The sequence below is a fragment of the Idiotropiscis lumnitzeri genome, chromosome 10 (assembly GCF_059441095.1).
Source record: "Idiotropiscis lumnitzeri isolate Australia: NSW breed Sydney's pygmy pipehorse chromosome 10, RoL_Ilum_1.0, whole genome shotgun sequence".
In the NCBI taxonomy this organism is placed as follows: Eukaryota; Metazoa; Chordata; class Actinopteri; order Syngnathiformes; family Syngnathidae; genus Idiotropiscis; species Idiotropiscis lumnitzeri.
The window spans coordinates 18,837,627-19,096,406 of NC_142400.1; the positions used below are offsets into that span (position 1 = coordinate 18,837,627).

A 258,780-nucleotide genomic window follows, 5' to 3' on the forward strand; every position below is an offset into this window, starting at 1 on the left:
AAGCAAACCTATCGTGGCTGAGAACATGTAGGTGCCTTCAGTGATTACTTTATATTCATAGTTTTTCCACTGCAAGGTCCTGCATATGTCATGTGCATAATGCTGGCCCTCAGCATGGCATTATATTCACTTCGAGCAACGCGTTTCAATAAGGTAATTTTCTTACTGCCTAAAAACATCAGCCGAGCGCCATTCTCAACAAGGACAGAGTATGACATGCTATCCAAACATTTGTCTGCAGGACACAACAATACTTTATTAAAGGAAAATAGGATTTTGCAAATGTTTTGACATGCAGACAGAAGAGTGGAGATGAGGGTGGTGGAGGTTAAGGGGGAGGTGTGAAAAGAGGAAAGGGTGAGGCAATGAAAAAGTGGGTGATACAACTCATTGCTATTGAATCCCTTTTTCTGAAAATGAATGCCACTAAAGATTTGGCAAGATGTGCTAGTCGAGTGCTTGTTTTCGCCTAGAGGTCACACGATTTTTGAAGAGGGGGGGACGGTGATTTTCTCTTGTTTGATGCATTTGAACTCCTTGTTGTCTCCATTCATCCATTCCTTATCCAAGTCGCTTTTCCTCATGTGGGTCGCGGGTGTGCTGGAGCCTCTGCCAGCTGTCTTTGGGCAGTAGGCGGGTACAGGGCGGACTGGTTGCCAGCCAATCACAAGGCACACAGACGAACGACCATTCACACTCAAAATCCTACTTATGGACAATTTAGAGTGTGCAATAAAACCTGTTTTTGAAAAGTGAGAGGAAAACCGGAGTACCCGGAGAAAACCCACGCAGGCAACGGGTAGAATATGTAAACTCCACATCGGAAGGCCGGAGCTGGAATCGAACCCTGCACCTCTGTACCGTGAAGCCATTGTGCTATTGTTGTCTCAAAAGTTTAAAATGAAACACAATCAGCCCACAGTGGCTTGTGCTGCTCCATGAAGTTTGAAATCAATTAAAATAATTTGGTTTACTCTGATGTGAACTGTCTGCCCTGTGACTGGCTGGTGACCAGTACAGGGTGTAGTGCGCCTTTCGCCCGTAGTCAGCTGGGATAGGCTCCAGCACCCTCCCGCGAACCTATTCAGGATAAGCGGTGTGGATAATGACATGACATGATGTGAACTGACCAATTTTACCCAAACGTGTCTAACATTGTCATGTGGAAAAAAATGCTTTTATGACGAAAAATCGACAACATTAAACCTCACGCGAGAACATTGTCATTGACATCACATTATGAAGTCCAAATTGTGGTGGATGAAAAATTGTGAAACTATGTTTATTTTTGGCTTATATATCAGACACTAACATTTCTTCTCTGTATTCCTGTAATGATGTGCTAATGCATCACTGGCTTCGAAAAAGACAAAGGCTAAATGCCTCTCTTCCCGTGTATGTCCTATTCCCCATTTTGCACTGCGCAGCCCAGAACACCTCTGAGCATGTACGATGTCTGCACCATGGTTGATACAGCCACTGAATTTCCTACTGTGGGATATCATACGAGTCTGTCTAAGCCGAGAGGGATGATATCAGCTTTTGTTTGAGCCTCCTCTATGTGGAGAGACAGTTATAAGTACTGTACACCTGTTTCATTAGGAGAACCATGCTGTTGACCCAGTGTATTAGCCTGGGCCTAATCCTGGCGGATCTGAACAGGCTTCGCTAAGCCTCTCATATGGATAAGTCTTCCCCTGAGCCACCATGACAAGGCCGCAGCACAATAGAAAAACCAGGCCATGCTAACACATCATTATGCTTTCCCAAACAGATACAGATTATAAGTGAGGCTGGGTTTTGTTTGTTTATTGGCAACATTACTGTCAAATTATTGCTCGTACTGGAGGACACTGCGGGGAAGCTATTTGCACACAAATGCATTGCACACTCACACAGATATGCAGACACACACTCATTGAGCCCAACATTCACAGGATAATACACAGACATCTGGAGAAAATCCATTCATGCAAAAAAAAAGCACATTCACATAAAACCACAACCATGCCACAAATTGATTTACTGAAGCATCACAGTAGACATGTATTGTTGTTGATACAAAATTGGCTATTTAGCGCTACAGTAATACTATCTAGTATATCCATTATTCTTGCATGCCTAATGATGTGTTCAATATCACTGCCATGTATATAATTGGATCACATTTTTTGCCAATTCATTCTTTGTGGCTGACCATCACATATTCTCTTTTCGCATTCATTACCTGTCAAAGCAGTTTTACATGTCACTGGTCTATGTGAAAGGTAGCAGATTGCAATGGGGAGGGGGTGGGGGGTGTAAAGACACCTTTCAATTTCCCATCTTTGGAGGTAGTGTAACGGAGGCAGCATCCATGCAAAACAGAATATCAGAAACCTGGATTTGGCTGTGTGAAGTTTTACTGTTGACACGCCTCCCGTATGGTCCTGAAGTATATGTCAAAAATATGTCGAGTCTGACCTGTTTTAAGTGTGTATTTGATGCAGTTTTGGGAAAGTTCATCTCCTATGGGAACTCGTTCAAAGTTCAGCTTACAAATCTTAAAATTAAGTAGTTCAGTTTGTCGTTCAAAATTTGATTTTTTAAAAACTAAATTCATCGAACCAAAAATAAACTAGTTCACAGTTCTCCCTAAATAAAAGCAAGTCCCCGGAGGAAACCCACGCAGGCCTGGGGAGAACATGCAAACTCCACACAGGATGGCCGGAGCCGGGATTGAACCCACGACCGACGATGTCTCTCACTGTGAGGCCATCGTGCTAACCAGTCGGGCCACCGTGCAACATACTTCCTTAATTCCTAATGACGACAACATTTGTAACTTTGTCATTTGATGGAATACTGAAACGACATTTTGCTGGCACCCTTGCTGAAGAAATTAGTGTAATGCTGTCTCTCCGAGGCATAGTGCGCGTGTTTCAAAATAGGCAAGCTTCGAGTTTAGGTCGTTGTATTCTATTAGTTCACCACGAGATGCCACTAAATTGTACACACTGCACCTTTAAAGAATTAATCACTTTTTGTCTTTTTTCTGGAATATTAATAGTTTTGTGTATATACATACACAGTGTTGTGAAAAAGTTTGCTCCCTTGTGCTGTGAAAAATTTGCTCCCTTGCTGTTTTTTTGCATAGTTATCATTCACAATGCTTTAATTTCATCAAACCAATTTTAACACTGAGACAACCCAAGGATATGTGAAATGCAGTTTCGCAATGATGATTTTATTTACCAAGCGGTATAACGATACAAATCCATCTGGTCAGGCTCGATGTGAAAAGGAAATTGTTCCCTTAACATAATAGCAAGTATACATACATACATATCCATATATATATATATATATATATATATATATATATATATATATATATATTAGATTGAATTTTGCCTTATTCTTGATCTTGTTTGCCTTCCTGGATATTACAACTGATAAGGTTTGGTTTTATAAGTGCTTCTCTTTTTGAAGCTTTCCAGTACAAAAGTGTTTGACTTGGGCAAAGCAATACCTTTGAATGGTTGATCAATGTGGACACTCCAAAGTCATCAATGTCATACCGAAAAGAAGATAACCGTCAATAGACAATCATGTCTGATTTGTCCTGTAGGTGGAAATCAAAGCCAATCACAAACCTTGCGGTACTTATCAACTCTTTTTTTTGTTAACATGTAGACAAGGAAATTGATTATTGAGAGAAGTTCAGTGTTGACTGATTCTTTACACATCTTTGTCTTGATGTGCTTAATAGTGCTCACATTTTCAATTGCCAGAGTAAAGAGTAGACCATCTCACAGAGGTTTCTGCATGTTAATGTTGAATTTTAATGAACCACACTAGAAACATTTTTTATGATTCCCAGACATTCACCATGACTATGTCAGGAGGAGAGCTGGTACTTGTACAGCTAATGGAAGCAAGCTGTCCAACCAACACTGTGCATCACGGCTCTGCTCACTAAAATGCAAATGTCAAGTGACACTCGACAAGTCCTTGATTAAGATTTAATAGAGAAAAATGTGAGACAAGGATATTAGCCTAACTGAGATACATCAGTGAGCGCTCCTCAGGGTGCTCCACTCCGTCTCCTCATGTGCACTACTGCAGCAGGAGACCATTATGACCAGTGCGAGCCAACTGAGATCCTAATCAAGCAGGAATGATTGCATGTATAGAATCTTTTGAGATTCTACTCTACATGTGAATGGAGAAAGTGTCCATAATTATTATGATAATTTGCTTTTTAGTCAGAACTGTTCTTGTTTCCAAAGTTACTTGGACAGAAGAGAGTGAAAGAAAAATTTGGAGACAAATGTAGAAGACAATGAATCACATCAAACAACAATTCTGAGCTCAAATTTCCTCCATGCTAAGGGATTCTAATTTTTCACCAAACAGCACTCTAAAAATACATGGCATGGACAAAAGCAACAGGGTAATTTCAGACGCTTGTCAGTTTCCTTATTTTCAGTTATAAAACTGATATGAGTCCTAATTATTAGTATTTCACGCACACTCCAGCACGGACTCCATGAATCTGTTTTTCTTCCGCTATGTTGACTGTGCGCCTCTCCTGCGCTGAATTTAAACGGACTGAGAGGAGCCGCTTCGATAGTCAACTGTGTTCACTCCCACAACTGCGCAGAGGCAATTTCAACTTGTGCATGTCTACAAAAATACCAAAATAAATAAAATGTCACCCATGCACACATTTAAACTGTGCTTGCCGCTAGACTTGCGCTGGGCACAAAAATATGGCTCGAAGAATGAAAGGCACTTGACATAGTCCACATGCCATCAAGCACATCTTGCCAACGAGTTGGCTTTTTGAAATTTTTATTTTATTTATATCAGTGATGGGATTCAAAACCGTGTTTTCCAATTTCAAAGCCCAAGTTCTTACAGACTGAACCACTAAACCTATGAGAATTAGTTTTATAATTGAATAGTTGCATAGTTTTTTTATATATTTGTTGACAGAAAAAAAATCTGAAAATCATGAAAAAACAAACTCATACAAATGCCCTGCCCTCAGAGGGATTTGTAACTTTGCAGTTTGCTACCAACAACTGCTCTGGAGATCAAATACCAGAAGATGGAAATGCACCAAAAAAAAATTCTCTGAACACACTCATGGACGAAGGTCAGCAATGCTTCTATCAGCACCCCACAAATAACCGCCATCCCCAACCAATCTCACAGCTGCAAATCTCCTCTGAAATTTAAAAAATTTAATTTGTCAACATGTTTCTATCATATGCTCCATCACTGTCCGAGTTGGTGGCAAGGGCCAGAGGGCCAAGCGGGTGGGATGGTGGGCCGTATAAGGGAGGGGGCGTTCTGCAGGACCAAGGCAGCCGCTATCAAATGGGAAGACGGCGCTGTGATTAGAGCCTCACATTGGCTGGAATTGTCCTGGACAGCCTAGAAATCAGATTATTAACTCTGATACAAGACACGCTGTCTCCTGGCTGGGATTAGCATGAAAATTTTGATATGGATCGATAAGCAATCTTATCCCTTTCCTCGCAATCTCCCAAGGCTTCATTAATCTGTGTGTATGTTTATGTCAAGGTATTAAGACATCACAGTTTAAACGTCATCGCTGTCCTCACACACACACACAAACACACACACACACACACGCTCATCACCCCCTTTCTCCACACCCCCAGTTCTGTTATTACAGGATCCTAGATGGGAGCATCTTATCGAAGTTTATTAAATCAAGTACTGTCTCTACTTACTTCAGAGAAAATTGCCTCCTGTCCTCAATAAATCTTCTGAAGTCCTACTTAAATTTAAAGATCAGTTCTTCAGAAAAAGTACCCTGCATCAGCATTATGACTATTACAACAAAATTGACTTTGGATATGATGGAAGTTAATTCATAGGAAATGGTAATCTCTTGTGTAACGATTCAAATTCTTGAGCTACAAGTGAAAATGTTGCATTATTTATTGTTAGCTAAAATATACAATCGACAAGGTCATTCTTGAGTTACAGTATGTGTGAGAGCATCGTAGAAAAAATTAACAAGACTTTCTGCTGCTTTCATGCGGGTGCCATGGGCATTACTTCATCTTTTACGTACTATAGATTTTGTAAAAATAATTGAACAATGGAATTAGTTGAAAATATAATATATATAAAATTGCATTCTGCATTCAAAACTGGATATTTGTGAAAAAAAAAATAGTCTTATCTCAGTGTTTTGCTTACTCTTCATGGCACTCATCAGGATGTGAATAATTACCGACCCATTAGATAATCGTCATTTTTTTGCAGAGGTCTGTTTGTGACAATGCAATATCAAGTTCAAGCTTGAAGGAATTCAGAATGGTCAGAAAAGGCCAAGCCAATAAATATGCTAAATACTAGCACACCATTTCTGCATTTTAGTATAACGCTACATAACACTATAATCTTGATTTGCATATAGCACTAGCAAGCAACGTGAGGACTTGCTATTGTCAAATAACTTCTAAAGATAACGCAGCTCTGCTATGGTAATGACAGAGCTTCTATTTCCTTCATTATAAGTTAGAGTACGATGCACATAATTTTGTGGCTTTATTTCTAACTCTTTTATGTGCTCAATTATACCTTTACTGACGTTTAGAGGAAACCAACTTAATGACATCTGAGCACTGGAGAACTAAAAAATTTCAATTTATTGAGCCATCCCAGTGAGTGATGGTAATGTAATGCCCTCCAGTTTCTTATATCACCTTTCTCTTTTTATGTCAAACATATGAATACATAAGCTTGATATATATAACACACATAATGAAAGGAATATGTTAATGCACGGATAGATTATCTGAAACTCAAGGCACGAATGGAGAGTGCTTGACTATAGCCGGTGGAGAGGATCAGTGCTCGTATAATTATGACCCATACGCAGAGCCTAATTAATCTTGTGTGCATCATTACGAAACACGAGTCCCGCCATGTCGTTAAAGTGCTTTTAGTCGTCCTACTGTCCTACTGTCCTCCCATTGCACCGAAGCACTCACACCGTTTTAGCAGCCTGCTGCTGGTCATTTACAGGAAGAGCACTCATCTACACAACGGCACAAGTACTCATATATTGTCTCTATGTCCAATCATGGCTAATAATGAAGAGAGGGAAATAATAGGGAAATGAGAGTCTGGTGGCATATGGAGTCAAATTCCATTTGCTTACGCCATTTTATGGTTTGATCATTAACTTGTCTGGCTTCTCGCTAAAATACCAACTAAATCCTTCATAGTGACAGTGCAAAAAAGTGACTAAGACTAATCTAAGTATAGCTAAATGTATAACTTTTCTTCTGTAGACCTTTATTGCATGTTTTCCTTAATCTGAAAAAAAAAACAGCTCCACAGCATGTACTCTTTAATTCATCATAATCAACATTTACCTTTGGGGTTTCCAGTATCGTATTATTAGAGGTATATTATTTACTAAAGTGCAAATAGTATTCTCACCATGTCCATTAACAAAGCGAGGTGTGTGTTAGGTAAGTGGATCGAATTGGCTAAGAGCTTGTGGTTTCTTCAGAGTGCTTTTAAGACAGCACATTCAAAAGTATTGGAGCAGGGGTCATGTTCAAATATTTAAATAGCTATAAATGAAAGAGCTCACCGATGAGTACTATTCTTGCTTACCAATATTTAATATGTCATCATCTAACTGTAAAGTGACATAATATAATCCTGAAACAATCCCAGTTTTGCAGAATTGATCAAAGTGACCTTTACATGCTGAATAGTGGAGGCGGTGGGATCAATTCAATACCTCAGAACATTAATTCTGCCCCTCTACAACAAGCATATTGAAGTTTCACTGCCGACACTGACAGCCGCTTGTGCTTACGTACATATATAAATATATACCAAGCAAAATGCCTCTTGTCAAAATGTGTCCCAGAGAGCAAAGCAATCTCACCATGCCTACACATCTAATTCTTTTGTTCACAAGCATGTTGAATTTTGTATTTGTTTGTTTTTTTTTCCCTCCTCCTTGCTCATGTCCAGACACCAAGCCGTGTTAAATCCCAGAAGCTGAGACAGGTGACGAAAACAGTGCCAGACTTCCCTGCCCATCAGTGGAGATGGCAAACTGAAGCCATCATAATGGCTAATTCCTCCCCTCCTGGCCCAGGGAGCAGGAAAAGAAGCGAGACGGGTAAAGTGAAATTGGTATAATGCCCAAACACATTTCACTGCAGGATCTGTCTTGATTTGGTGTACTGCTTGACACTTCCCATTTTCTGTTTGACTGGTAACTGCCGATGTGCTTTCCCCTTCAACTTACCATGAAAGAAGTTCACAGTACTTCTTAAATGTGTGTTCTGGGAAGCTAAAACAAAAGCAACAAAAATAAGCAGCTAATTTCGGCCAAAAAAAACAGTTTTATGTAGTCTGCTATATCTGTGTGGCAGAATCCTGAATTGGGGTAATAAAGGCGTAAATCCCCCCAAAATTAAAAATAAGAAAAAGAAGAATAATAATTAATTTTCCACCTTGCGCGGGGGTTTCTGGTCCCCATCAATGGCGATATAAACGAGGAATTACTGTTTTTCAACATACAGTGCATTGTCATTATATCCTTGCAGAATTAATTTAATGCTAAATGTGAGTCCAAATCATTTGGCCTGCTTATGAATCCAAAGATTTCATAAATGAAGGAGGCTTTAACACAAAGGTCAACGATTGTTTTTATTCTTTATGACTTGCCTAAGGAGCAGCATTTTATAATCCACTAAGAACATCTTAATCAATGTCCCCCTCTGCCATGCTGTGGCCTTCAAGGGGAAAAACAAAACATGATGGATGTAATCTGTGCAAAGCCTCTTTCCCTGGAGCAGAGTAATTATGATCTTTGTAAGTCATACACATATCATTTTAATTATTTATTCATAAGAAAGGAAAAAAAGAAAATTGAAATGGAATCAGTTTGATTCATTGTGGCAGCATTACCGTCAGCAATGCTTTCGCCTGCTGTACAAAGGGACTGCAGGTTAAATCAGCAGTTGCATAAAAGACTCCTGGCTCGAGGAAATTCATACTGTATGCTCACACTAGGCTGTTTGAAAGATATTTTCCCAATGATTTTTTTAAAAATGTATTTGACATGTAATTCTTTAAGGCGAAAATGAGAGTGGAAGTGATGTGCACCACTTCAGCTAGAAAGTGGAAATGAAGCCTTGTTCCACATCACCTCGTGAGTATATTCTCTCCCATGTTCAAAATTATCTTTTAACTTTTGTCCACGTGTGTCGAACCAAAGCCTATGGCTCCAAAGCCAAAGTACTTAAAGATTAGTCAAGCAGGCAAATTGATGGGCCATGTGTGGGTGAAGTGGATGAGCCAAGTGCCCTGGTGGAGGTGTTCCACATTCTGATAGCTCTTGAATCAAGTCGTGACACTAACACTACAGAAATGTCGGGAAACAATGCAATAATGTATTATATGTTCTTTGAACATACACTGTCAGAAAGTAGAATGGAAACTGACGGCTGGTTGCTAACTTGGAGGACAACCCTGTTACACCCTTGCTGTACCAAAGAGAGATTTCGCCGCTCCTTCCTGCCGACTGCTGTCAGACCTTTTAACAAGAACATTGGATCAGGCCTAAACGGGATGGCATTAGTGCAATTGTGCAGTCCTAGGATGCAATATACACTACTACTGTACTTTCAGCCAATGGTATACTTAAATATTGACCAATGATGTATTTTGTTTACCATTACAGTATTCTTATAACAGTACTTCTATCACTGCAGTATTTCTACCATTGCAGGACGTTCACTATTACAGTACTTTTATCATTGCAGTATTTCCTATCATTGCAGTACTTTTACTATTACAGTACTTTTATCATTGCAGTATTTTTCGATCGTTGCAGTACTTTGACTATTACAGGTACTTTTATCATTGCAGTATATTTTATCATTGCAGTACTTTTTACCATTACAGTACTTTTATCATTGCAGTATTTTCTATAATTGCAGTACTTTTCTATCATTTCAGTACTCTTACCATTACAGTACTTTTATCAATGCAATGCAATATTTTTATGATTGCAGTATTTTCAATCATTCAGTAGTTTTTATCATTACAGCGTTTCCCCCTCTGTATAATGGACAGGCATTAGGAGTGTTTCCTTACACTTATATACGTTTATACTGTGTATATTTGCATGCTTTTTATGAATGTCTGCTGCTAATGTTATACATTAACGGCTACATTACGCCGCCGACTGTGTGATCTATATCGTGGCTGCTGTAACACCTCAAATTTCCCCATTGTGGGACTAATAAAGGACATCTTTATCTTTCTAACAATGGTAGAATCAGAATTGTTGACCACAAAACCAACTGAGTGCCCGATATTCTATTATCCAGCACGGCATTAAAATGGGTTTGATATTCAAAATATAAAACTCAATGATATGAGGCAGTGGCCATAGGAGTTCCTTGAGTTTTTGGCTATGGGCAACATGCTCAAGTTTGTGGGCTGGATAACCTGGAACCACTTACAACAGAGGATGTCCTGTTTCTTTCTTATCGTCAGTTTCCTTCCACTACGGCACACATTATAAAACAACACCCCCCTCAGTGACCACTCCCTCCTGCAGGGATAAACCATTATCCATTTCTATCCAAAGCCCAGCACCATTCACTTCAATCAAACACCGAGAGATGAAAAGGCTGTATTAATAAAAGTTGCCCTTCAGGAAGATAGGAAATAAATGATTGCTTAAACGTGCCCAATTTGAGGCAGGGCTTGCTGGCAGCCTGGGCATCTGGATGGGGCGGGGCCATCAGAAAACTTACATCTGGAAGCTGTTCACTCTGCAGAAATTAAGAGATCCACCATGCACAGATATACCACACACAGTCACTGGATTAAGAGAGTATGTGCATGAGTAAGAGACACATGTTTCTTTTTTTTTTGCTTTAATTGCCCTACCTACTTTTACTGTTCAAGTTCATGTAAATGCTGAGAAAAGAAATCTAGGATTCTGATTTTACTGGGTATCCAGTCAGGAAGTCAAACAAAACACTTCTTAGTATCCAGATGTGGCACACAACATTGTAGCTTTGACTTAATAGATGCAAAATGAAACAGATGTAACTGTGATGCTTCATAAAGATCCATTTGTTCACTACAAGCCATTACGCTTCTGCAACAGGGAAGGACATGCAAAACCACTTCACAGAGAATCTGTGTCTGCTTCACCACCACATCGCCGCCCCCTCCCGTCACTACTTTTGTGCTGCTTGTAGACTGTTCTCTGGTTGCTGTGGTGATGGAGGAATGTCACATTAGTCTGTGATTATCTCTATGAGGTCTGCATTCAGTTTCACCCAACTTGAGTAATTGCATTTTTCTCCTTCCTTTTTCTTTTTTTAAATTTTAATCAAACTCACAAACAATACGCATGGAAGCACTGACAGAAAGTCAATGCAGCTCGGACAGCCGTTTGGTCAGAGAAGAGGGCCCTGCACCGACGTCTTTTATGTGGAGGATGACGAATCCAAGTGGGCCCATCACATGGCCGCCAGGTTAAACAAAAAGCCTCTGAGCAATCGGCCTCAGGGGCTGAAGGGAAATCCACTGCGGTGGTGGAGACAGCCGCTACTGTGCAATTCTAGAGGCCTGACAAAAGACTGATGCTATCTAATAAAAAGGACTGAATCCACGTCAAGCCCACAAACATCAGCAACAACACTCGATAGAATAAAAAAGGGGATGTTTGGATGGGGGACACAGGTGTGACAGTTGTTGACACGAGTGCCAGAAATAGTGTTTGTACTATATAAACGAGAAATGAATTAAATAAGAACTAAAGGTCTGCATATGCAGTGCAATTACATCAGGCTATTCAGTAACATGACAGCATTTAAAAAAAAAAACAGTTTGTGAACTCTCATGGGGTTTTTTGTGAGCTTTTAGGGACACCAGGACAAAATAAGGAATGCTACAAATTACCAATTTCAGACTGTTGAAATTTATCTTGGGCATGAGACAAAAGCTTGCACAACTACTGAATGTGCAAAACAAAAAAATGAGAAATGACTGCTGTTATAATTACATACTTGGTGAGAGCGTACTTTGGTGGAAACCAAAGACATGATGTCAGGCAGCATGGGATCACCACTAACATATGCATGACAGCAGCCATGCTGGGATGTTTGCTAATTCCCCTTGTATTTTTTTTTTAAATTCCATTTTATTTGTACTCATTGATTTTGTGTGTGGACGGGAATCAGAGCTCTGAGAATAAAACGCTAGTGCTGACCTGTGCATAGATAATTTGCCATGAAAGACAATCAATATATAACAAACACTCCCTAATCAGCCGGGGAGCTGACAGAATGACATTCCATTATCCCCATCTGGCCCAGTGCAGTCAGAACAGCAAAACCTCAAAGGGGCCAGCATTCACTCCTTTCCTGGCCCAGATGTCACATCACAAAACACTCATGCATTTCACCAACGCACAAATAATTGCCTCACAGATACAAGTTCCCCTAGCATAAATCTCCACCAGCATAATCAAACATTTAAGAATGAAGATTATGTTTTAAGTGTGGATACCGAGATAACTGAGTGTCTGTATACCTATCAATTGGATTAGTTTCTTTTGTTTTAAAAGGACTCTTTGTGAAAAGTCTGACCTGTAAGAGAACTGGATCTGCTTTAAAATTAACTTTTAATGTCAAAGCAAACATAACACCGGACTTTCAGTTTTTATTTCATAGCAAGCCCTTTTGGACCATTCATTACAGTTTAAAAGCAGTATATGTAATGTGAAAATTTAGAGTGTACCTGCCATGATCCTGACGGAAAACTATATGTGGTTTACCAACAAAAATCGTAACCTAACATGTTTTGGTTTCAATTGTTGTAATAAAGCAAGTTCATAAAAACCCGCACACCCATTATGTCTCAAAAGACACTTGGTGAAGTTTACTTTACACAAGGTCTTTAAGTACTGAGAGACATCAGGCCATGCCCAATCCTGTACAACGGAATAACGGTAACAACATAAGGACCATAGCAACTGACAACATACAGTCATAACCAGTCTCAACACTATCCCGCCCTGCAACCAGTCTCAACAATATCCCCCCCTCCTGGGGAACCACCCGGTGACATTCACAGCTTGTGAGGGAACTCGAGGTAGAATGGTCCAACTAGGAACTAAGAGGGAATGGACGAGGACGATGGACCGTAAAATCCATGAATGTTCCTCTGGGCCATTCGGAATAAAGGATGAGAGGGCTGGAGGATACATGAAAGAGAGGATGTATCTAGTGTTTGGCCCCAATGGCACACACAAGGGTATTTAAATAGTCATTTGGGTTGTAGATCTTGAGTGGAGGAGGGCTGAAGGTCTTGCGCTACCGGAGCAAGGTTGGAGGCCGGCTCTGGGCTGTGTATTGCCGCCAGAACAGAGACTGGTGGCAGCTGCTGGTTTTGCACCGCTGAAAGAACAGGTGGTGGCCACACAACATGCCTCGCCGGAACAGGAAGGAGTTGCGGCCGCAAGTCGTGCACCGCAAAAACAGGTAAGGGTGGCAGCTGTAAGTCGTGTGCCGCCCAAACATGAAGGGCTGAGGGAAAGGTATCTGGTGTGTCTCGGTCTCTAGTTGACTTTCATCAATGACATATGATTCTGAATTCAATGGCATAGTCTGCAGCTGACTGAGAGCCCTGACGTAATGCCTTAGTCGTTTGCCAGATGGCGGCTTAATGAAGGGCTGACCGAAGACTTTATGCATTTCCACAGAAAAAGATGCAAACGATTCCTACAGCTCTGACAAGAAATTGGCCCACCTCACATCTTAACTGATGCAAGATGATAACATAGGAGAACTTAGTGCAATCGTCCAAATACATGCTAAGTTGCTGATCGAAGACAAAGTACATGTTCAACAGGAATCTGCCACGAGCTCCTACCTACCGGAATAATGTTCGAGTGATGGAATGTTTGGTTCACAGTGAAAAGACGAAATAGTAGGCTTGAGACAATCGAAGTGAAGAGATGGGTTAGCGCAGGTCATGAGGTTTGCGGCAAAGCCCTGGATAACATACATCGTGTTGATGGCCCTGGAAAGGTTCTCAATAGATTCCATAATCGCCATCAGGAGTTGCTCATACTTGCTCATTTGTTGTATGACCCTGCTGACCATCCAAGCAACATGACAATCATTACCTCTAATACTATACAATTTGCACTCTGCCTTTTTAGATGGTGGCCAGATGGTAAAAAGATCTCGACAAACACAGCAGACAAAAACGTGTAGAGTTATGACCAATTATGGATTCCAAAGGAATTTAATTACCCCGCCAAGGGGGACAGTTAAGATTTTAATAAACCTGTTTTATTATACTACACAAACCTTAGTTTGCACGTACCAGGGATGCACGTAACAATTTTGTGCTTTGGCAGTCATTCTTAAGAGATGGCCACTCCTAGGAATCAGCAGCGATGAAAACTTTTTATTTCTAGACTTTTTTTATCTTCTTTTCCTTTCGACTTGTCCCGTTAGGGGTTCGACTTGTCCTTTTAGGGTTCCTCAAATGGTGTCATCCTTGTAAATATATTGTCTGAATCTTACTCTCTTACACAAACAGCCCAGTCTTCCTTTTCTACGAACCTTCTCTTAGGTTTTCCTCTCACTCTTTTGTTTGGCAGTTTCTCCCCCATCAGCCTTCTACCAATATGCTCAATATATCTCCTCTGGTGGTGTCCAAGCCACCCAAATCTCCTCTCTCTGTCAATCTCCTTCTGATAATCTTATTTCTAATTTTATCCGACCTGGTTACTCCTCAAGAAAACTTCAAAATACCTCCAGCTCTATTTCCTGTTGTCCCTTTGGAACCAGTGTCTCCAAGCAGTACATCATGGCTGGCCAAAGCACTCCAAAACTCCAGCAAAGAAATCTCTATAACATAACATACCTGACAATTTTCTTCTCCCATTCCAAAATGCTCACCATTACTCTGGACCAGTTCTCTACTAGTCCGGTCCTCGTGAGCCCCTATTCAGTGTGTTTTACATGTAACCTTGTTCTAACGCACCTGATTCCTGTGGAGGGTTTGCATGTTCTCCCCGTGCCTGTGTGAGTTTCCTCAGGGTACTCCAAAAACATGTATGGTAGGTTGATTGGATACTCTGTATTGTCCCGAGAAATGAGTATGAGCACAGATGGTTGTTCGTCTGTGTGTGCCCTGCGATTGGCTGTCAAACACTTGAGGGTTTACCCCGCATACTGCCCGAAGACAGCTGGGATAGGCTCCAGCACCACCCGCGACCCTCGTGTGGAGAAGCGAAACAGATAATGGATGGATGGAAAGAAATAGCTCCTTCAGAATAAATGTTTCGTCAACGACCAGGCATTCAACAACGACATCCTTGTGGGAGAAGCAGGAGTGCGTAGCTCTTCATATTGCCAAGCTATGAAAAGCTCTCTCAGAAGCTCCACGCAGCATCTGAGGACACATGGACGGTAGTACAGCTGAACCTCCACGGAACAGCTGACAATTGGTCGCAAGCAGGAGTCAACAGGACCACAACGGAGTACAGCCATGCGTTCAGGAACAAGTAGGGAACAAAGTTGTGAAGATGTTTTAGCTCTCTTTTTAGCTTTGTTAGCTAGCGATACCGTTTGCCACATGCCCATGATGAGCTCATCATATTCAACGACTTATGATGGGACTTTTGTAGAACGTTTAAATGACTTGCTTACCAATAAAGGTCCTATCTTCTCTACTGATTTTGGATGAGTGAGGCTGCAAGAGCAATAATTCTCTTCATAGCCAACTCGTTTAATATTCCACTACATTGTTTTTGTACATTCGTGTTTATATGTTTGTGTGTACGTTTTCCTGCAACATAGTGACATATTACTAGAAACTGTGCAGAAGCAGTATGATAGAGAAGGAGCAATTACATGTTTGGATTTTGTACAGGGACAATTAACAGCAGAATTACACCTCTGAACATGTGAGCTACATTTAAACCATCAAACATGGGATGGTTGTACATAACAAAAATGCAAATTACTGTATTTGTGTAGTGTGGGTGCTTTGCAGATCATGTTCATGCTGCCAACCCATCATTCATGCACCAAGATATGAGGAGGTACTTTCTTTCTTTTATACAAAGTGTCATTAAGTATTATGCACTTTGAAGGAAAGGAGTACCATGTTCCCACTCTACATGCTGAACCATAAAGTGTTTTTATTTAAAGATTGGCTGGCGTTGTGGCTGTGAGTCATGTCTCCATTTCATGGTCCATTTTCGAAATCAAACATTCTTAATTAATCTAATGGGGCTAATGTACCAACACTTCCTGTCTGGGCTCCTCTGCCTGGAATCCTTCAGTAACCTGAGATGAACATGCACAAGCGAAGTGTTACACATACCCTCATGATTTTGGAACTGATCTTTCTGACATCATACGACTGGCTGAATGGATAGTCTAGGCCTGATCAAGCATCGACTATGATGATTTGCTTACATTAACTGGCTTCAGCTATATTTTCATGCATTTTCTGTATCATATGCCTATCCCCAGTGATTCTAACAAGGCGCATGCACTTCCCTGACCCTGAGACAGTTGGAAGAGGTAAATTGAGTGATGATAAACAGTACATATATATGCTGGGGGATAGATCAAGAACGTACTGATCCCAAATTCAGCCAGGAAATATGATACTTTTTTTGGTTGTTGTTTTAAACGAGGTCTCAAACACTAATCAATGACACAGTGACAGTGATTTTTGGTTTTACATGTTTTGTGGCACAAACTAAAGAGAGTCTAAAGATGTTGTCAACCACCAAGGCACTTATTAAGGATCAGATAATATTATAGGTGACATTTAATATTGCATCCTGAAGGCTTTATGATCTGTTTTGTTCTAATGGAAGTAAAAAAAAAAAAAAACCTAGAAGAAGCATGTGAACTAAAAATGTGTCTTTCTTTCCGCAGACAATGAACACATTTACATGGAACTGGATCAGAAACTGTCCAAGTACTGCCCCAAAGAATGGAAGAGGGAAGCCAGCAAGTTAACTGTTGTGCTTATTACACTTCACTCACATGATTGTTGATTGTATTGTACACCAGGATGGCCGAGTGGTTAAGGCGTTGGGCTTAAGATCCAATGGACGATAGTCCTCGTGGGTTCGAACCCCACTCCTGGTATTCTTTGACTACTGCCACTCCCAACACTTAATTATGTGACATCAATCATTAAAGAGGGTCCATTATGAGTTATTGAAGGGGAAGGGGAGCAATATTGTAAAGTTTGATAAATATCTAGTCTTGGATTATCCCCCTGCTTAATTTCAATGTAAGGCACTGTTTTAGGAAAGGAAATTATATCAAGACATTGATTGGGCTGTCCCTGGCAACCACCGGTTGCTATTGAGTGACATGCGAGATCGCTTGCCTACAGATGTAAATCTGAATTGTCTTTTTTTCCCCTCTTTTTTACTTTTACGTGGCATCCAGACTCAGATATTTATGTAATTAAACCACGGGTCCCCAAGTCTGGTCCTCGTGAACCCCTGTCCAGTCTGTTTTATGTTTTCCCGTTCAAATTCACCTAATTCAAATGATCAGGATCATTATCAGTTCAATAGTTCCTGATGAGATCATAATTGGAATCAGGTGTTTGACATTACAGACCAGGCTACCCTACAGTATAACATTTACATTAGAGGGTTATCTGTGTAATGACTTTGACCATAAATCATGCTGTATTTGTTAAATAGTAGACTGTGCTTAGGTTTGGTCAAAAGATTCGCTGTATGTCAAGCTTGACCAGTTTGGCCTGGAATAGATGGGACATGGAGGACCTAATTTCCCAATTGGGTTGTGGTGGTGCATTAGAGGGAAGGCTAGCCATGCTTGAGCATGGAAGGTGACAAAGGCCTCTCGGCCAGGGTGACGACTAGACGGTCTTAAACTGAGATGCAGTCTGTAACCTGACCTTTGCATAATGTCACTAATGTACCAACAGATTATTAACACATTACCAGTACTTCCTGTCTCGCACAAACAAACAACCAACATTAGTGTAAACATAACGTCATTGCAAAGAGTATATCATGACTGCTAAAAGTTTTCCTCTGAATATGTCCAGAAGTTTAGATTTAATTATTCAAATTGCTCAACAGAACAAGTTTTTTTCCCCACTTCTTTTTATGCTTCGTGCTACCTTCCCACAGTTCATCTCAGCTGCATGTCACACACTTTCTCAAAGCACTCAGGGCCAAAATGAGTTTCAGTCATGGATCATGGCGAGTAATGAAATAATCCCAAAATGACATGTGAAATTGGTGGATGGGAGAAGGTGCCCCTTGTCAGGCACTTGATTTTATTCCCGTCTCTCTGCGATCTGTCCTCGTCACACACGATCAAGGAGATCTGTCGCTGCTGTATTTATATACATGTTGGAGATGTGCGGGCTGGTGACACGGGGTGAAATCAGCCGTGTAGGAGTTATCGGATGTTCCAGTTTGTGCCCCCACAAAATTGACATGAGACACCCTCAGCTTGTCCCACCTCTCAGTGCTCCAGGGCAGTGGGTTGTTAAAGGTGGCGAGCTGAAAGAGCAAACAAGAAGGCGACGGCCACTCACTGACTTAACCTCTGTCATCAGAGTGCTCCTGTGTCAGCATGCGAATCAAATCAAGATGAATGGGGCCTATCCCGGCCACTAGAGGCTCGCCTCATTGGGCCCACTTTCATCACCGCCAGTAACTGTTCATATAGAAAGATTAATAGAGCGTCCGACCGAGCTTCTGTGTGGAGAGGAAACACAGATGCATACAAATAGGATCCCGGTCCAAAGACAAGAGGGAGTTATTATGGCCTTACACTGCAGATACAATGGGTGTAGCACCTCTGAGCGGCCCTGCACTCTGATGCCTAAATGATACGGCACCACAGTGACGAAGATGATTTGAGAGTCTTTTTTTTTTTTTTAAATATATTGTTCTCTTTTTGTTCTAGTTTGTCACCAAGCTGCTGTCAGTGTTTCTAACATGACTTGTACTTGATGTAATTGTTGTCAGGGTGCCAGTGAGAGGAGTCCTTCAGCAGCCCGTCCATCGGCTCTGTGCCAAGATAAATATAAATTAAATAATCCTATGATCTGTGTGTCTAATATTTGCTTGTACACTCAAGATTTCTGGCTCCCTGATTTAGCATCATGAGCAGAAACTTCTCTGACAGTGTTAGTCAATACTAAGAATTCTAACCATTGTAAAAGCTGAACAGTTTGTCAGTAAGTGCACATCTCGCGATCATCACAGGTTTAAAATAACAATGAAAAAACACAATTTGGCTTGTGTTTGAAACAAATTTCATGCATGCTGTTCTACTAAAATCACCATATCAGCAAGTTATTATGACTATTTGTTTGAATAAGTAAGCCCACGAATGCCATCAGTTCTTGACAATTTTGTGTTAGCATGTACATAGTTCTGTCACTAACCTTTCCTTTCGATGTATTCCCTTAGTTTACTTTTTTTTCAATCCATTGGTCAAGAACTTGATGGAACATTTAAACACAGAGGCACATTAGAATTTTTTTTCTTCTTTCTTTGTCTTAACTGATAAGTAAATTATGTAAAATGTAATAAGGACTTGGTTTGAAACTAACCTGGAAACAGCTCATTGACAAGTGTGTCCATCTCCTGTTATGTGACCCTTGTGTTTATACTATATTAAAGCACTTAATCTCCATCACCATGCTCATTGTGTGGCGATCCAAGTGAGACAAAGAGTAAATCCGCACATACCACATTAACTGATCCCCCAACTATAAAACCCTCTTAGTTTTTAGTTTCAAGGCTCTAGCAGAGGATATATAGCTTCATCTATTTAAAACACACAAAAACATGATGTAATCATTAGACAATAATTAATGATTGATGTACTGTACAACACAAATGTGAAATTCTACTGTTAGACAAATGTATCCTGATTATTTGATTTATTTTTGTACTGTTTATAATCACTCAAGGAGAAACATTTTTTTTTTTGTGTGCACCCCGTACACTGAACCAGATCACACACATACGGGCATGCGAGGAGAGATGTTGGCGCCTTGCTCAAAGGCATTTTGACAGTATTCAGGAAGGAGAAAAGCAATTCTGCAATCATAGCCTAAAGTTTAATTTATTGCCACAGGTTATTTACTGGACATAGAAAGATTTAAGCCTCTTGTCCAAAAGCTGAACTGGTCCAATTCTCTGTCATTTCAATTAATGGTAATTTTATTGCTGCAATAAAATGATTGCACCACTGATGCTAGGGCTGGGATAAGGGCATAGTTTTTGTGATGAACACACCAGCAGTAAGTCTATCCTTTTATTGTGATTGCTGTGTATTATTATGATCAGGATTATGATTAAAATTATTATCATTATATATATTTTTTTGAAATAGTTTGTTATCTGTGCGATAACTTGGGTGTGAAAGGTGTGGGGTAAGAAATATTTGGTGTGTTTGCTGTACATTATATATATATATATATATATACATATATATATATATATATATATATATATACACACACAAATATCTATCTATCATATCAGAGGCGATCAGTTTCAGATATGGCCCTTCAAAGTCTATTCCACCACTTAATAAGAGCATCACTGTCAGGTTCCAGTTCAGGTGGAGGAGGACCCAAATACAGGGAAGTGAGGCAGGGAGTGGTTTTTAAAAAAACGTATTTGATTTCCAAAAGAAAACTAAAAGGCAAACAAGGAACTAGGAAAATCCAAAATACTAAAGTCGAAAACAACAAGGATCAAAGTAACAATCAAGTAATAGAAAAGGAGGACTTGAACTAGACTTGATTAACAAAGAACCAACAGACTTAACTTGACAACAGATAGGAGACATTGACAACTGACATAGACAATGACCCGACAAGAACTGAAAGGAAACAGGAAACTAAATACAAGCAAATTAACAAAGCAACGAGGAACACCTGGACAAGACACAAAGTGTTGGAGGGAGCTGATTGGGTCGGGGACACCAGGGACTGTGATGACAAGCACAGGATGCACACAACAAACCAACGAGACACAAAGAAACACTAAACAAATACAAAAACAAAAATCAACCAAAACCGATCTATGACAATCACATCACAAAATTATATATTTAAAAAAAATTTTTTAAAAATAACGCAATACAACCATGCTCACACTGCAGCGCATGTGACTAAACTCTTACTAAATACAACTTTGCAGGTTCACACATGATCTATAGTTTCCCTCCCCTGCCCATATGGAGTGGAGGCATTTGATGATGTATAGGTCGGACGTGTACAAATGAACGATCATATTGCAGACGCATCGCAGACATATGCGATTTATATTCACATACGAAAGAGGCCGATGTGTGTCATCCAAAAAGAGCATTTCACTGATTTGAGGATGAATAGTTTTATTACCAAAGTACGAGTTACTATTATGTATTATGTTTTTCTTGAAAAGTGCACATTGAAAGTACATTTTTAATCATGGTCTGACAACATCCTTCATTGCAAATCAAGCTTTGATGCTCAACCAATCAGAACCTAAATGTAGCTGACCCAGCTAGAGGACTGAGAAACTCACTTGTCACAAGAACTGTGGGGTGCTTATCCGGTTGTGAATCTACAGTGCGTTTGATTTAAAGACCACGTGTAAGGTAAGCTTGACCCACCGTATTTTGAGTAATAAATTCGTTTTAAGAATACTTACATTATTTTTTAATATATTTATTTATTCTTTTAACGCAAACGTCCTAGATTCATCGCTAGACCCATAGCAACGTCCGAACAACGAAAATGCTTTTGTTCTTGAATCTCCGGTATTCTCTGCGAACGACGAGTCGTCAATTGCCATTGTACTGCATTGTCTATCGTTCAGCGAGCTGCTCAACTGACACTGTTTTTTCATTATTCCGCAAAATGCCTCGGCGCTGTGTGGTGATGCATTGTTTGCGTTTTGTCAAATATACAAATTTGTTATTTTCTGAACCTACTTCACACCAGGTCAGAGCACTAGAGCCAGAGAGTTCGGGACTAAATAATATTTACATGACAACACCTGAAAGCTGAAAATTAATTCTACAAAAAATATAACCCACAAATGACTGGAAGCTGTGTGGCAAAAACACACACGAGGAAATGAAGACAGGACTCTTGCAAATCAATACCATTTCATACAAATGTAGGTCTGATAGTGTTTGGGCCTGAAGAGAAGGCCTTGAAGGCCCTGACGATACGCCACTGATATATTTCCCCATTTCGTCTGTTATTTTTATGCAATATGAGCCAATGTAAAATGGTAAAAATAGCTTGAAAACAAAAATTAAACCCATATTTAATGTATTGATGATTTTTAGACGATAACATGAAAATAGTAATGTTAGATATAGAATAGATTTAAGTTGGCTGATTTTGTTAAAAAAAAATAATTGCCATAAGCCTCGTTGAGGAAACTCATGAGCCATGAAGCAAAGTCCCTGTTGCATATTACTGTCGGCTTAATACTTGGTAGTTGGCTCATTCTGTCATTTATTGCAATACTCATGGCTCATAAAGAGTGTGTTTGTGAAGATGACATAGGACAGACGTTTTCTTTTGTGACGTTTACAAGGCATTTGGCACGGAGGTGGCTCTGCATGACCGCTGACTGTATGTACTATTTAATCAATGACAGTGTGGGTTTTTTTTTTTTAGCACGTTAAATTTGTGATTGAATGTATTTTTAGGTGGTGTTGTGTTGATGTGAGTGTGCAGTGGTTTATGGTAGCAATATAAGGTATAATACAACTTGTACGAAGCAATGTCATGGGAACCCTGAGAAGTTGTCATTTTGGTAAAATGCGGACCCACTTCGAGTTATTTTTTTCATCCAATGATTCACCAGATTTCACTGCTTACAATATTGCAAGCATGCTATAGGGATAAAATAAACAGCTTGACTGAGATTTGTGCTGTTTTTTGTGTGTGAATGTGAATTTTTGACGAGTGAAAAATAGCCACCGCCCCACTTCCTCTTCGTGACATAACAACACAACCATGTAATTAAGAGTCCGTTGTACCCTTAAATTGCATCAGCTTAAAAAAAACAGTTGCTGCCAATAAACTTTCATGATGTCAATGCACCACAATTCTGTTTGATCGAGTCCCACGCTGTCCATAATGTGATAATACGTCATTAGGAAGAAAAAAAGCAATTAATATTTTTACCAGAACTTGTCTGAGAACTTGTTTGAAGTGTTTAAAACAATCACGACTACTACGCTACATCGATGAATGAAGTCCATCTTGATAAATCATGTGAATGTTTGCATCGATCTGAGCACGTCACGCAGCTGGAAAACAGCTCTTCTGAGAACCCAGTGGAGCAAGCTGGTGACCAGAGCTCTTCGATCGGAATCATTTCAGTTAGAATGGAGAAAAAGAAAGTCTCCATTTAAAGCCAGTGAGTTGTCTAATTTTGCTTTTGAAATCAATTACAATTATAATAAATGATAGTGTTACAGAGTATTACGTCAGTGGCTTTAAGATAAGAAAATGGTGACTCATTAGCCAGCCTTTTGCAAAGTCATGGGTGGACAAATATGGAGTGGGGGTGCAATTATTTAAAGTCTGTACTGTGACGTCACTGTCAGGCCAAAATCCATGCAGCTTGCCAACAGGCACATTTTTCTGAAATAGGCAGCTCACAAAATATCTACTTGGGTGATGGCTGAACAGCCAATCCAAATTATTTTTATACAGTGATTTTAAAAGTCAGCTTTCTGTAATATGTCCACTTTAATATGATTGATTAGATTGGTTTAACTCATGTTAGTATATTTTTTACATTACAACCTTAGTGTCTAGAAAAAGTCATGTCCCCTACAGCTTACAACTATGTCTCTGGGCAACACAGTTATCCACGCAAACATGGACATTCACGCACACACTCCAGGCCAGTGGCATCACTCTTGTCCTGAGGCTTGCATTAATGAATGCAATAAACAAAGTGACACACCGACCCATCCACTGCACATTCATTTTCGAGCAAAACATTAATCAATCTTGAACACGCTAATGCAGCAGGCCAATCAATTTGAACTTCTTATGACAATTAGTGGAGCTTTAGCAACCACTCTAAAACATGCTGACCCCTCAACTACCATCTCCATCAAACTAGTTGGCACTACTGGCAGTTTACTGCTACGGCTCTCGCTTCCAAAATTCCCTGTGTGTGTTTATCTATTATGCAAACACACACATAATAGTCACGGGCTGCTGCTGCAGTGCACGCAAAAATCTATTCATATCAATTATACATGCTTAGCAAGATGTGCTTATCCGCATGCTAAAGTATGTGGCGTTTAGCTGCACTGCATCAAACTAAGAGGTGCTTCTTATAGTTTGACTATGTTATTTAGCTAAATCTAACAGGTGAGTATGAATGAAGTGCAGTTATACTTATAAAAAAAAACTACTGTTAGGTAGGCACCACGAAATCCAAATCCAAAAAAAGCGGTAATATAACACATAAACACTGTGCTGCTTACTGTTATTGGAAAGGTCAAAAACTAAAATGGGGGAGTACACAGGAAGTAGACAATGCTAACTATGTGGCATGCTAACAGTATGCATTGAGTCTCAAACGGGGGTAAGCAAGTGAATAGCCACTTGGCAACTGCCCCTGAAAACAGCTGATTGTTTATTACGGACAAGAATGATTCAGGGGTCCCTGCCCTGCGGCACTCACCCTGGCACAAAAATACATAATACAAAATACATTAACAAAAACTGAAAACGGAGACATGAAAGTGAAACATCCATGTGCCTAGATGTGAAGAGAAAATATAATGTTTACTAATACCGGTAGAATTTGTTTTTCTTCTTTGTTCTTTAGTTGCACCCGTTTGTCACTCAGCTAGCTTTTGGTGATATCGCACAGGTTGTGATCCCATGTCGGAGGACACATGTTGGTACCAGAGTTCAGCTCGCACACGTGCCTGTCTGCATAATTACATAATCACCTATGTGCAGAGGACGATGGCCTCACAGTGAGAGACAGCATCGGGCGTGGGTTCAATCCCGGCTCCGGCCATCCTGTGTGGAGTTTGCATGTTCTCCCCGTGCTTGCGTGGGTTTCCTCCGGGTACTCCGGTTTCCTCCCACATTCCAAAAACATGCATGGCAGGCCGATTGAACACTCTAAATTGCCCCTAGGTATGAGTGTGAGCGCGGATGGTTGTTTGTCTCTGTGTGCCCTGCAATTGGCTGGCAACCAGTTCAGGGTGTCCCCCGCCTACTGCCCGAAGATAGCTGGGATAGGCTCCAGCAGCCCCCGCGACCCTAGTGAGGACAAGCGGTACAGATGATGGATGGATGGATGTGCAGAGGAACAAACCTGCACCCAACTCCAGCGCAATTTGCTTGAATGCTGAACACAATCTGCAGGAATTGTTCATGTTCATTTAAGACTAGTCATGATAGTATTATTGACAATATTTAAAATGTTCTGTAAAGAGCTTTATTACAGCTGCATCTCCTGTGAAAGCGCTATACCAATACAGATGCATTGTCTTGTATTCTAACACAAGCCTGTCATGACTACAACTGAGGTGAGCAGGTGGTAATTAAAAATTAACGCAGAGAAGAAGTGGCTGGATACACCTCTTTAAACAGGGGAGGATAAAGCAAAAGCACAAAGGGTAGCGACCCAAATGACCTCTTTTCACTGGATCTTTCAAGCCGGATTGTTGAAGGCAAGACAAAAAGGCTACAAGGTCAGATGCAATGATTAACATGATTTCTTTTTTTTTATTTGATTGCAGCTATTTATTTTAATCCAAAGATTATTTGGGGTAATTAGCATATTTATAAAGTCAGATAACATTTAGAAGTGAAAACAAATTGCTTAGAGTAACTATTTTCTAAAGTCATGCATTCATCTAATTACTTAAGCGTGTATAAAATACTATTTACCGTACTTTCCAAACTTTAAATTGCTACTTTTTTTCCCCATTCTTTGACGCATGCTACTATTAATATGACGCAAGTTATTTATGAATTTTTACTGGCGAGCTTCAAACCGGCAATAGATTTACAAATAGTCTTGTCACATCTAAACAATGAAATTATTGAACATGTCACAGTGGACCCAGGAAACCGTCCAAATCCGTCCTCATACCAAATATTCATCAGCCATTTGCGGTTGAAATTCACACACGAAGAAGCTGGCTGTAGAATTCTGGAAGTGTGTGCACAGCTGTGTAGGGAAACATATGGAGCAGATATAGTATATGGTAGAGTGAAAATAAGCATTCGTAGTTGAGTAGTTAAATGAGCATAGGGAATGAGTGCCATAAATGCAGCCATTTATGCAGCATACATATATACAGTGGATGCTGTATATGGGGAACATTATGCGACGTGTCTAATTATAGTTTTGGAAAATAATATAGTTACTTCAGTGGGACCTTTTTCGTATTAGCGTGCATCACCTGTGTCTGTAAAGACGGCCAGGGGGTACTTGTAATGTAATGGGTTGAGCCAGCCACTTGTTGCATGATAAAAGTTTGGACTGAGTAAAACCACTTGCCTGGTCCATTGTTACCACGGCCTCTGTCTCTTTTTTGTTGTCAGTTACAGTATCTCGATTTTGTACGTTATTTTGATAATATGTTATAAAGAGGTGGAGTAGGTCACTTAAATACTCACTAAAGGCACAGGTCTGAAATACACTGTGCTCCACTGGTAGTTTTTTTTTGTTATTTGGTTAATATCTCTCAGCTTTTCGGTACATCATTTGTGTTGAACTGATACATATTCAATAACTGTTAGTCCCGTCATCACCATCATCATAGTATTCTTTAGTAAAATAATCCAAGTCCAAATCCACATTCAATTTTCTTTCCAACTGCATCATGGTAGGTGGTAGTGCAGCAGAAAGAAGCAGCAAAAGCTGTGAGCGCGAAGTCTGTGCCAGCACACAAGAGTCTATTAAAGTGATTGCAGCAAGTAGTCCTAAATCATTCAAATGATGTAAACGCTTTGTTGATATTTGCTCCGACCGTTTGGCCACCAGTGCAGTGTTTTAGGAATTGCCTGAACTATTTGCATAGCAGCGGGTCACAGTTGGACAATTGGCTTTTACGTGGCCTAAATATAATCTGGGTCTCTGAAGAACGGGAAAGCTGCATCGTACTTTAGGAGTGATAACAACCTCTCGCATTTACATATACATTTACTTTGTTTCTTGTCACAATGTCTTAACCTCTCTGTCCCTGTTTTGGCCATAAATGAAACTGTCTGAGTTGCCTTTCTTACAATCCCCACACAGACGCCTGCACACACACACACACACACAGGTTCACTCTTTTCTCATTCGCCTCTTCTTCTCACCCTCCTTCTAAATTGCAAGCCTATATTTCTGGACCTCTGATGCAATTATGCCACCTCGATTGCCTTGACGTGGAAGCAGGATAAAAAGCACAGCTTTTGTGTATCAAGAAAATAAAGGCTTGAAATTGCCTCAGACCACTGCTCTGTCTCTCGTCTTCACTCCCTCCTCACAAGTAAACGCCTGCTCATCCCCTGTCTCGATCACGTACACAAACACATTCACCAGACAGCAAGGCTTTCCCGAGATGGGACAGGATAGAAGTCGACAGTTTCTATTATCAATAACAAGATAAAATACAGAGGTCCTTTATCTCTTAAAATGTAAATTTATACAAAGCTCCATATACCACCATGTTGTAAATATCTAACATCTCTTAAGACCACAGAACTAGACTCAATTGATTTTTCTTCCCTCCTCCTAGTTGCAGCCATCTGCAAAATCTCCCAGTCTGGCATAATATCAATGATGAAATTAAAAATCCTCCATTTGTCCAAACCAAGAGGGAGATCACCTTGGTTCAGGCCTTTTACACTTTAAATTATATGATTGATTTCCTTTAAGCTCATTTGTTTATTTCATTGTTCATATCTGCTCTATCGAAATCATTTCTCAAGTTTATTCTATTGATTTCTTGGGACACCAGCCATCCTCTTTCTTTTTTTTTTCTGTAACCTTGTCTCAACCATATCAGTTTCATTCAGTGTTCATTTGCATTAAAAAACGAGGAAAATGCAATGTAATGCTCCTCAAAGAAATGTAGTTCATTTAATATTTTTTTCCCTTAAACTGTGAAGTGGACGATTTATAGAGTAACTAATTAGACGAATATATTGGTATTAGTATTGATTGCATTGTTCATAGTATAACCAAGGCAATTTATTTTTTACACTCACACATATATATATATTTATATATATATATATATATATATACATATATATATACAGTGAAACCCCGCTACTTCGCGGTTCACCTTTCGCGGGCATTGTAGTTTCGCCGAGCGGCACGAGGGGGCGCTGGAGCGGTTAGACGGCCGGCGTGCGCCGAAGAGGAGAGTGGACGAAGAAGAACACGTTCCCCCGGACACGATTGGTGGCGACGTTTCGCGCGGTTCGGACCGTTCCAGAGCTCCGGCCGGCGTGCGTGGCAGTTAAGCCGTAGAGGAGCACCTTCCCCGGGCACGGGCGGTTCCAAGCGGCCCCTAAGTTTAACCGAATGGAAGCTCCGGAGGAGGAGGGCATGCTCGCGTCATAGTAAGCCGTAGAGGAGCACCTTCCCCGGGCACGGGCGGTTCCAAGCGGCCCCTAAATTTAACCGAATGGAAGCTCCGGGGGAGGAGGGGGGGCGTGTGTCACAGTTAAGCCGAATAGGAGCACCTTCCCCGGGCACGAGCGGTGCCAAGCGGCCCCTAAGTGTAACCGAATGGAAGCTCCTGAGGAGGAGGGCGGGCGTGCGTCACAGTTAAGCCGAATTGGAGCACCTCTTCCGCCCGGGCACGAGCGGAGCGCGAGGCTGTCAGTTATGAATGAATAAATAAATAAAGAATGCCACCTTTCATTTCACAGGGCACACTGGATAGCGTACCAGCAGGTAAAAGTCGGAGTAATTAAATAAATACAAAAAGAATGGCTGGGGAATAAAAAAATAACACGTTTTAATAATAATTTGTTTTTTTTGTCATAACATGAATTTCACTCGCTCTCTCTACCCGTATATATATATATATATTTATATTTATTATATATATTGTATATATTTTTTAAGCATTTTAGAAGGTGCGCCGCTACTTCGCGGATTTTCAGTTTTCGCGGGTGGTCTCGGTCCCCATTAACCGCGATAACCGGGGGTTTACTGTATATATATATATTTGTGGGGGGGTGAGGCGCATGTGTGTGACTTCCGTTTGTTAAGCAAATCATTATTTATATGATATGATATTTAAAGGTAGTTGGCAAACTTGTAAAGTCACTGATGGTGTAGTGGTACACTCGCCCGAGTTGTGTGCGGGCAGCGTGGGTTCAGTTCCCACTCAGTGTCTATGTCTTCCCTGTGACTGGCTGGCGACCAGTTCAGGGTGTAGTGCGCCTTTCGCCCGTAGTCAGATGGGATAGGCTCCATCACCCTCCCGCGACCCTGTACAGCAGGCATTCGGATCCGGACCATGGGATGGTCCGAACCGGACCCATGACCAATCTATGATGAATTTAAGGCGGCACGGTGGTCGACTGGTTAGCACGATGGCCTCACAGTGAGAGACAGCATCGGGCGTGGGTTCGATCCCGGCTCCGGCCATCCTGTGTGGAGTTTGCATGTTCTCCCCGTGCTTGCGTGGGTTTCCTCCGGGTACTCCGGTTTCCTCCCACATTCCAAAAACATGCATGGCAGGCCGATTGAACACTCTAAATTGCCCCTAGGTATGAGTGTGAGCGCGGATGGTTGTTCGTCTCTGTGTGCCCTGCGATTGGCTGGCAACCAGTTTAGGGTGTCCCCCGCCTACTGCCCGAAGATAGCTGGGATAGGCTCCAGCACCCTCGCGACCCTAGTGAGGAGAAGCGGTGCAGATGATGGATGGACGGTGAACTTGTTTCATAATGTACATTCGCTTGACTTGACAGAGCTGTTATGCTTGTGTTGCATCTGTCACTGCCTGTGTTTGAGTGCAGTGCTTTTGACAAAAATACAGTGAACAAGGCAAATATATTGCCCTCTGTGCCATCACTTGATGTTTACATGAATCATTCAATGTCAAACAGATCATACAAAAGTAATTAAATTACAAAGTTGTACATATGACTTAGACATAAACACAGTAGACATATAGCTGATCACACAAACAAAAAAATTGAGACCTCTCACACAATGAGTGATACAGAAAACAAGCAAAATTAAAAACATCAAATAATTAACAATTTTAATTGAAAAATAATTAATCATAATTAATTGCAATTCAAACCCTCTCCAAAATATGCCATATTTCATTCATACATATTTATAACAAACACTTGCTTTGAGTTGAGATGGTAATTTAAACTTGAATAGCTACGGTGGAACTGAATTCCTTCTCGCTGTGAGTGCAAATCACTACCTGCGTATTTATTGTTCCATCTGTATTGGTTTTTGTTTTTTTTTATTCATTTGAATTCCCCACCCAGAGGACCAACCTGCTTTTATTTCATGTTTACATTTACACATGCATGTGTCCGCTCAGGTTGAACGATTTTATTTGCGATTTTCCTCACAATGTACAGTGACATATACAAACGTGACAGAAAAGGTCATTATACCATTAGAAACAATAAAAGCTATTATTTTAAAAATGCAAGAACGGGAAAAAGACGTTTTGTGAGGGAGCCAATGCTTTTTCAAGATGTTAAAAATGCTGTTGTTTAAACGAATTAACCGCCCAACAATTCCGTAATTCATTATGATTATTCAACATATATTTTTTTAAAGCATGTAACAGGTATGATATTCTTACTAATTTAAAATCAGTTGAAGAGAAATGTTGTATTACAATCAATACAAAAAATAAGATCACTGCTCCATTTAGCAGGCGCTCTCTGACCAGAACATGGAAATGGCTGACGTCATCATGAAGAACAGCTCGATATCAAACGTGTATTAAATATAATCTCATCAAAGTTAGTTGCACCACAGAGTTTTGAGACAATAATAGGTCTCAAAATGGTATATTTAATCAATTTGACTTTGCTTTATTTTTTTATTGACATATAAGTGTACAATTTATGTACAAAGAAAATGTGAAACAATTTTGGGTTTAAAAAATGCATTTTCATATACAGAATTACACAAATATAATTTATACTTGATTGGAGGAAGTACAGTAGGTTTTATCCTGTCACTGTACACTGTAAAGACAATCGTAAATCAAAATCGCAATATCTGTCAGAAACCTCGGACCTCTGATGAATAAATCTTACCTACCTGAGGAAAATTTTGAATTTTTAATAAAAAACATACATGCATGTTTTTAGAACCTGGGAGGAAACTGGTCTATTCAGAGAAAGCTCATGTGAGCCTGGGTGGCACAGATAAATTACACACCGGAGGGCCCCCGACTGGCTTTGATACCTAAACTTAAGTAATGGTTGGTAAGATGTTTTTTTTTTTTTCCCAGATTCATTTTTTTTATATTGCGACACTTTAAATGATGTTACTATGAAAGAATATCACCCTAAATAAATACATGTAATCAAGGCTGACCATATTTTGACTTCCCCAAAAAGCATACAGTCGGCCCGGCCTTGAGATGGAATGATACTCAAATATGCCATGTACATCGTAATATATTTAAAGAAACATTGCACAATGTTGGAAAAATGTTGCAATATCAATATTATTTTTGATAAAACGTAACTAAAGAAATGACATTATTATTATCCAATGAAAATGTTTTGGGGTTTTTTCATACCGAAATATATCAATGTATTTGTATTTAATTAATTTATTTATTGTTAGTAATGCACCTAAGATCCTTTCCCTAATTGGATTACAATGCTCATTCAAGGTTGCATCGATTGGTCCAAGTATATTCCATGAATTTATTGCAAATATTTTGCATTCTGCACTTCAAGACAATATTTTACAATATATTGTGTAGCCCCAATTTAAATTATAACTGGAGTGATTTGGAGCCGAGTGTTTCACGTTTGGGATGAAAATCAGTGCCTTCATATCTGAGACCATGGTCCTTAGTTGGAAAAGGGTGGAGTGCCCGCTCCAGGTCAGGGATGAGATCCTGCCCAAAGTGGAGGAGCTCAAGTATCTTGGAGTCTTGTCAGGATATGCTGGCAGACCGGGGCAGCATCTCCTGTGATGCGGATCCTGTGTCGGTCTGTCGTGGTGAAGAAGGAGCGGAGTCAAGAAGCCAAGCTCTCGATTTACCGGTGGATCTACATTCTTACCCTCACCTATGGTCACGAGCTGTGGGTCGTGACCGAAAGAACATGATCCCGGATACAAGCGGCCGAAATGAGTTGCTTGCGCAGGGTGTCAGGTCTCTGTCCCAGAGAGATAGGGTGAGAAGCTCGGTCATCCGGGAGGGATTCCGAGTCGAGCCGCTGCTCCTCCACATTGAGAGGAGCCAGTATGTCTCCCGGCTGGCCTGGGAGCGCCTGGTGATCCCTCCGGAAGAGTTGGAAGACGTGGTTGAGGAGAGGAAAGTCTGGGCTTCCCCACTGAAGCTGCTGTCTCCTTTGTGTTTTTATGTGTCCATAAATTTGAGATCTCCGACCAGCACCTTTATTAGACATGTACGAGCAAGCTTTGCTCGCTGTTGTTCGTGTGTCGTCACTGTCCTCAGCTTCGAACCATAGTCAGGGGCGAAGCGACTGCAGTTGACTGCAGGTAACGCTCTTTTCGGTTCTGTGAGCGACAGTGGTGAAACACAGACGCATGAACAGGACGTCATGTTGCTTGTCTTTTCAACTGGGGCTTCATTGCATCCCATCTCAATAGCAAACATTCCTTTTTTTTTTTTTGATGGGACACACACTTGCAACTGAGCACATGTGCTCCACAGTCCACACACTGAACCTAACTGCCGCTACTTGACTTCTCTTCCGGGTCCCCATACCCATAGCCCCCACCTCACACGGCAGTTTCCATCACACGCACGTCGGTAATGCTGCCTGATATTTGATGTGTAAAACTTCAGTGAAATTAAACACATGGTCCTGTGAAAACCTATTAAAGTCAGACATTTTCATGACTTCATAAAAAACTGCCGAATGCCTGGATAGAGTGTAAAAAAGTGTACGGTTGGTCACCCTAGTGTAATCCAAATACTGCACCATACAGTACATCATCAGATCGATGTCCCTACAACATCGGTTTACATACACTCCAAAACCTATCCAAACAAAACTCTGCCACTCAAACTCAGCTGTATTACAGCCACGGTCACACTTATATTGAGCATACTAAACACCACTTTTAGTGCGCTCAATATCGTCAGCTCGGATTTATGCAATGACACAAAAAAGCCACACAATATCATGTGAAATTATCCCATATAATCACTGACCCAAGAACTGGGCCAATCAAAGCCAGCCTTTTTACATCCCTTTGATTTTTTTTTTTTTTTTCACAGCTTGTCGTTGATCCCGTTGCAGCTTTTAGATAATGCTAATAGATCACAGGCCAACAGGACGGAGCAGGATAATGGAGCTTTCATTGCAGCCTGATTAACTTGGCTGTAGGGTTCCACCTCAACCCTTTCGGCATGATGGCTCTAATTAATAACGATTGCTCCCCCAAAATGTGCAAATGGAACGATAAACGAAGGGCCAACTAATTAACTGCAACCATTTCTACTAATCATTAGTTAACATCCCGTTTTGTCATCATTACGCTAGTGCGTGTGTGCAAGGGCAGATAAAACAGGTCAGCCCTTTTTTTCTGCCCCACCATAAAGCTCGACAGCCATATTTTCCTTCCACAATAAAAAGACTAACAAGTAATTAAAGTGAGGGTTAAAGTAAGGTTCGGAAAGTTTCTATCTCTTAAATATCCCCACTGTAGGTGAGGCGTCACCATTTTTCTTAAGTAGTTACTAAAATCATTCTGTTTTCAGATGAGACTTTGTTTACTTCCTGTCAACAGCTGATAGATTTAGAAATAAACGAAAAAATTACCAAAACAAACTTAAGATTGACTGTCAGCACTTCTTCAGCATCCTTTACTACAGTGTTCCAACTCGTTTATTTTTGCCAGCAAGGAAATCAGTGTCAGTGAGATGCTGCTGACCCCCCCTGCCCCCTCCACCACTGCCTCTTTTTCTAGGATGCCGAGACATACTGTTCATACTGTGCTACGGCCTTTGAATTATGGGTTGTTTCCACATCCCGTCTAATCGAAAGGATTCAATGATGAACAAGCAGTGTCAGCTGAGCTGCCAATCAAAAAGTTAATAGTGTGTCCATTGAAGAGGAGAAATAACCGAGTGGGCTTCGTCTTGCTTTTCTCTCATGGTAGCGCACCTGGTTTTGAAAGGATTTAATGACAGCCTTTGTATCTCTTCTGTATACATGAATACTGTGGGACAAAATGTGGACATCACAGTGTTTTCAGATTGTCAGGTTAAAACTATTTTGGGTAACACTGTATAATAAGTACACAGTAATAAGCATTAGCTGAGCATTTGTAAATATTGAAGTAATCATTATAAAGCGTGTTTCTGAATTGCATATAGTTTGTAAATACCTTATTATAAAGTGTTGCCCATTATTCTTTGCAAGATACCACTTGATATATTCTTTTTCTGATATCCAATCACTGCATACAGTATGCAATTGCTCACTAAATCATTTTGCAGTTTTTAATGTGATTTGGATCTCAGCATTACCTTTTGTTCTGTTGATACCATTTATCTAAATGACAAATGAAAACTCTTTAAATTAGTTCTATTAATAAGGATTTTGATCAGCATGCTCTATTTCATCATATTGCTGGTGGGCGTTATGGTGTCTGACTGGTTAGCACATCGGCCTCACAATTCAGAGGGCCAGGATTATTCCTTCCTGTGTGGAGTTTGCATGTTCTCCCCTGTGCCATGCTTTCTCCGGTTTCCTCCTACATTCCCAAAAACATGCACCATGCAGTTTAATTGAAAACTCTAAATTGTCACTAGGTGTGTATGTTAGTGTGGATGGTTGTTTGTCTATGAGTGCCCAGCAATTGACTGGCAACAAGTTCGGGGTGTACCCCACCTACTGCCCAGAGACAGCAATTATCTATCTGCATCATCTGCACAATTGTCATAGTATTGTGGCGCTCCACTGATCACTTTATCTCTTCTCTTCTGACTCTCCAAATTGTTGCACAGGTGTCAATGCAGTTGTGCTGGTGCACAATGGTACCCTTAGATTAAGGAAAGGCTTTCTATACTATGTCATGTCTTTGTTGATCGTGGTTGTGGTTACTTTAATACAAGTGTAGCTCATACTGCAAGAACCAGATACTCTGTGTGTAATGAAGTAAATAAAATAGCAGACACGAGCAACTCAAAGAAAGTACAATATTTTTAGTTCACTTGACCTCTTCCATGATAGCTTCATAGTGAAATACATATTTTGACAATGGTGTAATTCATTTTAAAAAGGTCAACAGTACACTCCGTTATCTATCAAATAGATATGGTGTTGGTGAATAAACTAGTAAGCTGTAATGGAGTGTAACTGAGTGTAATTTTTCACAGTTTTAGAAGAAGGGATAAATGAGAAAACAATCCATCCATTTTCTACTGTATATTGCTCATTGTGTCTTCATAAAAGATAAAGATAAAGATGTCCTTTATTAGTCCCACAATGGGGAAATTTGAGGTGTTACAGCAGCAAAGACATAGATCACACAGAGTCGGCGGCGTAATGTAGCCGTTAATGTATAACATTAGCAGCAGACATTCATAAAAAGCATGCAAATATACACAGTCTAAACGTATCTAAGTGTAAGGAAACACTCCTAATGCCTGTCCATTATACAGAGGGGGAAACGCTGTAATGATAAAAACTACTGAATGATTGAAAATACTGCAATCATAAAAATATTGCAATGATAAAAGTACTGTAATGGTAAGAGTACTGAAATGATAGAAAAGTACTGCATGATAGAAAATACTGCAATGATAAAAGTACTGTAATGGTAAAAAGTACTGCAATGATAAAATATACTGCAATGGTAAAAGTACTGTAATAGTAAAAGTATTGCAACGATAGAAAAATACTGCAATGATAAAAGTACTGTAATAGTGAACGTCCTGCAATGGTAGAAATACTGCAGTGATAGAAGTACTGTTATAAGAATACTGTAATGGTAAACAAAATAAATCATTGGTCAATATTTAAGTACACCATTGGCTGAAAGTACAGTAGTAGTATATATTGCATCCTAGGACTGCACAATTGCACTAATGCCCTCTCGTTTGTAGGCCTGACCCAATGTTCTTGTTAAAAAGTCTGACAGCAGTCGGCAGGAATGAGCGGCGAAATCTCTCTTTGGTACAGCGAGGGTGTAACAGTCTATCAGTGAAGGAGCTGTGGAGTGTTCTCAGAATGTCATTGAGTGGGTGGGCTGGGTTGTCCAGCATTGATGACAGTTTTGCCGTCATAAGGCTCACTGGTGAAGTGTAGCAGATCTCAATTGACTTTGGACGAGAGGCACCGTACATGCAGCCAATCACTGGAAGTGAGAGAATGTATAGCAAAATGCACAATATGAAGTCATTTCCTTGTCATGGAGATTTTGGAAGAGAAGAATAAATGACATCATTTTGATGAAGAGGACATATTAAAATCTATTTTAGAAATCCTTGATGATGCATTCTCATGCCTTTGCGCAAATGAAAGTTTTACCAATATTGTCATTAGCGTGCTTTTAGCCTAAACGGCAGAAGCAGAATTTGTTCATCCATGACAGTTGAAATCAACGCTGAGCAAGGTGTGACTGAACATTCATCAAGTGAAGACAGCAAATTAACCTTTTGCGTGGCTCATTGATGAACCTGCCTGCTTTTTTTTTTATGAGGTCAGCCCTTTTACTAACGTCAAATCAAAAACAAATGCTCATTGCTCAAAAGTTATGAAATGCCCCACTCTGTATTCCTGACACCCAAAGGAGAAATGAATTTGAGACACATACATTGGAATGGTCCCTTTACAATCAATCAATCAATTAAACTTTATTAATAAAGCACTTTTTGTATTTCCCAAAAACAAACAACTTAAAGTGGTTTTACAGTTACAGTTAAAACCGCTAATTTCCGCCACTCATAGCCACATCTGCACATGTGCATTCTCACAAGTTATAAGTTATTAATAATTATACAATCACTCATTAGGAAGCACCATCTAAAGAGCCTCCAGCACCATAAGGAGTATAAAGACTACAGCCACAGGACACCAACACAGAGCCACGAGGCACGACCATGGACAAGGCCCATCACAAAGATAGTAAAAACCAAAAAAGAAGTGATATCAGCCTTAAAATATATGTAACAATAAAATCAGTCAAAACCTAAATGATTTAAAACATAAACAACGGACCTCAAACTCCATAAAGAAACAATAAAGATAAATTAGATGAATTACACCAAAACATGGATAAATAAGTGAAATTCATTGACCTCCCAAATAAAACTATGACACTGATTTGTAATACGCTCCTGTCCTGCCCCAAAGTTTGTGACTCGTGTCCAATGTTTCAAGCTGCAGGCAACAGTTTTCCACTGCCTAATCCAACTCAATATGGCAGCCACACTCACTCTTCATTTAAACAAACAAAAGCAGCACATAATGATCAGCACTGCCATTATGGCCGATTGATTTGATCTGGTCCAGGGCCCTGTGGATTTATTTTCTTTTATGCCTGTATAGATGTGTGTCGCAGCCTCAATATGCATTACACGAGTGTACGTGTGTCTGTCGGGGTGTGTGCGGGGGGTGTGTGCGTGTGTGCATGCGTGCGTGCACATGTTTGTCCCTATCCAAACAAATGGAGGAGGTTAGGCCTAAAGAGCCTGGAGCATTGCCCGTCCTTTAATTGCCATTTACATACTGGCGGAATCATTAATTTCTAATTCCCCTATTATTTGTCACCTCCATGTCCCTCCTCCCCCTTTTTATCTGACACTTGTGTCAATGTCAGGGTGTGTCAGTGTCATCTGTCCCACACTGTGCTCTCTCTCCCTTGTTGTCTTTTCCATTCCTGCTCATCCCTAAAAGCACTGTTATTTTGTCAGACATAAGATACTTTTGAACAATGAAAACTAACGAAATGTAAAAGCTGAAAAAAAAGAGCTTTTTAAAAGGTAATGCTCATTTTGGATTGACACATGATGGAGCTATACATTTACACACTATGATGATGATAATAATTGTTTTTATTGTAGTCTGAATCGTTGAAAAACAGCGTTTTACACACTTTCCAAATATGTTTGCTTATCTCATTAAGTATCTTACAATCTGCTGTGCTTTTCTACAGGACTTAAGAAGATAGCATTCAAAATTTATCATCTACCAAAAGTTTACCAACAGAAGGCTACAAAATGAGCATGGAAATGATACCATTCAATGGGAGGCACGCATAATAGCAATGGAAACCAGGGATTCAGTTCTTTAGGATTGTAGAAAACCCATGTTTACACCCAACGATGAGAAACGTATTGATTGTGCATACAGACAGCACTTCCGCGATTGACGTCACAAGGGACCGAAACCTCCGGTGCGTGGGATACTTCGGCGGAATGCACAGTTGATGTGATGTAACTATATCCTTAAGTCCCTAACCCGCTCAAAAGAAAAGGGGCTGCTCCTTTCTCGAACAAACTGCTCCGTTCAGGGGTTGACGGCTACATTACATAAGTAGAAAGAAAATTCTGAAAACAAACTTTAGTGCTACCTGTAACCAGAATTTTTTCCCTGCAAATATTAAGAACCTTCTGCCTCTGCTGCTCAGCAATGCAGAGTTGTACCCCAAAGAACCTGTACATTGTACTGTCCTTTCCTTTCTTCTTCATTGTCATGACAAATACGCGCAACCACACACATACAAACATTAATGAAAAAATACCCCAAAAGTTGACAATCGATAGAACTTTTCTGGAGTAAAAACGCTTCAAACCCCTGGCACCCGCCATTACTGGAAAGGGTAATGCCCTGTGAGATTTTTTTATACCACACAGCTGAGTGAATATAATCCATTGGGCCCTATGTTGGTGCCCACCGCAAGTCTAGCACAAAGTGTAGTCCAACTGTGCGCACGGGTGGAGCGTTCCTTCGTTTATGACTCTCCTAGACTATGCACGGACAGAATTGGGCGTAGTACGGTGTTTGCGCCGTTGTGGGGGGGAACGTAGCTGACTCCAAGCTCCGTTCAAAGCGCACACAGTGATTAGAATTGCCGTTGCTGAAAGAAACTTGGTCTTGGTCTGTGCGTTGAGACATTGGCTTCGCAAAGTGCGTTTATACAGGTAAACCGCCGTTGAGGCAGTCAGTTGCACCTGTGATCTGGGAAATTGGAGACCGCCTTGCACCCATGACCGTGCATCTGTGTGTGACCACCCACAGCCACCCCAAAATATTTTAAAGATAATAATGATTGTAATTATTCAACGAATTAATTTGTACAATCATTCAGAAGGAATGTCCCACGCTGTTGTCATATTTGTAAATGAAATACGATGACATCCACCACACTCTCCCTGGACTAGGATCAAATAGGCCTATATTGCGTTACTTCATCTGCCCAACCATTTAGACCTGATTTAAGGTAGTCTAAAATGTTGTCTACACTTTCTCACCAAATTGGCAGTTGTGCCGGAGGAGTATAAGAGGAAATGGCCTGAGTCTGCTGGAAGTCTACCAAATTCACAAACACGCTAAACTAGACTTCTGCCGGAACAAAAATGAAGATGTACCGTTTTTACGACGCGATTCCTGTGACCAAATTGTCTGGTGTGTCAGGGACACAGCAGCTCTTTGCACCGAAACGCCCAGTTAGTACTACCATTGGCCGCGATGCAAATCGACCGTGTTCATGACCGCAATGGTCCAACTGTGCCGTCGATGAAAATAGGAAAACTTGGTGTAGCACATCCCTTCACATAGTTAGACTGCAAAAGACTTTTGCTGAGCACAAATATAGCGCTCATACCACAAAAGGCAAGAGAGGCTCATGTTAGCTTTTTGTCTTGCACTCCTTCATGAAACTTGAGAGGTCTGATTGAAACCAGGGTATTTCATCAATCAATCAATTAATCAATCAACAAACGGTAACAATTTGGATGCCTACCTACTTCATATTCTCTCCTGCCTTAGACTGTGCAGCTACTTTACAAATGAGTTGCTTTGTAGTTAGTTGCCAGTCCTACGGATTAAATTTACCATTTTGCATTTTTCCAAGATGGATCTATCAATGCTGATATTTCCATTTTCATTAAAACAACCTTATTAATGATTTTTCCGAGAACAATGTTTAAATAGTGTATAGTAGAGTGACTTGGATAAGTAGCTTTAATCTGAGCAGTAGTCTGGAATTAGTAACCGCGTTCGATTACGGTACTGGTTACCGAAAATAAAGTCATCATATTGGATGGAGAAATGCATTGCCAGGATCACTGGTCTTGGTTTACAATCACTGAAATGAAAATCCGCATCTGAGCATCCCTCATCATATTAAGCCACCCAGAGCATTAAAATGACATCTTGTTAATTAATTTGTCTTGCTGGTTAATTGAAATGATGTATGATTCATTTGTATGAGTCATTTGTTTTCGTTGGTCCATGTGCGATTAACGTGTGTAGCTGTATGACTAATTACTGCATGAACTCTGTAATTGGCTGTAATTAATCTGTCAGTAAAGGAGGGAAATGATTGCTCTGACAGTTATGACAAATAGTTGCTTCCATATAATTTTGTAATGATGAAGATCAGTCCTTATGAAGACATATTTTATTACCCTTTCTTGCCATTCGGCCATGTGCAGAGGGATGCGTGCGGGGGTGTGTGTGTGTGTGTGTGTGTGTGTCCTTGCATGCTTGTGCGCATGTGTATGCATGGGTGGAAGTGTGTGTGCCCAATTTTGGATGAGTAGAAGATATGACTCGTGCTCCTTTTTCCAGTCATTTCTATGGAAACCATGTCAAGTGATTGCGGTCAAAGGTCAAACTGACCAATAGTAAGTAAATTACATTTCTCCGAATGAGCCCCTGTGAGCTGCTATTGAAATCGAGCTGCAGCCCTCTGATGGATACATCTTGTCATTCACAGTTAAGAAGACAAGAAGGGAAAGTAGAAACATGACACCACTGGGGCTTTGACTATTCAAACCAAAAAGACACTGGTTTGACAAACACCAATACACATTCCTTGACGATTGGTATATAATCATTATTTTTGCAATAATGGGCATGGTGTACAGTAAACCATACTCAGGCCAATACCCCACAACTGGCTGTTTTTTTTTTAGCCACTCCACACAAAGATTATTACATAACAAAAACAAAAGTTGCCCCCTCGACAATCATCCACGTGAAGGTCAGATTGTTTGTCTAAACCGAATCTTCCACAATCCCTCAACGAGTCCAAATGCTGATGCTCACCTCCTTCTCCTTACTCCTCCCCCCAGTCCTCTGAGACCATCCAGCTAACTGGTGTCAACCAGAAAATAAAAACAGATAATAAAAAAAAAACTTTTGATGTATTGCTTCTTGTGAACGAGAAAATGAAGCACTGAACACAGTGAACTCAGAAAGTGAAATCAATTGCAAATTAAATTGAATATACTGTAGTTTGAGCCAGTCTTGCAGAGAGACAAATACACATCTATGACAGAGGTCATTCATGACCAATGAACAATGATCTACAATGACCTGCCCATCACTATGAGGATAGGTCGATACTAACTATTCATTTCTGAAATTATCTCCACATTGATCCAGGGACAAGAGCCAGTAAGGCAGGGGCACCCTGGCCTTAATACAATCATTGTATAAAGGGATACAAGCACATCCTCCCAAACAGTCAAGCCTGTCAGCAGCATCAAGCATGGTGAAACGCTAGAAGCCATCAGCACACTGACCCCTGACCTCTGGGCTTGAATGCTTCTGTGACCCACTGTACAAGTAACTTAAGGAAGGATCCAATTGTTGGATTTACTTCACTGAGCAGAGGTGAGAAACCCCGGTGTGGCACTGATGAAATGATGCAGTGTCAGGTTATCCTTTATTTGTTCTGGTTATTGTGCAGACCTTAGCTCACAAAGCGCAGACGAGGAACACTTACTCTTATGCCACAGTCCTGTTCTTGTATCAACAGTTTGTTGGCACGGTAACAAACCAAACAGAAAATGTTGCTCATCATCCGCTGCAGTGCCCACATTTACATAGCAGGAGGATCACATGGCAGTCATCATGCTGACATCAGAAATACATTAAAGTTACCTACTGGGTCCTCTTTGCAAACACATGTTCTCTGTTTTCAAACGCACAGCAGATAAGACCTGGATATGTTTACATTAAAATCTTTCAGGGAGCATGCACAATTGTGAGAGCTTGGGAGTAATCTGAGGAATCATCAAAATGATATTTGAGCCACCTGCTTTGGCTCAAGATGAATCACTTGCATACAAAATTATATGGGACAGGCCATCTGTCAGTGTCGCATAACATTAATACACAATTAGGGGCATACATACCGTTCAAAATAACATTTAAAAATGCTGCATTTTTATAGTACATTGATACGCTACTACAATTACTATTACCGTCCAAAAATTTGCTATGATGATAACTTGAACCCGACAGTATGTTATTATCGGGGTCTAAGTGCATTGCATTTTCATGAAAGGTGATACATGGGGAATGTCTCAGAAGCTACATAGTAATAGAAGTATTTATATTGTAAGTTGATGCTGTGTAATTCTACAACATTGTTATAATCATGCATGTTAAATAGGAAAAAAAAGCGTGATTACACGCAGAATCCTGACACACTTGTTTTCATGATCACATCAGATGTGTATCTAATAAATTTATGTGTGAGTTCTTAATCGCCTTGCAATCAATTCAATATATTGATATTATAATGCAGTTACTCTTCGTTACTAATTGAATACTTTGTGGAGAGAGGTACCCTAAAAATGTGGACCTTTTCAAAGAGGAGCTATAGAAGAGGACCTTTGTCCCCAGTTATCTTAATAGACTGATTGATCTGCTATTGAAGAGGCACGTTCCTCTGAGCATCACCGAGACAGCCTGGCTCCAATCAGACAGGCATGTGTTATCAAACTGGGAAGTCAATTAAGAAAGAGTAGAGGAGAGGGAGACAGGGAGAGTGAGAGAGAGAGAGAGATTGGGTGGGGGGATAGAGGGGCTGGGCGGCTCGGAGCAGTCAGCAGACTAGTTGTCACTGGAGGAAGTTGGTTTCAGAATCCAAGCTATAGACACAGGAATCAATGTATGAGTGCTTGGATGATGGAATATTCACAGCAGTGTGTCCTTCCAGTCTGCAGTGGAGATTGGTTTCAGGTGAAGCTGTCTCCTGTTGGTGGACGGTGTCTGTAGTTTTAAATAATTCATGCTGTTTATTATGTCGTGATATGAGTTCAATCAAATGTTAAAAATATTTTTTAAAAATAACCGAAAAGGTGTGGATGTATGACAGGTCATTATTTTCCCCCTCGCTTATTTGACATGACAGAGATCCCTCGTTTAGCACGGTTATAGGGGACCAGAACCCCTCGGGAAAGGTGAAAAACGTCAAAGTTTTCCTTTTTTAAAATGCAAAATAAAGAATAAAAACCAATCTGCAGACTGTGAGAGGAATGAGGTGATCTACAAGCGCAGCAGCGGACAATTAAGATGTTGGTTTATAACTACATTAGAGTTTTAATTTTATTCCTAAAACTGACAGACCTTAACCAGAATCCTGTGATGCATTTTTGCCAAAAGTGCAATCCTGATAGTTTGATGCACTTTTAAACTCTTGTTGTTGTGAAAAGCAAAAGTTACTGTCCTTACTTCTTCCCTTGTAGCTGCTTCTTCATCATTGTCATTTTCTTTTTCTCGCTTCTTTTTAATGCACTATTAAACCAGTGAGTAGTAGCACTGTCACTGGAAGTAATCATGGCTTAACATCCGCTTTACACAATAACATCAACAAGAACCTTTAGATAAAATGCAACGTGGGATTCTCGTTAAGGCAGTGATTCTCAAATAGTGGGGGGGGGGGGGGGGCAGTGCGATGCTGAGGGGGGCGCGTGGGTCCCTGGGGAACATGTTTTTTTGCATAGTTTTGGGACCGAAAAAGGCGATCTCAGACAACGCGAGTTTGAGCTCATCAAAGCTGTTTGTGCCCCTAGTTCACGCAGTACTGGTTTTAAAAAAGTGTCGCCCTGTCACGCAGTACTGATTAAAAAAAAGCTTTGCCCCGTCGCTCGTTGACCCGGAAGTGATTTCTTTCGCGCTACTTAAATGCTCTGCGCCAAGCTATCTTGTGCCGCAGCAGAACGGACTTTATTTGAAGTATATGTAAGTCCGCGCACAGCAGATGCAACAAGCTATGTGATGGCAAATAAACAACTCCGCAAACAAGTAGCGTTCTAAACGAGGAGGCGCTAAGCGCGCTAATCGCTAAAATTAATTGCTTCGATGAATGCTCGACTTTTAACAGAAGTCTGACTCGAACCGCGTTTGGGCGTAGAGCCAGCAGCTATGAACAGAAATGTTGTATTGCAACCATTACGTATCTAAACAAAATAAGACGATGGCTACGTTAGCAATTTAGCAGATGCTCTCAGGCTGGAACACGGAAATTGATGACGTCATCACAACGAAGAGGTTCGACGTCAAACGTATTGTAAACATTAAAAAAACGTATAAAGATAAAGATAAATATATCCTTTATTAGTCCCACAATGGGGAAATTTGAGGTGTTACAGCAGCAAAGATATAGATCACACAGAGTCGGCGTAATGTCTGAGATGGTCTTCAGGCCCCTCCAGACATCCCTGGCATTGTTCCGCTGCAGTTGTTCCTCCATCCGCATCCTGTGGGACTTTTTCCCCTCTCAGATCCTCCTTCTCAGCTGACGCTGCACTCTCTTCAGCTCGTCCTTGTCGCCTGACACAAAAGCCCTCTTTTTCTCCTTTAGGAGAGCTTTAATGTCCGGTGTGATCCAGGGTTTGTTGTTGGAGAAACATCTTACAGTCCTGGTGGGAATGGTGTTCTCCATGCAGAAATTAATATAGTCTGTAATTGTGTCTGTTAGACCATTAATGTCCTCACCGCGAGCTTCACTGAATACCTCCCACACAGTTGTGTTGAAACAGTCCTTTAAGGCCTCCTCGGCTTCTCCGGACCATCGCTGAACTGTGCGTGTCACAGCTGGCTGCCTGCGGACCAGAGGTTTGTACACAGGCAGCAGAGCAACCAAGTTGTGGTCAGCTTTGCCCAGCGGGGGGAGGGGCAGTGATGTGTACACCTCCTTGCATAGAAAGTATAAACATTAAAACTGTTGCTTTATGTTATTTATATAGAATTTTTGTTTAAAATCCTCCTGGCTCTTTTTGTCTTTTCTATATTATGTACGTATTAACTGTTTTTTTTTTCATGTTAATAAAGTTAAAAAAACAAAACAAAAACGTATAGTAAATATTTATCATCTCATCAATATTTGCACAGCAGTTTCAAGATCCTCAGAATAGTCGTTCTCAAAATGATATATTTTTTTATCAATTTAGCTTTGTTAAGGGATATTTTATTGACAATCTAACATTGATATACAAAGAACATGTACATTAGTACGAAATGTAAAAAAAAAAATGGTGGAAGGGAGGGGGGCGCGAATTGTTTTCTTCTTGGTAGGAGGGGCGTGAAAGGAAATAATTGAGAACCACTGCGTTAAGGTAAGATTTTTTAAGGCAAACTCGAACAAACACTTTACCATTTTATTTGCCAATGTTCTGTCATCCTTGTCATGCTGAGCAAGCCGTGCTGGTCGGATGACTGAGCCGCTCCACTCACAGCTTCTGAACAACATCTGTTTCCTATCCACTTATCGGGCACAACTTTGACTAATGGAACTGCATATTTGAATAATGTTATGAGTTTCCGAAAAGGAACTTTGTTCAAAAGTACCGGTCGTTTATTAACGGTGACGAGACTGGTGCGATACAACAGAGGAAGACGCTGGGTGAGGTTGCAATCATGTGCAGCCAATCAGCTCACAGGATAAATCCATTTGTGCGCTCATTGGTCGACTTCGGGCCAGGAACCAATCATGCGCCTTGTATGAGTGCCTGTGGGTATTTACAAAGCTTCTGAGTCAACTCATGGCTGTCAATATGTCTGTATTTTTTACTTTTACTTTATTTAAAAAACCCGGAAAGCACGGAAGCAGAAAAATGTGAGAGAACACTGTTTTTGGTTCACTCTAAATTTCCCATTGGTATGATTGTGAGTGTGAGTGATTTTTTTTGCCAAAATATGCCCTGTGATTGGTTGGCAAGCAGAAAGCTGGGTTCGGATCCAGTTCATACGACCTTGATGAGAACAAACGATATAGAATAAGTGGTTGCTTGATATCATATTATACAGCTATTATTGCAGCTAAATCACAGTTGTCAAACTCAAGGCCCGGGGGCCAGATCTGGCTCGTGACCTCAATTTATGTGGTCGTAAAGGGCAAATCTGTCAAGGTCGGGGTTGAGGTAGGTGAGGACCCAAACGCAGGGAAGCCAGGCAGGGGTAACTTAAAGGGCATTTAATAACAGAAAACAAAAGGCAAACGAGGAACTTGGAAAAACTGGACAACGACAGGAAACCAACGACAGGGACAGGCGACAGGAAAAGGCAACAGGGACAAGTGACAGAGACAAGCGACTGGGACAAGCGACAGTGACAGTGAAAATGACAGAATGAACCAACCAGTACTGGACCCAGCAGGAAGCTCACGGCGACATGTTCGCCGTCGCCACTCAAGCTGGTACCCCCCTCAGCCCGCCGACCAACCCCTTCGTGTGAGTTCTATATGTTCCGCCAAGCCAGTTTCCCACTCTTCTTCGTCTCGTGTTAACCAATTTGATTACGACACCATTTTGTCCCCCCATGTTTTTGTTAAATCAGATTTAGATGATGACCCCTATTTTCATTTGTCTGATTTCGAGTTTGACCCAGATTTAGATTTTTCTCATGAGTTTTCTTCTCCCAGTCAGTTTTTGTCACGGTTTTCTTTTGAGTCCACCCCTAAATCCCACTCATCAGACCTTTACTTGGGCACCCGGTTGGCCATCTATCCCGGACCTCCGCGGGGTGGTCAACGACGGCGCCCAAGTAAAGGGTCTGCCACCTTTCGTCATAACACCCGCTATTTACACCCTGAGCCACATTCTTCACAGCCACTTCGTTCACCTCGTCCACAGTCTGTTTCTGCACCTCCTTCCGCTCGACCCACATTTTGTAGCGCACGTTCACCAGCCCCTGTAGTCTCGGTCCCTCGTGACCCTCGCGTCTCCCGTTCCCCTGAATCCCTATGGCGGCAGGCTGATAGGGATCAGGTCCCCTACCCGGCTCCTCGCGAGCTGCAGCCTCCCGACCCGGCTCCTCGCGAGCTGCAGCCTCCCGTCCCGGCTCCTCGCCAGCTGGAGCGTCCCGTTCCGGCTCCTCGCCAGCTGCAGCGTCCCGTTCTGGCTCCTTGCCAGCTGCAGCGTCCCGTTCCGGCTCCTCGCCAGCTGTCGAGCCCCGTTCTGGCTCCTCGCCAGCTGCCGAGCCCAGTACCGGCTCCTCGCCAGCTGCCAAGCCCCGTCCCGGCTCCTCGCCAGCTGCAGTGTCCCGTCCCGGCGCTACAAGTCCCCGTCTCGGCGGCGCCCGACCCGCAGCCGCCTCTCGTCCCGGCACCACAAGTCCCTGTTCCGGCGAAGCACGTCCTGCGTCCGTCCCGAGTCCCAGTTCCGGCGGAGCACGTCCTGCGTCCGTCCCGAGTCCCTGTTCCGGCGGAGCACGTCGTGCGTCCGTCCCCAGTCCCAGTTCCGGCGGAGCACTTCCTGCGTCCGTCCCGAGTCCCTGTTCCGGCGGAGCACGTCCTGCGTCCGTCCCGAGTCCCTGTTCCGGCGGAGCACGTCCTGCGTCTGTCCCCAGTCCCTGTTCCGGCGGAGCAGGTCCTGCGTCCGTCCCGAGTCCCAGTTCCGGCAGAGCACATCCTGCGTCCGCCACCAGTCCCTGTTCCGGCGGAGCACGTCCTGCGTCCGGCCGTCCCCAGTCCCTGTTCCGGCGGAGCACGTCCTGCGTCCGTCCCGAGTTCCAGTTCCGGCGGAGCACGTCCTGCGTCCGTCCCGAGTCCCTGTTCCGGCGGAGCACGTCCTGCGTCCGTCCCGAGTCCCTGTTCCGGCGGAGCACGTCCTGCGTCCGTCTCCAGTCCCTGTTCCGGCGGAGCACGTCCTGCGTCCGTCCCGAGTCCTTGTCCCGGCGGAGCACGTCCTGCGTCCGTCCCGAGTCCTTGTCCCAGCGGAGCACGTCCTGCGTCCGTCTCACGTCCCTGTTCCGGCGGGGCACGTCCTGCGTCCGTCCCAAGTCCCTGTTCCGGCGGAGCACGTCCTGCGTCCGTCCCAAGTCCCTGTTCCGGCCGAGCACGTCCTGCGTCCGCCACAAGTTCCTGTGCCGTTGGAGCACGTCCGGAGTCCGTCCCAAGTGCCGGTGCCGACTGCGCCCGGTCCGCCGCCGCTCCAGGTCCCGGCCTCGTCCGCGCCCGGTCCGCCACCGCTCCAGGTCCTGGGCTCGGCCGCGCCCGGTCCGCCACCGCGCCAAGTCCCTGTCTCGGCCGCGCCCGGTCCGCCACCGCTCCAAGTCCCTGTCTCGGCCGCGTCCGGCCTACTGCCGCTCCAAGTCCCGGCCTCTGCTGCGCCCGGGCCGCCGCCGCTCCAAGTCCCTGTCCCGGCGGCGCCCGGCCCGCCGTCGCTCCAAGTCCCTGGCCTGGCGGCACCCGACGACCCGCTGCCGCCTCTCGTCTCTGCCTCGGCGGCGCCCGACGACCCACCGCCGCCTCTCGTCTCTGCCTCGGCGGCGCACTCCATGCGGCTGCCTTGGCCTCCCGCCTGAATGGTCACGGCTAGACTCGCTGGTCTGGCCTCCCGGACGCCCGCCTGACCAGCCTTGATTGCGGGCTGTGGTCCCGCCTCCTGGCCCCCTTCCGCCCACCCTGATTTTGGACAATTTTCTTTTGTTTGTGTTTGGGACGTCTGGGATCCGTCCCTTAAGGGGGGGTACTGTCAGGATTTGTATTTGTTATTTTTGGTTTAGTATTTGGTTTCATGTTTTGGCCTTGTTCCTGTGTCATGTCTCGTCTTGTCTATTGTGTCCACCTGTGTTCGTTTACCCAAGCCCTTGTGTTAACCAATCCGGTCCTTCCAACCCTCCGTGTCTTGTCCAGGTGCTCCTCGTTGTCTCGTCAAATTGTGTGTATTTAGTTCCCTGGTTGATTTCAGTTCTTGTTGGTTCACTGTCATTTTCACTGTCACTGTCCCTGTCGCTTGTCCCTGTCGCTTGTCTCTGTCTCTTGTCCCTGTTGCCTGTTCCTGTCGCCTGTCCCTGTCGTTGGTTTCCTGTCGTTGTCCAGTTTTTCCAAGTTCCTCGTTTGCCTTTTGTTTTCTGTTATTAAATGCCCTTTAAGTTACCCCTGCCTGGCTTCCCTGCGTTTGGGTCCTCACCTACCTCAACCCGGACCTTGACAAAATCATGTGCATCAACTTCCTGTTTCTAGTACGTTTTCTTCACTTTAAACAACATTGATATATGAGATATTGCAATTTACTTGTAACCAATCACCCCCTTTTAAAGTAAATGGAAGAATTGTTGAACAAACAATTAGCTACTGGCTTCTAATTTTAAAACATGCTTTCCATCAATTAGGTGTGTCTATGTGATAACGTAAGGTGATCATACATTTATAGGGGTTCACTGTCATAACGGCCCTCTGAAGGAAACTATAACTACGATGTGGCCCGTACACAAAAATGAGTTTGACACCCCTGAGCTAAATGTTGTGTTTTATCAACTAAATATAGTACTGTATTTTTAAACATTTCACATTATTCTCAACTAAATTCTAATACAGCCAATCACAACTGTAAAGGATTTTGTGTAAATGTATCTGAATTGTACTCTACTCTTACTTGAGCCAATACTGGAGCACAAAACTGTCTTTTAACTTTGTCAAATAGCTTCATCCTAAAACATTCAAGGGCCTATTTCTGAAGCAGCATCAGATGTAGTAAAAACTCAAACATGGTATTGCTCGGTTTACAACAGATTTGTTGTTGTGCAAAATATCAAGAAATACTTATGACACATGCATCATAGAGTACGAGTTTGCAAAGCAGCATAAGAATACATCATACAGCACTTGACTCCCTTCCAGTGTGCAAGACAACCACAGGTTTAAAGGTATAGAATTGTTTTTTTTTTTTTTAGTAATGTTTTATATTTGTTGTATACAAGTGTTTTCAATCCAAATAATTACTGTAGTTATGACTTTAATACTGCGTTAGCATTATCTTGCCTTTTCTGTTGCCAGTCCTTTCATTTGGAATGAGCTCCCATTAAATGTTAGGCAAGCCCCCTCTCTGTCCATTTTTAAAACCTGTATGAAGACACATTTTTATTCTTTAGTTTTCGACTCAACATGAGACTGTCACTTCTGTTGTTCTTCTGGTATCTATTGTAAATGTGTTTATGTGTTTTAATCTGTGTTCTTATTACCACCCAATTTATATTACACCATATGGAAATTGCTTTGTTACAGCTCCATCTGTTGTGAAATGCGCTACAAAAATAAAATTGTGTTGAATTGTATTGTATCTAGCGATAGACACTGTTTTGCTTATCAGTCAGAGTCAGAATGTGAAAATGAACCCCATAATGCTCACTACCACCAAAGGAGAGTGGACTGTTTTAGTTTGTTTCAGCGTGATTCTGTGCAATTTGAATCAGGTTGGGACCTGAGTTAGCATGTACTTGGGACTGCACTAAGGGGGGGGGGCACATGCAATCTGCCCTAGAGTCAGGGAATGCACAAAAGCTAAATATTTGAAACCTCCATGTTAGCGCCTTTGGGGGCATTGCACAGCTCTCTCAGTGGATTTAATATGACACTAAAATTATAAAAGCTGTTGTGAAATTGTGGTCATTTTAGATACAATGGCTATCACAAAAGAGATTTAATAAATATTAAAAGTACACACTGAAGAACGAGCCACCATTTTACTTAATTGCCTCAGACGGTGTGACAAAGGAAGTTTACTGGACTGTGGCAGACCCCCGTTTCAATACAAGACAAACCGAGGATATATCTATTATGTAAGGCACTCGAGGTCGTCGACCTACGACAAGCAGAGGGCCCCGATATATAGAGCTTGTGTGCAATTTAATCTTCGCACAAAATAAAAGGAGGAGGATGGACAAGGAGGCAGCTCGACAAAAGAGCCAGCAGAATCAATGGTTGCGTTGGATACGTCATGTCTCCGAAGGAACCTGGGCATTTTCTTCTCAAGCCGCTCAATGCCGTCACACTGTGGCTGATTCCGCTCACTCCTCTGACACGTGTATTAATGGTATTTTGCTTCGAGACTGTAGATGCTGAAAAGCGATTGTGCAGAAGCAGCTGTGTCTCTCTTAGTCCCTCGTTCTCTCGCACTCATACTTTCACGCTGTCTCCTTTTCTTGACTCCTTCATCCTTTTTCGTCCGCCCCCCTCGGCACACACACACACACACACACCTTCTCTATTCTCCTTCCATTCGTTGAGTCATTACTGGTCAGTGTCAGCACTTGAAAACTGTTGTGCTTGCTGTGCCAGTGTCATCACAAGTGGAATTAACCATTTTGCCAGCATCTGATTGCAAGAGGCCAGCCTTATTCCACCACTCACACACTCCATCGGGGTCCGCTGAGAGAGAAAGCATATCCGGCTCTATTAAAAAAAATGATTTAAAGTATGATAGAGCAGTAACTGTTTAGCTTGGGACACGTTTGGACGGTGTGCCATTACCTTTCTCAGACCAAAGTCTCGAAGTAGACTTTTCATGTTCACCAGGTGACACTTTAGCCTGGGATATTTTTGGAATTGAATGCACTCAACGAAGCGGAAAAATGTGGATGTCATTTACAGGGTTATTTTTTAATTTGATGTCTTTCTTTGTTATTTATAGAGCACCAACAATTTTGAAATGCTTTTAAAGATTTATCCAACTGAGATATTTTGATGGTTACAGTGTGTCCGCTTTCTACAAATACTCTGCAAGGCAAGGCAGTTTTATTTTTTTGGCATTTTTCATGCACAAGGCAACGCAATGTGCTTCACACAAGCAAAGTCACAACACCTATAAACATTTGCAAACACAACTGTCAACAACATTCAAAAGTGAAGCAGAGGAAACAAAGGAGCTTACAAAAATGACTCAAACGTGTATTTAAACACGTTAACAGAAAACTTGAAAAAACATTTAAATGTAAAGAAAGGGTTTTTAAAATATCTAAAATAAAAAAAAATCTATTTTAATTGTATAGAGTGCCTTAATCAAAGGTTTGAGGGGAAAAAAGCAAAGGGATTGAATTTAAACTCAACGCTGACACATCTTATTCCATTTGTGTGTAATAACTTTATGTCTGCATTGCTTTTGTATTCCTGAAAAAAAAAAAACTTTGAGTCAGTCAGTCATAAAATTACTGAGTATGTATTGCAGTAAAGGAATGTTTTGACAAAGGAGCTTAATATTAATACCAGTTTGGCACAGTTAAATAACATGCAATCAATCCTCCTGCAAGTTCTGGTGTGGTCAGTCAGAGATGCACAGGGCTATCAATAGATTCAACCACATTTGTCTTGATGTGAAGGGAAGGGATGACACGCAAAACAATGCATGAACCACCTCCGTGGAACACATCTTACTATGTAAGATGATAAATGTAATTCCTTGCTGAGAACAATAAATCATAATCACAAGGGATTACATCTAAAATCTTGTATTTAGGCCTCCGGTGCAGTAATCTGTTTTCTGATCTGCCTGGTACACTTCTTGATACATTTGATATTGCATGCGTCATATAATACAAATCTTGTATTATTTTTTTTTTTATGTATTCATTACTTGCCAGAAGATTATAAGATTTGCTGTGATTTGATCTGACCCCCTACTGCTTGTAGGTGACCTCAACATCAAAATCTGAACTTGGGCCTGGTTGATAATAAACATTAGCAATACAAACCAGATCTTTTTAATGACTTTGTAATAGATGTAGTGTCTCCTGTGTGTGACAAAGGAGGAAGAAAAAAAACCCACAAGGGTCTCTCAGTTAATGTATCATCATCTGAGTAGGTTTGGATTGGAGTTATTAGTGTATTTCACTTCGTTGCATGACCTCCTATTCCTGCTCAGATCATGAATCCTATTCATTACCCAGTCCTTCTGGAGTGCCCGCCTTTATAATATTACTCAATTTATATTCTGAAGCAGGCTCCTGGGAGAGCGATCAGCGCTCCGAAACAGCGACCCCCCCCCGCCCCTATAACCCAATCACAATATTTAAAGGGCAGCAAAGAGCTTTTTAATGCACGTCGTGGATAACCATTTAAAGTGGATTGCTTTGGTTTAATATGACCTTAACAGGCCAGCAGTCACATGTGAAGAATGAATAAGCTAATAGGAGAGACGACAAGGGGGAAGAATGAAATCAAAAAGCAGAATATGAGAAATTTGTTTCAATACAAGACGGCCTCTTGACGGCTACTGAGAGGAGCATGATGGAGACTCACAAGCATGTGAATGAAACAGGACAGGCGATGAATGAAGCTCCTGCTTGCGTTTCTCTTTTCCCTTTTTCCCAGAGTATGAACTGCTTTATCATGATAAAAGACAAGACAGGTATAAATGACACATTTACATTCTCCCGTCAAAGACAAACCTGTCTCGGTCTAGATGAAAGCAACTGCGGATCTTGGGTTTTTTCAGTGTTTTGTGCAGGGTCAAAGACAAAATAGCGGACAAATATGGTTGCCTGTTCTCATTTGAATTCAGTGGAATGTCATATAAAGAAGAAACAAACTATTTTGGGAGGTTACTACGAACTGCGTGTTGAAATAATATCCCTCTAAACCAATCAGCTATGAAATAATAAAATTTTTATATGATTATTTTTTTTAAATGCATATCTTATGTTAATTGTGAGACTAAACAAAATGAAAAAGGAAACTAGTCATAATTTTATGAGAATAAAGTAATGTTTTTTAAGAAAGATGTTTTTGAGTGAAAAGTTGTAATCGGATGGCAATAACGTGGCATTCCTGTGCTGCACACACATTTTTTTTATCCAGTTTGCTTGAACCTGAAAGCAATTATCCAGTGGTCTCATTTCGTCTTTTGACATTGAAAATTTTAAACTTTTGAGGGATGACTAGAAACCTCTATATTCCATAGTTTAATTTGCGTTAAGGGCCAGTAATAAACTAAGAAAATACTACGCAAGTAAAATCTACTCAAAAACTCAACTTGCAACATTTACTTCGAATGACAGCGTGAACAACAACTTTTCTCGGTTCCTCAAGTAAATAGCACTCCGAATTGTTTTTCAGTGTATATTTCGATGCCCTTGACATTTGCACCGTAAATAACCAAATGCATCATTTCATCTTAAATCTGTCTGAAGAGAAGATTTTCACTGAATGAAAAAGTGTCACGACCTCCGCCTCTTTCATTAGAATAAAGCACATGGACCACTCTAATTTGACAGGAACTGACAAGCCGAGAAACTTACTGTAAGCATATACTGTATGTAATATACAACATCATCACGGGTGGAAAGGATGCAGATGATTCACAACACAATCTAAATGATTGAGTATTTCTGCTCAGAGAAGTGAATTGGAGGCTAAATAAATGACCATGGTGATTAGACAAAGACGCTGGTTCATAAAAGCTATTTGCATGGCTCTGATTAATGTCTCACCATAGATTGTATCGTCAGTCCCTGGTCAAAACTTGTGATTAAGAATTTAGTGCTTTGTCAATTTCAGTCTGTTTTCAAGATTTTAATTAGTAAATGAACCTCTCTTATGGGCAGATGATTGATATGTTCCCCTAAGTGTCTCCCATCAGTTTGAGTGAATAAATGTCAGTGCTTTATGTGTACGTAAGCATAAGAACAATGCAGATGATATATAACCGTTATCAGCCAAATGAAAAACAGCCATTACATTAGTGTTTTAGAATGCAAGAGAGATGGAAGGGTCACTCCATCTAACCATTATTAAATCCTAATTGGACATATTACATACTGGTAACTTGTCAAAATGAAGCCATTGGTGTTCAGTGATTGCATGGGGCCCTTTGGATGTAGGCAAAATCCACATAACAGTACTGGAATTACATTTTGTTTTTCCTCAAATTGAAAGAGACATTTACTTTGTGTTTTTGTGTTTACCTTGAGTGCTTAACAAATGTATTAACCTTCCTGAAATAAAAACAAGAAGAGACGTTATAAGTAGGGGTGCACATCAAACTTTTGGCATTGTTCTCGTAGATGGAGCAACACTTAAGGTACAACTGGGCAAGGTTTTTAATCTGTTCTATAAAAAAAAATGAATACAATATTTTTTTTGTCAATTTAGTGTTTTTTTATTTCCCAAGTCCAGCAACATAGCTATACCATGGCTACAAAATAGTGGCTTATTAAAACAATACAACTGACTGTTTCATAATAAGACATTCAATTCATATTTAACACAATTGAGTTGCATGAAATCAATGGCCCACCTCTGACTTGCAGTATTTGACCCAATAATCAGCTAGCTTGCGTAATAGCGCAGTTCTCTATGCCAGCGGTCCACTATTTTTTTTTTTTTTCTTTTGCAATATGGACCGCTTCACATAAGGTCATGTGTATTTTGGTGATAACATCTCTTGCCTACAATGCAACTGCACGAGTTCATCCATCATCTCACGACAAATGTAGCGTTAGTATCCTTCAGTACGCAAATAAATGCAACGATAGACTTGAACTGGAGCGCAATATTAAATTTCCAGTGCTCATGCGCACCGGCGCACCGCTTATTTGCACTCATGGTTATAAGAGTTATCAGAGTGTTTAATATGGATTCTTTAAAATTACAATAAGCTGTCGACATTTTTACCATTTTCAATGGTCAAATAATTTAATATTAGATGTCTCTGTGGGATCCTCAGATAAACAAACATAATGTCATAAAAAATCATCTTCAGGAATAAGCAAATAACTATAATTTGTTAACCAATCAATAATAATGTCCTTAATTATTTTTCAGTTTTATTGTAAAACCATACATTTGAGATTCATGGATAACAATTTATATATTTAAGCATTAAATGTGTATTAATTTTGTTAAAAAGCTTCAACTGACGCACAGACGGTATAGGTGCACAGATAGATGATGGATGGATGGATAGATAGATAGATAGAGAGATAGATAGATAGATAGATAGACGATTAGGCAGGCAGACGGATACATGATAAATACAGAGTGACAGTTTGATGAAAAAGCAATTACACTGCACACTTACTACTGTCTATACAACAGGGCCATATAGGAGACTGAAATAGTGACAAATAAGTGCAAAAGTCTGTGAAACGCTGCCGTTGACACTTTCCAAGATTAGCGTAATTTGTATCAGTTTAGCTGAGGGACCAAACTGCATGATGAAGGAGGACGGTGCTGGCCTCTCAACTGTAAAGATGAGGAGAAAGTGAGAGGATGCAAACTTGAGTTTGTCATGAGGGCAGGGGGGGGGTTGTGCAGAAGGGACGGACGACTCAGGGGTCAAAAGTGAATCTAAAGCAAAAGAAACGGGAATGTTGCATTTCTCTGGTCATGCTGAAATAATGCCCACCGGCTCAAGTTATTAACCTCTTTAAAACCCACAGAGCAGAGTAACGCAAGCCTCCAGTCAGACGTTGCTGTGGTCAAGGGACAGATAACAGAGATAATAGAAGTGCACTTGGAGGAACAATGCAGTGGTGTATCTAGGGATGGGGGAAAGGAGTAGCACTACTGAGAAAACAAGTCCAAATAAAAAGAGAATAATCCCAGGCACAAATAATCAATGAAGAGATGAAGAAAGGTGAGTAAGAAAAGCACTTTTGCTACTTTACTTTTTTTATTCTATTTGCTGGAGTTTATGATGCGTTATCGTCGCCCTGTGCTGTGTCTCTGGGCTGGTGCGAGAGTGCGTGCAGCTTTGAGAGGTGTTGTGGAGGCTAAGGATGCTGGTTCACGGAGGGTTCACCCATTACCCAGGCCCTGCAGCCAGCTGGGGGGCTAACCAGGATGATCAGCACGAGCCACAGTCTGCACAGGCCCCAATGATTTTCACATCAAGGAGCCTGATGTACAGCTCCTCCATCTACCAATCGCTCTCCCATATCGATCCCCCCTTAAATGAGCCTTCCCCGCTTTGTACCATGAGCAATAATTAAAAAAGCAGCACATTGATTTTAACTAATATTATGAGAGATCAGGATGTGCACATGCTTACAAAACAGCAGAGGTGTTTCAGCTATACTGCCTGCAGCAGGAAAAACAAAGCAAAAAGAGAGACAAGGACGGAGGAGCACTGATTGAATTCAAGGTAACAAAAGGATGCAAACATACAAAAATCAAATGTAGTCGTTTGTTTGTCTAGTAAAACCCACACAAGTCTACCAAAGTCTGTTTTTTGGTAGCGATACAGCCCGTGGGTATGATCAAATTCCTCCATGCACCATTTGTTGAGTTTAAACTAGTTTTAAAGAGGGAATAAACATCAGTTGTGCCTCAAAGGTTTTAGGATTTAGTGCAACATATTTCCAAAAAGTCAAGTTTTCCACAGTAACTAACAACTGTTTACATTTATTTTTTTTTTATGTTTCAACAATCTATTAGGTTATTATGTCTCAAGTTCTGACCTCATCAAACAGGCTGTGGTTTAAGGTAATAAAGAATGGGTGACAAAAAAAACACACACAATTGTCCCTATCATGGCTGAGGGACACCAGTTTCCTCACTGTGAAAATGGGCGGAATTTAATTTTCATGTCGGCGCGGATCTTTATTTTTGTGCTGGGCAATGGTGTCAGTGTATTTGGTAGACCGTCTTATTCTTACAGTGCACCTCGAAATTTGGAAACAAAAAGTAGACCAGATTTTAGACTTGCTAAAAGCAGGTCTAACTCGTGGTACAGGTGGTGTAATGCGATTTTGGTGTATTTTGTCGAGCTCAAGCAGACAAATTCGGCACTACGCTGATGTGTATTGTGGACATTATCGGATTTCATTCTAAAATATGACACCAAGGTGGGACAATCCCTCACAATCATAGCTAAAATCTATTAATTGAATGCATTATAATCACAATCATTCTAAAAAATACTCAAATAGCCCCCCCAATCATTGTTGGGAGCAGGGTGGTGGAGAATCCCACTTAAATGCACGTTAGAGTGTGCAAGGCTCCAATTGTCCTTGTCTCATATGCAGCTAACCCCATCATCCGCAAGGGGGGGATCTTGCAGTTTGCCTGCCAATGTCATTCACAGACCTAGTTCTGTTTCCGCAATGTCGAGCATGGCATACTTGTGGTATTGTGTCCGACCACCCTGATTTTGATCCAAATGAGTGATGCCGCTCGGATTGGACGGGAATACACTATTTCCATCCCACAAATGCACAAACGCCCTATTATGCCCAATTATACCTTAACTACCTTAAATAACAAATGTAAGAAAACTCTGCCCATGTGCTCAGTTAGGCTGCGCTTTGCGCTGGATTTCTGCAAGGCATGAAATCAGGGCACAATATCTCATATACAACGTTGCACTGAGTTGAGTTTTATGTAGCTACGCTTCAATTTACCAAAAATCATAAACTGTCGTACTGTTACATAATACAGTTCGCATTTTAATAGCTGTGCATTTGTAATTACTGTATGAGTAACACAATGGCGTTGATTTAGAATGACTGCAATGGTCACGATGACATACACAAATACTTTGGTTGAAGACACAACTTTGAGCACTTCGCCATTTTCAGATTTGTGGAGTTCCATTTCTTGCTGCAATGACACTTTAAAAGAAGCAAAGAGTCATAAAAGGCTCCACTCTGTTCCACTGTGCATTTGTGAGAATGTAGATTATCGTTGTGCGACATTAAAGCCTCGGTCATTGAGGATCAGCATATGCTGTGACAATGCGGTGAGTGTCACACGTGGGAGGGGTGGGAGATCCCTGCTTGGTCTACAGCTGACAACACCGGCAGCCCCCAGTGGACACTTGGCTGTATTTTGCCACGGTGCCACTAACACTTAAGGCCATTAAATGTTCCTATAAAGTGACCAAGACCCTGGTGGCATGTGGCTCTGCAGTTTCTTACACTTATGTGGTACACAGGCATCCCATAATCCTTAGCATATGGTCCGCGTGTGTCGACAGGCATGAAATTACATCAAGGGCATTTTTTGATAACTGTCAATACACTCACAAAGACAGTCACTCTTATTGACGCCAAAGTCAAGTGTGAGAGTGTGTGTGTGTGGGTGTGTGTGTGTTCGTAGTGAGGTGGGGGAGTCATCTGGGCGTGATGTCGGACCTGCAATGTCAGACAGATGCCAGAGTGAGGACTGATCCAGAGGGAGCCTGATCTTTATTGATATGAGTAAATTGATATTGATAAGGATTTAGATTGCTATGGATTGTTTTAAGCAGGAGTATAATAGAGGACTCCTCAAAAAGATTGTGGCCACAGAGTCAATTTGTTCGAGATCATAACGGTATGATTCAGTCTTTTCTTCAAACTTGTGTGGTTCCAACACTTGTAAATACATTTGCTCGCAAAGAAATGAGACCACAAAATAAGTTTTAAAAATTCGATCTGATAAAGTCAAGTGAAAACGTCAGAGCCAGGTCGCTTTTAAAGAAGCATATTCATATTATGCAATGTGTGTGCTGCAGTGCCACCTAGTGACCATTATATATGTGAAGGCTGTTCTCTCAAACATTATCTCCCACAATTGTGTGCGTATAACAAAATGTTGCTAAATGATTATTAAGCACTGAATGTTATTTGAGACATGACATGGCAGTGGTCTTTGTCAAAACGTTGTCTGTGATTATTTGGGGAGGTTTGGATAACTATTTTTGCCCTAAATAAGACAATCCAATTGATTGTTTTTCATTTTGTTTTGTGGCTTTTTAATAATCTGAAACTGTATTTGTCCATTGTAGAATTATACTATAAATAGTCTTTATATTGCATTGCTCTCTTTATGTACATTTAGAGAAAATGCAACTCATGTAATTATGATGTTTTGTCATACAGTTTAGATTCATATGGATCCAAGTCTGGAAATATAATTAATTTACTATCATGAAATCACAAGAATATCTTCTTTATAAACATGATATTCATCAAATATTATTAGTAGTATGTTTTAAAACACAGACACACAATATACATTTACACAAATAATAATAAAGAAATCCTTTGTTTATTCCTTGCCAAATAACAACTGACCTCTTAACGCCCTGCAAAATCATTGAGGTGAAACACCTTTTAAGCATTCAAAAACTCTTAAAAGGTTATCAAAACTGTTTGTGAATGCATTGAAAAAAAACCCCACTGATTTGTATATGGAACGTCAATTACAAGAAAATGCATCCTTGTCTCATTAGTTTCCATTAACAGCTGCTAGCATGATCTATGTTACATAGTTGACAAACAAGTTCACATGAGCACACTTTCAGTCTTTCCTACTCTGACACACATCTATTGCCCTTTTTTAATAGCAGACATGCACAGGCTGTACTTTACAGATATCAGCTGTTATCCCGTCTAGCATCAGTCCCCGGGCACTATGCTAACAGCCTTCTCTACAAGCCAATTTACAAGGATTCTGGTCATGTTTACATTAGCCCTTTCTCAGTGCATGAAAAGAGCAGGGCGGCCCTGCCAGAACCGCGGTGCAGAATAGAAATGAGCAAATATGAATAATTCATATTTCCTTGTGGCTATTAACATGTTTGCCTTGAACAAAGTGATAATAGGTTATCATCTGTGAAATGGAAATTTCATAACAGAGACATTGAGAAGAGCATCTCCGTTTACACCGGGGGAAATGAATTTCACAGCACATCTGCTCCACCACGCCACGGTCCTCCAACGCTAAGTACAAGAAAATGTAGTCGTTAAGCTCCGCTACCTTTCTAATTAGATTAGCATGTTCATTTGAAGGTGGGAATCCCGAGTCGAGTCAAAAGAATTAGTGTTCCCTACCGATACCTAATATTTATAATAATGAAATGATTTAGGCCATTAGAGAGGGGTTGAAAAACATTACTCGTGTATAATGTTAGCGTGTGTGCATCTGCATGAGGACAGTGATGGTGTTCTTGGGTACATTTTTATATTAAGTAAAAGCAACTGAGGCAGGGCAGTTTAGACATCACATTTCTACCTCAGCTGAGGCGCAATCAAATGTTTAATGAAAGAAAAAAAAAGCTTTCTTCCTTTTTCTTTGTTGAGAAAGATAAGTGGACCGAGCAAATCAATCTTGGAATTGAAAACTTCTGGTGAAAGGATAAGAAAGAGACAGCAGTGTAAACAGTTATGATTTTGATGGCTATCATAATAAGGAAGCCAAAAGTGGTGCTGAGGGTGTCAAACCTCAGAGGGATTAAAGGACTTTGTGGTCTTAACTCCCCCTTTTCATTTGTTTCTAACATTTTTTTTCTTCTTTTGTTTGTTTTGTTTTATTGTTTAGTGGTGGACAGCTGTAAATGATAAGCGATTGAAGGCGACTATCTGAAATGGGGATCAGCAATCCCCACGGTACATGGCTATAAGACTCAAAGCAGCCGACTTCAGAGCATCGCAGTATGGATGAAGAAGTAGAGAAACACTATATTGTACCTTGGGGCCGTTGCTTTCACCAGGTGAGCATCTGTTGGACTCCAAAGCGGGCATTCAGTGTAAACTCAATAGATCAATTATTATAATAATTGATCCAAAAAGGAGCTAAATGATGCTTACTTAATTCCTCCTGTTTCACTTCTAATGTCTTAATGTTTTGTTTTTTTATTTCTCATTTCTTCCTTTCATTCTGAAAGACCTTGTCATTATGTCTTGCTTACCATGCCAACATTCAAACCAAGACACTAGATAGAGAGGCAGACATGCTAACCAGACAAAATACTGCTGTCCTGAATCATATAGAAAAGAAACAATTACTTTTTAATTTTTCACATGTAAAAAAAAAAAAAGAAAAAAAGAATGCACTTAAGATGACTAACGCAGTCATTTCTCTTTTTTAGAGCTCTCCTGGGTGTTAAACTCCAAATACAACATTAATGACCTCAGACCTCACCCATGTTGGATGGAGCAAAAACAAAATTCCATAGATGTGCGCAAGCTGTTGCAAGAGCTGGAATTGCGTCCAAATACGTTTGTCCATACAGTGAATAGAGTGGGCAATTCCACACCTAGAGAGCAGCAAAGTGCAAGTCATCCTTCTGCAGTACTCGATGACAGTGGTTCTCAAACTTTTTTCAGTGATGTACCTCCTGGGAAATGTTTTTTTAGCCAAGTACTCCTCAACCAACGCCAAGCATTTTGGGGTAAAAAAATAATAATCATAAGACTTAAAACATGCCATCAGTGTCTGATTTATTTAACTTTAGAACCTTTCAAACGTCATTTGTATTTGTCCACAAAAAAATAATCAACAAAGTGTCCTCTATTGAATCCTCAAAGAGATCTGCAACTTGTGGGCGTAGATTCAAATAAAACATAATTTTCAACATCCAACAGGAATTTGGGTGACTCTGGCTTGGCCTTCTGTTTGCGACTTCAAGTGATTGACAGGTAACGGTAGATGGCATATGACAAGTTGGGTCGAACCATTCTAGTATGGGGAGAATCTGGGTTTTTAAAATAAAGAAATTGAATAACCTACTGAATATAAAATTAGTTTTATGAACTTCTATTTTCTTGAAACATTTGATTAATTAATTAATTAATCCGATAATTATTTTTAAAGGATTTTTGCGTGTTTGTGAACTTTATTTAAAATCTCCCGTACCGCCTGTAGTTCCTTCAAGTATCCCCAGGGGTACACGTACCCCCATTTGAGAACCACTGCTCTATGATCTGTGATACCACCAAGGGAGCTGTGGCACACTGGTGCACCGTGAGACTATCATGCGATTCTGCAGGAAATTTTCCAATATCCCTTAGCTGGGCCAAATATGATTTATTAATTGCTAATAATTTTTTGTTCATCATACAGTGACAGACCGAATAATTAAATGCGTTTCCGTTACATGGCAGAAGGGACACCTGTTGTCATTCATACAGCAGCCAATCATGGCTCAGCTTGTGACAGACACATGAGATGTGATTGGTTGTTACCTGAGCCTTGAGCACGTGATGTCATTTTCAGTTGACAGCAAGCGGCAAAATTAGTTTTTAAAGGTGTTAATTGTTCAATAAATACGTTATCAAATTCATTATGAACAAAATGTTGACTGTAAATGACAAAATTGGTTAAGTATTAGTTTAAGAGTAACCCTTCAGAAGATCTTGTTTTTGAGTGTCATGAAATGTATTTGCCCCCTTCTATTTCCTTTTATTTATTTTTTTTTAGTAGAAATAAAACCCACTTTAATCTTTAAGATCAACATTCATTTTCTCTTCAAAGCTACCTGGCCTTTGTGGGAAAGGTGCTTGCACCCTCAAGCTACTGCCTGCACCACCCTCAGCAGCAACAACTAAAATCAAGCGTTTGCCGTAACCGGCAATAAGTCGCTCACATACGGGGGGATTTTTGACCCAATCTTCCATGCAGAGTTGCTTTAATTCAGCCCCAGTGGTGGGTTTTTGAGCATGAACCGCCTTATTGAGGTCATGCCACAGCATTAATGGAATTTAAATTCGGACTTTTGCTAAGCCACTCCAAAATGGTCATTTTATTTTTAGTTATTCAGAAGTTGGTTTGCTGGTGTATTTGGGATCTTTGTCATGCCCAAGTTTGCAAACACCTTGAGCTGAACATTCACCCTCAGAATACTATGGTAAAGAGCAGAATTCATAGTGCCATCAATCACAACATGTCATCCAGATGCTGAAGGTTTGAAGCAGCCCCAAACCATCACCCCACCACCATTTTTGACTATTGGTAAGATATAAAACATGAAATTATATGTTTCATGTATACCAAATGGAACAAGAAACAAATTTTCCAAAAGGTTTAACTTCGGTCTCCTGAGTCCACAGAATATTCCACCGTGTCTTTAGCATGACAGATGTCTTTTACTTTATTTCTCATCTGTTCTTGAATTTCTTTGGATTGTGGCATTTTTTTAGATATTCTAAAAAAATACTCCTTTTTTTAAGACAGGTTCTATTTAGGAGATTTCTTGATTGAATAGGCCTGTAGGTAATCAAGATTGGGTGTGGTCAGTGAAAATGAACTTAAAAATGTGACTAATTTCATGATTTAACAAGGTGGGAAAGCACTTTTTCCACACAGGGTCAAGTAGCTTTGAATCACAATTTGCAGATTTGGGCAGTCTGTCCCGAAGGTGGAGTGGTCTGGCCCTCCAGCCCGGCCAGACACACGTTTTTGGGACGGGGGATGACAAATTTAAAAAAAAAGTTGATTTTAGTCCGGCCCACGAATCGGCCCTCGTGCGCGTGATGAACCTACTTGAGAAATGAGCAAACGACAAAAATTGCCTCAGAACCCATCAAAAGCGCCACGAGAGAAAAATTTTAACTCCTTTCTACTCCGATTCAACAATTGTACACGGACCAGTAAGGCAAGTAGATATTGTTTGAAGGTATTCTAAAACTAAAACAGCTCCAGACTAATTAATTGGTCACAAAGTACAAGTGACTAAAATCAATTTCCGATGCTAGTGTTATGCATTTTCAAGACCAAGACTTGTTTTCATTACAATTCCCCGCAACTCCTCTCAATCTTGCTCCATCGTTTTACAGATTAAGGTAGTTGTGTTGTAAGGCACAGAATTAAGACCACATCGTCCTAACGATATAGTCCAATTCACTGCTCTTAAATTTGTAATTCCACCTTCTCGCTGCTGCAAATCCCTGCTTCTCCATCAAAACCGCTAAGGGCATCGAGGCCTGGAGAATCATCAACAATGACAGGTAAATATTTAGTCTTTCTGGTGCAAATAGGCCTGCCAAGGTCAAATGGCTGTGTTGGTGCTTTGCAGCTTTAACTATAATGGTCTGGACATTTTCGGCAGAAAGAGGCAGGTATGTACACTGGTCAAAATACGAGCAGAGTGCCGTTTTGAGAAATAATTCATCCAGGGAATGTATAGACTATTTGAATACCAGATGGCATTACAAGAACGGGTCACATTTTGGATAAAATGGTAAAAATGATGAAAAAGATCTAGGTGTTCCTCACCCTATTCTATTCATTGTCTTGCATCCCAAAAAATGGCAAGAAAACAATCGCATCGTAGGAAAAAGGTCACGTTAACCTTTTTGTCGCTCATCAATTCAACACATCTTGGGCAACTCTCTGTCTAACCAACAACAACAAAAAAAAATCATAATTGAAGTTTTTATCTTTTCTATTATATCCACACGCAGCCTCTGTCAACAAAATCAAAATGCCATTTATGTGACTTAAGAAAGTGCAGCAGCAGGGTTAGTCATATGGTGGTCACACAGATGCTGCCCAGGATAAGAAGGGAGGGTTTCTGTCATGTGTCAACAAGAGACTTTACTGCTTCAAAGTCATAAATCATAAAAATATACTCTGTTCCAGAACATTTCAGATAAGGGAGTTAGGAATTAGGGGAAGAAAATCAATTTACTTGTTGGACACAAGGTCCCAGTGCAACCTCTTGACTTGTGAGAACCAAATCATGTCAATGTGAAGTTAAGTTACTGTAAATCGATAAATAGTTGAGTTTGGAGACATGGGAGATGTCAAACTCGAGCAACTGCATTCTCAGTGATAGAACTCGTCTCAGCACGAACAAAGACATATACATTTTGAACACAGTTTAAAATGACAAAAAAATTAGTTTATAAACAAGGAAGCAGTCTCCAGAGTTCTCAGTCTGGAATTAAAGTCAAACAATGAGATAACGTCCATTAATTTCCAGTCCTTTTGCAACTAGGTCTATGTAGAATGGGCAGAAAAAACAAAAGCCTCTTTTCTCAATTCAATGTGGTCAAATGGAACCGTTAGCAACAAAATGTTATTTTAACGCACAGTGGAAGAATCAACGCACTGTGTGATTTAGTTACAAATGTAAGCGGGCAGTCGTCAAAGAATGGTCTTGTAAATAAAAGTGTACCTGCGAGCCAACCGCCTGATGGACAAAGAAGGCCACCCCACAGAGAGTGGTGTTGCCACAGTTAACTTAACTAAGTGACTTTACTGATTACTTGATTTTAAAAGTCATGGAGTAAGTTACAAGTTACTTTAATATTTACTTTTAGCAAATACTGAAAACACAGCTTACCATAAAAAGGACACCCTGTTTTGCTTCTTAAAGATGTAGGGTGAAGTATGTTCGGAAAATGCCAGAATTAAATATTTTAGTGTCACAAGTAGAGTAATTACAACTGATACAAAAAAAAGCATGAAAAAAATATTTTTTATTTTGTATAGTTGACAAAACAATTGTTTTCACGATGTGAGATTCTTCTGACCCGCAAGTGTGACGTCATTCCAAGACAACTAGCTGTGGCAGAGCTAAACATAGAAAGTGAATTAAGCGAGTCAGAAATTGACTCACAAAGAGAACGTATCTAAGGGGATCTAGGTATTTGAAGATTTGGAGGAAGAGGAGCTTGTTGGAATTATGTTTTTGAATTCTACAAATTGTCCCTTGGTGTGAGTGAGAGAGTGAATGGTTGTTCATCTATGTGTGCTCTACATTTGGCTGGAAACCAGTTCAGGGTAGGCGGGGGACACCCTGAACTGGTTGCCAGCCAATCACAGGTTACACATCGACGAACAACCATCCGCGCTCACACTCATACCTCGGGGTGATTTAGAGTGCGCAATCAACCTGCCATGCATGTTTTTGGAATGTGGGAGGAAACCGGAGTACCCGGAGGAAACCCACGCAGGCACGGGGAGAACATGCAAACTCCACACAGGAAGGCCGTAGCCGGAATTGAACACTCCAACTCTGCATTGTGAGGCCATCATGCGCACCAGTCATCCCTGATATGCAGATATTTGAACAAAGCGTGGACACTGTGATGAGTACTTGCAGACCTTTCCTGGAGTTTTAGTTTTATCAGCATTAAGGACTAGTTTGAGTCGCAGAAGTGTGGGATAATGTAATGACCAACTCTAGCTTGTTGTTAATTATCTCAATTGTGAAATGTGATGTTTTTGATTTGTGGAGGGAGGGCAATAAAAATAAATAAATATTAGTGTACATCTGGATAAAAATGTGAGTACTCATAAAAGGGAACACATAACTCCACCTCTTGCGTCGCTTCACTGGCTCCTTGGATATTTTATTTTTAGATTCTATTATTTGTTTTCAAATCTTTAAATAGTCTCGCCCCACCATACCTCTCTGAGCTCCTCCACCTTTACGGACCTGTCCGGCGGACCAGACGCAATTAGAGGTACCGAGGACTAAGCAAATGCTCAGAAGGGATCCAGCCTTTTAGTTGCCAGTTCCTCTCTTTGGAGTGACCTCCCGCTTAATGTTAGGCAGGCCCCCTCGCTTCCCATCTTTAAAACTAATTTTTATTCTTTGGCTTTGGAATCAGCATGAGGTTTTTGCATTTACAATTCTTTGTGCTTTTTACTGTCTTCATTATTAATTTGTTTTATTGTTTGTTGTTCTCTATATCTTTGCTGCTGTAACACTTCAAATTTCCCCATTGTGGGACTAATAAAGGACATCTTTATCTTTATCTTTATCTTTCATGGCTTACTTTTGTTCCATGTACAGCGCTTTGCATACAGCAGTGGTTGCTTTATAAATATTAATTGAAATGAGTTGAGAGAGTTTTTTTTTTTTTTAATTTTTATACACCTTCATTAGTTAATGCAATCTTGTGATTTTACATTATCCTCCGTGAAACTGGCCTTAGTGCTGACATAAAGAAAGAGGGCACCAAGTAGTTTTTTTTTCCTTTTTTTTTTTTAATGGTTTCAATCTTAGTTCGGCCAGGCTGGGATGCCCCCAAAACAACAACTCACTTTTAAACAACAATTTCTTGAATTACACCACAGTTGTTGAATTGCTAAAGACATTAAAATCTCTAAATGTTTGTCTCGTAGCATGACTTAGCCCGACGACGGTGATGGCACATTCATCACGAGTAAAGTGTCAGCATTAAATTATCCCTTCTAATATGACAGCAACATTAGTCACCAGGATTAGGCCTAGCCAAACAGAGCCCGCTTAGATGCAGCCATCTGCTTCCCCCTATCGATCGCTGTTCCCTCCATTACTAACACGGAGGCTATCTGCATGACACGGGCGCACCGCGCATGTTGATGATGGTCTTGTCTGCTGGTATCATGAGATTGAGAAAGAGAGAGCGAGCGCACGAGAAGGAGGGAAAAACACAAGAGAAAAGAGGAGATAAAGAGGGACTGTACGCCGAGACTCTCCAGAGAGTGAAGGTATAATGAAGTGGTGGATAGGTTTAATACGAACAACAGAAGGGGGCTCTGTCGTAGTCAAGTGCTGTTAATATCTCCTCCTTTCCTTAAGCAAATCAAGTTATCTGGCAGTGTCTGTGTTTCGATAAGAAGTGGATGAGGTCCGTTGAGAGCGGCTTGATTTGGATGTTGTTTAAAGTGAATATCCACATTGCTCAAGTGCATAGGCTGTATGATGTGAATCTTCTTGTATGTCTGCTTGTTGTTTCACTCCGTGGAGTGGGTACGAAGTGCGATAAAACCAAACCACAGCAATGTCATCTGGGTAAATCCCTCATTTCTGAGCCCTTGTTTCCAATGCCTCAAACATGCCAAAAGACATTACTTAAATAATGCCTGAAGGTTCATGATGTCCCCCTTTGTTCAAATTGAAATGCATCAAATCCACTCTAATTCCACATTTCAATCTTTGTAAATTGCCCTCTGCTCTGAAATTTAACCAAAGGCGCCAACTTTGCTTTTAAAGACTTTTTTTTCCCCTCTTTTCCTTAGTCTTGGAATGAGATAAGGTGTAATTGTGTCTTCTTTGTGATTACACTGGAGCATCACAGGGCATAGCAGACTTTTAAACTCATCAAACTTTCAAAAGCTGAAAGCCTACCTCTTCAGGAAATTGTTTTGACATGCTCTTCATGAGCAAAGGAACCTCTGCGTACTACATGGACAGCGGCGTAATCCAAATAAACAGCCAAATAGGAACTGACCTAATTTGACTAAAGTTAACACAAAACTCAAAAAAATAAAAAAGCCAAGATCACTGATGCAATAAAAGGAATTGGGACTGAATATGTCTTTTTATTTATTAGCAGTATTTTTCAAATCATCCATACATCCATTATCTATACCGCTTCTCCTCACTCGGGTCACGGTGGGTGCTGGAGCCTATCCCAGCTATCTTCGGGCAGTAGGCGGAGGACACCCTGAACTGGTTGCCAGCCAATTGCAGGGCACACAGAGACGAACAACCATCACACTCATGCCTAGGGGCAATTTAGAGTGTTCAATCGACCCGCCATGCAGGTGTTTGGAATGTGGGAGAAAATCGGAGTACCCGGAGGAAACCCACGCAAGCACAGGGAGAACATGCAAACTCCACACAGGATGGTCGGAGCCGGGATTGAACCCACGACCGATGCTGTCTCTCATTGTGAGGCCATCGTGGTAACCAGTCGGGCCACTGTGCCTATGTTAAACAATAATTTATGTAATACATTGGGAAGCTTGTATACGTGTATTATGTATTTTTTTTTTTTAACTAAAAGAAACTCACCAGAGATGAACTATTGGCACATTTTTGCCATGGCAGGGCATTGGATATAGCACTTATTAAGCATCACTTTTTATATGGTGAAAATGTTGGCATTTTTGTTTTGTTATCATAGTAAGTAGTAATGAAAATATAAAGCAAATGCTGTAGTTCACAAAAATAATGCAGTTGATAATAGCTTGATCAGTATATATCTTTTTGCTTCTAATATTTTCAGCTTGGAGCCTGAAGTCGTCATCTGGAAGCAGTCCATCTCCCCTGCAAGCCATGTACGTCTTTGTACAAGTGGCGCATGGGAAATGGTTGTAAACGTTAACAAGAAACTGGTGATGGGAGAGGTTCAGCCGAGAAAAGTGAAAATCGTCCAAACTCACACTTATGTGATGATCATGTGTTCATTGAGGATGCTTGAGGTGTGTTAAGTGGTCTTCCTGAACCACAGTGACCATGAGAATGTTGTACAAGTAATTTTATCTGACAATTTTAACAGCCACAAAAGGAACGTCCTGAGTGTGTTGTACATTCCGGTGTCCTGAGGAGTCTTCAGGAGCCGCATCATTGCACGGACTATAGTTGAGGCATCCATTGTGGCCGCTACATAGAAATACATAATCTCCTGTAGAATTCCTTTATTTTTGCCAAAAACCCCAGGTATGGTCGGAGGCTAAGATGACATTTACATTTGCCGCTTCCCTAACGTTGAGCATTTGACATCAGCAACATTGTGATGTTGTAGTTGACAAGACGCAAGCCAAAAACAAGTTAACTGTTCATTTTCACTTGACAAAAATAACTGTTTATAACAACTGGACTGGTGTTATCTTCTCCATAAGTAACCTGATAACCAGAGTAACTGCTCCAAACCCGGAACTGCTGTGCCTCATATTGAAAAAGGTTACATTCGCGAGCTGCGATGCTGAAACATCAAACAACGCATCCAATAGGAGAGGGGTTGGAAGATTGTTTTTAGAGTGCTAACAGAAAAATATTTTTTGGAGGAGGTAATTATAAATGCCGTGCCCCAATTTGGGACACACAAGCAAAAGTCATACGGTCTACTTAACTTCCAAACCAGCAGGAAAAGCCTCCAGGCTACTTGCAGGAATGCCGCGAAGCAACCACTTTCAAATATGGGCAAGCTTTCACTCTTATCTGTGGTGAACACCAAAAACACCAAATGCAGTGTTCAATGGCCTTTAAAGAGCATCCTGTAGAGCAGTATTACAAATCAAGACTGAAAGCATGGGTCCAAGTATGGTTCCAGTGGCTTGAAGCTCGTAGGAGATCAGATAAATTTCACATGGTTGAACACTTTCTCCAAGCTATTGTAAATGATGGAGATGGAAAGACAAAAAGCCCTTGAGAGAAAGAAACCCTGTGAAATCATAATTGGATTGTGAAGGAAAATGTTCCACGGTGCTTAAAGGTGCCATCACATACCATAATAGGATGATATTGTTTTCAATCAGAAAGATTTTCGATTTTGAGCCAAATTCTATGCAGAGATTATGAAACAATGAGGCACTATCTACTTCCCCTCCTTTAACTCATTACTTTAATACAAATCTTTCTGCTTGATCTATATCATTTTTCTCCCGTGTAGCTACTAAACGCCCCAACCCCCATGTGCATCGACCACCCTCCTCCTGCAGATCAATAGTGAGACATTGGAGGCTGCAACAAAAACTGTAATTACTCACAACGCAACAAATTTCTTGACAATAACAACTTATTTCATTCACTTTTGCAAGAATGAAGGTATGGAGATACACACAAGGCAGGTGGGACTCATTTTTAGCTCTGCAGTTTCAGGGTTCCACTTCAGTTCCGTTGAAATGAAGATACTCAATTTTACACTTATTAATATATCAATACAAAATAGACTACCAGTCTCGCCAACAATATTCATATTGCATTTGCTCAACAATTGCTTACAAAATCATGATCAGTGTTTATCGTTTATTGTTCAACAAGTTTGAGAACATTAAAAGTTAAAATGGGCAAAATGAGAAAACGGGATACGTAGGCAAATTTACATTAAACGCAAGAAGACATTTTACATTTAACAAGATATATTTTCAAACACTGACACTGCACTTCCTGTTTATGCTCTTATTTTGAAACCTATTCACGCCACTTCTAGTGCACTACTTAGCTGACTGATGCTAACTTGAAGACAGCAGCAGTAATCGTAGGAGGCTTTCCCATCGTGCTTTGTTGCCATCATAAGCAATACTTGTGACTGCGTTATGCCTCTTTAACATGTTATTTTTGTCCAGACACAAAATATAATACAGTTATAGAATTGTTGCCATGCATTCACTGCCTGCCTAGGTAAAATGATTGTACTTTTTGGCTAATATACATGTCAATGGTGGTGACTGAGTTAATTCCATCCATTCATCATCTGTACCGCTTCTCCTCACGAGGGTCGCGGGGAGTGCTGGAGTCTATACCAGCTATCTTCGGGCAGTAGGCGGGGGACACCCTGAACTGGTTGCCAGCCAATTGCAGAGCACACAGAGACGAACAACCATCCGCGCTCACACTCATATCTAGGGGCAATTTAGAGTGTTCAATCGGCCTGCCATGCATGTTTTTGGAATGTGGGAGGAAACCGGAGTATCCGGAGGAAACCCACGCAAGCACGGGGAGAACATGCAAACTCCACACAGGATGGCCGGAGCCGGGATCGAACCCACGCCCAATGCTGTCTCTCACTGTGAGGCCATCGTGCTAACCAGTCGGCCACCGTGCCGCCGACTGAGTTAAATATTATATTAAATTATTTTCACTTGGTGACACCCTTATTAACAGCGCTGTCAGTCAGTGAAGTGGCCAATGCTTGCATTGATGGCAATGTATTTTACCACTAAGAGCTGGTCGGATTTAAGTGATATGGACGCAGTTTATTTACCGATATTAAAATGGATTAGCAGGCTTGAACAGTGTATAATGCAATCCGGACCAGCGTGACTTTGCAAGAGTGTACAGATTACCCAAACCGGGCCTTCACACAAGAGAAGAAAACTTGGATGTTGCCGCCCCCAAAAAAGTAATTTAAAATGATTTCAAGGTGTTATGCAACTTTTAGTAAAGTACGATCAAAACAGACTCAATCACATTTCAGCAGCAAAACAACTTTGTATGGAGTTTCTTTCTTGTGGATTTGTCCTTCTCATTTCACCTCACCTTCACTAACATTGACATCTACTATATGGAAAATGAGACAAAGGGCACTGACAACAAAATCCAGTCTGAACCACAAATGGAAAAAATGAATTATTTTCAGGCATGAGACAAAAGGTGAACAATAAAACCTCTCATGATACATAAGGGTGAGAAAGGATAACAAACAAGTGGGTGAGATTTGCTGCCTTTCAGCAACCCTCTTAAGTGGTAATGGGATAACCCTGGACACGTCAAGAGCCTATCAAACTGCCCCTCACATTCGACCCCTGGGTGAGACAGGAAGGGCCTGCTTTGTTTGTAGCAATTGGGTCCTGTGTGCAGGGCCGTAATGAAGTGACCTGAAATAATGGAAAGCCCTGGGCCCCACACAGATGATTTTTGCTGGGATAAGAGCAGGGATCCTGATTCAGAGTCACAGTTCATTTCATTTTTCGCCTCTGATGAGATCTCCTTTGTTATCTGATAAAATTGAACAGCCATTACCGGCAGGGGCTCAGGCTGGCCAAGCGGTAAGGCGCTGCCGACTGCTCCTAACAGAAATCCTATACACTCCACTTTGTCAGCAGTTTTGAATTTATTGGTGCTGGAGGTTGAGCCACATGATGGGAATAATCTTGGCCCGACCGAGATTGACACTTTATTTCAGAAATCAATATTTACAATTTACTTCTTTCAAAGTTCATTCTAGGAGAAGATTCCATATTATCCTTTCCAAATAAGCTGATCATATCTCTCTCTACTCCTGGAATGGCCTTTCCAAAATGCGAATTTTTTGGTTTGGAAAAAAAAAAAATCAATGTCACTATTGTTGGCTTTAATCTGCCCTTTGATGACAGTAAATCTTTATCTTTTTATAGGCAAACGGCTGTGGGCCACTGACACCATTTCCTCCCAGAACAAAGCCCCTCGCCCCAAGTGGACGCTGGTAGATACATGGAGTCCTAATGTGGCTGGACACGCCACAGACGGGTCATTAATCAGACACTGTGACAGCCACCTCTTCCCCAATCCAACCCCAACTTCAGACCCCAGACAAGCCCACTCAACTCCTTCCCCACAGGAGGCACATGCAACGAGAGACAGGGGGAGAAGAGGGGTGAATGCGCATTGGGAGGACAATGTCAAAAGCAATGAGGAGGGACTCTTCTAAGCCATGTTGTAAAAGGAATCAGAAAGGATGCGAAGGACTTACTGGGGAGATATGAAAGAATCAATGATGCTGAGAAGATACAGTGAGGTGGCCGGAATCTGAGCGGGTCGGTTTGATTTCCAACAGCTCATCAGAAATTTAACATGGATAAAGAAATCCAAACCATGTGTGATATAAGATCAGTGACTTAGAAAATAACAGTTTCAAAGATAAATTGGGAATCTGTTACAAACTTCTCAAACACCAGTCTTCTGAGACGTGGCCCACATTAGCCCTCCATGTTCACCTGCTTGAGAGTTTTAACCAACGGTTTCTGCGGCGTATCCTCAAGATCAGGTGGTTGCACCACATCAAAAATGCAGTAGTGCTGAAGCGGGCCAGCTCTCCATCAGGTGAAACTGACATGAAATATAAATAAAGTAATCTCTCATTTTTCACCGTTAATGGGGAACAGAATCCCCCCCCCCTTGCTTGTAGAGCCAAGATGAAGGGGAAGGGGGGAGAGCTGCAGTGGCGGGCGCAAGACAGTAGATGCCCGGGGCGGACAGCCGATTTTGATGCCCCTGTGGGTGTTCGGATGGAGAATTTTTGAAGATTGTTTCCCCAAATCCTTGTCCATGGCATGCATCCACCACTGGTTGTTAAAAAGGAAATCCAAGTCTGAATTTTCAGATCGGAGTCAGAAAGGATCCTGCCAAAACAAGAGCGTTAACCAGTGCACAGCTTAAAGTGTCATTCTCCCTTGCCTCTCCCCCGCCTTGATCAAGACAGTCACGAGCGGTGGATAGGGAGTACAGAAGAGCAGAGGCGGCTTTCTTAAGGTGGTCCACTTTCTCTTCCTCTTTTTATATTTTTCAAAAGTGCAAAACACCAAAAACACATTTGAGGGTTAAAATTGTGCACAGCTTCTTTAGCAGCAGATTCAAAGCTGATGTTACTTGGCACCTTAAATAATTCTGAGTCAATTGGTAAAACATTATGTAACACCTCTAGAGTGATTACAGTTAATTATAGACCAGTACTAGGTTCGACTATTAAGATATAGATATAGATAATATTAACAACCAAATAAAGGACCACAGACAATAGAATAAGTTTGAACTGCCGGCGTAATTTAGTAAATAACAGTTGTAGACCTAGAAATGACATACAATTACACACAATGGACATACAATTTACACACAGTTGACCCAAAGGAAAAATGTTTTCCCCTTTCTTTCAAGTGAATTTTTCTTTATCAATATCCTTTTCTGTTCAACTATTATTTAGTTTGGAAAATATAATTTCAACCCGGGTTGTTGTTTAATAAAGTCTAATTTTATGTTCAAATCTTACGTAATCTATACTCAATTACATAACCTCACTTTGTTGAATAAAGTTCAGTAAGAAGTAAGTATTTTGTTTGATTAGTTAAGTCTAACTTCAATTTTCAACCATTTCACTGGATGTGGTTCACACAGTCAACATTTCAATAATACCGTTACAGCATTATCATGCATGGTTTACAAAAATAAATGTGACACAATGTACAAAACTCAAAAACAATTCAGCAAAAGACTGAATAGATCCCAATGTCCAAGTGTCTTGTTTGAATATTTGTGTTCCTCTAGTTGTCCTGAATAGTCAATCCTGTGTTCCGGGAATCCACTGCAGTGTAGCAGAGTAGAAAACGGATTAATCCTACCAGGTTGATGAATCAACACAACGTCCAGTAACTGCTCTCCGCTCCTGCGTGAGAAACAGCTCAAGGGGCTCGTGGGTGGCTCGCCATCTTGTGTCTCGTTCAAGAGTTCAGCTCCGTCATTTAGCTCAGAAGTTTCTGAACCAAACTTTAATGGCCTATCATAACAACAAAATAATACTTACACATAACCTAAATATTACATCAGGTGGCATCAAATGCAAATTAAACTAGTTTTTTCGTCGAATGAAATCGATGCTCACACAATGACGCAGTTTAAATAATGGAGGTGGCCGGTGAAGAATGGAAAACATTGCAGGGAAACTACAACTAGCATTCAATTAAGCATCAATTCACCTTTTACAGCCATTACTTAAAATAAAACAATATACATTTACATTGAAAGGTTTCTTTTCTTTTTTCCCATTTGACCAATACAACTGTAAAATGTTCATTGCATGAAATAAAATACAATAAAAGTCTGAAACTCACCAAGACCCGTTCAGTAATTAGTGCATCACCAATTGAAGGACAGGTTGGAAAACTCAAAAACGACTCCTTCAACATACAAAAATAACATTGAATAGCTCGGTCTCTCTTTCGTTTAAGCGTAGTTCTCCTTCAGCTTCTTTATCAGGTATGAGAAGAATAAAATAAAGTGCGCATTTCTAGTCACGTGACTAACGGCATTATGTCGCTACGTGCCTTTCAAAATAAAAGCGTTGACTTAGCGCTGAATCATTTTGAAGAATTACAAAAACACTAATTAACAACGGATTTACCAGTTTTTAACCTTTTAATATATTTCTATGTCATGTTGATCATTTTTTCCGCATCCACAATGAATATTTTGTTAATGACTGTTTTAATAACAGGCTCTTATTTTATGATGCTATGTTAACCAGGGTTACAATTACAAATCCACAAGTGTAAAACATCCATCCATCCATCCATCTTCTGTACCGCTTCTCCTCACTAGGGTCGCTGGAGGTTGTTCCAGCAATCTTCGGGCAGTAGGCGGGGATACCCTGAACTGGTTCCCAGCCAATTGCAGGGCACACAGAGACGAACAACCATCCGCGCTCACACTCATACCTAGGGGCAATTTAGAGTGTTCAATCGACCTGCCATTCATGTTTTTGGAATGTGGGAGGAAACCGGAGTACCCGGAGGAAACCCACGCAGGCACGGGTAGAACATGCAAACTCCACACAGGATGGCCGGTGCGGGGATTGAACCCACGACCGATACTGTCTCTCACTGTGAGGCCATTGTGCTAACCAGTCGGGCCACCGTGCCGCCCTAAGTGTAAAACTTTAACTCGTTAACTAAGTTAAAACCCTCCAAGACAACAACAGAACTCAAAAGTTAAGAAAAGCTGACAAATTAACGTCTATATCCGAAACCAACACAATAAACTAAATACCAAACTTCAGTAAACGGCTGTGTGACCACCCCGACATGTTCATCCACTTGGTCCAGGCAAGGGGTTAATTTCTTGTTGCTTCATGTGCACACGAAACCACCTGCTGGTCATGTGTATAATTACAGGCAGCTGTATCTTAACCACGCAATATGATGCACTGCTGCAATGATGATTTTTGCTATGTTTTGACAATTATGACAAATTACCAAACATGTATGACGAAATAATTTCCTCAACATAAAGTGTCTAGGCCTAATACGATTTTACGTATTTATTCTGTGTGAGTAAATGTTCCCCATCCTTTCAAATGATAATGCATTATATTGGGATAAAGTATATCTTTCTTTCCCAGTGAGGCGTTATTATTTTACTCACTTTCTTTGGAACACAAACACCTCACTGTTGAATAAAATAAAGAGTGAAAATTAAAAGAGAAAAAAAACCAACATCATGTAACTATCCCAAAGATCAGTAGACACCTTGTCTCCTGATTTGAAAGTCGTGCGCTCAACCACTATGCTTAAACGTCATCCCTGCCAAATTCCCTGGAGTGTGAAGTGTGACCATACATTTGCACAGCCAAACTCTTAAAAAAACGCTTCTATAACACTTTCCATACTCTAGTTTCCAAACTATGATATATTTTTCCAAACAATATTCAAATTACTTACCTTATTATGGTCTTATTCATCTCTTTCCTTTTTGTCTCATTCTTCTTCTTTCTTCCTCCCCACGATCGTGTCCAATGTCTCTTGTTGATAAAGTCAGCCACAACACTTCAACAAAGACTTAAAACATTCACTTCATGCACACAACACCCAAAAGAGCAGCCCATTTAAAACATTCTCGTGTGCAAATCCTTTATACTCTAGTCCCACAAATATTATGCACGACAGGGGTGTGGAGTTTCACAAGTTACATGCACTTCTTCTGCCCTGTTCTGTTAAAATAAAATGTTATGTCTATATTTACTACATTTATAAGACACTGACATTGTAATGCAGCTAATTATCTGATGGCAAAATACTAAGTCACAGAGTAAAAGTGCAAACAATTGCAGCAACAGTATTCGTGTCTATGCAAAAAGCAGCAAAGGCAACTTGATTCCAATTCCTGATTCTTTTCTGGGATCTCGGCGTGAAAGAGGTTTCTGACTATAAGGACAGAAATGCCATACAAGTTACAACATTCACTCGTCATTGATCAGTCTATCTGTCAGTCAGGAGCGCCGGTACGTACAAGGTGCAAAGTAAAGAAAACCCTAATATTGTGCCCTACTCAATTTCTGTTCAAATCTGCTCTCAACATAGATAATTATTATATCTAATGGCAAACCCCCTTGTTAATGTTCAAGCTTTTCCAACAGTGCAGCTCTTTAGAATACTTTTTTCTTATTAAAATACTGAATTGTACGGCAAGTTACAGTGTCTGCTCCTCTTGGCCATCACATAGAAAAACAACAAAAGTCGCCAGCTGTCACATCAAACTACCACAGCCTGTATCTCATATCAAGCTACCAAACACGCCATTGTGGTCCATTTTATTGTAATTTACTTCCATATTGTGAAATGTTGGTTTACCGGTCACTGTTTTATTGAGCCAAAGGAAAGCGATAAGAAGACACATTAACATTGATCATCACATGTGAACCCTCAGAGGTACAACTAGATGCAGTTAAAGGAGAAATAACCAATCACAACTTGGGCTTTACTGAAAACCTTAACATGATTTGCAGCTAAGTTAGAGCCCAGTGTGCATGTGTGTTATCCAATTTTCAGTGTTCTTTGGGATTGAAGTGATCTTCCAAATCATCTTATGGGCACAACTAATGCAGTTTCAATTGATCACAGGTTTGAAGAAGGACCATTTTCTCATTGTCTGCTGGGTGCCTGAGGATAACATAGACTAAATGTATAAATGTAGTATACATTTTACAGAATATGAGCACAAGAATGGGTTTTTGTAAATGCACAAAGCAGATTGTACGCTAATCTCCATTTAAAGAGCGCCCCTCTTCCTAGTATATAAACCCCATTTCCCTGTAAACCCCGGCGGATCAAATAAAATACTGCACTCCTCCATATTGACTGAGTGAAATGAAATAATCTATGATGCATGAACAAGCTCTAAATGAAATAATAATGTCCTTTGCGGTGAAAAACGAATTGCCGGTACAGTAATTGAGCAGATTTATTTCCACCCTCTAGAAAATAGGAGGAGAGTGGAGCAGTGGTAGACTGTTGAAAATTGCCCCGCTATTTTATTTAATCTCATATTGGAGGAATTATTGGCTGGTAATCTATTGTTAAACACCATTTAGGGTGATGGATTGAGACCGTCTAGCTCCCCTCCGCACGTAATCAATTCATATCTCATTAGCACGTATTATTTATGATTCTCATAATATCCCAGCGGGGACAAGGCTGGGGGGAAGCTGGCCCTACTGGAGGCCTCAGCTGTTGCTCAAATGAAATGTGGCCTACTGTAGTTGATGACTCAATATATAATACTGTATAGAAATATCGTTGAGATTCCACTATTGACTTATTTCTGGCCATTCCATAAAATAATAGCGATGATTGAGGATCATTGCTTCCCTCTGCCCCTTTAGCCCTCAAACAAAAGGAAAATAGAAATACATACATGTTGTTGGCTTCCGTATTATAACACATTTCAGTGAGAGACAAAGAAATCTATCATTATATACACAACTATATGACATAATCGAACTCTCACACCTAACTGCATTGTGTGGAACTCTACCTCATGTCTACCTACCCATGAGCGTCCCCGATAAGGAAATGCATGTAATTGTTGAAAAGTTTAAGTAAATGTAGCGGGGTGCAGAATGACTTGTCCTTATCAATCTGCCGCTACATTTATTCACAACGTTCGCTCTGTACTGCCGTTTACAGCTTACCTGTGGCTCTTCTTCGCTCTGGAATGCGCTGGTCCCCTTTTGCCACACTGCAAGCAGCGAACGCTGCCCTCTACTGGTCAGAGCTAGCCATGGCAACTAATGTACACATAAGCAATAACATGAAACGAATACCCTCTTAACATGGCTTGCACTATTAATCAAAACAAAATATCTGTGAAAGCAATACAATTCCAAATACAATAATATTGAACATGAATGTATGCCACATAAACAAATAAACGTTTCTTGGGGAGAACATTTTAACATCTTAAATTTCTCATCTGAGACTCTCTGAATAATGCAGGGCACCTTTCTTTGACGGCACTAACTGGCTGAGCTATGTTCGTAAGGGTATAAGCATATCACAATGTGTACAGCATATGTGGGGTTTTTTTTGTAACCGACAATATGCTCCTGCGTCAAGGGCGAGGTTCTAACAGAGGCTACATGTGTATTTTTCTGACACCTATGTAATAAATTTTATAGAGTACATTTTACTCTAAAAAGGAATTTAAAAGCATTAGATAAGATGTCACACTGTAATCTTGCCTTACATTCGCAGTACTCTGGGTGCAGGCAATTTACTGCAGCCTTGAAAAATTCTAATTCCGCTTACACACGTGCTGATTGGCTGAGGTGTTTACTGTTTTCAAGTAGTGTATATATAATTTACCCATAATTTCTTAATTCCACTTCTACCTAAAAGACTACATATTAATAATAATATTTAACTCCCCCAAAATTGTCTTAAAATGTATTATTTCTCAAATGGATTAAAATATATACATGTGCTTCATAGAACAGAGCTCCACATCACTGTTTAAAATAATTCAAAGTGCAATGCAAGCTGAAATTGCATGGAAGACATAACCTTTGTCTAATATACAGACAGAAGAAAAACACTAAGCTTTCGTGGGAAAATGGAAGAAATCCATTGAATAGGTTGTTCAGGGCTGCATTCTCACATTACAGTATGGTGCTCAACAAGAACAAGGTTGATATCACATAAACATTGTGAGTGACACGCATTTCCAAAAGTTTCCATCCTGAAGTTTGGCTAAAATGCCGCTATTATTATACTGATTGAGGAACTCAATATTTTCTTTCACCAGCTTCCTTTGCATTAACTAACCACTTCAATTGAGCATGAACAAAAAAAGAACATGAAGTATGTAAAATGTCAATTAATGCCTTTAGGGCTTGAAAAACACATACTGTAGGTATGTACAATGTTTGTGTTTTATTTGATAACAGATAGGGTCGATACATAAAATGGGACTTACAAGTAACATTATTACAATAAAAAGCAATGAGGGCTTCGAGAAAATGTGCTGATGATCTGCAAAAGCATGATTACACAGGATGTTCACATAGTCATGCATTGTCAATAATGTACAACACGACTTGACACAAAAGGACACAGACAAAAATATCCAATCAAAAAGGAGGTCTACATATTAACCGATAGTGTGCAGTCTTAAAGTGTCTAAGAGTATTGCTGTGACGTTTTAAAAATGAAAAAAGGCACATGGATTTTTTTTCTTTTTCCCTCTAACACACTTGAGAGGTCTTAGGACTGAGATCTGTGATCAATATCCTGGACAGGAGCATGGTGAGCTGTATGAGCTTTTCTTCTGTTCACTGAGCCAGCACTGAAAAGGAAAAGTGTCATATTGTGATCTTTATCCAGTAATCGTCCTGACACAGAGTCAAGTGATATATATGTCGTTTGCTCCGAGGCGCGATGGCAGTCCAGAGTGTGGCGCAGCTAACATCTCGGCTGCTGAGGCCTGGCAATAGCTGGCAAAAGCAACAAAGCTCAGAGCGAGAGGAATAATGAGAAAAGCCAATTATAGACGAGTTGTGTTCAATTGTAACAAAGCAGAAAAGAACTAGATGGGTACTGATAATAAGTTCCACCATCAGTCAATGTTTATTTCCTGCATCCAAACAAAACAGGTTGTTCAGATAAGTAGATGCATGGTCTGTTAGAAAGACAATAAACAAGCCTTGCTCAAACTGTATGGAGAGGATTTAAAGACAGCTCTAAATTTCTGCATGTCATTAACTTGCATATAATTTCTCTTAGCTTGGCTTCTTTAGCTTCTTACTTGGTCAGTCTTCATATGTAATTACAATATCATGTCAGCTAACAAAACAATAATCAATGAGTGGCCAAAGTGAAAAGTAGGTGGGGTACACCCCGAAGTGGTCGCCAGCCAATCACAGGGCCCACAAAGAACACTCGAAATCCCATCTAGAGACAATTTAGAGTGTCCAATCAACCTACCATGCATGTTTTTGAAATGTGGGAGTAAGCCGGAGTACAGAACATCCAAACTCCACAGAGGGAAGGCCGGAATCCAACCCTGGACCTCTGTACTGTGAGACCAATCTCTCTCTCTCTCTCTCTCTCTCTCTCTCGATCTATCTATCTATATATATATATATATATATATATATATATATATGTCATTACTTATGTCACTAATTCAATTAATGATTTGGGCGGGCATGCATCAGTGGTAGAGTGGTCGCAAATTGGGTGGGGGTTTGAGCCCCGGCCCTTGTGACCATGTCGGATTATCCTTGAGCAAGATACTGAACCCCCAGTTCCCCCTGATGGTATGTCATTAGTAGGTAGACGTGACATCAGTGTGAAGCACTTTAAGTGCCTAAACTGGAGCAAAAGCGCCATACGAGTGAAAGGCCGTTTACCAAAGATGAATAAATATGTGAATATGAACATCAACATTGGCTTTACTAGTTGCATTATACAATGTCAAAAATGGAATTGATATTTACTTGCAATTATTCACTTGTAAGGTTTTTTTCACTCAGAAATTGTCATTTTACTAGTTTATTTAAAAAAAAGTTCATTTTGGGTTGAGGCAAGGGACGGCATTAGTTTTCTACATAGTACATGTTATATACAAGGTAACTCAATTTGTTAGTGTATCAAAGTCTACAGGAGAGTCATGCTGCACCTGTGTATTAGTACTTTGTAAATTGCTGATGTGAGGCGTTATCCCTTGTTATCATCCTCACTCAAACGTTTTTGGTCTTTTGGAGACACCAGCTATATAACCTGGAGGTTGTGGGTTTGGTTCTCACTTTGAGTTGCCTTGTGAATGAAATGTGCTTTGCAGAGAGCGATTCCAGTCCTTGATTGACTTATTTCTTAATTTTAAAAAAAACGGTCAAATTAAAAATATGATATTAAATATTATATACTTTCCTAGGTTTTTTTTTTCAAATAAATATCACTCACCATTTGTTGCACTGTACTCTAGTTTTTTTTTTATTTGTTCCAATGTATGAAAATGCCTGCCTGTCATTGTTGCTGGCTTTTAAGCTCTTGAGCACTTTTTCATGGAGAGCTGTTGAATATAAACAGAAACAAATTAGTTTTGATCGTCAAGATGCCACTCCACTTTTTCTTTCTGAAGTTAATGTATTCAAAGCAACACTTTATAGTCAAGAGAGTTACTTTTTCGAAGAGCTGAGTTTTCTGGAAACAAATTACCCCTTGACAAAATAAAACAGATTTTCTTAGAAAAAATGTTGTAATTATCACATTTCAAATTGGAAAGAAAACAACTTCACGCCCGTTGTTCAAACGCTTTCTCTTCATGAAGTCACACCAAAAATATGTAATTATCCGCACAATCTGTGAACTTTCCTTATTAGTCGCCTTTAACAATGATTTCAAAGTATATTGCACCATGAAGACTGGTGGTGGCGGTTTTACCAAGACATGTGACAATACATATATGGTAGAAGGTCAGCTTCACCACCCTTCAGCTACCTAAGGGGCACCACAAAAACGTGCCACTATTGCGGGTCTAGTGGGTTATTGTTGGGAAAGATTACATTCCATTATGAGTTCCAGTCTTGGGTCTCGCCTCCCTTGTGGAATTTAATATATTAATGGATGGATGAATGGGCTTTACAAGTACGAAAGTTGATGAGTATATACAGTACATGGAACAATAAATCAAGACAAAACTTATAAATGTTAAATTCTGGCCTCTGATGTCAATCGTCCAATCCAGAGTATAAAAACGTGTGTGTTCTACTCTATATTTGATGTCTAGTCACCAAATACAAATAGTCTGGTAGTGCTGGTAGGGCAGCCATGCCTGCAACATTTCATGATACAAAGCTGGCATCTACTGGCCAGACACGGTACAGGTGGAACACAAATGCAATCATATCTAAAGACAAACTGAAAAACGTCAATTCCATGGTAAAAATACAATCAAACCAAAAGCTGTTCAAGCATTGTGTAGCCTGTGGTTGATCTTAGAATTAAAATTAGAAAGTGCAATAGACACTTTTTCTATGGGACTGTAGTGTTCTGTAGTGTTTCATTTTGTTTAAAGAATAAAGCAAACACAGTGAATCAATGCCCTTAGTCTGACACTCTTGGTTTTGTTGAGATATTTCAAGCATTGTATCATACTGTTGAATTCCATGACTCTTACATTTGAGAGGCACCTGCTAAGTTATTCATACAGCCCTATTACTCCTGATGCATTTTTAATTAGACATTGCCTTTAACTCATTCAATCCATAATACGTATATATACGTTTTCAAATTAGAGTCCCCGCCTCCCAAAGACGTATTTATACGTCTTAGCGTTTTGCGTCAGAGCTCCATGTTTTTAAATCTTTAGAACACAATATTGCTAGGCCTTGCAAAATCAGTCAAAAGCCAAAAAAAAGTACTGTGATTGATGTGTTTCTTCTTGCGAAAACGGCTGGGATTAAATGAGTTAATATGCCTTAGAGCCATTTCAATAAATGCCTACGATCCAATTATTATAGCATAGGCAGTCAGAAGATTCCACCACACTGATACATATATGTATAACAGTAAACATTACTATGCTTATTCACAAAAGATGGACCCTTTTTCTATCTTCTGTACTCAAGTGGTCCAAGCTGGATCAATATTTTCCACCAGTGCACAGAACTGGTGACTACGCATGCAATACTTTTGGTTTCAGTGTTTGTTTGTTTTTTACTGCGAATATTTACTTTCATTTTCATCACCATCTCCCAGTGTTCATCAACTTCTGGCTCACTCACTAAGACTGTTTTCAATTATTTGCATCCAATATGAATGAGAATGTTGCGATAAATATATGAGCACAGTCAAAGCAGGTTGTAAAAAAAATGCTTTGGGATAAAAGGTAAAAGGGTGCGGGGGACTTTACCCAAAGCCCGCATAAACGTACAAAGTGGCTGCTGCAATGCAGAGGGCCACATAAAGGCTTGGGCCATTACTTGTTTTAACACACCGTAACACATTTTGTCATTACTGACCATTTGGGAAAAAAAGTTGTCTGTGTCTTTTCATAGCAAAGAAACCTCTCTTTTTGTTCGCCATAACAGCAAGAAAAGTGTGGGTGTTACCAGGGCTGGATTGGCTCAAAAGGATATATAAATTGGACCTGGAAATTTGACTTAGACAGGCCCGACGGCACTCACTCGTATATGGTTAGGCCCTTGTGCACCTACGCATGCTGGCAACCCCTTCTGCATCTGAGAAGTCTCTTTCATTAAATGAAATGCAAACATATCCTGAACCTTGTTCAACACAGATTTAAATTCTAAAATAAGCTATGCTTTTATTTGGAAAGTAGTGCTCTTATTTGATGGACACCCGTGAAGATTTTTGTACAGGTGAGGTACGAAGCAAGTCCTACGCGCAAGCTGTCTGAAGTAATAATAATAATAATGCCTTTATTAGTCCCACAATGGGGAAATTCGAGATTCAAACCCAGGCCTCCTGGGGAGACTGGGTCCTGAACGCGGCGCCTTAGACCACTCGGCCATCCTGGCAGCCACGAGATTCGAACCCAGGCCTCCTGGGGAGACTGGGTCCGGAACGCGGCGCCTTAGACCACTCGGCCATCGTGGCAGCCAATAAGGGTAGGATTTGAACCAGGGTCTCCTGCACACCAAGCTGTGTCATTAACCATTCGACCATTACAGCTGGGCAAATAAAATTCGAGATTCGAACCCAGGCCTGCTGGGGAGACTGGGTCCTGAACGCGGCGCCTTAGACCACTCGGCCATCCAACAATGAAGTGTTGCCAACTTGGCATGTTTTTGTTCTATTAGTGACTTTCCCACTCCACTTTACTAAAAATGTTTTAATTTTAGTTATAGTTATTTTGTTAGTTTTAGTTTACTATAATAACATTGACACACACACACATGAGACACTCACCATTGCCGGTCACTAGAGTGCATTCTCTCTGTCCTCAAGTACGCTACGTATAAGATTTTGTTTGATTAATTTGTACTCTTATAAAACACCCTTCTACTTTAACTTCAGGAATTGATGTCTGCCGTTATTTTCATTGAAATATTTTTCACGGAGCTTCCTTGATTGACTTTTGAGATGGATGTCTCATTTCCACGAGACACCTGTCTCTTATCTCCTTCTTATCTGTCAGGATCGAAGCATGCAGACTCTTGAATTACCGGCCTATACAATGTCATTTATTTGTCCCCCAAGATAGTGTAACCCAACCTTGAAATCAGAGCCACCTAAACTGAATAAATGAAACCCTAATCAAAAATGCTGCTCTCCTTTGGATGGGCGTCAAAGAGGAAGGATGAGCCATCCTGATTTGATTTTCTTTCCAAACCACATGATGCATTCAGACAATTAAAATTTCAGCAAGTCTTTCGCTGATAGCCTGTGAGTGAGTGCCGTTGGGCTGAGACGTGGTTTCAGATTTCTTGTGGTTCCGCTGACACTCTGAGGACAGCTTCTTTATTTTGGCTTGCTTCTATGCCTGAGAAAGCTGTGTTTCAACCAAGCTTGAGTCTGGAGTCAGAGAGCAAGGTCAAATGCTTAAAGGACCAGTGTCGAGACCCAGCTGACTATGACTGCAGGAACTCCGTTTGGTACACACGCACGAGTCTCAATATTAGGTGCTCTTAGACACCGTCTAATCAGGGTCAATACAAGCTTATTTAGTTCCCTTTTAAATTCTGCAGGTGCATTTGTAGGATGAGCAGCATGTCATATGAGAGTATCTGGGTTGCATGAAAGTTTTGCGAAATCCTCTATGCCAACTTTTTCCTTGATTATTTTACTATATTGTTTGAATCTCGTTTGCAGTTTGAATGAGTAACGTACTGAATAATAAGTGTAAGAAATCCAATTTTGGGTGTAAGATATTACATAGTTTTGAGTATATTTGTTGGTCGAATGACAATCTACACGCATTATGGCTTGAAATATAAATCTAATTGCATGGTACGACATATGTGGCATTAAGACAGTATTGAAACCCTTCAAACTGAACCAATTCAGAAAATCATGAACATGTGTATGCACATGCATGCGTGTGCCCACTGGAGTGTTCCCCAGCATGTCAATGACTGCTCAAATGCTTAAAGAGGCTTGTGCGCATTCACTAGTGGAAGTATTCACTGCCAAATTTGGAATTGTTTTGTACAGATAAAGAAAAAGAAGCAAAATATGATTAAGATGAAGTCTTCAAGTATAATTGGCTGCACAGCAAAACTGCAGAGGCGATACTGCTGTCTTGGCCAATGGACAAGCAGATAGGGAAGTGCAGCAGTCCATGACACCCTTTTTCCCCCAAGGGGCCAACCAGAATAAGAGTGACAACAAAGATGAGGTCATCAAAATTGGCCTTGGCATGATGTGCTTGAGAGCATTGCCCAGCTGGGGCAGAATTGCCGATTTAGTGAGCAGTGAAGCCTGAAAACTCCACTACAGGCAGTGCATAATTCCCAGCACATAGAGAAAGGACATGAGTTGGAAAAAGTAAATGTATGGTTCCACTATAAATAATGAAACACAAATGACATTCTATACCTTCTGGCTAACTTTGCAGGGCTATTTTGTTTTTCTTATTACACTCCATTGGTTTTGTTTCTCATTGAATTTTAATCTTAGAAAAACAAAGCCCGCTCTTCAAAAGCAAGTCAACAAGAAATAACTAAATGAGCACGCTTTAAGGATTAAAGACTGCTTCTTTTACGGATTTTTGACCCCTATTTAAAAGAACAACTATATTTCTTTATGTTCAATTTTCCATGGCTAGGTAAGAGTAATTTAAATGACAGCAATATTGTGCTTTATATGTAATATCTAAATAAAGAAAGAAGAAAACAAATACTACTAGCTGACTGATAAAACTTGAAGGGATTTCTAATTCTAATATATATATATATATATATATATATATATATATATCACAATTACAATGTATATATGTAATTGAAGAATTGCAATCAGTTATGGATAATATTGTAATTAATTAGTTATAAAATGGTAATTGCTTGACAGCACTGTTATATGTGTACATATTTTTAAGGTTTACTGTATTTATAAGTGTTGGGCATTGTAGTGCTACATATGACTTTGGTGTAGGCATTGTGGGTTCAGCTCCAACTCTGTGATGGTGTGAATGTGAGAGGGAATGGTGCCCCACTGACTATTCCAGGATGTAGTCCACCTTTTGTCTGAAGTCAGGTGGAATAAGCTCTAGCTCACCCGTGACCCGAACAGCATAAGCGTACAGATAATGGATAGATGGATATATTTTAGTCTGATGTGTAGACAAACAACATTTTATGGTAATATTCATGCCTAAGGACAATTTAGTCTTCAATGAACCTACCATGATTTTGTAACGTGGGAGGGAACCGTAGTACAGAGAGAAAACCCACACCGGAAAGGGGAAAACATGCAAATGCTACAAAGGAAGGCTGGAGCCCAGAACCCATGACCTCGAAACTGTGAGTTGCTAACTACTCAGCCACCGTGTCACCAGTCCAATGTATTCTCCCTGAATTGCTTATTAGTCATAAAAAGCAAAAAAAGATATTATTATGTTTAGAAATAATTTGGGCAATATTTAAAAAAAATAGTTGTTGGTTGTGGATTGTTGTTAGTTATGGAGCAAACAGAATGTGGCAGTAGAAAAGTTGCGGTTCCCTCACAGCATCTTTAAAGGTAGAGTTTACAGTTTAAATAAAGAAGGTAAACTCTTGCTTTTAGTGAGCAGTTTCATGACATGCTCAATAAAAATATGTTCCACAATATTTCTGTGGATATTGATTGTAACTTTTCATATAAATACCCAGAATAATTTTATAACGACAAATAGCTGTATTATGTTTTTGACATTTTGCAAATTGTCTTCAAATCTCATTATTTTTGGGTGGGTAATTTGCACCCTCATGTCAGCAGATATTATATAATATTATTATCCATCCATCCATTGTCTGAACTGCTTCTCCTCACGAGGGTTGCATTGGTGCTGGAGCCTATCCCAGCTGTCTTTGGGTTGTTGGCGGGTTACACCCTGGACTGGTTGCCAGCCCATCGCAGGGCACATCAAGACAAACACCCATTGGCGTTCACACTCACGCCAAGAGGCAATTCAGAGTGTCCAATCAACCTGCCTTGCAAGTTTTTGGTATGTGCGAGGAAACCGGTGTACCAGGAGGAAGGGTACAACATGCAAACTCCACAAAGGAAGCTCGGAGCTGGAATCAAACCCTGCACATCTGCACTGTGAGGCCATAGTGCTAACCAGTTGCTCACCGTCAGAATCAGAATCAGAATCAGAAATCCCTTTATTGTCATTGTACTCAAGTGTGCAACGGGATTAGAGAGCTCCCCTCTCCAGTGCAATACAACAATAATTCAGTTAAATATATAAATTAGATAAATAAGAGAATAGTTAGTGCGATGGAAAATAATACTGAATAGGATATATAAAAACACATCACGTTGCCGTTCTGCAAGGTAAGGGTGGTCGTGTGTGTGTGTGAAAGTTTAGAATGGAGATGGCTCTTGGAAAGAAACTGTTTCTCAGTCTATTAGTCCTTGATTTGATGCACCTGTAGCGCCTGCCAGAGGGCATCAGGTCGAACAGGTGTGAGTTTGGGTGGGTATTGTCTTTGACGATATTGAGAGCCCTGCTGAGGCACCGGGCGGTGTAGATTTCCGACAGTGAGGGGAGAGGGCAGCCAATAATCCTTTGCGCTGTTTTGACCGTCCTCTGGAGCCTCACTCTGTCCGCCTCAGTGCAGCCGCTGTAGCAGGTGGAGACACAGTACGTCAGCAGGCAGCAGCTTCCTGTCCAGGTTGAATTTCCTGAGGACTCTCAGGAAGTGCAGACGCTGGTGGACCTTCTTTACCACTGCTGTGGTGTTGTGAGTCCAAGAAACGTCATCGGAGATCGGTACTCCCAGGAACTTGAACGTGTGGACCCTCTCCACACACACGCCTTCGATGCAGAGGGGGGACGGCACCGTCTTGTTCCTCCTTAAGTCGATAACGATCTCCTTTGTTTTTGCAATGTTGAGTTGCAGTCTGTTGTCCTCGCACCAAGCCGTCAGTCTCTGGACCTCCTCTCCGTAGGCTGTCTCGTCACCTTCCGAGATCAGACCGACCACTGTCGTGTCGTCAGCAAACTTGACGATGGTGTTGTTACCGTGGGCCGGGCTGCAGTCGTAGGTGTAGAGGGCGTATAACAGAGGGCTCAGCACGCATCCTTGGGGGGAACCGGTGCTAAGCGTACGGGTGGAGGACGTGTAGGGGCCGAGCAACACAGTCTGGGGTCTGTTGGTCAGAAAGTCCTTAATCCAGATGCGTGTGAGGGCAGGGAGGCCGAGAGTGTCCAGTTTGGCGACGAGGATGTCCGGGATGATTGTGTTGAATGCCGAGCTGTAGTCTACAAAGAGCATCCTGGCATAGCTCTGCTGTTGTTCCAGGTGGCCCAGCACAACATGCAGAGCAGTGTCGATGGCGTCCTCAGTGGATCTGTTAGCCCGGTATACAAACTGGTAGGGGTCCAGAGTGGCAGCCCAAAGATAATATTAGATTAATATAATAAATAACATATGCTAATACTAAGCATTGAAAACACACTAAAATGTAAATGTTTCAGATTTTCAAAGATATCCGCTTGAAGACGGACCGAAATAGAATTCCGATAAGCACTCAGTTTTTCAGATCTTATAGAACAATGTAATTGACTTTTAGTCACAATGCTGCCATCTAGTGGGAAACTCTCTCACTACAATTTATTTAATATTTGAAATGCATGGTAGTTTCAAATTTTGTGAAGCGTTTTCTCGCAATTTTTGAAGTGTAGACTGCTGCTGTCTCAGTTTTTAAATAACTGTACACCGAGATAAAAAACGTTTTTTATGCACTTATTCTCACAGTAAGATATTCCGAAAAACACACATACAGACACACGCCCACACGCACATACTTGTTTTTGTGACATTGTTGGGCCACCTGAGCAAAACTCACATTGTGGGAACCACCCTTTCTGGTGGTTGTACAGCTCTGAAAAAAATCAGGCGGTGTCCTGGAATTTAGTTAAACACAAAAACCACTTCAAATTACCAATTAAACAAAGTACAGGGTCCTTCACCTGACTACAGACGATCTTCTGGGGACTTTATTTGGTCTTAATCACTTTTGGGGTCTGTATCTATGCACACTCCCTGGTTTTGCTACCTTCCCGGGTACCACATACACACTGCTTGGTTTCTCTGCCTTCGTGGGTACCACATACACATTGTTTGGTTTCTCTGCCTTCCTGGGTACTACATACACACTGCCTGGTTTCGCTACCTTCCTGGGTACCAGTCACACAAACGTCAGACGACTCAGCACATACCGACTGTCTCAGCTCTACACGCTTTCACTCCAAGGCAGTGCTGTGAACCAACTTACTGACAAGAGGTAGTATTTAGAATTTTAAAAAGTGCTTGAAAGGTTTTGTTCATGTAAAACCAACAGATTATGACATTATTATTATTTAAATCAGTATTAAACAGCATCAGCATAGGTTCAAGATATTATACAGACTATATACGATAAAAAAATACTAAACCAGCCTTGCTTTTCCGTCATTTCTTGTATAAGTTATCACATATATAGTTGTATAACATTTGTTTATACAAATATAACGATTAAAAAGTAGCTGATTAGAGTTTTAATTCGAGAAAATAACGAGAATCTAGCCATTGTCCTTTTTATTTACTACAGTAACAAAAATCACTTAAGTTGCATCAATAGCTATGGCATTGTAGTGTCTCAAAAAGTTTTTTTCCCCTTTTTTAAAATTTTGTATTCATTAATCTGTAATAAAAATGGACATTATATTTTGGTTAATAAAATGAACAAGAAATAAAAGTAAAGGGTGGTCTAATACTTTTTTCAAGATTGTCCTAACATACATTTAATGTTTACAGTATATGTCTTCGGAAGAAGCGCAGCATTAGATTTATTTTTTGTTCTCTCTCTTTGACTTCTGAATTTTAATTTCTGTCACAGATGTGCTTGAATTCTATTTTGGATGATTTGTGTTAAACTGCACAAATATTTGAAGAGCCATAGAATTCAAGAATCACACCAGTGCTGCTACTCCTCCGAATGGGTGAACGCCCTCGATTAACAACCTGCGTTGAGGTGGCTTTTGAGATTCGTGGTGAGGGAGAAAAATCTCTGAAGGCATTCTTAGACTTCAAGAGAGGGTCCACAATTTCCAAAGATTCACTTCCGTCTGAATCAGGGGCCTCACTTGTATCCGGAATATATTCATCTCCACTGTCATCTGAGTTGGAGTAATAATGGTTATCCGTTCCAAAGTCAGCCTGTTTTTTCATCTAAAAAACAATAACAACAACAAAATATGAAGGACAGAAGGCAGGAGACCAATAAAATATATGCAATTTGCTTGTAAGAGTCCCTGAAATCTATATGGGTTGTTTACCTGTATACTTTTGGTCCTCCTGAGCCTTGGGATAGTAATATGGTCTGGGTCTGAGGCGCAAAGTTCAGGGGCAGGATTTGATATATATATATATATATATATATATATATATATATATATATATATATATATATATATATATATATATATATATATATATATATATATATATATATATATATATATATATATATATATATATATATATATATATATATATATATATATATATATGTACATATACATATATATAAAGAACTTTTACTAAATTTTACATTTACTTAGTTTTACTTTAGATATTCCTAAATACTTAAAGAATTTGCACACTTTGCTAAGCCAAATTCAATATACCATAAATAAATACAATATTTGTTAAATGTCTTTAGCGTATTGTTCAACCATTGTATTTAACAGGAAAATAATTATATTCAAGGATCAAAGTAAGCTATTAACACTCAATAAACTTTGTATTTTCCCCACACTAATTCCAAGATTTTACTCAAGTAAATATCTATACAAACTTAGTAAAAATAAAATATAAAAATATATATATTTTTACATTTCTTAAAAATAAAAAATAATATATACATAATCACAGTCGTCACAGCAAGATCAACCATGGAGGCAGCATGGACTGACACAAGTCAAATTTGTTGCAGAACCAAATGGAGAGCGTGCTTCTCAGTAAAGGTCAAATCTGACCAGGTGTTGCACTTCACCTCCACCCCAAATGCAATCCAGAACCTAGAGAAGACCACGGAATGCTCACCAAATGAACTTTATTGTGTATGTCTGTGAATTGATGGCAAATACTTGTATGTCAGCATGTAACGCCAAAGGAAGTTAACTACTGGTTTGTTTTCATTCCTGACGGTTGTGTGTTGTCCGTCTATGGGGTACTGCTGTGTTTTAAAATAAAACTATTGTGATCAGATGTTTTTGTTTTTGGTCAGGCAAACACATACATCTCGAAGCAGAAATATGTGTCATTGAACAGAAATAACACCAGTGACTGTTGGGTTGCCAACGCAAAACGGAAACACCAAGCAAAGCACACTCATATTTTGGTTATTACATAATTGCAGGACAATTTTGTCAATAACATTTTGTGAAAACAAACAATTTATTTAATAATTTCTTTGTTATAATAGTTATAATTTCATATAAAACAGCAGATTCTAAGTAAAAGCGTTGCTAATTAGTGTTGACGTTAAGTTGCTCAAGTGTAGTTAGGAGTTTTACAATTATAAATGTTTAGGGTTTCTCTACCAATTTCAGTGGTTTGTTATCAGATAATATTCTGATACACGTTCATCATTTTATGAGCTAAAAAAATTCACTGTTATATGTTAATACATGGGATTTACGAGACTTCACAAGGAAGAAACGTAAACATTGTATTCTTACCATTTATACACATTCCACAAAAGATAACGTTTTGAAAATGACTTTCGCCATGGCACATTTTGGTCAGCAGGGGGCGCTATCTCACAGTGTAACTTCTCGGGTGAAGTGGTGCCAAGATGCAACGGACACTGGTTAACTTCAACGGTAACGAAAGTTTTGCCACCTTCCATGTTCGTGCATGTCACAAAATGTTATTTCGATGCACATGCATTTCTTTTGGCGATTGGCACCAACGTCTATGAGCGGGGCGTATATTAGCGGGCAATATATTTTGCATGTGTATTTTTGTTGTTGTTGTTTTGCTATTGCTCCCGTGACAGAAAAGTTCATATTTGTTTAAAAAGTAGTAGTTGCTCACGTGTTGTATGCTTACAATGTTCAAATGAAGAAGGTTAAAAAATGTAGAACGAGTGGAAGTAGAGTTTCTTTTAGGAGAACTACGTGTGCTACTGTTGCAACAAACCTGAATTATAATCTACATCATTTGCGTCCTAGTGTAATGTGCAGAATAATTGTTTCCCTACGTTATTTATGATAGGCTGCAAGTCCTAGCGATCCTGAACACCAGGTTAAGCGATAAATATAAAGTAGTTCTGTTGGCTTGTTGTCATAGCAACATCGACCCGCGTCACTCCGTCTTTTTGTCACATGCTCAACTCCTCATCCAATCACGTTCACAAATTTATGTGACGTAAAAAATTCAAAGTTGGCAACAACGTTTCTGTCCGTAGTCTCGTCCGTCATGTTTATCGTCTAAAAAGTAATTTATTTCAATGTTTTTGGATCAATAAAGTTTATATCTGCCACGCGGGATGGAGGGAAGAGTTATTGGGCCAGGGCCGTACAGGGCGACAAAGCTGGTGAGTAATGTGAAGAAATCCAAACAAAGTAAAAGTTTAAGTTGTAATAACTTCGGAGTTGGATGAAATCGTTTATGATTTGGTAATTAAACAACGAGATTAGTCATGTTATTCGTAAGTGTAATTTATAGACATGTATTGGTTGCGTTAGTAGAAAAGGAGCTATTCGTTTTGATTATGCAAGCTAGCCAATATAAAGAGTTTGGAATGTAGTGATTTACCAAACCGAAATTTTACTAAAACACACTTCAGCGTAAATAGTTTTTAATGATTTTGCCATTGTTTGTTCCATGATGTTGTATTAATATACTTCCAACCGTCTATTCTCTTCATTCTTTGGTGTTGCTGCACAGCCTCCATTACATTTAGAGGCTGTTATGTTAATTTTCCAATGCCAGGTCCTTCTCGTCTACCCAGGGCCTTCAGTTCTGTGTGGGGTGCTTAATAAGGCTGGGCGATATGGGCAAAATTTCATATTGCAGAGGATGACTGGTTAGCTCGATGACCTCACAGTTTCCTTCCTGTGTGGAATTTGCATGTTCTCCCTGTACCTGCGTGGGTTTTCTCCGGGTATTCCGGTTTCCTCCCACATTCTAAAGACATGCGTGGTAGGTTGATTGATCACTCTAAATTATCCCTAGATATGAGTGTGAGTGCAGCTAGTTGATTGCTCTGCGATTGGCGGGCAAACATTTTTGGGTGTACCCTGCCTGCTGCTCAGAGACACCTGGGATAGGCTGCAGCACCCTCGTGAGGATGGATGGATGGATATTCTGGCCAGATATCTTAACATGGGTTCAGTGAAAACTAAGCTTTATTTTTACTTATTTCTCAAAATATCATTCAAAAGGGGTATGATATATGCATTTTATTCCTATTTGAATGTACGGACGATCAACATTAACAATGTCAGCAAGAAATTTAAAAAAAATAATGAATTCACAAAGTACTGCAACTGTTTGCCCCAAGTCAGCAGGGATAAACTCCTGGACATACAATTTATTTGAAATGAAAGCTCATGCTCTTCCTTTCAATGGTGACAAGGATGTGTTCTATTTGACCTGAAAGATGTTTTAAACTGTTGTCAAGTTCAAGTGCGGCTAGTGGTTCAGAAAACGTAAAAGGTTTTGTTGTTTGGCATTTTTAAAATGAGAAATTCCTCATTCGTGTAGTGCTTCCTGTTTTACAGTGGAATGAAACAATCCAACTCTTCCGTGGAGGCATGCCATTAAGAAGACACTGGATGCACTTCCGCTACTATGATTGCACTTTCTCAGGATCAGAGGCTGTGGATTATCTTCATCAGCTTCTCCGGCACAACTGCAATTTTGGGCCAGAGGTGACTCGCTACCAGACTTTACAGCTGCTCAGGAAGTTGCTCAAGGCCCATGTCATCGAAGACATTAAGAGACGCCATGGGACGGAGGACTTCGAAGATAACAGTCATTTGTACAGGTACACACCATGTTTTATTTTTTTTGTTCTTCAATTAATGCACGTGTGTCGGGCTGAACCGGACTACTCCAGAGTCTCCTGTTGGCTTCCTGAGGACCAGGAGTTGACCTTGAACAAGGCATCCAACTACCATTTTGATCTGGGGTGCAAATCCAGTGCACAGCCACTCGCTAACCACATGGTTGTTTATGCGTGCATATAATAATACAGTTCAAATATTTGTAAGTACAGTAGTATGTCAACACTAATGTGGGATTAAAGAAAAGTGTCTCTTGTCTTTTTTCTTCCCTTGCAATGATTATCCAAAATATTGTTAGTGAGACCCCAATGGCTTCATTGTTAATCTCGGAACTTTATTATGAGTCAGTTGCACCATTATGGTCATCGGGAGGAAAAAAGGGAAACGTGTCATTGTACGTGCCATCTATTGCATGAATTGATCATGTGTGTGTGAATGTCACTGAGCTCGCTCATGTCTCCTTTTGTTGTAGATTCCCCACTTTATCTCCCCTGAAGTCTTTTCCGTCGAGATCTCTGTCTAGAAACGGCACTGAGCTGCCAAGACTCATCCGCTGGGATGACTATGAAGAATTGCCACAGCAGGAGAATGCGGCATCTGTGAAGTCTACAAGCATGGTGAGGCAGTATGTTCAAGTAATTTATGAATATGTATGATGAAGGGCTTGGTTAAAAAAAATTATACATGGATTTTAATTCATTTTCCTTTTCGTCTTTTTCCCCATAGATTTACATGACTATACATACATTGGCTTTAATTTTTAATCTAAATACTTATATTTTTACTAATGCACCTAGTTACAGCAAGCAAAATGTACTAATTGCAACATTGGTTCTCCGGAGAATGCCTTCCATACAAAAGTAATATTGATACTGCGTGAAATCATTGATTGAATTGAAAATCAATTAAAGTGATTCTAAAATCTACTCAAATGGGGTCCTTGTATATCAAATCGATTTTGGACATTTTAATCAATATCCAGCCTTGGGATGATGCACTGGTAGTCTGGGGTTATGCTCTAGCACACCCACGACCCGAGTGTAGTTAAGCGGTATAGAGGATTTTTGTCTGATGTTCAAGTTGTTTTGTTTATCACAATCATTTAAGTGGGGGGAAACTGCAAAAAATGGAAGAAATTGAGAAGAGGGAAAATTGTATATTGGATGGTGCTGATTATTATTATTAGTAGTAGTAGTAGTGTTAGTAGTGGTAGAGGTAGTAAGAGTAGTTGTAGTAGGAGTATCTGGCAGACAGAACTAAGTGTATGGGCCTTCATAGTTTTGAGTCTCACTCTGTCTTTTGGGGTTCCACAGAATTCTATTTTAGGGTTCCGATTATTCTATTCGTAATTGCTGCTCCTGGACTCCACGTTGCGAAAGCATGGTATTTCCTTCCATATGTATTCTCATGACACTCAAGTGTATGTGCCACTCCTAAAGAAGATAGACGTTTTCTTCTTAAAAACAATTTCTATTCCTAGGTTCCAACTCAGCATGAGGCTCTGCCCCTGTTTCATTTCCTTTTTTTTTGTTGTTCTTTAATTGTTTAGTCTTATGTTCCATTCAACTTGACAGCTCTTTGTTTCAGCGGTGTCTGTTTTTTTAAGTGGTACATGTACCCAAATGTTTGAACCTGAAAAAAGTGTTGATATATCTGTCCTTTTTTACAGACCTCTGATTTTTGGAGCAAAAGGCACAGTGTAGCGATTGGAGATGTGCATGAATGCAAACTCATTCGCAGAAAAGATCTTACTCCCAAGCAAGTGGACCACATCTGGAAATCAATGACGGCTTCACAGTATGTACCAATCTGCCCAATGTTGGGTTCCGCCATCCTCTATTTAGTTGTTTTTCTCAATGCACTATCTGATTTGACTTTCAGTTTACAGCGCGTGCTGGGTTTAACGACGTTGGATGGTGTATTAAATCCAGCACACGTGAAAGGCAAATACATAGTTCACAACGTCTTCAACGTCAATAAGTCGGGCATAGTTGTGTTGAAGAGCAATGACGGTAATGACACAATACTTACTAGTCCTTGCAAATAGTTTGTTTGTGATGAAATGTCTGACTTTTATCACTCTGATTTCTTTTTCCCAGATGACATGCCCTACTGGGTGGTATCAGCAATGAAATGCTTAGCCAATTGTAAGTGTACTCTTCTATGCAAAGTTGTACTCATAAAAAAATAAAGGCACTAAATTGACACCTGTTTTTCAGACTTTAGTGGATATGTTGGCATCTGTGTGACTTATGTGCACAGGAATATGTGCAATTCTTTTTCCTGCTGTGAGATCAGTTTAGGGAAAACCCCTTTGTTCCATAACAATTGCGCATCAGTGTGAGTGTGGTCCCTGAAAGCACAGTTGGATGACTTTGGTGTGGAAGAACCTGGCTGATAAATATTATTTGCATACTCGAACAGAAAAAATGCATTACTGTATCTGCGCCGCAATTCCAATCCTCACCAAAATGTAATCGGCTCTTCCATGGCTGTTGCTACATTCCTTTACAGCAGTGGCTCTCTAACTTTTTATGCCAAGTACCGACCCCCCCCCAAAAAAAAGAAATGCCTAGCTCTCCAAGTACCATCATCATAATGAACCTTAAAATATACTTGTATAGTCGGCCTTAGTGTTCAAATAAAATGAGGTGGAGGTTTTCTTCATAATTAATAATTATTTCAATTTATTGTACAGAATGCAAGACACTGTGACATTGTGCATTTTGCGTTCCTCTCAAACAATAGTTCTTAAACTTTTTCCAAGAATATATAACAGCGGTACTGTAATGATTTGATCAAAGTGCACATAAAAGTTAAACAATTTTCTCCATCTCTCTCCCTCATCCAATACAAATCATACTTTGTTGCGTTCGTGACAGCCCAGACAATGGGAAATTACAGAACTCATGAACAATTTGCCGGCTAATTGTCTGGCATACCACCATAGAGAGCCCGCCCGTGTAACACCATTCGTAAGCGGTAAACAATTTGTGAGTCACACTGATTTTTTTTTATTGTCTCTTTTTGGACTTATTGTTTTACCCTTTTAAATTATTGCTGCGTTAACAGTCATTAAACGAACAAAGCTAGTGCTTTCGTGCGATTCTTTGTTTTGCGCTAGTAATTTCAGTTTGCAAAGAGAACTAAAGATTTTATTGTTTTTTTTTTGTTTTTGTTTCAGGGCCTAATAGCAATGACACCAAACAACCGGTGTACCCAGGATTTGAGAGGGACGTCCTGAAAACAATTGCCGACTACTATCAGCGACTCAAAGAACCCCTACTGACTTTCCATCTTTATGAAGTCTTTGTAAACATTCTCAGTGAGTTATCCTGTAATTTTTTTTTTTTTTATATATACATTTACCCGCACAAACTTTATCCTTCTCGCCTTCTTGATTTCTTGTACAGGTCTGCTACAGGAGCAAGACTTGGCCACTGAGGCTCTTCAAGTCAGCACTCTTTTACTGCCGCCACCCAATCGACGACATCTTCAGCTGTTGCTGAGACTCATGGCTCGGGTCTCCCAGAACCCCCTTCTGCCGCCACTTAATGATACTATTGCCACACGTACACTGGTATGGATTCCTACGAGTTATTTACACAAAAATCAATTTATTCATTGTTTTTAAAAATGATATCCTTAATTGTAGATTAATACATAAGTCACTAACATTGTGTAGAAATATTGATGGAATTCAAGGCTTGACACGGCGACCAATATGCCTGCAATTAGAGACAACTTTACAGTTTGTTCTGTTAAAAAATGTCATTTGGTCACACAAGCGCGAATACATGATTTAATTACTGGTGCAATGGATCATTTTCCATACAGCTCGTGGTTCCGACCACGCATGTTGTGCAGATTCTTTGGTTAAAAAAAAAAAAAACGTGAAGGCAACATGTTCAATCCACATTTGCAATAGTAAAGCATAGCAGTGATCATGTCGAGCGCAGGAGTAGAGAAACCATCCTGGTTGAGGAAGCCGTAATATCAAGCCAACATGCTACAAAGGCCAATTTCAAAATAAAAGATTACCAAATAATACATAGATGTCGATGCAATAGGCTTATTGGGCTTTTATTTTGAAGTTGGGCCTCGTAGCGCATTGCGGCTGGCTTGACTAGTCCTCTCAATGTTCTCAGATTAGAATTAGAATTAGAATTAGAAATCCCTTTATTGTCATTGTACTCAAGAGTGCAACGAGATTAGAGAGCTCCCCTCTCCAGTGCAATACAACAATAATACAGACAAATATATAATTGCCTTTATCCCAGTTTTTTTGCCGTCACATAGCTCCCAACATCAACACAATGCCATCCTAAAATCATATTAGATCGCTAATTAAGGAATTTTCAAAGTCAAATGATTCTATGCACTTTACTTTGCACTTGCAAACGATTGCAGTTGCTCCTGATCCGCTTTGAACAAACCAGGCTTAGTCAAATGTGCTGTTTTAGCTGGCAAACTTTGTCCCACAATCACATATCATCTCAGGGGGGCTATGAGAGCTATGAAATCTGGCGCAGCTACTGCCAATAGCAGTGATTGAGAGACCCAATTCTCCTATTCCAGTCACAACACATTCATCCATCCATTATCTGAACCGCTTCTCCTCATGAGGGTCTCTGGCGTGCTGGAGTCTATTTCTATGTCTTCTGGCAGTAGGCGACCCTGAACTGGTTGCCAGCCAATCGCAAGGCACACAAAGAATCATTCCCACTCCCAGTTACACACACCTAGGGACAATGAAGAGTGTTCAGTCAACCTTGCACGCATGTTTTTGCTATGTGGGAGGAAACCTGAGCAACCGCAGAAACTCCACCCAGGGACGGGCCCACCCGCATTACAACACATCATTTGAAAGCTCATGTATGCTTTGCTTGCTATGCGTCGTTTCTTCTTTTTCAAAGGATTCTTAAATGAAAATATATGTTTGTTTTTTTTAGTTCATTAATTTGAATTTTAGTCTTTGGCATCGTCTTCTTTTTAACACGAACAAAAATAAATATGTTGCCTTGAAAATAAAGTATATAAATTAAAACTAAATATCAATCAAAATTTAAAAAATAAAATAAAAAGCCTTTATTGTATATAATTCTTAAAGTTTCCACAACAAATCTGGAGCGCCTTGAACTGAGTCCCCTTTAAACAACCATTCAAGGGGAAGTCAACCAAAAAAAAAAAATTCCCGTAAAATGTTCTGCGTTCCTGCACTAGTCAGAATGTGGCATTCTGATTGATAATGTGTTTGGAGAACATGACCATTATGTCATTTCTGTCGACTGAAAAGGACAATCACAGCTCATGTAATTTTCTATTGCAGAGCCTTACCTTGCAGAACAGCGACGTAATGTGTTTTATTTATCCAATTTTGTATTATTTTCCATCACATTATTTATTCTCTTATTTATCTAATTTATATATTTGATTAAATTATTGTTGTATTGCACTAGAGAGGGGAGCGCTCTAATCTCGTTGCACACTGTACAATGACAATAAAGGGATTTCTGATTCTGATTCCGATTCTGATGATTGGCCAGTCCCTGAGCAACTGTTTTCAGACCATTTTTAAGTCGACAGCAGGTAGCACAATTGCTGCCCCCTAAGGGTTTTACAAAGACGGGTGGATTTTACTGCGTAATTCATATTCTAAAAATGCAATATTAATCAGAGTGCCACGTTTCAACTTAGTGGTGCTATATAGAACATGTTCTTGTATAGAAAGTTTTAGGGTTGACTTCACCTTTCAATTTTAGTTATCAGGGACAAAACAATAACAATATTTAGAGCCACTCCAACAGTTTTATTTTATTTTCATCAGTCATCTCAGTTTTAATGACTTTCCACATAGACCCTGCAATGTGTTCACAAACCTTGGCTGCTAAACAATTATTTGGCGGACCGAATCCAAATCCTAATCCCGGATTTGATTGATTATGACGCTAGGCAGGTTGTAAAGCTTTGATTTTCCCAAGGTAAAGAGGGCTACGAGGCCTCACTTTAAGAGCTGGCCACTCTGTGTTGAACAAAATAATGTTCACATAAGAGCAAAGCCTTTTTTTTTCAATTACTTATTTTAAAGATCTATAAAATAATTGTCTCGTTTGTCACGTGGTGCTTGTTGCAGGCAGTTCTTGTTACAGTAAAATATTTTTCAAATTTAATATCTTGCACAGTGCAGAGGTTGTGGTTCGAATCGGGCCCTGGCATACCTGTGTGGAGTTTGCATGTTCTCCCCGTTCCCGTGTGGACTTTCTCTTGCTGTCAGATGGTGGCTCTATTTGCTTTCTTTGTATGATGTTACATTTAACTGTCAGAGCCATCATACATATAATGTAAGCACCGATGACCGTCATTTATCTCCTGTGCTCACCCCTGCCTAGATGGTGCAAATGTTCTCGCACTGCGTTTTGGGTTCCCCGGATGACATGGATTTGGATGAGCTGCTTGCCTCAAAACTGGTCACGTTCATGATGGAGCACCACAACATCATCTTCCAAGTGCCTGACAAGCTTCGCCACCAGGTTGAGGAACACCTTTCCCACCTCAGAAGAGTTCAGGTCTGTCATTTAGAAATGTATGAAATTGCATATGATAAATAAATAATCTGTTCATGGTTTTTTTTTGTTTTTTTCGGTGTGGAGGGCAGAGGGGTGAAATCCTGCTCTTTTGTAGCTGCATTTTTTCAGACAGGTTCTATACAAGTGATTCCATTTATTGATCCGGTCTGGAAGAAATTGGGCTTAGATGTGATCAGTGAAAAAAAAAAAAAAGAATTAGCCATATTTAATTCATTTGACAAGTTCTTATTCACAAAGGGATACATAGCTTTAATAATTTCCCCCCTTCATTTGTTTACATTTTGTTATTTACATTTGATTGAATATATTAAACAAAAGTGGGGAAATATTAATTTGAGAAGAAGACTTATACTTTGTCATGGCACTGTTTATGTAGGATTGGCTGTGCTGCAGAGGTCAGATGTCTAGTCATGGCATTGTACACCTGCTGTGTTCGGTTTGTCTGTGCTTTTCAGCTGTTATGCTAACAGAAGCATCAGAAAAAGAGTCTCCTAATGGTTGCACCTATACAGTTGGTCCTTGTAGTTATTTGTGACTGTCTGTTGTAGCATTTCATTTTCAGCATTTTTAAAAGGAGCATGTGTCATATTTTCCCAACACAGCACAAAAATGTTGAATGAGGCATTGTTATGGACTGTCATGACCCGTGTCTCCTGTGCAAGCACACTAATGGGATTACACATCTTCCAGCATGTTCGGGTCTTGACAGAAATGATCCCGACCCAGTGACATGGTTTTCTCCTCTATTTATGAACACATAGCCATAACCTTGTTGTGATTTCAATTAAGGGGGGGAAGCATATGATTTTATGAGATCAAGCTTGCATATAATATTTGAGGTGGAATGGATTTGCGCATCAAAGGCAAACAATTCTTTGGTGTTTATCACATCCACAGACAGACTTCCATCCATAACCTCCACTTGCTTTTGTTTTTTACGACACCAGATTAAATATGCAGGTTCCGATACAGACTTCAGCGCATCTCCAGCATTTTATAAACAGATTAGCCGGGTGGAGTCAGAGGAGCCAAAGGTGATTGGTACCCAGACTCCCCTGCAGGAGCTACTGGAAGGCCTGATCTCTGACAAAGATCTTCCTTCCAAGGACAAAAAGAAAAGACTAAAACAGGTATGCCTTCACGTGAACAAATAAGCATCTAATATGACACATGAGATCATACATCCTTGAATTTGACTTTGCAAAGTAATACACTCACTTTTATTTCAGTTCCAAAAGTCTTATCCCGAAATCTACCGCAATCGATTCCCCTGTGAGGAAAGTGGAACCACTGTCATGCCTGAGAAAAAACCTCGCCTCAAACCTCATCTCGTTTTTTTCAACCTCAAGAAACCATCTAACCCTTTTCAGAGGAGCTGGAGTTTTAGGACATAAAACACCACCACTTTAGTTAAGCATGGTGTGAACCGGTACTTTATGACCGATTCCTGACAAGCCAAATTGCCTATCCAACTAAATAGTGTTTCACAAACCTTGAGAGCAAGGTTGACAAAAAGGTTCGAAAGAGTTAGACACTTTCCCCCCAAAAAAGTGTTTGTTGGCTATGTTGTGTCAACTAAATTCATTATGGGCCAGTCAGATCAACAAATGTGTTGTGCTATCCTAACTAGCAGCAACGTGCAAAGCAGGGAAACTCCCAAAGGAGATTATATCTGACCCTTAAACTTTTATTTTCTGTGTACACTTGAAAAGAAATATGCTCAGTGTTATTAACTAGCCAAGATCCTCTTTTAACTATAGTGATTTAGAAAGTCCAATTAAAAGAGAAAAAAGTTAGATGAAACCACTAACCATACTGAAAATTGCAAATATGAAATTGTTTTACAAAATATTTATGTTTACTATTCAATAGCACTAAAAAAGAACCACTGCTGTTTGTTACTTTGATTTCAAGTAGTTGAGTTTCATTCATGCAAATTAAAATTGTACTCAAAAGAAATATATGCATTTCAAAAATACAAGTGTTACTGAATCTAAACGTCATTGCATGTCAAAAAATGTTGTTAAATTACTACTGCATTCAGTTAGCAAACAATTCTATTTAAAAAAAATTATGAACTTTGCTGGTAAACGGTTGCATGTTTCCTTTGTAATAATCATGAGGATCATGATTTTTTTTTTCCTTGATGTAATGCAGTCTTTGTTGTACAAGAGTCAACCTTTGTCTGGAAAGAGTGTTTCAGATGATGTACGGTAAATTTAAAGAATGTCAGTTACACTCTCTTAAATTACAGTTGAATAACAACAATTTCACAGCCCTTTTCTCCGAAAACAAACGTGAGCTGTTATTTGATGAGCTCTCTCAAAACATGTTTTTCTTTTAATATACATACATAAGGGCATACTTTCTTAATCGGTACATATTTCAATGCATTATAAACTGTAAAGTATTTTTAACACTGTTATGTGGTCAGTCGTGTTCACTTAAAGTTTGTCTTAAGACTCGTTTTATTTTCATAAATGTTATTATTATTATTGATTAATAAACTCAAATCACTGTAATAATAATACTGGAGCAACTGTTACACTTGAAGTTTGACTTTGCTGTAAAATGAAACGTTCGATGTTTATTTGATGTAGATTCATTCTTTAAATCCTAAATGAATAATATTTTAGGGTGTCTGCCTAGTTTTCTGATATCCCAGAATAAGGGCATTATTTCCCACAGTAGGATCAGAGCATGATCACATTTTTTTATAAACAATAAATGGCACTGCAAGATAAGAAGAATACACTGTCTCTGTGTATTTTTGCACCTTGTATAGATTTGAGGTTTGCCTTTTGTGTATGAACTCCCCCGGAGACATGAAGATAAGACATGGCATCAAATGTTTATTGTGGATCCTTTTTATTGCATCCCAGGTTGGCGGCCCTTTTTTGGTGTGTGTGAGACGTTATTTTGCTTTTTCACGAATAACAGTATCATAAAAAGGTATTATTTACTTCACTCGCCAGAAGACACGTAAGTTTGTTATTCAAAGCCCAGAGGGAAATTCGTTTCATTCAGATGTCTTGTGCAAATTTGTGATCATAATGCTTTAGGTTGTGCGTAATCAGTGCCTTTACATTCTAGCCACTGTGCCCGGATTGTAGACAGTTGGTGTCCCATTGTGACTGATTATGGGCAGTTATCTTCTGAAGCGGTACATCATCCACTAACTTTGCGACCACAAGAGAAAAACCTGACCTGAATACAAAGTAGCCAAGTGTTTTTTTTCTTTCTCACAAACACTCGACATACTGTACTGAAAGTGTAGTTTTAGATGTTTTTTGTATTTTATACGTTTGCAGGTGGAAATGGGTTTCCTGTGTGTGCACCTTTGGTCAACCAGTGTGCTATGAGACATCGTCAACTTTCACTATTGTTTATTCATTACAAATAATATATATATATATATATCAAGTAAGCCAATGATACGTTGTGACAGGCAAAACAATTAGCATAATTTCCTGAGAACAATCCATCCAAAAACTGTCCCCCATGATTTTAAAAATGCTTTGAACGACCTTAATCGTAGGAATATGGAGAAAAAAAAAGTTTTTAACCTGGATGTGTATGCATTTACACTTTATTGGATTGTTTTGAATCTTTATATATTATTAAAAAATGCATTTTTGGGGAGGCATATTCATGATAAATGCTCTCCCACTAATGGAGATGACAAAAGTTACGTAACATAATTCAACTGTCTTCATTTCTTTGATATTTTTCAAATGTTAAATATGTGCCTTGGCCCGATAAAGGTTGTCAAGTACTGACGTCAGATGTGAACTAGTTGTCGTCCGACTGAAAACTTCACACATTTTCTAAATGAACATCGTACTTTGTATTTATTTTTTTGATATCATGTAATTGATTATATCGAAATAATTACAGTTCCCAGCTGAACGCTTTTGTAGTTTTGTTTTCACATCCTTCCCGCACATTGTAGCAAATGTTGATTTGCTTGGGCTGGTTTCAATCTGCATAGGTAGTATTGATTGTCAGAAGGACAATTATTTTTTTAGTATGATATGAAAGACAATTACATCATTCACGTTATAGCTGTGAGGCTGAGACAGTTGCTATTTGCTTGAGTATTACATCGTGTTCCAGTATGAGGCACTACCTACTGAACTGAAATTGGACTGTACTGCAACGAAGGTTCAAATTGTTTCTCCGTAATAGGCTTTGGAGAATAGAGTTGCGCTGAGGCTTTTGAAAAGTTTGCCGTTCCATGATCATATTGACCTTAAACCGAAGAAAAAATCCTTTCATATGTTGTACTGCCATACAGAAGTATAGTAGTTCTATATCATACAATACACAAAGTGCTTTTGTCGAGTACAACACATAACAAAGAAAGCTAAGCATTTAACTGTCTTGTTTCAAACATTGGGTATTATATGTGGCGTAGTTGTTCATGAATTGAATGTTACAGGAGCAATTGCGTTTGCTGCATGAGGCTGTTCTTCACGTAAGCTGCTGCAGGTGAATGAGTCTATAGAGCACACAATTTCAAGACATTTGTCAATGTTTATCTCAAGCGGTATGTTGTAGGAAGAAAACATTCCAAATGCAGCTCCCTGAGTGGCAATTTTAGAGGAAAATTAATGCAATGATTGAGTGTGGGTGGGGGAAAAAACTTAAAGAACAGACAAACCTCACTCACAAATGTTTAATTTCAAGTTGATGCAGCCCCGGATGTACAAAAGAAAAGACAGATGCAGGACACTGGACTGTTGGGCACCACCAAGGTAAAAATGGCTTTAACATCATTCTGGGAAATAAAATGTACTTAGCCTCTCATTCACCTTCCAAATGTACTGAGCCGGGTTGTTCTTTATGCTTGCAATGCAAGCGAGCATCATTGGGAATTGCAAATTATGTTTGCAAGCATCCATGCACCCATTTGAAGCTTTTCCGCCAAAGGCCATTAACAAGCTGATTCAGCTAAATAACAGTTTTGATCTGATTACAACGTTCACACAGCATTGAGTCGCAGCAAATCTTGCTGCTCAATGTCCACTTGAATGAAAAAGACTCGGTTGAATGCATCCTTCAAAAAATCTTTGCTCTTTTCTTATTCTGCATCCCTTTTTTTTAGCCTCGAATAATGAATAAACCGGCAGTACCAAAGTGGCCCACGGACCGGTTCTGGTAACCACTGGTATAGAGTACCTCTCTAATATCTCTTGATCTCTCAATCAACCATCTGCAACTTACCATTGTCACAGAGCCCACTACAATCCGTTTCATTTTTTTCAGTACAGTTTATAAATGAACACTTTTCATTTCAGAAGTGTAAACACGATTAACATAAATAGGGCTTGCATAATATTTCTTGGGATCAGGTCAAGACCTGATATTAAATGTCAGCAAATGTGATCAACAAAACCAACTGTTGGTGGAACCCCACTGATGGGAACCTTCTCTGTTATTTCCCCTCAACTCGTTGTGCGGGCAAAGGAAGTCTAAATCATCAGTTCATACTTTCACTGGGAACCAAGACAAAGCTCCTTTTATGGAAATGAAGTTAAATGGAATGAGCAAACACAATTTCAATTCAAAGTAAACACAAGGGAATTTTAAACATGAAAACCACAGACTGAAATTGTAATAACAAAATATGTATTTGTGGAAATGCCCTAGATTTCAATACATACACAACAGATAGATACAACTAATCCTGAACATTACAACGAAAACATCAGACTTGGACCGCTGCAGGGAATTGAGCTTCTCTCTTTTGCAGCACAGACACAGCATCAAAAGACAAGTGTTTTTTTTTTGTTTGTTTTTTTTTTTTAATTGGGTTCGGATTAATGTTGCTTATAACACATATTATACAAACTGCATTTACATTAACTCTAAAATGTGTGCCATTGTCAAACAAAATCAAAACTAAAACTCGAACAGAGCACCTTTATTTGCATTCTAAAATCAGTAGCAGCATGCTTTTGTGTATGCATACTTTCTTATCAAGGACCAACATTTTTCTATTTATATTTGACACTGTTTACAGAATAAGGGCAATACTATCACAAAAAAAGTGAAATGCTTACTTGAATTTTTCTTTCTACACAAGATAATACACAATCAATTTTACAATCATGATTACATAATGAGAATAAACAACTACAAGGAAAGTTTCAGAGCAGTTATCTACAGCTTTATAAATCCAAGAGCTTTTTATAGGGAAGAAGTTCAAACTAATGTTAGACTTTTAGACAAACATTACATTGGTCAACAACAAATTTTAACCTCAGTTGGCTTTGTGTGTTCCTTTCATGTATTTTTGATGCTGATTTGGAAATTGTCTTCCTATTGTAACATTTTTGTTGTTGTTTTTAAGTTTGACCTACAAAAGCTTATTACAGAAAAAAAAAATAATTGATAAATATTACAAAATATAATACTAACGTCCATTATCTGAACCGCTTTTTCTCACTAGGGTCGCAGGGGTGTTGGAGCCTATTCCAGGGGTCTTCGGGCAGTAGGCGGGGTACACCCTGAACTGGTTGCCGGCCAATGGCAGGGCAAACAAAGACAAACATCCGTGCTCACACTCATACATACGGGCAATATAGAGTGTCCAATCAACCTGAAACCAAAAGAAAAGATGAACGCCATAATCTCGATGAGTCTAGACTAGACTTCGGAAAAGCTATTATTTTGTCAAATATGCCAATTTTTTTTCATGCTTTATTATTTGTATTATCTGAACTTACCTCACACAAGCACTTTAATAAACAGGTATTTTCTACATGAAAGATTATGCAATTTAAGAAGCAGTCTGAAAAACAATATGCGCAAATTTTCTTTGCATGTTTTTTTTTTTGTAAATCAGACAACCATATGCATTGATTATCTCCATAGGAAACAGCTACATACTTCAACCTCAAACCTTGCTGCAAAAGCTCAAAAGACTGAACCAGGAAGTAGCACAAAAAGCAATACAGTGAGCTATCCCATGCCAGTCCTCATGCTGTTGGTCATTGGTCGTCAGTCGATCAATTTAGAATAGAAGTATTTGTACAATGCCAGCTATTTATTTTCTATTACACCATATGAAAAGCGCTTTGTTACAGCTCCAGCTTTTGTGAAATACGCTGTAAAAATAACATTGTATTGTATTGTATTGTCTTGTATTCAGTTTGTCCTCAATGTCGAGTTGTTGCCAGTCAGGGAACTCCAGACAAACAACAATTCACACTCACATTCACACCAAACCACCTTAAAGGGGAAGTCAACTCAAAAATGTTCTTTACAATTATTTATTCAATGCAGGCCCACTGGTCGAAAGAGATGCACGTAATTTATGCAAAGGCTCATGGGGCGTAGAATTACAGGGTAAGTCAACCCCCCAAAATTCTTTGCAATAAAATGTTCTTTGCGTCTTCACTAGTCTTAAAAAAAGGCATTCTCATTAATCTTGCGTGTGTGGAATATGAGCTATGTGTTTTTATCCATCTCAGAGGGCGGCCATTTTGTCTCTTCTGTCGGCTGAAAATTACATCACAGTTAACGACCAATCATGGCACAGCTTCCACTAAACAGGTGAGCCCATATATGTTAATTAAAGATTTCCTAAAATGAGAAAGATTGAGCAAGAGAAGATGACAGTTGAAATCATTCTGTATAATGTGAACACATCGCACAAATAATTTAAACCTTACAGCGCTTATGTGGAACAACCGTGGCATCAGTCACAGAATTTCTGCAGTTTTCACCTGTCACTATGTCCTTAAATTCAGTTTTAGTTTGACAGTTACCATGTATCATACATACACTTCTGTGCACACCATAAAAATCAAACGTTGGTGCAGTTCGTTGAAGGCGGCGCATCGGCCTTGCTGCGGATCTCCTTGATCTCATTAAACGGCACATCTTCTGTGCCAATCTGGCATTTGAACACCTGCTTATAAGCCTTCCTGAAGTTTTCTGACAGGAAGGCATAGATGACAGGGTTGACAGATGAATTGCTGTACGCCAGGCAGTGGGCGGCAATCCGCAGCAAAAAGGATGCCTGGTTCAGTGGGAAGGTCCCGAACTCCACCCAGAGGTGAACCACGTGATGAGGGAGCCACGACAGACAGAACACCACCACCACAACCAGCACTGTCTGAGCTGTCTGGGAGGAAAGAACACAAAATGGTCTTAGTGCATAATGGCTTCCAGGTCAAAGGTAACAAAGAAGTGAAGTAAATTCGCTCGATAAATTGACGTTATTTACTATTGTCTCTTCCCTCGCACTTCATCAAAATTTGTGTTTGGTGTATTTTATTACAAAAAAGGATCACTTGCATAATGAATCAGTTTCAATCAACTAGTATCTGACTGAGTCTCTTGAATTCGGAGGACTTAAGAATGAAAAACATATTCCGTAATTAAGATGGCACTGTCAGCAGGGAATGTTTTTTAAAGTTCATAAAGGTCATCTCGGGCTAGACAAAATCCAAAGTAAATGTCAAAGGTGTACAAGAGAAGAAGAGAAAGGTTACATGTGTTGCCTTGCAGTTGGCACTCAATTACCTTTCTTTGCTAAAGTTTAGCCTAAAGTTAAGGATTCAAATTATTCAAAGATTAAAACTAGAATGTGGGCAGAATTGACCATCAATTATAATAAGAATAACCTCACATCACACTGTTTCCATCAGACAAACATATTTGGGGTTGTGCGATTTTATAACGGTGTCTGATACCGATTGAGCGGTAAAGAGATGTCCGCAATGCAAGACTGTTAGTCAGGCAGCTGGAATGTGCCAGCGATCAGAAAAAAACAATAAGAAGAATAATTCCATGCATTCTCGTCTCAAACGGCCACTTGCTTTATTCCAGAACTAATTAATCTCCATTTTGGCAAATGGAATGTGATTCAAGAGCCTGAAGAAAAGTGGCTAAAAATGGCTGCCAGTCATATTCAAAATCAACAATAATTTACATGATATCATAATAGTATTGGCACGCCAGGCAAAATGAAGAGGGGGAAAACATGAGAAAAACACGCACGTGGTCAGAGGTCCATCCATCCATCCATTATCTGCACCGCTTCTCCTCACTAGGGTCGCGGGGGGTGCTGGAGTCTATCCCAGCTATCTTCGGGCAGTAGGCGGGGGACACCCTGAACTGGTTGGCAGCCAATCGCAGGGCACACAGAGACGAACAGCCATCCGCACTCACACTCATACCTAGTGGCAATTTAGAGTGTCCAATCAACCTGCCATGCATGTTTTTGGAATGTAGGAGGAAACCGGAGTACCCGGAGGAAACCCACGCAGGGACGGGGAGAACATGCAAACTCCACACAGGAAGGTCGGAGCCTGATTCGAACCAACGACCTCTGCTGTGTCTCACTGTGAGGCCATCGTGCGAACCAGTCGGCCACCGTCCTGCCTGCTCAGAGGTCACTGATGTGAAATGAGTGCATGCTGGCGCGCAAATCGCTGTTCAAGTTCATGACATTGCGATGAGGTCAAGCCTTTAAATTATTTTCCAAGGTCCATCTAAGCGTGCTTCATGAACTTTTAGGCGCTGGGGGCAGTCGTGTGGTAACAGAAAAATGCCATCCTCAAGACTGTCTTAAACAAGTTGGAAGCATACAGCAGAATGCATTAACATTTATAACCCCAGCCCAGATTGAGTACATAGTTACAGTAAGAGGTGTGTCCAAAAAGATCTTTCCAAATTGTGCAGCGACATTAAGTCAATATTGTCCCATGGTTCTTCTCCAGCCTCGACACATAAACGCAGCAACTCCGGAGAGGTTCCCACAGTTTTGAGAAGTTACAAACAGAGATTTGTTTAGGTAGCCTCCATAAAATTTTCACTGCTTCACCATCCCTAACAGATGGAAAAACCCCAAGCAGATTTAACTTGGTTTCTTCTCTCAGCTACTCTCACTTTTCATTGTCTCATGATTTGACAATCGGATAAATATTTTTATTTTTAGCTATTTCAAGTTTTATTAAGTGGTGAAAATAGCTTGAAAACAAACTACTTCAGTTTCCTCATTCTGCGGAAGCTGTGTGGCGTAGTTGTCGCCTCTATTTCTCGTTTGGGTTTTTGTTTTGGACAAGAACGAGTGAAAATAGTAAGATTCGCAGGATTGAGCTTGGCTAGTTGGTTCAAAATTGATCCCTGTGATACTACGTTGCAGAAGGACTCGTGCGTCATGGAGGTAGGTCTCTGTTCGGTTCTTAATTATATCCACGAAACAGACCGGGTTAGTTGGCTCATTGTTTTTTTTTTTAGCATCACTCAAGACTTTAGACCTTGAAAAAGGCGTTTGTGCAAAGTTTGCTTTTGTGACGTTTCCAAAGACTTTTTGCAGACTTTGACTTACTTTGCTGCCAATCTTAAACAATGCCAGCAATGAATTAGCGATTGAATGTATTTTTTACGATTATGTTGGCGTGAGTGTGCAAAAGCAATGTTAGGTATAATACAACCCGAATGAAGCCGTGTCTAGGAAGGTAGAAATCAAACAAGCTGATGTTTTTTTTATATCTCCTGTATAGTTGTTATTTTGGCTTTATGGGAATTCTGCACAACAGTGACGATAAGCTCCCGTTCTGTCCTAGGTCTCAAATTTGGGGTGCCATATATTGTGTCAGTTCATGGATATTACTGAACAAAAAAATAAATACACTTTTATTTTTACTCCCATTTTCAAGAGTCGAACTAAAAAATGTAATACTTTTCCATCCTCTCAAGTATTGTTCACAAATGTTTGTGAATGATTTTCCTTGGCCAAGATAATCCATCCACCTCACAGCTATGGCATATGAAGACGCTGATGAGATTATGCTGATTCAGTTGCCCATACAAAAAAAAGCACAGCACAGTGCCACAAATAATTACAAACATTTGAGGGAGCATGCAATTGGAATGCTGACAGCGGGAATGTCCATTAAAGAAACAAATGTTCATTTTCCCACCATGAGATGCCTCTAAAGACATTTAAAAGAATTGAGCACTACATTCAACCGGCTAGGCAATGGCAAACCACGTATAAACACACCAGCCCAGTTCCTCTATATCCAACTTGACCAGTCACCCGGACAGCTGCTGCAAAAATCGGTTTGCATAATCAAAGAATTTCTGCACAAACTTCCAGCAACTATTTCAGGGAAGCTCATCTGCATACTCGTCGTCCTGATCGCGGCTCGACCTGCCAGCAATATATCGTTGTAATCATCTTGAATAGGAAAATCCTCACGCTTGATGCCGTCTAGCAATGGAGAGCTGTTCTATTCATTGATGGTTCCTGTTTTTCACTAGATGGTCGATATGAGGAGATCCCGAGACCCGTTATTTAATGACACTAAATCAAGAAAATAATCTTTGCCTTCTATGGAGTATTCACTGCCTCTGTTCTGATTACAGAATGCTTAAAAATGTGGACTCATTTGATTTTATAATTCTCCGTAACAATCTGTCCAACTCATCTGCTTGCCAAGAAGCCATTCAAAACCATGACTTGCCAAGTAAAATGAGGCCATATCCATTAATAGGTGACCTCAATAAATCTTTGCAACCAAAATTTAGGGATGTTTCAAACTGTTTATCTGAAAGTGTTTCATAACTAGAGTAGATTAAAATAATTGTCACATTACAGGGAAGATTAAGGAAGGCTTTCTTTTCTGTTCGATTTGGCTTTCGAGAGCACCGGATTTTGCACAGTAAGCATCTTTTTAAGACGCATGAATTCGCGAAGCAAACAGCATTTCACAACATGGGTGGGAATTACCTTGCTTTAACCTGCTGTTGCTACTAAGTCAACATGCATAAAAGAGACATGTGAGTGTAATAATGGGAGTATGCACAACTAATTGATCATATTCAAATTGTTTTTTAGCTTTGGACCATGAAATTGTCACTGATGAAAATCTTACCGACTGTTGCCAATTTGTGTAACAGTAGATACCATAGGGGGAGCCTGGTAGTTTAATAATTAATTATTTCTTACCGCTATTATTACTACATGCACATCGGTAATTGGTCGGTTGATGATGCCCAGATTCCAAATATGACAGGGTCACCCACAGCCCACGGGTACCAGCTCGCCCCAAAAAGACCACATTACTAGGCTGGGCGCATTCAAAAGTAGCTCAACAGTGATGGGACATTGCGATATTCTAGGAACGCTGTACAAATCATCGTATGAAAATGTTACCACTTGCCGAGATTTACAGAGTAAAAGTGTTGCATGTAGTTGAATGCGTTACTTTAGAATGTGGTTGTTTCCCACACTTCAGTGTTTATCGCAAAGTGGATAGTCAGGTTGTGCCGCTGAACTGACCAAAGAACACATGCACACATCATGCACTCAGACACATGGGCAGATGGCACAGGGGGGATATACACATGTGTATATATATATATACATGTGTACAATTGATCTGAATTTAAACTCTAAAAGAATTTATCTTAAATTAAGGACATTCAGTTATTACAGTCAGCATCAATTAAAATTATCACTTTCACGCCATAGCAGGCAATGACACATAAATGAGAAGTCATTGTTTATCACACTATCCACAGTCATTGGTTTCACGGCATAAAAAAACACACATACACCAATTTTGCACGCACACTTATAAGCAGAAACAAAGTTATGCTGAAAAGCAACATAAAAATTGTGGAAAATTTAGAGATTTGAAGTAGACTATAAGAGAAAACCCTGACTGTGGATATATTATAAAGAATGACGTATGGATGCATACACGCACGACCATCCCTGGCCACTCCGGACTGAAAAATGTGTGGCTACACCCCTGACTTTTGCATCATAAGAATGCAGATACTTTTACTTACCAAAAATACTCAACATTTTTGCATTTGAATTAACCACAAAAAATAAACAATTAATGATATTTCTACATTCTTTTGACTGATTCAAACCGTTCCAATAAACTGTTCAGCTCATCTTAACCAATGCCAAAAATTCCAACTCATCAAAAATTATATATTTTCACACACACACAAAAGAAATTAAAATATATATATTCTTTTGCCTTTATTTACTTCATTTTATTCCCAATTTAAACTGTTCAGCTCTTGTGTCGATGTGTACCCAATGGGGGCGACCATATTGTCCAAAATATTAGGGACACCCTAGATTCTCATTCTTAGGCGTCCCAAATGGGGCATCCACATTGGCCAAAATATTAGCCAAACCCCAGATGCTTCCTTTCTTCCTTGCTATCTAATGTCCTTGATAATTTGTTTCTTTGGTTCATTGCATCTTGTCTTTCCTTCCTTCCTAACGACCATGTTTCTTTTCTTCCTTATTCCCTTGCATATTTGTTTGCTTGCTTCTTTGTTTCCTTGATCTCTTCCTTCCTTGGTTCCTTGCTTCCTTGTGTCCATGTTTCAAGGCTTTTTCGATATGCATAAATAAATAAAAGCCAAAAATAACCATTTCTTTTCGTTTCACTCCTCTTATTTCATTTTTTTGACTGATTCAGGCCGTTCTAATCTTTGACTGTTTATCTTATTCCTACCACTACACACATTTCAAAATTTCAAAATAAAAGCCAGAAATTCATAGTTTTTTGTTTTATTGTCTACTTTCTACATTTTTGACTGATTCAAACCATTCCTATATTGACATGCTCTGCTCATTTCAAGACATTGTATATCATTCTGTCATTCAGTATCATTGCACGTCATTCCATAAACTTTAATTCAGCCTCTCAGTCTTCACAAGCAATTTCTTTAGAAATTGCATTCTCTGAAATTTTGTGTAATAGTTTATTATTTCATTAGTTTGTGTCTATGCGCTCATTGCGACCCATAGCTTGCTCTCAATCATGCATTCCCCTGCTGCTGAACCCACTGCTACCACATAAGAATTAGAGATGACGTTATAGCAACAAGCAGAATAATCAATTCCGCTTCCACTAGATGACAGAAAGTGCATAATTAAAGAAATTATCCAGCCGAGAGGGCCCATTTTTTCACGAACAAGCTAATTTTTTCATCAGGAAAGTGAAATGAGTTATAATTGTCTTTTTTATCCATTCATTTTGGAGAAATTAGGACATAAGTGACAACTTCAAAAACACCTACTTTTAATGAGGAATATGGCCGCGCCCCCCTCTGGTCTCTCCATGTCTCGGTGGGAGTCACGGAAGGGACAGATTACAAACTCTCCATTGGAAATCATCATCATTTTTCATTGTTTATGACGTCCAAAATCAAAAAGATTAAACTCTATCATATATATATATATATATATATATATATATATATATATATTAATGCTGTCAAGTGATTATTTTTTAACTAATTAAACACAAAGAATTCCATGTTTAATCATGATTAATGACTTTTCAACTACTATTTTTTGCGAAGCTTAGAACAGATATTTACTTGAATAATATCTTGGAATTAATGCAAAATCACCAAATATGAAGTATATTCAATTCAAAGACTGTTCTAATAGATTTCTTGGATTCTTGAATATGATCTAAATGGAGACATCTTTATAGACATTTATTTTAGTACATTTCTCAAAACTGCCCACAAGCGCCACACTCCAGCAGTGTTGGTTTGCAAGGCCCAGTGGTAATTTAAACACAGTGTTTTGTTCATAGAACGTGCTAAAGACAGCTAATATGGCACAATATTTTCAAAGTATGCACATTATTTTTTAAGTAAACCAAACTGAGTTAACTGAGTTAAAATATCTAACTGAGTTAATTTTTTTGGATTAATCACCTGACAGCCCTAATATATATATATATATATATATATATATATATATATATATATATATATATATATATATATATATATAAATATATATATATATATATATATATAGATAAGTCACTTATGGTGTAGTGGTACACTCGCCCGAGTTGTGTGCGGGCAGCGTGGGTTCAGTTCGCACTCAGCGACGGTGTCTATGTCTACCCTGTGACTGGATGGCGACCAGTTCAGGGTGTTGTGTGCCTTTCGCCCCAGGTCAGCTGGGATAGGCTCCAGCCCCCTCCCGCGACCCTGTTCAGGATAAGCGGTGTGGATAATGACATGACATGACATATGTATATAATATGTATGTATGTATGTATATATGTATATATGTATATATGTATATATGTATATATGTATGTATGTATGTATGTATATATGTATGTATGTATGTATGTATATATGTATATATGTATATATGTATATATGTATATATGTATATATGTATATTATATATATATATATATATATATATATATATATATATATATATATATATATATATATATATATATATATATATATTGGATTATGTTGTTTAAAGTATGACAAATAAAGATGACAAAGCAAAAGCATAGGAGTAATATCACATTATCCTTAGAAGTTGACCTTCAGGAACCAATCAGCTCATTTCATTGCAGTATCCTTGAGTGTGTATGTTGTTTTTCTAAATATAGTAGGCTATACTGTATACAGTTCACTCAGTGCTCAACAGTGAAATATTGATCAGATCATCACATTTATGAGGGAATTATAAAACATACCTTTTTCTTTGATGCCTCAGACTTTTTGGACATATTCCTCAGCTTTTTGTGCAAATGTTTTAAAACCTGCAAGCAACGACATTAAAGTTACGTAAGATCACTGTTAGGTAATGCCCTTAATTAGCAAATGGCCAATTTAAATTGTCTTACCTTTGAATAGCAAAATGATATGAGCAGCAGTGGCAAAACATATCCAAAAACAAAGGTACAAACCACATAAACCTTTTTCTGGTTTTGGTCTGGCCACACTTCCCAGCAAAATGTTAAATTTTCTCCACCGTGAAAGATGTTCTGGTAATACATGATGGGCGCTGCCATGGCCAGGGAGAGAATCCAAATGACCACCACGCCGATGAGCGCATGTTTGGCCACTCTGATCGTGGAGGACTTTCTGGAGTGTACGATGGCCACGTATCTGTCCACAGACATGGCCGAGAGTGTGAAGATGCTGACCAGCATGGACACCGTGAAGAAATAGTGGATGAATTTACAAATGAATGCGCCCAGGACCCAGGTGGGCATCATGTAGATGGTAGACTGGAAAGGGATGCAAAAGAGCAGGTAGGACAAGTCCGCGATGCTCAGGTTGAGGATGAAGATGTTCGTGGTGCTGCGTGGTTTTCCCGGCTTGCTCCTGGCCAGCACGGTGATCACCATAGAGTTACCCAGCACGCCCAGCACGAAGATGAGACAAAAAACCACCAGCGTGATGAGATTATCCGTGCCGATCCCGAATAAAAGTTTGTCTTCGTCTGTTCCGTTAAGGTTCCACGGCTCTTCCATGAGCCACGCCAACTCCGTAATATTCATCATTTACTTCTGAAATTGAAAGGTTGCTAGTCGAATCGATCTGAGCTCTTTCTGCGCCTCTGCGTCTCCGTGCCTCGTATTTTGTTCGGTAGATGTCAGCTGTCCAGTGCGTCAAGGGAACTCCCGCAAGAACATTCTCAAGAATCACGACGATTGAACTTTTAGAAATCCCGCGTTGTATCATGTACTTGCATGACAATGCGTATTACATCGAAACATTCACGATTTCTTGGGAGCATTAATCAGCCATCCAAATGTGACTCTTCAAGTGTACACCTGATGCGCGCACACTAAATGCGCGCAACCACTCGGAGGTTTTCCTTTTCTTCTCCTGCACTTTTCCCACCCTCGCATTATATCAGGGGCTGGTCTGAGCACACACGTCATCTATTTGCATATTTTTCATGCTTTCGTGTTTTGTTCTGATTTTAATAAAGGCAATCCGGGGCCTTTGTTCATTTAATATATCATGGATTTAAAATCGTAGTGTGCCTTTAATTCAGTCTGTGAAAAAATATGAATTCTTATGCGAGTGGATTACAGATAGATTCTCTTGAATTAGTGAAATAGGGATGTGAATCATCAATTTTTGCCTCAACAGTCTACACATGCATCTAATACATCAAAGTCACATCCAAAAGTTTGCCTTTAGAATGGTAACAGTGTTTAGAGGTCAGGTATCAAACTCAAGGCCAGGGGGCCAGATTCAGCCCACCACATTTTATGTGGCAGGCAAACGTAAATTATGTGCATTAATTTCATAATGCTTGCTAAATTTGTCTTCACTTTTTAAAATGCTGAGATATTGGAAACTTCTTTTTTTTGGGGGGGGGGTAATAATGTAATTATATTCGAACAAACAGTTTTGACTCATTTCCGATTTCAGAACTCATTTATGAAATTGTTGTGCATATGTAATGAGGCGATCATACATTCGGCTTCCAACAGGATTTTGAAGGAAACCGTAACTACAATGTGGCCCGCAGCAACAAAAGAATGAGTTTTTACTAATATACAGGGTGTGTCTAGTACTACACGCATAAGGAGTGCCGATTTTATTGTTGCTGTCATTTCGTCAAATAAGTCAACCGAAGGAAGGAAAATACCTCAAAATTCAGTGAAGATTGTGAGAAACAGAGAGGTGAGGAGTAGTGATGTAATGTTTGATTTGGCTATAATATTGGCAACATTTTTGACAGATTGCATTTACAGTTAGTAACATTAGTAGTGACATCATCGATTTAGCAAGCTTCGCAAGTGATGCGTGGAACACGCTGACAAGCACTTCACATGTCAAAAACTTTGGCCCCATAATTTTTCCCCTGTATTTGTTTGGTTTTTTTCCCTTGCCCTCCTGGGAGTTAAGCTCAGGGGATGTTGCTAATATTTGTCAACTTTTGGCAGGGACGTGCAGGAACAAAAATTTGTCCAGGGAATATTCGTTGCCGGGCCGTTATCTGGCAAAAAATAATCATTGACTGCGAGGATAAGCGGTGGGGGTTGTTGGGTTAGGTGGACTTGATGTGCAGTCTTGCACCAAAAATAATCATTGACGGGCGTCGGTGCGGAAGTGGGTCGGTGGTACAATCTGCCATAAACTGTAGCTAGCATGAGGCTATGGCTAGTATCATGATTTTGTTTTTTTTCCAAAGTCAATCCAGAAAAATGTAGAGGGTCGGGGTCATATCTTGTTGACATGAGGCCGTCTTTCACAGACCACCCCACCACTAACTGTGAGCATGTGAAGCCCTTTGAGACTTTTCTGTGATTAAAGACTATACTGATAAATATGACTCGACTTGACATAACGATTATTAATGAAGACATGGGAAACAACAGCATCCGTTTTTGAGGAGCTGTCTTCACACTGCGAACTGACGGTGATGTTTGTTGCTTGCAGCCATAGTAACAGCTATGCACCCAGTCATTGATTGCTTTTCTTTCAGGTGGGCGTCAAATCTCTGATTTGTAATGATTTTCGGGAGGCTAAAGAAACATTTTCCCCCTCCCCGCGCCAGACGCCCCCACCCCAATATTACACCGAAGGACACATGTACAAGGCATGAATGGCAAATGACGCCTTGTTAGTGGGGCTAGCCTTTCAATATGTCTGCCAGCAATGCATTGTCTCTTCTCCATTATATTTGCAAAAAAGTCAACTATTTGTGATTTTCTGTAAAGGTCGCCAAAAAAAAACAACCTATTCTGGCAATTGCTTTTGTTTGTTTTTGCCATCCATTATCGAAATTGCTTATCCTCACGAGGATCGCGGGCGGGCTGGAGCCGATATCAGCTGTCTTCTTGTAGTGAGGGGGGCACACTCCGAACTGCTCGCCAGGCAATCGCAGGGCACACAAAGACCAACAAACATTCACACTCACAATCACACACAGGGACTTTTATGGAAATTAACTTCTTGTGGTTGGTTAAATTTGGTTTTGGAGCAATGACTAGTCATGGTTGTATAAGATTTTCACTGCAGCCACTGGTTGCCATGACAGAAGTTTGGTTTTCTGCTGTTCGATTTTCACCCTTTGTACAAGGCAGGGTTTCATTGGATTATAGCGTATAAGGAAATGAAACAGGAGCATATCCTTTGTGCTCTACCATCAGCAATTGCACAGTGGCTGAAAAGAAGCTGTAATGATTCAACATTTTTCTGTTTGGGTTAAACCTTGATGCAGCTCCTTGTTTGCTGGCTCTCCCAACAAATGGGAATGATCTTGTAAAGAGCAGGTAGAATGGAGAGAACTTGTCATATAACAGACATCCATCTGGTGGAATATGATTACATTATTCTAATTGGTCACCGAATTAGTATTTAACCAACCACCAGACAAAAATGATGGCAGAGAAATTTACATTAAACTCCTCTCGTACAAAATTATGTGTAGATTTTACTCTCACTGTAACTTTTTATAGTGTGAAACAATCGGTACTCCTTTAACTACGGCTTTCCCGTCAATTTGAGGTCTTTACTTAATCTTATGCACGTTGGGTTTCCACATAATCCAGCGACTGCATTGAGACATGCTGCTGGTCAACATGATCTGAAAAAAAAAATTCATAGAGTAGAAGGAGACATTACGAGTCTGAGGAGGAATTGCTTGGCTGACACAGAGTGAGTCCAAAAAAAAGTCCCCCTGCCAGAGCCAAGAGGAGCCGTGTCACGTGTGGTAAAATTGGCTGTTAGATGTCCTAGTCATGACACTGTGGCCAGTACATGCCAGACAGCCGAAAGAAATAAAATAATGATCTTATGTGGCGCTTGTTGACATAATTACCACATTGAAAAAAAGAGTTCCAGCGTGCGCTTGGCACGGCGTTGCTTTGTTTGCCTTACTTCAGAGTTACTTCCTCTTCTTCGAAGTAAAGTGCAGAAATGCTTTTGCAACACGCGACTCCTTTCCCTCTGCACCTAACTAATATATTTTGTAACAGCTGACCTGGGCGCAGGTCGAAAGCCGCACGGGACAATAGTAGGCGATCCACCATCTATTTCTCATTTATTTATATGACCCAATTTACATTAAGAGATAGTCACAACTGAATTTGAATGAACAAAATACATTTATTAAACACTCAAGTTGCAAGTAATAATCATTTCAGTCAATGATGTCATTGCCATAGTACAATCCGTCAAAATGACGACTCTCGTAGGTCTAAATGCTGAAAGCCCTATAGTGTTAATAATAATAATAATAATAATAATGCCTTTATTAGTCCCACAATGGGGAAATTCGAGATTCAAACCCAGGCCTCCTGGGGAGACTGGGTCCTGAACGCGGCGCCTTAGACCACTCGGCCATCCTGGCAGCCACGAGATTCGAACCCAGGCCTCCTGGGGAGACTGGGTCCGGAACGCGGCGCCTTAGACCACTCGGCCATACACATTGAATCGCAAAACTGAGAATCAAAAGTTTTGTTGTGTATTGAGAGCTGTTCTTATGTTCAATTTATTGTTGGGTTGTTTGCGAATGACTCATTAAAAAATAAATCTTCTCAGTGAACATGAGTGGATCACTTCGTCAAGTTTTTTTCTCAGTTCATTTGGGCGTACACATCTACAACCATCCACCCATTATCTGATCGGTTTAAGAAATTCTATAAGATACTTTAAATTATTAGGATACTAAAAATTACACCAACAAACGTGGGTCATCAGTCACATAGATTTGTACACATACAAAAGAAGATTTCTTAAAAAGAAAAAATTAAAGTCCATGTTGCACAAATAAATCAACCCAGAGAAAAGACTGACAACTTGTCAGGCTGAGCAGACTGTTGCTGTCCCTAAAAGTCACAGAGGTCATGCAAAATACTAGATAGTAATTTTTGCATTAGTTAATTTGATAAAATTTAAGATTATGCAATCCATACATTCTGTTATAAACTTTACCTTCATGTTATGAGTTAAACACATTCTACTAAAAACATTTTGTCAAAATTTTGGAAATTGTTCTTATTTTCATTGAGGTATTGAATAAAACATTGAATTTTTATTTTTTTATTAATATTTTTTTTCAATAATTCTTTCATTTCTTTTTTTTTTCTTGAAATGGTCTCACACCAATTGACCTTTCTGGGCTGCTCCAACCCTATGAACCTGCCGATGACTCAAGTCAGCAGACCAGATGCTACTGGAGGTTTCAAGGACTAAGCGGAGGCTTGAGGGGATTGACCCTTTGCCATTAAATTGAAATTACCTCCACTGTGCTTCGTAGATGAACACATCTAGATTTAACTAGTATACTGTCATGATCTGTTTTGGTTTTAATTTAGTATTTAGGTTCAGATTTTCCCTGTGTTCCTTTTTGTCTCGTTAGTTTATTGTGTACACTTGTGCTTGTCCAGACGATCCTCACTCAAAGCACCTGGTGGTGTTTGTGACTGCTGATGGGACCAATTCGATCTGGCAATTTCTGGAGCGTTCAGTCCCTTGCAAAGAAAATGACTCGATGTTGGCAGTCATAAAATAATACCTCATTAGCTTAGAGCCTGGACAGATTTCAACTGAGATACATGAACTTGTTGCCTTGGCAATAGCCAGACCTCTGTCAAGGTAATGGATTATCCATCACACATCACAGCAACTGGGAGGGAAAGAGTACGTAGTTGTTTGTCATCAACAGTGTGAATTTCTGTCAGGAGAAATTGTGCTTACCGATCAGCAAGATGGATGACGTATTTTCAAATTGGAAACATTGTCACCCTCATCAGGAACTAAGTTTGTTCAACTACATTGATGGACAGATGGTTAATTAAAAATGGGGGGTTGGAAAACGACACCCTCCTGTTCTCATGTTTAAATGTATGACTAGATGCTTTACCTGATTACTAGCTAAGGGAAAAAATCTGCATGTTTTCCTTCATCTGTATTTGTCACAGAGGTAATTAGACTGATTGAAATTCCTCATTCACATTAAAAGACAAAGAGATTTCTTTTATTTAGAAAATCTGATATTAAACTGCTGGTTAAGGGTAACCCAAAACAGTCACAAAAATGAATGTAATGTTTTAAACAGATGATGGAAATGAAAGCAGTGATTCACAATTGTTTTTAGCATATGAAATTCATCCATCCAAGATCTAATCTGCTAATTCTCATAAGGGTCACGGGCATTCTATCTCACCTGTCTTCGGGCAGTAGGCGGGGTATACCCTGAATAGGTTGCCATTCAACCGCCAGGCTCACAAAGACAAACAACCACTCACGCCCACAATCACGCCTGTGGACACTTTTGAGCGTTCATTCAACCGACCATGCATGTCTTTTGAATGTGGGAGAAAACCGGAGTACCCGGAGAAAGTAGTCAGGATCGAACCCTGCTCCTCGGAACTGCGAGGCGGACGTGCTAACCAATCTTCCACTGTGTCACCCTGCATATCACATTTGGGTGTTAAATTAATATTGCACTGTACTTAAAAAACAAAAAAATAAAATAATAAAACTTTTATGAGATTGCTCCTGCTCCTGGTCTTGCCTGTCTGCTTGCCTGCACTTGGGATGTCCACACTCCTCCATGCTAACCTTGAAATGTGACATCATCAGAGATGGGCATTTCGTCCAAAGGACGGAACAGTCCGTCCATCAGTTATGAACCGACACCCAGGTTTTTATTTTTTAAAAGGACGGATCGAGCAAGGGCGGAATTGTTTTTTTTCTCCGTCCTTTTTGATCAATCCTAACCGGGTAGAGTACCGCATCTATAGAATTAAAATATTTGCACTCGGAGCAGAATGAAATTTTGTAATCATGTTGCGTATATGACCCTTTAACGGAGAGTTCAACTGAGAGTAAATACGCTAGTGAGAGAGAGAAAAAGAGCAAGATAGCGAGTGAGAGAGAGTGAGCGAGACTCACTGGGCAAAAACACAGAAGCCGTACGTGCGGCTAGGTCAAGAAGCAATTAAAAGCAAAACAAACATCTTAATTTGCGTTTAATTTGAGCTAAGCGATGAAGTGCAATAAACAAGATTTTAAACCCTCACAATGTGTGAAGAACCTGTGCGTCATGTTTGACTCTGAGCTCAGTTTCATTCCTCATATTAAAAAATGTAATCAAGATTGTTTTTTTATCTCCTATAGCCAGAGTCCGCCCGTTTCTCTCTCAGGCTAACACGGAGGTGCTGATGCGTGCTTTTATTTGCTTTCGTTTAGATTATTGTAATGCCCTGCTCTCTGGTCTTCCTAAAAATAGTATTTCCAGTTTACAATGACTTCAGAATTCAGCTGCACGGGTGACGAGGACCAGAAGGCGGGCACATATTAAACCAGTCTTAAAATCACTGCATTGGCTCCCCGTGTTTTTCAGGATTAATTTTAAGGTGCTTCTATTAGTTTTTAAATGTCTGAACGGTCTTGGGCCATCTTATTTATCCGACATGCTCTTATCATAGCACCCTGAGGTCCTCTGGCACCAACCTTTTAGTTATTCCTAGGGTGAGGACCGGAACACACGGTGAGGCTGCAATCAGCCATTCTGGTCCTCATCTATGGGTTAGCCTGCCAGAGGACATCAGGTCCGCAGAGACTGTTGATATTTTTAAGGGGAGGCTCACCCTTTTATCTTGGCTTTTAAACGATTTATTTTAGTCTTTTAATTCAGGACTATTGTTTTATCTACTATTAACCATCTGTATCGCTTCTCCTCTCAAGGATCGCTGGCACCTATCCCAGCTATCTTCGGGCAGTAGGCAGAGTAACCCTGAACTGGTTGCCAGCCAAACGCAGGGCACACGGAGACAAACAACCATCCGCGCTCACGCTCATACCTAGGGGCAATTTAGAGTGTCCAATCAACCTGCCATGCATGCTTTTGGAATGTGGGAGGAAGTACCCGGAGGAACAAAAACCCACATAGGCACGGGGTGAACATGCAAACTCCACACAGGAAGGCCGGAGCCGGAATCAATCCCACAACCTCTGCACTGTGAGGCCAACGTGCTAACCAGTCGTCCACTAGGCAACCTATCTTATAGCATCATCGTTTTTCTTTTAGATATTTTAGCTCCAGTGTTTCCTCATGGGGGTCCTCTGTGCTGGGAGGTGTGGCTGGCCTTCTAACAGGGTGCCTCATCCCAGAGGCTCCTTAGGCCTGGGGGACCGGGTGCCTCCGCACCATGTGAAGGGTTTTTGTGACGGTCGAGCTCCCTGTGGCCGTGGGCTGTCATTCCTCTCAGCGTGGATGACCTACCTTGGGTACGTTTTCCTCATGTGGGTTCTCTGTGCTTTGTCATGTTTTTATGTCTTTCTGTTAAGACAGTTTATCAGGTTGTGTGAATGCGTGGGTTTTGTGTGTACGTGAGTCCAGCCGTGCGTGTGGATGTGTCAAGTGTGTATATTGGGAGGGTGGGAGTGCATTTTTTGTTGTAATTGGGATGTTTTTATTGTTCAGCACTTTGAGCAGCATTTTATGTATGAAAAGTGCAATAGAAATAAAATTTTATTTGATTTGATTTGAAATACAGCCATCTCTACAGTGCGACCCCGGTCCAAGATTTTCTGTAAATTTGCCTCATGTGACAACAAGAGTCTGAGAAATACTCCGGTACGCTCTGTAACTATAGCAGTGTTCAGCATTGTTTGGGGGATAAAAAGAATCTTGCAATGTTTAGAATGTAGATAATACCTCATTTAATAATGTGGAGATTGGCGGCAATCTGGCAGAAGTGGTTAATGTATGTACAAAACCGTTTATATGGCTAAATTCAGCTATTGTGGCATTTAATCTGGTGTTTTGTAGTCCAGAAATTACGATTAGTGGGTGGATATATATATATATATATATATATATATATATATATATATTTATATATATATATATATTTATATATATATATATATATTTATATATATATATATATATATATATATATATATAAAATAATATATATATATATATATTATAAATATATATATATATGTATATATATATATATATATTATAAATATATATATATATGTGTATATATATATATATATATATATATATATAATAAATATATATATATGTGTATATATATATATATATATATATATATATATATATTATAAATATATATATGTATATATATATGAACAAGGGCGGAAGGACAATGATGGAAGTGTTTCCCAGGTCGCGGATGGAGAACGAAATACTGTCTTGCAAAATAGGGTAAAGTGTCCATATCTGGACATCATAAAAAATGCTATTTTTTTCCCTCTTCCACAAACCAAATAGACGTAAATTTAAATGGCATGATTGTGATAGACAAAATTATACTCTCGCATTGGAAAAAGTAATATACAGTAACTACATTATATCAGGCACTATTGATTGATGCTCTCTAACTTTATGTGGTCTGAGACTTTATGTCTGAGTTGCAGTGGTTCCGAAACATTTCCTTTACACAAAAACGGTGTTTATTTAAGTGATCTAGAAAAGAAGAGATTTCATACACTGATTTTTTGCAACAAAGATTTTAATAGAGTGTCATTGTCAAAACCAATGAGCTTCCTCGAGCGACTTTTTTTAAACGATGGGTGATGCAAATCACAAACAAATATTCCTAATGGTATACGATGGATATATAAAGTTTACACACCCCTCTTCAATTACCAGGTTTTTATTTTAAAAATTAGAACAAGATCAAATTTATTCAACACTTTTACACCATTAGTGTGACCAATAAACGGTACAGCTCAATTGAAAAGAATTATCTTGGTGATTGGAAATAAAAATAAACAATTGCGATAATTAGGTTGCAAAAGTGTCCACACCCTCGTAAAACTGAAGTTGTGGCTGTATTTACAATTAATGAATTACATTTCAAATCATGTTATGTAGAAGTCAACAGACAACTGTAGTCAATTAAAGTACCCGTCATGAACCGACAGGTTTGCTGGCGATTTCCAAGCATGTTTTTTTTTTTTTCCTTTCAAATAGAGACCTGAAGTTCTTTTTTTTTTCACAACGACGGGTATTTGGAATTGTTTATAATATATGGGTGTAAAAAAGTTCCATGGTATGGTTTCATCAGACTATAACATATTTCCACGTGTTTGAAAGATTTACATTGAGTACCAATCCAACCCATCCCTCCCTAAAAAAGTTATCACATTTTATCCTGGATCAATTTATTTTATATCATGACAAAAATGTATTTCAACAGTTGTGTTGATAAGTGAGTATCCCACTGCTGTGAGATAGGAGCTGTTGAGACAATTCTACACAGCAGTCATTCAATCAGTCCTGTGTTCCTCCATCACAATCTGGTTTGGAGGACAAAATCCAACTGCAATGGGCAGGGGGTGGGGGAAATCATCAAGTACAATCCAACCCACTCTCGAGGAGTAACACGCTACAAGATCCAAGGCAAGAGCACAGAAAATTCTCCTTGGCAACCCCCACAAAAAAAAAAAAGAAAAAAACCCTGGTCACCACCTCTTCTGGCTCCTCCTCTCACCAAAACCACCTGACATTCAAACAGCTTCTTCCCACTTGCCATAAACTAAATTATTATAAATAAATATTTTATAATAGTAAAATCCCTAAATACTAAACAACTCAAATACCACAGTGGCACTTTGCAAATTTAAAAATTGTAGCATCAGATCTTGACAAATTTGTATACCTGTCATTGATCAATATTCCACACCACTAGATGCTTCAACGTTGCCAAGGACTTTGTGCATAATTGCACATCCAAAGTTGCATTACAATTACAGATACTGCTGCTGGTCACCTTAAATGGTGCGACTACTGTATGGTCTGCACAACCGCCATTGTATTGTAAGTATGCACCACTGATCACTTTTTAGCTCTGCTTGATGACTCCCCACTTTGTTGTACAACTGTCATTGGGTGGTACTACTTCACAATAGTACGCTTATATTATGGGAATGTATAAACTTGTATGTCTTTGTTTGTCATAGCATGTTACTGGAATACTAGTGGAGCTCATACTACCGGAGACAAACTCCTTGCGTGTTTTACATACTTGGCCAATAAAAATGATTCAGACTCTTATTCTGATTTTGAATAACTGTAAACAATCAGATGGGAAAATCTATATAAGGCTATACAAAAAAAAACAAAAAAAGCAATCAAATTCATAAAGAAGTCCAGTGGTAAATGCGACTCAGTGTATTTTGGTGGGCCACATGACATAGTCTTCACTCGTCACGGAACCTCGAAATTTCACAAACCAAGGGACAAGGACTCCTCTAATTAGCTTTTAAATTTAGGGTCCTATACTAGCAGATCAACAATAAAGTGGGGTGGGGGTATGCTATAACTCAGTTGTCAAATTCAAGCTCATGAGCCAGATGTGGCAGACAATTGGTCCTTGACTTGTGTTCAAAGTTGGTTTTCCATTATAAAAGTAAATTGAAAAAAAAATCAAATGTATGGGGAATTATACAGTTTTATCTTAGTTTGATAAAGAAAATAGTAAAAGGTAGAAATGCTTTCATAAGAAAAAACAGAAGCGTGCCACCGCTGCTATGGCTGGTACGTGATTGCGAATACTGATGGCGGCGCTCTAGTCTGTTTGCAACAGACCTGCTTCTCAGGTAATCACAAGCAAGGAGAAGGCAGGGCACGGGGCGCGGCTTCCACAAGCAAGTCGGAAGTGAAGTGATCGGGGAAGCTTGAGGCAATGCATCACATGCTTGTGACAAATTTCTGGTCATGTTATGCCATCATACAATGAGTCATACCAGTCCAAACGAGACCACTTTTTTCGGTCTACTGTATTCATTTACTTAAAATTACAGGCATTAATTTCAAGACACTCTATTGGCATTAAGGTAAATGCACATAGCATTTCCAAGGAATTTATTCAAGTAATGTTTTACATAGACATTATTTAGGTGCACAGCAGGTGAAGCGTGCGATATGCTGTCACTCATTTCACGCATGCACGAGTCGTTCCTTTGACGGAGTAAATATTTAACCCCTCCCTACCATTTACACGCAACGACCTAATTTCACGCCAAAAAAAAAACAAAACATGCACGGACGTGTTTTAGCTTTCTCCGAGCCGCATTCCGCCCCACCCCTCGCAAACATCACCACTACCAGCGTACCTAAATCAGGAAGCGCCGACACGCGCCGTTGTTTTCTTTTCCTCCTTGCATTTTCGTACACATTTTGATGAGAGCTGCGACGAGAAAAAGGCGAAGTGTTGACATATTCAATGTTGACGACCACTCACAGGACTGACGGCGACGCTCAGCTGTGGATGCTGTTGACGGTGTAACCGAAGAGAAGGGTACGTGCACGCCAGTCTTGCCCTTTGCCACGATCACAAATGTGATACAGCAAAGTGAGAGCACTCAACGATGATATGATTCTGATTATGATTATATTGATGTGTTAGTACGTTTCGACTGCGCGAGTGCGTTTGTGGACGACAAACACGTCATCCTCTTCTGCATATTTACTTCAGGCAGGACACGTCGTGTTTCGCAACAAATCGTGTTCTACGAATGCCGTTTTCAGACGTTAGTCTCACGATTATGTTAACATGCTGGACCAATAATTTTACTCTCTATACGGACATCAACCTCGATTGTACTTGCCGCTTTTGAAACCAATCACCGCACAAATCTTTGAATTTAAGATAACTCCACAATAAAAGCACTAACAAACACATTGGATACTTTAAAGTAGTGGTTCTCAAATGGGGTACGCGTACCCCTTGGGGTACTTGAAGGAACTCTAGGGGGTTCGTGAGATTTTAAGTAAAACAAACAAACGTGCAAAAATCCTTTAAAACTAATTATTGAATTAATTAAATGTTTCAGGTTAATAGAAGTTCATACAAAACATTTTATATTCAGTCAGTTATTGAATTTATTATCTTAAAGAACCAGATTCTCCCTATACGAGAACGGTTCGATCCAATATGTCACAGGCTCTCTCCTGTTGTATGTTGAAGATTATGATGTATTTGAATTTACGCCCACACGTTGGAGCTCTCTTATATGATCCAAAAGAGGAAACTTTGTTGCTTATTTTTTGTGGACTATTACAAATGACGTTTGAAAGGTTCTAACGTTTGATAAATCAATCACTGATGGCATGTTTTAAGTCTTATTATTATTTTTTAACCCAAAATGATTTACGCAGGTTAAACGGTACTTGGTACTTGCAAAAAATATTTCACGGGTGTACTGTAACTGAAAAAAGGTTGAGAACCACTGCGTTAAAGCACGGGTGGCAAACTCATTTTAGCTCAGGCACCCACATGGAGGGACATCTGTTACCAAGTGGGCCAGACCAGTAAAATCATGGTTGATAACTAAAAGCTATCACCTTCAATATTATGCAGATTATTTTTATTACTATTTGTATGCTGTCTTGCAAATACATTGTAATATATTTAATAAATCTATCAAAAATAGATATGTTTGAAATGTTTTCTTGAAATACACACTTTGTATTGAACACACAATATGAACTATCAATAAGTGAATAAGTACAGTGCAAGTGAAATATCCAGTGGCAGGAAAATCAGAATATGCGGTTGTACAGGTTGTTTTTAAGGAATACAGTGAAGTGCAAATAATTAAATTTTATACAGTCTGGCTTCAAGGAACATTGAAGAATAGCTTCCATTTACCATTTATGTTTTGCCAACACAGGTTCATCATCTTGTTGTTTAGCAAACATTTCTTTCAAATGTGATGACTCATTCTGAACACTATGTGGCACCCATGCAATGACATACAGGAAGTGTCATTTACAGAAGAAAAAGAAAACTCACAAAGATGAAACGCTAGTGCTAAAATAAGCTAAAAAGTAAATAAAAATAAAAAAGCACTACAAAACTGCTCCATATGTCCGGTGCTGGCCCAGATTGCGACCCCCACCCAGTGTGAATCTCTTTGAATTAGTATAAAGATGTATATACTTTGTATACAAGTAAGATCGACTATTTGGCAAATTTAGGGTGGCTGTTTGTTTAGTCAGTCCGTACTTATTTTTATACTTCACCAAAACCTCTTGCGGGCCAGATTAAACCCGTTTGCGGGGTTGATCCGGCCCGCGGGCTGTACGTTGGACACCACTGCTTTAACATATTTCAAGCGAAATTTCAGTTTCATAAGATTTTCACTAATTCGGCTTTTCATGTAACCGTACATATAATAGTCATCCACTAAATTTCATCAAATGTTATCATTGAATCATTAGTTTGATTTTGTAAAAGCTGAGTTTTAAAGTCCTGTATCGGGATACTGATACTATATTTTAAATATAGCACTATGTTTAATGTTCAAATTGGTCATCTTTACTCCTATATCATTTGCATTCCCAAACCCTTTTGTATGAAGTACTCTATGTACTACTATCAGGGGCAGCCACTACACAACTATATTGCTGCAAATGCAAAATACTCTTTATGAGCTCTGTCTGTCTTGGGCCCTGGACTATTCACCACTTTTCTCTCCTTTACTACTGGACAGCTGTAATGCTAATCTTGTGAAAGATTTCTTATCTTTTCGATGTTTGGTTCAATGTTAAAAAAAACTAACAAAAATCAATCAATTCAGTGATCGCATGCTAGTAAATATACATACTGTATGGATGGGACAAATATTTTGGAATTTATTTTATACATACTATTTTTAAATAACTTATTGCAGAGCTGCACACTATTTTTTGTACTGGTGGCTCTGGCTCTGCCAACTGGTGGCTCTGGCTCTGCCAACTGTTTCAGTGAATTTGTGGAGGAACCCAAATGTGTTCCTCTTCATGCGGCGATTAGTGTGGGTCTTACACAGAGGTGGCCAAAACATGCCAAATTTAAATTAAACTGCATTAATAAATTAACTGCCAGAGAGTGCTGAAATTGGACAAATGGAAGATAATCTGTCCTTTTTAATTGATGTGCTGCTTTTAATATCGTTATATGACGACGATATCGTGGCAATTTTAATATTGTTATATCACCGTCATTGTTGCATCTCTGCAAAATACTAAAAGGATACCAATTACAAAACGTTTGATAACATTAAACATACATTTTGAACACCAATTGAACATGGAAACTCCAAAACAATTGTAAATACTACTGATATTTGTAATTATATCCAGGACTTTACCAAATGCTTGTGTTCCAAAAGATTCCAATCCTGTTCCTGGAGGGTCGGTGTCCTGCCTGTTTTTCATCCCTCCCTGCTGCAAAACACCTGATTCAAATTATGAGGATTGTTATCTAGCTTCTGCAGACCTTGCCGACTATATGATCATTTGAATTTGGTGTTCTGCAACAGGGAGAGATGGAAAACAGGCAGGACCCTTGTGGAACAAAATTTAGGAACCCTGATTTAAACCATTGGGGAGTATAAAATATCATGGAATATTTCATGTTTGGCATCCCAACCATGAAAATGAAGAATATGGAAGCAATGATTGTAATTAAGTAAAATCGTGAAATTATTTCACCCCCATCATTCTTCTTGATGTAGGCCTATGTCAACTTTTATAGATTAATACAACGCCCACTTTGTTTAGATATTTGTAGTTCTTAACGTTGAATGCATTGGTGGACTTTTCTCTGAGTTTGAAATGTCCAACTGTATTTGAATGCGCCAAGTGTCTCCACGAAAGCGTGAGATGTCAATGTTCAATGCCTTTTGATCCTAGCCATTTGAAGCACAAAGGCTGAGTGTATTTCAAACGATAGCATAAATATTTAAGCATCTGCCTGTTACATGGCACGAGTGATCCAACTGATCAGCTCGCTTTTGCTCACGATGATCTGTCAATCACATCATGTGATGTAATACCCAAACCAGCTAAACTGCAAAATGTGAATCTCAGGTTTATGTCAGTGACTGTGAGGAATGATCACCTAACACATCAATGCTGTGGTATCACAGTGCAATCCCGCTTTGTTATTTATGTGAGTGAATTGTAAATTGATATGTGTGATAAATCATAGACCCATTTAAACATTTACAATAGCATAACATTGTAATTTATGTCTAATATTTTGATTAAATAAAAGATAACGGAAGAAAATATATCTGTAATTTCTTTTAATAATGTAAATAGGCGACATTATCACTATTGTATTTAAAGCAGTAAGTTGTCACACTGTAAGAATAACAACAATGCATCAGTAGGTGATGCAATCGATAAACTCTAACTGATTAAAATGATAACCTGCTGACTTGGTGAGAAGGTCCAATCCCTAACACTTACAATTTATATTAACCATCCATGCAGCCGTTTTCTGTACCACTGGTAAATCACATCTTGAAAAACAAAGTTGATGTTGCATCACTAGTACACGAGAAAGATTCTAAGGTAAGGTGTGATTTCTCACACTCTCTTGTGAAGTATGAAAATACCCTGTTTCTTTGTCCGGGTAGGTGAAAAGATGTTCGGACACAGTTTTTACTTGTACCAAACAGTTTTGTCCCCAAGCGAGCTTGACACACTGAGGTTGAATCAAACTTACAAATACAAAGAGGCCTGACTGGCACTCTGCATTAGGAAGAGGTCACGTTATACAGCATCGCATTTTCCTGCTGGTGAGTCAGTCATTTGTGTATTCCTCATGAACTTTGGTAGATATAAATGTACTGTTGTCTTGGCCAGGGATCAGAAAATGTCTTTCTTATATGTTTTTGAAATCAAATTAAGCACCATTAATATAGAATTTAATGTTACATCATTCAGAAGAACCGGTCAACAGCAATTTTCAATGACGTGTAACAGAAGCTATGCAGACTCTGTTGCCTGGGAGAGTTCAGTGTATTTACCATTGGAAATAGGGATGCACCAAAATGAAAATTCTTGGCCGATAACAGAAAAGGAGAGTTGCAATGCCAATAAACAACCAAAAAAGAAATCCTCAACTGCCTATGTACATACAGGTCGGTTCAGATTTTTTTTTTGTCCAATGTGTCATGTATCCGATTTTTTTCATGTCAACATGAACAGTACAATTCAGAATAAAAAAAAAAACATTTTTTTCAAATCAGACCTTGGCGTATGCCGTCCATTCATATAAATTAGATCTGTAGCCGATGCGACTGCAGTCTGGACGCTCAGGTTGGGCTCATCCGACCTATACGTCATCAAAAGACGACAAACGTCTGCTGTTATTCGGAAAGACAGTGTTGATAATACTTGACTTCATTTTAATTCACCTTAAAACATTTAGCATGGACATGTGTGGCGATTGCAATAATTGAGCCACTGAGACTGCTGATGTCTGACACGAGCCAATGACGCAACGTCATGTTGACGTCAATGAGGGGTGAGGAACCGGAGAGGCAGCTCTCTGCGATTTGGAAGCCTTCTCCTCCAGGGCCAGTGGCAGAAGAATTTTGGCTCTGGGTTCATTTCCCAGTGTCAAGGTCTGACCTTCGCTCAGTTCTTCGGGTCATTGACGCAGGGTTGTGTCATCATGACGTCCTGTTTTGTCCGTTTCTGTGACAAAAATCTTTCGGATCGAATCAGAAAATGCACTTTTGGGCTCTTTTTGGCCGAAAATCTTTGGTGGATGAATTTTCAGGGCATCCCTAATTCGAAGCTAATGAAACACATTGCTTCAGGTGAATTTAGATGTTTATTTGCATATACCTGTTTAGTCATTGTTGTTCCAATGCTTGTTCTAAAAATAATGAGTTCACGTCCGTCTGGCTATGGCCCAGAATTTCCTCTAGCTAGGGAATGTGGAGCTCAAGCTTGGCTTTGATACAACATCGTGCGCATGATGTAATCCTCACCTTTTAGTCGATGAGGGATTTTGTGTTTTTCAAACCATCAAATTCCAGGTGGCCTGAAACCTGATGAACACACATTCACTGCAGTCTTCGCTATCCTAATAGTCTTATCTTCAAGTGAAATTTTATATTCCATTGATGGTCTTTCTACAGAGAGTTTATGCGTAATTGGATTGGATTACTAGCATACAAGAGAAGATGCCAGAAGTTGCAGCTTAACCTTCACATAGTTTAAAGCCTAGGCTCTGTTTGCCTGCGACTACTTGGCTGGGAAAGCCGCAGGAATGCATTCCTTTGCATCACTCTCAAGTTCTTAGGATTTTCTTCGGCACAGTTGGGACATAATATAATGCGTTTGCATGACTGTTGTTTTAAAAACAGGCACATTCACACCAGTTAATAGCAAGTTCTCAAAATTTTGAGGGTATGTCAACGCAATAATTTCACAAGTGTTGACGGTGGTACAGTATATTGGAATGAGTCAACTTCCGTTCTCTCTTCATCCCCCATTTGTGCCTCTTCTCGGTCAACAGGTTGAGTCACACTCACTTGCAGCTCTAAGAGCCCCAGAGCTACAATACAGTTTTTGTTATTGTTGTTGTTTGATCAAATAGGCGCTGTGCTGCCTGTCAGCATGAGACACTAGACCTACTGCATTTCCTGTCATCTGCAGCAGGAGCTCAGTTTTGCATTGTTGCAACACTTCAATATTAACATTCAAAAGTAACTTGTCTTCTTCGACAAACCCCATGTGACTGTGATCGTCCATCTCGGATTGTGTCAAATACCAATTTATTTGTGAAGGGCAGGGGTCTTCCTCGAAGGTCGGTGTCCTCCGAGACACCTGTGCGGCCACTGGGAAGAGCATGGCATGATGAGTTTTTTTAAAAGGAGCTCAGCTAATCATCCCAACTACTTATGGAAATAAGGCCTTACCACAACTCTTAATGAATTGGAAAATATGCAGGGAAAACAACTTTGGGTTTGGGTGGGCTATGATGACATTGTGGTTGATTTAGGAAGTGTAATGCTAAGTTGAATAATGTTGGCTTTGCCAAGTTAAACTGATGAACTTCAATAAAACTTTGTCTGAACTTAACACTTCAGTATGATGTTAATTTAAGGAGTTAATTAAATCATTTAATTGTTGCTAGATTAATTTCAATTCATTTAGATTTTTTTTGTATGTAAATAAATTTGTACAAGCAATATTTGTTGATTAAAACTGGTGATTAGAGTATATCATCTTTAAGCAAATCAATAATCAACAATTAAGAGGAATTGAGTTGTCTTCTGCATCCTTCAACAATTCATCAAGCAGAATTTCAAATTTGGGCAGAGTTGTGTTCAAGAAAAACTGACAAAATTTGCCAGTTTGAACACGTCATACTTATTCTATATTTTTACTCTGGGAGGAATGGTAGGTTCCCATGCATAATGAAACAAATAAGTAATAATGTATGCACAATCATGCCCATCGTGACATGTATCTGTTTCAAAACAGCCTACTTTTTTCAACCTCAAAATCTGTAATTGCCATTATATTATATATGTGTCAACATATTTAGACTCGGCATGAACAGGAGGGATGGATTTCAATCTGTGTAATTTTTGCTTAAGGCTACATTTTTAGTATCAGTTAAGTTGCCCACAGGTTGTCATTTAAATGAAAGCCGGGGCTTGCCATTGGCCTGGATGAGGGATGGCTCACTGAATATGACAGGTGAGCTGAGACATGATTCGCCATGGCAAAAAATTTGCTCTAAAAATATTTCTATCAATCCTGATCCTTAAGTTATTGTGACAAAAGCATGTCAGAGCCATATGAAGACGAGTACAGGAACTACAGGTGCGAATAAATAAAATGTCGAAAACAGATTGGTTTAATGCATGGCACTGTTTGTGTTTGACGAGGAACTCCTTTATAATGGATAAAAACATCGGCTTTTCAGGGTAATTTGAACATCATTTCACTTTATGCCTCTATCCACCAAACAAAAGGCACAGTGGTCAGAGGTCCACTAGATTCGAAGGGCAAACCTTTTTATCGCCCACCTTAAACGCACCCGTTGGTTGATTTGTTCCAGGAAATCTGTTGCATTTACACCACGGAGGAAGCTATTCAACCTTTGTGCTTATAGTCTCTATTCAAGATTTAAAGTTGTACCACTCTTTTACCTTTTCAACATTCATGCATACAACTGTGATAAAAGCATTTACTCATCACTCGTATAATCTGTTCTACCGCTATCCTCCTCTCATGTGTACAGGCCTAACTGTGGTGAGAGACCACCTACAAAATACAAAACAGGCAAATACAAGAGCATAAATAATAATGTGAATAATAAAAGAGGTCCGGTGCAAACATTGCAATATGTATTGCTTGTGTTAATAAAGTGAGAAGGAGAGCAGGCAGTAGCCCTGATGTTTCAGATCAACAGTGGGAGCCCTTAGGCTTTGCTCAGTGGAGGAGCTGTACTTCTCACCAGACATTTACAGCTGACTGGTCAATCTGCCATCAGCATCTACTTGTTGGCCTCTTCTCCTGGTTGCATTTATAGTTCTTGTCACTTATTCACCAAAATTACATTGTTATCATGGAAAGGAACAATGACGTCATCATGAGTCAATTATTTTGGAGCATATAATATATATGCCACTTCTTAGTTTTTTATTATTAAAACAATTTTACAAACAATTCCCCCAAAACATTTTCCACTTTAATCATGGAGTGTTTAGTCAACGTTTGAGGGGAAAATTAATTATAATTAAAAAAAATTAAAATTAAATAATTAATTGAATTTTGGGATGAGGTGATGACCTAAAATGTGAACGCGGTGAATGATTTCTGGATTAGATGCATGCTCTGCAGCCATAATGTCCTCTCTTTTACTGAAGATTTTTGTCACTTTACAGGGCAATAATGGAGGCGTTTATACAAAATAAATAAACCAACAACAAAGATATACATTACAGGCAGAATGCTTTTTCCTTTCATATTTGTTAAACTCGGTTAAGAACAGAGAGGAATTTTCAAGTCCAAAACAACAAACAAGAAGCTGATGAATTTCGCTTCAGATTTAGGCCATAAAAGTATGCAGTACATTAGCAAAGTAACAGGTGAAGTTATTGGCAAAACATAAAATTATGCATGATGCTCTTTAAGGTGAGATTTTCTTTCTTCATTATTTTCTTTGTCAAGAAGTGATGACTTCAAAATAAAAAGCAGAATCGCCTTTCTCGCATCAACATATCTTTGATAGAGCATTTGAAATGTATGAGAAGTCAACTGATACGGGTGCCAATTTTACACTAATGTACACTATGCACGTATAGAAACCCTTTCAACATATTTACGGTATACTCGAGGTGGGCAATTTCCAAAATTTTGCAGGTCCGTCATTCGTTATCCGTTGAGCCCAACCAACCTGTAATTGTCAGTTGGTCAGATCTTCCATCAGGTAGTTTAAGAAGTCCATCAAAAAAAAACTTACGTTGCGATTTTTGGGGAGGTTGCGATGTATATTGCGATATTGAAAGTAGAAAAAATTTCACCAGACTCAGGTAGCTGTTTGGGAAGAATTTGGTTAACTCACCATGACACCATTGGATTCATATCGTAATTCAGATATTTAAGGTTGTATTTTTCACTTCAATCCACACAGCAGCATAATATTAAACATATTATAAACAAAAAATAAATAAAAGAGCAGGTGCACTGGTCCATTGACTCCTTTACAAAAACAGAAGACAATAAAAAACCTCGTAATCAGCAACAGTTATAAACATCTTTAAACTAAAATATAACATATGAAACAATTAAAAAGCAGGTGTATTAATGTAGCAAATAAATTAGAACAGAAATATTAAAAATAAATGAGGAAGTACATGAGTCCCCTGATTCGTGAAAAATCCAATTTGCAAACAGCGACTTTAGAGTTCAAACTTCTTATGAATTAAGTAGATAGTCAGATCTACGGCGCTAATGTCCGTTGTTGTAACTGCATAATATGTTGCTTGTAATAGCTCATCTTCAACGTGTACCTTCTGTTTATTAAACAGCTCTGGGAGAAAAAGGTGCGCCACGGCATTTTATATATTTTGTCGAGCGTGCGGATCATTTTATTAAACCCCTCTTTCATGATGTCGTAGAGTTGCTTGCACGATGTCTTTCGCCATGTGAAAAGTTATTGCATTCGTGATTTGTCGATGCTGTTTGGGCTTTTTATCATACAGTGTTTAATGGCAAAGGCATGTGTCATTGTTTTTTCAGTAGATGGTTTCACCTCCTGTCCCACTAATGAGTTTGAACTGGTGATACCGGGGGTCGTAATGGCATTCAAATGGTCGGACAGGTTTGTTGTCTGAGAATGTTGCAATTGAAATACATGCGATGAGCCCTTTTTGTGGAGCCAGAGTGCGTTAGGAGGATGCAGTAGACGTAACTTAATAAATCAACTGTAACACATTGCATTTAACATACAATAATAATGTCGATGTTTCAACTATGGGAAAACTATTTAAATTACTACTAAAATACGCTATATAAATTAAGTTGTATTGTATTGTATTGCAACCAGTTCAGGATGTCCCCCGCCTACTGCCCGAAGATAGCCGGGATAGGCTCCAGCACCCCCTGCGACCCTAGTGAGGAGAAGCGGTACAGAAAGTGGATGGATGTTTGTATTGTATTGTAAAAAATAGAGTTACCTAAAGCTGTTAATTTAAATGTTATTACTGAGACTATTCAAACTATTCAAAGTAATTATTTGCCCATATCATGCACATATTTTTCGCAGAACGACTCCTGTTCTACCACTTTCAGTCACATTTTTATTTAGACTAATGCATTCCTCGATGGAGGACTGGCTGACTCCTAAATGAAGTGCATTACAGTAACCCAGCCGAGATGTGACGAAGGCATGAATGACTGTTTCAAAATACTGTTGAGAAAGGAGATACTTTAGCCAGCTGCCCAAGATGCAAAAAACTGCATTGAGCAACAATTTTCCAGTCCAATTTAAAATCAATATTTAGTTTCAGACTCAAGTTCTCTCTCTCTCTCTCTCTCTCCCTCACTGCAATTGATGACATGATCGTTTGAAGCGGAACCTGCTAAAAAACAAATCCCAATGGTTGATGGTGTCTTTGTACAAATATTAAATACAGGGTTATCTATACAAATGTGATACATGTAAACAACTAAGCCTAAACATCGGATATTTTAATCTTTGGTCCTTCTGTGATGACATCTATGTCATGGGGCCCATCGCCATCCACCTGGGAGAGGAGGAAGTGTTTTTACACGTTTTGCCTAATGCGGAAGTACATTGCACATATATGCCTGATCAACATGTGAAGAGTGTTGTTGTAGACCTGCTCCTTAAGTATAGTGCTTTAAGACAACTTCTGTTGTGATTTGATGCTATAGTAATGAGAATTGAATCAATCTGAATTAAATTCAGAATTGTCTGTGTGAATGGTTCACAGTGAACCACCAAATAACAATGACGCCAAAAAAGTCAGCAAAAGTTGAACTGCGTTGGAGCAACAGTTGCCTGTAAAATGTTAAACTTGGAAAATGCTTTTGTCCTGCTGAATGTTTTTTTTAACACCTCCCCTGTGGCTTTCTAAATCACAGAGCATTAAGTGGGAGTAGAAATGCTCACAGATTGCGCTTGTGTTTTCTCATTTGAGAAGTAATGCTGCTGAATTGTAATTGTAAGCTTTTATCGCACCCCCGCCACTCAACAGCCTTTACTGCCTTTTTCCACTATATTATGCAACAGTCTTTTCTTGCAAGTCCTTGTAGGATCACAGCTCTGATTGTGTAACATTCTAGAGTGAAACTGGCTATGAGGCCTCACATTTGGTCTCTGTGAGATGTTTCTATGCCTGACCAAAAGATTTTGGTTTGCAGTATGCTTCAGTAGGGCACTTAATTGAACACCCAGATTTTGGTGATTGTAATCTATTTCCCCTTGCATAATTAAGCAGGAACTTTTGCCTTAGATTTTGGTGGTTTGCCTGTGCATACTGAGTCTTTCTGTTCTAAACTTAGAAAATTCAGAACACAAAACATATTTTTTTATTTATACTTTTTTTTTTTTTACTGCCATTTTTTTGTTGTTGAAATTTTGGCAGACGCATGCTAAAGTCACACGACTGTTATTTCACCAATTGCCAATGAACTAAGACACCACCTTATGATTCATCCATTCCAAAAAGGGAAGGGGGTTGAATTACATTATCTTTGTCTTGTGTGTAATGAGTTTAATTTTAAAAGAGCTAAAATTGGCCAATTAAATCAGGTGGCTGATTAATTGATCAGGCCCTACTTTTAGTATGGATGCATTATGCTAATGTACTGATACAATCGCTTCTGATAGGTTGTGCTCTATGTGCATCAAACCTTGAATGACGATGGAGGATGATATGAAACCATGCTTATAAATTCACTTTCAAGGTTCACTTTAAAAAAAAAACAGGATTTACTGAGGCTAGTTCAACCAGCACTGCTTTGCTGAGGCTTGTATAAATCCGGAATTTTTTTAAGGGGGGGCACTTTCAGAGTAGTTATGTATGAGTGGAACAGTTGGCATACACAGACAGGCAGGAGGAGCTTCTGCATTAGCATCTGTGGTGAGTACTACCTTATTTAGTTAATTATTATATTGATTGAAAAAATGTTGTTTACTGCTTACTTTGTTCTGGAGAGATTTTGAATTGTTGAGGCGATGTATTGAATTATACATGTAACATTTTTTTTGCATTTAGTAATATCCTCAAATACATGGAATGCATTTCTTTAATGTCAAACATTGGTCTCTCTTGTTTGTGGATATAAGTAGGATATATTGGCTATGCAATGTATGCAGGTGAGAGTGCTTGGAAGGGAGGCTAAACAGACAATCGTCCATGATTCCGCAGTTGTTATTAGTAACACCTGTGTAACACTCTGTGCAGTGTACATGTAGACATTTTTATTTTATTTTACTGAAGGCCCAGGTCCAAACCTCCTCCGGTCACTAATTTGTACACCAAGCTGGGCTTCAGCAAGAAGATATTCGCATTACCGCACATCACTGTGGTCACCTGGTCTTATTCGTCTGCTGCATTTTTATCAGTAGATCCAGCTTCCCTGTGGAGCAACCACTCTTAATACCATTTTTTTTTAACTTAGTGTACCAGCCCCCGCTGGCAAAGAAACCTGGCTGCGGTTTGTCACCCCTGTACTCTCTTTTCTTGCTCATCTTGGGGAACTGCTGCAGTCAGGGTGGTGTGGCCTTAGTCCTGATAGTGTGGTTATCGGCCGCAAAGATCTTTTTTTCAGCTGTCGGCAATCCACACGGCCAAGGAATTCTGTTTATTCCAAAGGAAAACACTTTATTCCTCCGTTTTTTCAATTTTACTAAATGTCACTGCAGCAGACTTTCTGATGTTACCTACCTCCTTTTATTTAATTTTTTTCCAGCGACCCTTGTGAAGCGAAGCGGGACAGATAATGGATGAATGGATATTTATTTATTTATTCATTCATTCATTTCATGTGCCAAATAGTTGACTTACTGATCCTGAAGTGACGGCCGACAGACGCACAACTTCCTCCACCTTTAAACATGTCAAAGTCTCACCTTTCCTATAGTCAACATTTTCACGATTCCTTGGGTTGGGTACTACATCCTGCTGGATTAAATGGAGGCCATTTGTGGAGGCATCTCTGTGGTGCACAGAGGCAAATACACACTTCAACACCAGAGAGAAAAATGGAAGCGTTCACACTGTGTAGATGTCGCAAGCAATGTGACCCGTGCGCTGCTGTGAAAATTAAAGCTGAATTCATGGCCACTACTGTGCAGTACAGAAGAGGAAATCAGCTTTAAGAACACAACCATGATTGATTAGCCTATAGTAAGTTGAGTATGGCTTTTATTAGCAACTCGAACGTCAACTCAAGTAGACTGTCCTAACACAGGCAATGGCACAGTTTAAATATGAGGGCACTTCATGTGGGTGCAAATGACTAGTTTTCATTCCGACTTACTGTTTAATTTTATAATGAATCTCAAATTTAGAATTTCCACCTAAAGACACTAGTCTCTTCAGGAATCCATTTTGTGTTTTGAGTTTTAAATGAACCCAAACCAATCACACAACAGCACAGCCAAGTGTACCATAACTGCCTTTGAAACAGACAGAAAACACAATTAGAATCAAAGCGGCATACTGGACGAAGTACTCATTTGCATTCTGTTTTATTGCATCCATCCCTAGGATGCAATCACCAAGGAAATTGTTTTTCATTACAGAATTATCCTCAGGGGTGAACGTGTGTAGGTATATTTTTTTCATATTTTAGTAATCACTCTTCTTGCTTCGGCAAATAATACTCTGACTGACTTTTTTTATAAAGCCCAGGTTTTTACTGTTCTTTTGTTGTTGTTTTTTGTCTCCTTGCAGCCTCAGTCAGCAGCATGGGGCAGCGCTTAGGAAAGAGAGAGTCGCCAACAGACAACAAGGTATGAATCCTTCAAGGTGCCGTCGTGCCTGTGCGAACATTAGCTTTTATTAGTTGGACTGTGGACAAAGAGTCATTCTCCTCAATTCCCACTAATTTACTATAGACCACTTTTCAAATCCCCTAAAATAACAGCGCACAGAGTAAAAATTTAATGTATAATTATTTTTGACATTCATTTCTGTATTTGCACATTTTGTGACTATTACGAAGGGAGCACCCGGTTTCACTGAATGCTTTTAATGCATACTTTTCGGCAATTTAATTACGCTCCGGTCATTTTACAATTTTGAACAGATAAATTAGAGCTTGCTTACATTGAGCTGAGCAAAACGGTTACTTATTGTTGTGGTTAAAAAAACGAAGAGAACAAAAACTCTTAAGTAAAATTTATTTTACTCATGTGACTGTTCAATGCATGAAAATGCTATATATGTAGCCATGATTGAAGATGGAGCCATTCTGCATTTGTCTACTTCGAAGTATTTATGATCTTTTTTTTCTTTTTTTTTACTATGAGCAATGTGTTTTGAGGAGAAGCGGTACAGATAATGGATGGATGAGCACAATGGACCCCGACCTGATAATTTTAGGTGCACACACTGTAAATCGACTTTTGTCGAATTGTATTCACATTTCCACACATTTTTATTATGTTATTGAAGAATGGGCGGAAGTGTGGAGCAGAAATGTATCAACAAAATATTCACAAATATTTATTTTTTTATTTTTCTTAAATCAGCAAGGTCAACTGCTCGCAAATCTGAAGGTAGCTGGAAAATGTGCATGTACAATCTCAAATTTGATGGGCAAAATACAATCTCTTTAGGGGCAGTCTGCACCCCTGCCCACTTTACATTGCGTGTCTATGCATCGTTCGTTTATCAACAGTCCAGATTGACAACCTTGTGAAGCCGTCACAAGAAATTCTCGGTGTACGCATTTCATTTGTAATGGTTAAATGTTAAGTGGACTTTGTGCAATTGCCGTAAATTCCACACTGACAAAGCAACTTTCTTTAGATATTAGTCAGTGTGTTGCTTTATCAAATGGCTTGGGTAAAATGTGTCTGTAAGTAGTTACAGTTTGTAGATTTTTTTATTTTCAAGAACTGTTTCAAAACTAATTAATTAGATCGTAATCAATATTAATCAGTAGCTCAGGATGTAAACAGGTTTGCTTAGATGAGGGTTAATGTTTTATGCAAAATTTAAGATTATATTCTTCAGCACGATGGCTACATCAATTTTTGCATTGAACACATCACAGGAGGGGTTTTAGATTTACCATCTAACGCTTGACTGAAAATGTGTAGATATAAATTGCACACATGCTGTATTTTTGAGCGAGAGCCTTTGCAACATCCTTCTGTTTTGTTAGCTACAGACATGGCAGTCGAGACACTGTTAATGTAGGTGTGAGTGTGCCGGGGGTCAGCTTGAAACAGGAACATTGGAACACATGCAATTTAATGACATTATATAATTAACCAGAGCCTTGCTTAAGTCGTTATTGTCGCAGCCTTTCAAAACCAGAGAAGCTATTATCAGTGTGGGTCATTACAGGTGAGGTGCTTTGCAAAGGTTATAGGCTTGTTGTGTGCGTGGGTTATTGTGAAAAAGGAAGGGGAAAAAAAGATGTCAGCCAAAAGCATTTTCCTTGCTGACTGTGTAGTGCTGCTTATATTTGGCAGCCTGGCTGAGGCTTAATGGGCGAAGAGATTGTGTCAGGGCACTGGAAAAAGGGTCTCAGCTCATCTTTTTGTTTGCCTGAAAATAACTTTAGCACTTCAGCCTTACAGTTCAGAGGTTGTGGGTTCAAATCTAGCCTTCCTGTCTATAGTTTGAATGTTCTTCCTAAGCCTATGTGAGTTTTCTCCCACATTCCAAAAAAATGCATGATGGGTTAATTTAAGACTCTACAGAGAATGGATCGATGAAAATACTTCAGTTAAAAAAAGCTTATTGGGTCAAGTGTGAACCTTCCAGCCCCCACCACTCATTTATGGCAGCTGGAGGAAACTACAGCCACAATAAAATTAAATAGGAATATTTTTAAGCAAATCTCTCTGACATTGAACATTATCTTTCTAAAAGTGGAATATTTGCTGTAGATTTTGTATTGGATGTCATTTTATTGTGCAAGTGGCCATAAAGTTGCTGGTGGTCAGTGTATGTCTCCGTTCCTCATTTATTTCCTTTAGGATTCACTATCATAACATCAAAATCGATAGCTGTCTTGCAAAACAACTGGTAGTCAAGGCAACGATTAGACACAACCAGAGCATGACAGAGTGACACAGGTTTTGTTTCTGTGCAGGTTAGGCCTGATTTGTTTTGTCCCTTCCAATTAGGAAGGGTGTAATAAACCTGGCAAACCTGGCTTTTTCAGTTGTTGGTTTTGTAGCTCTCTGAATGATTTGGTGTCACTGCAATGTATTATATTACAACTGTTCCCATATCGTATTCTTTCAAAGGTGGCATAGTCAATATTGCATTGCACACTCGTCCTATTGTGACACATCACTTCTGCTGAGTTGCAGTAAATAGGATTTGGTTTTCTGCGGTCTCAGCATCAGCATGTACTTGAGGATGTGGTACCAGGCCATTGGGCCAACTGTGCATTCAGATGTACTGACTGTGCCTCTTGTAATACTAAATAAAAAGATATATACTTCCCAAATGTAATGCTGGAGGAAATCCATCTATCCGTTATCCGATCTGCTTAAAGTTAATTGTAAAATATAATCTCAGTAGGAAACCAAGTATTGAAGCAAAATGAAAAAAGTGACTGAAAATGACAAATGAACTCTCCAGATGAGGGAGCCTAAGGCCCAGCTTGACACTCTGCTGTTGTTCCCCATGTGAGCATTGTGACCAACCCACTTGGCTTGTTTCTGGCTGTTTGAGTGGGTTGTGTTGTTGACACTGACATCTTCAAAATAACTGGAATGTTAACACAATAGCTTTGTCTTGTGCAGAGTTCTCAGAGTTTATCCTCTACCCGTCGGCTTTAATTATCTATGCTCATGCTTAAATCAGGATTCGATCAAATTACACTCCGTGTTCCATCTTTCATGCTTTTGTTATTTTAATCTGACTGAAATGTCCCATCCAAATGTTCGCGCTGTGTGAAAATATTTAATTGTTGGAGAATTATGTTCAGGGATGCACAGAACAATTCTGGTGTTGTGGTTGTTTGGATTTTGGGCTGCCAGATCTACTCCCAGCAATGTGACAGTTTGTAAGCTAGTGAGAAGAGCAGCGGCACCGATGGCGTATGGGTTTAGAGTACTGCTGTAATCTAGGTCTGTGCTCTTATTTTTTTTCTTTTTTTAATCTTCCTAATTTCTTGCAATCGATTGAGAGTGTCACACTAACATACATATTATACATTACAGTATATGTATTCCACCCGGCTTGTACTCATTGTTCAATGTTTCATACATATTTGGGTGTGTCATAGTCAATAAATGTCATGATATAACACTGTCAATAAGTGACTTTCAGATCTCTGGTTACGTTGTGCACTGTGGGTAAGATAAATATTTTTGGCTAGCAAATATTTCTCAGAAATAATAGAAAACAACAAAGAAAGTTGGGATTTTGGCATTTTCAGCTGCGTTTTTTATTTATTTTATTTTTTTTTAGGGTTGGGTGATATGGGCTAAAAAAAAAAAGGTCTCGATATTTTTTTCAAATAACGATTCGAGTAATTTGCAGCTTTTTATGTGATGTAACTATTGTCAATCCATCCATCCAGTGGTAGGCGAAATGGGGAATTCAATATTTTATTGCAGCTCAGATGCTCCTTCCAAGCGATGAGTGTTGCTGTGTAACGGAGAGACCGCTTCAAAGATTTTCCACAAAAGCCGTCCTAAAGAACTTCAAGCCGACTGATTTCTTGTTTTGATATAAGAACATGATCATGTCAACACTTTTTGCCTAAATCAATCCCAAATTTGATGAATTTCTTGGTTGTCAAATTCACGATTACCCAACAACACATTTGAGATTGGTTCAAATGGACCTGATCGTTGGCATTCTACAATGGAAGCATGACTTAAGCACATCGCTAGCAATGATGTTTTAAAGTTCATTTTGTGAGTGTAACTTCATTCCACAGCATTATATACTGGACCTGCCATTTTGCCCTTGGTGTGCATCTCGATTCAAGAGGCACATCTTTCACAGAGGTGAATTGGAGCATTATCAATTCAAGGCTCCTTCAACGGCAGTTATTTTCCTGAATTTGTTTGATCCCATGAGAGCTTCCCTTGTGTTTCAATCTATTTTAAGAATTCATTGAACCTAGGGCTGGGCGATAAACCGAAAATATACCGTTACCGAAATGTATTACAATGACCGACATCATTTTGCCCATGTCGGTAAATTCGGTGTCTAAAAAAAAAAAAAAAAGAAAAAGAAATCTTTTCTGTCTGCGGCGATGTTCATGCCCATTTAAGACGGCTACAGCGCGTGTTGTCACATGACTCCACCCTTCTGAACAAGAATGTAAACAAGACGCGTTCGTAGCTGGCGATTTAAATTCAGAAGCGGCTGACATGGCTGAAGACGAAGTAACGTTAATTGAAATTGTTCCTGTCGCGCTTGTCCCGAAAAGAAATTCGACATCTGTCGTTTGGAAATGTTTTAGGTTACATGAAGACGATGTTTAAACAAAAGAACATGAACTACAAAGTGCATCGTAAGCACCAAAACAGCGCGTCCAACCTTTTCGTTTTCACCACCCACAACACAACCATGCTGTTGACTTGGAGCTTGTGCTAAAAGTTCAAAGTGAGGAGCAAGTTTGGAAAAGTGACAACAGCCCATAACGGAGGCGACACCATACGAGAGAACGTCTCAGTGGTGGACACGATAGCCAAGCACATAGCTCTAAAGATATAGCTCCTCTAGTTACAGTGGAGCGCAAACGCTTGAAACGCCTCATGAAAGTAGCCGACAAGAGGTACGAAAATATTTGTTTCAAACCGTACTTCCCGATATAGACAACATCGGGACGGGAGTGGAGACATGTCAAGCATTTTGCATCCACATCCGACTTGTGGTCGAGTCCCAACATGGATCCCTGTTTGAGCCTGAATGTGCAGTACATAGAGACGACAAGTGGCGACCACGCACCAGAGTACTCGAGACTGCACATTTTCCTGATGAAGCACACTTGTTTATTTGGCACTGGCATTCCATTGACATTTTTTTCATTCTATTTAGCATTTTGTTTCCAGGTGACTATCTCCTTTGCACATGGCATTATTTATATTGTTTACAAGATACCTTTACACAAATCTAGGCCTTTGCAAATGGCTTTACAAGCATCTCGGCACAATCTATTTGCAGAAAAGGATTTTGTGAGAGGTACCCTTTTTCTCCTGTTCTTTGTGACATAGTTCAAATCATGCAAAGCAAGCTATTTTGAATGTTTATTCAAATGATTTTTGTACTTCTATTTTTCATTGAAAGTAATATGTACCAGTTGGTCAATAAAAAAAAGCAGTTAATATGCATTTCCTGCATTTATTTTGATTTTGGTGCTCAGGGGGAATTTATCATGCATTTATCGTTATCGAGGTAAAATTGCCCAATTTACCGCGATATTGATTTTAGGTCATATCGCCCAGCCCTAATTGAACCTTCACATTAGATTTTTCAAATATGTTGGCTGCCAGGATGGCCGAGTGGTCTAAGGCGCCGCGTTCAGGACCCAGTCTCCCCAGGAGGCCTGGGTTCGAATCTCGAATTTCCCCATTGTGGGACTAATAAAGGCAATATTATTATTATTATTATTATGTGTAACAAGAAAGATAACAAAGGCTCCATTCCCCTCCCGCTTCAACTCACCATTATAGAGAACTTGGTGCTTAAACAAATTATTAAGGGTGAAGGGTAATATGTACACTTGTATATTTTTTCAGATACAGGTACAAATTGGAATATTTTTTCTGTTGAGGTCACAACCAAAGAGCAAAGCACAGTTGCAAGGCTCTTAGGGATGACAGGAATAATTGGCAACATTAATCTTCCTCTTTTGCTTGACATTTGCCAGGGTCATGTGGTACCTCACTTACTGTAGCTATATGTAAATTTTGCGGCAAAACAGCAATATTTAAGAGCAGTGGCATAGCCAGAAAGTTTTCACTAGGGTGGCAAAAGTGACGCAATGTCTTACTGAGGGATGGCCATGTCCTTGTGTACACGCACATTCTGCATACTATGATAATGTACTTTGTTACTAAAAACCACAATGACAAATTTATTTAAAAAAAAAAAAATCATAGTTCTAATCATTGCTTTTTACTGCTTATATTACGAATGTACTGGGCAAGATTGATATGTGTGCCTATTTTATTTCATGAAACCATGAGAATGGATAGTGTGATAAACAATGACTTCTCAGCCATGTTTGCTTGCTTGGTGTGAAAATTTGGATGTAATTGATATTGACTGCAAGAATCAAATGTTCTATTCTAAAGACAAATCCTTTTAGAGTTTACATAGACATCAGTTGTGCTTTTGTCTTTGAATGTGCAATTAATTTTGAACAGTTGGGTTTTAATTGCTTTTATTGATGTATAGTGTCCTTGAGGGTCTTGACAGGCTCTTGCAAATTTAATGAATTATTATTATAATTAATATAAATGTATTGCAGCAAATCATCCAGGCAGAAGGAATGTCAACAAGTCTATTACTACTTGTATTTTAATGCTTTGGTGCACCTCAACAATTTCAATGACGAGGGGGTTAAACGTTCCCGTTTACATGGCAGCACGGCAATCGAGGCACCTCCACCAGCTCTCCACCAGCTCAGAGTGAGGTGTTGACATTTTGATGCAAACATTTTTAATTAAAATGCCTTCAATGTTATTACATAATGCAGTACTTTAAATAATATAATGTTTTCACTCCTTCATTTTGTCATTTCATAGAACGCATGATCACACATCACTCACGTACAGTGACGAGCAGTCTGCGTGCATGGGAGTGTTCTAACACCACAAATCTTTATGCTGTTTTCAGTGGCTTGTAAATAAAATCAAATATGAACACTCTTCACCTTGAAGATGAAAGGATGATTGTTTGTGATTGTCCTTCCAGCCCATAATGCAAGGCAGCAAATATTTGGAGTAACGTTTAAATATTGGACGATGTTGGAGTGTTCCTTCTCTATTATGTTGAATGCAAAAAAACATGCTGAACAATCATATCATTTTTCTTTTCTTTACATGGACAAATGCATTTGAGATACAATAGCCATGATAAAATATCAATAAACATTCTTGTCACAAGCCACACTAAAAGGTAAATCATCTTGTGACACAATATTCTATTTATTAAATTTCCCATTGTAATAATTTGGCTCCATTAAAAAACAAACAAAGAAAAAGCAAACAAGTAGCAACAATAAAACATGCAAACTTTGGCAGGTAATGGCTGAAGATATTAATTGGATCGAACGTCAAAGTTGTTTTGGGGTTGAGGCCAAATTAATTTTTGCCCTAAGTCATCTGTTGAGATGTCAAACTTTCACAGTTTTTAAAACTCTCAGATGATGTCTTTAACGCTACTTTTTATTGGACTACTTCCGAGTGGTCTCTCGACCCTTCCTGAAAGTTAGGTGTCAATTTCTTTTTCCTAAGGTACTGGTTGCTATGGACCGTTGAAAGATGTATGCGGCAAAATTTTAAAAGTGTTTCTCTCAAAATGAGAGTTTTCAGTATGCCAACAGTGAATGATGTATGCATGAATATAGTATATAGGTATGAAAAAGTAGTGAAAATAATGTCAGTCGAAAAAGAAATACTATTTTACATGAATGCTCTGTGAGCAAGTGTGTCTACTCATTGAATTTTTCTCAATATGAAAAAAAAAAAATGTGAATGCTTAGGTTTGATCGGTGTAGAAACAAATTTATAAATTTATGTGAACACTTCCGGAACAATCAACTTTTCAATCATTTCTTGGGAATAATTTATTTAGGATGTTGACAAGACAATACTACTAAGGTTCAGTTTAAAAAAGCAACTCAATTCAGTGGGTTTGACTTTGTTTCTCGCAATTGATCCTGCTCTGCTGTTTCCATGGTAACTCACCTTCTAAACCTGTTGTTGTATCTCAAAGGCCTTATCACCTGAGACCAAAGATGAGAGAGGACCACCAGCAGCAGCAGCAGCAGCAGCAACCACAGAAGCAGAAGAGCCTGAAACACAAGATGAAGTCTTCGGTAAGAGCTTAATGAATGTTTAAGTTTGCATTTGGATATGAACTGGTGCAAGGTGAGGTAAAAAGTTTGTACACATATTGTACACATTTTCTTAGGGTGATTCCTAATTACACTGTTGTAAAATGATGACAGGAAGCACTATCACTCCGGAAGATTACCCCACCAAGCCCCCACATTTGAGCTTTTTCTGTTTATTTGTCTGGATGTACTTAAAAAAAAAAAGAAGAAGAAGAAAAGAAAAGCAGTGTTGGGCACGGCGCATCATTGGCCTTCCTTTGTAGAGTTTGCTTGCTCCCCCCCCATGCTTGTATGGGTTTTCTGGGTTGAGTATTCCTACCATGCGTGTTTTTGGAATGTGGGAAGTAACCGGAGTACCCAGTACCAATACTGCTGCAAGTTTTGTTGCAACCAGCAAGATAAAACGCGGAAAACCAAAACATATCGGAACACCTATTCGCGGAGTAATACAGAACATTAAAGACATGCCTCTCTCCGCTAAGACAGTGAGGGAAAGGGCCATTAAAATGGCAGGCAACGTCGCCCATCAGCAAATCAAGAACGTTAATTCAGCGCCAGCATACTTAATTGCCGGTGATGAGTTCTGTGACGTGATCGATATTGAACAGATTGGGCTTTTATGCAGGTATGTGAAATCAGATTTCTAAGTTAAACTTGAAGTGGCATCGTACAACTGAGTAGTCACGTGGTGCGTCATTCTCCACATGATGCACTGCGGGGAAAAAAAACATTTAACCATAAAGGCTCATTATGTAGTCATTTTGATAGGAGACTAATATAGCTACTACAGATACATACAGCATGTGTTGCCTTCATTATAAGGATTATACACGGCTTTTATTTTTTTTGCAGCTCCAGACAGATTTTTTTTTTTTATGGTCCAATATGGCTCTTTCAATATTTTGGTCTAGCCATTGGCTCAGGCTGATGTTATTAATATAATAGGACACACCTGGCCAAAGAAACACCTGTCAGTCACATATTGTCAAACTTTTGCCCAAACGAAAAATGGTTGGATGCAAACAAAAGGTGCATTCCTGTCATTTGTGGTTCGGATCCCAATTTAAATAACTGGAAATAAAATCTGAACTTAAACAGCTGCATCATTGTCGAATATTCATCTTTTGATGTCAAACACAAATGTGTTCAGTCTTCAGCTAAATATAGGGTTTTGCCACTAGTTTCCGATACTTTTGGACAGGTGTAGATGCGAGACATTTGGGGGTTGCTGTGTATGTCAGTTTAATAAGGCATCGATTGAACAACAAACACAAAATAAGGCAATGCACATTAAATTGCTGTGTAATTTTGAAGACTGCTCAATATTCTGATATGTGCACAGCTAAATATTTGATATCTACGATTGTGACAACTCCTTTCTGATGACAATCAAACCTTTAGTTGCACAGGCAATGTCTCTTGTGATGTCAGTGTTCAAAGGAGGTTAGACTTGGTCTGATTGATCTGACTCCCAATTGGCTGCTAGTATTAGTTTATTGTCGCTTGGTTTGATCATCGATCAGGATGGTGCCGAGTCTGCCGACTCAATCCATAGTGGTGTTCAGTACTATATTGTGCTCAAAATCAACCGCTATTACCTTGTATTAATTTCTCCTTGCATTTTGCTGGACGATTTCTGCGGTATGGTAGCTCACTGCAGTTTTAACAAGGCGTGGTAATGCGCCAGGGAATTAATGATTTAACCTTTGACCTTTGGTCAATATTTTTTCCCATCACTTGTCACCCACTCACTCACTCATGTCTTTCTCCCACAGATGTAATTATTCAATGCTAATTTCACTGTAGCAATTCTTGTATTCTATTTTATTGTTTCTTTTGATGTAAGGATTATGGAGCTGTAGCGAGAACTAAGAATTATAAGTCAATTGACAAAATGTACATTTTGGGATATATAGACAAATGTATAAAGTACAGAAAATCCAACAAATATAAATGTGCAGTGCTGATCCTGATCCATGATGAATATAGTACTGTAAAAAATACAACATAGATATGCAAAATTTAAAAAAACAAATTGTCACATTCAACTTATGATTCAAATGTGTAAACGTTAAAGGCATTGGGCTGTTGGAATGTCTGTGAATTTTGGTGTGCAGTGTTGAAATTATAACCTGGTGGTTATAATAATGCTGCTTTGAGCAAATACCTCTCGGGAAGTGAACCCCCAAAAATGATTTGGAATAAAATGTTCCATGTGCCTTCACTCATCTAAACTTGGCATTTTGATTAAGATTGCCTTTGTGGGACATGAGTTAAGCAGCAAAATCCACCCGTGATTAGCCATCTTAAGGGCCGGTCATTTTGTCAATTTGTCGACTGAAAATGACATCACATTTGCTCCGGGCTCAGATAATGACCAATCACGCCTCACTGTTTTCTGGAGCTGAGCCATGATCGGTGGTTACCTGAGCCCTGAGCAACAGTGATGTCATTTTCAGCCGACAGCAAATGGCAAAATGGCCCCTCCTGAGATGGATAAAAGCGGTGTATTTTACTGCTTAACTCATATTCCACAAACACAATATTAATCAGAATGCCATGTTTCCATTAGTGAATCAACCTTGTTTCACTCACTCGCTTCTATTTATGAGCTACCAATATAGTCTAGTATTACCGAATATTAGCCACTTAGGTATATTATAGCTTGGCTGTCATCAACAAACATATTTCGTCACTTTATTAAATTGTTTCATCAGCTATATATATTTTTTTACATTGTAGTAAGACAATTTCTTATATAGTTAATGGGAGTGGACTCATGCCGGTCACCATCTATGCTCCTGGGCAGCCGTTTTAGCCACGACCTCAAAGTCTGGAACACAGAAATGGCGAAAAAACTGTTTGACTTTATATCTTAACAAATAAATTCGGCATTGTTCTCATTCTTTGCAAATGTTTTCAGCGACTATCTTCAAAAATGTGCATTGTATTTCAAAACACATCTAATCTTTTAATCCAAATTGGCCATTGTGCAATAGTTTATGACAGGTAAGTTAATTCAACTTTATTGGCGCCTATTTTAGTGTAGCAGACATCACCAGGGGCCCTGACTCGGCCCACGCTGTTTTGAGTGTTTGAGGGTGCCTCCTTGCTGTACTTCCTGTTTGTGCTGCTTTACCACTGAAAGGCAAACACCACCATCAGCTGGGTGGCTGTTAAAAGCTCATAATGGCTCCATTACCTGGACCAGCCTGAACAAGACACCCACTCAGCAAAGCAGATCCCCCGCTATCTGTATGTCTGTCTGTCTGTTTATTGCTGACACATGCTGCGTTTCCATTTCTCCAATATGGCAGGCCAGAGCAGAGTGGGACTGAATAGTGGTAGTTGCACTTGAAGATAGTAACCCAGTAGGGTGGAGGGGAAAAGTGCAATGGGCTTGGTCTCTGAAATTCTTCATCAGTCATCTCAGAGTCTGATAGTAATAAAGCAGTCAGATGTAGACCTATATTACATGTTCAGAGCAAAATGCATGTCTGACTTCAGTGGGCCCCATTATTTTAAGCTTTCCACAGTTAACTATTAAGTATTATATCTTACCTTTGGCACAATGCCACTATAATTTCTCATGAAATCGTAGTTATTTTGGTGGCTATTATTTCACTAGTTCACTAAAACCCCGCCTCTCCCTTTTCGTGATGTCATCGTGAAGCTGGTTGCTACCCTCGCCACCCATGAAACAGTAATGAACAGTTGTTATCACTAGGCAGACTCGTCACACTTATCCATTAGTCCCAAACAACCCTACACCACACAGCACTCTGTTTGGCCCGGCACAACACTGCAAAGCCTCCGTTGCTTTTTACATCCGGTGCATGACCAGATGGAAGCGCACCTGATGGCAACACTCATAGCATGTTAAGTTCTATGGAACATTTCACATGGCGAGTCTAGGCCACTAAAATATGAATTACCTTTGCACAATGTGGCCATGTCGCAATGTGCACCGCATCAAATGCAGAGAAGATTTCACATGTAGAAGAAAACTAGATTTTGTTTAAACCGGCCAGACACAGGTCCCCACCGTCAAGCCAAAATAAATGAATACATTCGTAGTTTGTTTTTTACATCAAACATAGGGCAGCTCGGTGAGAAGGGCTGCAGCAGGGGCGTTATTGTTAGGACACAAGGCATTCCTGTCAGCGTTTAGTCGACCAATGAGAAAGATCCAGTTAGAACCGGGGTGTTCCAAATACGCGCAGTGGCCCTTGCTGTTATGATCAACCTATTTTATGGCGTTAGATTTATCCCCCAACTATGTAATCATAATGTCAATATCCCCGTATGATAACATGTTTTGTGCGTACAAAAATGTGTTTCGCATGTAAAAGACCCTCCAAGTGTATGCACTAAATGGGTTTTACGCTTACAGCTTCTCTCTCCTCTACGCATACAAAACGCTGATTTACGCTTGCGATGCAGGCGTGACAATTGTGCCACAATTCTTAACAATCCGGAGTCGGACACTAGGGCTGTTTCTGATTGTCTGCTACAGTCCAATCATAACTCAGCGGTGGGGTAAAAAAACACAATACAACTTTATTTATACAGCGCATTTCACAACAGCTGGAGCTGTCACAAAGCGCTTTCCATGTGGTGTGATATAAATTGGAATACGAATGGCGTGGCGCTATTGCAAAACAACTACCCTGGCAACATCTAATGATAAAAATGCAAACTCCAAGAGGTGATTTTTTTTTTTTATTATGAAAAAATAAAAAATATAACAAACAGAAGCACATGGAACTAAAGGGACAATAATGTTAAGCCAATCAAAGATATTTGTTCAGGATGAACCACGCCTATTGCCCGAAAACAGCTCGGATTGGCTCCAGCACCCCTTGCGACCCAAGTGTGGAGAAGTGGTTAAGATAATGGATGGATGGACATCAAACATATTTACAATTTCATATCTTCCATATATGAAGTAGAGTAACAGTGACAGTCCACCCAGACAAATTCCGCCCACTAGACGCAATGAAAACTCATACGATTCATATCAACTAGTTTATTCACTCTGTATGAACTAAAAGTGATTCAATAAATGCCCAATTTTGCCCACAGACAATTGGGTTTCTGCGTACAAATTACGTAATTTTGGGGCGGGCTTTGTGACACAGTGAGGGAAGCGGCGTGGATCTCTTTCGGGCGGAAGTGTTTTCATAAACAACAGTTTTGATCAGGTTGTGACCTTGTGGTCCAGAGTTATTTAAATGTGTTGCATGGCCAATCATCAACTTTTTTGCCAACATCCTATAGTTATTCTAGTAGACAGTAAATGGTTCCCAATATAACAGCATCAATCTGCCTAATACAATACAATGACTCTCAAATTGTAATGCCACTTGTGGTACGCAAAGTTATTATTGAACATTGTCACATTCTTGACACTGCAGGTGTGTTGATCATATATTCTGTCAGTGGCACTAAGGATACAAACAAAGTGGGGTTCGTGATTGGCTGGGGAAGTCAAGGGGTAAGAAGAGAAGGGCAGACAGAGACAGTGTGTTTTTATTCAGACACATTGGCTGGCGGTTGCAGTTCAGTTTATTCTGGTTTCGGCCGGCATGATTACGAAAAATCTTTTGTTTTAAAATAAAAATAAAAAATGCGTTGATATCTCGGCACTTCTCCTGACTCCTTCGTCCAATCTAAGGCAACTGCATTAACAGCCGAGGCTACTGTGGGAGTGCTGGTGAAGGTACCTGATTTACTCAGGCTGCCAAATTGGCTCGGGCAGACCAAAAAAAAACAACTGAAAAATAAAAATGTAAAATGTGGTTTCATTAAATGAGGGAGATATGAAGTTTCCAATCTGCAATGTGTGCTATGTGGCCAAGTGCTGCGCAATGCAAATGCAAAAAACGATCGCATCTCAAATGTTTGTACTGTACATAGAGGTTAGCAAGTCTGTTGAAGTCCTGCTCCGCATTTGTATCATGTAAGTATTGTGGTTCTGTAATTTGTCTCCATGGCAGTGTCAGACACAGGGTGGAACAAGCCCCATCGCTGCCATCATGAAGCCCCTCCTTCCCTCTCAAAGGCTCTGATTGTTAAAGGGGAACATCCATCACTGAAACAGTGTCCTTTGCTTTGACACCATTGTTCACATTCCCTCTTTCCTCTCAGCTCTCTCTCTCGCCTCTGATCTCGCTCCTTCTCTGTCACATTTTTCGCTTTCACTCACAAAAGGATGAGCTTTAGCTGATGGAAATTGGCTGCAGAATTAAAACATTTTTCTTTTTTTTTTTTTAGTACGTCCCAGATGTGTCCTTGATGACGCAGATGCATTCATTTTCCTCTTTCCAGATAACATTTCATTTGGCAATACACCATGTTTCTGTGCATTCTGTGTTTGTTCACCATGTTGTGGGACTGAGTGCATCTGTGTCCTTGTGGCCTCTTGAACTAGTCATCTGGCCTTGACCAGCTGGCAGGACAATTATCCAAAGTGTGTGTGCGTGTGTGTGTATGTGTGAGATTGTGGGTGATGTGTGTTTTTGTCTTTAAGAGCCAACAAGAGGGAATGACGGGTAACTGAGAAAATACTAAAGCTGGCCCTTGCAGCTACATTGCGCTGATTAAACACATACTTGACGGAATCATTAAAGGGACACTTGAGAGGGCTGAACATTGGCGCTTATATAATAGGACTGTCTGTAAAAATTATGTCAGCACAACCCCCCTCCCTTTACAATCTGTAGTCATTCAAGTTTTGTTTTTTTTTTTTTGTTTTTTTGTGATGACGTGGCGATCGGTCGTAGTTTTCGGACATTTAGCGACGCTAAAGTCTTGTTACAACTCCATAGGTTGACAGGCTGAAAGCCATGGCTGTTCGCTCCCACTAGCTTCAGTGGCTTGCCGAGGCAGAAATGAGCTTTCGATGGCTAAACAAGCAAAGTTAGCAGACATGGGGTTACGCGTCTCGCTCATGTAGTCGTAAGTCGTAGGAGTAAATCGACTCCGCCACTCGTCCGCAAGCTAGCCGAAGAGCACTCAACGAGCACAAGCAAGCAGTGGGGAGTCCCAGCTGTAGCGAGGCCAACACTTTTCTGTCCAGCCAGAAATTTTAGCTCAGATAAAGAGTTTCTCAACATTAAGCCTTGGTGAGTGTCTTGGATGGATTTCAGCTAAGAAGCTGCGTGTTTGTTTTCGGCTGCATTTGCCACACTGGTCAGGAAACAAGGGGCACCGCTTTTGCCTTTGAGGAGATCACATTGCGGTTACGCTCAATCATTTTGTGACATTTTCAGAGGTTGAAATGGGTTGAAGTAGAGATGTCCACATGCATTTTGGCTCCGATTGATCCCCGTTGTTTTGACAATATTAGTTATGCATTAACAACAGTCGTCTCCAGACTCTCACCAAGACACGGAGGCAGTGGAGGGAGGGTTGGCCATATTGCTCATTTCCAGGCATTTATCAATGCCTTCGTTTTGTATTGGGTTTTCCTAAACAAATTGAAATAATTGAAAATGCTTGCTAATATTATTTACCCGATTAAAAAAAATAAAAATAAATAAATTGCGCTGTTCTCGAAAATGGACCAGCAAATGTCGTATTTTGTCAAGCGATATGCTGTAATGTACCGTATTTTTACGGCCATAAGATGCGCTGCATAAAGGGTGCAACACCAGTTGAGGGTGCTATTTCCGCATTTAATGCATATACTAGGCGCGCCGAGCTAGCGCGAGCTCAGCTCGCGCTAGCTGTAGCCAGCTCACCAGGATTCAATCGCTTAAGGGATCGCTGCCAGAGCTATCACCTCAAGTCAATGAGAGCTGTCCTGAATCTATAAGGAATCACTGCCAATAACACTGACTCTAACCAATAAGAGGTGTCATGGCAATATATCTACTAGACAACGTCAGGGGAGGGACTTCACCGGTCACCACACTCCTTAGAGTCACGGTTTCAAATCAAAACCAAAAAAACTCAGCATACAAGCAAACAATGAAACAAAGAAATAAGATTAACACAAAACATGTATCTCTCATGCCATCTATATACCCAAAAGAAATAAAAATAACACAAAAAGATTATAGCAATGGCTTCTTGGGAGCCACTCAGACTCAGCCAATCACATGGCTGTTTAGAGAGATGTGCATGGCTGTTTAGAGAGATGTGCATGGCTGTTTAGAGAGATGTGCATGTTGTGCTTTGGGCTTTTTGCAGTCTCTTGTCTAAACCTGTGACGTTTCTTGCTTGCAATAACATAAATGATAAGACAGACTACAACAATGTGGAGAGCTGCCCTTTTGTCCAGCTTTCTCCTACACCATCACCCAAACACGGTCAATTAGAAGCATAGATGACTCAGACTTTGACCAGCAGGGTGTGCTAACATGCACTCCGAACAGCCCAATGAGTAAAAGGGTTGATGGTCGAGAGTGATGCTCAGTCCGTATAATGGGCGCGTCGCTTTACAAGGCGCCTCGTTTGTTTTGGGGAAGATTTGGGACTTTAAAGTGCGCCCTATGGTCCGGAAAATACCGTAACCGCACTGACTCATCACCTTAATAAGCTGTCTCTTAAAGTAACACATCGCCACAGATTGGTTACTTTAGAGGTTTTACATCAGGAAAATAAATTATCATCTCTGCACTGACTTTTGAATAATATGAAGAACACAGAGTTCCCAATAGATAGGTCAAAGAGGAAAATCTACGCAGCTCTGAATCTTTGGGCTGCTTCTGGAACATGATTTCACCCCTGATGGATTATAATTGAGAAAATTAAATTAAAAAGCTTTTCATAGTTGGAATAATACATCTTGTAATACTGAATGCAATTAATACGTTAATTTCCGAGTTGGACAACTACGTGTCCCTACTTGACAAGAAAGGGCATTCTGATTCTGAATTCATGGGCACTGTATGACTGACTACTTTCTTGATATGCCTTTTCCAAGCTTTCCTTTTAATTTGCATAATGCAAATATGGCAGTTAACTTATATCTGGCACATTAATTGAAATGCCAATGTCATGTATGAGGCCCAAACCCGCCTCTCAAACATGCAGCAGGAGAGAAAGGTTATTGTACTTGACCCCAGATCTGATCATTCACATAAGTTAAAAAAAAAAAAAAAAAAAAAAAAAAAAAACATCTGATCATTCACATAAGTTAAAAAAAAAAAATAAAAAAAAAAAAACATCATTTGAAGTCAATTTTCAAATGGGAGGTCACGATCATTAAAGGAGCCGATTAGGAAAGCAGAATGTTCTTGTTGTTCCGTCGTCAGAACATCTGTAACGACCTGAATGCTGAATGGGTTTTTCGAAACAGTGAAGCGTCTTTTCTTGCATTGTGGGTGCTTCAAATCCAGCATGAATGTAGCAGCAGAGGGGTTTTAGCCGCTTGGTAGGAGTTTTGGTCCAAAGCCACGTACTGTCATTCCTCATGTTTGTTCAAAGGAATGTTTTCCGTTCCATAGTCCCACAATGCTCTGCTTCACATCCTCTTCACACCAAGGAAGAGGAGGAAAACTCATGAGATTTCAGGCCCACTCTCTGCATTCCTTAAACCATCAAGATGTTGATCTTCCTCCTTTTGTTCTAAAGTTCCCAATTGAGCTGATCAGAGAACTGTTAACCAAATCTAAATTAATGTTTAATTCGGTCTCATGCTACACTATACAAAATTTAAAACATATTATATTTTGACCTAAGGTAAGTTTTGCTCATCATTTTAGCATGTGCCAAAAGACTGCACACCAAAGTTTTCAAAACTTGCATGTGAAGTTACAATAATGAATTAGTCAAAGTCCCTGTAAAGTAAAAACAAATATGTTAATGAAAAAAATAAGTGTATAAAAAATTTTGAAAAATGTATCCATTCTCACTGTTCTCAAACGCTTTTATTGTATCCAGTGAATCAGCTGAAACCACGCCCCACTCAGCTGTCAACTGTCAATCAAATACAAGTCCTATCAACTGGAAAAATATATGGTACTTTAACTAGACTCTTTCTTATGCTTACCCTTAATTGCATTTGAGCCGGAAAAATACATCCGCTTAAAGCCTCCCGTGGATGGAAAATATCCAACCGGATCGTTTTTCCACTCCACAACAACGAGGCACTGGAATGGTCTTGTCATGCTTTTCACATCCGTATTTCTGCAGTGTACACTCACTCCGCTTAGAAGTCGGCAGCGTGCAACCCATTTTTTTTGTGACCGTATGCCTGGATGCATAAACCTAAGCATACCACTTTGTTCTTGTGAGAGAAACTCTCCTGGTGTCCCATTCTTTACAATTCTAATTTAAAGGTAATAAAGATATCTTAAAACGTTTTAAAAAATGTTTATGTTTGCAATTACATCTAAGAGAAAAAATGTCTCAGTCATAACACGTTCTGACGAAGCCCCTTTTATTTTAAGGAAGGGTATTTTTTCCTTTTGCTTATTCACAATGTATTTTCTAAAAAAATTGATTTGTTCTTGTTTTCCCCAAAAATTGAAATATGATTTTGGCAATTATTCTATGTGCCGATGAGATATTTTGTAGAAGTGTATTTTTCTCAAGAGGTTCATGGACTGTCCAATATGGCCATATCTTTGTCTCCTCATGCGAATTTCATCTCATGAATATATCCGGTATTAATGGAAGGAGCACTCTTGCAGCTGCTCCCACCAGACTAGTGGGAATTAGCACTTGGTCATGTTTGCATGTCGTGCTGCTTCTGGAGCAGTAGTATTCTCAAAGTGATAGCTACACATCAGGTGGAGATGTTTTGAGTTTTTCTCGAGTTCACAGCTTCACATCCAAATCATATTCTTGACCGATGTATTTTATGGTAAATGGGCTTTCACTTGTATAGCATAGCATAGCATACACGGCCGGGGATCGAACCCACAACCTCTAGTTTGGAAAACGACCCGCCTACCACTGATCCACGCCGCACCCGACGTGAGATGAACTTTCATATTGAAATTGAGAGGCTCCAGTTGCCTGCTTGACTTCAAGATCTTGTGCTTTTACATATGTCTTCATAGATGTTGGTGAAATGTACAACCTGGGATGCTTTGTAAACATGTTCTAGGAGGTGCTACTGTGCCACCTTATTTTTAAACCTCACAATAAGCCAGTGTTTCGCAGTTATTTTCTGTTACGCCCCCCCTCGCGAGATGAAAACAATTCGTGCCCCCCCTACACCACCACCCAATCTCCGCCGCAATTATAAATCATAGCATTTTCATTGCAAAACAAAGCTACACCGGAGAGTTAATACCTGCTGTGCACAATGGGCAAGGAGAGCGCCACTGCCAACTACTGGAGTGGAGGTGCAATTACACTTCATCGTAGTTCAGTGGGGAAAAAAAGCATGTTCCCCAGGGTCATCTGCACCCCGCTCAGCATCGCACCGCGCCCCCCTGAGAGGGACCTGCTCCACTATTTGAGAAGCACTGCAATAAGCTATTATAAATGAATAAAATGTTGATATTGCGCTGTAACTTTCTGCATGAGCTCCTTTTGGCTTTATGCGACACCATGTGTGGAAAAGCAACCAGATGATCCATTCATAACCTAGTAAGAAGGGGTGTTCTCAAAATACTGATACCTAGATACGTATGATATTCAGAAAAGTGGCCCCATACCGATATTCTCTGAGATGCAACCTGTGGTGAAAAAAAGCCTCACCGTGTTTGTCTTTTTTGTATTTTGTGATGGTGCCGTCTTATGTCGGAGGGCGTGTGTGAGGAAGGGGGTACCTCCGTTGAAAGAGGTGGGTGTCTTCGAAGTTATCGCACACACGCAGAGACAAAAGGGTGGGGCTACTTGAACCACAACAAATAAAAACGCATGCATGAAAAGTTGTCAAGCGGTCAAATAAATGAATGATTGAATAAATGAATGAATACGTGATAAATTCGGCCGTATGTTTCGAACAAAAAATGTTTAATGAGACGCCGCAGAGAAGCGCTTGATATTACGTCATAAGTTGGTAATATCTAACTTTTCCTTCCTTAGTAACAGAAGATTGGCTAAGCTTGTACGTTTTATTTATTCATCAGTCTATATGGTGAGTTGAGTGATTTAAGAAGTGCAGTCCATGTTCACATATCATGTTTCATGAAATGAAGTGATATGTAGGGAGTGGTAGAACTACTGGATTATTTTTTTTCTCAGTCTATGTAAGAAGTTGAGTGATTACGAAGTGCAGTCCACGTTTAGATCATGTCTCGTGAAACAAAGTGATACGTAGGAAGTGGGAAAGCTTTTTTGTTTACATTCTTATTGTGGTCTCCACTTGAGTTTGTGCCTTTATAGTATAATATATACAGTACTGATGTTTACGCCACACCCATGTGGCAGACTGATGTTATGTTACCGAGCTGCAAATGCATTTATTTTGCCAGTTTATACCTGCAACAGTAGTAGATGTTGTCTTTCATATTAGTTATTGCTTCACTTGCCTTCACCTCAGTATTCTATAATGCACAACAGATCTGATATTGTTTATTGTTACACAATAAGATTAACTGTGGAAAAATGCATTGGGCGGGAAAAAGGCAACCTGTATTGCAATTGCAATTAGCTTTTCCATAATTGTTCAGCCCTACTGTCGTCTTTCAGTGTAGATGTTAAGAAACATTTCAGCAAACCTTTTATTCCTTCAATAAAGTGAAGGAAAAGCTCATTTCTACTTTTTTGACTACTGTTTATGAATGTGTTCAATGTAAACTAAGGAGCAGAAAGACCATATTGTATATTATTGTACGGTATTGTTGCAAACTAAAATGTGGAAGCAGTCTTGTAGCTCTTGGGTCCCCAATCTGGTAAGTGCCACCATGTTGAAATCCATACTTATAGGAGTTATTTTAGTGACACAAGATCCTTTGTCCCTTTGTAATAACTATGCAGCTCTGACAATGGGCCGTTGTTTCAGTCAATATTAGCATGCATATTGTCTCCTGTAGTGCGACACCATTCCTCCTCAGTACAGTGTGTATATTGTTGAGTTGGCAGCAATGCACTGGATTTCTTCTGCTGTAGGAGATGTCTAGCAGTGCTCTACATTCATTTTATTGAGTAAAATCTACTTGTATGTACCCGTGCGGTTAAATTAAGGTTGGCTACAAGCACAATTAATTAGGTGAAATTAAATAGGAGGTGTTGGGGCTGACACAGGACACAAACTATTCAAAGCTACCTGGCCCTGCATGGAAAATGTACTTGCCCCCCTAAACCTAATAACTGGTTGGTCCACCCTCAGCAGCAACAGTTGAAATCAAGCATTTTCTATAACTGAATGAGCAATGAGCCTTTCGTATCTGTGTGGAGCTCATTTGGCACATTCTTCCTCGCCACAGAATTTCAATTGGATTCAAGTCCAGACCATAACTAGGTTACTTCAAACCCCATTTTTATTTTATTTTTTATTTAGCCTTTCACTAGTTGACTTGCTAGTGTGAACTGATGGTTGAACATTCTTACTCATGATTTTCTGGTTCTATAAATCACAGCAAGTAATCCAGGTCCTGAAGTTACAAAGCAGCCCCAGACCATGACACTACCACCATCATGCTTGACAGTTTGCATGATGCTCTTTTGTTGAAATGCTCAATTCATGACAGATATAAAGAGAAACACACATTCCAAAAGTTCAACTTTTTGTTTTGTCAATCCATAGAATATTCTCCCAAAAAGTCTTGGGAATCAATCATGTGTTTTCTTTGCAAGCTTTTATGTTCTACTTGGAACTCTGCCATGGATGTTCAATCTCTTCCTTATTTTTGAGTCATGAATACTGACTGTAACTGTGGCGAGGGAGGCCAGACGTTCTTTAAAAGTTGTCCTGTGTTCCTTTGTGACCTCCTGGATGTGTCATTGCTGTTCTTTAGATAGTGGCTCTCACCGCTGTTCACTGGAGTCCTAAAGCTTTAAGGAATGGCTTTGTAATCATTTTCAGTCTGCTCAATGTCAATTACTTTAGTTCGCATCTGTTCTTGTGGCATTTTGTCAAAATGTTTTGAGATTGGCTGACTTCATTTTGTTAGACAGGTTAAGTTATTTATTGATTGATCAGATGTAGAGGTAAACAGCACTGGGTGTGTTCAGTAAAAATGAATTCAGCTTTTCAAAAAATGTCATTAGCTACATTTAATTCATGATTTAACAAGACGGGTAAATACACAGAGTCAGATATCTTAGAATATTTCCCCCCCCAATGAATACATAAAATCACCCTGCATGGAAGGATTGGTCACCTTGTCTGATATTTACAAGGGTTTATTGATCTGTGTGAAAAACTAAGGCAAAAAATTAAAGGTAAGAATTTATGACTCTCCTAGCAGATCAGTCAAGGTTCATTCTGGTTCAAATGCTGATGTTTTTGGACCTCTTAACCCAGCAGCAGGAAGGGCCCAGTGTCGTCAAAAGGGCCCATTGTGTCACTGCAGTGTGCTGTGTGCCATGCAGGCCCGAGCCCATAAGTGACCCCTGTTGTTTCTTCGCAGGAACGGGTGAGAGCGACGCAAACAAGAACAATGGCTGCATCTCGGAGGAGCCGGTGGTGACTGACTCCACAGGCGCTGAGGGCCCCCGCTCGGCCTGGATCTCCGCCAGCACAGCTGACCCTGACGCTGCCACACCGCGCCCCCACCTGGCCCGCCTTTTCTCCCGAGATGCCCCGGGCCGAGAGGACAACACCTTCAAAGACAGACCCTCTGAGTCGGACGAGCTGCAGACTATCCAGGAGCACAGCGGAGCGGCTTCAGAGTGCGGGTCGGAGAGCCCCGAACAGGACTTAGACTAGGCTAGCCTTTCCTCCCTCCCGCTTCCATCTCATCTCATTTGTATCCTCTGCCGTTAGCTCTCTCATTTGAAAGAGAGACGTGAACCCTCACTTTTGACAACTTCACCACTAATTACGACCCTCACAAGCATGGCATCCGCAAGCAGCTCCACACAGGCCGCCTTCGGGTTGGGCCGCAGGAAGAAGAACCCCGGCGTTCTGGATCAGATTGGAAAATTCTTTGGAGGGGACAAAAAGAAGAAGAGCAAGGTGAGGGGGCAGGGATAGTTGAAGGGAAAACATATCTCCGTTCATTCAATCAATTTTCTTCCGGAACCACTTTGGCGCTTAGCTCAAAATAATTTGGTAAAAACAAAATCATCCGGATAGGTTTTGGTGTTTCTGTTCCAGTTCACAGTCAGTCGCTGTTTTTGGGTTGTGAATTTTCATAAAATTAACTTTGGCTGGGGTTGTATTGCTTTGACTGTTTTATTATCACAAAAGTTGTGATTTTGAATCGTTTACGGATATGTTTTTTTTTTTCTGTTCCAATGCTTTTGTTTGAATGGTACTAAAGTCTGTGGTATTATTGTTCGGTTGTATTTAGTTAATGTTGTACAGGTGATATAATTGCAATGCTTTGTTTATTTAAACGTTTGATAATCTGGATTTAAGAGCCAACGTATTACAGGATTGGGATGTTCCAAAATGATTGTTAATAAGTAAACCTTTTTCCAATATCATTAGAAATCTTTCTATTAGACAGCAATGATGACCTCTGAAACATTTGCTAGCTTGATTCAAAAATATTCGGACAAGGAGAGCGTTTGAATAATTTGTCGTTTGTGTACTACCACAATGTCACATCAGCACGCTGGCCAAGGAGTTAGCACTGTAGCCTCACGGTTCTGAAGTTTTGGGTTTGAATCTCAGTTCAGAGGTGGCATGTTTCTCCCTTCGCCCGTGTGGGTTTTTTGCAGGGACTCCGCCCTCCTTCCACACTTTGCGTCAATGAAGACTATGAATTGTCCTCGGGTGTGACATTGATTATGATTGGTTGTTTTTCTAAATCTAAAATCGTCTTTTCCTTTCGGCCTGCCAAATTAAGTTTAAACATGGCCCGGTTGTTGGTGTTTCGTCAGGGTTTGTTAAAGGATTGGCAAACAGTTTTGATGGTTGCAAACAGTTTCTCTGATCGCAAAGACATTTTGAACACGTTCAAAATTTAACAGCAACAAGAAAAACTGTTTGCGACTATTAATAATTTTGCGAACGTCTTTGCAACCTTCAACAAATTCTGATGAAAAAACATTGGTTAAGATTGTTGACGCTCGCAAGCCTTCGCCGCTCAGTGAGATTTAAGGGTCGGCTTATACATAATATGATATTACAAAATGAAAAACCGGCAACTATTTGACGCCTTTACTCGCTTGGTTGACTTGCACTTTCAGTTCTTTGCGCGCTGATCGGTACCATGAAATGTCATCAGTCCAGACCGATCTAGTCTAAAGGCAGTTGTAAAAAATTTCACTGTTGTGTTGTCAGGATCCCAACATTTTGCAGTTGCATTACAATGATGCTCCTCATTGAATAAAAAGCAAAGCTATATTTAGTTTAGTGGCTCTTTTTTGCAACAGTTGTGCCATCAACTAATTTCCAGTTCCAAACTTGATGGACCAATGACTCCTCAGCTGTGACACCGCAGCTGTGATACGCTGACGCTGAATCCAAAGCAAGCGTCTTGTTGTTAAGTCCGGAGGAGGACACAGATGTTGACCTCATGTGATTCAGCTTAGTTTGACACTTGTTTTTGATTAAACACGATAACTATTACCAGGGAGAAACTGTGCCACGAACTGTTTCCCATTGATGAATTGTTTTCTCTGCTCGTCCCTGCCGAGCACATATCAATATGTTTTGGAGAAATAAGAGCAAGGAGATCACTAAAAAGTGTGTAAATGCATCTTCCCTCTCAACTATTGTGATGTCAGCTGTGGCTAAGATAATCGGGGATATTTACCATAAATATTTAGTTCATTCTTATTTATCAGACATTTTTTGGGAAAATCATAAGCTTGATCAGGGAACATGTTAATGAAACAAATTGCGGAAACATGGCATACTGTAATTTAAAGTGTTTCCAGCAAATATATATATATGTGTGTGTATATATAGAAAGATATATACCGTATGTACTCACCAAGGGTTTGCCTTCATATAATTCGTGTTCACAGCTCAAGTAACTAAGATGCAGTTGGCCCACCTCTATTGCCTCAAGCCAATAGGAACCAGCACTTTCTGCTCTCAGCATTTTTGTTTAATTTATGGACTAGGACATTAAATCACACTTAAAGCCTGCCTGAAATATAACTGTCTAGATGTTTGCTTGGATTTGAAAAAATCCATGTCAGTTTATTGATGCAAAGTTTGCAGGTCTGATAATATATCCATTTACGTTTATTTTAAAGTGTTTCCAACTTCCAATTATTGTGTTGATGGTCATATAGAGCGCATTGAAAAGTGGAGAAAAACTGGCCTCCTTTCTCAGCTGCAGGAAAATGTAGCATTTTAATGCTAAAACATCTAAAACGGGAGAGACATTTTTCTGCGTGAATCTTAGCTTTTAACAAAAAGAAAGACTTGTGAAATTGCAGAAAAAATTGTCCTGTTGAGCAGTGGTTATATGATTCAGGTTCTAGCAAAAAAAATGTTGGAATTGACATCAAAATGAGACTGTATTTTAACTCTAGTGTCTTGGATGGAGGAGGGAGCAGGGGCACACTCTCCCTCCCTCACATCAGTCGCTTGCCTCAGGTTCACGTCTTTGACCTCCAAGTGTCAATATTACAGTGGATACTTGTACTGTATTTGATTGCTGTGAACTCTTTCCTGAGACCAGTTAACTGTTCCTTGCCTGAACCTGTTCTCAGCTTTTGGATTATTGCCTGATTAAAAAATCTTGAACAAATTCACCGTTTTTTTGTTTTTGTTTTGCTTTGCTGCCCAGTGTTGTGCTTCTCTTTACTTTTAACTTTTTGACGTTGTCCTAATGACTGACAAAAAATAACCATGTTGCTCTATTTTTATGCAACTTTACAATTTGAAATTTTCATGGTCAGAGCAAGAAATGTACTGCTTTTACATGTTATGTGACCCAAGATGACTGTTTTCAATTAGCTAAGCAACAATCTCAAAACAACAAAAAATTTATTTTAATTTCACTTTTGAGCACAACATATTCCAACACTGTTTATACAATCTCCGTGTGCATATTTTACTATCAGATGGTCTTTGAAGGCTCTCTCAGTCAAGTTAGCAAGGAGTACCAACACCAACAAAGCTGCTCATTTTTCATAAGACAGTGTAGTATATGAAAAAAAAAACTGGCACAAAGAACACTTTGTTTTCTTCCTAAAATACCTGTGAAGCTCCATCATTTTAATAATTTCAGCTCCATACTGTTTTTGAATGCTAAAGAGTGTGTCAACCAGAATTCCTTACATAATACTTTGAGAAATCCTGTCACGACCAGCCCTTAATTTACCACACCACTGTATTAGACAAAAACCTAATTGTTTTACAAATTTTACGATAATGATGTGCACTAAATAACCAAATCTAACTGCACCCCTTTTTTTTCTTTTTTTTTTTTTTTTTAAAGTTATGACACTTGATTCACTACATTCATGATGCTGAAACGAGGTCCTGTTCAGATATGGTGCCTAACTTCTCACGTTGCATTTCCATTTGTGTTACACATTTTCAAATTTACCCCTCCCTGCATATATATATATATAGTGCTGTCAAGTGATTAATCTTTCACAAAAAATTCCATGATTAATCGGGATTAATCACATTTTTCAACTACTGTTTTTTGCGAAGCTTGTAACAGATAATTACTTGAATAATATCTTGTAATTGATGCAAAATCACCAAATATGAAGTATATTCAATTCAAAGACTGTTCTAATCGCTTTCTTTGATTCTTGAATACGATCTAAATGGAGACATCTTTATAGGCATTTTTCTTCAAAACATTTCTCAAAACTGCCCACAAGCGCCACACTCCAGCAGTGTTGCAAGGCCCAGTGGGAACTTGAACACGGTGTTTTGTTCCGAGACTTGCTAAAGATGTACAGCTAATATGGCGCAATATTTGCAAAGTATGCAAAAAATTTTTTAAGTAAATCAAGCTGAGTTATTTGAGTTAAAATATGTAATTGAGTTAAAAAACAATTGGATTAATCAACTGAGTTAGCGCTTTAATTTTGACAGCCCCTATATATATAGTTGTTTAATAGCAGTCTTGGGTGAGTTGTTTCATGCATTCTGTGAATGTAACTACAGGATACGTGCCACTTGAAATGTACAATTCATGAAATTGTTAAAAAAAGAAAATCAGATTGAGGCATTAAATCAGAATTGAGTTAGTGGAAGAACGGTTATCAGTCTCTTCCAAATGTCTCATCATTCAAATGATGAGACATTTAGGAAATGTATAGGAAAGTTATTGTGTTACCCACAAATGAGTTTTGTGAATTGGTATTCATGGCCTCTCAGTGATGAATTCAGTTTCATGTATTATGAAGTGATATATATGTGACTTCATGGTGGCCCCCAACCTCAGGTTGTGATCATTAGCCTGCCCTTGCTTCTATGCTACAATTCACAACTTGATCTTTAACCTGAATGTTAAATAGAATTTCTTAGTAAAAGACATGTACTGCATGGGTGATTTGCACAGCGTTGCAGACCACAAAAACAAATCAAGACAAATATATTTCTGCCGACAGCGGACTTCAGACACTATCTTCTATTTCTGATAGTTGAGGTGACAAACCAGCCTCGCATTAAGGCAGGATTGTCAAGCTCATTGTCAATGTATGTCACGTGGTAGTGATGGATTGGTTTCTCTCAGGTGACCAATAACTTTACACTCTTGTTTAAATGCCAAGGTTTTTCCTGATATTAAAAAATTAGAGCAAGTTTCAAAACTGGTTTGTGACATAAAACCTGTGCAACTACATACATTTAAAAAAAAATTGAGATAGGAAGCAAAATCAAACAACTGAGATGATGTGCGTTCAAAATGAACCAATCACATTGAAACTCATGTTAAATGGGAGTGGCCACCTCCGGTTAGTCGAAAATAGAGATGTTCTTGTAGCTTTTCCTGTGATGTTTTGTTTCTAGCAGAAGCCCGACCTTATTGATATTAAGAACTGTTCTTAATTACATCCACCTTAAATACTGTCGGGCCGTAGCCCAGTTCCAGCTGGAGAAAAACAGCCTGACGCTGCCAGCCTTCGCTGTACTTGATGATGAAAATTGTGTTTGTGCCAAACCTACCTTTTGGAATTGTGGCCAAAAGGTTCAACCTTGGTTTAATTGAAACGTGACACATTTTCCTGCATGTAGTTGGGAGCATTCAAGTGTTTTTATTTTCTTTGTAAAGTAAGGATTTTGCGACACAGCTGCATAGCCCAAACATCTTGAATGGATAAAATGGGGAATTCTTGTCCCATGTATTAAACATCCAGTATTTGCAAGAAATTCCTGCAGCTTCTTCAAGGTTGCTGGCGGCCTCGCTGGCCAGTTTTCTTCAGTTTTCACTTTGTTACATGGCATATGTAATGCCTTGGATATTCTTTTGTATCATTCTCCTGACTGCTACCCTGAGATATACCGTGGTAGCTTTCTTTCAGACCATGTTCTGTGCTGCTAGATGTGCCCAGAAAAATATCAGGAAAATCTGAACTTTATTTGGGTTTGGCACTTAATGATGGTGGGTGGGTGCTGGCGCCCATTTAACGTATGTTTGAATGTGATTTGGTTCATTCTGAATACAGCCACATCCCCAATTATGAGTGTGTGCACATTTGCACAACCTCATTGTATTATTTTTTTTTTTTGTAGTCTCTCTAAAAGGCTGATTTTTTTTGGACTGAGTTGTACATCTTACAGGTGACGTTGATGAGGGAAATGTGTCAAAATGATTTATTTTGGTCTCATCTTTTATATCTCAAAAACACTTCATTTGAACAGGGGCGTAAATTTATATTCACCTTATTCCTCTTATCAAATTGCCCATGCATTTCTGATCTTTATTGATAGAAAATATTCAATCGGATATCATAGAAAGCAGTGACAAATATAAATACCATTATTCAATTACTGTTAAGAACGGATTTGTTTGGAAAAAAAATCATAGTAATGTCTGTAAGAAGTGAAGAAAATTGCAATTTTGATCCTGGCATTCTGCCAAAATGATGAGCACAGATCCATTTTACATGAGAATTGAACTTTGTTGTGCTGTATATTATCTAATGATGTGGCTGGCCAGATCTGGCCCCAGGCTTTGAGTTTGACGCGTGACGAGATTACATAGACCTGCTGTGCTAATGTGAAGAGCAAAGTCCTTGTTGCACAACTCTAAGGGTTTTTTTTAACATTAAATGCACTTTGTGCATCAGTTATAGTTGCACTGAGAATTAGAGCCCTGACAAAAGTTCCACTTGGAGGGCAGAAAGAAAGAAAATATTACATTGCTATTTTTCAATAATTAATCAAAATTAAATTGATATTGGTTGTTACCTGAGCACTGAGCAACTGTTATGACATTTTCAGTCAACAGATGACAAAATGGCCGCCCCAGAGATGAGCAAAAACAGGTGCATTTTACAGCTTAGAGCGACACTTCATCCGGGTGAACATTGGCACTTATATAATAGCTAAGTATGTAAAAAGACATCAGAACTAAACTTCACCCCCTAAAAGACTCTGTAGCAATTTAACGACTTTTTTTGTGATGGGATTTATTACAAATTGGAGCCCTTTTGGGCTCAGCTTGTTATTTTTTCCCGTCTCAGCAGTTTACATCACAACAGGGAGGCAAGCATTGGAATATAGATTGGTTTGTCCGTTCTCTGTTGTCTGAAATGGCCACCAAAATCTAATTCACATTATTACTCTGGTCCACTTTAATCTGTGAAAATATGTGTTCTGCACAATATTTTGGATCAAACGGAAGCTTATATGAGCAAAAACCATGATCACCGCCACAAAATATACCGCTTATTTTGCTTACACCGGCTGAAGCAGAATAGAGGAGGCATCACCAAATGGCGGACCGTGGTCCGGATCCGGACCCATGACCAAGCTATGATGATTTTTTTTCAGGGCGCATTCGCAAACGTTGGCGCTGCAATTCTAGTTAATATGGAAAAGGCGTCACTCATTTGAGCCAATCAAATCTTTTGTTCACGATCCACTACCAATTGCGCAGCAGACCGGAAGAGAGTGCTGCTGACAGTATGCCGTGCTAAAAAGTTAGCGAGGTCGATGCATCTTGTTTTAAATGAATGTACGGAGAAATTTAGTTTCGTTCTGGCTGCAGCCGATTCAAAACCAGTGTGCATCATATGCTCCGAAACCGTCGCAACATTTCGAAGCGCGACTACAAAACAAGGCACCGCCCTTTTTTGCAAAGTTATTCGCTGAAGTTTGAGGTGAGCGCACGCAAAAACCTCGAACTTCGAGTGCAGTATAAGAGATTTTTACATTTTCGTTTTACAGCCCAGCGGCATGCAAACGAATATTCAGTAAAAGTATCATGGATTTGGGGGAAACATAAAAAAACGTTCAAGTGATGGGGAAGTTGTGAAGGAGTGCTTAAATGTGGTTGCACAAACATTATTTAAAGGAAAACACAAAGCCCAGATGTGTGAAATAATCTACCCAATCCCAATGGCCCTGACTCCGTTCCAACCCAGATTTAAGTCACTGGCAGGGCAGTCACAACTCATTTTTCTCATTAAGAGAAGTTTAAAAAATATTCAAAAGAAAAAGTGGTGTCAAAGCTCATTTTTTAATTAGTTTTTCATGAGGACAGCCATTTTTATTGATTGTGTACTGAACATGTTGACCTGGTTTACTTGGATAATTAGGCTTTCCGTTTTTTTAGGCTGATAACTCTTTGATTTAAGAAAAAAAAAAGGCAAAATATGTTAACTCAATGCTTAGCACTTGATATATTTCCGCAGGAGATATTTTACTGTTTTTTCTGGAAGTGGCACCCTTAAGTTCCTGGAGCCACATTTTCTTGAATGTGAAATAAACGCCTTATATTTGTTTGACTGTCAAAGGTGTTTAATGGGAACATTTCTAAATATTTAGAATATAAGTGCGCTCTGTTGAAAATGACTAAGTATTGAAACTATATAAAAATGTGAACATAGGCCAGACATAAAGGGAAGTCGGACTTTGGTTCGGACCTTTTAATTGGAAGAAATTTTAGTCGAGGACCTCTGTGACTTTTAATTGAATGCCTCTGGAATAGAGCATGAACGCACCCATGAACCTCATTGGCGACTGGTTATAGTCTTGAGAAAATGTTATCTTAAAGTTTTGTTAAGCCGGGCATGGATGTTTCCCCCCCACGGCTGCTGCGGTGGTGTTAAAAGCAACAGCACTGCTCAAAGCATCAATTAGCTTCTGGCCGCTAAACAGACAAAGTTAGCAGAATAAATTCTTACAATCCAGACATGCGGTTCTGTGCCGTTGAGTATGTTTGCTTCCACCACCACTTGTTGCTGCGAGTGGGCATCCGTTTTGGATGAACAGATACCATCGACAAACCCTGGAGGTGTTTCTTTTTTTTTTAACGTTCCACATCACGGTGTGGCACTTTTTTAGGGGCAGCTTTGGGAGCATCAATGTCGGAGAGCAAGCTTCAGGAGAACCCAGTTGCCGTGCCTTAGTGAAATTTCATAGTTGGACTTTTAAAAATCCAGCACGCCAGCGCACAACACGAGTGAGGATACAGTGCAGAAAATGGATGCATGGATGATGGGCAGACTTTGGAAAAATTCAGAGCACCAAAGCTCCAGCAAGGAGGCCGACTCCACAGCCGAGTGCGGTCGGGCTGGACGTGTCATTTTTGGATGATTGGTGTAGGCGTACCCCTTGAAAGGCCTTGGTGTAAAAAAAACAAAAAAACGCCAGGCTAATGCTTATGACTGAAATTGTAATATATAATGACCTATGAACAATTAACCTTACAAAAAGTCACTGGAAACAAAGTGTGTTTACGTAGTTTAGTGACTTATTTAAGAAAACAGACAAGACGTGTCAAACTGTATTTACAATGACTTTGGATGGACAAATTGTCATCAATCCCTTCCGTGACTCCCACCAAGACATTGAGGGAGGTGAGAGAGGGGAGCGTGTCCATCATGCTCATTACCAGGAAACATTTTTAAACTCTTTAGTTTTGCATTGATTTCTTAAAAAAAAAGATAAAATTGTAAATGCAATCCAATATCTTTTTCTCGATAGAAAAATACATTTAATACGTTTTTTGTTGAAAAATGGAACATTCCGACCGGAATATCCCTTGAACTCATTAATGAAAATGTCGTGTTTCGACTAGTGGGGCTGCATAGAACATATTCTTGTTAAGAATGTTTTTGGGTGTACTTGCCCTTTAAAAAGTACAAACACTAAACGACCATTTGCACCTGTATTTGTGTTCCTCCAGTTTGAGCTCCAGGTTGATTCTTTATTGGCTATTGTTTCGTTTCACAACACAATCAGGGCTTGGTGTGGTCAACACCAGGGTTAGTTTAGTTTTGGAATTGTAATCATAGTTTTTGTTTCATTTTGCACTTTGTTTGTAATTTTTTTTTTTTTTTAATTAGTTTTCAGGGCGGCTTTGTTAGTTTATATTAGTTTTATTTTTTTCAAAAACAATTAGCTTTGGTTTAGGTTAAGATAGTTTTAGTGTTAGTTTTTGTTTTTATCGAAATTGATGTTTTACTTGCAAGCAAGATTAGAAAAACACCATGGTAAGTATTGTGTAAATATATTAAAAAAAAATTGACAGTGCTTTGTATCGTTTAACAGTCCACAAAGTTAGATGCATACATGCACGGAATTATAATAAAGCTAGGAAGCCTTGCTTGCCAAGTTGCCAACTTCTAAAGTGGATTCATGGCTTGAATTCTTGTTGAAGTATGAAAGTTTGAAACCCAGTTGTACAGTGTACTATTTTTTGTGTACTGTATACATTTTTTTTCATATACGAAACAAAAATTGAAAGCACCTTTTACATAGTGTTGCATTCCAGCCTGGGTTAAACGACAAACGCAGGTGAGCCATTTGAGCCAAGGCCACACGGCACGCAAACCTTTCTCCAAAGAGCAACGTCATCTGCTGGCACCTTTGTACTTTTGTATTGGCTGCTGCTTGATGACGTTGTTTCTGTGCGATATACATTAAGAGGACTACAACTCCGAGACAAGGGTTCGACTTTCTCCGTTAATATCGAAATAAATACATTTAAAATCAACCCCAAAGCTTTGCGTATGAAATGAATTGCCAAAGATGAAAACTGACATTTTCTCTCCAATTATTCAAAGTTAGTTTTATAAACGTGCAATGTAGTTTTATTTAATTTTATTCCGTTAGTGTCCTTTTACTAAGTAATGATTTGCGATCGTAAATACTGAACGTGTTTAACATTTAAAGTTGAGCAGATCAGGGAGGATAATTTGGATTTTGATACTTTACATCTTTAGAATTCTATAATAAGCTATGCTTTTAAGAAAGCTACAAGATGAGGCGGACATGCATTCCTACTTCAAAGTCTGCGATACTACATTTTCTTCTTGTGCTTAGCTGAATGAAAGTAAAGGCACATGGCCATACGCTGAGAGGTTCTTCTTTTTCCCTCCTTTGATCTCATCAAGCTCCTATCACATGCAACACCCAGACTGCTACGTTTGAGGAGAAATAACATTGAAGTAAGAGAACATCATAAAGAGGTCACTGGCAGGGCTTCAACAAGAAGGTGGCTGCACAATTCAAACAAATAAATGATGAAATCACACATCAAAAGCCCTTTATAAACCATTATAATCTCCTGATGTGTGGTCTGATCACTCTTATCTTTGTTCCACACACCACATCTAATCATAAGCATTAGTGTGATATTAATGAGGTCATAGAAAAAGGTGGCTCATAAACGTACTGCCAGGGTGGAAAAGTATTTATTTTTCTCTCCTGTGGCGTGCAACAGTAATGATGGTATACCAAATGATCGTTTTGATCCTTAATTCCTTTATGAAGCTCGTTTATTATGCTGCTGTAATTAACCAACTTGCTGAAAGGCCATGCTTCTTTATGCACGGCATGGACAGAAACGTCAAAGCACCTAATAAGCATCGGACAGTAATTACATTTCTCATACCACCCCCTATATTGTTCTACGGCTGGGATGCTTACACTTTTTCAGCATGCTAGCTACTTATAAAATGACCAAGTCATGTTTATTTATTTTTTTAAAGAAATATTTGAAAGTCGATTTATTATATATATATATATATATATATATATATGCTGACTTCCCCTTTAAAGAAATGCCGATTGAATATAAAGCCAGTTGGGCTCTAAGATCTGCAGACCTGAGTCAATTAGTTCAAAGTAAACATGGTGAAGCTGCAATTAACTTTTAAACTGCACGCAAATGGAGTAAGCGGCCAACAGAAGTGAAATCAACTCTGAGTGTAAATGCCATGTGAAAAATATCGCTTTTTTTCCCCCCTCATATGTTTGATTGAGGTATTTTCAACATTTTAAAAAAACCAATTTCACTGTATGGTCTTTTAGTAATTGTTTTCGAAACCTACTTTTATTTCTTTACTTTGAAATGTATTTAAAGTCTGTTAATGTGTCATTATGTTGTCCATGTATTGTACGTACTTCTATTGATTTTGGTAATCTACTTTTGTTTTCTTTGTTTTGTTTATTAAAGTTGTCTGCTGTTGCGTTTGTGAATGCATTTAGGTTTTGTGTCTGCTTGTGTGAAGCGCCTTAAGTTGTGTATGAAATGTGCTTTCTATATAAAGCTTCCTTGCCTTCTCTGTATTGCAAAAGGTCATTGGTAAGTCTTTTGTGACTATGGTTAGTAATAGGAAACATGTGAGCAGACTAGTGTATCATTTGGTTGTCCAATATTTTTGTCTCTTTCAAGGGGTCATTCCGTGGTGCCCTCTCTCCCACCACCCAGAAAGCGTCTGCCACGTCCCCTCGTAAGCGGGGGCCAGAGAATGCGGTTGTCCACTTCTTCCGCACCATCGTGAGTGAAGCGCAGCTCTGATGGCTTCACATGAACTACTTTGAGGAGCCATTTTCAACTCTGCACTCATTAACTCTGTCCAAACTCTTCATTTCTCCCATTAAATATCTCTCAGGTTTCACCCGCCCCCCCAAAGTCAAGGGTGAGTATTCATAATATGATATATGACACACATTGATGAATGCATTTTACCAAAGGGATAATATTGATGATGATGTAAAAATGAGAGCAGCATTGGCAGGGCTTTATCGGGTTTGAATCTTACACTTGGAAGATGAAAATGTGGACATTAAGTTTAAGAAATAGCGAAATGAACCTTTTAAAGACAGGAATGAAATCTTAAAATAGTTTTGATATGTTGAAGTAGATGGCGCCGTTGAGGGGTAGGCTTTGGCTTTTCTCTGTTCTCGTGTGTCCGTTTTAATGTTAGCCTCCGCTTTGCTCTCCTTTTCCTCTACCCCTTCTCCCTTTGTCTTTTCTCATCCCCCTTTGCCACCCCGCATGACCCTGAGACTTCTTCCCTCCCCTCAGACAGACTGGCAAATCTAACAGTCCCTTCTCCCTTTTACTTCCTATCCTGTCCCTGTCTCTTGTCTCTTGTCTCTGGGCATGTCCAGTGGAGAGGACTAGCAGCCAAGATAGGTCTGGTAGGTGCTTTGACAACGCCAAAAATCACAGCAGTATCATGGCTCATTGAACCAATGCGTCAGGCAAGGTCATTCTATCAAGCTTCCGCACCTGATATTGTCTGTTTTTCTTCAGTCTCCATCGACCACATCAGCCATTTTGCCTCATTGACTTGCAGTTCTTTTTTTTTTTTAAATATCTTGACCATCTTCACCCATTTCACTATTGTGTATGAGGATGTTAGCTTCATGTAAATTGAACGTCGCTGGGAAAAGACAATATTCATTTTGATGGATAAGGTACCAAAGGATTGCATCTCCATGTTAGTTAAACCAACTTGAAACGGCAATTCTCTCGCATATTGATAATGAGACGTGATCTGAAACGCGTGTTGAATAAACAATCTTAGAGCATAATGCTGATAAACCATCAAAGGGACATGGATTTCCCCCCATATGGCTGTATGCATTGGAGCGCTATCAAGACTTACACAGAGTACATATGTATGTGGTACATCAGGTTAATGATGTACTTCCTTCCATCTAGAGAAAGAGCATTTAATTGTTCTGCCTTTCACCATACGTCACTGGTATCTTTTTCGGGCCAATTATCTGAAGTTGGGTGATTTCTTGACAACTGATGATCTCTCACATGACACTAATTAGTTGTGGCACACGAGTTGGGAATCCCTGTGGAGGTTGCATGTGAATGAATAAAAGTGAAAACTAATCATTTATAGATAATTTGAATGCATGTGTAATGCAGAATAATACATCCCTGTGTCCCTTAGCAGTCCCGAAGTTATAACACTGGTGTGAACCCTGAGAACCTGCTTTTGTACAAATACAATTGGAAATACTGTAACTGGACAAAGACGTTTTTTTTAAGATGTTTGATTTGTAAAAAGTTCAGTATAGATATGTTGCCAAAATAAATTAGACTTAACAAAATGGGGTGTCAGGAAATGAGCACAAAAGGCTGTCAGGACAACAGAGAACAGACTCCTTGTGAGCTGATTAGTATTGTTTTTCTTTCTTTTTCTGTCGGAGTCGGCTAGCGGTCAGCGTATCTACTATCACAAGACAATACACCTAACATTTTAACAGTAATTACACAAAATTGAATGAAAATAAAACGTATTTTATCTTCTTATTTTTTTTGGGACAAACTTGTCAGAAGTACAAGGGAACATTTTGCGTATGGTAGGTTAACTGAAGACTAAAATATAACCGCGTGGCATAGATTGCAAAGAGATGGAGATATTTGAGGAAGATTACCATCAATACTAAAACATGGAGCATCCGCCAAAAAACATTCATTCCAAAACCTCGACATTGAAGTAGAGCAGTTCACAATCAGTAATTTTCTAAAAACATGATGAAAAATAAACACTTTAAATAAAATGCATAATACTCAACAGAGTTGCTTGTTATTTAAAGACAAAATCCATCCTCTCTCGCTTGCAACAGTAGTTGTTGCTGCTCTGGCCGTGGTAAATAAATCAATCAAATTAAAATAAACTGCCATTGCGTTGGCACATCTATTTTCACAAAGTGCAATTTTTATTAAAACCTTCACCTTGAAAATGTACTTTTAATAACATCCCACATCCGTCCTCTCCCATACAGTCACCTGTGTAAAATTAAGATCACATTCTTTTGAGCAACTTCGATCAATTAATCAAAACGGACAGGGAAAATGCTGACGTCACTGCTTGCTTACGTGAAGGTGCTGAATCTATAATCTGAGTACCGTTGTTGAAAAAAAAAAAAAAAAATTGCAGTCATTAATACAATGCGTGTGTGAGATGAGCCAGCACCACAATGGGAACATATAACACATTGAAGTGGATATCTGATTGAATTGAAAAGAATTAGGGTACCCCAGAAAGCACTGGAAGCTGTGCCGGCAAGACACGCGCTATGAAATGCAAATATGATAATCCATCCCATGAATGTCTAATTGTTTAACATCTCACATTGTTTACCAATATCATCTTTTAACTTTCTTCGTTTCATTCTTTAGTAGCAGAAACAAGCTTACGTGTTACCTCATTAATCTTATTTTCTCACCTTCTCTACTGTTCTGAATTTGACATTATATTCCCATCCAAACTTGTTCATCTTGACCATCAAGGAATTTTTGTATTCTTTTTTTCAAGGGTGACCCGAAGTCACAGTCTGCTAAAGCCAAGAGGACCAGTGGAGGAGACGGCAAAGGCAGCCTGACTAGGATTTTCAAAATGGTAAAGGAAAGAAATAAATCCATTTCTAAATAAGTCTTCCCGTTCTCAGAGTCCAAAATCGTATTATGTATCTTTTGTTTCTACCTTAGTGATGATAACAACAGAAGCGTGAGTAACTAACTTGCTTGGATTCAAGGTTGAAAAGCTCAGAAAACATCCTAATCTCATCAAGTCCACAGCAGCTTTAAGACCCACGATTGCTCAGCATGTACAAAATATTTTACGAGCTTTGTGCAAATGCATATCTAATCCCACTGGAGATGCTACTCGCTTCTCATGTCTGGGCCCACAACTGTGGGCACTAATTTTACATTATTATGCTTTATCATCAAGTTCTTTTCCACAAGTATTTTTCTCCTTAGGTTTATATGGCTAACGATTAGCCGCTAACTCCATCACAACTAGCACAAAAGTCTTAAAACATTGTGTATAAAATGTCATTTTAGTTCGGTATGTTTTACATTATTATGCTTTATCATCAAGTTCTTTTCCAGAAGTATTTTTCTCCTTTGGTTTATATGGCTAACGATTAGCCGCTAACTCCATCACAACTAGCACAAAAGTCTTAAAACATTGTGTATAAAATGTCATTTTAGTTCGGTATGTTTTACATTATTATGCTTTATCATCAAGTTCTTTTCCAGAAGTATTTTTCTCCTTTGGTTTATATGGCTAACGATTAGCCGCTAACTCCATCACAACTAGCACAAAAGTCTTAAAACATTGTGTATAAAATGTCATTTTAGTTCGGTATGTTTTACATGTTGTTACTTCATAGAATTACTTTTCAAAACAGTCTTAGTGAATCACAGATCAACCACTAGTCTATACAGTTAGTTTCATTTTACATTAGACATGGAAAAGCGTTACTTGCAATTTATTCTTATTTGATTGAACGGATTATCTGTACTCATTGTCTTTTGTTGTTCGAGTTGTAGTTTGCACTGACGTAAGTCATGCATCAAACAATGCTATTTTCCTCTTTTTGATAACCTTCAACTACAAATGCGTCAAATCATAAACACAATAATAAACATCCTTAAACATGTGGAATTAATACAGAACTTAATTCTACGATAACATCATTTAGAATTTAACGTTGTGATATGATTGTAAAGGAGAAATTGGTCGATTAACCTATGCGTCACCCCCCTGTGGAGTTTGTATGGTCTCACCATGCTCGCATGGATCCATCTACATTCCAAAGACAAACTTATTCTGTTAATTGAGGAGGATGAAATATTCAGAGGTATGAATACATGTTGTTGAATGTAGTTGTTTATTTGTCCATCGATTAGCTCACAAGCAGTCCAGCGAGTACGCCACCAGGGCAAGTGGCATGAAAAATGACTATATGTTCTTTATTTTTTGTGACTGAATAAAATCAAAACACATAAATGCAAAAAAAGGCCTGGGAGATTATGACATCATGCTACGGGGGTGTTAATTAGTCGGCCACTTTCGCAGTACATTTGGCACATGCTAAAAGTGGAATGAAATTTCCCTGGGGGTTGCATCCTCTTCTGCAGATGCTAAACTGTTGCAATTAAGCTACATGAGTGTAAACACCATTGACAAACTTATATAATGTGTCTAATTAGCACTGGCTCACTCGCATCACGCTCTCAATCTTGTTTGCGTAGGCTAGTTGGAGAAATCATGGCAGGACGATGATAGAAGTTAATTACCTTTTAAATATATCACAGTTTATTTCTCCTTTCTATTTATATTCCAACTTATCAGAAATAGTTTTTTGTTCTGAAGAATATTAAATCAATGAGTCGAAAGAGCCAACTAAAGAGCCTTATTTTTATGAGAGGGCTTCATTCCCAATCAAATCATGGATTATCTTTACAGGCAATCCATATACTTTTTGAACAAAAATAAAGTAGTGGGTTGGAAAAGTGGAGGAGAGTGTAACGTAGGTTTTAAATTAACGTTTTAAATTAGATTGGCAAATCAATGCGGCTTCTTTCAATTTAGGCAGATGGCTAAAGTGAAGCCCTCTCTTTAAATATAATACATTTGTATTGTATTTTAAGCATCTGACCTGAGGCATTTACAGAAAAACAAGTTGAAAAGCTGTAACCTCATTTGCTTTGCATCTTCAAAGCGCCATAAAAAGTTTTTGGTGGACTGAGGGAAAAAAATTGTGCAAAGTTCCTTTCAGACTGACAAGCTTGTTGCCTCTGTCATTAAAGAAAAAAAATAAATAAATAAATATATATATATATATATACATCTTGAGCTTGAGCTTATCCGCCTCATGTAACTGTTTACGGTAGCTGTTTACAGTATATTGCCCCACTCATGAAGAAAATTAAGGGAAAAAAAACCCAAAAAATAAATAATAACTTCAACTACTTCCAAAATGTCCATTTTTATGTTGACATAAATTCCGATCGCTCTTGGGCTCACTTGACAGCTATAACAGTTTCTTTTCTTTTCATTTCACTTTTGAGGTATGTCCAAAAAAGTTCCAGGATGGGTGTCAGAAAAGATATATTTCAAATCCAAACTGCAAGTTTTCCCCCTCAAAGCATTACAAGTTTGACAAACTTTTCCACTCTGGGCCACCTGACCGGCAGGTGAAGGGAAAGCACCCAATGGCAGGTCCGGCGAGTAGGGAGGTTGCTACAGGACAGACGGCAATAGTCTTCGTCAGGAACTGTCGGATGCTCATAACATTGCATTTTCATGGTGAAGCAACCACAACTTGTCTGCCCACAACACTCGCCTCTACACGTGCACAGAACAAAGCAAACGGTGCATGATCTCTATGGTGGTTGATAGTTTGGCCAATTTGAAGGGGAAAACTTAGATAGACATCTTTTGCGCCACCAGTCCTGGAAGTTTTTGACACAATTTAAATACATACTCATCACTCATGTCTTGTCTGTGTCGCAGGGGAGCCGCAGCTCTTCTCCAGCCAGACGCTGAAGTTCCAACATCCCCCTAGATGAAACCAATGACAAGAATGAGTAATGCGGGCAAGGAGAGGAAGAAATTGAAACTTTGTGACCTTTAAAACTTACCTTTGATTCTGATAACTCAAAATAGTGTAAACGTCTATCTCTTCCCCCTCACTGGCACACAATCTGTTGCCTGCCTACGTCTTTTCCTGAACGTGACCCTGAAGCCGCTCTCGTGCATCCTGAATGATACCTGTCACGGCTGTATATGTGCTTCACTTTTGGTCCCATCTAATTTCACTAAAAGCACACGAATAATTTTGTTGAGAAGAATCAGACCTGGATTTCGAGACAAAAGGCAGAGTTTGAGTTCTTAACTTGCCAGTTGTTGCTACTTATTGAGGGACCAGGTTGCTCGTTCTCTTTGTCTTGTCATCATGCCTGTGTCGTCTTTGCACTCTCCTTGTGCACATAAACAGGAACCTGTGTTAAAATTTGGTGACACCATTAACAACACTTACATTACTGTTGTATGTTTTTATTCCACCTTCCTGTGTCGGCTAAGTGTGATGTCTTCAACGTGATCTGCATGTTTATCATTTAACTGATTGTGGTTATAGACTGACTTTCTCAAGCGTTTTAAAAAAATTTCCGCAATGAGCACTGAAGCAACACAGATTTGTCATTTCTGATAAGTTCTAGACGGTTTACGGCACATTGCAATTTCCTCTCTCTGTGAACATCGCTCATCTTTAAAAAGTCAGCTTCTTCTTCTTCTCTTTCTGTCCAGCCTCTCTTCTTGCCTGCTCAAAACAACTGCTGTTTTCTTTTTTTGGATTACTGAAACAAAAACACAATTTCAAAAAGGTGCTCCCCGACTGTTAGTGAAAAATTCTGAATGTCAGAAACCAAATAATGGCTCAAAGAAATGCAGACCACTCTTATTCCAGATGACTTCAAATGTTTGTGTGCGTAAAATGTGGCAACCATCTACCGTGTGTGTGTGTGTGTCTGTAAATCTACTTCAAATGTACCCTTTGAATGAATGTAAAGATCCGCCAATTTAATAAATTGAATAGCCACTTACCTGAAAATAAAAATATAAAAGCCTTATACGTTGCATAATGTGTGATGTTTTATGTGAACAAGAATGCACGGTGGATGACTGGTTGCACGATGGCCTCACATTTCAGAGGTGTGGGGTTTAATTCCAGCTCCGGCCTTCCTGTGTGAAGTTTGCATGTTCTCCCCGTGCCTGCGAGGGTTTCCTCCGGGTGCTCCAATTTCCTCCCACATTCCAAAAACATGCATGGTAGGTTGATTGAACACCCTAAATTGCCCCTAGGTGTGAGTGTGAGCGCGGATGGTTGTTCGTCTCTGTGTGCCCTGCAATTGGCTGGCAACCAGTTCAGGGTGTCCCCCACCTACTGCCCGAAGATAGCTGGGATAGGCTCCAGCACACCCCGCGACCCTTGTGAGGAGAAGCAGTACGGGTAATGGTTGGATGGGTTGAATAAAGTGATTTGTGTCTTTGCAGCTTTGCAGAAAAAAAATGATGTTTTTGCTACTGTGTAAAAAAACAAAAAAAAAAACATGACTCATTTCTAATCTTTTATTCAGATCAAGCTCTCTGATAGGCCACTCCGGTGTATTCTGATGTTAACGTGAGAAGAGCACATTCATTCTTCTGAAAAGCAGCATGAGACTCTTTTTTCCTCAAATACAAGCGCATTCAGGAACAAACCGCCATCTCTGTCATATTAGGAAATCATTGCTTTTGAATAACATTGGAGATCAGCATTAGAATCTAATGATAATCTGCACTGAAGCTCTCACTCTCATTTCATCATGTTTTTGTATTTGACCCTGTTATGTTATCAATTAATTAATTAATTAATTTGTTCCCAATCAGTATTGAAAAGTGAAAGTTTGATATATAATTTGATTTTGAGAGGCATAAGAAAAATTGTAATTACTACACTGTTCACCTAATTTAGACACCCTCAAATTAAACATGAAAGTCTGTTGTGAAAGTACATCTTGTTGGTTTCATTTCAAATCCACTGTGGGGGTGTTTAGAGTAAAAAGCTGAAATTTGCAACGATGTCCCAATATTTATGGAACTGACTTTATACACACATAAACAGCAAATATTCTTTCTCGGAATAAACCAGCCCCATATGATGAGACGGATACCAAATATAGTTCATGAACTTGATTTATTTTTGGCCTAATATTTGAAACGTAACACACAACATGTAAAATACATAAATGGGCAAAGAGATTTGTGAATGCATTGTTTACTATGTGAACACATAATTTTGCTTTCGCTTCTCTCTTTCACAAATACTTTCTCTTATTCCAATTTTGTTCATTCAACAGAGGAGAGGGGAACTATCCGACTACCTGAATCGTAGCGAGACAAATAAATCTTAACGCCAACAAAAACATTGATCTACAATTAAATGCAGCAAAGATTAGGACTGGTTGTGATGGTATTAAAAAGCTTTAAGTCATGTTTTGTGCAGCTAGAGCCCTCGCAGCCCAGTCGGAGAGAAATGGGAGGGTTTGTGAGCAAGTTTCAACCAAGTACTATATTGTTTTGCACATTTCTAGGTTGTTAAGAGAAGACTGTTACATTTATCCCTCAATTTGAAGGATTGACTTTAAAGGTGATCTACAGCACCTCTAAAGTAGGCTAGAAATGCCTTATGCGTCTCTCCATTTTCTAGAGGCCCTGTCTTCAATGGTCGCGTGTAAGATGGTGTCCATAGATGACTTTGGGAGAGAGGCAGTGTAAACCTTGGATTGGTTGCCAGTCAATCACATGGTACATGCAAGCAACCGATTGAACACTCATTAATACAAAATGTGGCCTTCACCTAACAAAATATGCATGTTGTGTTTTTTGGCATGTGAGAGAAGGCCAAACAACCCGCCCACAAAGATCAATCAATCAATAAATATGAAAAAAAAAAAAAAACAACAACTTGAAAATGCTGCAAAATCCCCACACTCCACAGAGAAAGACCGAAGCTGAGATTCAGGGATGGCTTCAGGATTTAATTTCTCCCTTCCTGGGCGGCCAAACTGAAGGTATGGAATGAAAAAGAAGAGCTTGTCTGGAGTTTGCCCAAAGGCTCAGACCATGACACAAAATTCTGTGGTCTGACGAGACAAAAAAAGAACTATTCGGCGTGAATTCCAGATCTCATGTTTAGAAGAACTGCGATTGGCGGGGGAATCAGTTCAGCCCACTGTCCGAAGAGAGGTGGGATTGGCTCCAGCACATACTACATCGCTCGTGAGGATAATGGATGGATGGATGTTTAGAAGAAACCATGCAGCGCTCTTCACTCTGCCAATGCCTTTGGTGCAGATAAGCACAGTGGTGGCATTATTGTGCTGTGAATATGTAATTAAGAAAGGAGTCTGGCAAAGTTGAATGCAGCAATGTACAGACATTCAGATGAAACCCACTTCCTGAGCATTCTTGATTTTGGACTGGGGTGACAGTTCATCTCATACTCAAAATATCAACGTGACACCAAGACATTTCTGTCAATGTCGAGTCATGCAGCCACTCGGAAGAAAATCAGAAAACAGCGGGCACTTACAATTCCCAACCTAACAACGTGCTGCAAAAAGCAATGGGTGCAACTGTCCAAAGATAGCTGAGTCAAGCTTGACTAAATTGTCTCCTGTTCCCTTTGTTAAGTGCCTGTCAGATGTCAAATTGTGAGTTTGTAGTTTTTTGTGGAGAAATGTCTAACATGTAAAATTAATAAAAACGTGAGATTGTTTCAGATAGTATAAAAGTTACTTTAATGTTCTTTGTATGATGGAAAACAACTGAAAAAAAAATACATCTGCTTTACAATAAGCACATTAATAGGCTCAGATGATGACCATTCTGCGGAAGATCAACTATAAACCAACATATTTCACTATTTACAAAAGGGGCTACTGAAAAATAAAAAAAGAAGAAATATTTACAATATAAACATGTATTAATATCATAAATATATGAGTACAGTAAGCAATAAAATAAAACTGTTGGGGGCAGGGTTGTACTCTTGCAAAGCTGCTTTGAAAGCCACGCCAGCAGTAGCATTGGCTGCATTCGTCCCAGCGAGCAGGCCAGTTATAAAAAGTCTCATTCTCTGTGAGACTTTTTAATTTGTAATATTTTTTAAGCTGCACTTTCCGCTTTTCTCATTTGAGAGATCAATCGTTTCCCGAACTCTCTTTGATGCACGTATGAAAACAAAGCTCTAAAGAGACTTCTAGAAGTCCATCATAGGAGACCCCCACAGAAATACTGGTAGAGTTAACATTTCATTCCATTCCATGTCAGGTAATCATTTGAGATTTTGTTCTACATTTTCTTGGATTTGTTGTGGGGAAATCACATCGATCAAAGCTTCACATAAAGTGAACCATTGGTAGAAAATAACGTCTGGATATAGGAAGGCAAATACTGTTTTTGTGTGTGTGTGTGTGTGTGTGTCAAAGAAATTATTTCAAAGGCAAGATGTTTGGCAAAGGTTAGCTCAAACTCAACAATGCACAGCATATAAAAAATGTTTGGGATTTGTGTGATCTGGGGTGACTTATGGGAAAACATTCTGCCAATCTCCAGATGACTCAGGGACCACTTCCAGGTCAAGTTCAGGGGTTACAGTGACTTGAGTAGTTGGTTCTTCTTGGCGCAGGTTCACGTCCTGAATTTGACCTGTGATGATGCAAAAAGGCAAAAATAAAAGATGCAACTCAACTGAAGTAGCAAAAATACACCATAAGCATTAATTTCACATCTGCTTTTTCACATGGACATTCTGTGATTGTCGCTCAGTAGTCAGCCTAGCTAGGAATACATTACGCAAAACTAACTGTGTATTACAAAACACATTCAGCCTCCATTAGGAGAGAGAGCTCATCTGGCTCATGGTATTTGTAAATAAATAAACAAGAATGAAAATGTTTCCATTTGTGAAACGGTTTGCCTGGACCAGATGGTTTTGTGTTTTTTCATGGACGAAAACAATTGTGAAAACTGAACACAGTTTCCAGTCCCATTTTAGTTAGCCATCACATTGGGGAGCATTAACTCAAAGGTGTGTGCCTCATCTCAAGAGCTAGAGATGTGTGGCCACAGGTGGTTTGTGTGAATTTGCAACCGGGAGACTGTTATGGGCTCTAAACCACTTTTGTCACAAAAACACAGACAGAGATGGCATCAGAAATGAACCGAGCACAGGAATGAGTTTTTGGTCTCATTTTAGAAACTTTGAAGTAAACACAAACAGTGGCTTGTGAAAGTAATGAGCCCACTTGAACTTCCTGACCTTTTGCCAAATTTCAGGCTTCAAACAAAGATATGAAATTGGAATTTTATTTTGGGAAGAATCATCACCAAGTGGGACACAATCATGAAGTGGAACAGACTTCATACAATGTTTCAAAATTTCTTAGAAACAAAAAACTGTAAAGTGCGAATCTAAATTATGGGAATACTACTTGACGATGCCATCCATTTTTTAATAGCACAACAGACAGGTAAACAAGTCCTAAATGAACAGTCAAGTGTAAAAAAAGCTTGGCATCACATGGATCATGTGAAGCAGTCTAAAATGTCCCAAATGTTTGCACTTTTCTTCCTTATACAATGAATGAAATGACAATGAAACTTAACCAGTCTGTTCTTTTAAGTGCGTGCACGGGCGTGGCCAGAAATATTTAAGTGTGGGTGGCCAGAGTGACACATCACCTCAAGGAGGACTGTCCATGCATCTTAATTCACAGATGGCTGACATAAAAGCCTCTTAAAGAGACAGTGTGTAGAATTTAGTGCCAGCTAGTGGTGAACTAATAGAATGCAATAAACAAATTGGAAGCACGTGCATTTTGAAGCACGCGCACTGTGATGCCTCTCAGAGACCACACTTTGCTATCCAACCACCAATTTCTTCAACAGAGCTGCAAGCAAAATGTCATCACAACTTCTGGTATTCTCTCAAGTGATGAAGTAACTGCATAGCAGTTACGCATGCTGTAGTGGCGATGCATGTCAGCGTTCCATCACCCAATTAATATAATTAGCCATTACTGGACCTTTGATTATACATAACAAAATGTACCTTGAGGTGCTAGAACAGATTATTCACATATTATTGAAATTAATATTGCATTTTTAAACTTTAGGATCTTTGAAAAATCTATATATTCTCCAGACTGTCCGTTAATTTTTTCATAATTCTGAATGTTGCTTTCTAATTGTTTTGTTCCTGCTTGTATTATATGTGTGTGTGTGTGTTTGAGTGTGCACGCAAGATTGGTATATGTGTAAATTTTATTTCATGAAACCAGGACTGTGGATGGTATGACAATTACTTCTCTGACATTTGTTTGCTCACAATGGTGGGATAGTAATAATTTTGACCAACATTGACTGTAAGAAATTAAGAATTTAATGTTCGACTGTTGAAATTGAACATTAAGGTCTTACAACATGTAGAAGACTGTGGAGATTCTCACCGTAGCCATGGGCTCTCTTCATGTGGTGTCTCATGTTGCTCTTCTGAGTGAATCGGATGCTGCATATCTCACACTTGAAGGGCTTCTTTCCCGTGTGTTTGACCATGTGCACTTGTAAAGAACTCTTTTGGTTGAAGGCTTTGTCGCATTGAGGACACTTGAAAGGACGCTCGCCTGTAGGGCAATGAGACCAAACACGGTTAGATTAGAGTTGGCTGTTCGGTTTTCATACGCTGCTGAGAACTTGAGTGCTTCTTCAAACATTGTCAAACGTCAAAACTGATGATGCACATAGAAGAATTTATTCAACAATGAAAAGCCACGCACAGCTCAGGGATGGGCGACTGGACGCCCAGGGACCACACAGTGCATGACCTCATGATGGCCACTGAGGACTCAAGTTTAATAAATAAATAAATTCTACAATTAAACAGCTTCACTACCTTCATGCAAATATATTCAGTTGAAAAACTGATACGTAAGAAATTAAATGAACAATGGCCATCGTTTACCTAGGGCGGCATGGTAGACACCAACAAACGAATCAGCGGTCGCGTCGCAAATCCGTAACGCCTGCAGATGAACCCCTTTCAAATATTGCTGACTCCGCACTAAAAAAATACACCAAAAATAGTGCGTGCAATCTTGTGTGGAAGAACTCATAGATCTCTTTTATCGAACGTGCGCCGCCAATAAAATGGACACACAGCTTAGTCGGTTGCGGTAGGAAAAAAAATAATAATAATAACAAGGAAACAGATGCTCGCACATGAGGAGAAGACAAAAATAATAAATAACATAATCTTAATAAATAAAATGGTAAATATAATGAAATCAGAAATGTTTTAACTATTTTTGCAGGTATGTACATATTTTGTCCAGTGTTAAAAATTTTTGTCATGCATCTGGTTTGGAAGTTTGTGGTCCAACGTGAGAAGCATCCCCCGCCCCTCACTTCCCAAGTAGCTCTGATGAAAAATTGTCTAAGATGACAAAGACGATATGAGCATGAGCATCTACCTGAACTGTTTTACTAATGGCAATGAAAAGCGTATGAGTACGTGGACCTTAAGGGTAACAAATACATGCACAAAAGGGGCTTGCCATAAAAGCATGTGGAGCTGCTGAAATTCCGATTGAGAGATGTTCTACATTTTAAATGGATTGGGAATGACCTGAGAATACTGATATCCTTTCCCGAACCTGTTTGATGAGATTCAAAGCATTCACCATGCTTGGAGAGCCAAAACAACACACACTCACAAATTTATGACAAAGCTATGCCAAAGCCACTTTACATTGACAACAAAGAGATGGAAAAGCTTCACACAATGTTATGCCCGTTAGCCAGCTACATAATGACTGTGCATTAGCGGACGCTCATCAATACACAGAACTCAACATACATAGAGCTGCACTGCCTGACAGAATTGCGAGAAAATCCAGACTATCCTCAATATATCTTAAGAATAAATGTTTTCTCTGTCTTGCCATACTACAAATTTCTACCGTGGGCCATCTGTAGCAAGCATTGTTTTTCTAATAACGTAATTGAATATTGCATTGTTTCAAAAATGAGTACCACACACTAATGAGTTTAATCATCTTCAAATTGTGGTGCTCACTGAGAAATGGATTTGAATGAAATGGGTTTAACTCATTTATGTTGAGCACAGTATGTGTAAATAGGACAGCAGCAAATTCAAAATGCTAATGTTGTTGGCACCATCCTGATGACGGCTTTCTATCAAACATCACAGGCTGCGGTGGCAATTTCTAGTGGTGTTATGGCTGCACTGTTGCAAAATCTCTACATAAAAGAGGATAAGAGGCCATAAGGGTTTGAAGAATGAGTACGATGGCGGCCAAATATATTCTCATGACTCTATTCAAATGATAATGGGCTGAAAAAACTAAGTCCCTATGCTTTATAGAGCTAATAACGTTAGTGACTTGATTTCACAGAGGAAATCTGCTTGATGTGTAAAAATGAACACATTTCTTGAAATCACCTGTGTGTGTGCGGTTGTGTCTCTCCAGCTGGCTTCGCTTCGGGAAGGCCTTCCCGCACGAGGAGCAGCTGAAGACTCGAGGTTTGAGGGAGCTGGGCGATGGGCCAGGCTGGTGCACTCGTTCATGCTCCTATTAAGATACCAATGCATCCGAAGTTAATGACAATGTACAGTATGCAGCAGGGGTCACCAACATGGTTAGCCCCCAACGACTACATAAGTAGCCCGTGGGCCTGTTCGAAAAATAGCTCACCGGAGATGGGCCATTGTGAAAGACACTTAGATAGATTTTTAGAAAAACTGTTACATATTGGCCTGTATATAACATCTAAGTTGTAAAATCATTTTCATGAATCAAGTTTTAATGACATAATTAAAGGGGCAGTCAACTCGTAAATGATCTGTACAATAATATGTCCTCTGCAGGCCCACTAGCCGAAATATGGCAATCTGATTAATATTGCGCTTGTGGAATATGAGTGACGCAGTAAAAAATCCACCCGTTTTTAGTCATGCCAGGACGCGACCATTTTGTCACTTCTGTCGACTGAAAATGACATCACAGTTGCTCAAGCGTCAAGTAATGACTCATCATGGCTCGGCTTCAGAAAACAGGTCAGCCGTGATTGGTTAATACCTGAGCCCTGAGAAACGGTGATGTCATTTTCAAGTCAATGAAAGTGACAAAATGGCCGCCCACTGAGATGGCCAAAAATGGGTGGAGTTTGCTGATTAACTCATATTCCACAAACACGATATTAATCAAAATGTCATATTTAGACTCGTGAAGACGCACAGAAAATATTATTGCACATTTTTTGGGGGGGGATACTTCCCTTTTAAAGATAATTTGAGAACATATATTTTTTCAAACTGGTAGCCCTTCACACTAATCAGTACCCAAGATGTAGCTCTCACTTTCAAATAGGTTGGTGATCCCAACAGGTCTAAAAGCTTGGTCAAGCTATTATTACATTAACATGCCTGTTCTTTATGGTAGAACTTAAAGTGTTGGAATAGCGCACTGATTCATACAAAGCAATGTCACTGTGCCTTATTTGGCATAATGAGTCGTTAAATAAAGGCTGAAAAAATTGGTGTTTGCTTTGAAATTTGAACTATAGTGTTGACAGTGCCGGTGTATAAGCCAGGTCATGGCGAACATTATCACTAGCAATAGAAATTAGTCCTATTGACTGGAAACACTTCTCATAGAAAATTGATTTGTCATTGAGAGTATAAAAAAGAAATAGGGGAGGAAAAAAAAACACTTGAAGAGCCACACAAAAAAAATATTAAAACCCTTGGGACCTTTCAGATCAAGTGGAATGATTTCAGACAATCTTTTGATTTCTTGCTTGCATAAATCCCGAAGGAAAAAAACACGCATTATTATGGAGTAGCAGTTGCTACACACATGAACCAAATTGTTGGCACCCGTCTGTTGATGAAAGAAAACCTCACAGTGGTTGCACACAAAAAATAACCGGACAAAAGTATGCAGCCAGAGACGCACATGATGAGTTGCAGTATAAGCACAACCTCGCTTGTCAAGCCAATGACGCATCTGCCAGTGGCGACGGGCCTGCTAGTAAATGCTAGTGAGTTAGCACTTCTGTTGCGACCCTAGAATGCATAAAAACACAACTATTGTAACATATATTTATAACATTATAAAAAATTATTATAAAAAAAACTTCTAATTGCGTAAAACAACTGAACTACCGCAATTGTCTATCAACTGTACAAGTCCCCTTGCTCACACAGAACAGACGCCCGCACGATTGTATCTGAAGGCCTCGGATGAATAGTGCGTGCTACTGGAATTGTAAAATCTGCCTGGGAACACGAGATAACTACCTTCTGATTGGATAAAAACTCTAACCTAAAAATTCAACACTAGGATATATGACATCAATGTGAAGATTATGGCCATGATTTCTTTGATTATGTTAGGCCAGCAGAGAGGGCATTGAAGGCCTTGATTCCCCACCATTGTGTATTATAGAATTAAATTGCAATCCTGCGGCAGATAAATTTCTGAATAATATGTGCAGCTATAGGCACAGGAACATCATCAAGCTTATTGGAGATGGTCTTGTAGCAGTTACCTTGAAAATGCTTGTTTATAATTTGCTTTCTAATCACCTGAAACAACTCTCTCCTTCACTTTTAAGGATTCACAGAAACCCGGTAATGGGATGTATTGAGTAAGAGCTATTGAGGTGCCATACACACTTACCTTAAGATGCATTGCTCGCTTAAAGGCTTTGTTGCAGATGGTGCAGACGTGGCATCTGTCTTTACTATGAGCTTGTCTACAGTGACGGCGTAGGGAATTGGCATTTAGGCAAACAAAATTACAGTAGTAACATTTGAACGGATTATCAGCCTCCGTGGGGTGACCCTTCCCATCTTTAAGGGTATCATTTCCAATCTGGAAAATAAACCCAAAACAAATGGTGTGAGTTAATCATTAAAGCATCATGAAACAAAGAAATGCATAATCGTAGATGACCACAATGTAGAGTGCATGCGTTTTTCATGTATCTATGCACTTATGTTAAATCCATTGTCAGAGGTTCCCATCACAGATTGGGAATGATGACTGACCAGTATGACCGGCTGGCCTGCAATGGCTGGCTGCCCAGGATGTAGATTGGAGTCACTCAGCAAAGCAGGGAATGTCTGACCCTAAGGAAGAGAATAAGAAACAACAACTTGGGTAATTAGAAGAAGGAAAAGCCTGGGGGGAATAAGGCAGTTACAACAGCACAGCAATAATTAACAAACTGTTCATATAAAACATCTTACCTGTGTATTGAGGTTTACAGTTACGCCGTCCAACATACCCTGGGCATCTGCTAGGGTCAGTGTAACACTACCATCATTGGCCACACCACCTGGTGACAATACGAGGCTTTGTGATGAAGCGGTGTGTGATAGCGGAGTGCTTAATGGAAGACTGGTGACTGTAAGAAAAATTTTGTATTTGAAGACTTTCATTCTCATGTTCCTTCTAAACTGTAAGGTTTTATGGCCAACTATACTTTTTTTTAAATTACATTTTAGTAATTAAACAGAAACTTTCTGATATAATGTGAGAGAGATTATATTCCGTCTGTCTAATGATTCGGTTCCATAAATGTAATAACAATATAGTAAGAGATGCATGTATTTTTGCATTTATTTCTAAAATTATATATTAAACAACAATATGAATTTATTTTGACCAGTGATATTTTATGGATTTGTTTTCCACTTTAAGACGAGAACGTAATAAAGAGAAAAAAGAAAGGGACTACAATTTTGATCGTTATTCAAGACAATAAATTTCACGGCTCAAAGACGTGCTGTATCAAAGGGCGCAGCATCAGTTGTGGGTGCTATTTCTGCCGCATCACACTATGAGGCGCATGCTAGCGAGCGCATGCTAGTCCTCATTTAGAGAAAGTCAACTTTGTCAATAGCAGTACCACTGATCCTATGCTCATATGACAACTAAGCAAACCAACAATGTCAGGGGAGGGATGTCAATCGTCACCACACTCCTTAAGAGTCAGGATTTTTAAATAAAAAACTATCACTGAACAGCATACAAGCAAACAATGAAACAAAGAAATACAATTAAGACAAAAAAATGCATCTCTAATGCCATTCCTATCCCCGAAATAAATAAAAATAACACAAAAAGTTGCAATTCATTCTGGGAGCCTTTTAGCCTCTGCCAATCAGATGGCTCGTTAGAGAGATGCGAGTGGTGAGCTTTGGGCAGAGGGTTTTTTTTTTTTTTTTTTTCCCAGTCTGTTGTCTAAACCTGTGATGTTTCTTGCTTGCAATAACTTGAATGATAAGACAGACTACGACATTGTGGACAGCTGCCCATTTTTATCCAGCTTTCTCACGCACGTACATACCGGCCTGTTCTAACTACTTACTGTCGCAAACCATCCCCAAAAGAGGTATTGACAGAATATATGTGTCACAGTCAATTCTGCACAGTGGTCTCAGACTTTAACCAGCAGGGTGGGCTAATATGCACTTAGGGGGAACCAGGGGGAACAGGCCCTTTCCTCGTCACAATAGCACATGTACAGGTCTGTGGCTCTCAGTCTCCAGTCTCCACACAAGGCGCGTCATATTACAGAGCGCCTCGTCTGTTTAGTGGAATATTTAGGACTTTAAAGTGCGCCTTATGGTCATGAAAATACGGTATATTATTCGCATGTAAAGTCCTACCAGCTATTCCCGTGTTGGTGGAGTTCTGAGGTAGAAGGTGGTCATTGGTGATAGTCAGCGTGGCATTGGTAGCCTGGCTTGTGAGTGGTGACGCCAATCTGAGGCCATTATTCATCTCCGCATTGTTGCTGTGCTGTGGGAGTAGATCTTGACCTGCAAATACATGGAAATGGGAAATTATAAGTTATTTGCTACAGATCAGTGTTGCTTTTGGAGCTGTTGTGTACAAAACAGAATGGAATGTAAGGAATAGTGTACTAGGCAGTTATCCGACAATGCACAATGCAGTAATTTTGTTTTGAACACATTTTAAAACAAGTTTGCTCTTGCTCTGGTGAAAAATAAATTGAATTACAACATGAAATATGTCACACTGATACTTTTAATGAAGCAATGTAATTGCTATTGTTCCTTTGTGCTGTAGCTGCATGTAAAACATTGTACAATGTTTTTCTATGTAAATGTTTTATGTGCCTATAAAGACATAATTGAAATCTCAATTTATTCTTCTTCGTATTTTTATTTGAACAAAGGGATTATTACTATTGCATAATTTCTTTTTGTTTTGTTTTTTATTTATTGTAAGCAAGTTCTGCCTGAACTAAGAAATTGAGAATGAGTTTCTTCCTGTCCATTATTGTCTGTATTCACGGAAAAACAAGATTGAGTGTACACAGACCATGTTCCTGTGTAATACCTGATATGGTGAGAGTGATCTCTTGAGTGTTCCCTGATGAGGTGTTGGAACCCGAAGCTGTTGCCTGTACTTGCGCTAGAGCATGCGTGAGGCTGGAATTGTTGATCGTGAGTGTAATTTCTTGACTGCCTGTGCCCCCACTCACCAACCCAGTGCTGCCCATGACATGGCTCAAGTCCTGAGAGCCTGGAGGATTAGCGATGGGAAAGTTCACCACTCAGTCAGCTCAAGAAATATTGTTCACAATTTCCACTTGTAAGGAACCTACCCGCAGTGTCCTGCTCAGAGAGGCCAGCCATTGTGACTTGGGCAGGTGTGATAGTGGATGGCTGCAGGCCCAGGGTGCTCAGGGGGTGGAGGACAACATTGGTTGAAACAGATGGGTCACTAGTAGACATGAGCTGACTGCCAGAGTGGAGGACAAGACCAGTGTCGACACTCAGTGGCTGTGAGAGAAGGCCGCCCTGCTGTAGAGTCTGTTGGAGAAGGGCATGGTCGATCTGCAAGAGAACACATGGCGACGGATATTATCGGGAATTATATGCAAATTTCCCCATTGTGGAACTAATAAAGGCCATCTTTATCTTTATATTACTCTCTATTATCATTACAATTACATCTTAATAGGGTATGTATGAGCACATGACCAAAGTTGAACCCAAGTGCTCTTCAAATATATTTTTAATCATTTTGCTTTTACAAGAAATGGCTAATATCTTCTGAAATAATATTTTGGTGCCAAACGCAACTGCTGCTCTTCCGTTCACATTTTGGTAAAGCCCACTGAGTCAAGTTTTGCAAGGACAAAAGTCTTGTCACCTTTTTCATATGTTGCACCCATTCCTAGATTTACAGCATCACATTTGATCATTAGTTGATCAATTAATTACTGGGTGTATATAAAAGCACACCAGACCTTCATATCAACTGAAACTTGACATCTGGCAACATGCCTACAATTCACCCAGAGACCAAAGCATTCATTACCAAGAGGCTCAAGACCAGATACACTGCTGAGATTGCTCACACCTTCAATGCGTCAATGTGCAATGAATGTTTTTGACAAGACCAGGTATGGCGGACCCCGCAAGACAACAGCATGGAAGGACCATGGCTCGAAAATCCAAGGCCAGACCCTTTTCAACTGCAGCAGAGCTCTACCAGGCCCAGTCAGCTCAAGTCCGCATTTTAACAGCAACAGTTTGTACAGTTCTGTCACAAAATGGCCTCCATGGTCCAATCAGTGCCTAGAAACCAGCACTGATCAAAAGGAAGTGGAAAAAAATGTGCAGTATTCGCCAAGGCCCACAGCCTGCTATAAGAATGGATGCTGAAAAAGTGGCAGACGGTGGATCTCAGCTAGATCTTCAGTTGAATAACATTACAGCCGCCATAAATATTGTTGAAGACCAACTAAAGCTGGCATGAATCCGAGATTCAACCAAAGAATAGTTACGTTTGGTGGCGGAAAAGTAATTGTCTAGTGTTCTAGCCAGTATTGGGGTATGCGAGAGATTTAGAGGGTCGTAGGCAATATCAACGGCCGAATATATCACGGAGTAGTAGTTACTTTTTACATTACCAACCATAAAATAGGTCAAATTTTGCGGCAGGATGGTGCGACATCGCATGCATCTATCTCTACATCAAAGTCCCTCAAATCAAAGAACATCAAAGGTGCTTCAGGACACTCTAGCCTAATTGCCAGACAGCACCACTACTTCATTCACTGATGTTATATAACGTGAGTTTGTATGAGAAGTCAATCATTTATTCAATTTTCACATACTCTCTGTAGGCAACAAAACTTTTGTCTTACCAAAATCTGACCTTGCTGTGTTCATTTAATTATCAAGCTTTCTTCAGTTGAAGCAAATTTATTTAGTACATTGAACAATTTGGGAGGGTTTTATCTTTCATATGAGATATTTTGTCAGCCTTTTGTCAGGGACGGTAGTTTAGAATTGTGAGCAAAACCACAGCTGCAAGAAACAAACTAAACTAGGAGACGTGCCTAACCTGCAGAGTGATGTTGTTCAAGTTGCTTGTATCGATGCCTGAGATCTGAACATTTGGGCACACCAAGTTGGCAGGAGTCAATTGGAGGTGAATCCCTTCAAGTGTGGTCAGCCCATCTGAGAGGGAGACATTCACATCTCCTGCCATCGCGAACACATCAGAACAAACAAAGCACACACAAACACACATCATTGGTTTGTTTAAATTGTAAAGATTATGTTGCCATTAAATAATTATAGTAATAATAATAGTTATATTACACGCCCAATGTGTATGCACATCGGAAAGTGCAATTAATATCAATGCAACAAAAGGCTGGGACACTAGAATGATACTATTGAAAATACAAATGGGATAATATTGTATACATGACAAAGCCCCATGTAAAGGGATTAAAAGTAGGAATGTGCGAAACCGGTCACACCAATATTGGGAAAAACTTCACCAGTGTGGGGATTTTTTTTTTCCAAGTCTTTTTTTTCCATACTTAATAACTTTTATTTCATTCCATTTTATTCTTAACCCACCCCTGCATTAGGGGATATTGGTTCCACAAAAAGCTAATCTGTCCAAATGCTAATTGCTGGAGAAGAAGGGCAACCAAGGTGAGTTTGTGGTGATAAACGGTAACATCAAGATCAGGTTCAAAGATTTGGCTTCAAGCTATTCTGCTTACACCATATGGAAAGCGCTTTGTTACAGCTCCGGCTGTTGTGAAATACGCTATCTAAATAAAGTTGTATGGTATTGCATTGTATAAATCGTGCCAGAAAATGGTCAAGTGTCTTGAATTGATGATACGTACATATACAATGTTCCATGTTCCATGAACAAACAAGACATTGTCTTGAAATGTTCAAGTCATTGTGACTTGACGGATGTTACTAAATAAAACATGTACGAATGTCTCCCACTCACATTATTTTGAAAAGTGACAACAAAAATCCAGCTATAACGTCTTGTGTATGAAACAAACATGCCAACAGTTTATACAAGTTGTGTTGACATGTATCACTCAACCTTTTCGACCTTTAAATAAAATGCTCTATGGCTGCAATACTACGCGTCATGTGGTGTGAACTCGGAGTAATACCTGACATTGAGGCTGGCAGAATTGCCTGTCCCACCAGGCCAGATTGTAAAAGATTCTGGTCAAACTGCCCAGTCAGCACTTGGTTTGCTGGAAGGTAGATGTTGTCAGAGTTGGAGGTTTGTAGCAGACCCACAGTCTGAAGTGCCTCTGATGCTGTTGTATGCTGGTTTTGGCCTGAGGCCCCAGCATGCCTTGTGTCTTCACTATGACTGGCCTGAGCAGAAGACGAGGATGGCCGTTTGGACTTGCGGCTCACTCCATTAGCCCGGAAGTGGCACTGGATGTGGGTTTTGCGATGCCCAGACGTTCGAAAGCGTAGGTCACAGAAGGGGCATTTGAAAGGCTTGGAGCCAGTGTGGAGTCGCATGTGCACCTTTAAGCTACCCTTTGTAGAGAAGGAAGTGTTGCACATGTGGCAGTTGACCAGTTTTTGACCTGCAAAAATTAGAAGAGACAGGTAGGAAATAAATGTAAAGTAATGAACCTCGGCGTGGAACAAAAACCCATTACAATCAGAATATAGGATTTGATTGGACGAACAAATGAAATTCCTGTATTTAAAAATTGTTGTATCCTTGAATCGTATCGCACCCCATGTAACGAGAATCGTATCTAATTGTCTTTTATGAGAGATGAACACCAACTACAAATTAATTTGACGTTGCTGATACATTATTGATTCTTTGAATTTAATTCATTCAGATAGTTTGGATTTAGCAGTTGTTGCATATTAATAAATACGACATGAGTTACATCTGTACCATATTGAATCTAATTGTTATCCCATTATGTGACTGGTGACTCTAAAGTTACCACCAGTTTGAATTTTATTACAAGCCAATTTTCTTTCTTTTTTTTTTTTTTTTTTTTTAAACTTTTGCTTTGCTGTTTTTTATGTATGAAAGTTTTTAATCAACACCTGCAAAAATTAATTTTAACGAGTATTTGGCAGGTTGACAGTGTTCATTTATAACTGAGTTCAACACAACTACAAATTATAAATAATTGACTCGTACAATTATGCTGTTTCATCATCAACGTAAGCGGTCATGTTAACCAACACAGTGCCTCCTGCCAAAAAATATACAGGAAGAATTTACTCAATCACATAAAGAAGCAAAGTGCATCAAGACTAACCTGAGTGTGTCTTCACGTGACAATCCAGAGTAGATTTCACCGTAAAACTCTTCCCACATTCATTACACTTGTATGGTCTTTCTCCTGTGTGAATTCGAATATGCCTAGACAATAAAAAGTAAAAGTTTGAGATTCGTCCTTCTGGATTCTCCCTACAGCCGTGAAAAGGAAAGTCCTTAAAAAGTGATAAACATTTAGAAAACAACAATGGGGGAAAAAAATCAAAGGAAGCGAAACCAATTAACATGCAAAAAAAAGTGGAGCTGGTGGCATAGTAACAAGACTTTTTAGCTTGCATCCAATTTGTAAAAGCATTGCACACCAGTTTGGCATGAGCAAATGTAACCTTTCATTAATTATTGACTTTCATACTCTGTATGGGACACTGCCAGCGAACAATCTTGCATCCATCCATCCATCCAGCCAACCATCCATGGATGGATGGATGAGTTTAGGGTGATTAACCAACCAGCCAACCATACATCCTTACTCTGAACCGCTTATCTGCAAAACAGTTGCTAGCAGGCTGAATTCTATCTGAGAGGCGGAATACACCCTGAACCCAGGACATTAGCCCATCGTTTACCGTATTTCCGCAGCCATAAGGCGCACTTTAAAGTCCTGAAACTTGTCCAAAAAAGCCAAGGGCGCCTTTTGAGGCGGAGCACCCATTAATTATGTGGACCAAGTGCACCGCTGGGATGACTGCGAACATTAACTGCCTGCACACTGCTTATATAGAGAGAAGGCGGGCGTGGCTAACGACAGCAGGCGGACGTGAGAGGGGAGATGGGCGTGAATGACAACGCAAAGGCACGCCCCCAGTGCAAAGCAGCCCCCAATACCCCTATATGGGCAAACGTGTCTGCTAGCTCTGTTGTTAGGGCTTTCGCAAAAGCCGGCATCATGAGGAGCCGCACGCAGCAGCGACACGGGGAATCTGACAATGACGAGAGGGAACCTGGCGTGTTTGTGGGAGAACTTGCCCAGCTGTTTATTTCTGATACAGAAGACGATTCTGATGGATTTGTGGATGATGACTGATTAATAATAATGTGAGTACATTGTTAAATAGTTCAATAAAATACAACCAAACTCAGTTTTGCTCCTGTTGCCTTTTTAAAACAGCTAGCCACCCTAGCCATGCTATCTTCTGTTTTAGTGTGCATGCATGTTAACTAAGGTATTGTATGGTAGGCTGGGAGGCAGAATTTTGCTGGGCCTACACTCTTATGCTATTCAGTTGATTTGGGGTGATAGTTTTAGTTTTGATGCAACACCGTGACCACACATTGTTTGTTGATTAGTGACTTGCTCACACCGGCATTGTGTCGGCATCCCATCTGAGGGGCTGCGCGACAACGAGACGGCGAGGCAGACTGATAATGACTCTTGTGTTTGGGGGAGAACGTGTCCAGCTGTTTATCTTGGATACAGAAGACAAGGACATGGTGCATTTTTGGATGAGGACAACTTCAGCATGTTGTTAAAAGCTAAAATAAAGTACCACCGAACTCCCGCTGCCATTTTAAAAACACGCTAGCGCGACTGAGCAGCCAGCGCGACTGCTCGGTTCTGTTTGCGCCCAATGATACGGTGCGTTCTATCTATGTATCAAATACAGAAATAGCACCCTCAACTGGTACTGCGCCCTTTGATACGGCGCGTCTTTTGGCCGTAAAAATACGGTACATTTCAAATCATATGATTCTATTCATGATACTCTATGTTCATTATGTTGCAGTTATGGTGTGTGCCAGTGTCACATGTTGATTTAAGTGTTAGTATTATGATATTAAAATGGGACTCATTACCTGACAAGGTCACTGGGCTTCTTGAAGCTCTTGGGGCAGAAAGTGCAGCAATTTGCAAACTTGGGTTCTGTCTCCAACACCACCGCCTTGTCTTTGATCTCACTGATACGATCCCTCTCGGCTGCAGACTGGGAAAGGATTCGTTCTGACACAGATGCCTCCTCACCGGGATCCTTTGCCAGTTCTGCGGCCTGCTCCTCTGTGAAAGTGATGATTTCCATTCCCCGTCTTTTTGATGTTTTTTGATCCCCGTCATCTTCTTCATCTTCATCCTCTTCCACATCTTGACCTTCCAAATCGGTAACTGAGGCAATAGAAGACAAAGCTATGAGTTCAAGCACAATCACATTTACGCATACATCGCGCACATGCATACTGAATCTAAAGTAAAGAAAATACGTTAAATTCAGATATGCAAAAATTTTATTGACGTTTGAGAAAGGTTTATTTTTACCAGCATGTTTATTATTGTAGTTATAGATTGCAGTAGTGCAAACATAGTTTGCCTCAGTCATATAGCTAAGAATCAGAATCAGAAATCCCTTTATTGTCATTGTACTCAAGTGTGCAACGAGATTAGAGAGCTCCCCTCTCCAGTGCAATGCAACAATAATTCAAATAAATATATAAATTAGATAAATAAGAGAATAGTTAGTGCAATGGAAAATAATACTGAATAGGATATATAAAAACACATCACGTTGCTGTTCAGCAAGGTAAGGGTGGTCGTGTGTGTGTGTGAGAGTTTAGAATGGAGATGGCTCTTGGAAAGAAACTGTTTCTCAGTCTATTAGTCCTTGATTTGATGCACCTGTAGCGCCTGCCAGAGGGCATCAGGTCGAACAGGTGCGAATTTGGGTGGGTATTGTCTTTGACGATGTTGAGAGCCCTGCTGAGGCACCGGGCGGTGTAGATGTCCGACAGTGAGGGGAGAGGGCAGCCAATAATCCTTTGCGCTGTTTTGACCGTCCTCTGGAGCCTCACTCTGTCCGCCTCAGTGCAGCCGCTGTACCAGGTGGAGACACAGTTCGTCAGCAGGCTCTCGTTGGACGCGTGGTAGAAGGCCAGCAGCAGCTTCCTGTCCAGGTTGAATTTCCTGAGGACTCTCAGGAAGTGCAGACGCGGGTGGACCTTCTTTACCACTGCTGTGGTGTTGTGTGTCCAAGAAAGGTCATTGGAGATCGGTACTCCCAGGAACTTGAACGTGTGGACCCTCGTCACACACACGCCTTCGATGCAGAGAGGGGACGGCACCGTCTTGTTCCTCCTTAAGTCGATAACGATCTCCTTTGTTTTTGCAATGTTGAGTTGCAGTCTGTTGTCCTCGCACCAAGCCGTCAGTCTCTGGACCTCCTCTCCGTAGGCTGTCTCGTCACCCTCCGAGATCAGACCGACCACTGTCGTGTCGTCATCAAACTTGACGATGGTGTTGTTACCGTGGGCCGGGCTGCAGTCGTAGGTGTAGAGGGCGTATAGGAGAGGGCTCAGCACGCATCCTTGGAGGGAACCGGTGCTCAGCGTACGGGTGGAGGACGTGTAGGGGCCGAGCAACACAGTCTGGGGTCTGTTGGTCAGAAAGTCCTTAATCCAGATGCGTGTGAGGGCAGGGAGGCCGAGAGTGTCCAGTTTGGCGACGAGGATGTCCGGGATGATTGTGTTGAATGCCGAGCTGTAGTCCACAAAGAGCATCCTTGCATAGCTCTGCTGTTGTTCCAGGTGGCCCAGCAAAACATGCAGAACAGTGTCGATGGCGTCCTCAGTGGATCTGTTAGCCCGGTATACAAACTGGTAGGGGTCCAGAGTGGGAGGAAGGCAGTCCCTGATGTGCTGGAGAACCAGCCTCTCGAAGCACTTCATGATGACTGGCGTGAGACGGTAGTCATTAAGGAGGACTGCGGGTGACTTTTTGGGGACAGGAATAATGGTGGAGGCTTTCAAGCAGGAGGGGATGACGGCTTGAGCCAGGGAGCGGTTGAAGACCCTGCAGAAAACATGTGACAGTTGGTGGGCACATGCTCTGAGGATGTTGCCTGGTATTCCGTCGGGTCCAGTAGCTTTCCTGGGGTTAATAGCCAGGAGCGCGCGCCTCACATTGTGTTCCTCTACGGTGAGTGGGGGGGAGTTGAGGCATGAAGTGCGGGGGTGTGACGGTTGGGGCGAGTCAAGGCGAGCGAAGAAGCAGTTAAGCTCCTCTGCCAGCAATGCACTCGGGTCTGCAGAGGTCGTGCTGCTGCCTCGGAAGTTGGTGATGCTCCGTAGACCCTGCCACACCTCCTGTGGCCTGTTGCTGGCAAGGTGGGACTCCAGCCTCCTCTTGTAGTTTGCCTTGGCTAGCTTGATGCCTTTGCTCAAGTAAGGTATCCTAAACCTCAACATTAATATTTAACATGAATCAGTACGATACTTCAATTCAACTTGTTACAATTTATCGGGTAGCTTCATCAGGCGAGTCACTGGCAGCATTTGTTAAAAGCGGTGCCTATGCTCGATGCACTTCCTGAAGAAACCCACCCATTGTGATCACCCATTGTGACAGCACTGTGTTGGTATTGGGAAAGTGGCCGGAAATCAAACTCACACCATCTGCGCGAAAAGTAGCAGTTCGCACACGCACACCATACTCTGGACCCAGATTACTTACTTTGATCATCTATTGCATGCTCCTTTTTCATGTGCTTTTTACAAAGGAGGCTTGTCCTGAAGTTCTCATCACATGTGGCGCATTTGAATGACTTAACATGGATAATCATGTGGCGATTCAGACTGCCATTAGTTGTGAAGGAGGCATCACAAACGTTACACTTGAAGGGCTTCACTCCTGTCATCGGGGATGAATGGCAAAAGAAGAATGTGTTGAATTGAAAATGTGTCTACATTTCCTTTGACTATTGACATTATAAAAAGACAAGATTTCTCTCCAGGAATTCACTCAAAAGTTTAAGTTCTTGAAGAGAAATTGCATTCAATGGCTGATTTTGGGAAACAACGGTCTAAAAGTAACAAACAGAAAATTTCTAATTAAATGTCTGGCTTTTCAGATTAAGGGGCAAAAATGGGCATATTCAGTAGGCCAGACTAAAATGGAAATAAAAAAATCAATTTCTAACACCACAATAATGTGGCGCAAGAGTTTAACATTTCTCAAGAGTCTTTCAAAACTTACCCGTGTGTGTGTTCAAATGGGATTTCAGCACCCCTGCTGATACAAAAGCTCTTCCACAGAGGTGACATCTGAAAGGCTTCTCTCCGGTGTGGGAGCGCAAATGCTGTTTAAGATGACTTGACTTTTTGAAGCCTTTATTACACCAACTGCACCTGAAGAGTTGAAAACAAATCCATATAACCAAACATCTCCACATACTGTGCTGTTCAGTGTTTGAAAGAAAAGTAATAAGATGGTTTGAGAAACTATAATACTGTGGTGAGTGTTGTGCAATCAGGCATGTTGACTGTTGTTCAAAGGTTGAATTAAATCACAAAACATTTCAAAATGGTGTGTTCTCTGAGAGAACAGTGGAAACCATAGGAGTTTTCATTTACAATCGGACATACACTAGAGCCAGACTAATTAATTAGGGAGCCTATCACCGAATAATTGAGCGATAGACCGATTATCGGCCGGGCCAATTATCGGGGCCGATATTTGTCGTTTTGCCGATTATCAGCTTCGACCTTTTTTTTTTAACTTTCAATGCCGATGAAAGCCGGTTTATTTTGTCTTGCTGCAGCATATCCCTCTCCTTCTCACTCTCCCTCTCCTTCTCCCTCTCCCCCTCCCTCTCCCACTCTCCTGTGCTTGAGGCCCTGCCTGCAGAAGCAGATTGGCCCGCCCACAGCACCATCTGATTGGTGCCCTGTGCAGCAATAAGATGCCTGTTTGCTTTTTCTTTTCTTTTTCTTAAATGTGTTTTATTATGTGATGCCAATGAGGGCATGTGCCAAATATGTCATGTTCGTTTACTTTGAGTACTGGAATTTCCCAGTTGGTGAACGCATCACACCGTTTGCAAGAGGGCGTGAGATCTTTCTGCTTCGATGTGAAACACGGCATATGCACATTGTTTTGGTCGTAAATGTATGTGAGTTTGCCGACTAATGCCTCATTAATTCATATTAGACGCTACAATATGTTAGCGTAGTAAAAAGGACATTGCGTACGTGTATATCAAACACACACCGCAACCTGTGTGTTTGTATGTGCTAACTATCGCTAGCTTGCAGACACGACTGACCATGTCCGGAATTAAAAAAAAAAAAAGCATGCATTAGCCACAACGTGCTTCCTTTCTCAATGCTTGCGCATCCCTGTCGAGCTGCCATGAACGGAAGGTTTGCATCCTAAGTATTTGTGGGTGAAATGTGCCGTAATCTTCGGACTCTGTTGCTAAGACTAGGTAGCCATGACACCCCGCCTCATGACCCCACAATGCTTCTGTTAAGAACACGGATGACCCGGATCACTGCTTCTGCGCATGTGCGCCCAAGACGGGCATACAGCCAGCCGGGAGAAGCTCAGGATGAGGCTGTTTCAAGAAAAAAGTAATGCGCCAAATAAACAAATATATAAATAGACGCGTCGACTACATAAATTGTTGATGATTTGTATCGTCGACGTTCTTCGTGATTAGTCGACTAATAATATAAATACTGAAATTACCAATTTGTATTTTGCAACATGTATTTCTCACACTGCAAGAGCTCGTTCACAAGCCGTATCATCCCAAACGTTCAGTATAAAGACTGTAAAACCTTGTTAAAATTTGTCAATTTGGCATCTGGACTTAAAATTTTAATCAGGAGTGTATATCTGTTGTCGGTCAATACAACGGACATCAGCTTTTTTTTATCCATCAATATCTGCTCTACCATGCACGGTGGCCGACTGGTTAGCACGATGGCCTCACAGTGAGAGACAGCATCGGGCGTGGGTTCGATCCCGGCTTCGGCCTTTCTGTGTGGAGTTTGCATGTTCTCTCCGTGCCTGCGTGGGTTTCCTCCGGGTACTCCGGTTTCATCCCACATTCCAAAAACATGCATGGGAGGTTGATTGGACACTCTAAATTGTCCCTAGGTATGAGTGTGAGCACGGATGGTTGTTTGTCTCTGTGTGCCCTGCAATTGGCTGGCAACCAGTTCAGGGTGTCCCCTGGCTACTGCCCGAAGATAGCTGGGATAGGCTCCAGCACCCCCCGCGATCCTAGTGAGGAGAAGCGGTACAGATAATGGATGGATGGATGGATGGATCTACTCTGCCACAGGCCCCAAATCCTGTATCGGTCGGCCTATGAATTAAACCTGTATGCTCGTTTGCAGTTGTCGTCACAGTCCTCTTGGTAGTCATGCGGTTCAGTGTCCAGTTGTAGGTCTTCCTGACTGTTTTGCTGGAGAAGCCCATTTGTCTATAAATTGAAAAGGCCAAACACAAATTCACACAACAGCATACAGACTTGCATGTGCAAAGTACTTCATTGATTATGAATTAATCGTGAATAGATAATGTTGCATGTTAACAAATCTATTCTAGTGGTCAGTCTCCACACGGGTCTGTTAGGTAACAAGTTGAAAATAGCTTGACAACTGACGATGATATGATACACTGTCTTAAAAAAAAATATTTAATAATTTTCATTTCCTTGTTTCTGACAGACAGTGAGATAATAAATCCTCAAACAATTTCACACAAATAATATTTAATCACATTTTCTATTCTATCCAATCATGAGTATTTTCTTTTTAAACTATTAAGTTATACATGTAGTGATGCATTGTCGTCATCCAAACCAACAGACATCCTTGTGTCTAATCCTGATTAAAAGAGGCTGTTAATCAAGCAAACTTTCATAATAATCAACGACTTAATTTTAGCTTAGGACTATTCTGCATGCACAACATGTCTTAGTTCAGATAAAATGCTAAACATGAAGCACTTTAAAGCAGTGGTCTCAAACTCGCGGCCCGCGGGCCATTTGCGGCCCATGGGATGATAGTTTGCGGCCCCCGCCTTATTATGAATGTTCGTGCGGCCCGCAAATTTGATATGACTGGCACTTTAAAGTGTAATTAAAGCTTTATAACTACAGAAGTAGGCCTACTCATCCCAGAACTATGGTTTATGCTTAGGATCTCTGCTATTTGACAAGATTTTGATTTGATTGACAGGAGACCCATGCGCGAACAGGATGTGCAGTCTGACGGAGCTTTGCATCAGCACTAGCACAGACAGGACTAATTATAAAATGTAGGATTACCTGGTCACAGTGGATAAAATTGAACCGCGGATTATTGTTGGGCACATCTTCAGCTTTAAAACGAGGGTAGGATTGTAATTTTCTTTCGATGTTTTAGTAGGGGTTTGATTGATGAATGTTCCACTCATGTTCAGGACAATTCATGTTCAGAAGAAGATGAAAGAACTGTTAATACAGACATTTGACTCATTATTATTATTATTATTATTTATTACTGATTAATTTTCTTATTAATTCCTTATTTATTTTCTTATTAATTCCTTATTTATTTTTAAATCTTATTTTGTGTTAAAAAATAAAAATAAAGACATTTGAGAAGATTAGATTTTTTTTTTTTTTCTTGCGGAAAACCTGATGCAGCCCAGCCTCACCCAGAGTCTGCCTCTAGTGGCCCCCAGGTAAATTTAGTTTGAGACCCCTGCTTTAAAGGGACTCTTGATTGACCTTAACATTGTCATTTACATATTAGGTATAATAATGCTCATAACCAGGAAGCATTTTTTACTCCTTATTATGGTATTGATTTCTCCAAAACAAATGGATAAAATAGGAAATGCAAGCTCATGTTTTTCTGAAAAAAGGATATATAAATTGAGCGTGTTATTTAAAAATGGACCACCCTGGATTTAAGTGACAGCATTTAAAGGAGACCAGGACGGTTGAACATGTTTTGAGGCTGGGACTCACCACTTCAGCATTGGGAACATGAAGCAAACTCGGGGGAGGAAAGCTGGATGACAAGGCCTGAGACTCCAGAGTACTGGAATCCTGTAGCTGCTGAACAGTGGAGAACTGGCTTTGAGTATAGCTTGATTCTGTCATGGTGAAGCCTTAAGAGAGCAAACAGAATACAATATTTTGAGTGTTCAATATAGCAACTCAGTAACTCATCTGAACAAACTACTATTTTCAGTCATGGTTCCCAACATGATTCTCTGATGTCACAGTGAACTTAACACGTCTTTGATTGTAACACTATAACATGAACATAACATAATTAAATAAAAAAACAACAGGTATTTAACAACAACACTTAGCACTCCCAAGTCTTTGCGACAGAGCAGAGCTCTCAACAGCACTACATAAATCAACTCTGTAAAATATCCCCAATACTGCCCTCCATTTAAATCCGACAATGTTAAAAATACCCTTTGGGGTTGAATTCAAATCAAAACAACTCAAAACATTTAGCACTAAAATGTTGACACTCCAGTTTTTGCTGTGAACGTATACGACAGTCTTAGTTAGATTCTCAAAATGCAAAATGTAGACCTTTGGACTGAAAATGAGTATGAAAAATATGTGTAAATCTGTCAAGGTTTATGATCAGTTTAGAGAAAAAAAAACTAGCTGGAAATGTAATAAAGGCTCAACAGCGTTTCAGTCTACACAGAATTTACAAATTAAAAATTAATGTATGCTAAAAACTGTAAAAGGTTCCACAAAAGCAATTTGTCATAGTCAATTTGCATACTGACAGTGATGCACTAGGGGCATTTAAATGCCATTAGACACTTCAGACGTTTGCATCTGAACATTAAAAGCTCTCACGATCTCATGTCTCTATCAGTGAAATAACACCTGCTGCTTGGAATGCATGAAACTTGTTTAGTCAGTGGATAATGCAGCAAAAGAGTGTGCGAGAGCTTGTGAAAAATTGACAGAAATACAAAAATGAATTGATTCTTTTAGCAAACACTAATTTAAGCAGTGACTCAAGTACGTCACAGTGAAGTGATGAAACAAAGATCAATACATTAATTTCATATTAGAAAGAATTGTTGTGGCAGATACTACAATTACAAATGAATAGATATTGCCTATGTGAGTCCACGTAAACAAACAACATTTTCAATATCTACAGAAATAAATTCTGTCTGAATGTACCTTGTGTTAAAGCTTGTTGGTCAAATGTGGCCTGAGGGAGTGTTCGTGTTTCAAATTGGGTGATATTCTGCGGCAAAGCATGTTGGGCAGTCACGTAGGAGTCTGTAAAAACAGAATAACAGATACATGGGAGGATAATAGTCTTCAATAATACTCAGAACATACTTGGGGGATGATAATATATTAAATGAAAAGAATAAAGACTTTAAAATAGGATGAAAATGGGGAGAATTAATTCAAAAATAGAATACAATTTGCAAAGCTAGCATAACGAGCACCTCAGAGAGAGGTGTTTGGTTGCGGGACTGTTACAGGATAAACACCAAATCAGCATTAAATAAGGAAACAAAATATGGGTCACTTTTAAAAGAGAAACAGATTCATGTTTTTTTTCTTATATATTAAGCATTGAAAAAAATCTATTATATCTTGTATTGTCAGGTTCAAACGGAAAGAATCGGGCAGTCTGACATTTGACGTGATTGTGACATTGTGAGGTTCAACGTAGGTAAGAATTTTGCTGCAAGAAACGATGCACACCTATTCCAACCGGTTTTATTCGCGGTGCATAGGGAGCATATCAAACGGTCCTCGACAGCCCAAGTCGTTATACACACCTTGCAGGAATTCAATGGTTCTTTTTACCTTCTGATTGCACCAGTGGCTGGTCGGTCAATTGTGCATCTAATGTCACTGGTTGGCCTCCATTTACACCATCTGCTTGGCCAAGTCCAAGCATGTTTTCTTGCTCACATGAAGTTGCAGGTGGTTGCTGAAGGGAATTTCCTTCCATCTCCACCTGCATATCGTGGGGCACCGTGCCAGCTTCTAGTGGGTCTTCAGCTGACTGAGGCTGCAATTGTTGAGCTAGTTCATATCTGGAGATTATGAGAAGAAAACAGTGCAAAAAAAACCAATTAGCATGACTATACACAAGTAAGAGACGAGAAAAAAAAACAACAAAAACAAAAACAAACCTGTGTGTCTTCATGTGTTTCCGACAGTTTGGAGATGACTTGAAGGTCTTTTGGCAATAGGGGCACATGTAAGGTCGTAGGTCACTATGGGTCGTCATGTGACGTCGTAGGCTACCACTAGTGGTGAACGTTGTATCACACATAACACACTTGTATGCCTTCAGTCCTGAATGGGTCCTGATGTGAGCCTTGAGAACCCCTGAGGAGGCAAAACCCCGACCACACTGCACACACTTGTATGGCCTTTCTCCTGTGTGAGACCTTTATGAAGCAAATTGACTATTAGTTCATTTATTTTTAAATGTATGCTAAAGAAAGTAAACATAGATGTAGAACATCAGTAGCTGCGCAATCTCGGCTATGAGATTTGATCTTGCGATTTGTTTTGTGTTAACTACCATCCAAAACAGATCATTTCTTGAAATTAGCAAAACAATTATTTGAAGACGCGTCTCACCTAACATGCTGTTTCAGATGACTTGATTTCTTATAGGCCTTATTGCAAAACTGGCACTTGTATGGACGATCGCTACCCACCACTTCCAGGTACTGTTGGAACGACAAGCGAGGGTTCTGAGATGGGATGAGGCCTGTTAAAGAACCAACACATGGTTTATCATTAGTGTGGAGATTCTAATTCATACAAGGACATGCTTCTCAAATGAATAGACAAGGATGAACAATGCGTTCCCATCATAAAAGAACACAGCATTGAGGACATATGCACTTACCAAAGTCTGTAATGAGAATGGGCTCCTGCAGTGGGATGTCAGGTAATGGTAAATTACTCTTAGACAGTTTGGTTTTGTTTGCTTTTCGTGGAAACCTGTGCTTCTTCTGCTGTAAATTTTTGAAGTGAGATGCTATATGTGTTTTTCTGTGGCCTGATGTACGAAAGATCTTATCACAGTGAGGGCAGGAGAAGGGACGTACACCTAAAAAGAAAAATTACATTTTGAATACAGTGACAAATTTTGCTGACTGTGAAACATGTACTGTCTAAAAGATGAACTTAGTAGTGCTTAAAATAAATTAGACCACCAAAACTGTTAGTTTCCTCTGCTGTTACATGAAATTACCCTTCGATAAAGTGGACATACTCACCGGTATGCAGTCGCATGTGCACCTTCATGCTGCCAGAAGTAGAGAAGCACTTCAGGCAGCATTGACACTCAAACGCCTTGATGCCTGTGTGAGTTTTCATATGAGCTGTGAGGGTACTCTTGACAGCAAATGCTCTGAAGCACTGTTTGCACTTGAAAGGTTTCTCATGGGTATGGATGCGGATGTGGCGGACGAGGTCACTGGGCTTCTTAAATTCCTTGGAGCAGTAAGGGCATCCATGCCAGCGGATGCCATTTTCCTCCCTAATGGAGCCTAGGAATAGAAGTGGACAATGAAGCTAATTGGTATTTCAGTCGGATATTTGATCAGTCCTTAGAACAATTATTCATTCAGCTGAATAACACCTTCATCCAAAATTAGTCAGTTATGCTTCCATACCTGGCATTTGTATAGGTTTCTTGAAAATGCTTCGTTTTCTTTCTCTAATAGGTTTGTCTAGAAGCGGTGTTTTTTTCAAGTCTACATTTGTTCCCTCGGATGTCTGGTTCTGCAAATCTCTGGCATTGGCATCAACATTCTGAGCTGGTGCTACGCTCAGCCCACTGTTCTCCAGAGCTTGCTATAAAAACAGAATCTTAATTAGATAAACAAAAAAAATAAATCATCATTGTAACATTGTTTTATTTATTCTACACCACTGCGTTTAAGAACTCTAATGAGTTTGGCTAAGTCTGGAGTGTAAATTTGGTATAGGGGTAAATATTCTTGACTCACCTGAAGGATGTCTTGATTAATGGCACTTTCCATGGCAACAGCTGGTTCTGGGGGTTGGGGCTGAGCTGTCTCTCCATTGACTTGCTCAGAGAGTTCTAGGAGCTGCTGGATGACATCTGTTACTGCCTCTCCGCCGTCTGGCCCTGCAGGACCTGCTGTTTCCGTCTCCTGTGGGACATGCAGAGATAAGGGGAATGGGAGACGTAACAAAGGACATGTAAGCAGGGAAAGAAAATCCTTTCAGAATCTCAGTATTAAAATTAATTGATGAAAATAAAATTTGAGAATAGAACGCAACTCAATATAATGAAGGAAACATACAGTTTCTTCTTCACATAATACTCAAGTAAAAGTAAAAAATATGTTGCATCAAAATAATCCGACACATTCATCTCAAAAGTTACTTGAGTAATTTTTGTGAAAAGAAGCTGTGTTTATTTTTTCACATTCTTTTTATTTATTGAAAAAGTTTTATTTATTTTTTGTCAATGCCATTGTTAAATATTGTTGATAATTCAAATTCAGCAAGTAACTTTTTGGAAAGGATACAATCAAATCATGATGCCGAATCGGCAGCATAAAAAACATCAATGTCGGTATCATTCTCCATTATAGTCTCTTGGAAAATATATCATCTTAAAAAAACACATTATTGTGACAGGCCTAAGTGAGTAACATATGCCTATAAGCTTTAGAGTGGAAAAGAATTAACAGAATGATTGACAATTCTTTTGAAAGTCATAACCAATGCTTGGACATACAGCACTTTAAGCACCAACACTTTATAGTAAGTTACTTGTCTTGTAGAATTGTAATTCCAAAAGAACTGGCCAGATTGTTAATCAATCATTAAACACTCCCTATTGCCCAAAAAGACAAGTAAGATTTGAACAGAGGCTTCCATAATTAATGGCACTCGTGGTTGAGATATGTTAAAAGTTTTGAAATAACTTTTTATTGCAGAAGCATACTCTCGCATACTATAGTTCACCAGACTCAGAATCAACATCCCCCATTAATTCCAATATATTATTCAAGTATGCATGTTACAAGCTTCACAAAGAATTGAGCTGAAAATTTTAATTAAACGCAATTACGGATTTTTTTTTTTTAATGCAATCGCTTGACAGCTTAATAATGAACCCATAAAACTTCAGTGTTGAATGTGATGTCATTGAAAATGTGGGTGCATCTAACTTTTGTGATAGTGCACCTAAGGAAAGAAAATGGGCACACCAGTTAAACCAGTGCAAAAATTTGGTCAAGGGACCTGAAAGAAACCTTCACACAAACTAAATATGACATATTTACACCACAGTAAGAAGTTACGCATATGCCAGATCTAAACAGTAGGCTTAAAATACCCCCCACTACTCCCCTACATACTGTGCTTTATTACCAAAGTGCTGGACGGTACGTCAATGACAGAGATGTGCATCTTGCCGATGTGTGCATTCAAACTGCCCAACTTCTTAAAGACACAGCTGCAGTCCATACAGGGGAACAATGGCACACCTTTCGCCTATAAAGGAATAACACCATAACATATTACAAGACTGCCTTCTAGTTGAACATTAACCCACTAGGTCAGGGGTCACCAACGTGGTGCCCGCAGGCACCGAGAGGGCCCCTAAGACCACATGAGTAGGCCGAGGGCCTGTTTTAAAAGCAGCTCACCAGTGATGGGACATTGTTATTTTCTAGGAATGTTGAAAAAAAAATGTAAACACAGCCAGATATGTACCGTATCTTCTGGACAATAAGGTGCACCTGTATATAAGCCGCAGCAACTCTTGCCGGTAAAAAACAAAATAAAATGCATGATATACAAGCCGCACCAGGCTATAAGGCGCAGTTTTCTATGTTGAAAAAAATTAGTTGTTTACTGCATGTACAGAAATAATAATAAAAAAAATAATAATAAAAAAAATCTAAATAAATTTACCATATTTTCTGAACTATTAAAGTGCCCCTACCTCTGAAAAAAAAATCTACAGAAAAGCCCCACCTTTGTATCAGCTGGATGGTTCAAAATCTAGCAAAAATGTAGCGGCTTATAGTCCGGAAAATACGTCATTTGTTTCCTAGAAATGGTAAATTGAATATCATTAATTCTAATAACATGTAATAAAATTACTGAAGATGCAAACCCAGTTCTAATGATGTTGGGACGTTGTGTTAAACAAAAAGAAGACAGTGATTTGCAAATCATGTTGAACCAATATTGTATTGAATAAATTGCAAAGACAAGATACTTAATGTTCCTACTGATAAATTGGGTTCTTAGAATTTTATGGCTGCAACACGCTGCAGGGCTGAACAGGGTCATGTTTACCACACATTTATCTTTAGCAACATTCAATGAACATTTGAGAACTAAAGACACTAATTGTTGAAGTTTAGTCGGTGGAGTTCTTTCCCATTCTTGCTTTCTGTACAGTTTTGCCGTTCAAGTATCCAGGGTCTCCCTTATCGTATTTTACCTTTCATAATGCGTGACACATTCAATCAGAGCCAGGTCTGGACTGCAGGCAGTCAGGTCTAGTACCCGCACTTTTTTACTTTCAAGCCATGCTGTTGTAACACTTGCAGAATGTGGTTTGGCATTGTTGTGCTGAAATAAGCAGGACGTCCATGAAAAAGACGTTGCATGGATGGCAGCATGTTTCTCCCAAACCTGTATGTACCTTTCAGGATTCATGGTGCCTTCACAGATGTGTAAGTTACCCATATGTCATGAGCACAAACACAGCCCCATAACATCGCAGATGCTGGCTTTTAAACTTTGAGTCCATAAGAGTCAGAATGGTTCTCTTCCTCTTTGGCTCAGAGGATACGACGTCCAGCAATTCCCAAAACTATTTGAAATGTGGACTCGTGGGAGCACAGAAAAATGTTCCACTTTTCATCAGTCCATCTTAGATGAGCTTGTGCCCAGAGAAGCAAGCGGCCTTTCTGGGTGGTTTTGATAAATGGCTTTTGCTTTGCATTCTAGAGATTTAAGTTGCACTGATGGATGTAGCACCCAACTGTATTTTTTCTGACATTGGTTTTCTGAACTGTTCTTTAGCTCGTGTGGTGATATCCTTTCCACATTGATGTCAGTTTTTGAGATAGTACGGTCAGAGGGATCAAAGTTCACAGACATTCAATGTTTGTTCTCTGAACCTTTTGATGATGATAGGAACTGTAGATGATGAAATTCCTAAATTCTTCGTCATTGTACATTGTCCTGAAACAGGTTAATGACTATTTTATCACCCATTTGTTCACAAAAGGGGTGAAACTCGCCCATCTTGCTTCTGAATGACTGATCAATTTTGGGAAGCTCTTTTTAGGTCTAAATCGTGTCAGCCTGTTCACCTGTGGGATATTCCAAACAGGTGTTTGTTGACCATTCCTCAACTTTCTCTTTTTTGCCAGGTATCCCAACAATTTTGGAAAGTGTTGTAGCCATTTGCGAAAAACAAGGTTTTTCAGTTTAAACATGCAATAGCTTGTCTTTGTAGTTTATTCAATAAAATATTGGGTGAGCATGATTTGCAACTAATTGTATTCTTTTTTTGTTTACTGGATGTTTAACAACTTCCTAACCTCATTGGAATTGGGTTTGTAATTTGAGCTAATAAGTCATTTAAGAAGTGTGTATCTGACTGGTAGACCATTGTTTATCTTTATCTTTATTAAGTACTCAAGAAGTAGCTTGGTGACCGCTGCCCTAGGTCAGAAGATACATACTGACCATTGAACCTGTTGTGAGATGTCCAAGTTCTAATTTTGTGCTATACGGTCCAATGGAACAAACAATAAATAGGAGTGCACATTAGCTGTGCTCATGCCCACTGCAAACATTGAAACGTGTACCATTTCTCCAAAGTGGGCTGTCTCAGTTTCTGTGAGCTGTCAAAAACTTGATGTTACAACGAAGCCAATGAAATGATCCGACTAGAAAGTTGCAAACTATGAAGGGCTTCCTTAATTAATATATGTGCCAAGAAAACTGCCATAGTGAGTTTTCTGTACTATTTAGGCTAAGCAAATTTGAATTAGTTACTCTAGCTAGTGTTGCCTTGTGTGAAAAACTAATTAAAACACACATACGGAAAATAATTGTCACACGATTTGCTACTGTGCATGGAAATGGGAGACTCGTACAAATCGTAAATTATGCAAATTGTAAAGATCGGTAAATATTAACAAAATTAACCAATATCATTCAGAAGTGGGTTACTTTTAAGCCCCTAGCTTACTGAGCGGCGAACATTTGCAACTATTGGCAAAGGGAGCAAAATGTGTATTCACGTCGGGGTTCGTTCAAGATCGCAAATAAATAAATAACGTATACATACATACACACACACACATGTGTGTGAGTGTATCTAAGTATATATATATATATATATATATATATATACATACATACATACACATACACACACACACACGTTATAAATATACACATGTTAAAAAACACCTCGACCTTTCTATACTCACAAGATATTTGTCATTTAATTTGCAAATAAAGAATGCACTGTTTTAATGTCAAGGAGTAGGTGGGATTAGGCTACTCATACGTCAGGATTCAGAACATGCATGTGTGGGAAAAGAGTGAAGGAAAGATGGCTGAACAACTGAGGGTCAGCCAAGTAGCCTTTTGACAAATGCCAGATATGGCATTTTTTTGAAGGACAAAGAAGTGGCAATCACAGGTGGACAAAAGAATGATAAAAGGTGCGAGGAAATAGATGTCAAGTATGAAGGCTGTGTGAAGGGGAAGGTCAGAAAATCCACAAGTGATGAGCATGACTGAAATATGAAGTAGAGAAAGGTATAATGAAATCTGAAAAAGTAAAGATGATGAAGATTTTTTTTGAAGACATCGAGGTTTGACGTAGTGCAATTATCTAATCGAAAGACAGTGCCGTTTTGTATTCGTTTTTCCTCTCTCCCCCAACCTTTGGCGTTTGAGTGACAGATGAATTAGCCAACCAGAATTGTCGATGCTCAGGTCTTAATGGCGCTGGCCAATCAGTGGTGTTGGCTAGCACGTGTTAGTCAGCGCTCTGGTGCTTACAATCAGCGCAGTCAGACAATAACACACTACGCGTGCACCTCTGTTTTTTTCTGTGATTGCCGTGTACCAAAGTGGACGTAATGGAAGTAACTTCTGCGCCGTAGATGAGGAGAGGGGGATGCTCGTGCGATAGACGGGCGGTACGTTTAATATTTGGACGTACGGCGGATTCGACAAAAATGAACCGCATCAATAAAAAATAAAAAAAGAAGCATCAGATCCAGAGGCAACACAACCAACGTACTTCAACACCACCACTGCTTTGAGTATGAAGCCTGTCAAACAGATTTGAAATAAACAGATGAAGGGGAGGCAAGAACTAGCGGTCATTCACGTGCAAACTAAGATCGCTAACAGTAGCATTCACGTTATGAAAAAAAAGTGGCTTCGGAAAACTCTCTCGTTAGTATTTGTGCGTACCAGCGACAAGCTCCCTCTCAGAGCATCTTTTCAGCACGAATAGCAACATTTATCTTGTGATCGTGCATGTCTGATACAAGCAATGGTGAATATGCTGCTTTTTCTAGTGCCCCAAAAACTAATACAATGCAATACAATCGCCAGAAGAGAGCGCCTTGTACTTTTCATCAAATGGTGACATTGGTGATTTGTATTATAATATTGGTCAAATTCTTTGTCTGAAACTAAACTGACTCACAATCATAGTTCTGCGAGCATTGTGACAAGCTTGTGTGTGACGTGGGTGTGTGTGCGCATGCATGAGGAAGAGTGCAGTGGAGGAGATGAGCGGATATGCTGGAGTGGCGAGCGAGGAAATGAGAGACAAGTATAAAAGAAAAGTTGAAGAGTATAAAATAAAGCAAGTCGAATGTATTTTAACGTGTAAAATACAAAAAACGCAAATCGAATCGTAATCACAATATTGGTCTGAATAATCGCAATTAGGTATATGTTGTTTTGTTTTTTTCAAAATCGTGCAGCCCTATATGTGAGTGTCATTATTTGCAAAACTCATTAAAACTTTACAACAGTCATAGATGAGAGTGTTGGCCTTAGTCCCTTATACACTGCCTCTTCAAAGCCAGATTTTTTTCACTGCTGCTAATCTGCGTGCTGACACGGAAAATAGGCATTTTAAGTCAAGGATGAATTAAAAAGAGATTACCACATTTTTCGGACCATTAGGCGCATGAAAAATCCTTTCATTTTCTAAAAGATCCGGTAAAAATTAATTACATCTTTAATTAAAATTCTTTCCGGTTACAATCGCATTCTAATTTTCATTGGCATCAAATCGTTAGCAGGCGTCTATGTTTTTTCAAACCGGAAATAGAACTACTTCCTGCTTCAGAGTCTAAGAATCATGGGAAATCGATTCCTACAAGCTGAAAGCTGCAGTGAGACCGAACGCAAGATGAGCGTTTCTGGCAACATGTTTCCAATGTTCTACAGTGGGGCCATGAGTTAAACTACACAGCTAGCTTCCAATAGCTGGCGGGACTGAGCAAAAAAGATTGGACAATGGTGAGGTTTAGGATTTGACTTGTTTGCAGCGGTTGAACTGTAAACCGAGATAGCATTTAGCATTAGCCAAAGTAGTAAATGGTAAATGGGCTGTCATTTGTATAGCGCTTTTCTGCCTACGGTACTCAAAGCACTTCACACTATTACATCATCAACCTACTATGACATGACATAGTAAAACTACCGGTCACCAGATTGACTAGCGATGTTTAAACCTTTTTCTCATCTGTCAGAGGATCCCCGCCTCTATTTTACCTGCGTTATCTCACTCACTCAGCCGTGGGCCCTTGACCACTCTAATGTGGATGCCATAACTAGGGCTGGGCGATATGACCTCAAATCAATATCGCGAGAAATTGAGCAATTTTACCTCGATAACGATAAATGAAGCGTTTAAATCCTGTGCACGTCACTAACTAGAGGAGCTTTATCTTTAGCTATGTGCTAGGCTATCGCATCCACCTCTGAGACGTTCTCTCGTATGGTGTCGCCTCCTAATGGGCTGTTGTCACTTGTCGAACCTTGCTTCTCACTTTGAACTTTCAGCACAGCATGGTTGTGTTGTGGGTGGCGAAAAAGCTTCTGGATTTGAATCGCCAGCTACGACAGCGACGTCGACGTCTGTTTTCTTTCTCGATCAGACGGGTGGAGTCACGTGACTAGAGGCGCCGTAGCGGTCTTAAAGGGGCATGAACATTGCCGCAGACAGAAAAGGCTTTTCTTTTTTTTTTAAATACCGAATTTACCGACATGGGCAAAATGATTTCGGTCATTGTAATGAATTTCGGTAACGGTAAATTTTCGGTTTATCGCCCAGCCCTAGCCATAACACACGACGTACAGAGGTGGCATCTCAGTAAAGGGGACTGTGAAGGATTATAGTTCAATATATTTTTTTAGATCGTAGTTTTTGGTTTTAGAGAAATTAGCTGTTGTAACAGTGTTGGAAACAAGTAGATTTTATTGGACAATAGTTTCCATTTCCCACACTTTTACAGACCTGGAACTGCATTAATTCTACTTCCATAATTTTCCTTTCTTGTGTAGCAACCCCGTTGACCAATAACTTAAATCATCTAAAATATGACAAACTAACTATGCTACTCTCTTACCTCTGAATGAACCCTCTGAACATGGGAGTGGAGGTTCCCCTTCTGGGAGAAGGAAGCCGGGCAGAACATGCAGAGATGAGGCTTTTCCCCAGTATGTCTCACCATGTGAGTTTGTAACACCACCTTCTGGTTAAAAGCCTTGGTGCAATGTGTGCACTTAAAGGGCCTTTCACCTGAGTAAACGTGGAGAGATGTTTTAAGCTGCAGCAGAAAGATAATGATCACACATTTTGCACGTAATTATATAAATAAAACGTTTTTTGTTTTGTCAAAAAAAAAATGTAGAGTTAATTCTCTCATGACTTGTTTGGAAACCTAAAGGGGGTATGCAATATCATTAGTTTCCAGTCATCGTTAATTGTTAGTACCAGTGCTGCGTTAGGTTGAAAACTCTTGTCACAATTAGGTAAATTTCATATTTTTCACACACTATACAATTGGTCAATCTACATGTGTAAGTGTTATTTTTACGAATTATTGACCAGTCTAAAGTGTTGAAAATGGCCTGCTGCATACAATGTTAATGGTTGAACTAACATGCCGTTTTTGGTGTCTGCTGAAAAGTGCGAATGTCGGAGGAATGAGGATTCCGCCTGACGCAGACGATAAGCGGATGTGGACGATGTGGTGATAACCTTAACACAAATAGTTTGGGGCTCCTGTTGAAAAGTCACTGACAAAGCAAACAAGTTGGGCTACGTACACAATTGTCCAAGCTCTACCAGCTTTGTTTTGCAGTAATACATTTAAAAAAAAAAAGATTCCCTTTTCCATTAACCACAAATGCAAGGTATCTTCATCTTCATGAACAATTAGGCTCATCCTATGTATTTTAATTTCAACATACTTAGCTCCTCGTTCCGCAAAAGAGGAAATACCCGTAAGTTGTTCTTATGCCGCCCTATTTATTGCCAGGGAACAGTGTGCGCAGCTACAAATGACCGTGCAGAAACACGAAAGTGGCCAAACATTGTGTGTCGCACTTTATTTTTTTCAATTATTAAAACAGTTTCAAAGCATGTATTTTTGTTTTGACCAATTTTTCCCAACCCCAGTAAAGAACCAACAAAATCCTGGCAATTTGCTGTATGAACGGTGGTAACAGGAGAATATTTTTCTGCGTGGGCCGCTTACCTGTGTGTATGCGTATGTGTCTGACAAGCTGGCTGGGCTTTTTGAATGCCTTTCCACAGTAATGGCAACTGTTGGTGAACCCACTCCGGTCAATATTTTTCTTGTAATTTCTGGAGCTAGATGACAGCGGCCTGTGACAAAGGGTAATCATATGTGTGTTAAAGTAAAGACTTATGTCCTTTGACTTTTCATAGTATTTGTTTCCATTGAAGCTTTCTAACCTCATTTTGATGTGACACTTCATGTGCTCCTTGAGGTGAGCAGATGTCTTGAGCTCCTTCCGGCAGGTCTTGCAGGTAAACACTTTGATGCCAGACAACTCCTTGCGGTGGTCCTCTGAGTGAAGAGAGAGCTGACTCTGAAGAACAAACTCATCCCCACATTCTGCACAGATCAGGTTCTGCAATGAAGCAAAGGAGGAAATGTTCACTCTAATTGGAATTTACATTCACCAATTGATATGTTATTGGACTTACCTCTTCCCTTTCGTGCAACATAGTATGGGATTTAAGACTGGCAATGCGGGAGAATTTTTTATTGCATACAGGACAGGTGAAGTTAGAGGTTGTGTGTGTGGACTTGTGGAGTGTGAGGTTGAACTCCACATTAAATGTCTGTGGGCACTGGTCACAACGATGAGGCTGGAAAGGAGAGCAGAGTGCAATAATACGTAATAGTTCTGAAATGGAGAACTTGCAATGCACCCCTTTTGTTTTCTCTGTCCCATGCTGTTGCAGCTTTAAAGGCTCCAAGGTGAGGCAGCGTTATATAAACACAGTTATACCAGAAATTGTGATTGGTCACAAAAGACACAATGCCAGATGCGTAGGTCACTTCAAACAGTCCAAATTTGGCAGGATCAGTAGAGATGCATGGAATGCAATGAAATCTCAACAACAACTTCAGTTTAAAAACAAACAAAAAACAGATGCATTGTGCAAAGAAGCAAGAAAGCAATTACATAAGCTTTTGCTCCCATTTTTATGAGCAGATCGAAGACTTTTTCTCTAAGATGAACTTCTAGATGTGGAGGTACGTGGCTGGTATTGTCTCAGCAAAGCAGAAGTGCTCACTAACAAGGATTTATATTTTTATATATATATATTTTTATATTTTTATATATATATATATATATACATATATATATGGAAACGGGGCTATATATAAAATGTTTAAAATATTTAATTTTCAATATTACCTGTTGTAGTTAAAAATCAACCAAAAACTCTAGCTTGTATTGTCCAACATTTTACTAATCTGACCTAAAACTCCCAACACCAAAAACTCTATCATTGCAAACATGGTGATATTCTCTACAAACAGGTATTGACTGATAACCTCCTAAGATCTTGTTTCTTACCTTGTCATTGATCTCATGCTCACGAAGATGCCTCTGAAGCCGGCTTTCTGTAGTAAATATCTGTGAACATATTGTGCACTTCTTGTCCTTGACTTCGCCATCGTTGAAACCATCCACCTTATTTTCATTACCATCTGTATCATAGGACAAAACAGACTAGTTTTATCTGAATTCAATGATCTTTAACTTCAAAGAAAACACATGATGTGTTAATGAACGTGTTTTTTTTAGTACTGAATGTATGAAAATGTTTACTGCCCTTGAGCCAGGTACCACTCCACCACACTTTTCCAGGGTCCTACAATTATCGGGTGGAGGCCCAGCGAGAACCGGCACTGGCTCTTTATCATGATGTATAATAACATTCAATGATTAACAGTATTTCATATTTATATTTACCGTCATTGTAGTGTATTGTTTAAGCCTTTAAGAAAATGTTACTTTGTAGTTACTTTAACATGTAATGGGGTTTTACTGTACGATAAAAGCTAACAAATATTTAACATTTCACTTTTTTCTTTTTTCATGCCACTCCTTATGGTAGGATTTAACCTGATGCGCCAAAAAATGTGCAATTAATAAAAGGATAAATGATGAGTGATCAATTTAATTGTATATATATATATATATTTATATACACATATATATATATATTAGTGCTGTCAAGTGATTATTTTTTTAATTAATTAATCACTAAAAATTACATGATTAATTGTGATTAATCACAACTACTATTTTTTGCAAAGCTTATAAGAGATATTTACTGGAATATCTTGAAATTGATGCAAAATCACGAAATATGAAGTATATTTAACTCAAAGACTTCTAATAGCTTTCTGGGATTCTTGAATACGATCTAAATGGAGACATCTTTGCAGACATTGATTTTCGAAACATTTCTCATAACTGCCCACAAGCGCCACACTCCAGCAGTGTTGGTTTGCAAGGCCCAGTAGTAACTTAAACACAGTGTTTTGTTCTGAGATGTGCTAAAGACAGCTAATATGGCACAATATTTGCAAAGTATGGACATTATTTTTTAAGTAAATCAAACTGAGTTAACTGAGTTAAAATATTTAACTGAGTTAAAAATATTTGGATTAATCACCTGAGTTAATGCTTTAATTTTGACAGCCCTAATATATATATATATATATGTATTTTTTTTGGGGGGGGGGACATCAAGAATGCGTTTATTTCATTGGATTTATGAAATTTGAAACTGGCCCGGTTGTTGGTGCAGTACCAGTGAACTTCGGATGGCCCAATTGACACAGTCATGTATTGGCCGTCGGCTACCATCCAGAGGCATTGCAGCATTATGTTGCCCATCAATTATAGGTATCTCATCTGCATTTGAATTTATGGCTCAGTGAATACATTTAAAATACATGAAGCAGGTCATCTTGACAATTTCCAAACCATCATTAGAGGTATGATTGTGAATGCTGAAAGAAGATAAAGCATTGACAATATCAGTGATGGGATTATTACTCTTCCACTCCTTTTTAAGGATACAGAGAACAAATGTGGAGCTCACTCAAAAAGAGTGGGCTATTGTTATTTAACTTGAAATTCTAGGGAGGTGGTCATTGAAATAGGGTGAATTATGACTTAATCAATTCCAAACACTTCATCAGTTCATAAATACTGTATTGGGATGTCTTGTAGGAATCCTAGCTCAACAAAGATAAGATTAAAGAGCATAGTTTGTACTGAGCGTCCGATTGCCTTTGAAAATGTGTCTGATGGCAGAAATGTGTAAATGACTGCTAAAAGCAGCATACACCATGCTCTCGCCCCACTAAGTGCATTCTCTTTCTTTTATATCTGTCAATAATGAAGGGATATTAAATGAATTTTAAGGATTGCAATGTTCCCAATCAACATAGTTTTGTCCTATTCACATGACCAAAAGACGTAATTGTAAATCTAGTAGTTTTACTGTGCGAGAACGTAATAGTCCATATGATCAAACGGTTATGTTCCAAACGTTTTGCCAAGTGCTGCACTTATGACATGGTCGTTTAAATTGACACATACTAACCACTAGATTAACTGTTTTAATAAAGGTCTGCATTTCCACGTAACCAAATGCTTCTCCGGTTCACGTCATCACTAAAATTTCGTCCTAAATATCGAGACGTTTTGCCAACAGTTGAGTTATTTTGCCAGTGAAAGACTTTAGAAATAATCTTACGACGTGATGATTGGAACACAGACGACATATTAAAGAAACGTATTTTTTCATGCATGTTTGATGAAACTTCTGCCAACATTCATCGGCAGCTCGTCGGGGCTCGTAGGACTTTTTGAAAACATCCAAACAATAACAGAGACCATTCGAGCGACTTAGCGTCTAAGCTAGCTGTAGCAATAACGTTGAGCGAGTTAGCAAAAGCATGCTAATGGCAAATAGCCGACAAACACCACAGCAGTACAAAACACACACATCGAATTCGACCATCTGTAACATCTCTACTCCTTTCGGTGACCAATTTAGACTGGAAGCCAGTGAGAAGAGCCGCCGAAATACTATTAATATCATTCCGCCTCAATCACTCCTTCGCCGTACAAAGCAAAGCCCACCCGCATTACTATATCCGGGGACTATATACATTACATTTAAGTGTTATTAGATACGACTTAGAAGTGTTTATGAAAAAACACCGGCTTATTTGGAAAGACTAAAATCGATATTTTTTATTCGCTGCATTTTGGTACTTATTACCTGTTTCGTCGTTGCTTTTAACTCTCAGTTTGCGAGGTCGGCCCCGCGGCATAGTTCCAGTTCTCTGAGCGGGTGTGCTATGAACAATTTGCTTTTCAAAATGGCGTCTCTGTCATCTGTAGCGCAGAGATGCTGTGAAGACGCACAGCTGCACGACGAGGGAGACATCTACTGTTTGACCTCTTGAAATGCTGCCACAGGTGTGCTCCTCTTCTGAACGCCAACTATACAAACGTGAGCGTGAAAGATTCAAAGACACAAACATTGAAATAAACCTAACTGAATTTGAGAAGATTACGCACAGGTAATGTCTTAATCACAGTGCAGGGCGAAACATTATTACCATTTAAACAGAAACTAAAGGTCCTATAAATAATAATAGTAATAATATTATTAATAATAATAAGAAGAATACAAAGAATAATAAAAGTAATAATACAACCAATAATACAACAAATAATAATAATAATAATTACAGCTGGGATAGGCTCCAGCATGCCTATGACCCCGTGGGGATAAGCAGTTCAGAAAATGGATGCATAATATACAAATAAAAATTGACAAAAACATTAAAGACTTTAAAAATTAAAGATTACAGTGAACAAAGAGATCAAACACAAGACTTTAATAAGTAATTTATTTGATCCCTTGTTTGCTGTTAGTATTTACTCAGGCTGCATTAATTGATCTGGTGAACCGGCTAGATTTTGGGTTTTCAAATCAACACAAATCATTTTCTTTGAAATATTTGAGAGATTTTTAGTTCATCCTAATTACAAGTCTTATGAACAGCAAATATGGTTAATATTTGCCCTTTACCTTTGTTACAACACATTTATGAATTAATGAGCAACTCCATCCATCCATCCATCCATTATCTGAGCCACTTCTCCTCACAAGGGCCCATCGTAGGGCACACAAAGAGCAGGGCACACAAAGATTACCAACCATCCGCGCTCACAATCACACCTTGGGGCGACTCCGCATGTCCAATTAATGAGCAACTATTATTTTTTATTAAAAGTAATTTAAAAAAAGAAAATCAGTCAAGATGATTGAGAGGGAAAACACATTAACAAATTCATTTGACATAACCCATTGAGGCCAGTTTACACAATTAGCGCCATTGAATCCTTTGCCTGTTTATACCAGCCTAGACAAAATATGAGGGGCATATTTTTATTGTGTGTGTGTGCGCTGCATGTATGTTTCTTAGATTACGTATATTTCTGTCCAACGTTCCAAAAGGCAAAATTAGCTCAGTAAAAAATATAACAAAACTGGAACAAGACAAGAAAATGCTTAAACTCATTAAAAATTACAATTGACAAATTTTTTTTAAATAAATTAAATTAGACATATCTTTTAGAATTTTCATTGTGCAAATAACCAAAGTGTGATCTTCATTATTGGAGTACATTGCAATGCAACTATAACTAAGTGTACAGACATTGTAAAGTGAAATAAATGATTTGTGTAACTTGTTAAATGTATATTAAATTTAAATAAAGAGCTGTTTCCTTTTTCTTTTGATAAAAACTGAAAATGGGTCCCACAGACCCAAACACCATACAAAGATTAATCAAATAAACATATTTGACAAACTAGTTGCACAAAAATCATAGATTACCAGTAAGTAATAATCTTTTTCAGAAACTGAACATTAGCCAAGATTCAAATAATTTTCATACTTGCTAAGAATGAAGCCATGTCACATTTTATTAGCATTGCTTTGGCTTCCAGTTTGTTTTAGAACTTGTTTTAAGGGTTTGCTGATGACTTTTGAAGTAGTTTGGCTTTATGAATAATAGGTCGACCGCCAAGCTTCCTGAGCTATCTAGGCAAGGCACATGCAGCTTTCTTTCAGCTCAGTCATGTGAGAGGGCTATTCCTTAATTTTACTGCCGACTGGTTCGTGTTTCTTAAAGTTTTGCCCGTAAACCTTAGATTCTCGCAGTGTTTTTTGACATGGTAATAGACTGATGATGTTATTGATTTATTTATGATTTTGAGCAGGGATGCATAATTTAAACGGTGGAGTAGGCTGCAATGTTTCAGAATTGCTACTGAAGGGCTACATAGGACTGCACACTTCCTCACCAGGTGTATGACAAAAATGCCATTTTAGATAAGCACAAAATGCGAGCATACTTTTTTTTCATTGAACCAATGTACAGACCCACATTTTAATATATTTTAATGCTTGGATGCATATATAGAAAAGATCCACTCCCCACCTGCAAAGGGGGTAGGGAGTATTTTGCACAAATACACACAACTGAAATTCATTTACTAAATAGTGCAATTTTCTTTGCCTTTGTCACTCAAAACCTACTTCTAATTAATGCACTGCTTTGCAAACTAAAGAAATACTGATGGAAATTTATTGACAGACTGACAGTGACGACCTCTGCAATTATAGGTCAGGATCGGGCACTGGTCCTCGAACCTTTGGAACAATCTCAAATGATCAACTGTATAAAATGGTTCACTCAAATCCAGAAGGACTAAGAGCTTCAATGTAAAGAGTGTTGTCATTTGTGTTCATGATAGGAACAGTCTCAATGCTGTAATTGAGCCTGAAATCTAACTGGAAACCATCAAAGCACTTATTCCGTGGATTCAACTCAGAGCGCTCTTAATAAACAACTTTCTCAAGTTCTTTACCTAGAAATGGTAGGTTGGATATGGCCGAAGAGTTCAGTTCAGAACTGTGGCATCATGACCACTTAAAGAGTGTTCAATGACTTGGAAATTATCCATATTGTACAAATATGTTCAAAAATAAGTAAAGTGGTATCTGGAAGGCTGCAGTATTATACAACACAACTTTATTTGTTAAGCACATTTCAAAACAGCTGCAGCTGTAACACACCACCTTTTATACAGAATAACATAACTTAGCAATAATTCACTAACAAAAGATGTTGAAACCAGTAAATTCAATCACAAATAAATGATACTAACACATTTACGGTAGACACCAGAATACAGTAAACCGTTTAATGTTGAGTCGAAAGCCAAAGAATAAAAATGCGTCTTCAAATGAGTTTTAAAAGTGGTCAGAGAGGGGGCTTCCCTGACATTTAATGGAAGGTCACTCCAGAGGGAAGGACCAGCAACAGAAAAGGCTTGCTTCGCTTAGTCCTTGGCATGTCCAGTAGCGTCTGGTCCGCAAACCTAAGGCACCAGGCACCTGCGTAGGGGTGAACAAGCTAGGAGAGGTACGCTGGGGCGAGGCCATTTAAAGATTTTAATACAGAATAGAAGAATCTTAAAATGAACTCTGAAATGCACTGGTAGCCAGTGAAGAGAGGCCAAGTTTGGTTTTATGTGCTCCCTCTTCTGAGCGCCGGTTAGAAGGCGAGCAGCAGCATTTTAGACCTTAATAAAAAAAATAATAATAATAAAAAATGCCCTTCTGTCACTGATGTTGGCTCTTGCATGTCTTATTTTGTTTGTTTTTTAATGGAGGCTACACACCCGAGTGTTGCATGTAATTTCAAAATTGCCCCTTTGTATGGCGACGATACACTGCCGTAGAGTCTCCTGATTTGAGGGTAACCGCCAAAAACTAAACCTAACATAAACATAAACTAACTAAACCTAACATAAAGGCACATAGCAATGATGAGCATAACGGCTCATTGTTCGCTGGTACTTGTATTTTGTCATTTTTATTTGCAAGTAACGTGACTAACTGAGATGTTGTCATTTGTACAATTCTCAAGCTATGGCACAAAAATGAAGTAATTGTGCTACATACTTTTTTGGCCCACTTCTTCTGTTGTATATACCCCATTGGACTGAACACAACCAGCTCTTCTTTGTAAATCTCAAACTGAATCTAAAGCTTGGACATTTCCATTTGGCCGTCCAGCACTCTTTTTTCTGTGCCCTGACCCTGACCCATCTTTACCATCTTGGTGTTGCAAAGTCAAAGATTAACCAAGGGTGCAAGACTAGAACATTCTCCATCAGCGTTGTGTGGAAACACCTGCCCAAGGACACAAGACAACCAACATCTGTGGCATCTTAAATCACTTCCACAAAAAAACCCTCAACTTTTCATACAGTCTTTGTGTTGTTTAGGTTTTATAAAAATCGTATTACTCTTGTATTATAATAATGATGATGACTATTACTGTTGTTATTACACAAAAAATCATCTACTGTCTGTGTCACTGTCTTGTGAGGCTACATAACTCAATATACAGCTACTAGCCAGGAGCTACTACATACAAAAATAGGGTACCATAAAATGCTCTGATACGAGGTAACTTTTTTTTTTTTAAAGTAAAATAAAAACAAATAAATCAGGGAAAACAATTAAGGTCTTTTCAGGGTTGGTAGTCATGGTCAGGTAAACAATTGTTCCTGCTGATGACGTTTATTTCCAATAAGTGCCAGCAGAGAGCGCCATTGAATAAATTATAGTCGACTGTGCGATGCAAATGAAATTGCCATTCACAAAAACTGTTCTTTAGTGGAGGATATATCACTAATAAGTCTCGCAATGACTCTTCATACACACAAACCGGTGTTTCTTAAAATCTGGTATTCACAAATCTAGTTTCTGTTGGCATTTCTATGACCTGAAACATGACTTTCCAATCATATAAAATGATACTCATGAGTGATTGTGAAAAACAAAAACAATAAAAGCTTTTGGTTCATTTAGTTGCCTTGACAATCAACTGGTTTGTTGGCCAAATGCCCACATTTGTTTCCTTATTCAAGCCCTTTTCAATATTTAGATCTCTCGGGAAATGAAGCACACATTTGGATTTGATGAGACATTAACCAACTGCTTGGGTCTAAAATTAGACAGTTTCCTTTTTGTAGCTAACAGGGGGAAGTTCGTCGCTTGGCTTTTAGTGAGTAAGTTGGTAAATGCAACAGTTTAAAGTTACGTTCCTACCTGTCCCGTCACTACTACACAACGGCCTCCAATCTTACCTCTGAAAACAAAAGACATCAGCAATAGCATCATTGTCATTTGGGGGAATAACATGATTGCCCATGTCTATCTTCCTTCTGTCTCTGAACCTTAAATTAAAAATTTCCTTTTAACCTTTATTATATAGTCTCTTTTCTCTCAATACATTCAAGATAAGGTTCATCAATCAATGCAATTCTTCCAAGTAGGTTTGTCAGAAAGCCTTGCTTAACGCTCTGTCGGACAGCATACTAAATTCATGTAGTGGAAACATGCAGCATGTCAGATTCATCCTTACCTGTGATGTTTATAAGGGCATCAAGCAATAATAATAGCAGCTATTTTTGGCAGCTGTGGTACTTGTGGGTGATGGATTTCAATCTAACTGCATCGCATATTTTTTTGCATTGCTTGGCTAATTTACTGTGATATTTTTAAGAGCCAAACAGATGGCCATGCTCTTCTCAAACAGACCACAAAATTCATCCATAAAATTCTCCATTTAACCAGTCTGTGAATACTCATTGACAAAGAGACAGGAGACATCTTATCGTGACCTTTGGAGTGACCTTGTTCATCATGATTTCACATTCTGCCAATGTTTCTTTTCCCAGGTGCGGCATGATTTCCCACTGCGTTGTCAGAGTCCACTTTCCAGCTCCACAAAACCAGTCATTTTTTGGCATCATGAAAAACAGCATGTGACAGCCGCGGTCACCACGGGTAGCTCCCCCTGTGACCGTCCCCACAGGGGAGGAGCATTGAGATAAAGTCTTGCATAGCAACATTCTCAGTGTTGCTGGTGTGTGTAAACACTCGGTATGACTATAAGCCATTACTAACAGAAAATTCTTTACATAAAATAAAGATTAGATTAGTCGAGAAAAGAAACAAACCAGAATATTCAGGAGAGTAGGTAGGTAAAAGGTGGGTGTGTGGATGGTTGGATTGAGTTTTGTTCAACAGATGTTCGTCAACAGTTCTTCTTGTGTCAAGGAAATTTTGAACATGTTAAAATGACAAGAACAAGAACATTGTGACAAGAAAAACTATTTGCAACCATTTACTCATTCACCGCCTGCTCCAGGTAAAACTAATGGACTTGTTGTCTTCTATATCTGTCAATGGCAGTGAATGAGTTAATATTGGCAAATGCTGAACGAATTTCTTGGCATTTTCTTTCTTTGCTTTGCATTTTTCCACAAACGCTCGCAAACCTTCGCTCAGTAGGATACGGCCTTTAAGCATTACACAAAGAAAACTTTACAGCCAAATCATATTACTGCAAAGTAATGGTGAGCCATTCTAACATAAAACCCAAACAGCTAGCTGTAGGCTTGAAAGCTGAAATAGCAATGCAGCAGGAGTGTTTTATAATCAATAATGCATGGCTGTCCATCTTCTGTAAAGGGAAAGCCCATCTAAACACCAGAGGCATCAGGACTCTTTTCATTTTGTGATACTGAAGGTCAATGCATGAGCATCCATACTGTACTGTACTCAACCCGCAACTGAGAAAAAGTGTACATTTCACACATTTGAAGGATAGTGTACATTCACAACAATTAAAGGAAGCATCTAATGACAGATATATTTATAATGTAATTGCTACAATAATAGGTCACTACTGATTATCTGAAATGCAATGTAAAGCTCAATATAAACACACAATTAGTCTTCGTTTTATAACACTCGTCACCTGAACTTAAAATAAATTATTCTAACCATAGTCCAACCTCTCCTCTCTTAAGCCACCCTGAAAACAAACAAACAACACATACACACTTGCACAAAATGTCTACCCGTTCTGCAATACATTGCACATTTATGAGTGTGAGTGCCTGAATGCACATATGAATAAATGCACCAGTACCCACCCATTTTACAGCCAAATATGCAGGAAAGACAACAATTTATAATGTTATGTATGTACAATTGTAGGTACTATATATGCACAGGCAGCCTGTATAGCCAGACTGCTTCTGCATTAAATACGGTGCACAAAGATACAGTAATCCATGTCCCCATGACTGCTCCAAGCAATTAGACACCATTAAAGGCTAGTCCCAGAACTGCCACTGTGACTTCCTATTGCTGTATTCACCTCTGTATGGTGCACACAATTTCCATCTTTTTTCTCACCCAAACCTAATTACAGGTAGAAATGTGCAGCCTGAGATGAAAAACTGTGAGTCACATTGATGGATGGTGGGCAGCGACTCAAAAACAGAGCAAACAGGTAATTAACATGACAATGGGGATGAGGCCAGGGCCTCGAACAAAGACGCAAGTGTGTTTGGACTGCAGAAGCGAAGGTTGTGCAGATGTGTTCTATATGTGTTTGCTTGGGGGGCAAAAATACAGGAGGAAAAAAGTCGTAGACTAAGTTAGAAGGAAGAAAATCCAGAATTGAGAGAGATGATAACCAAGTTTGAGATCAATTTTCTGTGTCAATAAAGATATAGTGTGGGACAAAAAGAGAGCTGTAGTTCACATTCTGTGACTCGGCAGGGGGTGAGCAATATGTCAAGCCCTGGTAGCAGACCCATTGAAATGAATGGGGTAATTTGGCCCTGGTACCATCCACATTGAAATAAATGGGGTTTTCTTGCCCTGGTAGCACATCTAATACCCACCTTTTAAGAGGGGTATTGACATGTCGTGAAGAGATAAATACTCATGTAATTCTCATATAACTCTCACATATTTAATGTTCTGACAAAGTACATCACTTTCATTTTTCATTGCTCCATGTTTACGGGCGAGTCAATTAGATGTGATGGCTGTATATGTTTAAAATGTCAGTTGATTGATCTCAAACGATACCACCCCACTTTGAGTGTTAAATTATCTCTCTGACTAATTCCGTTTTGCAAGGCAAACCTCAAGGGGGAATGGGCATAGCTGCTTCAAAGTCATGAGATCAGGGTAGACATTTTGGCATGGAGTTTTCATGTTCTCCCCATGCTAGCCTGCTTATCTACATGTGTGACAAGAATTTCAGCTTTGTTTTTGGTCTTCAAATAATTTTATTACAATTTATATGTATAGAATTAACTATTAATTTAAAAAATACATTAAATAGAACGTGCATTACTTTGAATGGTTGATAATCCACAGACTGAGAGTGCTTCAATAAATGAGCAAGATACAAACCCAAAGGACCATCAAAAAAAAATTTGTGTGGTGTTGGACTATTTTAGGAACAATGGACAGTTGGACCCACTTGCACATTCATAAACAGGAGGTTCTGATGCTTGTCTTTTCTTCTCTACCTCAAGTAATGGATGAACAGTACCTAATGCAGGTTGTTTGTGGTGCTTACAAAGTATGATTTTTTTTATATTTTGCAGTCTGCACTCTTCCGCTAAAACTATCTATTAACTTTAAAATGTGTGCAATTAGACCGTTTTTTTTACATTCATTTTCCCTCAGCTGCATCTAGTCTAGATAATACGTTGAAAAGGTTTTCTAAAATTGTTGCTTGGTTTCGCCACTTTAATGTTTAAGATCATCCAGCAAATGTAAAAATCAGACAAAAATCAGCTAAGTGAACATAAAATGCAGTTTTTAAATGGTGATTTTATTCATGTAGTGAAAAATAAACTATTCAAAGCTACATGCCCCTGTGTAAAAAAGGACACTGTAAACAACTGCAGGCCCCTCTTGCCTCAGTTGAGGTCAGTGTTCATGACTCAACAATAATGAGGAGACTGGGCAAAAAGGGTTGTAATTCGTTAAGCCTTCCCTTTGTCACTGATTCTTTTCATAACCTTTAAGTACAGAATACAGTACAAGTCATTGAAGGGTCTGCTTTGGTGGCATCTTTGCTTTGCAGGGTGTCGGGACTCCGTTAGAGATAACATGAGAAGTTTGGTCATCCGGGAGGGACTCAGAGTTGAGCCGCTGCTCCTCCACATTGAGAGAAGACAGATGAGGTGGCCGGGCATGCGGTTATGATGCCTCCCTGCTGAGGTGTTCCAGGCATGTCCCACTGGCAGAAGGTCCCGGGGATGACCCAATACACACTGGAGAGACTATGTCTCGCCTGGGAATGCCTTGCCATTCTCCCGGAAGAGTTGGAAGAAGTGCATGGGGAGAGGGAAGTTTGAGCTCCTCTGCTAAAACTGCCCTTGCAACCTGGCCCAGAATTAGCGGTAGAAAATGAATTAAAAAATAACATGAAACAAATATATTGTAAGGGCTTATTGCACTTTAACTTTAGGGGGGAGGTGAGAAGGACACTAGCTCCTCCACTGTAAAGAATTTCATTCCAAAATAACATATTGCTATATCAGATGTTTTTTCTATTTTTTGACAAAAAACATTGAGGGAAACTTTTTGCTTTTCTTTTTTTGCCGCGTTAATCCAAAATCTAGGTGGCCACTGTTGTAAATGTGATTGGAAGAAGCGTGTGTGTATGCAGAACTTCCTGCAGCACACACAAGAGCTTTTCTATTTGCTGTCGTGGAGCAGACGTCAAGTTTTATGTGGGTTTTGGGGCTTTTACAGCCAACGGTAACCTTTAAGTCATTCTGAAGTCTCATTAAGAGTTAAGAAAACAGCACTACTATATCGCAATGGGTGATGTTTAAGTGTGAGAAGCACAACACAGATCCGTCTGCTCATCCATGCTGTGACGCTTCCCATAGCAAAACAAGTACGTAACTAGAGGCAGCTTTTGTACCAAAATTTTGTGTGTAACTTTATTTCCCTTCTTGTATATTTGAGATGTTTTGTTTTAATCTGCTGAAAAATAAATAAATAAAACGAAATGAAAATGTATCCACTGCTGCGGTGGGTCCACTACTGTGGGTCGAATGCAGGGTTCAGATTTCGTGTATGTGTGTGTACATGACCAATAAATAATATTATTTGGTTCTTCTTCTTCTTCTTGAAGAAGGAATTGGAGAATGCGTTGCGCGGGCAGATCGTATTAAGTTCCAAAGGAGGGGAGCAGAGCGACTGAATGTTCTGCACTCCGTTAAAGACCCTCGTGTATGGTAAACTTGACCCACCTTATTTTGAATAATAAATCTATTTTAAGAATTCTTTTATGCAAATGTCCTATATTCATAGTGAGATCCATAGCAGCGCCATAACAATGAAAATGCTTTTGTTACGCAATCTCCGGTATTCTTCAGGAATGACGTCATTTACAGAACGACGAGTCGCCATTTGCCATTGTACTGCATTGTTTATTGTCCAGTGAGCTGCCCAACTGCCATTGTTTTTGCATTATTCGGCAAAATGCTTGGGCGCTGTGTGGCGATGCATTGTTTGCATTCTGGGAAGCATCTGTTTGAGTGGCCAAAACCAAAAAATAGGGCACGTGAATGGACCAATTTCGTTCTGGAAAAGAGAGGGAATTTCAATGAACATAATTCCAAGTTCCTTTTCCTCCAACTCTTCAAATACCCGGATCCCCTCACATACATTTGTTATTTCGCTATCTGAGTAAATTTCTGACTGACACTTTCTATGTTGAGCTATGCATAGTTGCCTTGGCATTTACGCCACACTTCCGGGTTTGTCGATAGGTAGAATCTACCTGCGGGAACACTATTATTTTGTCAAATACATAAAAAAAATCTCATGCTTTGTTATTTGTATTACGTGTAATTACTTTACTTGGGCCGCAAAAATATGCCATTTTCTGAACTTACTTCACACTAGGCCTTTAAGCCCTCAAAGCAAAATATAATTAGGGTCAGGACAAAAGAAGCAGTAATGTGCAAAATGTTTTTACAATACATGAGAAGATAAGCATTTCAAAAGAATCTTTCAGTAATTTGCTTGTATCAGTTAGCAAGTGAGAAGTAGGGGAAAAAAGCCCTAGCCCCTTTTGAACCCTAAATGAATTGAAAGGAGAATCATCATCACCTAGTGCAGTGCTTCTCAATTATTTTGTGTTACACCCCTCCCTTACAAGAAGAAAAAAAAAACACCCACCCACTCTCCGCCTATAAAAAAAAATTCATTTTTGTTGCAAAACAAACATACACCGTAGAGTTAATACAATGCGCAATGAGAACGCCACTGCCAATTACTGGAGTGGATGTGCAATTACACTTTATTGTAGCATGGGCGGATAAAAAGCATAATTCCCCAGGGACCCATGCGCCCACCTCATATTTGATAAGCACTGACCTAGCGTAACAGAAGCCGACATTTGGCCAATGACTACCTCGCACATAGTACATGTAAAAGTGAGTTGTCGCAAGGAATTGTGAAAAGTGGCAAGAAGAAACTGTAACTCAATTAATTTATGCTAAAAAAATTGTTGCACTTTAAAGAAATGTTTGTGGTGGTAAGCATGAGATTAACTTGCCCGTTAACCGTCATGAATTACTGTAATTTGACATGGAATGTAACACATTCAGAAATGTTGAAGGGGGCATGACCCATAAAGAGAAATGCTGAAAATGTTCCTCTTTTCCTGCATGATGAAATATGTTTCCAACTAAATTGGAAGTTTAAAACATACCTATAAGTTCTTTCTCACCAAGCTCCCCAAAACAAATAAATTGCCTGATGGCCTATCACATGGCTGAAATACACATTCCCAGTCTGTGGCAGAAACATTACTATGTGATTAGTGTTGTGGACAAGAGTCCTTTGTTATGGCTTTCAGTCGAACAGCTTCACTGCTCTGAAATCACTTTGCAACCACAGAACTCCTTTCTTAGCAGTAAACAGAAACATTGAATGTGATCAGCCACATCACAATGCAGCAACTCCCCCAACTGAAACAGATAACACCATTCGGCAATCGAGAAAACAGAGGCAGCCTTGTCACTGGTTCTTTGTCACAGTAAATATTTCATCTACGGATTGCGGTTGTTAGCAAATTAAGTAACAGTGATTCTATGTCCACTTAGCAAAATTCAGTGGTGAATTAGTGCAGAGTTTGAATGAGATATTTGCAAATGCTTTCAGTGGGGACACTCTGGAACTTCCATTGCACATTTGTCATGCTTTAAAGTGATTTACAAATGAGAGGAATGGAAGCATTGTGATGGAGCTGGGAGGAAGAAGGGGGAGCTGAATGGTCGTCTATGTCCCTACCCAACCACAGCATATAGATAAAGAAATACTGCTGTGCGACATTATTGGTATTAAATCAGTAGATGCACTACAGCTACTTGCAGGATGGCATTGACGGTTTAGATGGCAAAAGGCAGGTAAAGCCACGATGAACTTGCTTAATTCTTGTAAACCTGTTATTTGTTGCAATAACTGATCATAAAACGGATTTGAAATAAAAAGTGATAAACTATTAGGGACTACAAGGGACAATCATAAAGATATATTTCCATCATCCTATCTTATCTAAATTCCACGAGTGTCTAATTTAAAATCTGAAAGCTAAAGGGAACAAGCTGTTTCACTTCTCCACCCTCTCACACAAACTACTAGTCACTGCCAGAAACTTAATAAATAAAGTCTACACAGTATCTAAATAAAATTCTAAATTTGAACCAGTCTGTTTGGACTTTCATTTCGTGATCCGTACTGGCTTATGTTATCCGGGCAGCCACTGGACAAACACGTGAGGAAAGACAAAGGAGGAAGGAGGAGAGACAGTTCAAAAACACCCATCCCCCTCGCTATGTGGGAAATATGTAGCCTTACCATCCCGTATTGCTTTACGCAAAGACCTTGTTTTTAAATTAAAATTACAGATTGAATTTCCTCATAATAGCACCGAAAATCTATCCTTACTTTTAATAATTGTGGTTCACTGTTGCTGTAGTTTCCATAGTTAGTTTGATGAAAGTTGGAGGCAGATTTTTATTATTATTTTTTTTTTGAGGCAACAGTTTTCATATGTAAAGTGTGAACCGACACACAAATGTGCTGCTTAGGTCTAGTTTCAAAAGAGCACATTTTAATGTCAGCTGTGTTGATGCCTTCTCGGTTGGGGCAAATGTTAATGCCTTGAGTTTGTGCGTGTGTGTGCGTGTGTTTAAAAATGGTTGGGGGTGGGTAGAAACTGATTATGCTGGTAGTGCTATCCCCACCGCCCACACATAACCCCCCCAACACAACCTCTTAACAGTTAAGACAGACTAATTACAAAGTGGCTTTGAGGGCTTGGGACACTGCAAACAACAGCTGTCTATGGCATGAGTAGCAAAGTCAAACACACGGTACAGTAGTATGAACACAAACATACCTTGATCATAATTATGACACGGAGAATGTACTGTGTACTGCGAAACAACTATTTCAAGCGTTTGGTAGTAGTAAAGCTTAATAGTAGAATGAATTAGCTTTAGTATTAGGTATGGGCATTTACCATACAATACAACTTTATATAGCACATTTCACAACAGCTGGAGCTGTAACAAAGCGTTTTCCAAATAGTGTAATAGTTGCCTGTATGTCGACATGATGATCTGAAGAAAGAACATACTTCATGACTTCACACACTAGACCCTTTGTATTCATAACATGATATTCAGAAGGGTAAACATATCATCCCTCCATTTTTAGAACTGCTTGTGCTGAGCTTCCAGCCAAGCACAATAAATTCCACTGTTTTGTACATTTTAACGCAATTTTGTTCCCACATTTATGAAAGCGAAGCAGAATCCTTTTTGGAAAGTCAATGACTAAAATGTGTTAGCAGATATTTAAATGCTAGCACCAACAAAAGAGGAATGGAGTGGATTCATAAAACGAACATGTCATTATACACACTGCTTATCCTGTACAGGGTCGCGGGAGGGTGCTGGAGCCTATCCCAGCTTACTACAGGCGAAAGGTGCACCACACCCTGAACTGGTCACCAGCCAGTCACAGGGCAGACATAAAATGAACATTTGTTACCTAACTAACAGAGCTGGGCAGTCCGTCCCGGGGAGGGGGCGCGGTCTGGCCCTCCGGCCTGGCTGTCCGCTCATTTTTGGGTCGGGGGTAACAAATTTTAAAAAAGGGATCGATAAACAAAGGCTGGAGGTTGATTTGAATCCGGCCCCCGAACCGGCCCTCATGCGTGCGAAATGGGCAAACAACAAAAACTGCCTCATCACGCGTCAAAAGCGCCTCTACCAACTGTATGTGTATGAGGATACGTGACACAGCAGTGTGCGTTCAAGTTTGCCTGTATTTCCTTATTCTGACACCACATAACCCGCGCCTCCAGCCTGCTAATGGGGCATTCGATACAAGAGAGGGGGGCAATACCAAAATCCCTATAAACACGTTCGTGGAGAAGAAGAAAGAAGAAGATAGAGAGGAAGGAGACGAATAAGACCATAACAAGCCCATAATAAGGTAAGCAGATATGAATAGTAAATTAGCCAGCTAACGATGTTCAAAGAAACCTCGGCCATTAGCATCTCTCTCGCAGTGGTGTCATGCACGAAGCGTTTTTAAAAAAAATATATATATTTTTAATGAGAGGTTGGGGACCAAAAATTTTTATGAATAAGGCGTACCAAGATCGCGGCTGGAGGGCCGGGAATTGACCGGCAAAAAAGGGTTATGTGCCCAACACAGCTTATTAATATCTGGGGGAAGACAACTCATATTGGTACATTACTTCTAATTTTTATTTTGGGGAGGATTTATGTCACTATTAAGTCGTTGTGACACCCCGACTTGGTTCCCAAACTTCTAAATACTTGTTACACAACAAATTTTACTTTCAAAATACAATCTGATGAATAATACTGAGCGGCTGGCTGTGAGAGGAACGTGATCTACAGGCGGATTGTTGGCTGATAACTATGTTAAGGTTTTATTTTTTTTATCCGAAAATTGTCTTATCTTAACGAGAATTCTGCGGTACATTTTAGCAAAAGGTACAATCCCGGTGGATTAATGCATTTTTAAACCCACGAAGAAGAAGCACTGGCGGCGGAAGTAAGCATGGATTAACTTTCGCTTTGGACAATAACATCAACAAGAACCTTTGGATAAAATGCAATGCGGGATTCGTGTTAAGGTAAACTGTTTTATGACAGACTTTCACAAACACTTGAAGATTTTACTTGCAGATGTTTCGTCATCCTTGTTGAGCCGTGCTTGCTAATCCCAATCAACACATTTCCATCTATTTCCTGAAATAATCTAACTTTATGCACATCATTTCCCACTTCTATCTCTCTGTCTGGCAAACTTGTATTGATCCACCTGCCATGTCATATGCCTCTTCTTTTTCTTCCTCTTTGAATTCGGTGGAATTTCTTTTGGAGATCTATAAAATGTATCTAATCTATACTGGAATCATAATGTCACCACCTGTCAGCTTGCTATATAAAGAACAGTCAAGGCAGAGGTCAGGGCTCTTTCAAAGTGCCGTTCAAGTTATAGTGCGTAGACATAAAAGCATGGTTAAAGTAACACATTTAATGATAGGTAAATGCACTTCTTTGTTGCCTGACTTCTGTAAAAGAAATCCATCAACATTTACTACTGACTTCCAAATGGTATTTTACTTGCAGGCACTTAGATCTAGCAACGAAACATCAGTGCCATCTTAGGCATGGCATTCATTTCATTCATACAGAATTACTTAAAAAGTTTCAAAAGGTCAAAATAGCAACACTCATTCACTTATATAGCGTAAAATGAACTAAATCATATCTTTGCCCGGTAGATGTTTGCGCTACATGAGGTTATCAAACCCAATTAAGAAATTGTTTTGCGCCACTGTTTCATTGTACTACTTGGAGAGTTTGGACAATTTGAGTAAAAGTGCGTCACTTTAAACAATAATACAAGCTAATGTCTTCAGGGCAAGGAGCTGCACAGAGAGGCGAACAAAAGATAATCAATATCATATGGTGCATGGCCTCAGGTCTAGACCAACTTCCCCAGCATACTCATCACATGGCTCTGAGCAGTTGTCTGTCAGCGCTTTCAATGTCAGACAATGTCTGAAAGGCAACATGTCCTGGGCACAGTGTTCATTATGACACCATCATGATGGAAAACACTCCTCTAATATGGCAGCTTTCAGCGGAAGAAATCATTGCATGTTGTTACTTCACATAAGACTTTCAAGATGTCAAGAGCAAATGAATAGGAATTTACAGACAATAAATACAGAATGCTGTTCTGACATTTATGATAACACGTGTATGATCATATGACATGGTATTTAACACTTCCTTTTGTCAATGTAGGTCTTTTTTTGTTTTGTTTTTAATTTTAAAGGTTTTAAAGCCTCTCACTATAATCTTATGTTTGTGGTCAATGAGTGTATGCATGCAATAATGACTATAGGTGATAGGTGCTTTTTCTTTCCCTCTTTAACTGCCCAAATATTATTTGTCATTTAATTTATTATAATTTTATTATTCATCAAACAATTGGCAAGTTGACTTTATTGATAATTTGTGCATAGTTGTCATGCAAGTTTTCTTTTCCTATTTGTGAATCGTTTGTACGTGGAACAATATGAAAGTAATTATATTGTTTGTTGCTCCGGGGATGTGTTTTAGAGTTGCACTGTTCATACTCATGCGCTCTTTAGGTGACAAGGCAAAGTGCCGTCGGACATTATTGACAAGCTGAATTTTGTTTGTCGGCTGAATAAGAAGTTTCTGAAGTGACTTTTCTGCCAACATTTGAAGCTCATTCCCGTCAGGATTATTGTGCAGTCATCGAGTTTGACGGTGACAAATTAATAAATGTCAGCTGTGTAAGAAGATTCGAGACTGTGATGATTATCTGACGGGAGTGACACCCTCGATCATATAGACACACTCTCTATGAAATATGAGGACACACAGAGTATTCCCTGTGTGTGATGTACTATACCAAGGTCTCACCCGGTATATTTTTTACTTTCCTTGTGACAGCTGCATTTGAAAGAGTTGTTGCCACTGGTAAAATAAATCATGTGTGGCAACCTGCAGCTAATTTCCATTTTTTTCTATTACAACATAGGACATTCTTATTTGAGCTGAAACGGTGTAATACACGCACAGAATGACATGATGATGACAGTATGGGTGTTCCGAGTGGTTGTCTTCCTTCCTGACAGCCATTTTCTCACACACATCAGCCGTTAAGTTTGAAATGATGTTTCAAATTTTTTTTACATGAAAGAGGATCATTGATTCTTTGCATAGCTATGTCTGCTTGTTCCACAACCTGTTTGTTGAGTTTGATTGTGGCGGTATATAATCACACTTAATACTCTATTTCTGGTTAGAGTGGTATACGGGCATTTGTGTGAGTGCGTGCGTGTGTGTGTTTGTGGTGATAATTCTGCTGAGATGCAGACAGTGAGAAGGGGAGGGTGAAGGAGGAAGAGGAGAACTGAAGACAATGTCAGCGCTGCGGTATGATCCTGTATCTGCCTCATGCAGTCACAGCTGTTTAAAATGCACTGCCTCAGACACACAAACTCACTCACTCACTCATGCAGGACATGGCCTCAATCACTGTTGAACACAGCCCCAGTTTCTCATTCCAGATGGGATTATGATGTTATTATTGCACGATTACACCACATAACTATATTATCAACAGAGCACAACCAGGGACATTTCAATCATCCACCTTCCCTTTATACCAAGATTTTTCATCAACCACCGCCTGCTTCACACATTGTACACACCCTGGACTAATACAAGAATTAAACAATACAGCTTTGGCCGCTCTGCTGCTGGTGAATTAGCTATTATCAGCATTGTGTAATTATGTTTGCACAGTGATGTATTGTCATCGTGTATGCATTTGACTTCATGAAGATTCAGCGCTGCAACAACTTTTCTGCCGGATCAGATGTTTTTTGCAGGTGGAGGCTGTGGCCCATCTGAGAGCTTGGCACTGCTAAAATAGCATGAATAGAATGATGATCTCTCATGTGGGTGGATACACTCTCACTTCCCCTCCCCGCCCTATGGAATGTGATAAGATGGGAAAGGAAAGGTGGACAAAGACTGGAGATGGGAAGAGGCTAAAAATAAAAGGGTTGTGAGCATTTCAAAAGATGAGAGGTGAGAGAGCTAGGAAATGGACAAAAACCATCGAGATCATGAGCAATACTCAATATGATAGAGTAAGAGAGCAGCAATTTCAAGACATCTCCGGGCAATAGGAATAGCATGACAAAAAAGAAAAATTGCATTGAATCACTAGTTAGCAGTTTTACTGAATTTACACTTAATGCAAAAGTCTCAGTTTATCTATTTCAGATTTATTCTGTCCAGAAAGAAACATGACAAAAGAGTCCAAATGGGGGTGTTAAGATTCGTCATGTTCAAAGGTAATGTGATATCCTATAAATATTGAATGTCGCATGCCAAGATGTGGACAGTCCTAAACACTAAACACAGCATACAGAGCGCGTGCATGGTCTGCGTTAGCAGCAAAGTGCACTCCCCCCGCTCACAGTTTCCACAATCTCATCCTCTCCCTGAGGTATCAACATGAGAGCTTGTCTTGCACTCGTTTGCCAGCTGACAATTACCTTGCAATTTCTAATGCACTACAAGCTAATTGAACACAAGGGGGCTGAAGGTGTCAGTCACCATAAAATGCTTGTCACAACAGCCTATCCCACAACTGCACTGCACCCTTACAAAGGATGGCCTTAATGAAACCATTTGGAAAGAATCTTTAAAATTTTCAAAATGACAAAAAACCCGTGTGATGTGTGCGTAACCCTTCTGCATCACTTAACATAAAGGACCGTGGTCTGCTCTCAGTAAATTCTGTGACGCATTGAGATAATGCAAATGCGCACCAATATTTCTGTTAATCCAGCAATTGGCCGGAACAGCACACACGATTGAGCTTGATACCACAGGTAGCTTTTCAAAGATTTGCCCAGTGGTGTGGATGTTTCTGCAATGCATGCACAAGCAACTAAGTGTACTATCAGGTACAAATGCATGCATACATCCTAAATATGTGCTACTAGTGCAGGGACAATTGCTCATGGAGAATTGTCAAACCCCTCCTTTTATAAAGGTGAGGATTCACCGGGGTATATTTTCTAAAATGCTATGAGCGACCAGCAGAAAAAAGGGCATGTGGTAACGACAGAGAAGCTCCATCACTGATTGATTCTAGAGGAAGCAGAGAGAGGACACCTTGGTGTATGTTGCGCCTGACATTGATGCAGACCAGGAGGGAGGGAGAGAGAAAGAGAGAGCGAGAGAGAAATTCTATCAAGAATGCTCACTTATAACATGATTTAGCAAGTATATGAATACTGACTCACACTGTACGAAGAGAGGAAGAACTGGGTTACTGCACTTCAAATCTACTGGCACAGACACCAAGAGCCTATATGCATCCACACGACCCGGCGTTACTGTAACATTTACTAAAGTGTTAAATGTTCAACACACAATTGTGTGTTAAAAGCAACAAAATGTAGTGTTGACAGTAAAGTAATATAATTGAGTATTTGATTAACAATAATGAGTGTTCATCCCAACACGACATAGCAGTGCTTATCAATTATTTTATGTTACGCCCCCCTGGGATAGAAGAAAACAATCTGCGCCGGCACCCCACCACCCACTCTTCGCTGCAACTATAAGTAATAGTATTTTTGTTGCAAAACAAAGCTACACCTTGAAGCTAATACTTGCTGCGCACAATGGGCAATGAGAGCGGCACTGCCAACTACTGGAGTGAATGTGCAATTACACTTCATTGTAGTACGTCGGAAAATGGGCTGTCACTTGTAAAAGCATGTTCCCCAGGGTCACACGCACCCCCCTCAGCATTGCACCGCGCCCCACTAGGGGGGCCCGCTCCACTATTTGAGAAGCACTGCTACACAGTATGAGGAAAAATACCCCACGCCTCTGTACCTTAAATAATACACATCACAAAATTCCAATTCAAAACACTTTTCTTTAATTTATACATTTCAGACAGCTGATACGAAACAGAAGGACACAAAGGTCCTACATGCACCGATTTATGCGGAAAATGTGGATACGCATGTAACACATTGTACTTGAATTTGCGAATATTTTGAAAAGTTAGACCCTCCGCTACCATACATATGCACCGATAATGAAGGATCAATTTCAGAAAAAAAAACTAAAAAAAAAATACAAATTACCCCAAATTCACAATGTTTGGAAACAGCAGAAATGTTTATGAATGCTAATAATATTATTAAAAGTAAGAATTTGGTAATGAGTTGACTAATGACGCTTCAAATCACTTTTACCCTCTTGCCGTTCAAGTGCATATGTTCAAATGAATCCGCCGCTGTCTATCCTGTAGCAAGAATAGGGGGTCGCCCTACAGGGACACCAAGTCAAATTTTGGTGTGTTTAGAGGGTGAAAGATGAAAAATGTTGTTAAATCAGTCTTGAAATATGGAGTGGGTACAGTAAAATAAGTTGAGAGTTCTTTTGCCAAAATAGAGGTTAATATTTTGACCCATTCCTCCATTCACACGGAATTCTGAATGTGGACAACGTTTAATATTACTTCTATCGAAATATCCAATAAGATTCTATTCTACAGCCTAAATGAGTGAAGAGAAAAAAACTAATATCAGAAATGCATGGGATGCAAGGGAGAAAATGGATCTAAATGATGAGCGTGAGAAGGTGGCAATGATAACTGGAGACAGTGGCGGGCTTTATAAATTGCACAAAGTTTGCTAGGGTGCATTACATTTTTGTATGCACCAAACTGAAGTCTGAGTGGGCTCCAAAGTAGGCACTCAGGTTTGGTCAGCGGAGTCACACATGATGAGCAGGTGCAATGAACTTCAACTTGATTGTAGATGAAGAAAAGAAAAACAAACAAAAAGGAGACAGCTGTAAGCAGGAAAACAAAAGCTTTATAGGGTTCTCATGGCTCGGATCCTGCGCAGTCTCGGAGCATCGTCGGGACCACACTGGTGGGTTCTCCAGGCCTTCATGAAGGCAAGGAGAAGAGCCAGCTTATAGCTTCAGCCTGTGCTCCTGAAAGCTGGCTTGTCACGGCTATCCTGCCGCATGCAACCTGGTTGGATGGATCGAGAAGTCAAAATTCAAACTAGTAGTTCTGGGCAGAACTTTGTGCTTGTGGGAGCGCAATAAGAATAATTTAGAAAAAAGAAATAAACATTGTCAGGTAGCAAGAGGTCTTTCAGTTGAGTGTAGTCAGAGAAACATGCAAGTAGTGCTCATATTTGTTTGGCGAGCGTTAGAATGCCCTTGGAGATTGGAGAAAGTTTGGAGAGTGGCGAGAAAAGGAGCCCTTTTATCAACTCAAGACAGGCAGATGTGCAAAGGCGGATACTTCGCCTCAGCTCGAATGTCAGTTGGTACTTCACTGTTAGATTTGAGCCTATTCACTCATCCTTGGTGGATACCTGGTGACAGTGGCGGACTTTATGAGTTATATATGGTATATTATATTTATAATTAGGAATTTATATATATATATATATATATATATATATATATATATATATATATATATATATATATATATATATATATATATGTATATGTGGGCTGTCAAATTTTTGTATTTATATTGGACGTATTTAACGCATGCGCAGAATGACCTGCCCAAGCATTCAATAATCCCACTCAGTGATCTCAGACAATGCGATTTCAAGATCTTCAAAGATGTGTTTTTTGTTTTTTTTGTTTTTTTCAGGCTCCCCCCCACGCTCACAAATCAGCGGCATATTACAGTAAACAGGTCACATCATATTCTATCACAGTTATCTTCCTTGTAGCTCTAGAAATTCCAGTCTTCCAAGAAAGTCAGTTTAACCCCTTTCTGCCTGGTTCTCATGAGGCTTGAGGCAAACATGACCTAATTAATCGCCTCACTTTTGGTTATTTTAGGTATGTTATCTTACAAGACATTGCCAAGGTTAACCCCGCGGCAAAGTACATACGACCTGCAAAAAGAAGAAGGCTTATTGTACAAAACAGACCAGCTGTTGATGTTAAGATTTGTTTTCAACAACATGCTTTAGGTTACAGGACCGATTTGGGAGGATTACTTCAGCAGCTCTGGTCAGTGTTTTAATTTAAACATGAAGGAATATAAACTGACATTTTCTAATTATTATACACTAGTCTTAATATAGTCAGAGTCCAGATTCAGATTTTGTGAAACAATTGTAATCTCTGTGATGCAGCCTACTCATAATGAGAAACAAAAACTTGCTGTTTCTGTACACTACAGTTGATGAACCTCTTGTCTAAACACTTAAAGTGTACCTGTGGTGGCCAGAAGGAAAAATATATAGAGTGTATCAAGAAAAACTGCATCCAAAGGCGTTTCTGATTACAATAGTTTTATTTAAGCAAGATGTGTGTATATATATATATATATATATATATATATATATATATATATATATATATATATATATATATATATATATATATATATATATATATATATATGTCCATCCATCCGTTTTCTGTACCACTTCTCCTCACTAGGGTCGCGGGGGGTGCTGGAGCTTATCCCAGCTATATTCGGGCAGTAGGCGAGGGACACCCTGAACTGGCTTCCATATATATAAATATATATATATATATATATATATATATATATATATATATATTAACACTGCACAAGCTGGTTTATTGATTCAAGCCACAAATCCACTCTAGAAGTTGGTAACTTGGCTAACTAGGCATCCTAGTTTTGTGTTAATTAGGGTGTATCCATGCATGCTCGAATCTAACTTTAGAAGCGCTATGTACTGCACTTATTGTGATTCAAAGTCTGTGTAGAGTTTAAACTGTAAACATTATCAAAATATTTAAAAAATATTTTTTGTAGAATTTTTATAACACAATACCTACCACGGTCGTTTTTTTTTAAATTTTGTACGTCAGTAAAACACTTAAAAAATAAACTAATAGAACAACTAAAACTAATTAAAATTAACTCAATTTAAAAACCAAAACTCCAAACCAAATCAAAACTACCTAGTGTATAATTAAAATTCCAAAGCTATAATAACCCTGCTAGAAAGACAATAACAAAATAACTCTCAAATCATTTTACATCATCAAGTAAACACGAGGAAGGGGCTTTCCCTTGAATCATCATGTAATTATTTGAAAAGATGTGTTGCCCTTTTCACTCTATTTTTTTTATTTCCTTACAGTTTTCGCGACTGGATTGTGTTGTATCCGAAATGAAATGGCAATGTAATCTTTATAACATTTACATTACGTAATATCAATAAAATTTTTAATAAAACCAGAATTTTGACTTAGTCACTGTAATGTCACATTTGACATGTCCTCAGTAGTTGCATAACATCCTCTGTTCACTGATGAGACAACAGCAGTCAGTTCAATTTAATGCAGACAAAACCATTGATATGGGGTGGAAAAACAAAGAAATCACGAAAATGTATGCGTTGCATGTTTTGCCCATCCAGACCAAGGATATCAAACGCCCGAAGATCTAACATCTACTAAGCTTGTCCTAGAATTTTATGCTTACATCTGAGGCGTTTTAAGAGTGAGTGGATTTGTCATGACAGGGTCCAAAATCTGTCGGCGCTGACAAATCTTAAATATTTAACGTGTTCTCTATTCACGCCCAAAAATCTACGGGTGGGATCCACTCATTTGACTTTATTCTGAGATCGATGGTGGAACAGAATCTCTACGTGTGGTGCTCTCTGTTGAGATTATCAGAGCAGATCACATACAATATGCGATCAAAACTGTCAAATTAGTGATTCTTCATCTTTATGTGTGGTGTCTGTCACAGAATATTGAAAAATTCACATGACAGCACTTACTTACTCCATCTATTCGCATACCACTGCCGCTCATAGTGCAACTCTTGATTGGCGCCCATTAGGGGCTGGTGAGTTTTTCCTGACCAATAAACTGTTACAACCATAATGCTTTATCAGGAGCCACTTGCCGCATATTGTGCAAAGCGTGGTCAGTTTTTTTTTAACTTTTTTTGCTGCCTCGTGGGTTTAATATTAGCATAATGCGACCAAAACAATTTACATCTCGTAATATGTCAAGAGTCCACCATAGTTCATATTTCACTTTTCAAAATAAAATATTTTTCAGCCTTAAATGATAAATAGACCCGTAGAACTGCGGGTTTTTTTTCTTTCATCTGTGCAGCCCGCCACGACCCGATGAAAAGTGGCCCGAGGCCCTGTCCGTGGCCCTGTGGTTGGGGACCACTGTTTTAATGCATTTCCATTTCCAACAGTTCTTAATATAGCTTGTCTTTAATCACGATGCAGTACTTTTCAACTCCCGATGACGTGGTAATTACATTCTTACCAGCAATGGTAGATTAAAAACACGTTACCTTGCAACTGAGCAATGCGGTGGATTGCTTCCTTTCACACGGATAATCACTGTTCAAATCCCAGTCACGACACTAATATCCTAATGAGTATGATAAACTCTAATTCCAAGCCACTGCTTGTATTAAAATCAATTGGATGCATCAGGAAGGGCATCCGGTTTCATAACAATGCCAAAAATCATTACTACATGCCTCCATGAAAAAAAAAAAGAAAAAACAGACTACAGTGTTAATTTTCCACTAAATGAAGGTGCTAATAAACTCTGAAAAAAGGTCATGAGAATGGACTTATGTGGTCTGTAAATGTCTGTGTGAATGAAAGCCCAGAAATGCCCCAGGGCAAAAGAATATACGCGCCGACAATTTTTTTAGGTCGACTTGGTTGACTTTTTTTTCCCCAGGCCAAACCATAAGTTCAGTTGGTGTTCTCGGGTGATTCATTCCAATAACCTTGCCTGAGAGCTGATTTCTCGCAATATTTGTGAGTTCACAAAAGAATATATCTTTTCCTGAGCCTACTGATTTGCTGCGAGTTGCACCGCACGTTGCGCGTACCAATCAAAAGCAACAACGCGTTTTTTGGTGGGATATGTGGCTGTGACAACAACAAGAAGGACAGAGGCCGGGGAAACAAATGGGCTTTTCTTGGTTGAAAATGGGCTTGATTCAAAAATCAAAATTGTGTTATTTAACACGCTCTTTATCCGCATATTAACATTGCAAAAACGCCAACTATTACTCAATGCCATAATACTATCTGTGCCAATCATCGAGATAACAGGACTCAGCTGGTTACATTTTAATTTGGTGGGGGGAGATTTATATCACTACAAGCATTTCAAGAACAAGAACGAGAAGAAAGAGAATAACTGTGACCCAATTCATTATATTAATGTACCCAACAAGTAACGGTCGCTAAATTTGGACACAAGCTTTTGCTTTTTCACCCATGTGAAATTAGGAATGACATCATGGGCATTATGCTAAAACTCAATGTATCTATATTGTAACTATGGTAAAGCCACGCACCTTCCTGCATGACTCGATTTGGTGGGGAAGACAGAATGCTCAGTGTCAGCGCCGAACACTGGGGCGAGGCTGACAACCGAACAAATCTCCCCTACATGCTCAAAATACTTCATAGGTGTTATCCAGTCAAAATCAAGCTGCAAAAATATGAAATTGATATTGTTTAAAATGTTCGTTTTGTTCAAATGAAGAGGAAACAATATGCCATCTGTTTTGGGACTGTACTTCTACGCACATATTTTGGACTAACCTGAATAATGTCATCAATTCGAAAGTTGAACTGAGTCACTGAGTATACAACTTTTTCATTCGTTTTGGGCTTTCAAACCTTGATAAATGTATTTGGATAAGATGTACATTGTCAACCTCCTCTTAATTTTGGCAGAGTTTAATTTCACTATGTAACATTTGCTAATCAACGACCTAATTTTGATGTACAGTGAAACCCCGGTTATCGCGGTTAATGGGGACCGAGACCACCCGCGAAAACTGAAAATCCGCAAAGTAGCGGCGCCCCTTCAAAAATGCTTAAAAAAAAACTATCCAGGTATACAGTATACCCCCCTGTACACAGTACACCATATAGAATACGGGTAGAGAGAGAGAGAGAGAGTGAAATTCATGTTATAACAAAAAAAAACAAATTATTATTAAAACTTATTAATTTTTTATTCCCCAGCCATTATTTTTGTATTTATTCAATTACTTCTTTTTGTATTTATTTAATTACTTCGACTTTTACCTGCTGGTACGCCGTCCGGTGTGCCCTGTGAAATGAAAGGTGGCATTCTTCATTTATTTTTTTATTCATTCATAACTGACAGCCTCGCGCTCCGCTCGTGCCTGGGCGGAAGAGGTGCTCCTCTTCGGCTTAATTGTCACGCACGCCGGACCTGCTCCCCCGAAGCGTGTCTCCGTTCGGTTGAACTCGGTTTCATTTCGCCCCGCTCGTGCCCCGGACGGAAGGTGCTCCTATTCGGCTTAACTGTGACACACGCCCGTCCTCCTTCCATTCGGTTAAACTTAGGGGCCGCTTGGCACCGCCCGTGCCCGGGGAAGGTGCTCCTATTCGGCGTAACGGTCACGCACGCCGGCCGGCCTCCTCCGGAGCTCTGGTACGGTCCGAACCGCGCGAAACGTCGCCCCCGATCGTGCCCGGGGGAACGTGCTCTTCTTCGTCCACTCTCCTCTTCGCCCACGCTCTTCTTCGGCACACGCCGGCCGTCTAACCGCTCCAGCGCCCCGTCGTGCCGCTCGGCGAAACTACATTGCCCCCGCGGAGCGGAGCGAATGGAGAACCCCGATCGTGCCCGGGCAAAAAAGTTGCGGGGTTTCACTGTATTTAAATGTATGTTTAAAATATTATTTTCAATGTATTTTTATTTTTGTATTTTATATTTATAAGTTTTTCTTTGAAGCCCAAAGGTATTCGGACCAGAAGAATATCAAAGGGCTGTGGCTTATATTAAGGAAGTAAACTTGAGCTTTGTTTTTCATTTAATTTTAATTGTATTAATTTATTTTTGTTTTGTTTATTGTTCGACTGTATTACTATCTAATCATCTTGTACTTGTTCAGTAGATTCTACATTCTTCTAGTATTTATTGTTTATGTATATTGAAGTTCTCAAAAAAAAAAATAAAGAAATGATTGCGTTTGGATCTGGATAACTGTCCACTGAAGCGCCTTCCTATAGAAAGACTCAGCAAGCAGGCCGATAATTCAGAAGAGATGGAAATAATAATAATAATAATAATAGGCGGCACGGTTGTCATGATCCGCGCTGTCACACCATGCTCTGTTATTGTTTTCTCAGCTGAGTGGGCGTTACCGTCGGCAACGCGCTTCCTCGACTCTGGGCATCGTTCGGGAGAGACGCGCCCTCCGGCCGCGCACCTGACTCTCGTCAGCCCCGTGATTACTGGACTACAAGAACTGACGACACGAACCACTCGGCGTCGGAATATTGCCTGCCTCGCTCATGTCCATGTTCCCATGCTATCTATTGAATTGTCTTCCCGCCCTGCAGTTTGCAGTTGACGTTTTGTGTTCCGTTATTTACACTATAGCTTCGCCCGTTTCTGTTGTCGTCGTTCAATTGGTTTATTCTCTTACCCCTTATTGGTAAGCACTTTAAGTTTTCCCGTTCCTTGCCTTTCGCAAGCGTTTTGTGTTCCGCCGCCCGTTTGATTTTCCTGGTGTGAGTTTGTCCACCAGCGTTTTCGGTTGCTAGTTGTCGGCGCCTATTGATCATTGATTGAAGTGTCCTAATTATTGTGATAATAAACATCTAGTTAAATTATATCTCCCTGCGTCTGCGATTCTGGAGTCCTCTTCTTATTTCCCAGCGATTGCCGGGAAATAACCTTAACAACGGTGTCCCGACTGGTTAGCACGATGGCCTCACAGTGAGAGACAGCATCGGTCATGGGTTCAATCCCGGCTCCGGCCTTCCTGTGTGGAGTTTGCATGTTCTCCCCCTGCCTGCGTGGGTTCCCTCCGGGTAGTCCGGTTTCCTCTCACGTTCCAAAAACATGCATGGCGGGTTGATTGAACACTCTAAATTGCCCCTAGGTATGAGTGTGAGCGCGGATGGTTGTTCATTGCTGTGTGCCCTGTGATTAATTGGCTGGCAACCAGTTCAGGGTGTCCCCTGCCTACTGCCCGAAGATAGCTGAGATAGGCTCCAGCACCCCCCGCGACACTAGTGAGGAGAAGCGGTACAGAAAATGGATGGATGGATAATAATAATAATAATTGGCCCGACTGGTTGGCACGATGGCCTCACTATACAGAGGACGTGGGTTAGATTCCGGCTCCGGCCATCCTGTGTGGAGTTTGCATGTTCTCCCCGTACCTGCGTGGGTTTCCTTCGGGTACTCCGGTTTCCTCCCACATTCCAAAAACATGCATGGCAGGCCGATTGGACACTCTAAATTGCCCCTAGGTATGAGCGTGAGCGCGGATGGTTGTTCGTCTGTGTGTGCCCTGCGATTGGCTGGCAACCAATTCAGGGTGTACCCCGCCTCCTGCCCAAAGATACCTGAGATAGGCTCCAGCACCTCCCAGACCCTTCTGAGGAGAAGCGGTACAGCTAATGGATGGATGGATAACAATAATAATAATAATAATAATAATAATAATGCCTGCGTGGGTTTCCTCCGGGTACTCCGGTTTCCTCCCACATTCCAAAAACATGCATGGCAGGCCGATTGAACACTCTAAATTGCCCCTAGGTATGAGTGCGAGTGCGGATGGTTGTTCGTCTCTCTGTGCCCTGCAATTGGCTGGCGACCAGTTCAGGGTGCCCCCGCCTACTGCCCGAAGATAGCTGGGATAGGCTCCAGCACCCCGCGACCCTCGTGAGGAGAAGCGGTACAGAAGATCGATGGATGGATAATAATAATAATGATGATGATGATGATGACGAGGATGACGAAGACGATAATAATAACAGTGATAATAATAATAATAATAATAATTATTATTATTATTATTATTATAACAATACTAAGAAGAAGAAGGAGAAAATAAAAACAAATTAATTGGGTACGTGTAGTGAGTCATTGTCCACAGCTATTTACTTCGAAGACAAACTTTGTGTTGTTACTCGCCATTATAGCGTCAAGTCTCGCTCAGGACTACTTTCTGGTTGTGATACATTCAAGGACACACTCCAAGCTCC

General features: G+C 39.7%; 5 protein-coding genes, 2 long non-coding RNA genes and 1 other non-coding gene across 13 annotated transcripts; 5 read left to right on the forward strand and 3 right to left on the reverse strand.

The window, feature by feature from the left end:
* Nucleotides 1–17,130: 17,130 nt before the first annotated feature.
* trnal-uaa (transfer RNA leucine (anticodon UAA)) lies at nt 17,131–17,213 on the forward strand. The gene has a single exon. It is a non-coding gene; the product is annotated as a tRNA-Leu (tRNA).
* Nucleotides 17,214–68,491: 51,278 nt separating this feature from the next.
* LOC148329582 (uncharacterized) lies at nt 68,492–76,149 on the forward strand. Its single transcript, XR_015845624.1, has 3 exons — nt 68,492–68,650; nt 70,174–70,225; nt 74,006–76,149. It is a non-coding gene; the product is annotated as an uncharacterized LOC148329582 (long non-coding RNA).
* Nucleotides 75,390–76,731, reverse strand: LOC148329583 (uncharacterized). The gene is made up of 2 exons (XR_015845623.1): nt 76,472–76,731; nt 75,390–76,137 (listed from the first exon to the last, which is right to left on the reverse strand). It is a non-coding gene; the product is annotated as an uncharacterized LOC148329583 (long non-coding RNA).
* Nucleotides 76,732–95,001: 18,270 nt separating this feature from the next.
* On the forward strand, nt 95,002–105,370 carry LOC148329584 (DEP domain-containing protein 1B-like). Its single transcript, XM_088306836.1, has 11 exons — nt 95,002–95,392; nt 96,582–96,847; nt 97,339–97,483; nt 98,536–98,663; nt 98,748–98,878; nt 98,966–99,013; nt 100,051–100,191; nt 100,280–100,446; nt 103,256–103,432; nt 104,401–104,583; nt 104,683–105,370. The coding sequence occupies exons 1-11, from the start codon at nt 95,345–95,347 to the stop codon at nt 104,845–104,847; spliced, it is 1,599 nt and encodes a 532-aa protein (XP_088162962.1). The 5' UTR covers nt 95,002–95,344; the 3' UTR covers nt 104,848–105,370.
* A 5,384-nt stretch (nt 105,371–110,754) lies between these two features.
* Nucleotides 110,755–120,071, reverse strand: galr1a (galanin receptor 1a). The gene is made up of 3 exons (XM_088307796.1): nt 119,131–120,071; nt 118,981–119,046; nt 110,755–111,587 (listed from the first exon to the last, which is right to left on the reverse strand). The coding sequence occupies exons 1-3, from the start codon at nt 119,791–119,793 to the stop codon at nt 111,267–111,269; spliced, it is 1,050 nt and encodes a 349-aa protein (XP_088163922.1). The 5' UTR covers nt 119,794–120,071; the 3' UTR covers nt 110,755–111,266.
* An 11,221-nt stretch (nt 120,072–131,292) lies between these two features.
* On the forward strand, nt 131,293–168,576 carry LOC148329586 (myelin basic protein-like). Its single transcript, XM_088306421.1, has 4 exons — nt 131,293–131,547; nt 145,481–145,539; nt 153,677–153,779; nt 168,278–168,576. The coding sequence occupies exons 2-4, from the start codon at nt 145,495–145,497 to the stop codon at nt 168,574–168,576; spliced, it is 447 nt and encodes a 148-aa protein (XP_088162547.1). The 5' UTR covers nt 131,293–131,547; nt 145,481–145,494.
* Nucleotides 168,561–187,367, forward strand: mbpb (myelin basic protein b). 4 transcript variants are annotated; one of them, XM_088306423.1, is made up of 7 exons: nt 168,561–168,825; nt 180,587–180,691; nt 180,807–180,833; nt 181,309–181,338; nt 183,480–183,563; nt 183,653–183,671; nt 186,471–187,367. In XM_088306423.1, the coding sequence occupies exons 1-6, from the start codon at nt 168,706–168,708 to the stop codon at nt 183,653–183,655; spliced, it is 369 nt and encodes a 122-aa protein (XP_088162549.1). In that variant the 5' UTR covers nt 168,561–168,705; the 3' UTR covers nt 183,656–183,671; nt 186,471–187,367. The 4 variants fall into 4 exon arrangements, with proteins under 4 accessions (XP_088162549.1, XP_088162548.1, XP_088162551.1 ...); XM_088306422.1 differs by lacking the exon at nt 183,653–183,671; XM_088306425.1 differs by lacking the exon at nt 181,309–181,338.
* A 3,448-nt stretch (nt 187,368–190,815) lies between these two features.
* On the reverse strand, nt 190,816–229,965 carry znf236 (zinc finger protein 236). 3 transcript variants are annotated; one of them, XM_088307553.1, is made up of 32 exons: nt 229,871–229,965; nt 227,140–227,273; nt 226,256–226,420; nt 226,001–226,179; nt 225,780–225,910; nt 224,646–224,818; nt 218,374–218,496; nt 216,975–217,142; nt 216,639–216,819; nt 216,240–216,512; nt 215,867–216,070; nt 215,593–215,725; nt 215,136–215,396; nt 214,804–215,036; nt 214,159–214,260; nt 212,959–213,101; nt 211,319–211,422; nt 209,187–209,338; nt 208,665–208,841; nt 206,024–206,327; nt 204,210–204,313; nt 203,073–203,507; nt 201,980–202,119; nt 200,229–200,460; nt 199,961–200,146; nt 199,264–199,416; nt 197,839–197,927; nt 197,585–197,718; nt 197,267–197,459; nt 195,025–195,154; nt 193,013–193,186; nt 190,816–191,210 (listed from the first exon to the last, which is right to left on the reverse strand). In XM_088307553.1, exons 1-32 carry the CDS (start codon nt 229,920–229,922, stop codon nt 191,089–191,091), a joined length of 5,484 nt encoding a protein of 1,827 aa, XP_088163679.1. In that variant the 5' UTR covers nt 229,923–229,965; the 3' UTR covers nt 190,816–191,088. The 3 variants fall into 3 exon arrangements, with proteins under 3 accessions (XP_088163679.1, XP_088163678.1, XP_088163680.1); XM_088307552.1 differs by having other exon boundaries at nt 197,839–197,996; XM_088307554.1 differs by lacking the exons at nt 227,140–227,273; nt 229,871–229,965 and having other exon boundaries at nt 197,839–197,996; nt 226,001–226,163; nt 226,256–226,314.
* Nucleotides 229,966–258,780: the final 28,815 nt, after the last annotated feature.

Excerpts from the sequence above, each read along its gene's own strand:
- LOC148329584 (XM_088306836.1), top strand. The coding sequence starts at position 95,345 with ATGGAGGGAAGAGTTATTGGGCCAGGGCCGTACAGGGCGACAAAGCTG. Across the intron at positions 95,393-96,581 it reads CGTACAGGGCGACAAAGCTG|TGGAATGAAACAATCCAACT; the intron begins GTGAGTAATGTG and ends CCTGTTTTACAG. Across the intron at positions 103,433-104,400 it reads CCCACCTCAGAAGAGTTCAG|ATTAAATATGCAGGTTCCGA; the intron begins GTCTGTCATTTA and ends TTACGACACCAG.
- znf236 (XM_088307552.1), bottom strand. The coding sequence starts at position 229,922 with ATGCCGCGGGGCCGACCTCGCAAACTGAGAGTTAAAAGCAACGACGAA. Across the intron at positions 200,461-201,979 it reads TGAACAACATCACTCTGCAG|ATCGACCATGCCCTTCTCCA; the intron begins GTTAGGCACGTC and ends GTTCTCTTGCAG. Across the intron at positions 191,211-193,012 it reads GAAGAGAGCCCATGGCTACG|GTCAAATTCAGGACGTGAAC; the intron begins GTGAGAATCTCC and ends GCATCATCACAG.
- mbpb (XM_088306422.1), top strand. The coding sequence starts at position 168,706 with ATGGCATCCGCAAGCAGCTCCACACAGGCCGCCTTCGGGTTGGGCCGC. Across the intron at positions 168,826-180,586 it reads ACAAAAAGAAGAAGAGCAAG|GGGTCATTCCGTGGTGCCCT; the intron begins GTGAGGGGGCAG and ends GTCTCTTTCAAG. Across the intron at positions 180,692-180,806 it reads TCCACTTCTTCCGCACCATC|GTTTCACCCGCCCCCCCAAA; the intron begins GTGAGTGAAGCG and ends AATATCTCTCAG.
- galr1a (XM_088307796.1), bottom strand. The coding sequence starts at position 119,793 with ATGATGAATATTACGGAGTTGGCGTGGCTCATGGAAGAGCCGTGGAAC. Across the intron at positions 119,047-119,130 it reads TATCATTTTGCTATTCAAAG|GTTTTAAAACATTTGCACAA; the intron begins GTAAGACAATTT and ends CGTTGCTTGCAG. Across the intron at positions 111,588-118,980 it reads CTGAGGCATCAAAGAAAAAG|ACAGCTCAGACAGTGCTGGT; the intron begins GTATGTTTTATA and ends CTTTCCTCCCAG.
- LOC148329586 (XM_088306421.1), top strand. The coding sequence starts at position 145,495 with ATGGGGCAGCGCTTAGGAAAGAGAGAGTCGCCAACAGACAACAAG. Across the intron at positions 145,540-153,676 it reads AGTCGCCAACAGACAACAAG|GCCTTATCACCTGAGACCAA; the intron begins GTATGAATCCTT and ends TGTATCTCAAAG. Across the intron at positions 153,780-168,277 it reads AACACAAGATGAAGTCTTCG|GAACGGGTGAGAGCGACGCA; the intron begins GTAAGAGCTTAA and ends GTTTCTTCGCAG.